General features: G+C 44.0%; 1 protein-coding gene across 2 annotated transcripts; it reads right to left on the bottom strand.

Moving 5' to 3' along the window:
* Positions 1-48931: 48931 nt before the first annotated feature.
* On the bottom strand, positions 48932-287314 carry CDK15 (cyclin dependent kinase 15). 2 transcript variants are annotated; one of them, XM_073646449.1, is made up of 15 exons: positions 287133-287314; positions 275631-275662; positions 218343-218492; positions 214513-214610; positions 208251-208330; positions 204663-204757; positions 200353-200415; positions 198084-198207; positions 194627-194747; positions 185212-185305; positions 173288-173351; positions 128808-128856; positions 99302-99441; positions 53916-54036; positions 48933-49652 (listed from the first exon to the last, which is right to left on the bottom strand). In XM_073646449.1, exons 1-14 carry the CDS (start codon positions 287257-287259, stop codon positions 53927-53929), a joined length of 1347 nt encoding a protein of 448 aa, XP_073502550.1. In that variant the 5' UTR covers positions 287260-287314; the 3' UTR covers positions 48933-49652; positions 53916-53926. The 2 variants fall into 2 exon arrangements, with proteins under 2 accessions (XP_073502551.1, XP_073502550.1); XM_073646450.1 differs by lacking the exons at positions 275631-275662; positions 287133-287314 and adding an exon at positions 233129-233303 and having other exon boundaries at positions 48932-49652.
* Positions 287315-288358: the final 1044 nt, after the last annotated feature.

The raw sequence follows: 288358 nt of genomic DNA, 5'->3' as shown, positions 1-288358 counted from the left end.
CCCCCTTTACTCGCCCGAAGTCTAACGGGTGTTTACTAAACACTCTCTCGTACTCTTGAACCACCCGATAGACTCCCTGTTTCTGGTGTGAGGGAGTGGAGTCAGTACCCAAATGTAGTTGCTGACACCAGTCCTCCATTTGTTGCTTAGAGCCGTTACCTTCCTCTGGTTGAGATGGAGGCAAGGGTTCCACGGCCTGTACAGAATTCTGGTTTATGGTGAACAATTTGGCTAGCGTGGCATACCGGGGCAGGTGTACTTCTCTCTCCCCGATATTTATGATGCGAACGGGCACCCTCCCATGGCGTACATCGACCACCCCCCATGCTGTCAAAATAGTGGGCCTACTGTCTGAGTAGACTGGTTCCACCATTGCCTGGTAATCTCTACCTCTCAGACCAATAGCTGCCCGGCACCAAATCATCATTTCACTTTTCGGGGGCATGGCAATAGGGAAAGGGTCACACATTCTCACGCTACCAATCTCACCACCGGAGAGTTCCACCTGTTGCCGTCGCATCAGTGCCCGGATCTCTTTTTGGAGCACTCGCTGCTGGCCGGAACTGGCGTTCTTGGCAACCTGCTGTAAAATGAGAATCACCTTTGCAAGACAATTTTCAATCACATTAGTTCCTAGAGTTATCTTTGGGTGACTCTCGCGCTTGTCAATGTCCACAATGATCAGTCCCTGTGCTGCCAGTTCGACTTTACCGATTTTAATGGTCATCTCTTTAAATCCGATCTGTGGCACGGGCTGACCATTGCTGGCGATGATACTCAAGTCATCGTCAGGGTAGCGGGTTATATCCGAGTCATTCCAGTACTGCTTGAAGAGCACGTACGGGATGGTAGTGACCTGTGACCCGGTGTCCAGTAGGGCACTCATAGGAATGCCATCCAGTACCACAGGCAAGACTGGACGTCCTCCCACATATTTATCACGCCAGTTCGATGGGCCTGGTGATCTTATTCCTAGGGGTTGGCCCTCTACCCCAGGTTGTGCCAGTTTAAAGGACAGTACCTTGCCATATGTCCGGGTTGATTGCAGCGGCGGCAGATGGGTTGTCCGTCCTCGTTGTATCGGTCGCTGGGTTTTCCTCTGGCCGGTGGGGTCCTCCTTGGTCGGCGCCACGGGATGTCCTCCGGTCCGGATGCCAGCTGGATCTTCCCTGGAGTAGAAACCTGTAAAGACTGCACAGTTCGGGTTAGCGCAGCAACGCTTTTAGTTAGCTCTTGGACCTGATGGTGCAGGTCTGTAGCCGGGTCATTGTTTAAAGCCTGCGCATCAGCTCCCACAGGCCCTGCCGACAAGGGCGCCGTCTCCTGGTGGTAAGTGGTAGTAGGGCGTCTGTGGGTCACAGCGCCACCTGGTGCCGGTTCTCGGAGCACCCGGATGGCTCTGTCCTTGAACTGTGCAAAGTCCAGATGAGGGTCCTGTAAGGCCATTGCCCGCAACTGGGTTCGGTGGGCATTGCAATGTAGACCCTCTATAAATTGTTCAGTCAACAGCTTGTCTTCGTTTCCCACGCCGTCAGGGTCGGCCTGCTTAATGGCTCTCAGGGCCTCTTGTAGGTTTAGTGCATAGTCCCTTATATTCTCATGTGCTCGCTGCTTGCACCCGTAGAATCTAAGCTTGATCTCGGCTGAGGTACGGGTATCAAAGGTGTCCTTCAGCCGGGCTAGTATCTCTGCGACAGTCCTCCTCCTCCCGAGTGGCCAGGACTTTACCTCCCTTTGGGCTGCCCCTTTTAATTGAGCCACCAGGATGCTCACTTTTTGCTCCTCTGTGAGGGGGTACACCTGGAAGAGGCTATCCAGCCTTTCTCTGAAGTCATTTAGGGTATGTGACTCCCCTGAGTACTGGGGTAGCCAGGCTGCCCCCGGGATATAGGGCATAGTGAAAGGCATGACCGCAGCAGCGGTGGCGCTGGCGGTGGCTGTGGCAGTGAAGCTCTCCTCTGTATCTGACATCCTCCTCCCCCCTAGTGGACCGTGGCCTACCTTGCGATGATCCTCTTCTGTAGGCCGCGGCTCCGCAGTGGATCGTCAGGGTTGAGGACCTTCCGTCGCGCTCCTGTGACGTCGGCGTCTGCTGGGCTCCTTCCAGGACCTTACGCAACGTCCGGACGTGAGGCGGAGCTTCAGTTCTCGCGCGCTTTCGGAGTCCACGCCCCTCTTCTTCCCGCGCGGCGTCCTCAAGATGGCGTCCAATGGCGGGAAAACTCCACGGATGGCGGGAAGAAGGCAGAAGATGGCGTCGGATGGCGGGAAAACTCCACGGATGGCGGGAAGAAGGCAGAAGATGGCGTCGGATGGCAGGAATCCTCACCACAGGTAAGTTTAACAGTCTCTTTTTTTTTTTTTTTTTTTTTTTTTTTCAGGCACGCAGTACCCGGTGGTTGCAGGCACGGGATCCTGCCGACTACGCCAAAGTTGACGCGCCCCCTGGGCCTCTGTTGTGCAGCGTTGCGCATGCGGGGAATACCCGGAGCCGGATCTGATAGGGGTAGTAGTCCTCGTGGCGACGATCCGGTCCGTGCCCAGGGTGTCAAACCAAGTGGCAGAATTTAGTAGAAGATGTTATAGTGTTCGACTATGCCACCCGTTGAATGCGGTTATGAAGCCGCCGCTGCAGGGCAGACCGCTGAGGCCGGTGGTACGGTTGTGCAGCGTGGATGGTATAACCCCCAACGGGAGGGGTATGGCCTCAAGGCAGTGGACGTGGATGATGGGGATAGCAGAATTGCACGCAGGCACTAGGAACCACTCAGAGACGGTGCGGTGTAGTTCAGGGTCTTTACTGGTGGCAAAGGTAGACCCTCCCGGGAGTACTGGCTAGCGATCGGGGCCTGGTCAGTCTGTGAGCAGATAGGATCTCCCCCGGCCAGGTGGAGTTGTAGGCCTCCCCGACTTATTGTACTCTCCCTGGCTACCTTGCTAGAAGCGGGTAAAAGTAGCCCACGTCCCTGAGTGTACCGTGTGGTGCTCACCCGTATGGCCGGTGACTCGGGGCCTTCTGGTAGCCTCCGCTCCACAACGGCGGTGCTGGTCCCTTGCGTGTGACCGTGCCTTCGGGTTTCTTGGCCAGAGGACCTGAAATCCCCTGCCGGTCGGTTTCTGCTGCTGGGTATGGATCAGTCCCCACTGCCTCGGACTCCGTGTCCGGTGAGATCTCTTCAGTCAGGACGAGCTCTACAGCTTCCAGTCTCTGACCCCTTTTATCACTGCTCCCACAGAGCTCCTGATCTTGCTCTCCCTGTATCTGCTCCACTCCAGACCAGACTGTGTCTCTGTCTGGGACTCCTCTTCTTCTCCTCTAACCCCGCCTCAGCCCCAGTTTATATAGGGGAAGTTCTTCCCCTCCCAGGACTGGGCAGGAAGTGTTGCATGCTTAGTGTTCCTGACCAGGAGACCTCCCACCTGCTCTCAGACGTAATATTGCTATTACTGTGGTAACCAGACCCCTGGGGTGCCACATATATACATAGCAATGCTACAAAACATGAGCAACAAAATAAAACTGGTCCAACTGTGACCCGTACCAACAGTTCACAGATACCAATGGCAGAGGGGTGACATTTTCAAGCCTCTAACAGTATGATCAGAAGATAAAATTTTATTGTCCATGCTATTTTTGTTTCACGCATGGCAAAAAAACGAACAGATCGCCACATGATGATGTCATAACTTTAATATATAATCCAAGCTGACTGAGATAAGTAATGTTTGTAGAATCGGTTAATGGCCATAGGGCAGCTATTCCTTACTCTAAATCACCATAAAACAACACCATTTACAATTCGAAAAATATATTTCCAATTCATCAGTAAGAATTAAAAAATATTCACATCACTTTATATGAAAAGACATGAAAGAAATCCAAGTGCAACAAAACCGTTAATAATCTTAAAAAGCCCCTACCTGTCCAATAATATTCAGGGCTGGAGAAAGAGAGTTCACATAAATTAGGCCTCATCAGCATAAATAGTCTGAAGAAGAGATTTATGGTGAGATAAGAAACAAAAATAAGACAATCCTTTCAGTAAAATAAAGGTCTCAAGCAAGTCACCTATATCTTGGATTTTGCAGTAACACAAATTCACTGTTTTAATGGCCACATGAAGAAAGCAACCATGAGAGAAACCTCCCTGTGTACCATTTCATTGGAAGAGAAACACTTCATGTAGATAAGTAGCCATCCGGAGAACAGAAAACAACAGTTCTTCTTTGTCTGTTATAATAGTTTAGTTTGTGTCTAGTATTGTAATTATAAGCTTCATTCAGCTTTATCTCCAACCTTAAAGAGTAACTGTCGTTTTAATTTTTATTTAATAAACCAATAGTACACATGAGAATAAGAAACTTTGTAATATATCTTATCAGACAAATCTGCTTTATTCTCTGTCAAAATTGATCGTTATCAAAATTCTTAATTCTGAGCTAAAATCTGTATTCAGTGAAGACAGACTTTCCCTTACTGAGAGAGGAGATGGCTGTTGCCATGGATACACTTCTATGTAGAAGAGAGGAGCTAGAGGCAGAGCTCCTCTCTTCCCCTCCTCCGCCTATCTAGATAGAATCTCCTCAGTAGCCGCTGCCCTCTCCTATCTCAGTAATGGTCATTTACCTACTATTCACAGTCGCCGGAGCAAGATTTGAGGAATATGGACTTTATCTGACCTGTGTGACAACATTTTGGGTAATAAATTGTTGAACAAGGGACAGTCTATTGTCTTTATTTCTGTCTTTTTATATCTTTCAGGTATCCTTTTCTGGACTACTTCTGATTTATTGGACTACTTTGTACTTGCATGGGATTTTTAATTTTTTTTAATAAATTGGTGAATCAGGGAAAGTGTGGGGGAGTCTTAATTCAAATAAAGTTTTTTTTCTGTGTGCATATTTTTATTTTTTATTACTGGGTTAGTAATGGGGGTGTCTGATAGACACCTCTCCATTACTAACCCCAGAGGTTGATGGCAGCTTTGATTTTTGACAAATCACAGCTGTCACCAAACCAACTACCATTACCCAATTGCCAGCGCACCAAGACAATCGGGAAGAGCCGGGCAAAGCGCCAAAATTGGCATATCTCATGTGATCCTATTCTGGGGTGGCTATGAGCTTGTATTTTTAGGCTGGGAAGGGCCCAATAACCAGGGAAGCTGTCTGGTTTACCTTGGCTGGTTATAAAAATTGGGGGACCCCACATTATTTTTTACATTTATTTATTTATTAACACCAGGTTAAAAACACCTGCATAAACACACGCATGTGCTTTTTTTAACTGCGGATTTAATACATCTAAAGCAAGTCTATGGGGAAATTCCGCACAGAAAACTGAGTGTTCCCGCAAGAAAAATTAACATGCTGCGACTTGGAAACCCACAGGTGAGTTTACGCAGCATGAAAAAGAAGCTCAGTGGGCATGGGATTTCTATTAATCGCATCCACTATGCTTGTACTGTATAATGCGGCATATTACCGAATGTTAGTATTACTGATCGTGGGCATGCAGGTTAAGGGGTGGAGGAGGCGGTTGTTTTCTCTTTTAATTTTACCTTATATACAAGTCATTATACAGGAAAGAATGTTTCCTAACATTTTTCCTGTAAAATTCATTTTATCTTCGGTTTTGTATGTTTTATTGTCAGTCCGTAAAAGTGGTGTAATACTCAGACAACATTGTTCCCATCAGTGATCTGGGAGTCAGAGATGCGTCCAGGCGTCTTCCACATGCTGATCCCGTTCCATTTGAGCGTTGTGTCCATCAATTTTCCTGCTCCCCAGCGCTCTGGGTAGGGTCTTCCGGAAAAATGCTTGCATTTGCCGTTGACTTCCATTATACTCGGTACTCGAGTCGAGCTTTTCCGACCTGCTCCATTTGAGTACTGAGCACTCGAGAATTTTAGTGCTCGATCATCACTAATAATAATAATAATAATCTTTTTATTTATATAGCGCCAATTTATCCACAGAGCTTTACAATTCAGACACATTATCGGAACTAGTAACAAAGAAAATGACGGCACTTCCACTACAAAAACTAGGTGTGAACAGGTGCTTACTAAGAGCAGCTACCTCCATATATAATGAACAAATAAAGTAGCACACTGTAACACTGAGTATATAGATATGAAATATGAAATATGAATAGCTTAACTGCTGTAGAAAATAGAAATAAATGAAAAAATTTTTTTGAAAAAATTTTTTTGCGCATGTAAATATGAAGTATGGAAAATGAATAGCATTACTGCTGTAAATAAATGAGAAATCTTAGCGCATAAATTGGCCAATTCATGTGTACCTGACAGCCGCGGTAAGGCGTTTCTCGATGTCAGGACCTATAATGTGAATACCTCTCTAAGAGACCTCCGTCTGCTTATGTATGGGAAAGACAGATCCTGATGCATTTAAAACCACCTGCGGCATGGGGGTGGGGGTGGAGTGCTCAGTCAACGCTAAATCTAGTAACAAAGAAAATGACGGCACTTCCACTACAAAAACTAGGTGTGAACAGGTGCTTACTAAGAGCAGCTACCTCCATATATAATGAACAAATAAAGTAGCACACTGTAACACTGAGTATATAGATATGAAATATGAAATATGAATAGCTTAACTGCTGTAGAAAATAGAAATAAATGAAAAAATTTTTTTGAAAAAATTTTTTTGCGCATGTAAATATGAAGTATGGAAAATGAATAGCATTACTGCTGTAAATAAATGAGAAATCTTAGCGCATAAATTGGCCAATTCATGTGTACCTGACAGCCGCGGTAAGGCGTTTCTCGATGTCAGGACCTATAATGTGAATACCTCTCTAAGAGACCTCCGTCTGCTTATGTATGGGAAAGACAGATCCTGATGCATTTAAAACCACCTGCGGCATGGGGGTGGGGGTGGAGTGCTCAGTCAACGCTAAATCTAGTAACAAAGAAAATGACGGCACTTCCACTACAAAAACTAGGTGTGAACAGGTGCTTACTAAGAGCAGCTACCTCCATATATAATGAACAAATAAAGTAGCACACTGTAACACTGAGTATATAGATATGAAATATGAAATATGAATAGCTTAACTGCTGTAGAAAATAGAAATAAATGAAAAAATTTTTTTGAAAAAATTTTTTTGCGCATGTAAATATGAAGTATGGAAAATGAATAGCATTACTGCTGTAAATAAATGAGAAATCTTAGCGCATAAATTGGCCAATTCATGTGTACCTGACAGCCGCGGTAAGGCGTTTCTCGATGTCAGGACCTATAATGTGAATACCTCTCTAAGAGACCTCCGTCTGCTTATGTATGGGAAAGACAGATCCTGATGCATTTAAAACCACCTGCGGCATGGGGGTGGGGGTGGAGTGCTCAGTCAACGCTAAATCTAGTAACAAAGAAAATGACGGCACTTCCACTACAAAAACTAGGTGTGAACAGGTGCTTACTAAGAGCAGCTACCTCCATATATAATGAACAAATAAAGTAGCACACTGTAACACTGAGTATATAGATATGAAATATGAAATATGAATAGCTTAACTGCTGTAGAAAATAGAAATAAATGAAAAATTTTTTTCATTTATTTCTATTTTCTACAGCAGTTAAGCTATTCATATTTCATATTTCATATCTATATACTCAGTGTGACAGTGTGCTACTTTATTTGTTCATTATATATGGAGGTTACTAGATTTAGCGTTGACTGAGCACTCCACCCCCACCCCCATGCCGCAGGTGGTTTTAAATGCATCAGGATCTGTCTTTCCCATACATAAGCAGACGGAGGTCTCTTAGAGAGGTATTCACATTATAGGTCCTGACATCGAGAAACGCCTTACCGCGGCTGTCAGGTACACATGAATTGGCCAATTTATGCGCTAAGATTTCTCATTTATTTACAGCAGTAATGCTATTCATTTTCCATACTTCATATTTACATGCGCAAAAAAATTTTTTCAAAAAAATTTTTTCATTTATTTCTATTTTCTACAGCAGTTAAGCTATTCATATTTCATATTTCATATCTATATACTCAGTGTTACAGTGTGCTACTTTATTTGTTCATTATATATGGAGGTAGCTGCTCTTAGTAAGCACCTGTTCACACCTAGTTTTTGTAGTGGAAGTGCCGTCATTTTCTTTGTTACTAGATTTAGCGTTGACTGAGCACTCCACCCCCACCCCCATGCCGCAGGTGGTTTTAAATGCATCAGGATCTGTCTTTCCCATACATAAGCAGACGGAGGTCTCTTAGAGAGGTATTCACATTATAGGTCCTGACATCGAGAAACGCCTTACCGCGGCTGTCAGGTACACATGAATTGGCCAATTTATGCGCTAAGATTTCTCATTTATTTACAGCAGTAATGCTATTCATTTTCCATACTTCATATTTACATGCGCAAAAAAATTTTTTCAAAAAAATTTTTTCATTTATTTCTATTTTCTACAGCAGTTAAGCTTTTCATATTTCATATCTATATACTCAGTGTTACAGTGTGCTACTTTATTTGTTCATTATATATGGAGGTAGCTGCTCTTAGTAAGCACCTGTTCACACCTAGTTTTTGTAGTGGAAGTGCCGTCATTTTCTTTGTTACTAGATTTAGCGTTGACTGAGCACTCCACCCCCACCCCCATGCCGCAGGTGGTTTTAAATGCATCAGGATCTGTCTTTCCCATACATAAGCAGACGGAGGTCTCTTAGAGAGGTATTCACATTATAGGTCCTGACATCGAGAAACGCCTTACCGCGGCTGTCAGGTACACATGAATTGGCCAATTTATGCGCTAAGATTTCTCATTTATTTACAGCAGTAATGCTATTCATTTTCCATACTTCATATTTACATGCGCAAAAAAATTTTTTCAAAAAAATTTTTTCATTTATTTCTATTTTCTACAGCAGTTAAGCTATTCATATTTCATATTTCATATCTATATACTCAGTGTTACAGTGTGCTACTTTATTTGTTCATTATATATGGAGGTAGCTGCTCTTAGTAAGCACCTGTTCACACCTAGTTTTTGTAGTGGAAGTGCCGTCATTTTCTTTGTTACTAGATTTAGCGTTGACTGAGCACTCCACCCCCACCCCCATGCCGCAGGTGGTTTTAAATGCATCAGGATCTGTCTTTCCCATACATAAGCAGACGGAGGTCTCTTAGAGAGGTATTCACATTATAGGTCCTGACATCGAGAAACGCCTTACCGCGGCTGTCAGGTACACATGAATTGGCCAATTTATGCGCTAAGATTTCTCATTTATTTACAGCAGTAATGCTATTCATTTTCCATACTTCATATTTACATGCGCAAAAAAATTTTTTCAAAAAAATTTTTTCATTTATTTCTATTTTCTACAGCAGTTAAGCTATTCATATTTCATATCTATATACTCAGTGTTACAGTGTGCTACTTTATTTGTTCATTATATATGGAGGTAGCTGCTCTTAGTAAGCACCTGTTCACACCTAGTTTTTGTAGTGGAAGTGCCGTCATTTTCTTTGTTACTAGATTTAGCGTTGACTGAGCACTCCACCCCCACCCCCATGCCGCAGGTGGTTTTAAATGCATCAGGATCTGTCTTTCCCATACATAAGCAGACGGAGGTCTCTTAGAGAGGTATTCACATTATAGGTCCTGACATCGAGAAACGCCTTACCGCGGCTGTCAGGTACACATGAATTGGCCAATTTATGCGCTAAGATTTCTCATTTATTTACAGCAGTAATGCTATTCATTTTCCATACTTCATATTTACATGCGCAAAAAAATTTTTTCAAAAAAATTTTTTCATTTATTTCTATTTTCTACAGCAGTTAAGCTATTCATATTTCATATTTCATATCTATATACTCAGTGTTACAGTGTGCTACTTTATTTGTTCATTATATATGGAGGTAGCTGCTCTTAGTAAGCACCTGTTCACACCTAGTTTTTGTAGTGGAAGTGCCGTCATTTTCTTTGTTACTAGATTTAGCGTTGACTGAGCACTCCACCCCCACCCCCATGCCGCAGGTGGTTTTAAATGCATCAGGATCTGTCTTTCCCATACATAAGCAGACGGAGGTCTCTTAGAGAGGTATTCACATTATAGGTCCTGACATCGAGAAACGCCTTACCGCGGCTGTCAGGTACACATGAATTGGCCAATTTATGCGCTAAGATTTCTCATTTATTTACAGCAGTAATGCTATTCATTTTCCATACTTCATATTTACATGCGCAAAAAAATTTTTTCAAAAAAATTTTTTCATTTATTTCTATTTTCTACAGCAGTTAAGCTATTCATATTTCATATTTCATATCTATATACTCAGTGTTACAGTGTGCTACTTTATTTGTACATTATCGGAACTGTCCCCATTGGGGCTCACAATCTAAATTCCCCATCAGTATGTCTTTGGAGTGTGGGAGGAAACCGGAGGAAACCCACGTAAACACAGGGAGAACATACAAAATCCTTGCTGGTGGGATTTGAACCCAGGACCCCAGCACTGCAAGGCTGCAGTGCTAACTACTGAGCTACCGTGGTGCCCAGCTGTTCAATACATGTAAAATAACATAGCGTAATCTACTTAAAAGCTACCATGGAGTATATAGAATGTGTACCACCGGCATCCCTGCACGCTTCTCCCCTCTCCTGGCAGGGAAGCCGACTCACTCACCGCCGCGGGCCCCGTCCCACACTTCCTTCTCCTCCTTCTGCTCCCTGGGGTCTGCGCACTGCTCGCAGATCCCCGGGAACTGTGCTTAGGCCGCACGCGCTCTCCCTCCTTATTAAATGGAAAGCTTGTGCCATCCTAAACTGTCCCCAGCCAATGGCTGGGAGACACTTATTATTTAAGACACCTCCCCCTGATTGGAGGTGCCTGAGCAACGTGTAAAGTCAGTTGTCTGCATTCTTGCTACTTGTCAGGTCCCCAGTACCCACCAGTCAGTTTACCTGTCCTGTACCTGTCTGCCCGTACCTGCCTTGCGTTCCTGTATTTCAGCCATGCTCTGCCTATACATCAGCCATGCCCGCCAGCACCTGCCTGCTTGTACATCAGCCATGCCCACCAGAAGCTGCCTGTCTATCAGCTGTACCTGCGTGCACCTGCCGTGCCAGTCTGTATACCAGCCATACCTGGCTGCACCTGCCGTGCCAGTCTGTATACCAGCCGTACCTGTTTACACCTGCTGTATCTCCCAGTATTCCTGTCGTGCCTGCCTGTACTTATCAAGTCTATCTAGTCTTGGCCGTTCCATCTACCTACCACTTTGGAGGTCAGCTGCTGTGCGTTCAAGGTCTGTCCTGGAGTAGCACCTGGCATCCATCTGGAGCCAAGTCTAACCCCACTATCAGGTACTCAAGCAAAAAGTCAGGTGTTCGCCTAGTCACACCCCTCCAGGCTCTCCTGGTATCACGGCACAGTGGTTTCGCCACTCCCGTTACAGAATGTCATAGCTACATGTCAGTTTTAATCAGTGAGGGTCCAAGTAATGAGACTCTTTGTCTGTGGATCAGCCAAAAGGGCATTGTGCTGATCAGGGCTTTCGCAACTGGCACCCACCTACCAGAACTTATGAAATGTTACTAAAACACGTCAGAACATTTCTGATAATGGTGGTACACTTTCCTTTTTGGATTCCGTGTTTCAGCTCAAATGGTGCCTTTGCTCCCCACCACAGCCGGCATTTGGCTGTTATGGGCGCATTTCTATGTGACACACCATCACGCTAAGGATTTAAATATGAGTCAATGGCAGCAAAGAAGCAGTGTCAATAATGTTGTTATTATGGATACATTTGGAACTTCTATGTATCCATATAGTGATGGAGAGGTGATAGGGACATGATGATCTCACGTACAGCGAGGTCATTTCTGTAGTTTTTCACTTTTCTTTCTTTTATTTTTGTAGATTGGTAACATAAATAGAACATTATATAGACATCAATACAATGTTGCACATTTTATGAAACACTGTTTAGATGTACAAGCTGCAAGCCACGTTAGCCTATATTATAAATTATATGTTGCACACGTTATCAGAAAAAGAAAACTTGTATGAAAAGTAAAATTCTAGCATTTGGAACTATACTTTATTGTCCTTGCCCAAGTTGATCCCTGGCCCCTCACTGTATTGTATTCTCAGCTTGCCTAGGAGGGTGCATTTCAAAGGTCTTATCAGAGAAGACACATTAAAAGGTGTTTATTTTCGCATATTCGCATCCAGATGGGGCACAAGTCCGTTTGAAATGCAGATCAGATTAGTTTCATTCCAACCCTCCCCCTTCTGCCATGTGGGTGGTATTAGTAAGTAAATACCATTCAAGTAGATGAATAGCTGAAGGGTTAAACTTAAATTCAACATACTGGAACTTTGTTATCTTCACACAGGGCAAATTTGTTGCAGAAATTCCAGTGACTGAAAATCAGTTCCTAAAAAACCTGATTGGGTTGTTTTTGTAGCATATGCATTGATTTTTGCAAGCCTCAATAAGATGACTATAACAGTCACAAATTTCTACAACAAAGCTGCCACATGTGAATATATCCTAAATGTACTGACAGTGAATTAAAGGATTGTTCCTCTTCTTTTATATTGATGACCTATCACAAGGATAGGTCATCAATATATCAGATCTGTGGGAGACTGACACCCGTCACTCCCACTTATTATATGTTCTCATTTGAATAGAGGCAGTACCCGGTCATGGCCATTCTCCAATTGACGGAGCTGTACTGTTCAGCTCTGCAACTGCTAACATCTGGATGTCACTGGCACCCAGAACAGCTGTAAGGTGTCAAGTGTCCGACCCCCACTGATCAATGATGACGTAGGTCATTAATATACAAGTAGTGGAGTAACCCTTTAAGTATTAACATATATGCAGAATATATATATATATTGTGACAGAGTCACTGGCATGATTTATGAGGGTAGGTATGTGTCGCACAGGTTGCTAGCCTGTGTGAACTGAAACCAATAAACTTTCTGCCAGCATGTTATATGCTGGTGGGTTAACTCACTTAAAGGGCGTGGTTTTAGGGGAATGACATTGAGATGGGAGGGTCGTCATTCCCCATACCTCCACCTCAGGGTGGAGCTGAGCAATGTTTAAATGTTCAGTCCTGTTTTTTTTTTCTGTGTTGTGTTTGGAGAGGCAAGATCTCCAGACTGGACGGCCATAGCTCAGGAGGGAGCTGAAGGCTGGACATAACCTGTGTGAGCGACCCTCACACACATATATGGACTGTGCTACAGTTTATCTTTTGTTTTGTTGTTTTGCCAAGTAAGGCTGTGTTTGTTTTGCTGGAGTGCAGAGCCTTATTCTGTTAATAAAGCCTGCAAAGAAAACCCGGGTTCCTGAGTCTACTTCCGGAAGTGGCCGAGCCAGTCATCTTACCACAATATATATCTTTCTTTTTATATATATATTATATATATATATATATATATATATATATATATATATATATATATATATATATACAGGGTGGTCCAAAAGTAGTTGGACAGAAAGTGTAATAAGGTTATGAAAGGGGAGATTTATCAAACACTAAATTGTAGCCGCCTGTCTGGATCATCCTCCAATAAACCATGAATTAGACGTGGACGATAGGCTTTCCACCCAATAGATTTCAGGATTCGCATGATAGAAGCTTGTGAAATTCCCAATTCCAAAGAGGCTCTTCTGGTGGACTTTTTTGGACTCTGAACAAATGTTTCAGCAACAAGTTGTTTATTATCTTCTGTACAGACTGTTTTGGGTTGACCAGTTTTTGGAGCATTAAGGATTGAGCCAGTGGCATTGAATTTATCACGAATGCAGTAAATGGTTTGTCTCTTTGGGGCTTGAGTACCAAATGTTTCAACCCAATTTGCTCTAACTGTTTCAGCATTTTGAGATTTCCAATACTCTGTTAAAATCCATTTTCTTTGCTCTGTATTTAAATTATTTGCCATTATGTGTTATCTGAAAAGAAAACAGATTTGGGGGAGATCTATCTGTGAAAACTAGATTTGTGAAACTGGCTCAGTTGCCCTTAGCAACCAATCAGATTCCACCTTTCATTTTCCAAAGAGTCTGTGAGGAATAAAAAGTGGAATCTGATTGGTTGCTAAGGGCAACTGAGCCAGTTTCCCTTTACACCATGCTTGATAAATCTCCCCCTTCATAACCTTATTACACTTTCTGTCCACCTACTTTTGGACCACCCTGTATATATATATATATATATATATATATATATATATATATATATATATATATATATATATATATATATATATATATATATATATATATATATATATATATATATATATATACATATACATATACATATAGATATACAGTATATAGATATATCTCATATAAAAAGTGATGGTCACATGGCAGGTTGTCAGTGAAAAATAAGTCTGTGCTGCCATGTTAACCCCAGAGCAACCACAAGTCTATTGCAATCAGTAAGAGATTAAGAGTACAGAAAAACAAAAGCAGGTTTATTTTTCAAAGATTCATTGTTGGCGGTTAAGCTTCATTTTTACTATTATTATAATTACTATTATTATTATTTTACAATTATGATTGTAACTAATCACAACAACAGATAGGGTGTTTGCTGTATATAGTATTTTATGCTGTGCACATGTAGAGAAAACATACAGAACCTGAATGTCTCAGTCGTATATTTATACTTACGTCTTTAATTCATTATCCATGTATGCTGAATTGCTACAGTTTTAAACCCCAATTTCACATCTGTAAGGCTATGTGCCCACGATGCAGAAATGCTGCATATTTTTTCCGCTTCTCCCTGGCAGGAAAAACGCATGTGGATTTTACATGCGTTTTTCCTGCCAGGTAGAAGCGTTTGTCAAGCGTCTTCACATGCATTTCCGCATGCGGGTTATCAAGCACTTTTCCAAGCGATTTTAGCATCAGTTGGAAAAGTGCTTGACAACTTGGTCACACTATATAAATCCATGCAACAAGCATGGATTTATATAGTGTGACCAAGTTAGTTAAAAAAAAAAGAATAAGAATGGTAAAAAATAAAAAATAAAGATTATACTCACCTTCCGATTTCCTCCCGGTGTTTTCTCTGCTGCGTCCAGTGTCTTGGACGGCTCGCAGTGTTGTGAAGGACCTGCGGTGACGTCATTGAGTCATGTGTCAGGTCACATGACTCAATGACATCATGGCAGGTCCTTCACAACACCGCTACCCATACAGCAGACCAGACGGAGCGGAGAAAACACCGGGAGGACATCGGAAGGTGAGTATAATCTTTATTTTTTATTTTAAATTCTTTTTTTTACAGGTACCATGGTACCCAGGTCTGGAGGAGAGTCTCTTCTTCTCCAGACCTGGGTACCATCCGCACATTGAACCATGTGATATCCGCATGTGCAAATGCAGTGATGCGGATGTCACGCGGTCCAATGCAAGTCAATGGCGGCGATTACGCTGCGTGTCCGCAACATTAATGGACATGCTGCGTATTTTTCCGCAATGATAATCCGCAGCAGAAATTTCCGCAGCATGTGCACAGCACATGCGGATTATCATTGGGGACCATGGGGCACGTATTACCAAGTGTTTTTTAAGCGTTTTCGCTGCGGAAATTCCGCGGCAAAAACGCTTGAAAAATGCATAGTGGGCACGCAGCCTAACAGGACTTCCCATCTGTCCAGTGCCGTATATAACGCTGTTGTCTACTCACAACCCCCTCCCTTAGGCACAAAGTACTACTGCTAACTAAATACCCCACAAAACTACTCTCCTACCAATGTGTAGTATTTCCTGAAAATCATCTGAACTAAAACTAGTTTATTGTTCAATATGACTTTAAGGGTTGTCCAGGACTTTAAAATCGAAGGCCTACCCTTAGGATAGGCCATCAATGTCTGATCGGTGAGGGTGCGACACCTGGCACCCCCGCTGATTAGTTGTTCCCATTGTTGGCAGCGGCCAGAAGTGCTCAGTTAAGGAACCGCACAGTATAGCTCCGTCAATGGAACAGTGGCCGTGGCTCGGTACTGCACATCCTCCTCCTATTGATTTGAATAGGGGGCGGATTTGCAGTACCTAGCCACAGCCACTAGACAGTCGACGGAGAGTACTGTGCAGGTCCGCAACTGAGCAGTTCTGGCCGGAACAGCTGATCAGCGGGGGTGCAGGTGTCGCACCATCACTGATCAGACATTGATGACCTATCCTAATGATAGATCATTAATGTTAAAGTCCTGGACAACCCCTTTAAGGATTTGTGCACAAAGTGTGGTAAAGCGACTTGCTCGACCCTCCAGAGGTAGACACAGGACACACAGTTCAGGTTAAACTTCCTGCAGGTTTATTATGCGGCATAAACTTCAGCAGTGTCCCATAAAAAATAAACAGTCCCTCTCGGGGGTTAACAGGAAAACAAAAGAGAAAGTACAACAGAGTCTATAAGCAAGCAAGGCTTGGCCTGCTCCAGGTAGCACAGCGAAGTCTTCAGCAACACCAGTCCTCCGGTGATGTATCAGCGACCCCGACCTCGTTGGACTGGGCACCACAGTCTGTTCCCACTGTCACTGTGGCCACGGGGTAGTCCTTGGCGTCCCCATGGATGCATCGAACACCCACAGTTTTGGAAGGAACCAACTGGTGGGGAAGGGTAGCTCTGATTGAGGTCACCAGACTCTCAGAGTCTAACAGTCCAAGCACCTTTACTCCAATAATGGACATGGTACACGCCTGTGGCCCCTCGCCGGGTCGACAGTCCACACTGCAGGCTGGATAAGCATAATAGGAACACCGTTTCCCAAGGCTGCAGTCCATGGGCTCAAGGGATATATGACACCTGGCGGCTACGTGTCCAGGGTTGTGACACCACCAACAGACTATATCCTTAACAGTCCTTTCGGCACCTTCAGTGGAAGTAGGATGCCCCCCAGTGGTGGCTCTAAACCCCTTCCGTGGAGAACCCGCCCCCTTTTGGATATCCCAGTACCGGGCAGTGACTATATCCGGTTTCCCAAGGGATTTCTCAACCACCTGGTACCTCTCTATCAGGCCAATGAAGTCATCTGCGTTCTGGGGATCGCTCTGGGCAACCCAAGTCTGTACCAATTTGGGAAGGGAGTGCATGAACCTATCAATCACCACCCACTCAACCATCTGGGCCGGAGTGGAGGACTCTGGCTGCAACCACTTCTGAACAAGATGCATTAGGTCAAAGATCTTCGAGCCAGGGGGTTTGTCGCCGGCATACGCCCAGTGGTGGACTCGTTAGGCTCTCACCGCCATATTCACTCCTAGGCATGCCAAGATCTCTGTCTTTAGGTTGGCATATTCCTTGGCATCCTGCAGTGCCAAGTCATAATACAGTGAGTATGGAAAGTATTTTGACCCCTTTAAATTTGTCGCCCTGAGTAACGGTTCCCCCAGGATTCCAAAGAATTCTTGTAACCTGTCTCGCCCCTATCTGAACCTAGCGGTGTGCGTATAACATTCAGCCTGAATGTTATTTTTTAGTTTTATTTTGTTCCTCGGGGGAAATGTATTTTAAAGGAATCATGTCCAGAAACCATAGACTTAGAAAAAGAAGTGTAAAAGATATTTCAAGTAGTGTTTTTGATCACCTAGTAATACATAGGGTACGGAAAGTATTCAGACCCCTTTACATTTTTCACTCTTTGCTTCATTGCAGCCATTTGGTAAATTCTAAAAAGTTTTTTTTTTTCTCAATAAAGTACACTCTGCACCCCATCTTGACTGAAAAAAAAACCCAGAAATGTAGACATTTTTGCAAATTTATTAAAAAAGAAAAACTGAAATATCACATGGTCATGGTCATAAGTATTCAGAGCCTTTGCTCAGTATTGAGTAGAATCACCCTTTTGAGCTAGTACAGCCATGAGTCTTCTTGGGAATGATGCAACAAGTTTTTCACACCTGGATTTGGGGATCGTCTGCCATCCTTCCTTGCAGATCCTCTCCAATTCCATCAGGTTGGATGTTGAACGTTGGTGGACAGCCATTTTCAGGTCTCTCCAGAGATGCTCAATTGGGTTTAGGTCCGGGCTCTGGCTGGTCAAGTCAAGAATGGTCACAGAGTTGTTCTGAAGCCACTCCTTTGTTATTTTAGCTGTGTGCTTAGGGTCATCGTCTTGTTGGAAGGTGAACCTTCGGCCAAGTCTGAGGTCCAGACTTGGACTGAGCTCCAGAACTGAGGTCCAGACTGAGGTCCAGAGCACTCTGGAAGAGGTTATCATCCAGGATATCTCTGTACTTGGCCGCATTCATGTTTCCTTCAATTGCAACCAGTCGTCCTGTTCCTGCAGCTGAAAAGCACCCCTATAGCATGATGCTGCCACCACCATGTTTCACTGTTAAGCTAATTGGGATTGTATTGGGCAGGTGATGAGCAGTGCCTGGTTTTCTCCACACATACCGCTTAGAATTATCACCTAAAAGTTCTATCTTCATCTCATCAGACCAGGGAATCTTATTTCTCAGTCTGGGAGTCCTTCTTTTGTTTTTGAGCAAACTCTATGCAGGCTTTCATATGTCTTGCACTGAGGAGAGGCTTCCGTCTGGCCACTCTGCCACAAAGGCCCGACTGGTGGAGGGCTGCAGTGATAGTTGACTTTGTGGAAATTTCTCCCATCTCCCAACTGCATCTCTGGAGCTCAGCCACAGTGATCTTGGGGTTCTTCTTTACCTCTCTCACCAAGGCTCTTCTCCCACAATTGCTCAGTTTGGCTGGATGATCAGGTCTAGAAAGACTTCTGGTGGTCCCAAACTTCTTCCATTTACGGATTATGGAGGTCACTGTGCTCTTAGGAACCTTGAGTAGTGCAGAAATTCTTTTGTAACCTTGGCCAGATCTGTGCCTTGCCACAATTCTGTCTCTGAGCTCCTTGGGCAGTTCCTTTGAGCTCATGATTCTCATTTGGTCTGGCATGCACTGTGAGCTGTGAGGTCTTACATAGACAGGTGTGTGACTTTCCAAATCAAGTCCTATCAGTTTTATTAAACACAGCTGGACTCCAATGAAGGAGTAGAACCAACTCAAGGAGGATCACAAGGAAATGGACAGCTTGCGACTTAAATATGAGTGTCTGAGCAAAGGGTCTGAATACTTATGACCAGGTGATATTTCAGTTTTTCTTTTGTAATAAATTTGCAAAAATGTCTACATTTCTGTTTTTTTTTCAGTAAAGATGGGGTACAGCGTGTACTTAAATGAGAAAAAAATGAACTTTTTAGAATTTACCAAATGACTGCAATGAAACAGAGTAAAAAATTTAAAGGGGTCTGAATACTTTCCGTACCCACTGTATGCCTTTTGGGGTTCACCCGACAAATATGGTGCCAGAACCTCTGCCCACTGTTCTGGTGGAAGTCTCTCCCGATCAGTCACCCTCTCAAAGATTGTCAGAAAGGCTTCTGCATCATCCCCAGGGGTCATCTTCTGCAATGCCCTTTTTACTGTCTTCCTGATGTGTGAGTCATCACCTAGATGTGGGGGCTGAGTGGTGGTCCTGCCACAGATCTGCTCTGACGGGAGTTGAATTTGCTGCATCAAGAGTTTATTTGTCTCCTGCTGTTGCTCTCGTTGTTGCTGTAGCTGCTCTCAGTGCTGCTGCTGCATGCTCAGCTGCATGCTCTGCTGGTTCTGCAAGTGCTGCTGGTGCATCCATTGTTGGCTCTGGACCAGGTCCTTAATGAGCTCCTCCATGCTGCTGACGCGCCCCCTGGGCCGTGTGTGGGGGAATACCCGGAGCTGGGTCTATGTATAATGCTGGGGGTTGTAGTCTCCGTGGCGGCGGCCCGGTCCCGTGGCTCAGGGTGGTCAAACCAGTGGCAGTCTATTTATGTGGTTTTTATGATTAAATGTCCGACTACGCCACCCGTGGATTGCGGTCACTGAGAACCGCTGCTGCGTGGCTGACCGCTGAGGCTGATGTGGTGTGCGCAGCAGAGGGTAGTATAACTCCCCACGGGAGGAGTATAGCCTCAGGGCAGTGTGTGTAGATGGTGGGGGTTGTGGTGCCCTGGGCGCAGCATAAATGACTCAGAGTCAGTGCAGTGCAGTTCAGGGTCTTTACTGTTAGTAATGAAGAAGGCCCTGCCGGGAGTACTGGCTAACATTAGAGGCCTGGTCAGTCTGTGAGCGAACAAGAGTCCCCCTGGCCAGGTGGAGGTATAGGCCTTCCCGTCTGACTGCACTCTTCCTGGCTATCCTGCTGTAGTCGTGTAGTAGCCCAAGTCCCTGAGTGTACCGTGTGGTGCTCACCCGTATGGCTGGTGACTTGGGGCCTTTGGTGCCTTCCGCTCCTCGATGGCGGTGCCGGTCCCTTGCGTGTGACTGAGCCTCCGGGCTTTCTATGGCCAGAGGACCTGAAATCCCCTGCCAGGTGGTTTCTGCTGCTGGATGTAGATACAGTGCCTACAAGTAGTATTCAACCCCCTGCAGATTTAGCTGGTTTGATAAGATGCAAATAAGTTAGAGCCTTCAAACTGCAAACGAGAGTAGGTTTTATGAACAGAAGCATAAATCTTACAAACCAAAAAGTTATGTTGCTCAGTTGAATTTTATTAAATTTTAAACCTAAAAGTGTGGGTCAATTATTATTCAACCCCTATGTTTAATATTTTGTGGAATAACCCTTGTTTGCAATTACAGCTAATAATCGTCTTTTATAAGACCTGATCAGGCCGGCACAGGTCTGTGGAGTTATCTTGGCCCACTCCTCCATGTAGATCTTCTCCAAGTTATCTAGGTTCTTTGGGTGTCTCATGTGGACTTTATTCTTGAGCTCCTTCCACAAGTTTTCAATTGGGTTAAGGTCAGGAGACTGACTAGGCCACTCCAACACCTTGACTTTTTCCCTCTTGAACCAGGCCTTGGTTTTCTTGGCTGTGTGCTTTGGGTCGTTGTCTTGTTGGAAGATGAAATTACGACCCATCTTAAGATCCTTGATGGAGAAGCGGAGGTTCTTGGCCAAAATCTCCAGGTAGGCCGTGCTATCCATCTTCCCATGGATGCGGACCAGATGGCCAAGCCCCTTGGCTGAGAAACAGCCCCACAGCATGATGCTGCCACCACCATGCTTGACTGTAGGGATGGTATTCTTGGGGTCGTATGCAGTGCCATCCAGTCTCCAAACGTCACGTGTGTGGTTGGCACCAAAGATCTCGATCTTGGTCTCATCAGACCATAGAACCTTGAACCAGTCTGTCTCAGAGTCCTCCAAGTGATCATGAGCAAACTGTAGACGAGCCTTGACATGACGCTTTGAAAGTAAAGGTACCTTACGGGCTCGTCTGGAACGGAGACCATTGCGGTGGAGTACGTTACTTATGGTATTGACTGAAACCAATGTCCCCACTGCCATGAGATCTTCCCGGAGCTCCTTCCTTGTTGTCCTTGGGTTAGCCTTGACTCTTCGGACAAGCCTGGCCTCGGCACGGGAGGACACTTTCAAAGGCTGTCCAGGCCGTGGAAGGCTAACAGTAGTTCCATAAGCCTTCCACTTATGGATGATGCTCCCAACAGTGGAGACAGGTAGGCCCAACTCCTTGGAAAGGGTTTTGTACCCCTTGCCAGCCTTGTGACCCTCCACGATCTTGTCTCTGATGGCCTTGGAATGCTCCTTTGTCTTTCCCATGTTGACCATGTCTGAGTGCTGAGGGTCTTAAATAGTCAGAAAAGGCTGGCAAAAGAGATCTTTAATCCACACATGTGAAGCTCATTATTCTTGGTGCCTGAACTACTTCTTAATACTTTAGGGGGACCAAACAGAATTCTTGTGGTTTGAGGGGTTGAATAATAAATGACACTCTGAATTAACTTTTAACGTTTTAAAAAAAAAAAAAAAAAAAATTTGCTGCAGTGCATTTCCCACTTCCAGGCTGATCTACAGTACAAATGTCACAATGCCAAGTTAATTCTGCATGTGTCAACCAGCTAAATCTGCAGGGGGTTGAATACTACTTGTAGGCACTGTATCCCCACAGCCTTGGACTCCGGTGTCCGGTTCTCTGCGTCTTCTGCCAGGACGAGCTCTGCTCCAGTCCCTGGTCTTCAGCTCCTGGCTCCTACAGAGCTCCTTGCTGCTGCTCTGTCCCTTCTCTGGACCTAGACTCGACTCCTAACCCCGCCCCAGATCCAGTTTATAAAGGGCAGGTTCCTCCCCTCCCTGGACTGGGGCAGGAGGTGTGGCATGCAATATTGCTCCTGACCAGGAAAACCCATGCTCGCTCTCAGACATGGTATTTCTACCACTGTGGCAGCCAGACCCCTGGGGTGCCACACTGCCGGACTTCTCTGGCTGACTGGCTGCCTTTACCCAGGACATCCACCGGTCTCTCTTGCAGGTACACGTGTTCCTGGAATCTTGCACGCACTCTCACACAAACTGTGGTAAAGCGAATTGCTCAGCCCTCCGGAGGTAGATACAGGACAAACGGATCGGGTAAAACTATTCGGCATAAACTCCAGCAGCGTCCTATAAAAATAAACAGGCCCTCTCGGGGGTTAACAGGAAAACAAAAGAGAAAGTACAACAGAGTCTATTTGCAAGCCAAGCTCGGCCTGCTCCAGGTAGCACAGAAAAGTCTTCAGCAACACCAGTCCTCCAGTATTGCTCTCTGGCATCAGCGCAACACAGTCTGGAGACTTCCTTCTCCAAGCCACACACTACACAGAGCAAACGACTGACTGAGTATTTAACCCTGATCAGCCACACCCTGAGGGGAGGTAGGGGAATGGCCTAGGTAGGGGAGATAGGGGAATTGCCATTCCCATAAAACCACACCCTTTAAGAGAGTTAACCCCCAGTATAAAACATGCTGGCAGAAATGTAGTAGGTTTCATTTCACACAGGAGAGGAACCTGAGTGACACATACCTCCCCTCGTATATCATATATTATACCAGTGACTCTGTCACAAAAGCCATAAAACCACATGATATAGAATATACGGTGCCCATATAATATCTTTTTCTGTACTTCTGTGAGCCATTGGTTTTGCACAGAAGGGCTCAGAGATTTTTTTCTCTCTTAGATTTTGCAAAATTTTGTAAATTCACAAGAATTTACAGATCATTGACATCATTGTATGTCATCAGCATCTGAACATAACAGATGAGGCCAGTTGTGGGGCAAGTCATTTTTTTGTGAACTAGGACAGAGAGTTTTTATAACTACTATGTAGATGATGACATTACAAACATCAATCATCTGATCCATAAGATGAGGGCTTTTTAACAAATTAAAGCAGATCAGTCTCCAGGTTTCATATCGGAAACTGAATATATTATTAAATAAATCTATTTGATCTGATGTAAATCCATGTCAGGAAGGCTATATACTGTTTTATGAAAAAGTAAACTCAATCTCCGCCCATTCGGCATGATTGAGAGCTCATCAGTGTTCCTCCCTGTTACTGATGAAATGCCATACTGCTCAGCACAAGTTGCAGCTGTGAGACTGGTTGGGTGTAGGTTGAATACACTAGGACTCAAGGAATTTGTCTATAATTAGCTGAACTCATAAAATGCTCAGTTTAAGGCCACGGCCCCACTATCAGTATTTGCTCAGTATTCGGTCAGTATTTTTTCTCAGGAGTGGGAGCCAAAACCAGGAACAATCAGAGAAAAGGTATAATAGAAACAAGTCACCAATTCTGCATTTATCACCCACTCCTGGTTTTGTCTCCCGCTCCTGAGAAAAAATACTGACCAAATACTGATAGTGGGGCCATGGCTCAACATTTAGATACAGACTGTAATGTTCAGACCGACCGTGAGTCTCCTGACCCAAACTCAAAGGCCTCATATATTAGAGATGATCAAATCTATTTGATGCAAATCGAATTTGTGTTGAATTTTTAGAAATTAGCTTAACCTGGTGAATTTGAAATAATTTGCAAGTCACCTAATATGGCCACCACCATTTTACACATTGCAGATGATTGCGTCAGTCAAAGAAGGATCACATGCCTGATAATGCCTTGCAGCTAGCACATCACATGTTATAGCACAGTCAATCAGGAGAGAACATAATATCATGTATAAAAGCCGAGGCAACGAATGCAACAATCAATTTGTGGTGAATCTGGATAGTGAGAAGACGCCAACTCGCATCTTAGCCATGGAGGTAGGGAAAGGAATCCAAAACACACTGAAGAAACTGTACGGATAAGTATGTAAGTAAAAGAGACTAGAGGCATATACATTTTTTCAGGGCAATTGAAGACAAATTATAAATGTCAGATGTGCCTAACAGTATCAGTTTTATATAATTATGCTTAATTATTCCTCTTGAAAGTAAAAGTAAATAATGTTTATATTAATTTTAAGCTTTACTAAGTTCATTTCTTTACCTGAAAAACACGAGGAAGCACAAAGTATAAAGACTAAGTTTCTATGAATTATACATAAAGCTGCAAATGAAAGAAAGAAGGTGAAAGAAGAATAAAATGTGTCGGCTCCGATCATCCTACTCGTGAATCCTCTCCCCAGCAGTCTAATTAAGAGTCCATCAAGACTCAGGAAGGCAGCTAGGAAGCAGATGTCTTGTTCACAGCTGATGGAAGGGACTTGTCTACAAACTTTGTGTTTTGTGTTGATACATCTGTGAATAACACTCTGATGAGAGTCATGTGTACGGAGCCTGTATGGCAGTATAGAGTACCGGTTTCATTGGGTGTTGTACATAATCCAATGGAGCATTGTAACAATTTCCTTCAGTTTCTTTTTCAACTAAAAAAAAAAATAAATGTATATGCTTCCATATGAAACACTAAGCATACAGAGGTGCAGGAAAATGATACAATGGAGGTTATATGCAAATGTAGCACCCCGAGGGCTCGGCTGCTACAGGGGTATTGCACCTCAAACCAGAGGTGTGGTATTCCACTCCCGGGTAAGGATGGAGTGTGGGACTGAGCTCAGCTAGCTGCATGCACTACACTCACCCCATTTCCGGGGGACAGAACAACGGTACTCCCACCAGATAGATGTGCAGGTACGATAGCGTCTGTCCCTGGCTGGAGTGGGGGGGGGGAGGAACATCCCAGTAGTGTAGGGGCAGATAGGGGAGGGACTCTGGGCATAGAAGTAGGAGCCCATTGGGTGCTAGTCACCTGGGCTCACACATAGAGGGAGTATATAAGGTGGGCACCATCTTAGGACAGGGAGAGTCCAGGTCTGCTCAGAGAGGAGCTCAGCCAGAGAGGGCTGACAGGGAGCTGTGGCTCCGGCTGGGCCCAGCTCCAGGGCCAGGCCTGTAGTGGAGAGGAGGAGGAAGAAAGGCCCAGAGACGCAGGACAAGAGGGAACCCTGAGATCCCACAAGTTAACGGGTGAAGGGTTGGCAGAAAAGGGTACCGGATCCCAAACTGGCAGAGGCAAGATATCCTTAACCAGGAACCGGAGGTCGTGGTCAAGCTTTGGCACGACCCTCACCAAACCCACCAGGAAGGCACACCACGAATAGGGTCAGGAAAGCCAGAGAAGGTTTTACCACCAAGAGGCCCGAGGGAGCCGGACAAAGGTGGGTCCCTGGTGGGAACGGCCAGTAGGAAGGAAGAGAGGGGAGCTCAGGACCACGCTCTGGAGCTGCCTGGGAGTTGTCCGAGTCCCACACCTGGTGGACGCAGCACGACTCGGGTGGTCACTCAAGGCCGGAGTGACCGGGGCAACACCTGTGAGTAAAAACCCTGAATCTGCATCACATGTCTCTGAACTTTCTTGCTGCACCAACGCTACCACCATCATCTACACTTGCTGCCCTGAGGCCGTACCCCTCCCGTTGGGGGTTATACCATCTACGCTGCACAACCAAATCACCGGCCTCAGCTGACTGTCCTGCAGCAGCAGCTCCATAGCTGCATTCAACGGGTGGCGTAGTTGTCCTACATCTACTGCTAATATACTGCCACTCAGCTTGACTCCCTGGGCACGGACCGGGTCACCGCCACGAGACTACTACTCCTATCAGATCCGGCTCCGGGTAAGCTCCCCAGTGCGCGCGATGCCGCGCGACGCAGCAGGCCCAGGGGCGCGTCACAACTGTAACCGTAAGGCCATGTGCCCACGTAGCATTTTTGTAGCGTTTTTACGGACGCGAAAACGCTTGTAAAACAGTCTGCCATGCAAAGCAATGTGACTATGGATGTGCTGTGCACATGATGCGCTAATTTGCGTGCCAAATTCGCATTGCGTTGCAAAACGCAGCATGACCATTTCTACCGCAATTACGCTGCAAATTCGCGGCCATTGAGGAACATTGAAACGCAGCAAACCCGCAGGTATATGTGGATTTGCTGCGTTTCAATTAAATTCAATGCAAAAAAAAAAAGAAGAAAGAGACAATGTAATATGGAAATGCACACCTATGAGTCAATAGTGTTAAATCAAACAAATCCAAAATTTATTAATGTGCACTGACACAAACATGCTAAAACCAATTAAAAACAGAAACCATACAGAAAGACCATGTCCACAAGTAATCAATAACCTGAAGGTACAGATAATGACATAGATCAATGGCTAGGTACCCCCTCCCATAAGAACATTTTACAAATAACTGCCATACATCAAATACTGCAGTTTGGTTGATCAAAATGGCAGGTATAAAGGATCATATAGGCAGAAACATGTAGGTATATAGTATAATAAAGATATAGAACTCAAAACCAGGCGTCCCTGGAGAAAATATTTAACCTCAGTATAGCACCTATATAATGGCTCATATAACACATATATAATTATACAAATCCAGTGTGCGAGCAAAGAACTTGAAATGCAGACTAGTGTAGCCACTCCAACCTGTCAAAGGCAGTGTTACTCATATAGAGTGGTGGGATAAAGAGGAATGCATGTGGATGTAGCAGGGAAAATGGGAGAGGGACCATAGGAGTAAGCAAAGCCCGCGAGTCTCGCCATCAATACGGCTTCATCAGGGCAGGTCCTGATGCTTGAGGGTCAATGTACATATATATATGTGGAGCCCCTGAGGGTTCGGTCGCCACAGAGGTATTGCATCTCATCCAGAGGTGTGGTATCTCACTCTCAGGTAAGGAAGGAGTATGGCTCAGGACCCTAACACTACAGTCATGGCCAAAAGTTTTGAGAATTACACCAAAATTATATTTTCACGTGATCTGCTGGCCTCTGGTTTTTATTAGTGTTTGTCTGATGTTTATATCACATACAGAAATATAATTTCAATCATATTATGAGTACCAATAGGTTATATTGACAGTTAGAATGAGTTAATGCAGCAAGTCAATATTTGCAGTGTTGCCCCTTCTTCTTCAAGACCTCTGTAATTCTCCCTGGCATGCTCTCAATCAACTTTTGGACCAAATCCTGACTGATAGCAGTCCATTCTTGCATAATCAATGCTTGCATTTTGCCAGAATTTGTTGGTTTTTGTTTGTCCACCCGTCTCTTGATGATTGACCACAAGTTCTCAATGGGATTAAGATCTGGGGAGTTTCCAGGCCATGGACCCAAAATCTCTATGTTTTGTTCCATGAGCCATTTAGTTATCACCTTTGCTTTATGGCAAGGTGCTCCATCATGCTGGAAAAGGCATTGTTGGGCGCCAAACTGCTCTTGGACGGTTGGGAGAAGTTGCTCTTGGAGGACATTCTGGTACCATTCTTTATTCATGGCTGTGTTTTTAGGCAAGACTGTGAGTGAGCCGATTCCCTTGGCTGAGAAGCAACCCCACACATGAATGGTTTCAGGATGCTTTACAGTTGGCATGAGACAAGACTGGTGGTAGCGCTCACCTCTTCTTCTCCGAATAAGCTGTTTTCCAGATGTCCCAAACAATCGAAAAGGGGATTCATCAGAGAAAATGACTTTGCCCCAGTCCTCAGCAGTCCACTCCTTGTACCTTTTGCAGAATATCAGTCAGTCCCTGATGTTTTTTCTGGAGAGAAGTGGCTTCTTTGCTGCCCTCCTTGAAACCAGCCCGTGCTCAAAGAGTCTCCGCCTCACAGTGCGTGCAGAAGCACTCACACCAGCCTGCTGCCATTCCTGAGCAAGCTCGGCTGTAACGGGTCCGGGAGGCGGAACCTCTGAGCTACTATACAAGGGGGCGGCCCTTGTAAGGGAGCGGGTGGCAGTCTCTGGATGAACGGACTGGGAGATACGGCAAGTGATCAGGGCAGTCTCTGGGTGAACGGACAGGGAGATACGGCAAGTGATCAGGGCAGTCTCTGGGTAAGGGGTAGGTACGACCTGTGATGGCAGAGCCTCCGGGTAGGCTAGCAGGCAGATGGTAGATGTGTGCTCCCAGGTGAGCAAGCGAGAGTCTCTGGAATAGCAGGTGGTCACGGCACGTGACGGCGGAACCTCCGGGCTGGCAGGCAGGTAGATAACGGAGAAGCGCTCCCAGGTGAGCGGGCAAGAGTCTCTGGAATAGCTGGTGGTCACCGCACGTGACAACGGGACCTCCGGGCTGGCAAGCAGGCAGGTAACGGAGATGCGCTCCCAGGTGAGCGGGCAAGAGTCTCTGAGATAGCTGGTGGTCACAGCACGTGACAACGGAGCCTCCGGGCTGGCAGGCAGGCAGGTAGCGGAGAAGCGCTCCCAGGTGAGCGGGCAAGCTGGTCCATAGACAGACTGACCGGAGTTGTAAGGCAGACCGTCGGACCTCAGGCAAGCAGGCAGGTAGCTGATGTGCGCTCCCAGGTGAGCGGACAAGTTGGTCCTTAGACAGACTGACCGGAGTTGTAAGGCAGACCGTCGGACCTCAGGCAGGCAGGCAGGTAACAAGTATTCAGGCAGGAATCAGGCAGGTAACTAGCAGGAAACTGACAGGAAACTGGCAGGTAACTGGCAGGTAACTGGCAACGGGACCTGAGGGCTGAAGCACAGGTGAGACACAGGTGCAAACAACATTGCTCGGGCACCTCCATTTTGGAGGAGGTGCCTTTTATATGATGAAGTCCTCCGGCCATTGGCCGGGGACTCTTTAGGGCGGCGCGCGCGGCCCCTTTAAGAGGAGGGGAGCGCGCGCGCGCCCTAAGCACAGGGGCCGGGAAGGAGCGCGCGCCGAGAGCAGAGCAGGAGGAGGACGCCGGGACGGAGCGCGCGCTGACAGCAGAGCGGGGAGAGGACGCCGGGCAGGAGCGCGCGCTGACAGCAGAGCGGGGAGAGGACGCCGGGCACGGAGCAGAGCGGTGAGGGGAGCAGCGTCCCTGCCTAGCAGAGGGCAGGGACGCCAGCGCTACAGTACCCCCCCCTTTAGGCCCCCCCTTTTTTAGGCCAGACAGAAATTTAGCTAGGATGAGAGGGGCATGGATGTTCTCCCGGGGCTCCCACGTTCTCTCCTCAGGACCAAACCCCCTCCAATCTACCAGAAAAAAGGTCTTTCCTTTTACCCTTTTGCTGGCAAGAATGTTCTCTACCTCAAACTTGTCCTCAGCAGAAACCAGAGCAGGAGGCGTACCTGTAGACTTAGAAAAAGAGTTAAGTACCACAGGTTTGAGGAGAGATACATGGAAGGAGTTAGGGATCCGTAAGTTGGCCGGGAGTTTCAATTTATAGGCTACCGGGTTGATCTGACCGATGACCACCAGTGGGCCGATGAACCGAGACCCTAACTTATAGGAAGGGATCTTGAGTCGGACATATTTGGACGAGAGCCAGACTTTATCCCCAGGACGGAATTGAGGAGGGTCCATCGCTAAATGCTGCCAGGGGGCAGCAGGTACTGGCAGAGGAAGAAGGCGGCCGGCCGACAGGTGTCTCGGAACTTTGTTGCGGGCGCAGGACACACAGGCAGAAACAAAGTCCATAACATCCTTGTGCAGGTTAGGCCACCAGTAGTGTCGGGTAATAAGCTGGAGGGTCTTTTTCCGACCGGCGTGGTCAGCTAGTTTAGACGAATGACCCCAGTGTAGGATTCTCTCCCGATCAGGTACCGATACGAACGTCTTACCAGGAGGGAGACAATTTAGACTCACGGGAGCCACCTGCATTACTCTGGCGGGATCGATGGGGCAGTCACATGGTCTATGAGGTGGTGATGTCTCTGCCTCCTCCTTAACAAAGACATCAGCACTAGACCAATAAGGAATCGGAAGTCCAGGTAGATTAGCTGGGATAGGAGAGGGACGGACGGAATGGACGGGAACCAGGCAGGTTTTATGACAGGCCTGTCCCCAGTGAAGGACTTCTCCGGTTTGCCAGTCAAGCACGGGTGCATGTCTCTGGAGCCAAGGCAGACCTAGCAAGAGGGCGTGAGGGAGACCAGGCAGAACGTGAAAGGAGATACTCTCTGAATGCAGCATTCCCACCTGCAGAGTAATGGATTCGGTGATGAATTGGATGGGGCGAGGTAAGAGACCCCCATCCACGGCAACAACAGACAAGGGTACAGCCAGAGGTTTGGTGGGGATGCGGAATTTCTCCACCAGGGACTGTGAAATAAGATTTCCGGCTGCTCCAGAGTCAAGTTGGGCTAGTTCGGAATAACGATTCTCCCCGCAGATGATTGAGACTGACAACAGCAGGGATGGAGAGGATTTATTTTTGTCTAGATCGACCCCTCTGAGTGAACCTAGATACAGGCGTTCTCCCGACCTCTCCGGGCAGGCACGGATCAGATGCTCCTTACTGCCACAGTAGAAGCAGCTCCCCTCGGCACGGCGGAAATCCTGACGGGATTTGACCATCTTGGTCTGGTCGACCTGCATAGGCTCAGGAGAGTGTACCTGTGGAGAAACGGAAGGAATGACGGGTTCCTGGAAAGTAGGAGCTAGACGTGGAATCCTTCTCTCACGGGTGACCTCTTTGGCACGCTCCTGGAACCGTAGGTCAATCCGGGTGGCAAGGGTTATTAGATCATCGAGAGTGGTAGGAATGTCCCGACCAGCAAGTTCATCTTTAATACGGCCGGACAGACCCTCCCAGAAGACGGATACCAGGGCTTCGTTATCCCAGGCCAGCTCCGAGGCAAGGGTACGGAACCGTATGGCATATTGGCCCACGGTGAGGCTTCCCTGACGGAGGCGAAGCAGAGAAGATGCGGATGAGGTCCTCCGTCCGGGTTCGTCGAAGGCTTTCCGGAAAGCCATGAGAAAGGCAGGCAAGTCGGACACCAGGGGATCTCCTCTCTCCCATAGAGGATTTAGCCAGGCCAGGGCCTCCCCGGTGAGATGGGACATGATAAAGGCAATTTTGGCTCGGTCGGAGTTAAACTGGTGGGATAATAGCTCAAAATGCAGGGTGCACTGATTTATGAAGCCCCGAGCCAGGACGGAGTCGCCTCCGAAGCGAGGAGGTGCAGAGAGCCGGGGTCCGGAAAAGGATACCATGGTACTGGCGGAGGTTGTTGGTGGATCAGACAGAGTGTTCAGGCGAGTATTAACATTCCGCAGGTGACCCAGGATGGTCTCCTGTTGGGACCTCTGACGGGACAGTTCAAGACAGAGGTCCGAGAGCGAGGGAGCTTGGGTGCCACCGGGTTCCATGGCCCGAGCAAACTGTAACGGGTCCGGGAGGCGGAACCTCTGAGCTACTATACAAGGGGGCGGCCCTTGTAAGGGAGCGGGTGGCAGTCTCTGGATGAACGGACTGGGAGATACGGCAAGTGATCAGGGCAGTCTCTGGGTGAACGGACAGGGAGATACGGCAAGTGATCAGGGCAGTCTCTGGGTAAGGGGTAGGTACGACCTGTGATGGCAGAGCCTCCGGGTAGGCTAGCAGGCAGATGGTAGATGTGTGCTCCCAGGTGAGCAAGCGAGAGTCTCTGGAATAGCAGGTGGTCACGGCACGTGACGGCGGAACCTCCGGGCTGGCAGGCAGGTAGATAACGGAGAAGCGCTCCCAGGTGAGCGGGCAAGAGTCTCTGGAATAGCTGGTGGTCACCGCACGTGACAACGGGACCTCCGGGCTGGCAAGCAGGCAGGTAACGGAGATGCGCTCCCAGGTGAGCGGGCAAGAGTCTCTGAGATAGCTGGTGGTCACAGCACGTGACAACGGAGCCTCCGGGCTGGCAGGCAGGCAGGTAGCGGAGAAGCGCTCCCAGGTGAGCGGGCAAGCTGGTCCATAGACAGACTGACCGGAGTTGTAAGGCAGACCGTCGGACCTCAGGCAAGCAGGCAGGTAGCTGATGTGCGCTCCCAGGTGAGCGGACAAGTTGGTCCTTAGACAGACTGACCGGAGTTGTAAGGCAGACCGTCGGACCTCAGGCAGGCAGGCAGGCAGGTAACAAGTATTCAGGCAGGAATCAGGCAGGTAACTAGCAGGAAACTGACAGGAAACTGGCAGGTAACTGGCAGGTAACTGGCAACGGGACCTGAGGGCTGAAGCACAGGTGAGACACAGGTGCAAACAACATTGCTCGGGCACCTCCATTTTGGAGGAGGTGCCTTTTATATGATGAAGTCCTCCGGCCATTGGCCGGGGACTCTTTAGGGCGGCGCGCGCGGCCCCTTTAAGAGGAGGGGAGCGCGCGCGCGCCCTAAGCACAGGGGCCGGGAAGGAGCGCGCGCCGAGAGCAGAGCAGGAGGAGGACGCCGGGACGGAGCGCGCGCTGACAGCAGAGCGGGGAGAGGACGCCGGGCAGGAGCGCGCGCTGACAGCAGAGCGGGGAGAGGACGCCGGGCACGGAGCAGAGCGGTGAGGGGAGCAGCGTCCCTGCCTAGCAGAGGGCAGGGACGCCAGCGCTACATCGGCACTGCTGGTAGTCCGATCCCGCAGCTGAAACAGTTTTAAGATACGGTCCTGGTGCTTGCTGGTCTTTCTTGGGCGCCCTGGAGCCTTTTTGACAACAATGGAAGCTCTCTCCTTGAAGTTCTTGATGATGCGATAGATTGTTGACTGAGGTGCAATCTTTGTAGCTGCGATACTCTTCCCTGTTAGGCCATTTTTGTGCAGTGCAATGATGGCTGCACGTGTTTCTTTAGAGATAACCATGGTTAACTGAAGAGAAACAATGATACCAAGAACCAGCCTCCTTTTAAAGTGTCCAGTGATGTCATTCTTACTTAATCATGACTGATTGATCGCCAGCCCTGTCCTCATCAACACCCACACCTGTGTTAATGGATCAATCACTAAAACTATGTTAGCTGCTCCTTTTAAGGCAGGACTGCAATGATGCTGAAATGTGTTTTGGGGGTTAAAGTTCATTTTCTGGGCAAATATTGACTTTGCAAGTACAGTAATTGCTGTTAAGCTGATCACTCTTTGACATTCTGGAGTATATGCAAATTGCCATTACAAAAAATGAAGCAGTAAACTTTGGAAAAATTACTATTTGTCTCATTCTCAATACTTTTGGCCATGACTGTACATCCACTACACCACATTTCCGGGGGACAGGGCGAGATTGCTCATACGGGAGAGCACAGTCGCTGATCCCTGGCTGAAGTGGGGAGGAACCACTTAGAGAGGGGGAACTAAGTAGTGGATGGGTGGAGGACGTAGATCCTGGGAGCACTGTAGTAGGAAGTATAAAAGTAAGGAACCATCTTGGTTCAGAGAGTGAAGAGAGTTCAGTCCAGTCAGTCAGACTGAGGTGCTGACAGGGGGCAGAGGCTCTGTACGAGCTCTGCTCCACAGGCAGGCCTAGTTAAGAGGCCTGAGCCTGAAAGGAGAGAAGAGAGGAAAGAGGGAGCAGGAAGGCTCCAGGACGAGGAGAGAAGGGACCCTAGGGGTACGGGCTGTGCAGCAAGCCACCCTTACGCCCGCGGCTACCGGGAGGTAGGAGGGTCAGGCAAGGAGAAGGGGAACCGGGTCCCCCAACCAGCAGAGACCACAGGGCTCAACTGGGAACCGGAGGCTGCAGCACTTCAATTACAGCAGGCCGCCCACACCAGCCACTAGGAAAGTTGCCACATAGGGTCAGGGGACGGAACATACGTTGCCCGCTAAGGCCCGAGGACACTGGACGGAGGTGCCGCTAGGTGTGAGGTACAAGGAGAGAGGCCAGAGAGGACACACAGAAGGGGGGTCCTGCTAAATGCTCCATAGCTACCTGAGAGTCGACTGAGCCCCTTACTCGGTAAACACAGGACGACGCGGGAAGTTATAAACATGCAGTAATAACTTGGAGTGAAAGAACTGTGAGTAAAGACCCTGAGACTGCATTTCAAAGGCTCCGTGTTATCATTACTGATCCCGGCACTATCACCACCATCATCCATACGCGCTGCCCTGAAGCTATACTCTACCTGTGGGGAGTTATATCACCTTGCTGCACATACCACCAGCTTCAGCGGACTGCTCCGCAGCGGCAGTTACCGATGACCGCAGTCCACAGGTGGCGTAGTCGGACATTAATATTTGTGCACATAGACTACTACCCTAGTTTGACCGCCCTGGGTCATGGACCGGGTCACCGCCACGGTGACTACAACCCCCAGCATCTACAAGGCCCGGCTCCGGGTCTCCCCACGGCCCAGGGGGCGCGTCATACACACAATGTGATTACCCGGTTCCACAATCTGGTGTGCGGGGCGCACTATCTCCGGAGCAGGAAGAGGAAGTAAGTGAAAGAACAAGTCACATAAGAGGTATCACATGACACCTACCCATAAGGCATAGCGCTGTCAGCGCCTGCACAGACCAATGGAAAAACAAGTGTGGGCAAAAACGCCCACACACAATATGGAGCGTCGGTGAACAAGGGACTAAATGCATACGTCAATGCGATCATGGATTCTCCTGCAGGATGGTAAAGGTTAAATGCAAACCAACAGATGTGAAAATATGCATAATGAGTAAAGCAGGAAAAGGAAGGGGAAGAAAGAACGATCAGAGATAACTAATATATAGCCCAACAAGATATGGGATATTTAACCCAAATAGTCATCATTGCAGATCCATATATTGAAGGGGGCGGGGGAAAGGGGAATATTGAATATGAAGAGAAAGATGTGCGCGTCCAGGTGCACATGGACGCGCACATCAGAGAATGTAATATGCAACATGCACAGCGACGTTATTATCTACATGTGCATGTTTTAATCCCTGAGGACAAAGAGCCACCAATAAAACATAATAGGACAAATATGTTTAGTAATGTGTATATATATTTATATATATATACATATATATATATATATATATATATACATACATATACAGTACAGACCAAAAGTTTGGACACATTCACACTGAAGGCATCAAAACTATGAATTAACACATGTGGAATTATATACTTAACAAAAAAGTGTGAAACAACTGAAAATATGTCTTATATTATATTCTAGGCTCTTCAAAGTAGTCACCTTTTGCTTTGATGACTGCTTTGCACACTCTTGGCATTTGTTAACTTTTGAATTCTTTTTTTTTTTACTATAGATGCTGCATTTAAAGCATCTAAATTGGTCACACATTATAAATCCATGCCGGTTGCATGGATTTATATTGTGTGACCAACTTTTCAAGCACTTTTCCAAGTGATGCTCAAAATCGCTTGGAAAAGTGCTTGAAAATACGCATGCGAAAACGCATGTAAAAACACTGAAAAAACGCTTCTCTCTGGCAGAAAAAACGCATGTAAATCTGCATGCGTTTTTTTCTGCCAGAGAGAGGCAAAAACGCTCTGCATCAAATCTGCTACGTGGGCACATAGCCTAAGGGCTCATACTCACTCTCGAGTAAAACGGACAAGTGCAATCCGATAAAACATCGGATTGCACTCGGACCAATGTTAATCAATGAGTGACATCTCATCTACAATTTTTTTCTTAGCTGAAATTGGGCTGAGAAAAAAATCGCAGCATGCTGAGATTTGCCACCTATCTCGAACGAGACTCACCAATGCAAGTCAATGGGTGCGTGAAAAAATTGCACTGCACTCGGACCATGCGAGTGCCATCCGATTTTCATGCACCCGTTTCTTTAAAAGCCGGCAATACTGCGATACCCGACAATTTAGAATAGAAAGAATAGAGCAACACACATAGAATAGATAGATAGAAAGATGTCAATCACATATATAATTAGTACAGTGACCGTGTTGGTTACTGTACTTGTCATTTATTGTTAAATTAAAGAATTTATAAAAAAAAAAATTGGTGTGGGGTCCCCCGTAATTTTATATTCTAGCGGAGGTTAAGCAGACAGCTGGGGCAGATGTTTGAAGCCTGGGAAGGGGGTAATACCCACGGATATTCCCAGGCTACTAATATCAGTCCCCAGCTGAATACTTTACTGGCTATTAAAATGGGGAACCCCAAAAAAATGGCGTGGGGTCCCACTATTTTAACAGCTAGCAAAGGCTAGAGACTGGTATTAATAGCCTAGGAAGGGGCCATGAATATTGGCCCCCTCCGAGGCTAGAAACAGGCTAGAAACAGCAGCCCTTAGCCGCCCCAGAAATGGCGCCAATTCTGGTACTTAGCCTCACTCTGTCCATTGCCCTGTGGTGATAGCAAGTGGGGTTTTTCTTTTTTAATAAATTTGTAAAAATTTCTACATTTCTGTTTTTTTTCAGTCAAGATGGGGTGCAGAGTGTACTTTAATGAAAAATAAATGAACTTTTTAGACTTTACCAAATGGCAGCAATGAAACAAAGAGTGAAAAATGTAAAGGGGTCTGAATACTTTCCATAACCACTGTATTTCTAGGTGATCAAAAACACTACTTGAAATATCTTTTACACTTCTTTTTCTAAGTCTATGGTTTCTGGACATGATTCCTTTAAAATACATTTCCCCCGAGGAACAAAATAAAACTAAAAAATAACATTCAGGCTGAATGTTACACGCACGCCGCTAGGTTCAGATAGGGGCGAGATAGGTTACAAGAATTCTTTGGAATCCTGGGGGAACCGTTACTCAGGGCGACCATAGACCATGTGCTACAGCTTCTGTCAGGCACACAGGGGTATTGACCCTCAGGCACAGACATGTAGGTTGTTTCACTTGCTGACCAGACACACTTCACAAGAGTCCTCATAAACGATAGAACAGTAGCATTTAATAAGAAGTCGCACAGCCAGTGCAAGTTAAGTCTTATGAGCAACAGGCTCCAGTGACAAACAGTACAGTTTCCTTAGCAGCACATCAGTTCACAGTCTTCCCAGTAGTACAGGACAGCACAGTCCTAATGCAAAGGCACATTAATGAATACAGCATTCTTTACAGCACAGTGAGATGGAGGAGTGGGGAGGGTTTGCTGAGGGAGATGATCTCTATGACACCATTTCTTCCAGACCTTATCTTTCTGCCTGACAATACTCTGCACTGCTAGTTCAGGAACTCTACCTGACCTGTGTTTATCTTCACTCCTGACTTGAATCCTTTTCACTTGCAGGGGCGCTTCTGTAAGATACAGAACACACACACCACCTTTCCCTTCGGCTCCAGACAGACAGTAAACAACTTCCCCACAATCCCCCTGGGGCTCTGCTAAAACCCTCCCTGTCTCCTGTGACTGTGTTAACCCCTCTAGTTGTTGGATGTTTGTGGAGCACAAAACTTCCTGTCTCCTGTGCTTGTGTTACTTCTAATAGTTGCTGAATGCTTTTAAAGCAACAGCACTACTTCTACATGTCACGCTCTGCAACAGCACTACTTCTGCATGTCACACTCTGCAACAGAACTACTTCTGCATGTCACATGAATTCACACACTGTATTTGGCAACATATTTTCCACTACGTTGATAATATATTTTATTCTACCTCAGTGTTCCCCTCCGGATCTCTGTGTGCCTCCCTCCTTCAAGGGCTAGGGGATAACTTCCCAATTGCTAAGGGTCTGACCATTGGGACCCTCCCCGATCCAGAGAACTGGGGCTCTTCAAAGTGTGAGGAGAACGGTGGCCGATCATACGCCTTATTGATGGATTAGTGTTTATGGTAGTGCTTAAGACTAGCCGAGCGCAGCACTCAGCTATATCCGGCGGTCCCATTAGGTATAAATGGAGTGGCAGTGAGTATGATTGACCACAGCTTAATTCACACGCGGAAGAGCCTTGGTTCTCAGGATCATTGGGGTCCCAGCAGTTGGACTCCCAGCAATCAGGAAGTTATACCTTATCCTAAGAATAGGCGGTAACTTTCAAATTTAAGAATACCCCTTTAAGATATAGCTTTAAATATTGCATTAGACAAATGTGAGAATTTTCAAAAATAAATATTTTTTTTAGAGAACAATCCAATGTAAATAAAAATCCCATTTCACTAAAGAGTTTTTAATGTATCAGCATTTATTTAACTATTAATGTATTTTTCTGAAGTGATACAACTCCCTAAAGGTTGAGTTCTGAAAGAAGTTCTCCCTTGTCCTCTGTTGCTGTACATCACTAATGATGCATTATGTACAGGATTGGAGGCTCTACACCCCCACTACTTTAAGCAGCTTTTCAAGAACATTGTAATACAGTGGGAAACACGTTATTTTCTTCAGGTGAGATCAAGAGGTTCCTCTGCTGCAGTCAGCGAGAAGACATTTTCCAACACACAGAGTGACTGCCTGCAACATTCTCTCATTATCCTTGGAAAATTACTAATGAGGTAGAGGAAAAGATGGTGTCTGCTGCTTCGACCACCTGCTGAGGAGGTAATGAAGCAGTGTCTTGCTATGGTGGAGCAATCACTTTTATCTCTGGGAACCCCAATCACCATTTAAAAATGACACCTGTCATGACAGAAATGTGGGGATTTTAATCTATGATTAGAGCTTATTTTTGGCTGTGTCACTTCTAATCTGCCACTTACAGCTGGTAGCAGTGTGGAGAAAAACAATCTTTTTTGTAGGGCAAGGAAGGTTTCTGACTTTTGGTTTTATAGTAAATCTATTTTGTTGCTATTTTATAAGAGTCACTAAAGCGGAGTGTTAGTTCGCAATAATACACAAGCTACCAAGAACAAGTTGATTTATTTCTTGATAATTTCTTATCTCAATGATCAGATTCCATGTTTTCACAGCATTATCTGCCAGTGAATAAATTAATGAGAAAACAAAAACAGCATGTCAAACTGCAGAAAAAAAACAATTACACAAAAGCTTCTTTCTTTTTTCTTCTTTTAGTGGATCTTTTGTTGCCCAAAAAAAAAATTACATGTAAGAATGACAGTGTTTTTTTTTAAATGACATTGTGGAATTTTTTTTTTTAAACAACTGTTTTTAGTTGCATTTCTTAGATTCCAAATCATGTGATACATAGATCATGTGATTGAAACAATCCTTCTACAATTACAATATTAAAAAAAAAAATAAGCAAAAAAATCAAAAACAACCTACACAAAACTTTTTTTATATGCAGGGACAAGAATGGAGGAGTAAGGAAACACTACAAATGTATTTAAGAAATGCCAAACCTACAGCATGCTGTGTTAGTAAAGAAATTATGCTGTCCAAAACAATAAACGCTAGTGAAGAAAAGTGACACTATTCCTGGTCATTATATTACTTGTATCCTGCTTTTTTCACCAGTTTTCCCCTTTTGAGTTTCTCTGACCTATTCTTTGGAGTCTAACTACTATGACCTCTCCCATACACAGTATAAACAGAAAATTAGGGATTTCTACTCTTCTTTCTCTGTAGCACACAGATTGAAGCAGCAGCAGCAGCATGGAGAATATCATAAAGCAGCACTGAGCAATGTGACTGTGAATCCAGCACTGAAGAGAAATAGATATGCTAGAAGTTGCAACATGATCTGTCAGTCTCACTGCCTGACCTTTGAGATTTTGCTGAGTGCTCCTCATCCCCTCTCCTTAAGGCGAATATGAGTTATAACCTAATACTTAATTCAGCTGGGAGTCCGTCTTTCTTGACGGATTTGGACAAATTTTTAGAGGAGTTATAGAATTATAGAATCATAGAATCATAGAATTATAGAATGTTAGAGTTGGAAGGGACCTCCAGGGTCATCGTGTCCAACTCCCTGCTCAATGCAGGATTCACTAAATCATCTTAGACAGATGTCTGTCCAGCCTCTGTTTGAAGACTTCCATTGAAGAAGAACTCGCCATCTCTAGTGGCAGCCTGTTCCACTGATCACCCTAACTGTCAAAAAGTTTTTTCTAATATCTAATCTGTATCTTCTCCCATTCAGTTTCATCCCATTGCTTCTCACCTTTCCATGTGCAAATGAGAATAAGGATGATCCCTCTACAGTTTGACAGCCCTTCAGATATTTGTAGACAGCTATTAAGTCTCTTCTTAGCCTTCTTTTTTGCAAGCTAAACATTCCCAGATCCTTTAACCGTTCCTCATAGGACAAAGTTTGTAGTCCACTCACCATCCTGGTAGCTCTTCTCTGAACTTGCTCCAGTTTTCTGATGTCTTTTTTAAAATGTGGTACTGGACCGTATTCCAGATGAGGCCTGACAAAGCAGGAGTAGAGGTGGATAATTACTTCACGTGATCTAGACTGTATGCTTCTCTTAATACATTCCAAAACTGTGTTTGCCTTTTTTTGCTGCTGCATCACACTGTTGACTCATGTGCAGTCTGTGATCTATTAGTACATCTAAGTCTTTTTCACAGGTGCAAAAAACAGGAGTGGGTTCTGAGTTCACAAGGGGAAGAAGTCACTCATTAATGGAGAAAGAAGCACATTTCTCTGATAAATTATATTACCAAGTTTCTTGTATACGCTAATTCTATTACTTTTTACACAATTTGTTGAAACAACAGTTACAATTTAATATTTCTTTATAGCATTGCAGCTAACATCTGGTCACAGTGTTTTTCTCTAAAAAAAGAAGCTAAATCACTACAAAAAAGGCATATATATGGCATCATAGTTTTGAATGGCGTTTTGTTGTAACCTTAGATTAATTTCAAACATAGATTCCCGTGATAGAATAATGTTCAGCTTTCTGAATACATATTAGATTCTTGACGAATGCTGTTGGAGACAAGCAACAAATAATTCACATAGGCTGTTTTTAATGCTATTTTATTGCCCAAAGCAATAAGGGTATCCATATGAAAGAAAAATATAAAGGAAAGACATCATTTTTTTTGTATCCACTTCTGTGCTTGATTAAAAAAAATGTTGCATGTATGATTCCAACTTAAAGCCGAGTTCAGACAATGTCTGGGGTCCAATTCTTGACTCCTTAGACTTTAGTTAGGCAAATGGAGTGTAAAAAATGCAACTTTGGACTCCATTTGACGTTTTTTTTCACTTTGCTGTGTGCATTTATTCAGCTTGATATAATCATATAATCAGTGTGATAAATTCACGTATAGCAGATTGATGGAGAAAGGTATGCAACTAGCTCAATTTCCAAAGGTCGTACATCAGGAAAAAGTGTTCCTAGGAATGCCAGTTCCTAATTACGGGTCTATCTATACAGGCAGGCAATCACCTTATGATCAAACAAAATGCTTGTGCGTCAGGTGAGATGTTTTTAAGCAAGCTTGAAAAATCATTGTTATCGACAGCACATCACTATGTAAACAGGAGATATGCTGCCAAATAAAATAGTTTTATTCATAGACAACAATCATTTAACAATTGTTCTATGTGCATAAAAGCAAACGGATGTAATTTCATGAAAATCCTGCTCACTTTGCATCTAATGCACTGTTGAACTGTGTGGTTTTGTGCTTTTTTTTCTGTATAGGCTTCTGAGGGAAGCCTGAAAAAAATGCATGTAAAAATAGAATGTAAAATAATGCAGTTGAGTTTTTAAATGCAGAATCAAAACTTTTCTGTACTATAAAAAACACATCAAAAACACTGCTTCAAATCGTCACCAAAAGCACTTCAAATAACAGCTGATCAGCTGGATGCCAACAATCCCCACAGATCCAATTTTGATAGCTTATCCTAAGCACTAGCCAACACATTTTGAAGGCTTCCAGATAAAAAGTGTCTCCCAGAAATCTTACAGTACACTGGGCCACACAGAAACTTCCCTGCAGTTCTGACATATACAGTCATGGCCAAAAGTTTTGAGAATGACACCAAAATGATGTTTTCACATGATCTGCTGGCCTCTGGTTTTTATTAGTGTTTGTCTGATGTTTATATCACATACAGAAATATAATTGCAATCATATTATGAGTACCAATAGGTTATATTGACAGTTAGAATGAGTTAATGCAGCAAGTCAATATTTGCAGTGTTGCCCCTTCTTCTTCAAGACCTCTGTAATTCTCCCTGGCATGCTCTCAATCAACTTTTGGACCAAATCCTGACTGATAGCAGTCCATTCTTGCATAATCAATGCTTGCATTTTGCCAGAATTTGTTGGTTTTTGTTTGTCCACCCGTCTCTTGATGATTGACCACAAGTTCTCAATGGGATTAAGATCTGGGGAGTTTCCAGGCCATGGACCCAAAATCTCTATGTTTTGTTCCATGAGCCATTTAGTTATCACCTTTGCTTTATGGCAAGGTGCTCCATCATGCTGGAAAAGGCATTGTTGGGCGCCAAACTGCTCTTGGACGGTTGGGAGAAGTTGCTCTTGGAGGACATTCTGGTACCATTCTTTATTCATGGCTGTGTTTTTAGGCAAGACTGTGAGTGAGCCGATTCCCTTGGCTGAGAAGCAACCCCACACATGAATGGTTTCAGGATGCTTTACAGTTGGCATGAGACAAGACTGGGGGTAGCGCTCACCTCTTCTTCTCCGAATAAGCTGTTTTCCAGATGTCCCAAACAATCGAAAAGGGGATTCATCAGAGAAAATGACTTTGCCCCAGTCCTCAGCAGTCCACTCCCTGTACCTTTTGCAGAATATCAGTCGGTGCCTGATGTTTTTTCTGGAGAGAAGTGGCTTCTTTGCTGCCCTCCTTGATACCAGCCCTTGCTCAAAGAGTCTCCGCCTCACAGTGCGTGCAGAAGCACTCACACCAGCCTGCTGCCATTCCTGAGCAAGCTCGGCACTGCTGGTAGTCCGATCCCGCAGCTGAAACAGTTTTAAGATACGGTCCTGGCGCTTGCTGGTCTTTCTTGGGCGCCCTGGAGCCTTTTTGACAACAATGGAAGCTCTCTCCTTGAAGCTCTTGATGATGCGATAGATTGTTGACTGAGGTGCAATCTTAGTAGCTGCGATACTCTTCCCTGTTAGGCCATTTTTGTGCAGTGCAATGATGGCTGCACGTGTTTCTTTAGAGATAACCATGGTTAACTGAAGAGAAACAATGATACCAAGAACCAGCCTCCTTTTAAAGTGTCCAGTGATGTCATTCTTACTTAATCATGACTGATTGATCGCCAGCCCTGTCCTCATCAACACACACACCTGTGTTAATGGATCAATCACTAAAACTATGTTAGCTGCTCCTTTTAAGGCAGGACTGCAATGATGTTGAAATGTGTTTTGGGGGTTAAAGTTCATTTTCTGGGCAAATATTGACTTTGCAAGTACAGTAATTGCTGTTAAGCTGATCACTCTTTGACATTCAGGAGTATATGCAAATTGCCATTACAAAAAATGAAGCAGTAAACTTTGGAAAAATTACTATTTGTCTCATTCTCAATACTTTTGGCCATGACTGTAGACAATGCTCCCCAAAAACTCCCCACAGTAAAAAATAATTTTACAGATAATACTCCCCAGCTCCAAAAGTACGCCATAGCAAATAGTACAACTTGTCCTGCCAAAGTACTGTACCTGATAGTAATTAGTGATACATTTAAATAATACAAATCTAGAAACATCTCACAAAGCAACAAGTCCATTTCCTCAGTAATGCTTCTAAAAGATATTCATATAATGACCTAATAAATACTATAGTGTTACTGAACAACACCCACCATACAAAGACCAATATACCAATAATACTACTATACATTGCAAAATAATGCCACCACACCATGACCTGAGAGTCTGAATATAACCACCATCCTGTTACTGAACAAAACCCACTGGATCAAGACCAGTCGCTTGGCACTGCAAATCTGCAATGTTTGAACTTGGCCTAAGGTAACGATGTCCCCCTTCATGCCACCACACACACACACACACAATATAAATGTCCACCTCTGTTTCTCCTATATATAATAGTAATCCTTATGACCCCCTTTATTGTCTCACGTGGTATAGTAAAACTCCCCACAATAAAGGACAGTAAAGGGATAATGAACACAGTTGTGTAACAATACAGGGATAAAGAACACAGTGTTATCACAATAATACAGTGATGTCACAGTACAGAGACAATGAACACAGTAATGTCACAGTAAATGGATAATAAACAGTGATGTCACAGAAGAGGTATAATGTACACAGTCATGTCACAGTACAGGGGTAATATACATAGTAATGTCATAGCACAGAGATAATATACATAGTGATGTCACAGTACTGGGATAATATAAACACAAGTGATGTCACATAACAGAGAAAATCAACACAATGATGTCACATGGATATAACGGTTTCTATATTATTACAGGCAGACATTTGTACATTATAATACTCACCTGCTCTGTGCTGTAAGAGAAGATCCTGTTAGTGGTTCCTGGCTCCTGCCTCCGGGGCCGCCATCAGGGCATTACTGCCCTTACTGTTGTATGGGGCCCTGTGAAGAATAAGGACCCGGTTCGGGGTCCCCTTGTTCTTGTGCTTCTGCTCACTGTGCCCCGGGATATCGTGTGCTGCCGCTGCTGTGTGCCTGCGTGCCACCTTCTCCTCTACGCAGGGAGCCTTGGAGTTGCACGGCTGTCAAAACTGAATGGCCGTGCAGCTCCAGGGGAGTCGGTCCTTCACTTCTAGGATACTGCCAGGTAAGAAGTGGAGCTCCAGTGATCGTATAAGAGATAAGTATGAAAACTTTATTTTTATAGAATTAAATGGTCTTGGGGGACAGTACATGATGAACTGGGAGTGGGGGAGAGCTAATGATGAACTGGGAGTAGGGGGGGCTAATGATGAACTTGGAGTGGGAGCTAATGATGAACTGGGAGTGGGGGAGGGGAGCTAATGATGAACTGGGAGTGGGGGTTGGGGAGAGCACACGAGAAGCTTGGAGTGGGGGTGGAGCTAATGATGAACTGGGAGTGGGGGGTGGGGAGAGCACATGATAAACTGGGAGTGGGGGTGGGTAGAGCTTATGATGAACTGGGAGTGGGGGATGGGGAGAGCACATGATGAACTGGGAGTGTGAGCTAATGATGAACTGGGAGTGGGGGAGGGGAGCTTATGATGAACTGGGGTGGAGAGAGCACATGATGAACTGGAGTGGGGGGTGGGGAGCACATGATGAATTCGAAGTGGAGGGTGGGGAGAACAAATAATGAATAGGGGATGGGAAGAGCTAATGATGAGTTGGGAGTGGGGGTAAGGAGAGCTAATGATGAATTGGGAGTGGGGGTAGGGAAAGCTAATGATGAATTGAGAGTGGGGAAAGCACATGATAAACTGGTAGTGGCGGTGGGGAGAGCTAATGATGAATTGGGAGTGGGGGTGGAAAGAGCAAATAACGAAATGGGGGTGGGGAGAGCAAATAATGAATTGAGGATGGGGGAACGCAAATAATGATGACTTGAGGGTGGGGGACAGCAAATGATGAATTGAAGGTGGGGGTGGGAAGAGCAAATGATGACTTGACGGCGTAGGGGGAGAGTAAATGATGATGAATTGAGGGTGGGGGGATAACAAATGATGATGAATTGGGGGTGGGGAGAGTAAATGATGATGAAATGAGGGTGGGAGAGAGAGGACATGACAAAATGAATTGGGGTAGAGGGGGCATGTAAATATAATGAATCGGGAGAATGGGGGCGTTGAGGATGCAGGAGTGTGACTGGTAATGAATTGGGGGAAAGAGTACAGGTTCTAATTAATTTATATATTTATTACGTGGGGAAAGTGGCTTTTTACAGTTAGTGGGGATGCAGTGGTAGATTACAATTTATATTTGGAATGGTTTTGTATAATAACTAATTATATATTAATGGTGGGTGCACGTCTGTATTCATCTGCATAGTGTAGAAGTTGGGGAATGTGCTCTAGATAACTGTCATACAAAATATTATGAACCTCTCTCTCCCTGTGAAATCTCTCTATCTTCTTCCAAGCCCTTCTTCCCCCCTCCCCTATACTATCTGTCAAAGGAGCAAGAGCTAACACTCTAACCAGCTGTTTCTATGCAAATTAGCAGTGTACAGAAGAGGCGGCAAACTCAATTCTCCAAGCTAATTACCATACAAATAGAGCTTATAGTAGCATAGAACTATGATAAATAGACATCTCAGCATATGGGCCAGAGATTAAAAGAAAGAGGAAACCGCTCATTAAACTTCAAAGGGGATCTACCACACTTCTCACAATAGCCGGGTCACTCTCATTTGCATATGTGTTTAATCTGCAGTCTCACAGGCATCGACACAAAATATGGAATATCGGAAGTTTCAGATTTCTGATAATAATGGGACACATTTTTAGCAATAGGGTCAGCTAAGGAACAATATGCATATTTTTCCGCATCTGAAAGCCCTGCCGGTGAGCTATGACGCAAAAGTACCAAAATAACGGACAGCAGCCATGTCATGTCTGGTCTCTACAGAAGGTAAATTCGCAATAAAAAATATGGTGTCACTTGTGAACTCCGGCGATCAACCAGCGAGAAGTAATCGCAGAAATTAGAGATTTTAATAAAGACAAGAAGGGTGGAGCACCTCCCCTCCAGCTAAACTGAATTGTCTCTGCGATCTGTCTAGTGAGTTTCTTCCGTTAATCCCTTTTTATTTTGTGTAACTGCATATTTTGTATTGTATTGTCCCCCTTTGTAAAAATCTTTGTATATTTTTCATAAACTCTGCCTCCCTTTTGGATTAAATATAAAATTTAATAGCTGTTTCTTCTGTTTTGCAATCGTTCCTCCCCTGAAGCCATATACGCTACCAGAAAGCAGGCATCCAATCAGGCCTGTCTTGTATTTGAATATTTAAAACTGATTGGTGGTGACAGCGAATAATCTTAATTGGGCTATCGTGAAGCTGGCAGTGATCGTACGTGGGCATATACACATATTCCATAAGTTGGAATTCGGAGGTGTGTATGCCATACGCTCACTGTTCGCTTGCCGATAGCTACGTAGTGAGTAATCAGGATCATACGTGTGCCGAATCTCTGACAAAGTGACAGCAGCGGTGGGATATTGTATGGTCCTGCCGGTGTCGTCCCTGACAATAACTGTGTGTAATTTTATGCAGAGACGAATTCTGTCTGGAAGAAGTGATGGCAGTCTGTGCTGGGTGAAGGAGAAAAGCGAAGATGAAGGATTTCAACTAGAGACATCACTGGTGAGTCAGTGTTATCTGTACACTGACACAATACACTATATACTATGTACAGAGCTCCTGTGTATAATGTCACTTGTGATCACTGTATTACCTGTAAACTGACACTATATATAGAGCTCCTGTGTATAATATCACTGATGATCCCTGTATTATCTGTACACTGACACTATATACAAAGCCCCTGTGTATGTCGTCTCTAGTGATCACTGTATTACCTGTACACTGACACTATACACTGTATACTATGTACAGAGCTCCTGTGAAAAATGGCACTTATGGTAATATTAGTATTGTGGGTTTTTTTTTTATTAATGATCAGTATTGTAGGATTTTGCCAGTATGGGGCCCTGAAATTTCTAGTGGCAGCCCTGCCTGCCTCCATGCTGCACTTCCTATGGCACCTCCTGGCTACGCTTTTTTTTAAGAAGTAAACTTTTATTAAAACAACAGACAGCATTGATATCAGAAAACTTTGTGGTCATAAGAACATTATACACCACATACATAAGAATTGTAAGCATGTACAACCATTGTCCACGTAGATACTTGAACAGTATGCCTTTTCTCCCCCCTAACTCCAAACACCCTCCTGGTGTGCCATAAATAGTGAGTTTCCTAGGCAATCAACAAGGATATAGTCATTAAAGTACTAGTAAATTAAAAATCTCATAATTCACCATTTCCTCAGACATTAATGCTGAGCATCGTCTCCAATCCCCTCATTGTTACGCAAATTTAGCTATAACATCCCTTTTGTCTATCTATATATTACAGTTGGTATCTTCTGCATACACATGCTCAGCCCTTGAGCTAGCCCCATACATGGAGACCCAATGTAAGACATACTATTACATCTAATGACGGGAAGGGGTTAAATCAGGTAGTTGTGATACATGTATTTTGAATTTTTTTTTTCATATTAGAATAGTAATAAAAAAAAGTATTCTTGCACTTGCTACTGGGACTTTTTTAGACTCATACTATTATTTCAGGAATAGATTACAGCAAGGCTCCATATTACCACTGGCAGGATTACAGTGACTGGTAATACAGCTGATAACACAGTCTCCACCCACGGTGATGTGACTGCTGACCCTGCTCTCCCTCCCCTCACAATGACCTTTGCACACGCTCATTAGACACTTCAGTACAAAAGATGTTCATTGTGGCTAACGTAAAAGTGTTATTTCCTGAAAAACAGGAAGTTAGAATCTAAAAAAGAGCCCCAGTGGCCAATGTGAAGACTGCAAGAATTCTAATTTTTATTGTTACTACAGATTGTGAAATATTGGGCACTCCTGTATTCTCTATTAGAAAGCCACTGCAGGACTCTTTTGGTGGTGGCTTAGCCACCGATAACAAACGGATCGGCAGTCTGAAATAACAGATAGTGGGAAGAAGATGTGAGGCCCACATAGACTGTCCGCTGAGCCCACCAATATATGTAAAGTCTAATAAGTATGGTGGCTTTAAATCCTACAATTTTTAAGGACCTTCCACCAAGCTTTAACTTGGTCATTGATGCCAATCTGCACCTTGACAAAACTACATAGGATCCTTGGATTAGACGATTGTTCCGCTGAGTAATAATACTCGCATATTATATATTTAGTGACTAATTGTAACTAGATGAAGGTGCTGTAGGATTCCCCAATCTATCTGTACAAGCTAGCCGCAGGTAGCTAATACCAGAATTATGCACAACAAAGAATGGTATTGTATAGAAGTTTATTTACTATGATTTCAGCAGTACGTGACTTCATATTTAAATGTACAGCAACAAGTTAATCAGCAGTACTAGATCTGTTAAAAAAGTGAACATTTCTAAGTCTCATATTCTCATTTCACTCTAATAATATCACAATCTGTTGGTAAAAGGTAGATGAAACCTTTTTCTAGAATGTTGCCAACTAAGTAATTACTGTAAATCATTGCAGGTGGCAAAATTACACCAAAATTTAGCTTTTTACGTTGCGCTCACTTTGGATGGCGTATGTTCGGCATGTGTCCAACAAATTTACCAAGTAGGGAGGCAGAAGATGGCTCAGGAGCAGATTGTATTTTCTATCTTAAGAACATTCAAAGATGCATCAAATTTTTAAGGAGGCGTGCTTGTTAATAAATTTGGTACTTATTAATCTAGCGAGGTATGAAATGTCAGTGGTAATAAATGTGGGTTATGGGGTTATTCTGAAGAAAAATGAGTACTACTGATCAACTGTCTCTATTAGACAGTCTTTGCTATTGAAAAGCAGCAAAGCTTCAGGAGAATTGATTATTCCCGCTGTGGAGAACTGGATAAAGCAGAGTATACATTTTTGTAAGGTGCATTATTCTTCCATTTTATTTCAAGATGGCTTCTCTAATAAGAAGGCAGCAGGTTGGGGAAGGTGTGCAAAGTAGGATGGAAGGCTGGTACATTCAAACAGGTGCATACAGAGCCTATGGCTGACAGTCCATCTAGATAAAAGAAGAAAGCGAGGGGTTATTTATAAGCATTTAACATGCAATATATCACACAACAATGAGGCAATGTATTCAGACATAGGGATCCCAAGCATAAACTTCCTAAAAAGCAAAACCTCTCATTACCATATTCCCTGAACAGTTTACAGTTTGACCCTGATGGGTCTCATAAGCAAGTGATCTATGGCAAATGAAAGACAAACAAAACAAAAGGCATGGCGTACTCAGTTATTGGAACAAGCCAAACTTCATCAAGTCCAACCATTTACTTCCTACTGGAATCCATTCCATGGATCATCTCCACCCCTCAAGAAAAACATGAAATAATGGAAGGATCATATGACACAGCACTTTGTAGCACGCGTCTTACTTCCCGAGTGTTCCTAAATAACCAACCAGACTTTCATACAATAGCCATTATATGTTTCCATAATAATTCTCACTTATGATGTGCACAAGTTTGCTGTATTTTGAAATGTGATTTTTTTTAATACTAAACTATATATTTTTTAAAGTGCTAAAAGTGACCACAGGTCACCAATTATTAGTCCGATCCAGCAAGGAATAGGTTTTAAGAGTTGAAAATAAATGTTCAGTTTCAATCTGTTCTTGAATTCTGGAATTGTAGCCAAATTAAACTGTTCATTCTCAGAACTAGCCATCTGTAAATTTAGTCAGGTATCTTGTAGATTGCAAGCTTGCGAGCAGGGACCTCACTCCTGATGTAACTGTTTAAACTGTCTTACCTTGTATTGAATTTATTGTCTGTACATGTCCCCGCTTAATTGTAAAGTGCTGCGGAATATGTTGGCGCTATGTAAATAAAAATTATTATTATCTACTTGTGACTCTCCTTCGACCCATCTCAAAAAGCTAAAATGAATGGAAAGTCTCTGTAAAAAGTTGTTCCTGCCTTCAAATACCCAACACAACTGTGAATTATACAGGGTAAAGGGCACTGTGTAATGCTACATATGCCATGTGGTGGCACTAACGGGAAATTGAACTCTTGCCTACAAGTCACCCCCCATAATTATAGCTTCTTATTGGGGGTCCCACAGGAACATATAATCATCTTAACATTGGGAGAACTTTCTAAAGGACAAACCTGCTGCCCATTTTGGCCTTAAAGTGATTGCCCGCCATTAAACATCAATGTTAATATATTTTTAATCTAATTTCTAAATTCAATTTTCTGCCCTCTTTAATTTCACATATTTTTTGGACATCTTTCCAAAACTACTGCATAGAGGAAGACTAGGGGCTTACTATATATTGTGTTAAAGGGATTTTGTTGTCACCAAGTTTTTTGTTATGTAATTTGAGAAAGACATGATGTAGGGGCAGGGACTCTGCACTAAGCAGCCCAGTAGGTGACAAATTACTGGAATCAGTTTTGATAAAATTACAATTTTCCCATCTGCAGTTCTCTAAATGCTGAGTTTTTTTATAACCCCGCCCATATCACTGAGTGTCAGCTTTCTGTGCACACTGTGCATAGGCAGAATGCTGCTAATCAGTGCGGGGGCGGGAATACACAGAGCAGGAGGATTACATAGCACAAGACAACTAGTCCTCCCAAGATAATCACCTGCTAATAAAACATTGATTTTATTAAAACTACAAAAAGCCTAGTAAGTGATACATTGCTGTAATCAGAGCCTGCCTAATCTACGTGGTCCATGTCTCCAGAAGCACGAGCTAGGCATAATGTACTGGGCACTACAAAGTACTGGGCACTACAATAGCAGATTTGCAATTTTCACTCAGCAACATTCACTGCTGCTTGTTTCTGGAAAACACACATGGAGTCAAAATCATCACTACATCTGTGGATAAATTCCCAGAGGGTTGTAATCTCCAAAATGGGGTGACTTGAGGGGAGATTCTGCTCTTCTCGGACTAATTGGCTCTGTATATGGAGTCCACAAACTATTCTACGATAATTTGTTCTCAATGGTCAAATAGCGCTCAATCCCTCCCGAGTCTCGGCTTGTGGCTAAGCAGTACTGTACATCCACATACAGTATGGGGTATTGCTATCTTCAGCAGAAATGGTGTGAATTTTTTTTTTGCCAGCTTTAATAATTTCCCCATGCCCAAATTTAAAATCTGGAGCTAAAACAACATTTTTGTGGTAAAAATGTAATCATTTTTCTTCACTGCCCAATGGTATAAATTCTGTGACGCGTGTGGCGTCAATATGATTACTGCACCCTTAGATTAATTCATTGAGCGCTGTAGTTTGTAAAATGGGGTCACTAGTGGGGGTGTTCTGCTGTTCTGGCACCTCTAGGGCTCTTCCAGTGGGTCATGGCACTCGCAATCCATAACAGCCAAATCTTAACTACAATATGGCGCTCTTTCCCTCCTGAACTTTCCACTGTGCCTGAAAAGTAGTTCCCGATTACATGTAGGGTATTGGCGCACTCAGGAGAAATTGCACAACAAACTGTGAGGTCCATTTTTCCTATTAGCCTTAATAAAAATTAAAAATTTGGGGCTAAAACCATATTTTAGTGGTAAAAATGTAATTTTTTTTCTTCATCGCTCAATGGTATTAAATTCTGTGAGTCACATGTGGTGTCAATATGATCACTGCACCCCTTTGAATTCAATGAGGGGTGTAGCTTGTAAAATGGGGTCACTTATGGGAGGCTATGCTGTTCTGGCACCTCCGTGCCTCTCCCAATGTGACATAGCACCCTCAAACCATTCCAGCAAAATTTGAACTCCAGGGGGTATCTGTGTACACAGGAGGAATCGCACAACATATTTTGAGGTCCATTTTCCCCTGTTACCCTTGTGAAAAGGAAAAATATGGCGCTAAAGCAACATTTTTGGGGAAAAATATATTCTTTCATTTTCACGGCTCATTTTTATAAAATCCTGTGAAGCACCTGTGGGTTCAAGATGCTCACCACACCTTCAGATAAGTTCCCTGAGGAGTGTAGTTTCCACAATTGGGCTACTTGAGGGGGTTTCCACTGTTTAGGCACATCAGGGGCTCTGCAAACACGACATGGCGTCCACTATCTATTCCAGCCAATTTTGCATTCAAAAAATTGAAGGGTGCTCCTTTCTTTCCAAGCCCTGCCACGTACCCAAACAGTAGTTTTCCACCACATATGGGGTATCGGTGTACTCAGGAGAAACTGCACAACAAATTGTATCATCCATTTTCTCCTGTTACACTTTTTAAAATGCAAAATTTTGGGCTAAATGAATATTTTGGTGAGAAAAAGTAAAATTTTCATGTTTTCCTTTCACATTGCTTTAATTCTGATGAAGCCCCCAAAGGTTTAATAAACTTCTTGAATGTGGTTTTGACCACTTTGAGAGGTCTAGTTTTTAATATGGTGTCACTTTTGGGTATTTTCTTTTACATAGGCCCCTCAAATTCACTTCAAAATGGATGAGGTCCCAACAAAAACTGGTTTTCTAAATTTTGTTGGAAAAATGAAAAATTGATGATAAAATTTTAACCCTTCTAACTTCCTAACAAAAAAAATTATGTTTCAAAAATTATACTGATGTAAAGTAGACATGTGGTAAGTGTTATTTATTATCTTTTTTGTGTTATAAATATCTAGTTTAAGGGCATAAAAATGTAAAGTTTTATAATTGCTAAATTTTCAAATTTTTGATGTTTTCATAAATAGAATCAAAAAATAAAGAACAAAATTTACCACTAACATGAAGTTCAATGTGTCATGAAAAAACAATCACAGAATCACTGGGATATGTTCAAGTGTTGCAGAGTTATTACCTCATAAAGTGACGCTGGCCAGAATTGAAAAAATTGGGGTGAAGGGGTTAATGATGATTTCTAAGTATTTCTAAGTATTGAGAGTATACAGTAAGTTGTTAGGCCTCCTCTAGTGGTGGCTGCATGCAGCCAGAAGTTTAATCATTTAACGTCATCTATTCAGGGAATTCAAATCTCTATCTTAGAGAAATTAATTTGGACTATGATTTTGGGGTACATGTGGTGTAATCTTTCAATTTGTTATTTATTGTTAATGATTTTGATCAAGTCTGCAGACATTGAGAGACTTTGGATTGTAAACCCAACTACAGAAGAGAATGATGTGATTAAACACATGTTCACCTCTATGTAACATTGTTGCATTAAAGTAATAACATGACATATGACAAATGTGTAGTATGGAGCCTCCCATGTAAGTACTATTACAAAATGTATTATATGTATGTTATAAATTACACAATTATGTGATTTGTACTGTGGAGACTTACCTCTGTAATGTTCACCACGGCTTATGATGTGCGGTTGGCTGAGAACTTTTCCGATGTGGGATAATCAGATCTCGGATTTCAGGTTTAAGACTCAGACCCGGAACAGTGAATATGGACCGCACTGAAAGTAAAACATGCAGAGTTAGTCTTCACTCAGAGTTTTTTTAGTTACATGTACAAAACTTTAATGGCAATGATTGTGTGGCCAAAAAGAACCAATAGGCGAAGTGCATGTGTCTAGCAGGAACTAACCAAATTTTCTGCACAGAGTAATTGACATGGTTCTAGACTCAACAGTAAAGGTGAATTTGTATAGATGGCCAATATTCTTTACGTTCTCTTGATTTACATCGCAATAGAATACTACCCTTCTTGACATTCACTTACTGAAATCTTGACTTTGTTCTGTAGTGCTCAATTGACATACTTTATAGCAGCCTTGAGAATGGCAGATGATGAGAACTGGCTGTTGGAGTATGTCTGACTCTTGTGTTACATGCCACATATTCAATTTCCATGACAAGCCGCCAGAGACTAAATGTTATCATCATGTACACCGCTTTCCAAATTATGTAAATTGGATTTAATTTATTTACTTATTTTACTCACTTATATAGCGCCATTAATTCCATAGCGATTTACAAACATTATCGGCACTGCCCCATCGGGCTCACAATCTAAATTCCCTATCAGTATGTCTTTGGAGTGTGGGAGGAAACCGGAGAACCTGGAGGAAACCCAAGCAAACACAGGGAGAACATACAAACTCTTTGCAGAAGTTGTCCTTGGTAGGATTTGAACCTAGGACACCAGCACTGCAAGGCTGCAGTGCTAACCACTGAGCCACCGTGCTGCCCAATTGCCTTTAAGATGTATTTTTTTGTTTTTTCAAATAAACCTATGGATGGTATTGTGTCTCAAGGCTCTTTGGATCACTGAAATCAATGTCAAACACCTGGGATAACTAGTTTGCCAGTTGAGCCCTATTAAAGGAAATCTACTTAAGAAGGACGTTCCACATTATTAAGCAGGCCACAGGTTTTAAGCAATAAGGAAAAGAAAAAGAATCTCTCTGCTCCCGAAAAGCGTCAAATAGTGCAATGCCTTGGACAAAGTAGGTAAACATTAGATATTTCACAAAAACTTAAGTGTGATCATCATAAAGTGAAAAGATTTGTGGCTGATACAGAACACAGACGTGTTTGTGCAGATAAAGGCATAATGAGGAAGCTTTCCACAAATTCATCAGCTTAAGAGAGCAGCTGATAAAATATTATTACAAAGCAGGAAAACAGGTATTTGAAACAGCTGGTGTTACTGGAGTTCGATGAGCCTCAAGGTGTAGGGTCCTCCAGAAGCTTGTAGTTGTGCATAAACCTACTATTCGTCCACCACTAAACAGTGCTCATGAACATAAATGGTTGCAGTTGGCCCTGACATACATGAAGACTAATTTTAATACAGTGCTGTTTACTGATGAGTGACATGCAATCCTGGATGGTCCAGATGGATGGAGCAGTGGATGATTGGTGGATGGCCACCATGTTCCAACAAAGCTGCAATGTCAACAAGGAGGTGGAGGAGACATGTTTTGGGCTGGAATAATGGGGAAAGATCTGGGAAGCCCCTTTATGGTCCTTGAAGTTGTGAAAATGACCTCAGCAAAGTATGTAGATTTTCTGACTGACCACTTTCTTCCATGGTACAAAAAGGATAACCATGCCATATGTAGAAAATCATGTTCATGCACGACAATGAACCATCTCATGCTGCAAAGAATACCTCTGAGTCATTGGCTGCTATGGACATAAAAGGAGAGAAACTCATGGTGTGGCCACCATCCTCCTCTGACCTCTACCCTATTGAGAAACTTTGGGGTATTCTCAAGCAAAAGATAAATGAGGGTGGGAGGCAGTTCAAATCAAAACAGCAGCTCTGGGGGTTTATTTTGTTATCCTGCAAAGAAATTCAAGCAGGAACTACCCACAAACTCACAAATTCAATGGATGCAAGAATTGTGAAGGGGATATCAAAGAAGGGGCCATATGTTAACATGTAACTTGGCTTATTAAGATGTTTTTGATTGAAAAGGCTTTTGATTTTAGTAAATGGGAATTTGGAACAATGCATTTTGAGCATTTTTAGTTTTGAAAAAAATACTGTTTTCATTGGGAGGTTTGTCCAATATAATGTGATTTATAATCAAATGGTTGATTATTTGAACATTATACTGACTCATTTGCATCAACCATTTATGAAAATCAGAGAAAAATAGCATTTGCATAATAATTAGGAACACTATGTATATAAGGAAATTAGTGCAAACAGGTCAACAACCTTTGCAATCATACATCCAGCTATGGTCAAAGTAATGGACTACTACTGTTAAAGGACATTTACACAGCAGACAATTCTTGAATGAGCAAATTCATAAGAATGTTTGTTCCTGATTATTGGCCTGTATACAGATGCTGGCAATCATCTGATCAATAAGTAAAACGCTTGTTCCTCAGGTGATTGGATTGTTTATGCCAGTATAAAGATTATCTTTATCGGTAGCACATCGCCCCATTTAAACAGGTGATGTGCTAGCGATACTATAATGCTCTATGGGGACAGAACAAACATGGATAAAACAGAATTCATCATCTTTCCACCCTCTCATTCATATCCCCCATCTGACCTATCTATCAATCTCAATGGCTGTAAACTCTCCCCAGTCCCGCAAGCTCGCTGCCTTGGGGTAACCCTGGACTCTGATCTCTCCTTCAAACCATATATCCAAGCTCTTTCCACTTCCTGCCGACACCAACGCAAAAATATCTCCCGGATCCACACATTCCTCAACCACGAATCTGCAAAAACATTAGTGCACACCCTCATCATCTCCAGCCTCGACTACTGCAACCTCCTAACCTTTGGCCTCCCTTCCAACACTCTCACACCCCTCCAATCTATCCTAAACTCTGCTGCCCGACTAATCCACCTGCCCCCCCGCTATTCCCCAGCCTCTCCCCTCTGTCAATCCCTTAACTGGCTCCCCATTGCCCAGAGACACCAGTCAAAACCCTAACCTTCATAGAAAGACTGGGCTCACCATATACTGTAGGTGCCAAGAATCCAAAAAATGTATTACATAGATCAGAAAAAGGTTCCGGCACTCAAAAAAAAATAGTCTTGAGATCCAAAGTTAATGTATGTCTTTTTTATTAATGTACATACAGCAGAGTCCAATGCAATGGAAAAATTAATGCCCAACGTTTCAACCCATACGGGTTTTCCTCAGGGGCTTCAAACGAAATAATTTAAAAAATATGTAAGGAGAACAAACAAAAAGAGGTCAATAGCCATGTACATACATCATTAAGACAACCTAAGTATATCAATAGAAAGTAGGTACAGAATGAGAGACAGCAATCATTCCCCAAACAGGGAACAATAATGTTACAATATTAGAACCACTACATCAGAAAAACTTCCAATAATTTATAAAATATAGGACAGAAGAGAAAAATCAAGTAGTAAGATATGTGATATCGATACTTGGTGAAATTAAATAACAGTCATGATGACATAATCATTATGGCAGTAGAAATATAGAAACACTGTATATACATATATAATTACCCGTATAAAAAGTGGAAAAGTGTATGGTCTGAACTTGCTGCGATAGGTAAATATGGGAAGTCCTACAATAAGAAATATAATGTTGGAAAAACAATTCCTAGAATTGATGAAAAAGACAGGATATAGAGAATTCATATGTGTACATACCAACCGATCAATGGAGTAGTCGAATGTGGCCACAACAAATACACTACGCCGGGATTTACCCTATGTAGCTAAAACAAGATCAAAGACCACTCAGTGTCCTATACCTATAATACATTAATCTACAATGTGAGGTTCACCCAAAGTTTTACCTGTTTCTAATGGGAAGCTTGAAAAACCCTAACCTTGACATTCAAAGCCATCCACAACCTGTCTCCTCCATACATCTGTGACCTAGTCTCCCGGTACATACCTGCACGCAACCTCCGATCCTCACAAGATCTCCTTCTCTACTCCCCTCTTATCTCCTCTGCCCACAGTCGCATACAAGATTTCTCCCGTGTATCTCACCTACTCTGGAACTCTCTACCCCAATATACGAGGGTCAGTCAATAAGTAATGCCTCCTACTTTTTTTCTCCTTTTAATTGGCAAGAAATTCAAATGCAATTACATAGGATGAAAACCACAACATTAACGATTAATTTGTCACTTTTCAATATAATCTCCATCCATTTCCACAGTCTTGGTCCACCGTTTAACAAGGGCATGTATTCCAGCATGGTAAAAAGCATTCTTGGGACCCACCGTGCACAAACTTTTCTGTATCCCAGTTGTCCAATCATTTTCATCACACTGCCTTTAGGCTATGTGCCCACGTAGCAGATTTGATGCAGTGCGTTTTTGCCTCTCTGGCAGAAAAAAACGCATGCAGATTTACATGCCAGAGAGAAGCGTTTTTACATGCGTTTTCGCATGCGTTTTTTCAAGCAGTTTTCCAAGCGATTTTGAGCATCACTTGGAAAAGTGCTTGACAAGTTGGTCACACTATATAAATCCATGCAACCGGCATGGATTTATATAGTGTGACCAAGTAATAGTTAAAAAAAAGAATAAGAATGGTAAAAAATAAAAAAAAAAAGATTATACTCACCTTCCGGTGTCTTCCCGGTGTCATCTCTGCTGCGTCCGGTCTCTTGCAATGCTCGCGGTGGTGTGAAGGACCTGCGGTGACGTCATTGAGTCATGTGATGGGTCACATGACTCAATGACGCCATGGCAGGTCCTTCACTACAGTGCGAGCATTGCAAGAGACCGGACGGCGTGGACAAAACACCGGGAGGGCATTGGAAGGTAAGTATAAACTTTATTTTTTATTTTAAATTCTTTTTTTTACAGATTCTATGGTACCCAGGTCTGGATGAGAGTCTCCTCTCCTCTACACCCGGGTACCATCCGCACATTAGAACGCGCCAATTACGCAAGTACAGATGCAGTCTTGTGGAATTGGCGCGTTCTAATGCAAGTCAATGGCGGCGATTACGCCGCGTGTCCGCAAAATTAATGGACATGCTGCGTATTTTTGAGCGCAGCATATGTGTCACCCCAGGCCTGGATGCCACAAACTTGTAAGGCTGTGTCTGAGAGCAGGAGGGAGGTTCTCTGCTCATGGACCATTTGCATGCCGCATCTCCTGTCCCAGGCCAGTAGGGGGAGCAGGCTGCCCCTATAAAAACTGGTACTGAGGGCAGGGTTAGAGAGACCAGGACCCACTTCTGAAGTATCCAGAAGAGTTCCCAGAAGCAGAGGGACAGGTCAGCCGCAGCTGAGGAGTCCAGGAGGCAAAGTAGGAGCAGAAAGCCAGGGACAGAGGCGACGAGAGCCAGTCCTGGTAGAGAGAAACTACATACCGGACACTGAGGTCCGAGGCTGTCAGGATTGCAAGTCCTGCAGCGGATCATCTACCTGCGAGGGATTTTAGGTCCCTTGGCCAAGAAGCCTGGAGGTTCCGCCACACAGAGGGACCGGTACAGCACGGAGAAGCTACAGGTACCTAAGGCCCGAGTCGCAAGCCATACAGGCATAGTACAAGGCAAGCTCAGGGACGTGGGCTATCATACCACTAAAGGGGGAGATAGTCAGCAAAGGCAGAGAGAGCACGGAAGGCCTACCCACTCACCCTGACCAGCGGAGCTCGCCTGAATGCCCTCAGACACCCAGGTCCATTCCTACCCTGTACTCCTGTTGGGTCTATAATAAGATCTGCAGTAAAAGACCCTGGACTGCATTATAGGACTCTGTGTGGTTACTGCTGCGCCTGCACCATCACCCCCAGCATCCCATCACACTGCCCTGAGGCTACACTCCTCCCGTGGGGAGTTGTACCATTCCCTGCTGCATCCCCAACACCAGCCTCAGCGGTCTGCCATGCAGCGGCGGTCCTCCCTGACCGCAATCCACGGGTGGCGTAGTCGGACATTACCTAAAACACATCATAGACTACCACTGGTCTGACCACCCTCAGCCACGGGACCGCAGCATAAACGCTTGAAAAACGCATCGTGGGCACACAGCCTTACTGAGGCAGATAATGCCACACAATTCATCTGCAGTCACCCGGCGGTCACCACGAATGATGTCATCGACTCGCTCAATGTTGCTTGGAGTCACTGTGGTTACTGGCCTGCCACTCCGCATTTTGTCAGCCAACGGTGATGGCCCTTCAGCTGTGTTACAGCGACGAACCCATCGTCTAACAGTACTGACATCCACTGTTGCATCACCGCACACATTTTTCAGTCTCTCATGAATTCGAATGGGCGTTTCACCTTCTGCATGCAAGAATTCAATCACAGAACGTTGTCTAATACGAACATCGATGTCAGCCATTTTGCAAACGGATACAGTCCTGCCACCTGTTAGTGCAGGAAGTTGCAATTGTTGTGGATTGGAGAAGAAGGTTTGAGGAATTGTGCCAAATTCGAATATTTAACATAACTACCTTATTTAAGGAGAAAAAAAATAGGAGGCATTACTTATTGACTGACCCTCGTATTAGACTCTCGCCTACCATGTAAACCTTCAAAAGGAACCTGAAGACCCACCTCTTCCGACAAGCGTACAACCTGCAGTAACCCTCGCTCCACCATACCGCTGCACGACCAACTCTACCCTCACCTACTGTATCCTCACCCATCCCTTGTATACTGTGAGCCCTCACGGGCAGGGACCTCGCTCCTCCTGTTCCAGTCACCCTCACGTTTTGTTCAAGATTATTGTAATTGTTCTTGTATGTATACCCCTTTTTCACATGTAAAGCGTCATGTAATAAATGGCGCTATAATAATAAATAATAATCTTTGGAAACAGGCCAGTAAATAAGCACCCATTGACTTGGATAAAGTCAGTCGATTAGCGCTCATTAATGGGCCAAGATGAGCTCGTCTCAATAGACATTTAAAGGGATTGTGTCATAACTTATTTTTTCATCTTGGTATTTGAAGCCTTAAAATGCACTTGCAAAAGGATTGTCTTAAGGTACCATCCGTCACACTTAGCGACGCTACAGCGATCCCGACAACGATATGACCTGGCAGGGATCGTTGCTCCGTCGCTATGGATACGGCGACCTGTAGCGACCTGTATAACGATGCAAGCCTATGTGTCTCAGTTCTGAGTCACCAACGAGGTCGTTGGTAAGGTGTCAAACACACCGAGGCATGCTACCCAGCGTGACCTCAACGATCAAAAAATGGTCCAGGCCATTTTGATACGACCAGCGATCTCACAGCAAGGGCTTGGTCGCTGCTACGTGTCAAACGTAGCGAGATCGCTGCTGAGGTCGCTGTTGCGTCACAAAACTTGTGACTCAGCAGCGATCTCGCTAGTGATCTCGCTTAGTGTGACGGGGGCTTTAGGATCTTTTAAACATCCAGATAAACTGCAAGTAAAGAGCAATCATTACTTGATCAATAACTTGTGAAGGTTCCCACGAATGTTCGTTTTCTTCTACTATCACATCGGTAGCTCATCCCTGGTTTACACAAATGGACGTACTGCTGACCAATGATAATTTTATGTTAGCAAATTTTTCTCATTTGTTGCTTAATGGCCTAGCAGTGATCAGCAATGACCATTCGTACAATTGTTCTTTCGTTAAATCATTGCCATATGTAAAAGGCCCTTTAAGTGAGAAAATCCTTGTAAGACTTTCCAGAGGATTAATGCTAAGCGTCCCCCTTTCTCTACCCTCACCCCATTGGGATCGCTCTTTATTTACACCTACATTTGATTACTTTTTCTTAACATTTTCTTATTTTCTACTCAGCGCCAGCTGATGGTTGCTGGGAATTCTTATATGTTTGAAGACAGATGCCTAGATGCCTCACTGCTCAGTGTACACCCACATGTTTCAGGTCCTGTATGGTAGATTCACATTTGCACACAATTTATGTGCGGAATCTGTCTACATAAAAGAGTTAGGTAACGTTGTAAATTCATTGCATTACTCTTTATAACGATCCTGAATATATCTAAATAGATGGTGCATTGGCAATTTAACATTGTAAGAGGCTAAAAGCCCCCATATACATTAAACTAATGTCCACTGATCCCGCCAATATTGATGGGTTCAGCCAACAGTCTAACGTTAAATTCACATGTCTGTGTGAGTATTAAGGCTCGTGCAAGCGACAGTAGTTTCGCTCCGAATGCGATCCGTCAAAACATCAGACCGCACTCAGATGCCATCAGAATGTGGCCTGATTTTCATGGACAGACTGAATAGAGAAGATGGAGAAACTTTGTTTTTTTTTCTTCTCCACCTTCGAGAAAATCTAATATAAAGATATTTCTTTATTTGGTGATATTAAAATTTAGCATACAGTTGGACCAAAAATTAAAAGGGCAACATCCCCAACAATTGCTAGAGTATGTATAATCATATCATATATCACACTCTGATCAGAGAGTGATTGGCATAATCGGACCCATTTTTGGATGGACAGCATACAATAATATGCACCTGCCCTTAACATCAGAAAGAAACAAACCAATTTTTTTTTCACAGGTGTTTTCCTAGTTACTTTCTTGTTCCATCAGTTTTTTACTCGTCCATTTCTCTTGTGGGCTGTCTGAACCCACTGAGTATTGGATCAGAATAGGGCATGCTCTGAGTTTCAGAGGTCTCATTCTCAGATCCGTCATTTTCACAGATGTGTATGAATGGATCTTTATGGACCACCAGAGTCCTGTCCAAGAAAAAATTGGACAGCACTCGGACATTTCACACGGATATGGGAATGCATCCTCAACAATGTATGAGTTAAAATGGATGAAATTCAGATGGATCTCTGAAGTATAATGTCTTATCTTCCTGGTTTCATCCGTGTCTCACGGATCTCCATAGACTTTAAAGACCGAGTTTGATCTGCAAAATGGATGAGAATAGGACATCCTCTTAGTCTCATCGACAGAAACGGGGACCCGTTTTTAAAACTGATGTGTGTGGCTCAATGAACCTCTATGGAGCAGTTTGCTGTCTGTGAAAAAAAATGGACAGCGCAAGGACGTGTCATGCAGATGTGTAAATGTAGCCTTGTATGTATAGGGGCTTCAGACAAATGATTTTCAGAGGAGATAAGGATTTGACATGTACAATTTCGGACTGCTGATCCTTTAGTCTTATAAGAGATAAGACACTGCCAGATAAGCCTGGCAGTGGCTCTCTCAGCAGAGTGATTGCAGCTGTGTATGGGAGAATAGGGCAAGATAGCTGCTGGCTGAATGATCAGCCAAACCCTCGTTTGGCCGTCAGCTATCTGAAGTGTATGGGGGGCTTAAGCTGTTAGTGAATCTGTTGACAAGTTATTAACGAGCAGAATTGAAAAGATAATACATTATATCAATCTATAAACCGAAAATGGTATTCATATATAACCCTTAATTATAGAAACCGCTTATGATAGTAGTTTGGTTGCCAGGGTTAATATTTCTTGATAGGACGAGATATACTTGGCAGCTAAAGTTTCCAGAAATGAAGTTTTCTGATGAGCTTTAAACTTTTTAAAGTGAAAATCAGTTCAACCCAGAAACTTGTGTACATTGAAGGCAGCTCATTAAGTAGGAGAAGATATTATAACACTGTGCAATCTGAGAATAAACTGTTCTCCCTGTCTGCCTGTCGGGGTGGTTAATCTCCCATCTCCCCATTCTGAGCAGTCACTTGCATATTTATTTATTCAGAGCACGAGGCTCCTGAGGTAATTAGACTGTCAGATTCGGAGTTAATAAGAAATTGCCGGAGAGCGAAGGCATGTTCTGTGTCTTTCACACTCTCTTCATCTTCTATTTTTTATCTTATGTGCTTAGTGGCTTTATTTCACTTGCTGTTTCTATACTGTGTATTTTTTTCTCTGTAAGCTTACCATCTTAATTAAGAGATCACTTATCCCCAAATGGTGCACTATCTGGCTGTTATCGTATCTATTCCCTGCCTTAAGAACACTGATATCTTATAAGGACTTGGAATCTTTGATAACATAGACCTTATAAGTGGCCCTTGGTCCTACTAAAGCCAATTGGGTTAGAAAATAAAAGCATCCAGATTAAGGCTATGTTCACATGCAGTGTTTTGTTGCTGCATTTTTTTTTTGCAGAAAAGAAGCTGTATTTTACAGAAGTAGCAAAATCTATGGGATTTTAGAAATCTCATGCACATTTTTTTCCTGACTGATTTTGAGCACCGCTGCATTTTTTAAATCTGCAGCATGTCAATTCTTTTTTTTACCCATCAGCTTTTTTTTTTGCACGTTTTTTTTTACCCATAGAAAGCAATGAGAGAGTGCAAAAATGTTGCAAAAAGGTTTTGCTATGTTTTTGGTGAATAAAAATAACTTTATAAAACATGTACTGTAGACAAATGACACATGTAATCAGCACCAAAAAAAATGTAGCAAAACTACACCAAAGAAAGTAGCAAAAACGCACCGTGTAAACATAGCCTAAATGAAGTTTGGTGCGGACCATCAGAAAATGTGCAGATAAAAAACAGCAGGAAAATTTTTTAGCATTTATGCTACGTGTGAACACGGCCTAAGAGTTATATTTTTATTATATTTTTATGGGTTTTAAATGTAAAAAATATATATATACAGTACAGACGAAAAGTTTGGACACACCTTCTCATTTAAAGATTTTTCTACATTTTCATGACTATGAAAATTGTACATTCACACTGAAGGCATCAAAACTATGAATTAACACATGTGGAATTATATACTTAACAAAAAAGTGTGAACCAACTGAAAATATGTCTTATATTCTAGGTTCTTCAAAGTAGCCACCTTTTGCTTTGATGACTGCTTTGTACACTCTTGGCATTCTCTTGATGAGCTTCAAGAGGTAGTCACCGGAAATGGTTTTCACTTCACAGGTGTGCCCTGTCAGGTTTAATAAGTGGGTTTTCTTGCATTATAAATGGGGTTGGGACCATCAGTTGTGTTGTGCAGAAGTCAGGTGGATACACAGCTGATAGTCCTACTGAATAGACTGTTAGAATTTGTATTATGGCAAGAAAAAAGCAGCTAAGTAAAGAAAAATGAGTGGCCATCATTACTTTAAGAAATAAAGGTCAGTCAGTGCGAAAAATTGGGAAAACTTTGAAAGTGTCCCCAAGTGCAGTTGCAAAAACCATCAAGCGCTGCAAAGAAACTGACTCACATGAGGACCGCCCCAGGAAAGGAAGGCCAAGAGTCACCTCTGCTTCTGAGGATAAGTTTATCCAAGTCACCAGCCTCAGAAATCGCAGGTTAACAGCAGCTCAGATTAGAGACCAGGTCAATGCCACACAGAGTTCTAGCAGCAGACACATCTCTACAACAACTGTTAAGAGGACACTTTGTGCAGCAGGCCTTCATGGTAAAATAGCTGCTAGGAAACCACTGCTAAGGACAAGCAACAAGCAGAAGAGACTTGTTTGGGCTAAAGAACACAAGGAATGGACATTAGACCAGTGGAAATCTGTGCTTTGGTCTGATGAGTCCAAATTTGAGATCTTCGGTTCCAACCACGGTGTCTTTGTGCGACGCAGAAAAGGTGAACGGATGGACTCTACATGCCTGATTCCCACCGTGAAGCATGGAGGAGGAGGTGTGATGGTGTGGGGGTGCTTTGCTGGTGACACTGTTGGGCATTTATTCAAAATTGAAGGCATACTGAACCAGCATGGCAACCACAGCATCTTGCAGCGGCATGCTATTCCATCCGGTTTGCGTTTAGTTGGACCATCATTTATTTTTCAACAGGACAATGACCCCAAACATACCTCCAGGCTGTGTAAGGGCTATTTGACCAAGAGGGAGAGTGATGGGGTGCTACACCAGATGACCTGGCCTCCACAGTCACCAGACCTGAACCCAATCGAGATGGTTTGGGGCGAGCTGGACCGCAGAGTGAAGGCAAAAGGGCCAACAAGTGCTAAGCATCTCTGGGAACTCCTTCAAGATTGTTGGAAGACAATTTCCGGTGACTACCTCTTGAAGCTCATCAAGAGAATGCCAAGAGTGTGCAAAGCAGTCATCAAAGCAAAAGGTGGCTACTTTGAAGAACCTAGAATATAAGACATATTTTCAGTTGTTTCACACTTTTTTATTAAGTATATAATTCCACATGTGTTAATTCATAGTTTTGATGCCTTCAGTGTGAATGTACAATTTTCATAGTCATGAAAATACAGAAAAATCTTTAAATGAGAAGGTGTGTCCAAACTTTTGGTCTGTACTGTATATCACACCTTTTTTTTTACGCCATTTACTGATCACCGTAAATAATCTGGTCACTTAATTGTACGAGTTGTTACAACTACAGCCATACCAAATATGTCTATTGTAGGGATTCACTCCCTCAGGTAGGCAATAGGTAGTGTTCACGCAGGGATTCAAAACCAAAAATAGCCGCTTCTGGGCACAAAGGTATCACAGCAAATAAACAGCTCATTTAGCAGGGCACATATGTCAGTGAGGCCTCAATCAAACAGATTACAGTCCTTTCTCCCAGAGCAAACTTCATACACAGAAGAGGCCCAATCAGTTTTGGTATTCCCTTCAGCCTGAGCTCCAACAGCTTTCCAATGGCAAACAGAAATGTTCAACTCCTGACACAGTTCACGCTTAACAGGCTGCAGCCTCCACATGGTTTTCGGCAGCTCCAACACACAGACTGCTCAGCTTTCCTAGCTGACCCATGCAGTCTCCATTAAGAGAGAGATTCTGGCATGACTCTCTCCCAGCTATCGCTCACATTTTGGCTGGTGACTCACCAGAAGCACACTCGACTCTGTTCAACATCCAGCAGACTGACACCTCTAGTGACCACAGGCCCTGTTTCTTAGTTAAACCTAGCCAGGTGCATCTAATCAAGACCTGCAGTGCTAGGGTTTAACCCAGTCCTACCTGGCTTTGCTACACTATGTATAGTGTTATTTGCTGAATTCTAAGTTTTTTTTTAAATGCAATTAAAATGTGATTATTGTAATTTTTTTTCATAATTTTTTTTATTATTAATTTTATAGGAAGTAAAAAGTCTCTGACTTTTATTTTACCCCTAGAATACAGGTGTATAAAGATGTACTGATACATTGCCTTGTAAAAGTATTCATAACCCATGAACTTTTCCACATTTTTTCAAGTTACACTCACAAACTTAAAAGTATTACATTGGGATTTTATATGTGATATACCAACACAAAGCAGTACGTATACGTGAAGTGTAAAGGAAAAATGATACATGGGTTTTTAAATACTTAAAAAAATAAATAAATCAAACAGGTAGTAGGTACAAAAAGTTATAGTAGAGAGGAAACGGTAGGGACTTTTTAATTAAGGTATATTAGAAAAGTGATTGGATTATGACGTTAAATAGACAGATGTTTAGGATTAAAGTAAATGTTAGTTTCGGACCACACCTTTAACTTTTGTTAAGTCCAAGTGGGTGTTATCAAATAGCAACTCATTCAGGGAGAAGAAATACATGCCCCCAGTGAAAAGTATTTAATAACACCTACTTGGACTTAACTAAAGTCAACTCATTAGGTGCCAAATATATTGATTGCTAATATCTCCGCTATGGATAGGCAAAATTAAAAATAAACAAAAATGTTTCATTTTGCTCTGCGGCCACTATTTCATTCTAGTTTTAAAGGTCGACAAGACATTTGACATCACTCTGTCATGCTGATTGAATTATAAAAGCAAACTTGTTGCTTTAAAACTGGGGCTGATTCTTGAAACTATTATTTTCTTCTATTAACCAAGGTTACCTCAAAGTAAACATATGTAGTCGTAATTACTTTGTATCAAAAGCTCTTTACAGGCAAGGACATTGTTTCTTGTAAGATTGCCCCAAGGGTATGTGCCCACGATGCAGAAATTTCCTGAGCGTTTTTTCCTCTTCCTGGCAGAAAAAACGCATGCGGATTTTACATGCGTTTTTTAAGCGTTTTTACATGCGTTTATGCATGCGTTTTTTCAAGCGATTTTCCAAGTGATTTTGAGCATCACTCAAATGCATTTGGAAAAGGGCTTGACAATATAAATTGGTCACACAATATAAATCCATGCAACTGGGATGGATTTATATTGTGTGACCAACTTATGAGGAGAGTTCTGCTTTCAAATGGTGCATCTTTACTTAAAAAAAATAAATTAATAAAAAAAGAATTAAAAAGTAAAAAGAAAAAAAAACACCTTATACTCACCTCTCTGGCGGCCCCGGTGGCGATCCTCTCTCCTCGGCAGCCTGCGGTGTACTGGCAGGACCTGCGGTGACGCCATTTAATCAGCTGATGGTCACGCGACCAACACCTGACCGCTGACGTCAGCGGGGGCCGCCAGAGAGGTGAGTATGAATATTTTTTTTTTATTTTTTACCTTATAATTCTTTTTTAACTTGTGGGTACGATGGTACCTGGGTCGGATGAGAGTCTCCTCTTCTCCAGACCCGGGTACCATCCGCGCATTGAACCGCATAAAATCCGCATGTATAAATCTATACATGCCGATATTATGCGGTTCAATGAAAGTCAATGGGCGCGATTTTGCCGCGAAATCGCGCCCAAATCGGATGTGCTGCAGATTTTTCTGCAATGATAGTCCACAGCGAAAATTTCCGTAGCATGTGCACAGCACATGCGGATTATCATTGGGAAACATGGCAGGCATCTTAGCAAGCGATTTTAATGCGTTTCCACGGTGGAAATGCTGCCGCGGAAATGCATTAAATCCGCATCGTGGGCACACAACCTTAAACGACCATTTATTGGATCAGGAACTTCAAAGAGCGAGTTTGGCTCAACAAGTACCAGGACTGTCTCCTAAAGAGGATTCAGCTACTGGATTGATTTAACATCAGTCCTGAGTTTACTCAGGAATGGCAGCAGGCAAATGTCAGTGCATCCACATGCAAATTGAGGCAAAGGCTTTTGGAGGCTTGCCTCGTTTCCGGATGGGCAGCAAAAAAAATACTGGTCTCCAAGAAAAACATTAAGGACAGACTGAAATTCTGCAGCAAGTACAGGGATTGGACTACAGAGATCTTGGGTATAGTAATTTTCTCTAATGAAGCCCCCTAAAAACTGTATGAGACCATCTACAAATTGTCTATAGAAGAAAAGGTAAGTGACATCATGGTTCCTGTGTCATGGCAATAGTAAAGCATCTTAAGATCATTCATGTGTGGGCTTGCTTTACAACCATGGAGGGGGCTCACTCACAATTTTGCCTAAGTACACTGCCACGAATAAAGAATGGTATCTACACATCCTCCAAGAACAACTTCTCCCAAAAATCCAGTAGCAATTTGGTGATGAACAATGCATTTTTCAGTATAATGGAGACCATGTCACAAGGCAAAAATTATAACTAAGTGTATTGGTGAGCAAAACATTGAAATGTTGGGTTTATGGCCAGAAAACTCCCCAGATCTCAATCCCATTGAGAATTTGTGGTCAATCCTCAAAAAGCAGGTGGACAAAAAAAAAACACAGAAATTGTGATAAACTTCAAGCCCTGACTAGACAAAATTGAGTGGTCATCAGTGTCAGGATTTGACCCAGAATCCAATATCTAACTGTCAGGACAAATCACAGAAGTCTGGAAAGATAAGGGTCAACACTATAAATATTGAGTCTTTGCATAAAATTGATGTATTTGTCAATAAAAGTTTAAAAACTTCTGAAATGTTTACAATTGCACTTCAATAACTATAGAAATATTTGACTAAAAGATTAAAAAACACGGAAGCAGCAAACTATGTAAAAACCAAGATTTGTTTCAGTCTCATAACTTTTCACCACAACTGTAAAGAGTTGCTACCATGCCTCATCTAAGCATCCTGTAGTCCAATGGAGCTTTCATTAAATCCCCAATTTTCTAATGATGGAATCCTCATTCTGTCCCAATCTATACAGCAAAGATGACGTAAGATACAGAAAAGAGTAAATGTCAGCCAAGTATGACTGATGTATTGGGCAATGCAAAAGCTGAAAATTTTTAACTCTTGTTATTTTAACAACAAAATAAAATTCAAATAAAAGAAACACCACAGCAAATCTGAAAAAGGTTTAAAATTGAAAGCAATGATATGACCCTTCTAATTTGGTCATTATTTGTGCATTGACTCATCAGCTCAAATCTTTAGCACTACTTTATAGTCCTGATAACATGGAAGTAGAATATTACCAGGCCCACAGCTTGCATGTTTCTCTTATGCTTATATTGGTTGCGGAGTTGGGTGGGATTAGTAGGATGGGCTTTCCTTGGTAATTCTCTTTCTCCTGTGACTTAATTTATGTTGACTTTTTGAATTTGGGATTGAGATCTAAGAGATTTAGGGCACACTACTTTACAAGAGGTGTTGCCATAATTGAGTTGATACAGGTCACATTGCATGGATACTTATAACTACAACTTGACAGTTGTGAGACAAACAAGAAACATGAGACAAGTAACAGGGACAAGTATCCAACTAACTTTTGTTTTCCAACTATAATCTACTTTACTCAGTGTTTGCTATTTAAGTTGTGTACTTTAAATGGAAAATGGATAAAATAACCTTCTAATAAGTAAAAGAACCTAAAACCAACTTTAGGTTATATTCACATCTGTTTTGGAGATTCTGTTTGGATCCTCTGTTACAGATTCCATATTTATACCGCTTTCCAAAATATATGCAAATGCTATTAGTAATTATATGATTTTCCTAAATTGTCGGAGTAAATGAGTCAGGATAATCTTGAAATCATCAACTGTTTGTGTATAAATCACATTTCATTGGACACACCTCCCAATGATAAGTGTTTTTCAAAACTAAAAAAAAAACACTTAAAATGCAGTGTTCCAAATTATTATGCACCACAGAGTTTCCAAACATTTTATAGGTTGTAAAAAACTGAAAATGGTCATTTGTTGAATTTGCAGAATTAAGAGGTCACATTTACTGAAATCAAAAGCTTTTTCAATCAAAAACATCTCAACAGGCCAAGTTATAATTTAACATAGGACCCTTTCTTTGATATCACCGTCACAATCCTTACATCCATAGAACTTGTGAGTTTTTGGATAGTTTCTGCTTGAATTTCTCTGCAGGATGTCAGACTAAACCCCCAGAGCTGCTGTTTTGATATGAACTGCCTCCCACTCTCAAAGATCTTTTACTTGAGGATACTTCAAAAGTTCTCAATAGGGTTGAGGTCAGGTGAGGATGGTGGCCACACCATGAGTTTCTCTCCTCTTTTGCCCAATGACTCAGAGGTATACTTTGCAGCATGAGATGGTGCATTGTCATGCATGAAGATGATTTTGCTATCAATGGCATGGTTCTTCTTTTTGTACCATGGGAATAAGTGGTCAGTCAAAAACTCTATATACTATGCAGAGGTTTCACACTTTCAAGGACCATAAAGGGGTTTACCAGATCTCTCCCCATGATATTGGGCCAAAATGACTCCACCACCTCCTCGCTGACGTCATAGCATTGTTAGGATTGCACTATTTGATGCTTTTCGGCAGCAGAGAGATCCCTTTTCTTTCCCATATTGCTTGAAACCCGTGGCCTGCTTAGTAATGTGGAACGTCCTTCTTAGCTAGTTTTCCTTGAATTGCGCTCATCTGGCAAACTAATTATCACAGATGTTTGAGATTAATTTCAGTGATCCAAAGAGCCCTGAAACACAATACCATCCATGGGTTTATTTGAAAAGCAAATAATTAAACCTTTATGACACTTAAATCCAATCTGCATAATAATTTGGAACAGTGTTCTAAAAAAAGTAGTCTACTGCATTGTGTTTTCTGCTGTAAGATTTGAATCCCAAAGGATGCCAATATAAGTCAATAGAATCCACTGTGCTCCGTTGGCTTGATTTTCATAGGATAGATCCAGCAATCTGTTCTTTTCCTTTGACAAATGTGACAGATGGGAACAGGATTTTTGGCCCCATTCACACACCTTTTTGTGCCATTCTTTGCATTGTAAAAACACAATGTTAGTTTTTTGGATAGCAGATTTTTTTTTTTGTGCTATCAAGGGACAAGAATCCCCAAACGGTATGGCTAATATGAGCTAGTTTTGCATATGGAGCATAGAAAGTATATATTTATCCAGTTTTAGCATGTGCAGTCAGTGGATTCCCCTGCTGGTGGTGGACTATTTTAACCTTTCTTTTTGGTCCTCTCTCCCTGGTGTACTATATTGAAAGGAATCTGTCAGCAGGGTTTTCCATGTAATCTGAAAGCAGCATAAGGCGTAGAGAGAAAGACAAAAATATATCTCATACCCTACCATCATTATATATAAATGTAAAGCAAAGTTGCATAATAAATATAGGGTACTTAGTGAACTATTTTTGATCAAAAAAAGTATACAAGCCGTCCCACCAGCGGCAAGGTGACCCTAAATTGGGACGGTACCTATACTGCCTATATTAAAAACCTTACTGTATATCAAAGTTGAAGTAATGCATATAAAAGGGTAGACAAATAGGACCGGGTCCCAACTCCAGACCACCTAGGCCCGTGGTAAGCTACATATATACTAATCAGCTCAACAAAGGGGATGCCACACCCTTAAATTGCACAGAATGCAAACAAGACAAAAAACCAAGCAATGTGAACTGAGGTCTAAGATGGTAGACATGCAAGAAATAGGAGCATGTTCACACTAGCAAAAAGAAGCAAAACCTACAAAAGACAAAAATATATCTCATACCCTACCATCATTATATATAAATGTAAAGCAAAGTTGCATAATAAATATAGGGTACTTAGTGAACTATTTTTGATCAAAAAAAGTATACAAGCCGTCCCACCAGCGGCAAGGTGACCCTAAATTGGGACGGTACCTATACTGCCTATATTAAAAACCTTACTGTATATCAAAGTTGAAGTAATGCATATAAAAGGGTAGACAAATAGGACCGGGTCCCAACTCCAGACCACCTAGGCCCGTGGTAAGCTACATATATACTAATCAGCTCAACAAAGGGGATGCCACACCCTTAAATTGCACAGAATGCAAACAAGACAAAAAACCAAGCAATGTGAACTGAGGTCTAAGATGGTAGACATGCAAGAAATAGGAGCATGTTCACACTAGCAAAAAGAAGCAAAACCTACAAAAGACAAAAATATATCTCATACCCTACCATCATTATATATAAATGTAAAGCAAAGTTGCAAAATAAATATAGGGTACTTAGTGATCTATTTTTGATCAAAAAAAGTATACAAGCCGTCCCACCAGCGGCAAGGTGACCCTAAATTGGGACGGTACCTATACTGCCTATATTAAAAACCTTACTGTATATCAAAGTTGAAGTAATGCATATAAAAGGGTATCCCCTTTTTTTGATCAAAAATAGTTCACTAAGTACCCTATATTTATTATGCAACTTTGCTTTACATTTATATATAATGATGGTAGGGTATGAGATATATTTTTGTCTTTTGTAGGTTTTGCTTCTTTTTGCTAGTGTGAACATGCTCCTATTTCTTGCATGTCTACCATCTTAGACCTCAGTTCACATTGCTTGGTTTTTTGTCTTGTTTGCATTCTGTGCAATTTAAGGGTGTGGCATCCCCTTTGTTGAGCTGATTAGTATATATGTAGCTTACCACGGGCCTAGGTGGTCTGGAGTTGGGACCCGGTCCTATTTGTCTACCCTTTTATATGCATTACTTCAACTTTGATATACAGTAAGGTTTTTAATATAGGCAGTATAGGTACCGTCCCAATTTAGGGTCACCTTGCCGCTGGTGGGACGGCTTGTATACTTTTTTTGATCAAAAATAGTTCACTAAGTACCCTATATTTATTATGCAACTTTGCTTTACATTTATATATAATGATGGTAGGGTATGAGATATATTTTTGTCTTTTGTAGGTTTTGCTTCTTTTTGCTAGTGTGAACATGCTCCTATTTCTTGCATGTCTACCATCTTAGACCTCAGTTCACATTGCTTGGTTTAAGGCGTAGAGAGATTCTGATTCCGGAATATGTCACATATTAAGCTCTGTGCTGTAATTCCGATATAATCAGTATTTTATCAGCAGAAGATTATCACTGCAGGACTGAGTCTCATGTGCAAACCAGTCTAGCTAACCTGTATAACACCATCCCCACCAATGATTGGCAGCTTGCTGACAATGCACACTGTACACCAAACTCCACCGCACCCAAAAGCAGTACAAATACTGACTGGTGATGAGCTCATGCAACCTTTATCTATCCCTCATCCCCTCAAGATGGCTGGACCATCATTGTAAATAAACCCCTGTCCTTTGTGTCACCCCACCTCATTGTAGATTGTAAGCTCTTACGAGCAGGGAAGTCATTATTTTTGCTTTAATTATTGTATTATCTTTAGCTATGTTACTTATGACTGTTGTATATGAATCTCTGAATTTTAAAGCGCTGCAGAATATGTTGGCGCTATATAAATAAAGATTATTATTATTATTATTATTACACTGGAAGCTGCCAATCAGTGCTGTGGGCAGTGCAATGCACAGCTCAGCATTCTGACCACTGCTACATCTACAGCAGAGAAAACAGGGATTCTATCAAAACTGCACCAAGCAGTCCAGTAAGTGACATATCGCTGGAATCAGGCTCTCTGTCCTTACATCATGCAGTTCTCAGATTCCATAGCAAAAACTGCTGACAAACTCCCTTTAGACAGGCAATTTCTGCAGGAATATAGCCCAAATAACATATCTTGTCCTCTAATTTCATTTTGTACACAATACAAAACTAAGGTCCTTATATAAGGAGATTCAACAGCACTACCTTATAATAAAAAAAATATAACTGGGTGCTCGCAGTTCAAAATCACTGGCCCATTGGGAATTTTAAATGCATACAAGACAGATGACCGCAGCTCTAAATAATGAAAATCCAACATATGTATTTATTAACACCACAGCATCCGCAACATTTCAAAATGTGTCTTTACTAAGCAATCATCTCTCTTGTAAAACCATTATACATTTATCTATTCTGTGATCAGAATGATTAGATACTAGAGATAAGCGGACCAATTCGTGGAGGATCGAGTTTGAGTTGAATTTCCTGAAATTCACAGTTACAGGCGAATTTGAACACTTTGAGATTTGATTCACAAAAAAAAAAAAAAAAAAACTTGCCCGACATAATTTCCCAAAATGATGATGTATTCGTGAGCGGGGTAAAGTCATTTTTTTGTGTGATCACACTGGCATCCCTTAGCTTGCTTTGCAGCTGTGACATTCAGCAGATTATCAGTCTCAGATTTTCTCTCTCATATTCTCTCTCACAAGTATTGGGATTCACGCAAATTTATTAGCAGCAAATTGAATTTTTGGGTAAAATTTGCCAAAATTGCTGAATTCAGGTCTCAAATGATCTGACCAGATCTGTTAGATAACTAGTCTACTTGATCCATAAGTGAGTATGACTGTATGCAAAGAAACATTGGGCGAGTTAGATACTTTTTGCCCCTTGTCTGACAAGGGACCTCAATGAAAAGGAATGTGGCTTAATGGAAAAGGGGAGTAAACTTAACAGACGAGGCATGTGCTAATTGGCAGCAAATTCCTGCCAAAAGGTAGGTGAACAAATTAGTTATGTAAACTTATACTACATGGTCTAAACATGAACCAAATTTACCACGTTGATCAATTTGGTGCATTTTAAGACTGTCTAGTTTAAGTTTATACATTCTAAAAATGACACACTATTGATAAATACAGGGTGGGCCATTTATATGGATACACCTAAATTAAATGGGAATGGTTGGTGATATCAACTTCCTGTTTGTGGCACATTAGTATATGGGAGGGGGGAAACTTTTCCAGATGGGTGGTAACCATGGCGGCCATTTTGAAGTTGGCCATTTTGGATCCAACTTTATTTTTTTCAATGGGAAGAGGATCATGTGACACATCAAACTTATTGAGAATTTCATAAGAAAAACAATGGTGTGCTTGGTTTTAACGTAACTTTATTCTTTCATGAGTTTTTTACAAGTTTATGACCACTTATAAAATGTGTTCAAAGTGCTGCCCATTGTGTTGGATTGTCAATGCAGCCCTCTTCTCCCACTCTTGACACACTGATAGCAACACCGCAGAAGAAATGCTAGCACAGGCTTCCAGTATCCGTTGTTTCAGATGCTGCACATCTCGTATATTCACAGCATAGACAATTGCCTTCAGATGACCCCAAAGATAAAAGTCTAAGGGGGTCAGATCGGGAGACCTTGGTGGCCATTCAACTGGCCCACGACGACCAATCCACTTTCCAGGAAACTGTTCATGTAGGAATGCTTGGACCTGACACCCATAATGTGGTGGTGCACCATCTTGTTGGAAAAACTCAGGGAACGTGCCATCTTCAGTGCATAAAGAGGGCAACACATCATCATGTAGCAATTTCAGATATCCAGTGGCATTGAGGTTTCCATTGATGAAGAATGGCCCCACTATCTTTGTACCCCATATACCACACCATACCATTAAGATACGAGATGTGCAGCATCTGAAACAACGGATAATGGAAGCCTGTGCTAGCATTTCTTCTGCGGTGTTGCTATCAGTGTGTCAAGAGTGGGAGAAGATGGTTGCATTGACAATCCAACACAATGGGCAGCACTTTGAACACATTTTATAAGTGGTCATAAACTTGTAAATAACTCATGAAAGAATAAAGTTACGTTAAAACCAAGTACGCCATTGTTTTTCTTATGACATTCTCAATAAGTTTGATGTGTCACATGACCCTCTTCCCATTGAAAAAAATAAAGTTGGATCCAAAATGGCCGACTTCAAAATGGCCACCATGGTCACCACCCATCTGGAAAAGTTTTCCCCCTCCCATATACTAATGTGCCACAAACAGGAAGCTGATATCACCAACCATTCACATTTAATGTAAGTGTATCCATATAAATGGCCCACCCTGTATGCCTCATTGTCTTTTTCTTTTGTATTTCTTATCCATAAATTCCAGGGTGCATCTCTCTTGAGCTTACTACATTAATTTGGGGCCAACTACAGAATGTATAAAAAGCTGATGACTACCAATGTTATTTGATAAATTCTTAGGCTATAGGTTGGCCTTGATGGACTTAAAGAGGTCGTTCACTACTTTTACACTGATGGCACCCAAGCCGATCTGCTGTTCCCAGTGATGGTGGCGGCCAGAACTTCTTAGTTACAGAGCTGTACAGTGCAGCTCCGTTAACTCTATAGTGGTCATGGCCAGATACTGAAGATCTACCCCCTATCCAAATCAATAGGGGGTGGAAGTGCAGTACCTGGCCGTGACCACTATTCCATCGACGGAGCTGCACTATGCGGCTCCAAAACAGAACAATTCCGGCTGCCATCGACATCGGGAACAGCTGATAGTCGGGGCCCCAGGGTGTCGCACCTCAACGGATCAGACATTGATGACCTATCCTAGGGATAGGTCATCAATGTTTAAGTAGTGGACAACCTCTTTAAGTCTATCTTCAACCTTAAAAAACTATGAAACTCTATATTAACCCTAGAACGCATGACCATAAAAATCTACACTTTCACATACCTGGGGCCTTTTAGGCCCGTGTGCAAATAATAAATAAATGACCAACTAGAAATGACAAACAACTATATACCTGAGGAATACCTGGAGTTTCAAAATTCTAACTAAAGTAATCTTGCAGAAAATAGAAAACAATTAACAGGGCGGGACTGCGAGGCCCCAGGTATGCGTTCTAGGGTTAAGAGCAATTCCATAATATTGACCTGCACAAAGTGAGGGGCTCAATGGTGCTGAACTATGATGAAAATGTAACTGGTTTTCAATGGGACCACCCAAATCAACATGCAGTACACAGTGTTACAGGCGACAGCAAGTCATCATGATCCTTAATAAGCTCTGATACCAAGGTTATCTCATCCAATATCACATTAGTATATAACCGCTATTTTATTCTTTCTGTAGTTTTTCTCCCTGGTATCTGGATATTTTGAGCACCATCTCTCCGTGCCGATCCCTTCGTCCTGTTCGCCATTTCTCTTTTACTTCCACCTCTCTCTTCATATACCTCTGTATTTATATCTATTCTGTCTCTCTCTCCCCATCTCTGTTCCTGTACGCCGTTGCAGGCACTTTCATCTTTTCCCTTGGGGACTGGATATGTCACCGCGGGATTTGCTTGTCCGCCTCTCATACAGTGGCAGAGCCCCATGGCTTTGACAAACCTCATTTAATTGGGAGGAAGCCAGGAGGGTTTGAAAGAACTCGCATGTCTACGAAACTCCTTTTATCAGGCATAATTTAAACTCTGCATGGAAAAAAAAACCTATATGTAGAAAAGAAAGTCAAACTCCCTCCTGCTGTGAAGCCCCCCTCTCCTCGCCACAGATAGGCAGGTTCATATAAGATTCTATCTTTTTATTTTTATAAAATTGTCAGTGTAGATTTACCTTCTGTGGCTGTCTGAGGACTGAAGAGGAATGCAGATATAGCTGTCCTTCACTGTCATCATTGCTTAGCTGCCTGCCTCTGTTCAATATTTACAGGAGGGAATTTTTTTTATTTCATAAGTGGGATAATATCTTGTCATTGAAAAAAAAATTAAAAGTCCTTATTTTTAGGTCCCCTAACAGCTTATAAGTACAGGATCTGAACTGTGTTCACCACTATATAATACAGATCCTTCAGTCATATACAGTCTGGAAAATGACAATGCATATATTGAACTTTAAAGCATAACCATTTTTTTCATTTACATACCGTAAATCAATAGTACACATGAAAATAAGCAACTTTGTAAAATATCTTATCAGAGAAATCTGCTTCTTTATCCTCCCGGATTGATCTTTCACTGTGAAGTCATAGGAAATATCTGTTCAGTGCAGACATATTTACCCATTACTAAGATAGGAGATGACAGGTAGTGCTTATAAGATTCTATAAAGAGGGGAGAAGGAGGAGATTGAGGAAGACACAAACATTCTGCTGCAAGTTCTCCTGAAACAACAGTTACAGTTCTCCACACAACGTTATGAGCAATAACTGTCCTCTCCTATCTCAGTAATGGGAAAATCTGTATTCACTAAGGACAGGTTTTTCCAGGGAATTGAGAATTAGTCCAGGAGGAGAAGGAAGCAGATTTCTCTAATACGATATATCACCAGGGTTCTTATTTTCACATTTCTTATTGATTAATTTAAAAAAATGTAAATGACAGTTCCTCTTTAACCCCTTCCTGACATGTGCCGTATATGTGTGGCACTGCGGGAGCTGCGTTCCCGCAAATCACTGTACATATACTTCTTCTCAATCACGCAGGCTCACGCTGAGCACCGCCTCGATCGAGTACGGGTGTCAGCTCTATATAAGAGCTGACACTCTGCAGCAACACCCACGATCGGTGCTAGCACCAATCATGGGTGTTTAACACCTCTAATGCCGCTATCAATAGTGACAGCAACATCGATGGACACTGCAGAGGGAGGCTGCTCCCTCTCTGCTCCCATTGGCACAACATGAGTGGAAAAAAAACAAAAAAGTACACATATTTGGTATCGCCGCGTCCGGAACAACTGACCTATAAAACTGTCCCACTAGTTAACCCCTTCAGTGAACACCATAAAAAAAAAAAATCGTGGCAAAAAACGATGCTTTATCATCATACCGCCAAACAAAAAGTAGAATAAAACGCGATCAAAAAGATGAATTTACGGTAAATAAAAATAGTATACCTGAAAACATCATCTTGTCCCGCAAAAAAAAGCCGCCATACAGAGGGAAAATAAAACAGTTACAGCTCTCAGAATAAAGAGATGCAAAAATAATTATTTTTTCTATACAATAGCTTTTATTGTGCAAAAGCAGCAAACATAAAAAAGATACAAATATGAGGTATCGCTGTAATCGTACTGACCCGAAAAATAAAGCTGCCTTATCAATTTTATGATACACAGAACAGCATAAAAAAAAACAACAATAATACAATAATTCCTGAATTGCTGTTTTTTGTTCATTCTGCCTCCCAAAATTCAGACTATAAAGCGATCATAAAATGTAATTTGCCTGAAAATGGTACCAATAAAAACTTCAACTCATCTCGCAAAAAACTAGTCCTCACATAACTCTCTCAGCCTAAATATGAAAAAATTATAGTTATCTAAATATGGGGATGCAAAAAATTTGTTTTTGCAATAAAAAGCGTCTTTTATTGTGTGACAGCAGCCAAACATAAAAAACCGGCACAGTTTTTGTACTTCTGCAAAGAAGGACAACAGTGAACAGAGGCCAGACGGAGTCCAGAGTAACTCTGCTGCCTCCTTACAGTGAATGGATCCCTCGGGGTTTTCATCTGAATCACGTCACTCGGAGATTTCGATGGAAACCCAATGTAAGTGCTCAGCGTAAAGCGCAGTATAAATGTGATCCAAAATGTTATCTAAAATGTTCCCAATAAAAGCTTGAACTCAATCCACAAAAAGAGCAAGTCCCCACTCAGATCTGTCATCTGTTAACGGAAATATAGGGGGCTTTCACATTACTGGTAGCACAAAGGCTCTGGGAAAGCGCTATGGCTTCTTGCTCCCCCAAAAGAAATTGAGCAAATTCTGCACTCCCAAATCCAAATGCCCCCCTCCCTTCTGAGCCCCACAGTGTGCCTAAACCACACTTAGCTTCCACATGTTTGGCATTTCTGTAGCAATGAGAGCCACCTAATTTACAGGTGCATGTCTCCAGAAGCATGATCTGGGCATAACGTACAGGTCACTACAACTTGCTGGGCACTACAACAGTAATTTGTAGTTTTCACTCAGCAACATCCACTGCTGCTTGTTTCTGGAAAAGACCCATGAAGTCAAAATTGTCACTACACCTGTAGATAATTTCCAAAATGGGGTCACTTGAGGGAGGATTCTGCTCATCTAGCACTTGGGGTTCTGTATATGGAGTCCGCGAACTATTCTAAGAAAATCTGTGCTCTAAAAGGCAAATAGTGCTCCATCCCTCCAGAGTCTCACTGTGTGGCTAAGCAGTACTGTACAGACACATATTTCTACATTCAGCAGAAATTGTGGGACAAATTAAGGTGCCATTTTACTCATTTCCCAGTGTGAAAATGTAAACTCTGGAGCTAAACAAAATTTTGGTGGTAAAATGTAATTATTTTTTCTTCAGTGCTGTAAGGCAGCGGTGTTCATACCGTGCAGTAACTGAGGTAGTGACCCAAGCAAGTCCAACATAAACAGATTTTATTCAGCAACTCACGGGTAAATAGAAAGTCCTCCGGGTTAACATAAGTCCAAAACAACGTTTGCCGTGGGCAACGGCCGCGCCGCTCAGAGCCTGACAGGTGCAGAGCCTTCCCAGGCGTGGGTTCAGCTACACACAGGCCCGCCGAGCTTTCCTGCTATGCTCCTAGCAGGTCGCAACACTGAACAACACTAATCCTTAATGCAGGGTTTTTAAAGGACCTGTGGCCAGAGCCACTGGAAAACCCGGGTTGGAGGGAGGAGGCCGCCCCACTGCCTTCCTGTAGCCTCCTCCAAGAAATGAAGGTCCTGCCAGGTTTTACTAATCTGCCCTAGCCAGATAGCCTGACCAGGTCAATGCTCACCTTCATTCCTGCATTGCAGCCGCAGGTGTGTCTGTGACTGTAATGCACTCCAATGGATTTATTAGGTCTCTGTACACATTCTGGGAATATATAACGTCCCTCGTATACGATGCCAGTCACTGCCTCACAATGCCGAATGGTATAAAACTCTGTGACACACCTGTGGTGTCAATATGATCACTGCACCCCTAGATGAATTCATTGAGAGGTATAGTTTGTAAAATGGGGTCACCTATGGGCATGGGCAGACATACCGCCAGTGCAGCTGCACCGGGGCCCAGAGGTGCAGGGGGGTCCTTGCGAGGCGGCTAGTACTGAAGGCAATCTGGCCTGCTTCTTGGAGCCCGAGGCTCCGGGGGGCCCATGGCCAGATTGCTCTCTCATGTGCGGCGGGTAGGGAGCGATCCTTGCCGCTCCACTGCAGACAGGACAAAATGGCAGTGGAGGGGAGCTGCAGGAATCCGTCCTCTGCTTCCTGCCACTCGGCGCTTTCTCCCTGACACAGGCACGCGTGGTTTGATAACATCAGCACACCGCGCGCTTGTGTCAGTGAGAAAGTTACCGGGGAAGAAGATGCTGAGGGGAAACAGGCAGAGAAGTGAGTGTGTTTTTTTTTAACCAATACTCGGGGGAGAGCAATGATGGGGGGGTGGAGGCGAGCAATGATGGGGTGGTGGAGGAGAGCAATGATGGAGGTGGTGGAGGAGAGAAATGATGAAGGTGGTGGGGGAGAGCAATGATGGGGGTGGTGAGGGACAGCAATGATGGAGGTGGTGGGGGAGAGCAATGATAGGGGTGGTGGAGGAGAGCAATGATAGGGGTGGTGTGGGAGAGCAATGATGGAGGAGGTGGGGGAGAGCAATGATGGGGTGGTGGGGGAGAGCAATGTTGGGGTGGTGGGGGAGAGCAAAGATGGGGTGGTGGAGGATAGCAATGATGGAGGTGGTGAGGAGAGCAATGATGGAGGTAGTGGAGAAGAGCAATGATGGAGGTGGTGGAGGAGAGCAATGATGGAGGTGGTGGAGAAGAGCAATGATGGAGCTGGTGGGGGAAAGCAATGATGGTGGTGGTGGGGGGAGAGCAATGATGGTGGTGGTGGGGGGATCAGCAATGATGGAGGTGGTGTGGGGGAGAGCAATGATGGGGTGGTGGGGGAGAGCAATGATGGAGGTGGTGGGGGAAAGCAAAGATGGAGTGGTGGGGGAGAAAAATGATGGGGTGGTGTGGGAGATATGTATATGTGTGTGTGGCTATATATACATCTGTAACTTTGTCGCCATAAAAGGAAGGGGGCCCATAAACATTTCTTGAACAGGGGCCCCAAGCTGTCAGTGTCTTCCCCTGCTTATGGGGGGGTCTGCTGTTCTGGCATCTCAGGGGTTCTACCAATGTGACATGGCACCCTCAAACTAGTCCAGCAAAATCTGAACTCCGATATGGCGCTTCTTCCCTTCTCAGCTTTGAACTGCCTCAACAGTAGTTTTCGACCACATATCGGGTATCAGCGTACTCAATTGCACATCAAATTTTAGGGTCCATTTTCTCCTGCTATCCTCGTGAAAATGAAAACATTTTGGGCTAAAATAACATTTTTGTGGGAATATACAGTAGAGACCAAAAGTTTGGACACACCTTCTCATTTAAAGATTTTTCTGTATTTTCATGACTATGAAAATTGTACATTCACACTGAAGGCATCAAAACTATGAATTAGCACATGTGGAATTATATACTTAACAAAAAGTGTGAAACAATTGAAAATATGTCTTATATTCTAGGTTCTTCAAAGTAGCCACCTTTTGCTTTGATGACTGCTTTGCACACTCTTGGCATTCTCTTGATGAGCGTCAAGAGGTAGTCACCGGAAATGGTCTTCCAACAATCTTGAAGGAGTTCCCAGAGATGCTTAGCACTTGTTGGCCCTTTTGCCTTCACTCTGCGGTCCAGCTCACCCCAAACCATCTCGATTGGGTTCAGGTCTGGTGACTGTGGAGGCCAGGTCATCTGGCGTAGCACCCCATCACTCTCCTTCTTGGTCAAATAGCCCTTACACAGCCTGGAGGTGTGTTTGGGGTCATTGTCCTGTTGAAAAATAAATGATGGTCCAACTAAACGCAAACCGGATGGAATAGCATGCCGCTGCAAGATGCTGTGGTAGCCATGCTGGTTCAGTATGCCTTCAATTTTGAATAAATGCCCAACAGTGTCACCAGCAAAGCACCACCACACCATCACACCTCCTCCTCCATGCCTCACGGTGGGAACCAGGCATGTAGAGTCCATCCGTTCACCTTTTCTGCGTCGCACAAAGACACGGTGGTTGGAACCAAAGATCTCAAATTTGGACTCATCAGACCAAAGCACAGATTTCCACTGGTCTAATGTCCATTCCTTGCGTTCTTTAGCCCAAACAAGTCTCTTCTGCTTGTTGCCTGTCCTTAGCAGTGGTTTCCTAGCAACTATTTTACCATGAAGGCCTGCTGCACAAAGTCTCCTCTTAAGAGTTGTTGTAGAGATGTGTATGCTGCTAGAACTCTGTGTGGCATTGACCTGGTTTCTAATCTGAGCTGCTGTTAACCTGCGATTTCTGAGGCTGGTGACTCGGATAAACTTATCCTCAGAAGCAGAGGTGACTCTTGGTCTTCCTTTCCTGGGGCGGTCCTCATGTGAGCCAGTTTCTTTGTAGGGCTTGATGGTTTTTGCAACTGCACTTGCGGACACTTTCAAAGTTTGCCCAATTTTTCGGACTGACTGACCTTCATTTCTTAAAGTAATGATGGCCACTCGTTTTTCTTTACTTAGCTGCTTTTTTCTTGCCATAATACAAATTCTAACAGTCTATTCAGTAGGACTATCAGCTGTGTATCCACCAGACTTCTGCACAACACAACTGATGGTCCCAACCCCATTTATAAGGCAAGAAATCCCACTTATTAAACCTGACAGGGCACACCTGTGAAGTGAAAACCATTTCCGGTGACTACCTCTTGAAGCTCATTAAGAGAATGCCAAGAGTGTGCAAAGCAGTCATCAAAGCAAAAGGTGGCTACTTTGAAGAACCTAGACTATAAGACATATTTTCAGTTGTTTCACACTTTTTTGTTAAGTATATAATTCCACATGGGTTAATTCATAGTTTTGATGCCTTCAGTGTGAATGTACAATTTTCAAAGTCATGAAAATACAGAAAAATCTTTAAATGAGAAGGTGTGTCCAAACTTTTGGTCTGTACTGTATATATTTTTTTCATTTTCACAGATCAACATTGTAAAATTCTGTGAAGCACCTGTGGATTCAAGGTACTCAACACAAGTTTAGATAAATTCCAAGATGGGTCTAGTTTCCAAAATGGTGTCACTTGTGGGGGGGTTTCCACTGTTTAAGCATATAAGGGACTCTCCAAACGCGACATGGCATCTATTAATGATTCCAGCAAATTTTGCATTCACCAAATTTCCGATTTTTTCACAAATAAACGCAAGTCATATGAAATTTTTTTACCACTATCATAAAGTACAATATGTCACGAAAAAACAGTCTCAGAATCAGCGGGATCCTTTGAAACATTCTAGACTTATTACCTCATAAAGTGACAGTGGTCAGAATTGAAAAAATTGGCCTGGTCAGGAAGGTGAAAACAGGCTTCAGGGTGAAGGGGGTAAATTCTGTAATATTTCATTATAAATTGAAAAAAAAATTGTAAGGCGCTGCGGAATATGTTGGCGCTATATAAATAAAAAGATTATTATTATTAGTAGTAGTAGTATCTGACTTCATGTATCATATCCACATATTAGGCAAGTGCCTAGTGCTGCAAAGTTTAGGGGCATGTCAAAGGAATTCTAAGCATTTTTTTTCCATTTTCCTTAATGTACTCTCTGTTATGACGAGGATAACCTTGGGCATTAGTCTGAAGCTGCTGTTGAAGTTACCATCCAAGTAATAAGATATGACTGGAAGATCCCATTCATGTTTCCATCTTTCACGTATGTGTTCTATTCATGTTTTTCACGGATAGAACAAGCACCCATTGTAGTCTATGGGGCTGTTCACATTTCTGGGTTTTTTGCAGATCGTGGGTCTGCAAAAAAATACAAAACAGATATGTCTGTTTTTTGATCCGAGTGACAGTTCAAACTCAGCAATGCAAGTCTATTGATCCATGAAAAACACGGACAGCACACTGATGGCATACTAGTGGCATCCTGGTAATGTCCGCTCTCCCCTAACTGTTTTCTAGGAAAGCTTAAGAAACCTCCATCACTTTTTTTTTTTCATACAAGAAAAAGTGATGAAAATCTGATTCAGTGCACTGCTGGAAATTGGTCCATATTTGTTTTTTTGTCTAAATGAGGCTTCACTGAGTCACTAAGAGTATGCAAGAAACACACAAATAAATAAAATCCAATCCATGTTGACATAGATGTATAAGGGCTTGATTTTTTGCGGGACAAGCTGTAGATTTGAATTATACCATTCATTTTGACTTTGAAGGGAACTGAAAAACAGGAAAAAAAATCCATGTGGGATGAAATGGAAAAAAATGCAATTTTGCCCTTGTTGGGTTTTCTTTGTATAGCCCTTATTGTGAGATAAAAATAACCTGGAAAAATGATTGTCAGGTCGGTCAGATTATTGCAATACCAAACTTGTATAAATTATTAAAAAATATTCAGAATTTTCTAAAAAAAATTTTTTGCTTTGTGCTACAATTTTCTGAATCTTGTAATATTTTTATTTTTCCCATTTTTCCCAAGTGAAGGCTTGCTTATTGTGCTATCAGGTAAAGTTGTTATTGTTACCAATTTGGAGTACATAAGATGTTTTGATGGATTGTTATTGCATTTTTTAAGGAGGTGAATTAACCAAAAAAACGCAATTCTGGTCTTTTTTATGTTTTTGTTTCTCAATCTCTATATAGTGTTTATTGTATGGGTTAATTAATTTTATATTTTGATAGATTGGACTTTCACAGACACAGCGATGCCAAATATGATTATTTTTACATTTATTTTTAATGAAAAAAAGGAGGGAGATTTGAATTTTTAGATATTTTCTTTAAAAACTTTATTTTTTTTACAGTAATATTTAGTCCTTAGCAATGATTTTACCACTTGTACTATACACTGCAGTACCACAGTATTAGAGTACTGTATATTGTGAAAATCTCAGTCTCCTGTGAAGCTCAGCCTGTACCTGTACCAAGAATAATTTTTTAATATCGGCCATAAAAAAGTACATATAGTGAAATGGATTAAACCTAACTCTATCGTTGTCTCTTATAAGTGTTGTGCAGTTTTTGGTCTGTTCTAGTTAAACTGACGCATTGGGGGGGGATTCAACATTGCGAACCCCGGTGGTCAAATATGTTCACTCCAGTTGTTGCAAAAAAAAATACTTTTTACAGTAAAATCTAAACTTTTCAGAATATCTACAACTGTTCAACTGTATGATTTTTCAGCATCCATAAGCATTAACAGAAAGCTATCATCAGAAAATGATGTACTGTATACATCAGGTTTTTGTGTTACATGGATTTTTAAAAAATATTTGCCAATGCTATCTTTTTTTCATATCACGCGATTTAATAAAAAAAACTAAATTAGTACCGTAATTTTCATCTTTCACACTGACCACTGGAACTTTTTAAGACTCATACCACCTGTCCTTTCAGAAAAAGTTTTCAGCATGCTCTTTATCAGCAGAGACAGGATTACAATGATTCTTAACACCTCTATACACAGCTGATAACATAGGATCCACCAATCATAATAGGCGATGTCAAACCTGACCTGGCTCCTCCTCCCTTCACAATGACCTTTACACATGCTCATTAGATGGTTCAGGGTCTGACTATTATGGCTATGTACATGTGTTGTTTCCTGAAACAGAAACTTAGAGTCTAAAAAACCTCGAGTTAGCAGTGTGAAAATTGCAAGATTTCTTTTTTTAATGCAGATTGGATAAAAAAATTGTCAAAAGTAAAAAAAAATATGTATATTTAACAGAAAAACCTGAATTAGACAAATATGACATTTTCTGATGATAGTTTCCCTAGTGTGTGACCATGAAAAAACTAATTACACATCTGTATGATGGATCCATGTGTTATCCATGTGAAATCTTTATCCATGATTAAAGAATCAAGGCATGCTCCATTAGATGCAGAGTATGGGAACACATTACAAAGCTCTGGTGGAACAATAAGGCATAATAAGCAAATAATGTCTTGTCATGAGTTTTCAAAAAAATGAAAAGTCTGATAAAAATGTAACTGGGAGAGAATCCAACATATCCATTTTCCCAGAGCATATTCAGCCATGGTTGGATACACCCTTGGCCCCGATAAGAGTCAAGTGACAATGGTGGCGGATTACTATCCCATAAACAAGCTGACATTTATACTGATGTATAGTGCATTACATAGAAAGATATTGGGCTAAATTCAAGTCTTTTAATACAAAGAAGCCAATATGTTCATTAGCATGCTGGCTGCCACAATCCTCGCCATCTGTTAGTGGTATAATATTCAGAAAATTACATATGAGAACAGGAGATGTCAGTATCAGAATGCATGTGTTAGAAAAAAAAATATTTTCTTGGATCACAATGATGAGCACTGTCTGCAGAGAATGGTTGATGAGTAGTTACAGAATTGGAGGAGACCCCTTAAGCTCTTCACCAGTTCCAGAATGTTTATTTAGGAATTAGACGCATAACTCCTCCATATGGATAAATGGAAAACTCCTTTGACCAAGGTTCCTAGTAATGAGAGAGCTGAAATCCTACACATTTATAGGAAGACATAAGTGGTAAGCTGGCCTGTTCAGGATTTAAGAGATAACCCAAATAAAGAGTAGGCATGCTAGGAATTTATAGGGCAATCCTTCAAAAGGATTATCAAGGGACCTCTGAACATGTGATTAAGTCATTGCCATGTGTGCTGTATGGCTTTTTTGTTGGTGAAAAAAAATTCCAAAATTTGTTTAACAAAAAATGTGCTTATGTCGCCATTTTCCAAGACTCATAGCATCTCCCCCTTTTTCTGGGATCTGGGGTTGTGCGATGGCTTATTTTTTGCACCTCGAGCCGACGTTTTATTGATATCATGATGTTTTGATTGCCTGTCATTGCAATGTTGCAGCGGCCGCCATAAAAACATCATTCTACCGTTTTGATTTTTTTTCTAGTCACGTTATTTACCAATCTGATTAATTTACTTTATATTTTGATAGATTGGACATTTCTGAATGCAGTGTTTTTTATTGTTTTATTTTTAATGGGGCAAAAGTAGTGATGAGCGAGCACTAAAATGCTCGGGTGCTCGAAGCTCGGGTCGAGCACATTAGAATACTCGGGTGCTCGACCCAAGCAACGAGCCCAATGTAAGTCTTTGGGAAACTCGAGCATTTTTCTAGCGGTCCCCCCTCGGCGGTCTGCAGAAGGTCAAAAATTGCCCAAATCTATGGGAACGGTGCTCAATTAAACGTCAGGCAGGCAGAATATATAGGCAGACAGGCAGGCAGGGTATATAGGAGGGTGCATGAAAAACATAGCAGGGCACTTGGAACACACTAGTGACCTCCGATTTTCATGCACCCGTCTCTTTAAAAAAGCCGGCCGGCAATTCATCAGCAGCATACACCGGTACCAGACAATTTAGAACAGAAAGAATAGAGCATCACACATAGATTAGATAGATAGAAACATGTCAGTCACATATATAATAAGTACAGTGACAGTGTTGGTTACTGTACTTGTTATTTAGTGTTAAAATAAAGGATTTATTAAAAAAAATAATAGTGTTTTTGTCTCTTTAAAAAAGCCAGCCGGCAATTCATCAGTGGCATACACCGGTACCAGACAATTTAGAATAGAAAGAATAGAGCATCACACATAGATTAGATAGATAGAAACATGTCAGTCACATATATAATAAGTACAGTGATAGTGTTGATTACTGTACTTCTCATTTAGTGTTAAAATAAATGCGCCATTTCTGGGGTGGCTGACGGCTGGTGTTTCTAGCCTTGGAGGGGGCCAATATTCATGGCACCCTTCCTGGGCTATTAATACCAGCCCCCAGCTGTCTGCCTAGCCTTTGCTAAATATTAAAATATGGGGGACCCCACGTCATTTTTTGGGGGGGTCCCCCATTTTAATAGCTGGTAAAGACTAAGTATTCAGCTGGGGGCTGATATTAGTAGCCTGGGAAGCTCCGTGGGTATTACCCCCTTCTCAGGCTTCAAACATCTGTCCCAGCCGTCTGCTTAACCTCCGCTAGAGACTAAAATTACGGGGAACCCTACGCCAATTTTTTTTTTTTATAAATCCTTTATTTTAACACTAAATGACAAGTACAGAAACCAACACTGTCACTCTACTTATTATATGTTTGACTGACATGTTTCTATCTATCTAATCTATGTGTGATGCTCTATTCTTTTTGTTCTAAATTGTCGGGTACCGATGATGAATTGCCGGCCGGCTTTTTTAAAGAGAGGGGTGCATGAAAACACTATTATTTTTTTTAAATAAATCCTTTATTTTAACACTAAATAACAAGTACAGTAACCAACACTATCACTGTACTTCTTATATATGTGACTGACATGTTTCTATCTATCTAATCTATGTGTGATGCTCTATTCTTTCTGTTGTACATTGTCGGGTACCGGTGTATGCCGCTGATGAATTGCCAGCTTTTCATGTTTCACTGTGAGCACTGTTCCCATCGATTTGGGCAATCACTGTAATGCCACATCCACAATGGCTGTGACATTACAGTGAGTGGCAGACAATCCCTGCATGATTGGTGCTCTAAATAGCGCCAAACATGCAGGACGGGGACCCGAGCTCCCGCCCGAGCATCACGCAAGTACTCGGCGAGCTCCGAGCATCTCGAGTACTGAGATGCTCGGGCGAGTCCCGAGCAGTGGCGAGCATGTTCGCTCATCACTAGGCAAAAGGAGGGAGGTGATCGGAACTTTTGGGGTCTTCTATAAAAAAAATATTTTTAAAAATTTTTTTTTTTTACTTTTTCTTGATTTCAATAGTCCCCTTAGGAGTCTTGAAGCTGTGATCATCCGATTGCCTGTGCTACACATAGCAGAGTTTCAGCACTGCTATGTGTAGCAGAAATCAAGATCTCCTATGAACACCGGCCCATACTGTGTGGAGCGATGTGGTGGACTATCATACTGTGGTGGGAACAACAATACTGCGTGGGGGGCTGTGGGGGAACCATCATACTGTGTGATGACCATAATACTGTGGGTAAACCATAATACTGTGTGGGGGCTGTGGAGACCGTTATACTTTGTGGGGGAACCATAGTACTGTGTGGGTGGTAGTGGTGAATATCAATGTGTGGGGGGACCATCATGCTGTACTGGAGTTGGGGGTGGCACCATACTGTATTGGGGCTGTAGGGGCCATCATACTATGTGGAGGGTTGTGGGGGGACCATCATACTATATGGGGGTCTGTGTAGGGCCATCATAATGTATTGCTGCTGTGTGGGAACCATGTGCAGGCTTGTTTTTCGCGGGATAAGTTGTACTTTTGAATGACACCATGGGTTTTACCATATCATGTACTGGAAAATTGGAAAAAAATTCAAAAGTGCAGTGAAATTGCAAATAAAGTGCAATTTCACTTTTTTTTTTTTTTTTACCATGTTCACTATATGCTAAAACTGACCTGCCATTATGATTATCGAGGTCACTACGAGTTCACAGATACCAAACATGTATAGGTTCTTTTTTATTTAAGTAGTGAAAAAGAAATCGAAAGTTTGCAAAAAAAAAAGTCACCATTTTCCAAGACCCGTAGAGTCTCCATTTTTTGGGATCTGGAGCTGGGTGAGGTCTTATTTCTTGCGCGCCGAGCTGTCGTTTTTATTGATATTATTTTGGGATAGATACGATCTTTTGATCGCCTGTTATTGCATTTTACTGCAATGTTGCGGCGACCAAAAAGACCTGAACGCGGCGATACCAAATATACCAAATATGTGTATATTTGATTGTTTTATTGCTTTATTTTGAATGGGGCGAAAGGGGGGTGATTTGAACTTTTATATATTTTTTTTTAAAAATATATACCGTATATATTTTAATTTACACTTGCTTCAATAGTCTCCATGGGAGACTAGAAGCCACGAACATCTGATCGCTTGTGCTACACAAAGCAGTGCTGAAGCCCTGCTGTGTGTAGAAAAAATGCTCACTTGCTATGTCATGCCAACCCATCAGCGACCCACAGTCAAGTGACATGGGCACCGATGGGCGGGATTAGTGACGCGCTTCCGACAAGCATGAGTTAAATGCCGCTGTCAGAGATTGACAGCGGCATTTAACTAGTTAACAGTCATGGGTGGATCGCGATTCCACCTGCGGCTGTTAAGGGCACATGTCAGCTGTACAGATCAGCTGTCATATTCCTAAAAACATGCGGGCTCAGTGCTGGAGCCCGCATGGAGTGCAGGGATACGACCTTGGACGTACTCATACGTTCAAGGTCGTAAAGGGGTTAAAGGAGGCACAGACAATATTTCTATAGGATGCTGTATACCTGTAAGGAGGCCCAGGGGAGCATTATTATTATGAGGATGTACAGAAGGAACATTATAACGGTGTAGGGGTACAAAGCGGGCACTGTTATTGTGTGAGGCAAAAAAGGAGGATAGTATTACTGTACAGGGCACAAAGAGGCATTATTACTGTCTAGGGCACTGGTTATAGTGCTAATGCTTTGTGTAGAGGTGGTGGAATGTGAGGAGGGTCCTGGAAAAGCAGGATGCCAAAGATGTCTATGTGTTATGTTTTTCAGGCACAAGTTATGCATTGAAGAAGAGGTCATGGAGGTCTGGGCCGAATGAAAAAGAAAAGGGAAAATGAATGACAACAATCAGCGAGAATGTCACTGGTGAGAACCTGCACAGTACACACATATATGGTCTGCAGAGCACTGGTGTAGAACAGATATTACCATTATATGGTCACTGTATGGTGGTAATACCAGTCCTAGTACAGTGGTTTTGGTTAAAGAGGTACTTCCATCTATATATTTTTTATTAAATGTGTGTATATGTGTGTGTAGTGTAGTGTGAGTGCATTAATATACTCACCTACCTCTTTCTGAGGTCCTCCGCCGTTCTGCTCCTCTTCTCAGAGTAGTCGCTGCACTTCAGATTCTCTGGATCTCTCTGTGCTCTATGCGAGAGTCGGAAGCCTCTTTTACAGAGTAAGCCTATGGGGACACGTTTTGACACTTCATATGCTTACATTGTAAAAATCATTTCTTCTGGGTCACGCAGAGCGCAGTGTGACCCGGAGAGTCTGCAGAGCATTTATATCACTGAGAAGAGGAACAGCACAGCGATGCATCCCAGAGAAGGCTGTGGTAGGTGAGTATAATACATTCACACTACACAACATCCATATATACACACATGTAATTAAAAAAATATACATGGGAGTGCTTCTTTAATACGTATGGCAGTATTATTACTACTGATGTTATTTGTCTGTTATATTGCAATATTATTATCATTAAATTTTATATAGCGGTGTTATCCCTCTCTACTCCTCTTTGGTCAGGCCTCATCTGGAATACTGTGTCCAGTTCTGGGCACCACATCTTAAAAAAGACATGAAGAAACTGGAGCAAGTTCAGAGAAAAACGACCAGAATGGTGACCGGTCTGCAAGCAATGTCCTAAGGCTATGTGCCCACGATGCAGAAATGCTGCATATTTTTTACGCTTCTCCCTGGCAGGAAAAAAGCATGCGGTTTTTACATGCGGATTTTACATGCGTTTTTCCCGCCAGGTAGAAGCCTTTGTGAAGCGTCTTCACATGCATTTCTGCCTGCGGGTTATCAAGCGCTTTTCCAAGCAATTTTAGCATCACTTGGAAAAGTGCTTGACAACTTGGTCACACTATATACTGTAAATCCATGCAACTGGCATGGATTTATAGTAGTGTAACCAAGTTAGTTAAAAAAAGAATAAAAATGGTGAAAAATAAAAAAAATAAAGTTTATACTCACCTTTCGATGTCTTCCCAGTGTTTTGTCTGCTCCGTCCAGTGTCTTGCAATGTTCGCAGTGGTGTGAAGGACCTGCGGTGATGTCATTGAGCCATGTGATGGGTCACATGACCCAGTGATGTCATGGCAGGTCCTTCACAACAACGCGAACATTGCAAGACACTGGACGGAGCAGACAAAACACCGGGAGGACATCGGAAGGTGAGTATAAACTTTATTTTTTATTTTAAATTCTTTTTTTTACAGTTTCTATGGTACCCAGGTCTGGATGAGAGTCTCCTCTCCTCCAGACCTGGGTACCTTCCGCACATTGAAACGCATATAATCCGTGAGTACAAATGTACTGACACAAATCTCAATGCAATCTCAATGCAAGTCAATGGCGGCGATTACGCCGCGCTTCCGCAAAATTAATGGACATGCTGCGGATTTTTGAGCGCAGCATAAACGCTGCGGAAAAAAACGCAGCATGGGCATTGAAAGTGCGCTTGTCATTGGGGACCATGGGGGGCGGATTACCAAGCATAACCGCTTGAAAAACGCATCGTGGGCACACAGCCTAAGAGGAACGGTCAGAGGATTTGGGAATGTTTAGCTTGCAAACGAGAAGACTGAGAAGAGACTTAATAGCTGTCTACAAATATCTCAAAGGCTGTCACACTGTAGAGGGATCAGCTTTATTTTCATCTGCACAAAGAAAGACTAGAATCAATGGGATGAAACTGAATGGGAGAAGATACAAATTAGATATTAGAAAAAACTTTTTGACAGTGAGGGTGATTAACGAGTGGAACAGGCTACCAGGAGGGGTGGTGAGTTCTCCTTTCAATGGAAGTCTTCATACAGAAGCTGGACAGACATCTGTCTGAGATGGTTTAGTGAATCCTGCATTGAGCAGGGGGTTGGACCAGATGACCCAGGAGGTCCCTTCCAACTCTAACATTCTATGAGTCTATGATTCTATTGGAAGTATAGATAGTAGTAAACCTTAATTTCCTGCAGGCAAGGTAATTTCAGTAATAGAGACCCCAATCTGGAGAAAGGGCCGTAGCCGGCATGGGCCTGTGTGCATTGAAATACCAGGGCTGAATTTTAGTCCCAGTCCGTCCCTGGCTGAGAGAATCATGTTTGTGTGCTTTATTTTGACCATTTTGGACATAAATGCTGCTAAACAGAATTTCTGTTGAATCTCCCTTTGTCAGAATTTTTATGATATTATGAATGCAGAAAAGCTGCACAAACTCTTGAATGATGAAAATTGACATATGGTTAAAATAAGTTCCGATCAGTTTTCAGTATCTCATCCCCTTCTGAATCTTACATTAAATCTACTCAATGCTAAGCGAAACTCGACATTTAAAGGGGTTGTCCACCTTTGCATACAATTTTTTTTTCTTACTTAAATGCTTGCAATTGGGGCAAAAATTATTTTTGAAATTGGGTTTCTTTAAAAATTTTGCATCATTTGCCTCCTATTATTTTAACAGATATGTTGAGGTCATGATTTTGTGCCATGCTCTATGACAGATTCTCCTCCTCTTGTTAGCGTAATTTTCATCACAGACTATGCAGATCTCCAGTACATAAAATGGCTGCTGGTGGAGGAGCAGTGACCAGACAGGTCCATCAGCCTCCTCCAATAGAAAAGCAGTTTTCTTGTGAGGTTTTCAATTGGAGGGGACTGATGGACCGGTCTTGTCACATGCTCCTTCGCAAGCAGCCATTGTATGGTTTTGGGAGCTGTGCAGTCTGCGGAAAGCTGCACCAACAAGTGTAGAAGGAGAACCTGTCATACTTCTGTTTAATAGAGAGTGCCACAAAATCATGTCCCCAACATATCTGATAACATAAAGATAATGTGGCCAACCAAGGTAGCCAGCAATAGAGAGGGTAATACAGTGGCTATAGGAGGCAAATGGTGCAAAATTTTGAATGAAATCCAATTGCAAAAATTATTTTTAGCCCCCATTGCATGCATTTAATGGGTTCTCAAATACGGACAACCCATTTAGGGTACATTTCGAAAAACCCTGACAGTCAACGTTCCTAATTATTTCTTTATTCTACTCACTTATATAGCGCCATCATACTCTGCAATGCTTTAGTGACATCATCATCACTGTCCCCATTGGGGCTCATAATGTACATTCCCTATCAGTATGTCTTTGGAGTGTGGGAGGACACCAGAGAGCCCGGAGGAAACCCACGCAAACACAGGGAGAACATACAAACTCCTTACAGATGTTGTCCTTGAATATCCACCAGTGTAAATATGACAGTGATCACCCAACGAACGAGCACAACGCTGGATCGTTGGGTGATTGGATCATGTATACCAGCATGTAATTCATTGTTATTGGGAGCACATTGTCCCCATGCTGGCTAACACTAGTATTTGTCGTCCTGTGTAACAGGCCAGTAATTGCGCATCAATCGACTGGTATCGGCTTCTCTAAATGGACCTTTAAAAGTTCTCTAGAGATATAACTAGGAGGAGGATCTGAATGGTTTCCATTAGCTACAGGTCTATAAAATGCAGCAAGGTAGATAAGAATATAAAACTCGTAGTCTCTCGGCTGCTTTACAACAGTCTGTAGTCTAGAAACTATTTGCAGATAATTATAGTTTGCTGGCAGATTCACAGGACAGCCTATGGTATATTTAGATATCTAAAGTAAATTGTATTTGAATTTTATATACCTCTACACACACAAACCACAGTTATAAACCTGGTTTAAGGAAGATATACAACAAAATCTAATAAAATCATTCTTTTATTTCACCAATTTAAGAATATAATTCATGAAAATACAATAAAAGATAAGTAAAAGCAGAAACCTAAAAACATTAAAGGAGACCCCTCCAAATCAATTCAGTCACATATAATGTTATCTCTAATTAATATACCTGCAAGAATTTTAATATGACTCCAGGCCCATATAAACTAGGACATCAGAACAAATTGCACTATTCCCACAAAAAATGCTCTTAATTAATATTGTGCACAGCATATAGAATACAAAGCCAAGTATCATAGATAAATATCAAGTACCAAAATAATTCGAGAATATATTCATATTATAAAGTGCCAAAGTAATTCAAGTAAATATAGTGTAATTGGGACCTAAGTATTAGATGCCTATAGTAGTATCCAAATTGAGCCGGCCATTATACTTACAAAGGGATTATTGATAACACTGTGTATCTGGAGGTCTCCTTAGAAGAACCTGCCCCGACGACGCCGTTTCGCTAATGTGCTTCTTCAATACACAGTGTATAATAATAATAATAATAATAGTTTATTTTTATAGCGCCAACATATTCCGCAGCACTTTACAATTTTAAGGGGGACATATACAGACAATACAGAATAAGCATATCACATATCGAAAGGAGTGAGGGCCCTGCTCGTGAGCTTACAGTCTATGAGGAAGTGGGGGAGACACAAAAGGTAAAAAGTACATATATTGTATAATGCAGCCTTGATATACTGAATAGGATAAATAATAATACATGGACTGGTCCCCAGCCAGTATGTGTACAGTCCTGACAGAGGCTATTAAGTGCATGGTTGGTTTGAACCCGAAGTTGAAGAAGATTTTAATATGGGGGAAAGCTGGGATGGACAGAGTGTGTTTAGGTGATACGCCAGTCTAAAGAAATGTGTTTTTAGGGTTCGCTTGAAACTGTGGGTATTGGGAATTAATCGAACTGTCCTGGGTAGTGCATTCCAGAGAATTGGCACAGCACGCGAGAAATCTTGGAGACGGGAGTGGGAAGTTCGGATTATGGAGGATTTTAGTTTCAAGTCATTTGCAGAACGGAGGGCACGTGTAGGGTGGTAGACTGAGACAAGGGAGGAGATGTAGGGGGGTATGGCGGAGGAATATTTATTGACCTTTTCTGATATAAACAAATTTTATATACCTGTAGACTAACTACATTACCTTTGCAGGACAAGCCCATGATTGGAAACTAGACAATACATCAAGGATTGTATTTATAGAAAGTCTGTAACACACCTCTATTATCAGCACCGCTCTGTCTATAAGCAGTAACAGACAGCAGTCATCAGACACAGGTTGTTTTATAACAGTTTGTATCTACTGCTTTATTGTCAGAATACAGACTAATGTAGAAAGGAAACAGGACGGCATTAGGAAAGATAAATGCTTTGCTATCCACTCCTGGGTTTAGCTCTGAAAACTGGATGAAAGAGTTTATCAAAAATTGCATGTGTGACTCCAGCCTTATACGGTTCTTAAGTAATTCACTTACTAGTATCTGATATATAATATATAATTTTGCATACGCATTTTGAATCCAGATTTTCCCCATATATAGCTCTGGCAAAAATTAAGAGACCACTGAACAGTTTTCTATTGGAAAGCATGGAAAGACTGGTGGAAAGCATGGGAAGACGCATGAAAGCTGGGATTAAAAATCATGGTTATTCCACCAAATATTGATTTGTGAACTGTTCCTGAGTTAAAACATGAGTAATCTGAGGTCTGAAAGCTCTTGTTTCTTTTTTAGTATTTTGACGCTTTATCATTTGCTGCAAATAAATACAACATTTTTAGCTTTGAATTTCAGATACATGTTGTCAGTAGTTTATAGACTAAACAACAATGTACATTTTACTCAAAAATATACCTATAAAGAGAAGAATCCGAGAAAATGAAAATTTTGCAGTGGTCTCTTAATTTTTGCCAGAGCTGTATAGAACGCCCAAAAGAACACACCCATTACATCAATAAATAGTCACAAAAGCTCAGATTCATCAAAACTTTTACAAAAAAGCTTTGAAAAGTTGCAAAATGTTTGCGCAATGCGAGGTTTCAATAATAAGTTGCAACTTTTGGCATTTTCACACCATTTTTTCCCAGCTCCGACAAACTGGGCGGAGCTGGGGGAGGGATGGGGATGGGATAGGGCATAGCGACCCCTGCTTGTTAAATTCATGACAAGTAGTGGCATTCCATATTCCACCAATCTTAATCCAGTCACTAACTGGAGTAAGATTTGTGGTAAGGTGCACGCCACTTTGCATCTCATCTGATTTATTAAATGGGTTGTCCAAGCTTAAACTACAAGTCTGCTGTCAATCTATGTGACTGCAGACTTGTGAATCCTCACATTGCAAGCACTGTGCGTTGTGAGGGTTTTCGAGTGCTAGGAGCGGCAGTCATGTGACCACAAGTATGAAATATGCATAATTTGGCCACAATGCGACTAGACTGTTTCCGGCCTCACTCAATACACTTGCATTGGGCGAGGCTGTGCCCATCTAGTGCGAATGTGGCCAGAGTATGCATACTTGCGGTCACATGAATGCCGCTCAAGACGCTGGCACCGGAGAATCCTCACAGCACGCAGATGGATCCACAAGTCTGCAGTCACATACAGTGACGCATAGAGTGACTGCATACTTGATTCTTGAACCCGGACAACCTCTTTAAGAGGCAAGTACCTCTTATTGAATCAGACGCCTCACTCTTCACCCCGCCACATCACCAATACTACCGTGAAAAATTACATTGTTAATGAATCGTGGGCCTAAGAGTACAGATTAGACATTTGATTATAACATAAAATAATCACATGGATGTGTCCTACCGTCAGATAGTTGGTAAAGTTGACAAGGCAATGTGCTGAAGAATTTATGAAGAAGGGCATCGTCAGCAGAAATCCTTTCCCGAGGACAACCTTTCAGCATCTTACATGCAAGATCTTCTGCCCCCATGGTCCTACTCAATCTGCAAAACAAAACGAGATTGGTCCTTTCATACTTTACATGCTGGTCAGCAATAATACACAAATAAGACTACTAACATAATGTCAAATATTATACACCATACATTGTATTTTATAGGATTTAGTATTGTGCATTATAGAATGTTAATGTGTGAAATAAAATATTATTCTGTGTCATAAACGCTAATGTGCACAAATTGATATCCAAAAGAAACAAGTCTTAAATGTCATTTATAGTAATCATATTAGAAAGATATATGTTTATGATCAAACTAATGGTCTACAATGGGTTCTTTGTACAATATTCATAAAATAAAGGAAACTGAAGGACACAAGATACCATTTTATGGCCATTTTATGAGAGAACATACCGTTCTGGGTCTTAGCATTTTTTTTAAGACACCAGATGACTATAGGGTATATCAAGAGCCAGATTTCAGTCACGGCTGGACCTGCAGGCTATTGCAGGAGGCTGATGCTATCTAGGGAAGGATTGAATTGAGGAGTACAGATTACTTTATGGGATTAGGAGGAGACAACAATAGTTATTTTCACTTGGTCAACAACACGGAAACAATAGGACAGGGTGGAATACAGAATACCTAGTGTACTATAGTAATTTCTAGCAAAGATCAGATGTCTCAGAGGTTGTGCAGCCGAGACGCACAGCAGCTGGGTATTAGTTTCATGTGAACAAATCCATTTAATAGATAAAATATAAAACAACAAGGGTTTCTGACCGCTAAAACCGAGAAGAAATGACGTTTTGTTTGCTGTAAAACACAATAGATTCCATTTATCATCAGCTGTCGGAGTAATGTAGAGCAGCTTCATCTGGCTGCGGCACGCTCCTAGCTTTGGGACACAGAATTTCAAATCACTAAACAATGTTGTTAGATAAACTCAGACCTAAGCTTATCAAGTTACTGAGGTATCCTGGGTATGTGCAACTAAGTAATTGAAAGAATCCATTCAGCGTGACTTGAAAACAATGTCTAAGGAGCTCTGCGGGCTTATCTTATTAGTGTGTAACAAATGAGACAATGCCAACGTCCTAATAAATACTGCTCAAGTGGGAATTATCACCCGAATGCAAATGTTTATTTAGAAGTGTATAACACTTCAATATTCTATGTATTATAGGGCTGATGGACGACACAATCCTATATTTTATAAAAATAGATAACACTTAAATTAATCTCGTCTAGTGTTAAATAACCCAAACACATCTCATACGGTTTCAATTTACAACTTATTTTTTAAGGGTGGTTTTCGGGACTAATGGATCAAATGTCACACTATACTAAGACACATTAGATAATTGTTGGCCATACAATGCTTCCGCCATCTTAGTTGACACTCCCATTCACACGATCCCTGCGGCCAGTCGGTGGTGGCTACACTTTCCTCTCCTACAGATGTAATTGACATCCAAAAGAAGGATCTCTTGGTTTGTCTGAAGGAGAGGAGAGTGAAGCCACCACTGATTGGCCGCAGGGATCGCGGACCCCAGAAAACAAGTGCTGGTACCACTGGAACAACGCCGACACCAGAGGGGAGTATAAGTGTTATTATTTTACTTGGGGGAAACATAGGGATTCAGAAGGGGTTGTCAGAGTAGTGGACAACCCTTTTAAGACCCCTTTAGATGGGCCGATAATCGGAAACAAGCATTCCTTGAATCGTTCATTCCCAGTTATCGGCAGGCAATCACCCGACAAAAGAGCTCATTGTTCATTGGGTGCAATTATTTTTAAGAAGGCTTCAAAATCTGCATTCTCAGCAGCACATCGTCCTGTGTAAGTATGATATTCTATGCACACAGGACCATCATATTAATGGTAATTCTCTGCCTCTATTCAGGCCAGTAAATGACCACTGATTTGCTACATGCAAGCCAATCGGCAGTCATTTAAGGGCTGATTTATACACGCTACCAATGTGTCACGAGTGTGTCAGAAGTTACAGACAATTGCCCTGCAGTTGGTTGCAGGAGATCTCTCTGGCATTACAGACATCTTCTTAGAGGCTGTCTCTAGGACCCAGCGGCTACCTCCCTCTGGCTAATTAACTCCCTGACCTGAGTGTATAAATACCTGCTGTGTTTCCGGCAACATTCATCATTCCTTGTGAAGGCTTTAGCAAGAGCAGTATTTCTACCTCTCTGGAGCTTGAGGTCGTGAGTGCATTTGTCTGAAGTCATCTAAAGCTAAGTAATTTCCCCCTGTTTGTCCTTCCTTGTTGTTTATAGTGTTTAGTGGAGATCGACTAGTGCTCATCTCCTCCCTTCCCTAGCCTGAGCGAAACGCCAGGGAAAGACAGGGCGAGGTACGCGTGCGGCGATTGGTGAAGAGCCAATATAGGGATGATAGTGGAGACAGGGTGACGCTAGATCAACCTAGGAGGTCTCCACTTCCCCCTTTCCCTAGAGTCTGGGCTCCCTTTCCTCTTCCCTTTGTGTTGCACTTAGTCTTTCCCACACCTTGCGTGACACAATGGCTATTAAACGACTTCAAGCCAATCATCAGTCATTTACTGGTCTGTGTAGACAGGCCAATTGCACTTCTGTGCGCACAGAACAATCGTTAATACAATTGTTCTGTGTGCATAGAACATTATGTAATCACCAGCGCAACACGTGTTCACACAGGAAGATGAATGAATTTTAAACAAGCATAAAAATCATGACACAAGACAAACAATCGTTTTGCTTTTTCGATTGGTGATTGCTGACCTGTTTAGAAGAGCCAATAATTGGGAAAGAGTGATTATTGGACAATCAAAATAAGCCTTAACAGCTAAAGTAGCTGTGCCCTTAGTTTAAACTTTTGTATGTTATACTGAAGAAGGAGTGATGCTTTGCTTTCAATCTGTGAAGTACATTTTATGTCAGTCTGCTGGTGTGAAACAGACTTGTTTGTAATTTTTCTTTGTAATTTTTTGAAAAGTCATACCTAGAAAATATGGCTAAAGGCTGACATTGTCCATACAAAGGGTTAATTATTTTTGACAGAAAAAACGTAATAAATAGCTCGCTTACAATATTTGCATTTATTTCCACCATAAATGCACCAACAATCCAGAGGAAAACATGATGCATATGGGCTAAAAGGGCACTTTAATAAATAGTGTCAGTGTAGTCAATTAAACGGGCACAAATTTCACCGGAAAAGTGTCAAGTTCACAAAGTTGTTTCAGGTTTGGTTATACACTTATGTAAAACTTGTGACACTTGTGTGGCACCCCAGGGGTCCGGTTGCCACAGTGGCATTGCCTCCCTCACAAGGGGTGGTGCCATGCCTGAAAGCAAGGAGGGGTCCCCTAATCGGGTATACTAGCATACAACACATTCCTGGCTCCAGACCAGAAAGGGGAGCTCCTCCCCTTAGCAACTGGAATCTGGAGGCGGGGTTAGTAAGAGTTAGTTGAGAGGAGTTGAATACAGGACAGCGAAGAGGAAGGACCTCGGGAGTGGAGCTGTAAGCCAGCTCACCCCAGAGGAGAGAAGTGCAGAAGAACCGGACACCGGACTCCGAGGTTGTGGGGCACTGAAGGCCCAGCAGCAGAAACCGGAGGGCAGGAGACTGCAGGTCTCTTGGCCCCATCAGACTCCCAGCGACACAGCAGCACCATAGGGCCAAGCACCGTCACGTGGGAGCGACAGATAAGGAAGGCCCGAGCTGCCTGCCATACGGGTGAGGAACAGACGTTTTACTCAGGGACGAGGGCCACCGCACAGCTACAAGCAGCAGGGCCAAAAGAGATTAGCGCAGAGGGAAGGCCTACAACTTCACCTGGCGAGGTGGATCCCCAACTTGCTCCCAGGCCGCCTGCACCTCTACTACCAGCAAGTACCCGTGCCCTGGTCTGCTTAACAAACGCAAGTAAAGATGAGAGGAAACCGCCATTAAGTTGTGGACTGGTCATTATCTGCACCATCACCTGCACTACACTGCACCAACAACATCTACCCTATAGAATCACTACATCCTGCCCTGGGGCTAAGCTCTGCATGTGGAGAGCTGAACCAACTCTGCTGCATCACCACCAGCCCCAGAGGATCTGCACCGCAGAGGTGGCTCCATATAGCCGCATACCACAGGTGCTGTCACGAACAATATACAGGGTGGTCCAAAAGTAGGTGGACAGATAGTGTAATAAGGTTATGAAGGGGGAGATTTATCAAACATGGTGTAAAGTGAAATTGGCTCAGTTGCCCTTAACAACCAATCAGATTCCACTTTTCATTCCTCACAGACTCTTTGGAAAATGAAAGGTGGAATCTGATTGGTTGCTATGGGCAACTGAGCCAGTTTCACAGATCTAGTTTTCACAGATACATCTCCCCCAAATCTGTTTTCTTTTCCGATAATTCAGATAACACATAATGGCAAATAATTTAAATACAGATCAAAGAAAATGGATTTTAACAGAGTATTGGAAATCTCAAAATGCTGAAACCGTTAGATCAAATTGGGTTGAAACATTGGGTACCCAAGCCCCAAAGAGACAAACCATTTACCGCATCCGTGACAAATTCAATGCCACTGGCTCAATCCTTAATGCTCCAAAAACTGGTCAACCCAAAACAGTCTGTACAGAAGATAATAAACAACTTGTTGCTGAAACATTTGTTCAGAGTCCAAAAAAGTCCACCAGAAGAGCCTCTTTGGAATTGGGAATTTCACGAGCTTCTATCATGCGAATCCTGAAATCTACTGGGTGGAAAGCTTATCGTCCATGTCTAATTCATGGTTTATTGGAGGATGATCCAGACAGGCGGCTGCAATTTAGTGAGATTATGCTTAACGAAATTGAAGAAAATCCAGTAATTTTAGATAACATTATGTGGAGTGATGAAGCTTCTTTCAAATTATACGGCCATATTAACAGACATAATTGTATTTACTGGTATAATGACAACATGCATTTAACATTAGAGAAACAACTAAATGAGCCTGGTGTCAATGTTTGGGATGGTAATTCAAGTTTTGGTGTTTTAGGACCAATATTTTTTGATGGAACAGTCACAGGAGATAAGTATCTCGAAATTCTAATGAATCAAGTTGTTCCCCAGTTACAGCAACAGCCTAATTCAAATTACCTTTATTTCCAACAAGATGGGACCCCTCCACATTATTCAAGAGTAGTTCGAGAGTATCTTGATAAAACATTCCTTAATAAATGGATTGGCCGAAGAGGCCCACTTGATTGGCCGGCACGTTCACCAGACTTGACCCCAATGGATTTTTTCTTTTGGGGAGTACTCAAGGACAAAGTTTATAATCGAAAATCAAAAAGTGTCAGTGATTTGAAAAATTACATAAGAGATGCATTTCAAGAAATTAATACCCAAAGAGACTTGTGCAAAAAAGTTTGTCGAAGCGTAAGAGGCGACTTCAAAGCTGTGCAAATTGTAATGGAAAACAGTTTGAGCACCTGCGTTGATAAAATTTAAGGGCTTTTGTATTATTGTTCAGAATAAAATTTAATTGTCAATGCTATGCTTGTGATAGTATATAATATATATAATTTTATATATAAATCAAAATAAATGTTATTTTCTGACCACCTACTTTTGGACCACCCTATATATATAAAAACTTTATTCTCCTTTTACTAATCCCCTTTTTATTGACCGCCCTGGGTCATGGACCGGGTCACCACCACTGCGACACCCCCAGCACCCACCGGCCCAGCTACCGAGTACCCCACGGTCCAGGGGGCACGTCACTTGCTTGCGTACGTATGGGATGACCTGGTTTCGGCCATTGAGTATCTCCCAAAATGTTTCGGTGAGTTTTTGACGCTGCAGAATTTCCTCACCATTTCTGCACCTATTATTTAAATTAGGTTATTGTGTTTTTTCATTGTATTTTTGTGTACAGTTTTTAACATACATTTTTGACGCTGCGTTTTTTTGTCTCTTGTTGGTGTGTCACGCTTTCATTAAAGCTGCTTTGTATTTGATACTTCCTTGTATTTGTCTTTGACAAAACTTTATTGATACACAGTTATGGGCAGATTACATGCGTTTTTTTATGTTTCCACTACAAAAACACACTAAAAACGCAGGTTTTACCTGCGATTTTCTACTTCTAATGGAAGTCTGTGGGGAAAATCCGCACAGAAAACTCAGTGTAGCCGCAAGAGAAAGTGACATGTTGTGGATTTGAAACACGCACCGCAGATCATATTACACAGCATAAAAAAAAAAGCACAATGGGCTCGAGATTTCTATAAATCCCATCCACTTTGCTGGAACTGTAAGATGTTGCGTTTTTGATGCACCAAAAGTACGCAGCGTCAAAAATGCACCAAGAGCCCATTGTGGGAACATAGCCTCAAAAAAACTGCAAGGTGCAAACGCTTCCTTATTGCTATTAAATGAATGCTATTCTTAGAAAAAGAAGAAGTGGAATCTTTCTGGAAGTAGACGCTTATAAGATAATAGCGGTATGAGCCAGTGGCACACTAGTGTGTGGTGTTTGCTCACTTTTCTAAACCTTGTCTTGGATTTGCGAAACATATGAGGCAATTTAAATAATTAAAACTTGATGCAGACCCATTTAACACCCAGCTTGGCTTCATTCAAAAACTACAAAGACTCAAATATTTTTGCACGCTCCTTCATTTCCTGTTTTTTTTAAGCTTTTTGGGATTTGTGCTGCCTTTAAACTTGATCTTTTAAATATTTTTTTTTTTTCGCATCACAGCACCTGATAAGAATATAAATCCCTAGAAAAGCCAAGATTTTCCTTTGAAGTCCTGGTCTTTAAAATGGCTTGGCCGCTGGAAACCCCTGAGGGCGTGTGTTTTTCTTCTTTTCCTTTCAGCCTTTTCCCTTGAATGGCTGAAGGGCTGGATCATTTTATGGAGGGCTGAAAATTGTCTGCAAAAGAGCGGGGTGACAACTACACTGAAAACAGGGGTCATGGCACCAATTGTGTCTTGGGCTCCTGTCCTTCACTTCAAATACAATGCTGGTATTATTGGCAAAAACAATTGCAGTGAAGAGGAGAAATTAGTACTCCTCTTCTGGGCAGGCTGATTTCAAAACCCTTTCTAAAATGTGATAGCTGCAGATGTTACTTCCCCTCCATTGAACATTTTCATTGTTATTGCTCTGAATTTATATTAACTTTGATAAAATGCCATAATCTGTTCTCGAGGCAGTAAAGAAACACTTCACCGTTGGTTGCAAAGGAATGGGTTAATTGTCTGTAGAGCTGGAGCAGCAATGTAAATGTTCTAGAAAGTTACCAAATTCTGGTAACATACAGAACATATACAAATATTACCGATATATATTCAGTAGTTACAACAAAGCATAAAGCAAAACATTGAATCAAGAGTATCGATATTTGCATGTCTCGAAGTAAAGTGAAAATGTACCAGACAACAGAACTGGTTTTAACTCATTTTAGGGCCCATTCACATGCTAAGAAAAATGGACAATTGATCATCAGTATGTTCATTTTCATCTATTTTTGGACTGTGTGTCCATTATTACCATCGTTGTGGCACATGTATAAAAAATAAAAATTGAGGATTACAAGCTTTTAACACTTTACACAATGAAAAACAAACAGCATTTGAAAGCCACAAGGATGGCATGTGTGTGCACTTAATGGGAATCTACCAGCTTATTTTTGTATGTAATCTGAGATTAGCATGATGTACGGGCAGAAAGCTTGATTCCAACGATGTGTCACTTACTGGGCTGCTTTTTGCAGTTTTGATAAAATCACTGTTTTTTCTGCTGCAGATCTAGCAGTGCTCAAATGCTGAGCTCTGTATAACCCCGCCCACAGCACTGATTGACAGCTGAGTAAACTGTACATTGTCAGCAAGCTGCCAATCAGTGGTATTACTGTATGTATATATAACTTTATACCATATATACAGTACAGACCAAAAGTTTGGATGCACCTTCTCATTTAAAGATTTTTCTGTATTTTCCTGACTATGAAAATTGTACATTCACATTGGAGGCATCAAAACTATGAATTAACACATGCGGAATTATATACATAACAAAAAAGTGTGAAACAACTGAAAATATGTCTTATATTCTAGGTTCTTCAAAGAAGCCACCTTTTGCTTTGATGACTGCTTTGCACACTCTTGGCTCCTCCCAGACCTGGACTAAAGCATCCGCCAACTCCTGGACAGTCTGTGGTGCAACGTGACGTTGGTAGATGAAGCGAGACATGATGTCCCAGATGGTCAGGTCTGGGGAATGGGCGGGCCAGTCCATAGCTTCAATGCCTTCATCTTGCAGGAACTGCTGACACACTCCAGCCACATGAGGTCTGACATTGTTCTGCATTTGGAGGAACCCAGGGCCAACCGCACCAGCATATGGTCTCACAAGGGGTCTGAGGATCTCCTCTCGGTACCTAATGGCAGTCAGGCTACCTCTGGCGAGCACATGGATGGCTATGCGGCCTTCCAAAGAAATGCCACCCCACACCATTACTGACCCACTGCCAAACCGGTCATGCTGAAGGATGTTGCAGGCAGAAGATCGCTCTCCACGGCGTCTCCAGACTCTGTCACGTCTGTCACATGTGCTCAGTGTGAACTTGCTTTCATCTGTGAAGAGCATAGGACGCCAGTGGCTACTTTGCCAATTCTGGTGTTCTGTGGCAAATGCCAAGCGTCTTGCACGGTGTTGGGCTGTGAGCACAACCCCCATCTGTGGACATCGGGCCCTCATACCACCCTCATGGAGTCGGTTTCTAACCGTTTGTGGAGACACATGCACATTTGTGGCCTGCTGGAGGTCATTTTGCAGGGCTCTGGCAGTGCTCCTCCTGTTCCTCCTTGCACAAAGGCTTAGGTAGCGGTCCTGCTGCTGGGTTGTTGCCCTCCTACGGCCCCATCCACGTCTCCTGGTGTACTGGCCTATCTCCTGGCAGCGCCTCCAGCCTCTGGACACTACGCTGACAGACACAGCAAACCTTCTTGCCACAGCTCGCATTGATGTGCCATCCTGGATTAGCTGCACTACCTGAGCAACGTCTGTGGGTTGTAGAGTCCATCTCATGCTACCACGAGTGTGAAAGCACAACCAACATTCATAAGTGACCAAAACATCAGCCAGAAAGCATTGGTACTGAGATGTGGTCTGTGGTCCCCACCTGCAGAACCACTCCTTTATTGAGTGTGTCTTGATAATTGTCAATAATTTCCATCTATTGTCTATTCCATTTGGACAACAGCATGTGAAATTGATTGTCAATCATTGTTGCTTCCTAAGTGAACAGTTTGATTTCAAAGAAGTTTGATTTACTTGGAGTTATATTCTGTTGTTTAAGTGTTCCCTTTATTTTTTTGAGCAGTGTATATATTCACTAGTGGCCAAAATTGAGGCAACACCTACAGTTTTTCACCATCACCACTATTTAATGAAAGTTTTCACTGACATACTTACTTGAACACACTTCCTCTTCTGCGATATGTATTCTATGTTTGCTTATAGTGACCTGGGTGCGATTTAAGACCGATATTGTGCTAGCAGTATTAGACAGGAGTGGTCACCTAAGAAGAAAGCCAAAGCTGTTACTTTAAGAGAAGAAGGGTACAGTTACCGGGAAATTGCAGCACGAATTTGAAAAGGATCTCATTGGCCTGCGTTCTCAAAGTGTGTAAGCGGTTTCAAGAGACTGGTTCCATAAAGAATAAACCAGGTAGAGAAAGGAAGAAGGCTACAACTCCTCAGACTGAAAGAAGAATTGTTAGAATCGCCCTAAATAACAGGAAATCAACTGCTGTTGACATCAACAAGGAGCTTGTCAACACTGGAGTGACAGTGTCCGATCGGACGGTTCGATGACGATTGGTAAACATGGGGTTAAGAGCCAGAATACCAAGTAAAAAGCCATTTTTGAATGCCTCACAGCGTCAAGACACGTCTGCAGTGGGCCAAAGAACATTCTGACTGGACCATTGAACAATGGAGAAATGTTTTATGGAGAGATGAGACACGCATAACCATCTTTGGCAGCGACGGTGTCCGCTACGTTCGAGGAGACCTGGAGAGGATTGCTTGCCAGAGTGTACAGTACCCACCATGAAGCCTCCTCTGAATGTTATGGTATGGGGCTGCGTGTCCAGAGATGCAGGTGGTCGGCTGCAGGTAATTGAAGGAACAGTTAATGCTGAAAAGTACATCAAGGAAGTCCTTCAGCCTAAACTCATTCCACAACAACAAGCGGTGGACACCGCGTTGTGGAGCCTGTCAAGTCCCTCACTCTTAAGGTGGTCCGCATCGTATTGATCCCTGAGGATTTAACTATCCAAACCCTTCTATACACTGCAAACGTTAACTGATGAAGGTCACTATGACCGAAACGTTTTTTATGCTTATGGACTGCAAATAATCTATGCTTATGGACTGCAAATAAAATTTCACCGCTTTGAATATTTGAGTGCCGAGGCTTTTTCTATTTATCAGTGGGTTCGGCCCCTACTTGTGCACCGATATACAGTAGTGCAGCGATTTTTTTCATACTAAACTCATTCCTTCGGCATGTGATGTATTTGGTGAAGGGACACCGTTTATTTTTCAGCAAGATGGAGACCCATGCCATACAGCTAAAAAATGTCTCTCTTGGTTCAAGGACAAAAATGTCCAGCTATTGAATTGGCCAGGAAACAGCCCAGATCTCAATCATATTGAGAATCTCTGGGCTCGGCTCAAAAGAGAGGTGTCAAAACAGCAGGCTTCACACAAGCAGGAACTCATTGCAGCTATCATCAAATCATGGTTTCATATCATCACACCACCTTATTTACACAAACTGGTAGATAGCATGCCACGTAGATGCCAGGCAGTTATCAAGGCCAAGGGCTATCCAACTAAGTATTAACATTTTAGTGTTAGATATGAAAATAGGACAAATAAATGGCTTTTCTCCCACAGTCATCTGAGTGACAATAGTGTCCAATTTGTTGACAAATGAACAAATTTCCTGCTAGTATTGTGCTTCTATGTGAGATTTTGTTATTTCTACTTAAAAACTTTACTGTGAAATCAAAAACATTCATGAAATTTGTATTTGTATTGGCAAAATGCTAGAAATTCATACATCTTGAGGGTGTTGCCTCAATTTTGGCCACTAGTGTATATATATATACATATGTTATGAAATGTGGCTTACTCTTTAAATATGCTCAGATACTTAATACTCTGCTGGACTGAACTTCCCTGCTGATATTTTTGACAGATCTCAGTTTTAGGCCACGTCCCCACTATCAGTATTTGGTCAGTATTTTTTCTCAGGAGTGGGAGACAAAACCAGGTGAGGAACAATCAGAGAAAAGGTATAATAGAAACAAGTCACCAATTCTGCATTTATCACCCACTCCTGGTTTTGGCAGAGCAGGAGCCGAGTGTCATTAGCATATAGCATCCCATGCTCTCGCATTGAATGCCATACACTAGTGGGACCCCGGCCTTAGGCTTATTTACACGATTGTATAGTTGGTAGTGTTGAGCGAGTATGTTCTATTAACCCTTTCGCCGAGTATGCTCGGCCGAGCTCCGAGTATTTACAGCTGCTCGGTGATGTGTTTGAATCACTACCGTGTGCATGATTTGCAACTGTTTGACAGTTTTAATACATGGGAGGAATGTCTATTTCTTACACATTCCTCACATGTAATAAAGCTGTCAAACAGTTGCAAATCATGCACACGGGAGCGATTTAAACATATCACCGAGCAGCTGTAAATACTCGGAGCTCGGCCGAGCATACTCAGCTAAAGGGTTAACAGAACACACTCGCTCAACACTAATAGTTGGTCTGAGGTCTGTGCTACTGCCACAATTCCCAACCCGAGTGCAGGCTTCCTGGCCTGATTTAACAGTGTCATATATATATGCTGATGACACCCAATTATACACCTCTGCTCCGGACATCACCCCTGCATTACTACAAAAGACCAGTGATTGTCTTTCTGCTGTGTCTAACATTATGTCCTCCCTCTACCTAAAACTGAATCTGTCAAAAACTGAACTACTCGTCTTTCCTCCCTCCACTAACCTACCTGTGCCCGATATTGCCATCTCCGTTTGTGGCTCAACCATTACTCCCCAGCTACAAGCCCGCTGTCTTGGGGTCATTTTTGATTCAGATCTTTCTTTCACTCCTCACATCAAATCACTCGCTCGTTCATGTCATCTACACCTCAAAAACATCTCAAGAATCAGGACTTTTCTCACCTTTGACTCGGCAAAAACTCTTACTGTCGCTCTTATTCATTCTCGTCTTGACTATTGCAACGCTCTACTAATCGGTCTCCCTCTTACTAAACTCTCCCCTCTCCAATCCGTCCTGAACGCAGCAGCCAGGATCATATTCCTCGCCAACAGCTACTCAGATGCCTCTTCCCTGTGCCAGTCATTGCATTGGTTGCCCATCCAATATAGAGTTTGTTTTAAACTGATCACGCTTACCCACAAAGCGCTCCATGCTTCAGTACCCCCCTACATCTCCTCCCTTGTCTCGGTCTACCACCCTACACGTGCCCTCCGTTCTGCAAATGACTTGAAACTAAAATCCTCCATAATCCGAACTTCCCACTCCCGTCTCCAAGATTTCTCGCGTGCTGCGCCAATTCTCTGGAATGCACTACCCAGGACAGTTCGATTAATTCCCAATACCCACAGTTTCAAGCGAACCCTAAAAACACATTTCTTTAGACTGGCGTATCACCTAAACACACTCTGTCCATCCCAGCTTTCCCCCATATTAAAATCTTCTTCAACTTCGGGTTCAAACCAACCATGCACATAAAAGCCTCTGTCAGGACTGCACACATACTGGCTGGCGACCAGTCCATGTATTATTATTTATCCTATTCAGTATATCAAGGCTGCATTATACAATATATGTACTTTTTACCTTTTGTGTCTCCCCCACTTCCTCATAGACTGTAAGCTCGCGAGCAGGGCCCTCACTCCGTTCGATATGAGATATGCTTATTCTGTATTGTCTGTATAAGTCCCCCCTAAAATTTGTAAAGTGCTGCGGAATATGTTGGCGCTATAAAAATAAACTTATTATTATTATTATTATTATATATATATAAATACCTATAAGGGCTCATGCACACAACCATTTAAATTGGACGAGCGATATCTGTGGTTTTGACGATTAGCACTCGTCTCCATGTTATCAGGGGTGGATTAAGAGTAGCAAGGGCCCCGGGCAGTTTAGAAGGCGCCCCCCCCCCCCCACACACACACACACACACACACACACACACCTGATGTATCACATGTCACATGATCCCCTGTGATAGATCATGTGATAGTTCACGTGAAATTAATTTGCCACAATATTAATTATAATATTTTTTTTTAGGCTGTGTGCCCACTATGCGTTTAAGCAATTCGCTGCAGAAACGCTTAAAAAAACGCTTGGTAGAAGGTCCCCAATGATAATCCGCATGTGCTGCGGAAATTTCCGCTGCGGATTATCATTGCGGAAAAATCCACAGCATTACCAATTATTTTGCGGAAGCTCGGCGTTTTCGCCGCCATTGACTTGCATTGGAACGCATGTAATCCGCATCATTGCATCTGTACATGCGGATTCCATGCGTTTCAATGTGCGGATGGTACCCGGGTCTGGAGAAGAGGAGACTCTCCTCCGGACCCGGGTACCATAGAACCTGTAAGAAAAAGAATAAAATAAAAAATAAATATTATACTTACCTTCTGATGGCCCCCGGTGTCTTTATCCGATGCGTCCTGGCTTGCCGGCAGCTCACGATGGTCTGAAAAGGATCTACCGTGACGTCATTTAGTCATGTGATGGGTCACGCGACCACTGACGTCGGCAGGCCATCAGAAGGTAATTATATATTTATTTTTTATTTTTTACCATTCTTTTACGGTCACATTATATAAATCTATGCTGATTGCATGGATTTATATAGTGTGACCAAGTTGTCAAGCACTTTCCAAGTGATGCTAAAATCGCTTGGAAAATCGCTTGTCAACCCACATGCGGAATTCCAAGTAAAAAACGCTTCACTTCCGCTTGTCCCTGGCAGGAAAAACGCATGTACAATCCGCATGCGTTTTTTCTGCCAGGGAGATGCAGAAACGCTCAAAAAAAATCCGTAGCATTTCTGCATCGTGGGCACATAGCCTTACATTAATTGTATGACTCAATATTGAGCACACGTAGCCATCTATACACGGCGGGAGGCCGCACGGAGCCATCTATGCACAGTGGGAGGCCGCACGGCGCCATCAATACACAGCAGGAGGCCGCACGTAGCCATCTATACACAGCAGGAGGCCGCACGTAGCCATCTATACACAGCGGGAGGCCACACGTAGCCATCTATACACAGCAGGAGGCCGCACGTAGCCATCTATACACAGCAGGAGGCCGCACGTAGCCATCTATACACAGCAGGAGGCCGCACGTAGCCATCTATACACAGCAGGAGGACGCACGTAGCCATCTATACACAGCAGGAGGCCGTACGTAGCCATCTATACACAGCAGGAGGCCACACGTAGCCATCTATACACAGCAGGAGGCCGCACACAGCCATCTATGCACAGAAGGAGGCCGCACGTAGCCATCTATGCACAGCAGGAGTCCGCACGTAGCCATCTATACACAGCAGGAGGCTGCACGTAGCCATCTATACACAGCAGGAGGCCGCACGTAGCCATCTATACACAGCAGGAGGCCGCACACAGCCATCTATGCACAGAAGGAGGCCGCACGTAGCCATCTATGCACAGCAGGAGTCCGCACGTAGCCATCTATACACAGCAGGAGGCCGCACGTAGCCATCTATACACAGCAGGAGGCCGCACGTAGCCATCTATACACAGCAGGAGGCCGCACGTAGCCATCTATACACAGCAGGAGGCTACACGGCGCCATATATACACAGCGGGAGGCCGCACGTAGCCATCTATATACAGCAGGAGGCTGCAGGTAGCCATCTACACACAGCGGGAGGCCGCACAGCGCCATCTACACAGCAGGAGGCCACATGTAGTCATCTATACACAGAGGGACGCCGCACATAGCCATCTATACACAGCAGGAGGCCGCACGTAGCCATCTATACACAGCGGGAGGCCGCACGTAGCCATCTATACACTGCGGGAGGCCGCACCTAGCCATCTATATACAGCGAGAGGCCGTACGTAGCCATCTATACACAGCAGGAGGCCGCACGGCGCCATCTACACAGCAGGAGGCCACATGTAGCCATCTATATACAGAGGGAGGCCGCACGTAGCCATCTATACACAGCGGGAGGCCGCACGGCGCCATCTACACACAGCAGGAGGCCACACGGCGCCATCTATACACAGCAGGAGGCCGCACGGCACCATCTATACACAGCGGGAGGCCACACGGCCCCCCCAGAGACAGCGGGAGGCCGCACGCAGTCACGCACACACAAACATATACAGACATATACATACACACATTTGAAACACAAAAATACATATAAACAGACATCATACAATGATATCTGCCTGCACACACACACACACACTCACTCACTCAATCACACATACACACACTCACTCTCACACATACACACTCTCACACATAAACACTCTCTCACACACACACTCTCTCACACACACACTCTCTCACACACACACAGACTCACCATCCCCCAGCTCGGCTCCAGTCCTCCTGCTCCTCTTCGGTGCAGCACTGCAGGCCGGGCGCGCACTGCGTGACGTCACAGACAGGAGACACGGCCGCGCACAGGGCCATGTCTCCTAGCAGTGACGTGGCCGGGCCAGCACAGGGAAGTTAACAGCTGCAGTGCTGGCCCGGCCGGAGAAGAAGCAGCATCCATGCGCCGCTGCCGGGGGAGCGGTCCGGGGGCCCCCCGCCACTGTCTGCCAGTATGTGCCGCAGCGCCGCACATATAATGAGGGCAATCTGGCCATAGACACCCCGAGGCCCCAGGCGGTAGCCCAGATTGCCCTCATTATAATCCGCCTATGCATGTTATTCTATGGGGCTGTGCACATGTCCAATTGTTTTCTCAGACTGAGTGGTCTGAGGAATAAAATCTTTGAAATGTCCGATTTTGATCTGAGTGTCAGATCAAAATCGGAAATGCAACTCTAAGGATCTGTGGAAAACATCAGACTGCACTACGATGATATCCAAGTGTGGTTAAATTTTCACAGACTGAAAGAATAGAGAAGGAGGAGAAACTTTTTTTTTTTCAGTTCACTTCTGAGAAAAACAGATCCCACTCCGATCAAACTCTGATCAGAGTCTGATTAAAATAGTTGGACCGTTTTTCTCAGATAGAGAGAAAACAGTTGTGTGACTCTAGCCTAAGGCTAAATTCACACATCCGTGTGACACATCTGTGAGCTGTCAGTTTTTTTATAGACAGCACACTACCCCATAGAGTTTCACTGAGCTGTACACACATCAGTTTTAAAAACGGGTTCATGTCTTCGGTCCATGAGACTCAGAGCATGTCTTATTAACATCCATTTTGCAGAGTGGCCATTAAAGTCAATGAGGATCTGTGAGACATGGATGAAACTAGGAAGACAGACTTAGCACTCCAGAGTTACTACTTAGTTTCATCCATTTTTTAACTGATGCATTTGTTAAGAATCAATAGATAAAAAAAGATCAATCAGTCCACTTATTTCAGTGAATAAAAAAGGGATGAGAAAAAAAATAAAGCAACTAGGATAACACCTGAGAAAAAAAAATTGGTCCATATCTCTTGGTTGGTAATGCTCACACTGATGTTTGAATGTAGCCTTAGGCTTTTAGTTCAGGTCAGAAACCCCACAGTCTGGCGTAAAATAGAACGTAAAGCTATATGTTAGTGTGAATGAGGCTTTAAAAGAGGAAATAACACGTGAGCAAACACTGGCTGTTTTTATTCTATAGCATGTAAAAATGCTAATAGCTATGAATAAGGAGGTGTAATTCCTGTCAGCACATATGTGTCTTTATGTGGTATTTTATCATTCATTCATTAAATAAATTGGATAATTTTGATAGGGAAGACGGAGTGCTGATCTCTTTCGCTCTGTGTTTTTATTCTTTAAGGTTATGGGAACACTCTCACATTTTGTATGGAGCACGGTCTTGTTGAGGCACTGCATATGGGGAACTCCCTGGGTGAGGCATTATATATAGAAGAACTCTCTGGCTGGGACATGATGAATGACACCATTCTTTCACTGCTTATTCTCGCAGGGTCAGACTGGCCACATGGAAATTCTAGCAAATGTCAGATGGGCCAGTCCGGTAGTGGGCTGCATTGCCCGCAGCACTTGTAAAGTATCTGCGTCCAGATACCCTATGTAGAAGAGAGGGGGAGGAGGGAGGAGCTACAGTCAGACACAGACATTCTGCTGCAAGTTCTCTATAGAACTTTGCGAGCTCCAACAGAAATCTGGACAATCCTTTAACCACTTCGCACCAGAGCCTGTTTTTGCCTTCGTGAGAGGGGCCAATTTTTTCAATTCTGACCACTGTCACTTTATGCGGTAATACCTCTGGAACGCTTCAACGGATCCCCCTGATTCTGAGATTGTTTTTTCGTGACATATTGCACTTCATGATAGTGGTAAAATTTCTTCGATATCACTTGCGTTTATTTGTGAAAAAATTGGAAATTTGGCGAAAATTTTGAAAATTTTGCAATTTTCAAACTTTGAATTTTCATGCCCTTAAATCAGAGAGATATGTCACACAAAATAGTTAATAAATAACATTTCCCACATGTCTACTTTACATCAGCACAATTTTGGAACCAAAATTTTTTTTTGTTAGGGAGCTATAAGGGTTAAAAGTTGACCAGTGATTTCTCATTTTTCCAACAAAATTTACAAAAACATTTTTTTTAGGGACCACATCATATTTTAAGTCACTTTGAGGGGTCTTTATGACAGAAAATACCCAAAAGTGACACCATTCTAAAAACTGCACCCCTCATGGTGCTCAAAACCACATTCAAGAACTTTATTAACCCTTCAGGTGCTTCACAGGAATTTTTGGAATGTGGAAGAAAAAAATTAACATTTAACTTTTTTCACAAAAATGTTACTTTAGACCCAATTTTTTTTATTTTCACAGGGGTAACAGGAAAAAATGGACCCCAAAATTTTTTGTGCAATTTCTCTTGAGCGCGCTGATACCCCATATGTGAGGGAAAACCACTGTTTGGGCGCACTGCAGGGTTCGGAAGGGAAGGAGCGCCATTAGACTTTTTGAATGTAAAATTTGTTTGAATAATTAGCAGACGCCATGTTGCGTTTGGAGAGCTCCTGATGTGCCTAAACAGTGGAAACCCCCCACAAGTGACACCATTTTGGAAACTAGATCCCTTAGGGAACTTATCTAGATGTGTGGTGAGCACCTTGAACCCCAAGGTGCTTCACAGAAGTTTATAATATTGAGCTGTAAAAATAAAATTTTCACATTTTTCCCACAAAAACATTTTTCATCCCTTAATTTTGCATTATCATAAGGGTAATAGGATAAATTGCACCATGAAATTTGTTGTGCAATTTCTCCTGAACACGCTGATACCCCATATGTGGAGGCAAACCACTGTTTGGGCGCACGGCAGGGTTTGAAAGGGATGGAGCGCCATTTGACTTTTTGAATGTAAAATTTGTTTGAATAATTAGCAGATGCCATGTCGCATTTGGGGAGCCCCTAATGTGCCTAAACAGTGGAAACCCCCACAAGTGCCACCATTTTGGAAACTAGACCCCTTAGGGAACTTATCTAGATGTGTGGTGAGCACCTTGCACCCCCAGCTGCTTCACAGAAGTTTATAATATTGAGCCATAAAAATAAAATTTTCACATTTTTCCAACAAAAAATGTTTTTCATTCGCCAATTTTGCTTTATCATAAGGGTAACAGGATAAATTGCACCATGAAATTTGTTGTGCAATTTCTCCTGAGTACGCCGATACCCCATATGTGGGGGAAAACCACTGCTTTGGTGTACGGCAGGGTTCGGAAGAGAAAGGAGCGCTATGTTGGCTGGGATAGGCAGCAGACACCATGTCACATTTGAAGAGTCGCTGACATGCCGAAACAGCAGAAACCCCCACAAGTGACCCCATTTTGTAAACTACACCTCACAAGGAATTCATCTAGGGAAGTAGTGAGTATTTTTTAATTTTTTAATTTATACCATTGGGCAGTGAAAAAAAGCATAATTATATTTTTACCACAAAAAAATGTTTTACCCTCAGATTTTACATTTTCACACAGGGCAATGGGTAAAAATGGTGCCGAAATGTGTCACACAATTTCTTCTAAAAGTGGTAATACCCCATATGTGGCAGTATCGTACTGCTCAGCCATACGGCGAGATCTGGGGGGGATGGAGCGCTATTTGACAATTGGAGAACAAATTATTGTAGATTAGGCATTTGGATTTGGGAGCACAAAATTTTCTGAATTTCTTTTGGGGGGCAAGGGCCATTTCGCTTTTCCAGAGCCTTTCTGCTACCAGTAACTTGGAAGTCCCTTATATTTTTAACAGATGATGGACCTGAGTGGGGACTAGCTTTTTTTGAGGACTGAGTTGAAGCTTTTATTGGGAACATTTTACGTAACATTTATCCGGCGCTCTAGGCTGAGCACTTACATCGGGGTTTCCATCTAAATTTCCAAGTGATGTAATTCAGATGAAACCCCTGCGGGATCCATTCACTGTAATGAGGCAGCAGAGTTACTCTGGACTCCGTCTGGCCTCTGTTTAGCGGTGTCCTTTTTTTCTGAAGTGCACAAAACTGTGGCCAACCGCACTTTTATGCACGCCTAAAACAAATGACACCGTGGGATCACAGGCCAGATGGCGTCCACAGTGGCCTATATCTGCCTCATTACAGGGAATCTTCCATCATGGGTTCCGGCTGAATCACGTATTTCAGAGATTTACACGGAAACTCTGGTGTAAGCGCTTAGCGCAGAGCGCAGGATAAATGTGAGCAGAGCCTTACTGCGATCTTTGGAAGACATAATAAACAAATCAGTAGCAGGTGAAGAATTGGTTTTATTTATTTTTTACGCCGTTCCCCGTGCGGTATAAGTGATGAGATTACTTTATTCTTCGGGTCGGTGCGATTACAGAGATACCAGTTTTTATGATTGACAGCTGTCACACACTAAGAGACGCTTTTTTTTGCAAAATCTAGTTTTGCATCGCCATATTTTGAGAGCTATAATTTTTCCATATTTCGGCCGACAGAGTCATGTGACGGCTTGTTTTTTGCGGGACGAGTTGACATTTTTATTGGTACCATTTTTGGGTACGTGACTTTTTTTATCGCTTTCTATTCCGTTTTTTGGGAGGTAAAATTAACAAAAACCAACAATTCAGGAATTGTTTTTTGAGTTTTTTTTTTATGCCGTTCTGCGTGTGGTAAAAGTGATCAGGCAGCGTTATTCTTCGGGTCAGTACGTTTACAGCGATACTACACTTACTGTATATTTTTTTTATGTTTTGGCGCTTTTACACAATAAAACAATTTTATAGAAAAAATATTTTTTTTCCATTGCTTTATTCTGAGCGCTATAACTTTTTTATTTTTCGGCTGATGGAGCTGTATGGCAGCTTTTTTTTGGGGGAACAAGATGACGTTTTCAGCGGTACCATTTTTATTTCCATTTTGCTTTTTGATCGCATTTTTTTCCACTTTTTGTTTGGCGATATGATGAAAAAGCATATTTTTTTGCTCCGTTTTTTATTTATTTTTATTACGGTGTGCACAGAAGGAGTTAATTAGTGTGACAGTTTTATAGATCGGGTTGTTTCGGACGCGGCGATACCAAATATGTGTACTTTTTTTGGTTTTGCATAAATATACGGATTTATTGGTTTAATATTTTATTTATTTATTTTTATTTATTTTGTGATTTTTTTTTAACAGTTTAAAAACATTTTTTTTTACTTTTTTTTTACATTTTTACTTAGTCCCTGTATGGGACATTAATTTTTTTTTTTCTGATCACTGATCTCATGTAATGTAATAGACATGTATTACATTACATGAGATCTTTGCTGACTTTCACAGTCAGTGTGTCCTGCCAGGCTTCAGCTGCAGGCTGAGCCAGGCAGGACACCATATATGGCAGATCTGGAGGCGGTCATGTGACCTCCAGCTGCCATAGCAACGCCAGGTCCTGGAAGGTATAAGGGGGCCGTCGGAGAGGTAACGACCCCCTCTCCTCCTGCTGTCTTCTATATGCCGCGATCACTATAGATCGCGGCATATAGAAGACAGCAAAGGGTTAACATCACTGGGACCTGATCCAATCAGGTCCCTATGATGTTCCCTGTCAGAGCTAACGCTCTGCACCGGAATCGCAGCGCTTGCAGGACCCTGGGGGTCCTGAGCGCTGCGAGACCACCCACCGTTTTTAAACGAAGGCGCTGCACAGAGCCCAGCAAGTGCCGACGTTTATCTACAGTGGGCCGTCGCGAAGCGGTTAAGGCCACGGCCCCACTGTCAGTATTTGGTCAGTATTTTTTCTCAGCAGTGGGAGCCAAATCCAGAAGTGGGAGATAAATGCAGAATTGGTAACTTGTTTCTATTATACCTTTTCTCTGATTGTTCCTCACCTGGTTTTGTCTCCCACTCCAGAGAAAAAATACTGACTGAATACTGACCAAATACTGATAGTGGAGCCGTGGCGTACGTCAATGTATAGCCCACCATACACATTAGATGGCTGAGTTCAGCCGGCAGCAATCTCGGCCAGCTCTCCCATACACAAGCAGGTTCGACCAAATGTCTTGCAACAGCTTATCCCTGGGAGAAGAAAAGGATAGGAATAATAATCATAATCTTTTTATTTATATAGCGTCAACATATTCTGCAGCGCTTTGCAAGTCAAACAATTTACAGACATTATCATCGCTGTCCCCATTGGGGCTCACAATCTACATTCCCTATCAGTATGTCTTTGGAATGTGGGAGGAAACCGGAGAACCCGGAGGAAACCCACGTAAACACAGGGAGAACATACAAACTCCTTGCAGATGTTGTCCTTGGTGAGATTTGAACCGAGGACCCCAGCGCTGCTAACCACTGAGCCACCGTGCTAGGAAGTCCAAAATTGGGCATGCCAAATCCTCAACCCCCCTGACGATCAATTGTCTGAGGCCCCCCATACACATTAGACTGTTGGCCGAACCAGTCGTTAGTCTAATGTGATTGGGGGACTTATGCCATACACTAGGCCCAATATGGCTGTTCTTGGTGAATTATTTCTAGTTTCCGTAGTTCACAGTACAGTTAGCGCACATTACACATTTATTATACATTTATCAGCTGTAAACAAATATATAAATCACTGACTAATTGTGGAACGGTTACATTTAATAGGAGGGAATGTATTTTGCCTTGGCCATGCAGACATGGTAATGTTGTTTTCTTGCATGTCTTCTGAAGGCTTCCTCACACTAAATTGATAATGAATTCAGCAAATTCTCACACACAGCAAATGGGGAGTGATGTGAGACCTCAGTGCTGCTGCTGTTTTCTGCTCTTGTTAGACACAAGTTTCTAGTCTAGTTGCCTTTGACAGTCCCAGTTGGGGCTTCCTTTTAAGAGAGAGACCCCTCCCTTGCTGCCATCTGTTCAAGTGTTTCATGCTCAGGCTCACATATTGTAGTGTGTAGCGTGAGGGATGGGGCACATATTTTTACGGCTCGCTGGCTGAGGGAGGCCTGCAGGTGCCATCGTCTGTGTTGTGTCAGGTGATGGGGTGAGAAAGAAGCGAAGGGAGACAGGTGTGTGTATGAATGGCCGAGTATCATCTTCTTGAAAATGTGGACACAACATCACAATGGTGATTTTCAACACAGGGACTTTGTTTTAATCAATGTCTTCTACATTGTCTAACTCTTGTCGTGGAAAGATGATCCATGTGGTAAAAAATGTGTAGAACACTCACATCTGTTAGCTGAATGTTAAGTGAGACCTCCAGTCTATTCCAGTAAATCCCAGTACTGCAAAACAATGAGCCTTATTTTTTTCAAAGTGTTTTAAATGGAAGTAAAAGAAAAAAACAGTGGCGCCTATCCACATTTATCAATGTCCACATCATTTTTGGTGCATTGTACTCCAGAATGGTGTCTAATCTGCAGTGTGACATTTTTTTTACCATGTGTAGCTGACCTAGGCTGTTTGTGCCACGCACATCATTTTTTATTTCAGTTTTACAAAATGTACTTGCTGCTTGGCCACACAGTTAGGCCTCATTCAGACGTCCGGCATTGACGTACGTATTACAGGTTTTTCACAGATATAACAAATGCCCATTATAGTCTGTGTGGCTATTCACATCTTTATTTTTTAGACCAAAAGATCCACAAAAAAATCATAGAGTGATGTCTATTTTTGATCTGAGTCTGAGTAAAAAATTACAAATACAAGTCAATGGGTCTGTGAAAAATCACTAACAGCGCACATTGAGAGGAGATAAGAAGCCGGGCTGATCCTCCGCGCTGGTCCAGAGACACACAAGGATTAATGATAAACCAAAACTTTCTTTATTCCTTGGCCTACGCGTTTCGTGGCTACACTGCCACTTCCGCAGTGTAGCCACGAAACGCGTAGGCCAAGGAATAAAGAAAGTTTTGGTTTATCATTAATCCTTGTGTGTCTCTGGACCAGCGCAGAGGATCAGCCCGGCTTCTTATCTCCTCTCATTGTCTACTGATCAGCGGGGTCTCCTGCAGCGGCCATCTGACAGGTGCTTCACAGTTGGTTGTGACTCACACAACCTCAGAAGGTGAGTCAGACTGATTGTGGGACCTGGTATTTACTTTTATACGGATAAAGCCCTATGTGCGCTGTCTTTTCTATCTCTTGTAACAGCGCACATTGCCATCCGCGTGCAGTCCATGTGCTGTTAAAGGCAACCTGTCAGCAGGTTTTCCTAATATAAACTAAAAGCACCACCTTAAGGCCTCTTACACAGCAGCCCATCAAAATGAATATTAGCCACTCGCTCACCCGCAGATCAAAGAAAATCCCTTTTATAATTCTCCTGTGGAGTAGGGTAATCTCAATGGTCCAGTTGGATGAGTGTCGATGGTTTGTGCTCGGCACCGCCTCTCTCTTCGCAATAGCAGTCCTTCCTGCTTTGATGCACATGGATAATGTCGCTAACGTCATCCACCCAGCACTGCAAATCTCTAACCTGTGCAGTTGAAGCACAGACCTGTGAAAGCTGTTTGCTAGGCCCTGCTGAGGGAGCCAATGACTCGGAAGTGAAGCATGCACGTGTGCACTACAGAACTGTGCTCTGCCTCAGGAGGAAGGCCGGCCATTGCGGGGAGAGAGGAGGTACCAAGCATAGACCAGGAGTGACCATGAGAGCAGATCTCAGCGATTAGCATACTGCATGGGAGAAATATGTAAATAATTATCTTTGATCTGCAGGGTAGCAAGAGGCTTATACACATTTTGCTGGACTGCTGTGTAAGGATACATGCACACGTTCAGTATTTGGTGAATTTTTTACCTTAGTATTTGTAAGCAATAACCAGGAGTGGGTGATAAATACAGAAGTGGTGACATGTTTCTATTATACTTTTCCTCTGATTGTTCCACTCCTAGTTGTGGTTTACAAATACTGATGTAAAATACTGACCAAATACTGAACGTGTGAACGTGGCCCAAGAAGGCTCAAAGGTGGTACGTTAAGTATGTGGAAAACCTGGCGACAAGTTACCTTTAATCGCAGACATGGACTGCGAGCAGACAGCAATGTGTGATGTTAGTGACTTTTCATTGACCCATAGACCTGAATGGGTAATTTTGCTCTCAGACTCAGAACAAAAATGGACATACAAAAACAAAAGATGTCTAAATGGGGTAATACATGCATTTATAAAATGTGATCTATTAATAAGTCACAAAAATTCACAAAAGAGATAAAAAGTTGCATCTCTTCACATACACAGACCCTAGCGTAGAAAAAATTGTTCCACAGTTGTGGCCAAAAGATTTGAGTTTGAGACCGACACAAATTTTGGTTTTCATAAAGTTTGCTGCTTCAGTGTTTTTAGATCTTTTAGTCAGATATTTCTAAAAATAATGAGCATTCTTAGGGTGCATTCTTGTACTCTTTTTATTTAACGGTTGAGACTAGCCCAGAGTGGGAGGTGCTAAAGTGCAGGGACAGAGACAATTTCCTTTCAGGAAGACGGACAGGGCCTAGTTTGCAGCTAAAGCAGACCTCTGGTCTGAGTAGTCAGCAGAGCCGCATGAGTTGGGTGTCCCCAAAGTGAGTGGAGACCAAGGCAGTAGATCACGTGATCCGGAGTAGAGAGGGCGAGAGAGAAGTGACTGAAGGACAGAAGTTATTTACCAGGGACGGGTCCTGGCTGGGACAGGACGCCTAGCAGTATGACCCCAAGTTCGCAAGACAGAGAGGTTACAGGTCAGGACAGCACAGACAACGTGAGATGAAGAGTGTGCCCAGGGCGGGAGTTCCAAGGCATCAGCAAGCAGAGAAGTTTGAAGCATTTTACAAGATTTTACATTTTTACTGCCAAAATACATCAAGTTTATGCAAAGACCCAAAATTTACAATGTTGACCTTTATTTTTCAAAACTTCTACAATTCGCCCTGGTAGCTGAATTTCATTTTCTGGATCAAATCCTCACTGATGGCAATGCATTCTTAGCTTGCAGTTTATCATAATTTCTGTGTCTTGTTTGTCCACTCCACGTACTTGTTTAGGATTGACTACAGGTTCTCAATGGAGAGAACTAGGAGTTTTCTGTCCATGTACCCAAACTGCCAATGTTTTGTTCACCGAGCCACTTAGATATCACTTTTTCCTTGTTAGGCTATGTTCCCACAATGAGCTTTTGGTGAGTTTTTGACGCTGTAGAATTTCTACACCATTTCTGGACTTATTATTTAATTTAGGTTACTTGCAGTTTTTCATTTCATTTTTATGTGCGTTTTTTTAACATACAGTCGGGAAAATAAGTATTTGATACACTGCTGATTTTGCAAGTTTTCCCACTCAGAAGAATGGAGAGGTCTATAATTTTTTATCATAGGTACACTTCACCTGTGTGAGACAGAATCTTTAAAAAAAATCCAGAAAATCACATTGTATGATTTTCAAATAACTAATTTGCATTTTATTGCATGAAATAAGTATTTGTTACAATAGAAAAACAGAACTTAATATTTGGTACAGAAACCTTTGTTTGCAATTACAGAGGTCAGACGTTTCCTGTAGTTCTTGACCAAGTTTGCCACACTGCAGCAGGGATTTTGGCCCACTCCTCCATACAGATCTTCTCTAGATCTTTCAGGTTTTGGGTCTGTCGCAGGGCAACATTGAGTTTCAGCTCCCTCCAAATATTTTCTATTGGGTTCAGTACTGGAGACTGGCTAGGCCACTCCAGGATCTTGAAAAAATTCTTACGGAACCACTCCTTAGTTGCCCTGGCTGTATGTTTCGGGTCATTGTCATTCTGGAAGACCCAGCCACGGCCCATCTTCAATGCTCTTATTGAGGGAAGGAGATTGTTGGCCAAAATCTCGGGATACATTACCCCATCCATCCTCCCTTTAATACGGGGCAGTCGTCCTGTCCCCTTTGCAGAAAAGCACCCTCAAAGTATGATGTTTCCCCCACAATGCTTCACGGTGTTCTTGAGGATGTACTCATCCTTCTTCCTCCAAACATGGCGAGTGGAGTTGATACCAAAAAATTCTATTTTGGTCCTTCTCCCATACCTACTCTGGGTCATCCCAATGATCATTGGCAAACTTCAAACAGGCCTGGACATGTACTAGCATGAGCATGGGGAACTTGCGAGCCCTGCAGGATTTTAATCCATGACGGCATAGTGTGTTACTAATGGTAATGTTTGAGACTGTGGTCCCAGCTCTCTTCAGGTCATTGACCAGGTCCTCCTGTGTAGATCTGGGCTGATTCCTGACCTTTATCAGAATCATCCTTACCGCACGAGGCGAGATCTTGCATTGAGCCCCAGACCCAGGAAGATTTATAGTCATCTTGCGTTTCTTCCAATTTCTAATAATTGTGCCAACAGTTGTTGCCTTCTCACCAAGCTGTTTGCCTATTGTCCTGTAGGCCATCCCAGCCTTGTGCTGGTCTACAATTTTGTCCCTGTTGTCCTTAGACAGCTCTTTTGTGCTGGCCATGGTGGAGAGGTTGGAGTGTGATTGATTGATTGAGTGTGTGGCCAGGTGCCTTTTATACAGATAACGAGTTCAAACAGGTGCAATTAATACAGGTAATGAGTGCAGAGTAGGAGAGCTTCTTAAAGAAGAACTAACAGGTCTTTGAGAGCCAGAATTACTGCTGGTTGGTAGGTGATCAAATACTTATTTCATGCAATAAAATCCAATTTAATTTTTAAAAATCATACAATGTGATTTTCAGTTTTTTTATTTTTAGATTCTGTTTCTCACAGTTGAAGTGTATCTACGATAAAAATTACAGATCTCTCCATTCTTTGAAGGTGGGAAAACTTGCAAAATCGGCAGTGTATCAAATACTTATCTTCCCCACTATACTTAGATGCGGATTACATGGGTTTTTGATGCGTTTCCACCGCCGAAACGCTAAAATTGCATGTGCGTTTTTACCTGTGCAATTTCCGCACCTAATGCAAGTCTATGGGGAAGATCTGAATAGAAAACTCAGCGTACCCACAAGAGAAATTGGCATCGTGCGGATTTAAAACACACATCGCAGTTGAGCTTACGTTGCGTTAAAAAGAAGCACAGTGGGCATGAGATTTCTATAAATCCCATCCACTTTGCTGGAAATGTAAGACAATGCGTTTTTGGCGCAGCAAAAATACGCAGCATCAAAAATGCACTAAAAGCTCATCATGTGAATGTACCCTTAACTGGTCTCCATCATGCTGGTAAAAGCATTGTTCATCACCAAATTGCTCCTGGATCACTGGGAGAAGTTGCTTTAGGAGAATGTTTAGATACCATTCTTTATTAATAGCACTGTTCTTAGGCAAAATTGTGAGTGAGCCCACTCCAGAAACTAACTTTACAACAGTACATTGATTGGAAAGCAGAGGACTGGGGTAAAGTTATCTTCTCTGATGAAGCCCCTTTCAGACTGTTTGGGACATCTGCAAGAATGTGTCATGGGTTTACTGTGACAGAGAGGGGCCAGAAGATCACGGTGTCTGATTTCCCGTGCTCCTGCACTGATCAAAAGCACTTCACCATCATATTAAACGGTGCAGGTTTCTGGTAGCAGTGCAGGGGTTAAACTGTTCAGTTAAGAGCTTCTAGAGATTTCCAGCATTAATGGTCTCAGCTGTTCAGTGTTGGTCACTCCCCTCTGCTATATATATTTGCCTCTGGCAATCAGGGATGCCAGCGTTAGTTTAATGCTGCCTGGTTCTTGAGTTGGAGGAGTTGGTTGTTTGTAGAGGCGTTTGGAATGTTGTTCTAAAGACTGTTGCTTGGTGATTTGTCTGTGTTCATAACCTCATCTTCTCCTATTTGGTTTTCCCTTCCTATTCTTCCTGGTGTTCCACTCTGTTGTTTGTGAGTACATATTTGTATGATTGGTATTTTCATTTATCCCTGTACGTCTTCCCTTGTTAGTCTGGTTTGAGTATTCTTATACACAACAACTCCCCACTTCCCCGGGTGGGAGAGGGGACAGATAAGGGCTGACTTAGGAGCTCAGCAAGGTACGTGGCCCAGGCATCTTCACCATTAGAAGTAATCAAGGGAGCAGGGATAGCTGGGACGCCCCTAGCTTTAGGGATAGGTAAGCAGCCCCTAGCCCCGGGATATTCGACAACAGAGCTGTGACTGAATGATTGTCTGAAGAAGAAAATGTGAGCACTACTATGAGTTCTGTGCCCTGCCTACAGTAAAGCATCCTGAGAATTCATATGAAAGATTGCTGTTCATGCAAGGGAGTATACACATGATCTTCTAAGAGCAACTTCTCCCAACAATCCAGGAGCAATTTGGTGATGAACAATGTTTTTCCAGAATGATGAAGACCATGTCACAAGGCAAAACTGATGCAAGTGGTACGGTGAACAATACATTGAAATTTTGGGCTCATGGCCAGGAAACTCTCGAGATCACTCTCATTAACAACGTACGGTAAATCCTCAAAAAGCAGGTAGAATATAGGTCTAAATATATTAGAGAAGACCATTGCATAGCATTTCCTAATATATGAGCATTGTAGTTACACAGTTGCTTACTGCAAAAGTAATCCCTGCTACCTGACTTTACATATTTTATACCTTTTGTTTTTCATGCATATGGTAATTCAATACCTTGGCTTACCTTTCCCAGACACTTCCAAATGATTGCTTCCCACTTAATGTGAGCCATTCTAAAAACATATGAAAAATAGATACATGAGAATTAATTGAAGTAACACAAATAATTGAATTAGATATATAGAAACCTTTAAGAAAACCTGTCATCAGGTTTTACAACTCAAACTAATGGCATGTATATACAGGTACTTTAATGCTGAGTAAATCCTCACATTTCATGTAGAAATTCATTTTGTTTTTCTAAAAAAATCTATAGAGGAAATTGTATGCTAATGAAGTCCAAGTGCAGTGGGGTTGGACATTGCACTGACAGTTCTCCTGCCTCTCTCCCTATTCCTCCTCAGCAGCCTGACTCATGTCTCTAGGTGACTCATGTTTCAGTGACCGGCAGCTCGCGGTAGACTAAAAGGACCTGCGGTGACGTCATTTAGTCATGTGACGGGTCACTCATATGACTAAATGACGTCATGGCAGGTCCTTTTAGTCTACCGCGAGCTGCCGGCAAGCCAGGACAAGGACACCGGGGGCCATCAGGAGGTAAGTATAATATTTATTTTTTATTTTTTACCATTCTTTCGGTCACACTATATAAATCCATGCCGGTTGTGTGGATTTATATAGTGTGACCAAGTTGTCAAGCACTTTCCAAGTGATGCTAAAATCGCTGAGAAAGCGCTCGAAAACCCGCATGCGGAAACAACGCATGAGAAAAATGCTTCACATCCGCATGTCCCTGGCAGGAAAAACGCATGTACAATCCGCATGTACAATCCGCATGTACAATCCGCATGCGTTTTTTCTGCCAGGGAGATGCAGAAACGCTCAGGAAAAATCAGGAGCATTTCTGCATCATGGGCACATAGCCTAACCGTTGCTTTCATTTTTATTTCATAAATCAATGGTACACTTGAAAATAAGCAGCTGTTTAATATATTTTATCAGAGAAATCTGCTTCTTTCTCTTCCTGGACTGATTGTTTGTTCTCAAAACTCTCAATTTACAGATAAAATCTTTATTTTGTTAAAATTATTACATTACTGAGAAGCGGACAGTTGCTACAGGTAAGAGTCTATGTATCGGGAAGACAGGAAAAGGGAGGAGCTTTAGGCAGAGCTCAGTATTTGGTCAGTATTTTAACTCAGTATTTGTAAGTTTCCTCTGATTGTTCCACTCCTGGTTTTGGCTTACAAATACTGATGCAAAATACTGACCAAATACTGAACGTGTGAATGTGGCCATAAGCCGGGGTTCAAAGGAGGTTGATATTTACACTACATTCTACAATACTGTGGTATTTATTTATTTTACTCACTTATATAGCGCCATTTATTCCACAGCACTTTACAGACATTATGGGCGCTGACCCCATTGGGGCTCACAATATACCTTCCCTATCAGTATGTCTTTGAAATGTGTGGGAGGAAACCGCCGGAGTACCCGGAGGAAACCCAATTGATGGAAAAGTCAAAATGTCTTGTAATATTGTGGCACAAATCTCTGTACTTAACTGTATCTGTATCTTAAGGACACACAGTTGAAGGTTGGACATACCCCCACCTCCCAGGACAGCTCTCTAAATTTGAGCCAGTGGCTGGATCAGGGACAGTTGGGAGGTATGGCATTCATGTAATGATTGCTAGACTATGGCTGTGTGCCCATGATGCGTTTTTTAAGTGTTTCCGCAGCGGCAATAAAGCTGCAGAAACGCTTAAAAACGCTTGGTAGAAGGTCTGCCATGTTCCCCAATGATAATCCCCATGTTCTGTGCACATGCTGCGGAAATTTCCGCTGCGGATTATCATTGCGGAAAAAAATGCAGCACTACCAATTATTTTGCGGAAGCGCTGTGTTTTCGCCGCCATTGACTTGCATTGGAACGCATGTAATCCGCATCACTGGATCTGTACATGCGGAATCCATGCATTTCAATGTGCGGATGGTACCCGGGTCTGGAGAAGAGGAGACTCTCCTCCGGACCCAGGTACCAAAGTACCTGTAAAAAAAGAATAAAATGAATATTATATTTACCTTCTGATGGCCCCCGGTGTCTCGGTCTTCGCTTGCCGGCAGATCGCGGTGGACTGAAGGACCTACGCTGATGTCATTTAGTCATGTGACGGGTCACGCGACAGCTGACGTCGGCAGGTCCTTCAGTGTACTATGAGCTGCCAGCAAGCCAGGACGGATGGAATAAAGACTGCGGGGGCCATCAGAAGGTAAGTATAGATTTATTTTTTTTTTTTTATCTTTCTTTCAGTCACACTATATAAATCTATGAATTTATATAGTGTGACCAAGTTTTCAAGCACTTTCCAAGTGATGCTAAAATCGGTTAGAAAGTGCTTGACAACCCGCATGCAGAAATGCATGTGAAGAACGCTTCACATCCGCTTGTCCCTGGCAGGAAAAACGCTTGTACAATCTGCATGCGTTTTTTCTGCCAGAGAGATGCAGAAACGCTCAGGAAAAAATCCAGAGCATTTCTGCATCGTGGGCACATAGCCTATCACTATATAGGGAGCACAAGCTCACACAGTTTTGGACAGCTTAGAGGATACTGACTTATAATGTGGAATACTGCGTTTACCACTGCATAGGGACAAATTTGCATTCACTATGGGGAAACTTTCCGGCTGGCACTGTTTTGGGGTATTGTAGCTTGCACTGGTATGGAAGTGTGGCACCCTGCTGTTCACAGGTACCACAGGACCCAGGGTGCATGGACGGACTTCTCCACAAGAGGCCCTCATTACATACAAACACCGCCACCCTTCCACCTCATACCACCAGAGGGAGCCCGTTAGGGATATATATATGGAGGGTGGAGCCAGGAAGTTCAGTCAGTCAGACAGAGTCAGAGAGTCTGAGAGCGTGTTGACGCTAAGAGCAGCGAAGACGCAGCACGTCTGCTGCTGAGTTCTGAGGGCCCCGAGTGTGGCCGACGGCAAAGAGGAGAGAGGAGTTGAAGGGGCAGAGGAGCATCCTAGGCTCACCCCGAAGATACAAACCGGACACCGGGTCCGCGCCTACAGGGTCCTTTATACCCAGTAGGGACCACCGGCATTCCAGGAGGACTACAAGTCCCTGTCAGACCTGAAGCTAGACCCATTACAGGACCAGGAACCACGAAGGCCCCGGCGACCAGGGATAGTGGTTGCCAGCAGAAGGTCCCACTACCAAGCGACAGGTGAAGGAACAGCACAACACATACGCTAGGCCCAGTTGCAGGCTGGCCAGGAGCATACAGAGAGGCAGACAGGGACCAGGAGGCCTTATACCCGCTCACTGGGGAGAAGTCCTGAAGTACACCCTCCTACTGAGTACCCTGGACCGTACCTGACATCCGCACCAGTAAAGGTATTGAAGCGAATCCCCTGTCTCTGTCAGTTACTCCTGCTGCGCCATCCTGCCTGCACTACAAGCCCCAACATCACCACCCACCATCAAAATCCACACTGCCCCGGGGGCCTGCTCCGCCTGTGGGGAGCAGAAACATCCCAGCTGCCATCACATCACCCCCCGGAGGTCTGCAGCAGCGCTGGTAATCCTTACCAGGTACCACAGGTGGCGTCACAAACTATTTACTTTATTTTTATTTCTATCCAAGTTCCAATCCCCTTTTTCAAGAGTGACCCCAGGGTACGGGCCCGGGAGCCGACCACCGCGACATCCCCAAACCAGGCAAAGGCCCGGGTACCGAGTCGTCCCCGTCCCCTGGGCACGTCATACTCTTCCTGGCATCACGAACAGGATTGCGTGCCGTTGCCACCGGGTACTGTGCGCCTTAAAGAACTGTGTTGCATACCGTGGTGAAGTTTTCCCGCCAATTGCCGCTGTTTCCCGCCATTGTCCGCCATTTTCGAAGAGGGGCGTAACCGCAGGAATCAGAGAGGCGTGACTGCTGGAAGCGCACAAAGCTCAAGCCCCGCCTCGCGCTCTGACGCAGCACCAGGAAGCGTGAGGTCCTGGAAGGAGACCGTCGTCTGCGGAGCTGCGGCCTACCCGATTAACGAAACAGGAGGTAGGCTACGGTTCACTAGGGGGGCATAACCATGGCCGACGACCAGCAAGACACCGGAGCACCAGATAACGCTCTCGATGCACAACTTGCGCCTGGCGCTGCACAGGCCGTAGTGGCCGCCCCACCAGCAGGGGTCGTGACTCTGTTGATACCCATGGCCCTGCCGTATATTCCTGAAGCAAAATGGCTTCCCCAGTATGATGGCAAACCAGACACCCTGTCTGGATTCAAAAGGAAGATATGCGGTGTACTGGATATGTACTCAATGACTGGTAAACAGAGAGCCGCTGTTGTGCTGGGACAATTGACTGGTGCCGCCGAGTAGGAAGTTGAAACCTGGCCAGCCGCAGACCAGGAATCAGTATCTATTATCTTTAAGAGACTGCAAACTGTCTTTGAAAACCGCACTGAGACAGATCTCCGGATGAGGTTCTACCACTGTACCCAGAAACCTGAGGATAGTATCCGGGACTATGCCTGGCGCTTACAGGAAGCCTTGCGGGCCCTGAAACAGGTTAGTCCAGCCAGCATACAAGAAGAAAATAAAATGCTGACAGAACAATTCATCCGGGGGTTGAGGTCCCAGGAGGAGAGCAGAACCGTACGGTGGTGGGCCTTAGATCATCCAAATGCCACCTTTGACACCCTGAAGGACATGGCTATTAAGGGCCTTCAGCCCCTGGAAACATCAGGGACTGCTATCCAGCGTTACCAGGGTGGGGCCACCCCAGTGCCCGCAGCACCCACTGCTCCTTCATTAACGGCTGAAACAAAGATGCAAACAGTGCCCCCTAGCGAGCTGGACAGCCTGCGCTCTGAAGTGCGTCAGCTGAGTAAAACCCTGGCCACTGTCCTGAGCACACTGCAGCTACAGGCGGAGCCCGAGCCGGAAGGAAGGATCGTACTCACCGACAGTCCTGAGGATGTCCCCTGGATGAGGAGAAGAAGGAGGACGACACCACCCCGTAGGAGGACAAAGGCACCCCGTGGGAGGACCAACGACCAACGTCGCCCTCCAGGAGACTTCATCTGCTACCGCTGCCACAAGGCAGGCCACACCACGCAGAAATGTCCTTTAAACGGGCAAACCCTGGGGCCAAGGGCCGACACCCAGGAGTAAATCAACCAGGCCCATCAAGCTGGTACTACCGGTTCGTAGGAGGAAGGCCTTTCCTGTCCATCGTGCTGGAAAGCATAGCAACACCTGCGTTACTGGACACCGGCTCACAGGTAACCATCATACCTGATGTCCTCTACAAAAGGTACTGGTCCATAGATGAACTCCACCCGCCAGCCACGAACCTCTCTGTGTATGCCTCTAACGGCCTTCCTCTTAACCTAGTAGGGGTTAAGGATGTGACAGTGAAGGTGGGGAGAGTGGAACTTAAGGACCAAGGACTAATTGTCATAGAATCTAACCCTGGTGATACAGACTTGTATATGATACTTGGTACAAATATTGTTGATAACTGTTTGGGAGAAGTGTTGTTTTTGCTCCAACAGATTGCTGACACTGCCAAACCAGGGCAGAGGAAGGTGCTCCAGAGAGAGATTCGAGCCCTCCTGTACCAGCAACAGGTAAAGCTAACAGGTGGCGAGATTGGTAATGTACGGGTGACAGACCCGATACCCATTGTGATTTCCCCAATGAGTGAGATGCTGATTTGGTGTAGGGCAGCAATAGGTCTAAAGGGACAGAACTACCAGCCGGTAGTGGAGCCCATTAGCTCAGAGCACAGACCTACACTCCTAACTGCTAGAGGGGTAGTTGACATATGCAATGGGAGGGTGCCCGTACGACTCCTAAATTGTGGGGAGGAGGAAGTCAAATTGCCAAGGTATGCCACTGTTGCTAGATTGTACACTGTGAATGATGATGCCATACACACAGTGGAATCCTTGACCCCACCTGATACAGTGGAGGACAACGACTCCGAAGCTCAGCTGGAGGATTGGTGTCAACAGCTCCATGTTGGGACTGACGCCACTCCTGTCCATCAGAAACACGGTGTTTACAGAGTGGTTCAGGAATATGAACAAGTGTTTAGTAAACACCCACTTGACTTTGGAAGGGTTAAAGGGGTACAACACCACATACCCACCGGTAACCATCCACCCATTAAGGAGCGTTACCGACCCATACCACCAGCACATTACCAGAAAGCCAAGGAAATGTTGCGTGACATGAAAAAGGCAGGGGTAGTAAGGGATAGCTGTAGCCCTTGGGCAGCTCCCCTGGTCCCGGTCAGGAAAAAGGACGGTAGCATGAGGATGTGTGTAGATTATAGACAGATTAATCGCATAACACATAAAGATGCATACCCTTTGCCCCGTATAGAGGAATCCCTGGCTGCACTAAAATCTGCCAATTACTTCTCTACACTGGATCTCACTAGCGGGTACTGGCAAGTCTCTGTTGCTGAGGAAGACCGTGAGAAGATGGCCTTCACCACCCCGATGGGACTGTGCGAGTTCAACAGTATGCCGTTTGGACTCTGCAATGCACCCGGAACATTCCAGAGGCTGATGGAGTATTGGTTGGGACATCGGAACTTCGAGACAGTGCTGCTGTACCAGAATGACGTTATCGTGTACTCGAGGACGTATGAGGACCATCTAAAGCACCTGGCGGAGGTATTTGAAGCATTGTCCCGGTATGGAATGAAACTAAAGCCTTATAAATGCCACTTGCTCAAGCAGAAGGTTCAGTACCTGGGGCACGTAGTCAGCTTGGAGGGAGTAGCACCAGACCCGGAGAAGGTCACTGCCATCCAGAAGTGGCCTCAACCGAGAAGCATCAAAGAAGTACGGCAATTCCTGGAACTGGTCGGGTACTACAGGAGGTTCATAAAGGACTATACCAAAAAGGTAGCACCCCTACAAGACCTCCTGGTAGGACAGTCCAAAAAAGGAAAAAGTCCCCCATTCCAGTGAGGCAAAGAACAGGCTGAATCCTTTGCGGTAATGAAGGAAATCCTGACTGGTGAAGAAATCCTGGCTTACCCTGACTACAGCCAGCCTTTCCTGCTGTACACCGACGCCAGCAACGAGGGACTGGGAGCTGTGTTGTCCCAGAAGCAAAATGGAAGAGAGAAGGTAATTGCGTATGCCAGCAGGAAGCTATGCCTTACCGAGAGGAACCCGGAGAACTACAGTTCCTTCAAGCTGGAGTTCCTGGCCTTAGTCTGGGCTATCACTGAAAGGTTCAAGCATTATCTAGCCTCAACGAAATTCACAGCCTTTACTGACAACAATCCCTTGACACACCTGGAGGCAGCCAGGTTGGGAGCCATGGAACAGCGTTGGGTGGCCAGACTGTCAAATTATCAGTTCACCATCAAGTACCGGGCAGGTCACAAGAACACCAATGCTGATACCCTGTCAAGGATGCCTCACCAGTCAGACACCGAGGATGAAGTGGATGATTTAGAGGAAGTTGAATTACCTGCTTTCCACCGAAGCGGAGTGGTTCATGAGCAACACGTCACCAGAAGACGTCAGGGAAGGGCGCTGAATCCTCTGCCCCACCACAGTTGGAAGGAGACCCAGGACAGTGACCCGGTTGTAAGCCTTATCAAAAGACTGATCACCCAGGAAGGTTCTCACCTGGAGAAGGATGCTCCTCCACCACCCAAGCAACTGTGGAATGAAAGAAGCCGGCTGTTCATATACAGAGAGAAGCTGTGCAGAAGATATGTCAACCCCAAAACCCATGAATTGGTGTGGCAGATTGTTGTACACAGGACGGATATCCAGATGGTGTTGGAAGCCTACCACGATCAAGCAGGTCACTTTGGCTGGAAGAAGCTGGAAACCCTGCTGAAAGACCGGTTCTACTGGGTTGGAATGCGGAGCTCCATAGAGAGGTGGTGCAGGAATTGTGGGCCCTGTAGCCTCAGAAGAAAAGACTACGGCAGCCAGAAAGCACCCTTGCAGTCCATCAAGACAACCCAGCCCCTGGAGATCATCGCTCTGGATCACGTCAAGCTGTCACCCAGCAAGTCAGGCTATTCCTATGCACTGACCATGGTGGATCATTATTCCCGGTTCCTGGTGGTAGCCCCTGTCAAGGATCTGACAGCAGAGACTGCAGCAAGAACGTTCCAAGCATACTTCTGCAGGCCCCATGGATACCCGGACAAAGTGCTCACGGATCAAGGCCCTGCCTTTGAAGCCGAGCAGTTTAAAGAATTCTGCCACCTGTACGGGTGCAAAAAGATCCGGACTACGCCGTACCACCCTCAGACCAATGGTTTGTGTGAGAAAATGAACAACATCGTCATAGACCTACTGAAAACCTTACCCTTGGAAGAAAGAAATCAGTGGACAGACAAACTACCTGACCTGGTAGATCTGTACAATCACATACCTGTGAGTTCTACAAATTGTACCCCATCGTACCTCATGAGAGCAAGACCTGGGAAATTTCCCATGGACCTGGAACTCGGAGTGGTAGAACCGGAAGCAGATATGTCCACTGAAGACTGGGATACAAATCGGCAAGAGCAGTACAGGAGAGTACAGGCCTGTGTCGAAGACAGTCTGAACAAAGTAAGGGAAAGACAGGAAGAACAGTACAATAAACATGCACCCGCAGAACCCTTGGCACCTGGAGAGATAGTACTAAAGCGGAAGAGAAGAAGTCACAAGGTCGATGACCAGTGGGAAAGAGGGCCCTACAAAGTACTGAACAAATTTGACAACAGTAAAACCTGCCTGATTAGCAAAGATGGAGGTAAAACAACTGCCACAGTCTCAAGAGACCATCTGAAAGTGTGCCCAGGTCTACTGAAGATAACGGAAGAAGAAATACCTCCTATAGCACCGGAAGAACCCAAGGAAGACGTGCTTCACACAATTCTAGGAGATTTCGCTGCAGACTGGCCTGAACTTGATGGAGCAGTGATTATACCCGTAATACACTTCTATCAGCCACAAGAAGAACCTGTGAGCGCTCTGGAAGAACTTGCTCAAGAACAGGAAGAATCCCCAGTAAGAGGAGGATCACCCGTTGAAATAGAGCCTGAAGGCCCAGTGGACAGTGTACTTGCCAGTCCCATAGACAGATTAAGGCAGTTTTATAATCTACCAGCACGTACACCTGCTAGATTAACAGAAAGTGCACGCACAGACACTAGTGACACCCCAGTGCTACGAAGGTCCACACGCAGCACACAAGGACAAATCCCTGCCCGGTTTAGGGAATAAGCATGAAGTGCCTAAATTGCAAATAGTTACCCAGTTGGGTATTGCCTATTATTTATTGTATAAACTGAAATAATATGTGTTCATTTAGCTACCCGTCAGGGTACAGAGACTTGTAGGCTGAGGACTGTGAGCAGCCAAAAACTGTCCTTGTATATAGTTTGCACTTATCAAAGTGCCCCTTGGTTGACCACAGAACAAAAACCCGTTTGGGGTGGCCAAAGACGTGGTCCAGCACCTGGATCACCTATGCCCTGTAGCCACGCCCAGGGCCTACGTTGAGGATTTTCAGGCGGGTCCCTCATGTTACTCATTTTTGCACTTCCATCGGTGAAATGGACACCGGGTTACGGGACTTACTGTAACTTTGTTATTATTATAATTGTTGTTATTGTTGTAACCTGTTTTGCAAAATGCTTCAGTCCAGGAGTACTGAATTGTACTAGGGGGGAATGTGGCACCCTGCTGTTCACAGGTACCACAGGACCCAGGGTGCATGGACGGACTTCTACACAAGAGGCCCTCATTACATACAAACACCTCCACCCTTCCGCCTCATACCACCAGGACAGAAGGAATAAAGACTGCGGGGGCCATCAGAAGGTAAGTATAGATTTATTTTTTACCTTTCTTTCAGTCACACTATATAAATCCATGCCAAGTTTTCAAGCACTTTCCAAGTAATGCTAAAATCGCTTAGAAAGCGCTTGACAACCCGAATGCAGAAATGCATGTGAAGAACGCTTCACATCCGCATGTCCCTGGAAGGAAAAACGCTTGTACAATCCGCATGCGTTTTTTCTGCCAGGGAGATGCAGAAATGCTCAGGAAAAAATCCAGAGCATTTCTGCATCGTGGGCACATAGCCTATCACTATATAGAGAGCACAAGCTCACACAGTTTTGGACAGCTTAGCGGATACTGACTTATAATGTGGAATACTGCGTTTACCACTGCAAAGGGACAAGTTTGCATTCACTATGGGGAAACTTTCAGGCTGGCACTGTTTTGGGGTATTGTAGCTTGCACTGGTATGGAAGTGTGGCACCCTGCTGTTCACAGGTACCACAGGACCCGGGTGCATGGACGGACTTCTCCACAAGAGGCCCTCATTACATACAACCACCTCCACCCTTCCACCTCATACCACCAGAGGGAGCCCGTTAGGGACATATATATGGAGGGTGGAGCCAGGAAGTTCAGTCAGTCAGACAGAGTCAGAGAGTCTGAGAGCGTGCTGACGCTGAGAGCAGCGAAGACGCAGCACGTCTGCTGCTGAGTTCTGAGGGCCCCGAGTGTGGCTGACGGCAAAGAGGAGAGAGGAGTTGAAGGGGCAGAGGAGCATCCTAGGCTCACCCCGAAGATACAAACCGGACACCGAGTCCGCGCCTACAGGGTCCTTTATACCCAGTAGGGACCACCGGCATTCCAGGAGGACTACAAGTCCCTGGCAGACCTGAAGCTAGACCAATTATAGGACCAGGAACCACGAAGGCCCCGGCGACCAGGGATAGTGGTTGCCAGCAGAAGGTCCCACTACCAAGCGACAGGTGAAGGAACAGCACAACACATACGCTAGGCCCAGTTTCAGGCTGGCCAGGAGCATACAGAGAGGCAGACACGGACCAGGAGGCCTTATACCCGCTCACTGGGGAGAAGTCTTGAAGTGCACCCTCCTACTGAGTACCCTGGACTGTACCTGACATCCGCACCAGTAAAGGTATTGAAGAGAATCCCTATGTCTCTGTCAGTTACTCCTGCTGCGCCATCCCGCCTGCACTACAAGCCCCAACATCACCACCCACCATCAAACTCCACACTGCCCCGGGGGCCCGCTCCACCTCTGGGGAGCAGAAACATCCCAACTGCCATCCCATCACCCCCCGGAGGTCTGCAGCAGGTAACACAGGTGGCGTCACAAACTATTTACTTTATTTTTATTTCTATCCAAGTTCCAATCCCCTTTTTCAAGAGTGACCCCAGGGTACAGGCCCGGGAGCCGACCACCGCGACATCCCCAAACCAGGCAAAGGCCCGGGTACCGAGTCGTCCCCATCCCCTGGGCGCGTCAGAAGGCTATTCTATATACACTGTGTGCACATTATTAGGCAAGTGAGTATTTGACCATATCATATTTATGCAGATTTTCCAACTCCAAGCTGCATGAAAGTGAATGCTTATTGGATGAAGCAGATCAGGTGATGTGTATTTGTGTAATGAGGAAGGGAGTGACCTAAAGATATCAAGATGTGCAGAATTATTAGGCAACTTGTTTTCCTCAGGCAAAATGGGCAAAAAAAAGAGATTTAACTGACTCAAAAATCAAAAATTGTTACAAGTCTTACAGAGGGATGCAGCACTCTTGATATTGCTAAGATATTGGGGCATGATCACAGACCCATCAAACGTTTTGTTGCAAATAGTTAACAGGGTCCTAAAAATATGTGTTGAAAAAAAAAGACACACAATAACTGCCAAAGATTTGAGAAGAATCAAACGTGAAGCGATCAGGAATTATCCTCCATTGCGGTCATATTCCAGACCTGAAACCTCCCTGAAGCGCCCAGAAGTAGAAGGTGTTCAGTGCTCAGAGACATGGCTGAAACCCGACCACAACTGAACAAGACACAGAAGGTGAAATGTCAAGACTGGGCCAAGAAATATCTGAAGACAGATTTTTCAAAGGTTTTGTGGACTGATGAGTTGAGAGTGACTGTTGGAGGATCAGATGGATGGGCTCGTGGCTGGATTAGTAATGGGCACAGACATCCACTTTGAGTCAGACACCAGAAAGGTGGAGGTGGGATCACGCTATGGGCTGGCAGTATTAAAGATGAGCTAGTTGGACCTTTTCAAGTAAAAGATGGACTCAAAATCAACTCTCCACCCCACCCTCACCCTACTGCCAGTTTTTAGAAGATATTTTCTTCAAGCAGTGGTGCAGGAAAAATTCAGCATCTTTCAAGAAAACCTTGATTTTTATGCTGGACAATGCTCCATCGCAGGATCAAAGTCTCCACTGCTTGGCTGCAAGCAAAGACCTTAAAGATAAAATAATAATGACATGGCCCCTTCCTCTCCTGATCTAAACCCTATTGAGAAATTGTGGGCCCTTCTATAATGGGAGGTTTACAGTGAAGGAAAACAGTCCTCTCTGCTGCAAATTCTCAACAATTCTCTAGATTCTGTGTTACATGCAGATTTTGAGGCAGATTTGAACATCATTTAACCCAATGGCTTACAAAGGGAGAAAATCCATAACAGATTTATTTATTCACTACATGCAGACAGGGTTTTTAAGTTTTCAAAACTCAATGCAGATATACTGTACTATAAATTATGTCAGATTTTTAGGGCAGGAACCAGAGTTCTGAGTTGCATTAGTCAGTTTTGTAAAGCAATGGTACTTTTTCCAATAAATAAAGCCAGTAGAACTAATGAAGTCAATAATACACAGTTCACATTGCCATTTTTTGGCAATATTTCTGGGTTTTAATAGAAAGATCAGCACAAACTATAGAAATATATTTTACTGTCACAAAACTAAAACCTTGACAGCATTCTAACTGATTCTATTATGTATGTCAATGGGGTCCACCAGGATTCATTAGTTTTCTTCTACAAATAGATCCAGCAAAACTGTCATGGCTCTGTTATCAGCTGGATTTATCCAAGCCCCCCGTTAAGTACTTTCTATACACTATGAGTTTAAAAAAATAAATAGAATAAAATATCAAACATGTTCATGAATAAGTAAATGCCATTTTATTTTGTCTTTGCTTATACTCTACTACTTTGCATTTCACTTGAAGCTCACACTGGAGCCCTTGAATTGTTTCTGTATTCCCCCAAACTAAAATATTAATATTATTTTATATAGAACTGCAGACAAATACTGATGTGCTGTTATTTAATATTGCCATGGGGTCTGGTGGTAGATGGTATCTTTAAGGAGCAACAAGCTTGTGGGAAAAATTCCTTCTCTCTTTCTAATCTTCTGCCTCCTTGATGTTTGCAGATTGTTTTATTAACAAGTGCCGCATTCAATACAAAGTATTGCCCAAAAGTGAATTGAAGCAACTGAAAAACTATCAAAGCAGTGGAAAGCATACATAATTCATAGGGACCCTCTAATCTCTTCAGGGTAGAAAGAAATCAAAACAATTTGAATACAATGCGCTGAAAGTGACCTGATCGTTGTATGGGCTTGTGAATACTTCTATATATTCTCTCCATGAGACACATCAGAACAACTATATGATATGTAAAGAGCAGGCAGGTGGTAAAGTTTAGCATAAAGAGGTACCTTGAGAGCTTGTTCAGCTACTTCTTCCTACAGATAATACATGGGGATGCAATGTGCAAGGAAATACAAGATGAGGAAGCCTCCGAATGATTATCAGAGTTGGTGGACGGTTCTGGTCGATCTTCTGACTGATTGATCAATATTACATTGTGGGAGGCTTTAGCTGTGTTCACATCATGTTTGACCCCATATTTGAGACTCTGTAAGGGGCTTCTCTCTGAAACCCTGAAAAATAGGATTCGGATACAACCCCCAATGGAGCCCTAACAGATCCATTCAATATGAGGGCTCATTCAGACGTGAGTGATTTTTCATCAGTGTTTGTATGCCAAAACCAGGAGCGTCTCCTAAACACAGAACAGGTGTCAATCTTTCAATTATACTTTTTCTCTGTATGTTCCACTCCTGGTTTTGGCATACAAACACTGATGAAAAATCACTCACGTCAGAATTCATCCTAATGCAGTCTCTTTGTACTCTGTATAGCCTCTATCCTGGAGGTCGCCATCTTTTATATGCTGCATTCACACATCCATGTGAAATCTCCGGGTGTTGCCCAATTTTTTTTTATCGCATGACACATGGATCCTTAGAGTTTCATGGATCTATTCACACATTGGTGAAAATCATGGATCAGAGTGTGAGATCCATGAGACTAAGAGCATGTCCTATTCTGATCAGATTCTGAGGATCAGAATAGGACATAGTCAATGGGTATGTGTGCTGTCCCATAAAAATATTGTATGGCACACCAAAACTTCATCCACAAGACAGACACAAGACACAAAACCGCACTTTTGTGTTTCTCTTAAACAGACAGACGGCACACACAGTGTTTCTGTTCATATCATTATAGTGTATGGCTCCATCAGGGGTTCAGTCCTAATCTCGTCTTCCTGGACTCTAGAAGGAAGCCTCTGATGGCGCCTCGAAGGTAGGATCAAACTTAATGTGAACCCAGCGTAAGCAATATAGGAGTGATGTACTTTCAAGCTACATTTTAAATGGGAGGGAAGACAAGTCTAAGGCCACGGCCCCACTATCAGTATTTGGTCAGTATTTTTTCTCAGGAGTGGGAGCCAAAACCAGGAGTGGGTGATAAATGCAGAATTGGTGACTTGTTTCTATTATACCTTTTCTCTGATTGTTCCTCACCTGGTTTTGTCTCCCACTCCTGAGAAAAATACTGACCAAATACTGACCAAATACGGATAGTGGGGCCGTGGCCTTACTGTTGAAAAATCGCCTTAGACATATAACTTCTTAGAGCTGCAGAATATGTTAACCCAAGCTAAATTTGTTGGCACTAGGATCAATACACAGATATACAGTATTTGAGCATTTTACTGCTGCATAAGGAAAAACTTATAATTTGTAAATGGCCCAAACATATTTTATATTTCATTTTCATTGGAGAGGGAGAGTTTCTTTAAAGATATTTCTTGCTCGGCCAAGTTCAGGAGAAAACAACCGTTAATAACTTTCCCACAGATATTGTTATGGTTGTGAGAACGTTTTATATTACTGCCCTGGTATGTGTTTATTCAATTAGTTTTAATATTTGCAACTTCTTTGAAGTCTAGCAGAGGCGTAAATGTGGGGCCTACATTTTTCTTTCATATTAGTTTTCATAATTTGTCCCTTGCTCCTTTTGTGCAAGGGGCAGACAGCACAGTGGCTCAGTGGTTAGCACAGTAGTCTTGCAGGGTTGGGTTCCTGGGTGCAAATTCCACCAAGGACAACATCTGCTAGGAGTTTGTATGTCCCCCCCATGATTGTGTGGGCTTTCTCTGATTTCCTCCCACACTCCAAAGACATATTGATAGAGAATTTAGATTGTGAGTCCCAATGGGTACAGTGATGACAGCGCTGAGGAAATTAATGGTGCTACATAAGCAAGTAAAATAAATGAATAGGGCATATTGCTGATGCAATAGTCAGACTGGGGGTTGCTTGTGTCAAAAAGAGGAAGCAATCCCGACACCCCATCTCCACCTGGTCACTGCTCCTCCATCAGCAGCCGTTTTCTGGACAGGAGAGCTGTGCAGTCTGCAAGGAAGGCAGCGCTAACACCTTAAAATGTCCGCCTTTTTGACCTATTATAGTGGCATGAATCGACTATCTTGCTACAGTAAGAATGTGTGGGTATATTTTATATGCTTGGATATGTGTTTGCGTTTTTGTACACATATCTGTGCATGCATTTATGTTTATATCCACACAATGCAGGGGCATTTTATTTTTAAGACACTGCTCGATATTTATTTTTTTTACATACAGCCTGTTGTGCTTTTTTTTCTTTTTTTTTTTTTTCTTTTTTTTATGCAATGTGAACCTGACATACTCAAAATATAATCCAATCTTATTTATAGGTTTGTGGGAAAATATTAACTAAAACTTGTATTTTTTTCATTTATATCTCTGCTCTTGCTGGGATTTAACCAAGTGGGCAGTCCTAATTAATGATTGACAGCAATCACTGTATGCACATTTATATGAGGACCGCCCACTGGACTGAAATGCTCCTCCTGCTCTGTAACATCATGCTGGCAGCCTGAACTGCATTTTTAATGTGACAGGTTCCCTTAAAAAGTGACCATGAATTTAATTTAATTTCCTAAATCAATAGTACACATAGAAATAAGAAAACTTTGTAATATACATCAAAGCAAAAGGTGGCTACTTTGAAGAACCTAGAATATAAGACATATTTTCAGTTGTTTCACACTTTTTTGTTAAGTATATAATTCCACATGTGTTAATTCATAGTTTTGATGCCTTCAGTGTGAATGTACAATTTTCATAGTCATGAAAATACAGAAAAATCTTTAAATGAGAAGGTGTGTCCAAACTTTTGGTCTGTACTGTATCTTATCAGAGAAATCTGCCTGTTTCTCTACCAGGACTGATTATTCATTCTCAATGTATAGGTAAAATCTCTATTCAGTTAATACAGGTGCTCCCATCACTCAGATAGAAGATGGCAGTTGGTGCTCTTAAATGTTATGGACAGAGGAGGAGCTAGAGGCAGACACAGACATTCTGCGGCAAGTTCTCCTGAAACGTTACTTACAGTTCTCCATAGAACTTTATGAGCACCAACTGCCATCTCTTATCTCACTAATGTTACAATCTGTCTTCACTGAATACACATTTTACCTGAGAATTGAGAATTTTGAAAATGATGGCAGAGAAAGGAGATTTCTCTGATAAGATATATTGCAAAGTTTTATTATTTTCATGTGCATTATTGATTTATGAAATAAAAATTAAAACGACGGTTACTCTTTAAAGTTATTTCATGTTTAATAGGAGAAAAACACACATAGAAAGTAGCATTCTTTATTAATTTTCTGCCTTTTCAAAAAAAAACCTGAAGATCTTAAAGGAAGTATTTAGTTGTGTGTTTCTTTAAAATAAAAAAAAAAGCCCATGTTCACACCCACACACAAAACACAATTGTACTAAAACATGCGGTTTCAGTGCATTTTTTCCAGATGTGAGCTGTTTGTATCTTTACAGCTCTCAACGTCCCTATGTGAACCCAGCCTACCTCTGTCATGTACATTGTGCCAAATCTTTGCAAATCTTTTCTGCTGCATTCTTTTATGTAAGTTTTCATTTTAGTAACATAATGTCATGTAATTTGTGGAGATGTGTACTTTTAAAAAGAAAAGCAAATATTGTGTCATGCAGATGCAAATGTGTTAGTGCTGGACACCCTGTAGGACATTAAAAAGTCATTATTTTACCATAACGGAAACTCTTGACCCGATGGTGACAGCCGGAGCACATTGTGTATGAGCCCATTTAGACTGTCCTCACCCCTCTAATGTCTGCCAGAAGCTGCCAATGTGACCTAAATAAAGTACACAACCAGAGATGAGTGAATGGTTGTGGTATTTAGACTGCGGAACAGATGTGCTGTGGAATAGTTCTAGAGAGACCCCCATAAATCCCACATAGCATTTGTCTATTTATCTCCATCTCATTTTCCTTTGAAGAAACCAACATGGCAGCTAAAACCTCTCTGGTCAGCAAGATCAGACCACGGCCACATCAAAAATCCGACCAGAAAGTATCCTTGGAATTGGGCAGTCTCTAGAGTTTGAAATTGAGAAATTCATGTCCGGGTTGCCTCCTTTTTTCAGATGGTGTGAATTTAAATAAACAAAGGAGATTTTTTTTGGAGAGCGCCAGTTTATGTTCTTTTCATATATTGCAATGATCTAAGTTTACGTAATAATTCAAACCTTTGTCCATGTAAGATGTAGGCTATCAGATATAAGCCAACACATGCTTGAATGCCGAGCTTGTGCGTGCAGAATGTCGTAGAATACTGTGTTATGTTTAACCCCTTCACCGAGAAACTAAAATCCCAGGCTTCTAAGATGGCCATTGCTGTTAATGCATGTTCCACGCAATATAAACGGAGATGAGTTGGTGGCAGAGATCTCAGATGCCATGTCCTTTAGTGAAAACAATAGAACTAGAGAGAAAAAACTAACTTTTCTAACATGGACCTTGGACAAGGGTCAACCAGCCACCTAATTTACAAAAAAGATATCAGACAACTAAATGTAATGAATGGGCACCACAGCTGGTCAACGAGAAATCAATGATCTCTAGAAAGTACAGGATATGAGCTGTATCTCCCAATTTCCCCAGAACTTGACGACCCATGAATGCTCCTTGTTGTGTTCATGGTCTAGGAAACATTTCATACATTGCTGGTGTGTGCGCTCACTATAGAAACCAATGATCTCAACTTTCTTCTCAGTAATTCACACTGCAAAGACTGCAATACAAACCCACCAAGCTGCAATCACAAAGCAAGGCCCTGTTGGTATCAAGCCTCGTGTGTACGTTTGGGTGGTGAAGAGGTTAATATCCCCGATCACTCTGGAAAGGGAACAATTAGATCCCCCCTCCCACCGCACACACATCCTGCTGAATATTTTTGCAGGGTTGTTTGCTTGTCTAGTAAACTCTGACTGCAGAGGTAATCAGGGCTCTGTTTTACATTAGCCCGGCTGCCCCAGAGAGGCTCCTTGAGGATTTCATGAGGCTCTTAAGCTGCTAGAACCTGTGTTTTGTTATATATATTGAACTTTTATTGTTCTAAACGCATGAGTTTATGTGTTTTTGGGTGTACACGAACACAATACATCCGAAAAAGTAGTACTACATTACTGATTGTAGTTGAGATGCATTAGATATGCTGAGAAACATTTGTTTTGTTTAATGTACATTCAAAGTTTTCTTTAATATGGCAATGATTACCCCTTGCCTTATGTCCTGTGGAAGCTTCACACACTGAGCAGTCCAGAGCATGATGGCAGTCCTCATCACACATCATACCAAAAATATCAACTCATTGCATGCTTGACAGCTACAGTACTCATTGTGAAGTTAGACTATGTTCACACTAGCACTTGGGCCTCCATTTGTAACTGGAGTCACAACGCTCTGCCAGATGTCATATACCACAAGTGGCTGGTGGACCACATTTGCTTATAATTGGAGTTTATGTCCTGTAGTTATTTCAGATCTTTTAACAGGAAGAACGCATGGTGCTGCTTGCTGACTGATGCCTCAGGTGGCTATGTGAACAGAGCCTTATTTTACTACATCTGTATGGGTGCATTCAGAGGGGCTGATCTAGGCCTATTAACTAGCACTGATCAATTATACACAAGTTTGTCAACACTTGTTTACGAGCCAGTTTACACAGGCTAACAAATACTGATGGGAACAGAACAGAATGAGCGTTAATATGATCAATCTGTCACCGTATGTTATCGTCAGCAAGCACATTTATAAAGGGTCATGTGCCTCCAATAATGCATATTGGCAAGAACCAATCACCCAATGAACAAGCAATTTTCTCGTTCCTTGGGTGAGCCCCAGGATGTTTACACAGGCTGATAGATGGGAATAAGCATTCATGTGAACGCTAGCTAGTTCGCCCATTGTTGGCTCGTCAAAAAGCACCTTAATACTTGAACAATATCAGGACAGATGATAAGTACTACAACTCCCAGTATTTTCTGTACTGTTCAGAAATCCAAGGCCATGTAGGCAATGGAAAGGAAGCAATCAGCTGCCTCTTGTCAGTTTCAGGGGGAGCTCAGCAGCTTTTGATGATGGTAGATTAGAATTTGATTTCTTTCAATATCTTCATCATAGCATTGTGTGGTAAGGAATATTCTAGCTGCCTGTCTAAAGTATATGTTTGCTTTCATGATGTACAGTACAGACCAAAAGTTTGGACACACCTTCTCATTTAAAGATTTTTCTGTATTTTCATGACTTTGAAAATTGTACATTCACACTGAAGGCATCAAAACTATGAATTAACACATGTGGAATTATATACTTAACAAAAAAGTGTGAAACAACTGAAAATATGTCTTATATTCTAGGTTCTTCAAAGTAGACACCTTTTGCTTTGATGACTGCTTTGCACACTTTTGGCATTCTCTTGATGAGCTTCAAGAGGTAGTCACCGGAAATGGTTTTCACTTCACAGGTGTGCCCTGTCAGGTTTAATAAGTGGGATTTCTTGCCTTATAAATGGGGTTGGGACCATCAGTTGTGCTGTGCGGAAGTCAGGTGGATACACAGCTGATAGTCCTACTGAATAGACTGTTAGAATTTGTATTATGGCAAGAAAAAAGCAGCTAAGTAAAGAAAAACGAGTGGCCATCATTACTTTAAGAAATGAAGGTCAGTCAGTCTGAAAAATTGGGAAAACTTTGAAAGTGTCCCCAAGTGCAGTTGCAAAAACTACAAAGAAACTGGCTCACATGAGGACCGCCCCAGGAAAGGAAGACCAAGAGTCACCTCTGCTTCTGAGGATAAGTTTATCCGAGTCACCAGCCTCAGAAATCGCAGGTTAACAGCAGCTCAGATTAGAGACCAGGTCAATGCCACACAGAGTTCTAGCAGCAGACACATCTCTTCAACAACTGTTAAGAGGAGACTTTGTGCAGCAGGCCTTCACGGTAAAATAGCTGCTAGGAAACCACTGCTAAGGACAGGCAACAAGCAGAAGAGACTTGCTTGGGCTAAAGAACACAAGGAATGGACATTAGACCAGTGGAAATCTGTGCTTTGGTCTGATGAGTCCAAATTTGAGATCTTTGGTTCCAACCACCGTGTCTTTGTGCGACGCAGAAAAGGTGAACGGATGGACTCTACATGCCTGGTTCCCACCGTGAAGCATGGAGGAGGAGGTGTGATGGTGTGGGGGTGTTTTGTTGGTGACACTGTTGGGGATTTATTCAAAACTGAAGGCATACTGAACCAGCATGGCTACCACAGTATCTTGCAGCGGCATGCTATTCCATCCGGTTTGCGTTTAGTTGGACCATCATTTATTTTTCAACAGGACAATGACCCCAAACACACCTCCAGGCTGTGTGAGGGCTATTTGACCAAGAAGGAGAGTGATGGGTGCTACGCCAGATGACCTGGCCTCCACAGTCACCAGACTTGAACCCAATCGAGGTGGTTTGGGGTGAGCTGGACCGCAGAGTGAAGGCAAAAGGGCCAACAAGTGCTAAGCATCTCTGGGAACTCCTTCAAGATTGTTGGAAGACCATTTCCTGTGACTACCTCTTGAAGCTCATCAAGAAAATGCCAAGAGTTTGCAAAGCAGTCATCAAAGCAAAAGGTGGCTACTTTGAAGAACCTAGAATATAAGACATATTTTCGGTTGTTTCACACTTTTTTGTTAAGTATATAATTCCACATGTGTTAATTCATAGTTTTGATGCCTTCAGTGAATGTACAATTTTCAAAGTCATGAAAATACAGAAAAATCTTTAAATGAGAAGGTGTGTACAAACTTTTGGTCTGTACTGTATAATTCTTTCTTTTTCGCCCCGCTCCCAGGAAATCCATATAGTAACACAGGAGGTCCACAGGAGTAACCATACAGGTCCATAAAGTGCTAAATCTTTAGACTTTTCCTCTCTCTCTATAATCTATTTGCTTGGACAAATGATGGCATAAAACCTGCAATAAACTAAAATCAGAGCCTGGCTGTGTGATGGCAGCCAGGTATGTTTTACTCTGAAAAGTTGCGGAGTTTCAGAAAAAAAAGTTTGAAAAGCTATTCAGGGACTATAACGAAAGACCTGAATGGTCCCAGGCCGCCTACTCACTGCCCCATTTCAATTGATTTATAGATCTATCCCTATGTAAACACAAGAAATGTGTGCTCCCTTTAAAGGGTTATTCTCAAGTAATTTGCTTTTTCTATTTGCTGTCATTTTTCTGCAATGAGAGCTTTTATCTTTCTTAGTGTACAGCTGGTTTCCATGGAGCTCGGCCACTAATGCCTGCCTAGACGCTGGCTCAGTGTGGGTAGTTTTTACATTCCAAGAGAGAGGTTTTCTCTTGACATACAGGTCACTTTTCTCCAGCCCATTGATTTCTATACAGCAGTTAGCTACTCTCACTCCCTCTCAGCTCCTGACAAGCTGCTGATATAAATCTTGCAAAATCATCAGCCTTGACTTCTCTCAGAGAAGGTCTCCTAATCAGCTCTCACTGTCCAGAGCTGTGTGCTTTTTCATATGCCTTGTTGTTATCTCTATATGTAAATATAGTGATAACAGTGTAGACTTCAGAACAAACCAATGATAGCTGAATGTGCTACAGCAGAACTTGTTGTGAGCTTTATAGTTCTACTAATACTACAGCTCCGCTACTGACCAGACCAGTCACTCAAGTAGTGCCCGCCCTGCCAAAAACTAGGAAATAAGGAGTAAGAAGACTGCATTGCTTTGAGCTGATAAAGAGACAACTTGAGAATACCTCGTTAATGTTTTTGTGATTTATTTCATTAAGGCTATGCGCCCACGATGCAGAAATGCTCTGGATTTTTTCCTGAGCATTTCTGCATTTCCCTGGCAGAAAAAACACATGCGGATTGTACATGCGGATTGTACATGCGTTTTTCCTGCCAGGGACATGCGGATGTGAAGCGTTCTTCACTTGCATTTCCGCATGCGGGTTGACAAGCGCTTTCCAAGCGATTTTAGCATTACATGGAAAGTGCTTGACAACTTGGTCACACTTTATAAATCCATGCGAACGGCATGGATTTATATAGTGTGACCGTAAAAGAATGGTAAAAAAAAAAAAATCTATACTTACCTTCTGATGGCCCCCGGAGTCTTGATTTGATGCGTCTCAGCTTGCCGGCAGCTCGCGGTACACTGAAGGACCTGCCGTCACACGACTAAATGATGTCAGCGCAGGTCCTTGAGTCCACCGCAATCTGCTGGCAAGCGAAGACAAGCACACCGGGGGCCATCAGAAGGTAAGTATAATATTTATTTTTTATTTTATTCTTTTTTTTTTTACAGGTACTACGGTACCCGGGTCCGGAGGAGAGTCTCTGTCCTCCACACCCGGGTACCATCCGCACATTGAATCGCATGGATTCCACATGTACAGATGCAGTGATGCGGATTCCATGCGTTCCAATGCAAATCTATGGCAGCGAAAACGCAGCGCTTCCGCAAAATAATTGGTAGTGCTGCGTTTTTTTTTACGCAATAATAACCCGCAGCGGAAATTTCCGCAGCATGTGCACAGCACATGCGGATTATCATTGGGGAACATGGCAGACCTTCTACCATGCGTTTTTTAAGCGTTTCTGCAGCTTAATTGCCTCTGCGGAAACGCTTAAAAAAGGCATCGTGGGCACACAGCATCAATTATTTTATAAACAAATGTGAGCAATACAAGACATTTATCTCATTCATAAGAAAAGGCATAATCACTGAGTCCGGTCGTAGTCTCAGAAGCAACATCGCTCTTTTAGGTAAGCTCTATTTTACGGCAATGACAAAAACCATTAAGGTACACTTAAATCCTCATTTACCCGGTGCTGAAGATTTCTGATGATGCCACATGAATTAAATATATCTGAGCAGTTGTAATATTTTTATTGTGCAAAGACGAGAAACTGTCGGTACATTCTCAGTGGGATAAAGCAGCAGGACATGTCTCCAAGAAGATTTAATGTTATGTTAAGGGAGCAGTGTGGAGACCTTTCCTGCTGGCACAGTGCCCCAGACGTGTGTGTCATGTGCGATGACAACATGGTAAAATGATGCTGGCGTTTCACAACAGGTTCACCCCGGCAAACACATAAACCCTCATAACTAATAAAAAAAATGCTACTAAAGTAAACTAAATGCAAAAGCTACCGTCAGTTATTATATAGAGAGGAACTAGACCTGTGTTATAGCAGACAGCACGGACCTGACCAGACAAGTCGAGACATTTAAGTCACATAAATCAATCAAGTTTGTTAGGTTTTTTTACACCAAAACACATCCTTATATGATATATGATCCCCTTGGCTTCACCTTGTTTACTGATATTTGCTGTAAAAGGCTGATTCTGCCTTTACAAATCCAATCAATCCAGACACATTGATATGAGATAATATTCTTTTTTTTCCCCACATTGAATCATTAGATATGTTCTGAACCTCATAAATAAAAGCTCATGCAGAATAAAGTGCTGCCCTTACAATCATTCATATTCCAGCTCTTCTTTTTTAAGGCAGCTAAAGTGTAAAATATGTGATCAGATTAGTAACTATATGTAAACTCCACTTTTTAGATACAAACTGTACCTAAACATGCTGTAGTTTGTGCTTCCCTATATCTTCATAAGATTGTGAGCCCTCGCGGGCAGGGCAGTCTCCTCCTGTACCAGTTGCTGACTTGTATTATCGTTTAAAATTATTGTAATTGTTTTTGCTATGTATACCCCTTTCACATGTAAAGCGCCATGGAATAAATGGCGCTATAATAAATAATAGTAAATAAACTTATAGATATGTGTTTATATATTATGTATCAAAAATGAAATGTCTGTACATGCATTAGTATACACAGTATGCATAATATATATACGTATATATATATATATATATTTATTTATTTATTTTTTCTAAAAATGAGACCATGCAATGAGCGCTGCCATTCTGTCTGAAGAAAATAGATTTGTCTCCCTCTACTGGTCGGAGATAAAATAAAACAGCAAATTACAATATACCATGTAAACTACACTGCTCAAAAAAATAAAGGGAACACTGAAATAACACATCCTAGATCTGAATGAATGAAATATTCTCATTGAATACTTTGTTCTGTACAAAGTTGAATGTGCTGACAACAAAATCACACAAAAATCATCAATGGAAATCAAATTTATTAACCAATGGAGGCCTGGCTCTCCACGGTGTCTCTAGACTCTGTCATGTCTGTCACATGTGCTCAGTATGAACCTGCTTTCATCTGTGAAGAGCACAGGGCGCCAGTGGCGACTTTGCCAATCCTGGTGTTCTGTGGCAAATGCCAAGCGTCCTGCACGGTGTTGGGCTGTGAGCACAACCCCCATCTGTGGACGTCGGGCCCTCATACCACCCTCATGGAGTCGGTTTCTAACCGTTTGTGCAGACACATGCACATTTGTGGCCTGCTGGAGGTCATTTTGCAGGGCTCTGGCAGTGCTCCTCCTGTTCCTCCTTGCACAAAGGCGGAGGTAGCGGTCCTGCTGCTGGGTTGTTGTCCTTCTACGGCCCCCTCCACGTCTCCTGGTGTACTGGCCTGTCTCCTGGTAGCGCTTCCAGCCTCTGGACACTACGCTAACAGACACAGCAAACATTCTTGCCACAGCTCGCATTGATGTGCCATCCTGGATGAGCTGCACAACCTGAGCAACTTCTGTGGGTTGTAGAGTCCGTCTCATGCTACCCCAAATGTGAAAGCACAACCAACATTCAAAAGTGACCAAAAAATCAGCCAGAAAGCATTGGTACTGAGATGTGGTCTGTGGTCCTCACCTGCAGAACCACTCCTTTATTGAGTGTTTCTTGATAATTGCCAATAATTTCCATCTATTGTCTATTCCATTTGCACAACAGCATGTGAAATTGATTGTCAATTAGTGTTGCTTCCTAAGTGGACAGTTTGATTTCACAGAAGTTTGATTTACTTGGAGTTATATTCCGCTGTTTAAGTGTTCACTTTATTTTCTTGAGCAGTGTATAAATCTGAATATTTTTTTTTATGTCAAAATTATCTTGTATACCCATACCATTCAACCATCCAAGATCCAGTGGGACAGTCATGAATTTGGGGACCTGTCCTGGGAGGTCAGTGATATGTCCCAACTTTAATTGCATCTGTGTCCTTAGGTCACATATACAATTGAAAAAGAGCAAGAAACTATCAGATCCCTTCTCCACATTCCAACTTGGTAGACACTGAAAGATCTAATAGGACCTTCAAATCACATCATATTCTCAGGTCACGCGACTGTGCAGCAGAAACCAGCCCAGTCACAAGGAGCAAGAATGTGAAGGGACATAAAGGGAAGTGAGATGCTTGTGTGGGGGGCCATTCTGGGGAATTCATACTGTGTGGGGTTAACTTTTGGGAATTCATACTAAGGGAGCCATTGTTGGGAATTAATACAGTGGGGGCATCATACTGTGAAAGGGGACTGTGGGAGCATCATAATGTGGAGGACTGTGTAAGTATTAAACTGTGTGGGGGACCGGAGGCATCATACCCTGTGGGACTGTGGGGGCATTCTATTATGGGAAGGACTGGGGGCTTCATACTGTGTGTGGGACTGGGACATCAAGTGTGGGGACATCATACTCTGTGGGGGAAATGTGCAGAAACTATACTATGTAGGGGAGCATTATATTGTGTAGGGGGAATGTGCGGGAATTATACTATGTGGGAGGAGAATCATACTGTGTGGGGGAGCATTATACTGTGTGGGGGTATCATACTATGTATGGATAAGTGTATAGTGTATTGTGAAGGTATGTCACAGCTCCCAGCTTAGCCATAGAGAAAGTCATACACACTGAAGAAACTAGACAGCTACTGGGTGTGACAGCACTACAGCCAGGAAGATTAGTGCGTGAAGAACAGAGAATACTGTCATCCATGTTTCTCAGGGCAATTGGAGGCTTTGAAGGACTTTAAATTTGTGGCAACTTGATTCACAACAAGAAAAATTTCCTGGGAAAAATCAATGAATCTGGCGAATTTCAAAAGATTAGCTGATCTGAGTGAGTGAACCCTGTTTACAGCTTTTTAGCCTTACGATTGAAACGGGGTCTGTCCCACTAGAATGACTCCTGTCTATGTGCTAAACATGTAGAGCATACACGTACATATGGCATGTGATACAGTAATATGGCAGCTGTCCTGTAACATAATGTCTTGCCCTAGCCTTGCAGTTGGCTTAGGCGTTGTGTGATCAGTTCAGATCACATTGAGCTATACTTTCTCTGCTTTTAATGACTGCCATCATAAGTAACATGAGACTGACATGATAAAAATCTGTGCTGTCAGCAAAGCCATTTCTTCGTGACCTTCATATGTAATTATGTCTTGTTCCATTTAGCACCACCATAGGAAAACCAGCCTCCTCATATCCGATGGCATTAAGGTTAAAAGGTTACAAACATTTGCATCAGAATTGTGTAAAGACTGATGTATAATACTCTGCAGTTGTCACAATAACTGGATCATTAAGTCAGATCTGCATAAATTTATAGGACACGCTAATCATGAGTAGGTAGTGTATGTTATACCAAGTATTTATAAACGTAAATTATTACACAATCTACCACTACCCTATTTGTGGACATCATAAGACTCCATCGCCATAAATTAACAAACAAACCAAGAAAAAAACGAAAAAGGAGCCCAAAAAATTGCAAAAATAATGTATCAAAATTTATTATTACATAAAGAATCAGACAGATACAGAAATCAGTGCGGAAAAACTAAAGAGGCATAAAAACCCGCAACAACCCTTTCCACATGGCAAACTCCAATCCAGGACTCAAATAGGTACAGAGTTTTATAGATATTAAAGCTGTCCAAACTAATCAAATGATCATTACCATACAAAGATCATATTGTCTATCCTCTCTATAGGCTTTACAGAAGAGGTAATATATAGATGCCTCATTTCATAGTACAGCATATCTATTTGGGCTGCCCACACTGTCCTATATGCGCTGAATATAAACAGAGATGCCCCGACGCGCGTTTCGATGGTTCCCTTCGTCTCTGTTCCGCATGTGCTCTCTCCGGACGGACCTCTAAACTTCTGATGGCCCCCTAACTGTTCCTACGCTGAAATTTGATACCCCTGGTATGTATACAGTAGTGACTCCAGTAAGTCACTCACAGCTATATCCAGCATATGGTAGGGGATATTTATATTCAGCGCATATAGGACAGTGTGGGCAGCCCAAATAGATATGCTGTACTATCAAATGAGGCATCTATATATTACATCCTTCTGTAAAGCCTATAGAGAGGATAGACAATATGATCTTTGTATGGTAATGATCATTTGATTAGTTTGGACAGCTTTAATATCTATAAAACTCTGTACCTATTTGAGTCCTGGATTGGAGTTTGCCATGTGGAAAGGGTTGTTGCGGGTTTTTATGCCTCATTAGTTTTTCTGCACTGATTTCTGTATCTGTTTGATTCTTTATAATAATAAATTTTGATATAAATTGCACATGGCAGAGCGTAGTTTATATAAAACCAGACATAAAAAAACTCTGCATAACACACATACACACACTGCTATGGGTGCCCTATTTTAGTTTCCTGAAACTCTATCATTCAAAAGGCTTGTCCGGAGTGTGGGCCCACACAACTAACTGTATTGGCGTGCACAGCTCTACGGTAGAGCAGAGAGATCATGTTAAGCTTCGCGGCAGAGAAGAGAGACAATCTCCCTGCATGACTGCTCTCCATTCTGGAGACCACAGGTTGCTATAAACCTGCAGTCAACAGAATGGCACGGTGATGTACTGGCCAAATGGGACATCGCGGCTCGATGACGTCACCACGCCCGGATTTTGACGTCTAGTACGTGCGCTGGCGTGATGACATCAACGCGTTAGGTGATTATAAAGTTTTTTATTTTAATTAAAACTTGTGGTATCACTGTAGGGGCATTATAAAGTATGGGTGACCCTCATAAAGTGTGGGGGCTACTGTGGGGAGCCCTCATACAGTGTGGGGGCTCATCATACAGTGGCAGGGCTATTGTGGGGTGCCCTCAAAGTGTGGAGCATCGTAGAGTTTAGGGACTACTGTGAGGGCCATCATATGATGTGGAGACTGCTAGGGGGCTATTATACAGTGTGTGGGGGACCTCATAAAGTGTGGGGACTACTGTGGGGGCTATTATACAGTGTGGGGGCTACTGTGGGGGCCATTATACAGTGTGGGGGACATTATTCAGTGCAAGGATTACTCTGGGGTCATTATACTGTGTTTTGGGGAGCAGTGGGGATATCATACTGTGCCTAGAGCAGCTGTGGCCCCATCATACTATGTATAGGGGAGCTGTTGTCCCATCATGCTGTGTATAAGGGAGCTGTGGGCTCACCATACTGTGGACAGGAGAGCTATATGGGGCATTATACCGTATATAAGGGAGTTGTGGACCCATTATATTGTGTATAAGGGAGCTCTGGGGACAGCATACTGTGTATAGGGGAGCCTTACATGGGGGGGCTAAGTGAACATTACTAAATATTAAGTGGGCACTTAGGCAGCATTATTGTTATAGGGGCACTTAAGGCCCCGTCACACTTAGCGACGCTGCAACGATCCCGACAACGATACGACCTGTCAGGGATCGTTGCTGCGTCACTATGTGGTCGCTGGTGAGCTGTCAAACAGGCAGGCTCACCAACGATCAGGGGAGCAGCGACAGCGAGAATCTTTCCACGATGTCCTGCTCCTGGTTACCAGCCTGCTGAAGCAGGAGCAGGCTGGTAACCATGATAAACAGCGGGTTACTAGGGGCACACGCACACCTAGTAACCCGCTGTTTATCATGGTTACCACTCTGCTACGTGAGCGGGAGGTTACCGCTCACTTTAGCAGGCTCGTAACCATGATAAACAATGGGTTACTAAGTGCGCGTGCGCCCCTAGTAACCCGCTGTTTATCATGGTTACCAGCCTGATCGCTGCTCCCGCTGGTCACACACAGCGATGTGTGCTGACCAGCGGGAGGGCAACGACCAAAAAAAGGTCAAGGACATTCTGCAGCGATCAGCGACCTCACAGCAGGGGCCTGATCGCTGCAAGGTGTCACACATAGCGACATCGCTGGTGAGGTCGCTGTTGCGTCACCAAAACCGTGACTCAGCAGCGATCTCGCTAGCGATCTCGCTATGTGAGACGGGGGCTTTAGAGTATTGTGACCGTTAGACGTGCACACAGTGCATTATTACCTTCTAGGGGTCAAAATGTGGGTACTGTTTTCTAGAGCACTTGCACAGGGGATTAATATTTTTAGGCGGCAATTTTACCATTTAGAGGGCACAAAGGAGGCATTTTTCTTTGTAAAGGGCACAGTAGTGAACATTATTATGTGGGGCACTAAGAGGAGCACTGTTTTTGTGCCAAACAGCAGGTTCAGTAACAGGGACACATACGACAGCAGCAGCTCAGCATTGGGGTGACAGTGAGACATTTATGCAGGTTGGGAATAGAAGGGGACGGTGCTGGAAATGTGAAAAGTCAAACGTGTCTTTGTGGTAAACTCTGCAGGCGACTCATGGATGGAAGAGGTTATGTCCGTCTGCGCCAAATGAAAAAGACGGGAAAAGTAAACGACTCCATAAGAAAGAATGTCACCTGAAGTCACTATCTGTAACTGTACTGTAATTTCTTACATGTTCTGCAGGACTGGTATCTACCACTATATGGTCACCGTATGGAGGCAATATCAGTGTTGGTCTTTGTATATAGATTTATTTTCAGTAACAGCATGGTAATCGGCTAAGGTTCCTCTAAACCCACAATTAAGGTGTGCCACCGTATTTGTAAACAGTGCTACCTGATTAGAGGCCCACTCAGATATTTTGCCCTCCCAGACCTGAACCCCTAGCCACGTCTCTGTTTGCCGGAATATAATATTGATTATCTATTCTTCAGATAGGTGATAAATATTAGACTGGTGGGCTCTAATGCTGAACACCACCACAATAAGCTTTTATTATCTCTGCCAACAGCAAGATGAAGACACTATTAGGTTGAACTTGATGGAGCTAAGGCTTTATTCAACCTACAGTACAGACCAAAAGTTTGGACACACCTTCTCATTTAAAGATTTTTCTGTATTTTCATGACTTTGAAAATTGTACATTCACACTGAAGGCATCAAAACTATGAATTAACACATGTGGAATTATATACTTAACAAAAACATGGGAAACAACTGAAAATATGTCTTATATTCTAGGTTCTTCAAAGTAGCCACCTTTTGCTTTGATGACTGCTTTGCACACTCTTGGCATTCTCTTGGTGAGCTTCAAGAGGTAGTCACCGGAAATGGTCTTCCAACAATCTTGAAGGAGTTCCCAGAGATGCTTAGCACTTGTTGGCCCTTTTGCCTTCACTCTGCGGTCCAGCTCACCCCAAACCATCTCGATTGGGTTCGGATCTGGTGACTGTGGAGGCCAGGTCATCTGGCGTAGCACCCCGTCACTCTCCTTCTTCGTCAAATAGCCCTTACACAGCCTGGATGTGTGTTTGGGGTCATTGTCCTGTTGAAAAATAAATGATGGTCCAACTAAACGCAAACCGTATGGAATAGCATGCCGCTGCAAGATGCTGTGGCAGCCATGCTGGTTCAGTATGCCTTCAATTTTGAATAAATCCCCAACAGTGTCACCAGCAAAGCACCCCCACACCTTCACACCTCCTCCTCCATGCTTCACGGTGGGAACCAGGCATGTAGAGTCCATCCGTTCACCTTTTCTGCGTCGCACAAAGACACGATGGTTGGAACCAAAGATCTCAATTTGGACTCATCAGACCAAAGCACAGATTTCCACGGGTCTAATGTCCATTCCTTGTGTTCTTTAGCCCAAACAAGTCTCTTCTGCTTGTTGCCTGTCCTTAGCAGTGGTTTACTAGCAGCTATTTTACCATGAAGGCCTGCTGCACAAAGTCTCCTCTTAACAGTTGTTGTAGAGATGTGTCTGCTGCTAGAACTCTGTGTGGCAATCGTACCTTTGGCTCCACAAAATGCGCTCCAGAACAGCTACTCACGTGTTGTTGGAGCTCGGCAACCTCCAGAGAGAGTCCCTGCAGGCGTTGAGCCAAATCCTGAACCGACACCATGATGGAAACTGGACGTTTTTCCTTAGAGAATTTTTTTGGGCTGGACTTACTGTTATGATCTGCTACAAGCACTAAGGAAAGACAGGAGATCTGTCCCTACAATAGAACTAAGCTAGATCCCTACGATGTAACGGGGAACCTGATCCTGGGATCAGACCCGCTAAAGTCCTCAGCTAGTCTGAACGAAGACCTATAGATGTGAGGGAGGGATCCCTACAAGAACTAGGGACTGGGAGAAAGATGGACACCTCCTAGCAGAAATTGTATCAGTAAAAAGACAAACAAACAACATAGAACATAGAGGTCAAAAGACCTAGCTAAACTAACTGAGTAAGGTAACAAAGCACCAGGCTAGCTTAAGAGTAGAAATTACAATGGAGTCCAGCAAGGCCAGAAGGGCGGAGCAGGATTAAATAGGCAAAAAAGGTCATGTGACCGGCATAATAGAAAAAACCTAACAGGAGAGTTCTAACAATTGTGGTTTGTAACTGTAAACAGCACTGGTTGACCTGCTATATCATCCCATAGCCCTCATTAGAAGCTTGAGTAATAGGACCCTAAAGGTCCCCTATATGCCTTTCCTTCCTCTGACATTTTTTAGAGGAAGAGTCAGAAAGCACCTATTCACATTAGACTGTTGGATGATCCCATTGATATTGGCGGATTTGGCCAACTTTAGTCTAATGGGTATGGGGGGCTTAAGTTTGGTAAGTAGATTAATGGGTGGTGTGTCTATTACCGCCAGTCTGTAGCTGTCCTTAGAGAGAAATATACACTAACATAGTAGAAATCTATGGAGCAGAGTGAGCTCCTTATTGAAATAGGGTGACAGGTAACACTCCACTCTTATCAGATCATCTTTCTTTTAACCACTTCCCACTTCTCTAGCTTCTGACTCTTTTTATTATACAGATTTTATAGAGTCTGTTTCCCATGGTTTATAAGACAACTGGCCCAGTTTATATAGTAGGTCTTGTTGCTAAATTGCCTGTCAATGATTAAAAAATGATCAAAATGTAAACAGCCCAAGACAACAAAAGACATATTCTACTATAGAGTTGTATAGACTGAGCGATGTAATTCATACATGTCAGTGTCTACTGAGGTCGTCAGTGCAATGACAAACTCCGACATACAGGACGTCAGAATAGTTACCCGGAGATCCATTAATCTCAACATCGATCCTTCTTGCACTGTGTGTCTTTGGATAAGGGCATGTCTAGAAGATAAGGAGGACTTTACTACATCCTCTTCCCATCCAGATATAGAATTATTTCAAGGGATATGTCACAGGTAATGATGTTGGGAAGGATGTATTAACTCATACTGTAGGAAGGTTTCTGCATGATAACTGCACTCAAGTATGGAGTCTTACAGGCAAAAAGTATGCACAGAAGTTTTTTCCAGAAGGAGCGAAAAGGCAATGATCCATCCTTTAACCCCTTCACACCCCAGCCTGTTTTCACCATCCGGACCAGGCCAATTTTTTCAATTCTGACCAGTGTCACTTGAGGTCATAACTCTGGAACGCTTCAACATATCCCAGTGATTCTGAGACTGTTTTTTCGTGACATGTTGTACTTCATATTAGTGGTAAATTTACAAAAAAAAAAAAAATTTTGAAACATAAATTTGTTTCTGTTAGGAACTTAGAAGGGTTAAAAGTTTATCAGCAATTTCTCATTTTTCCAACAAAATTTACAAAACCAATTTTTTTTTTTTAGGGACCACATCCCTTTTGAAGTGACTTTGAGGGCCCTAGAAATTACCTAAAAGTGACAATTTTAAAAACTACACTCCTCGAAGTGGTCAAAACAACATTCAAGAAGTTGATTAACCATTTAGGTACTTCACCTGAATTAACCCCTTTAACACCATGGGTTTTTGCGTTTTTGTTTTTTGCTCCCCTTCTTTCCAGACCCAGAACTTTTTTAGTTTTTCGTCAATATGGCCATGTGAGGGCTTATTTTTTGCGGGACGAGTTGTACTTTTGAATGACACCATTGATTTTACCATATCATTTACTGGAAAACAGAAAACAAATTCCAAGTACGGTGAAATTGCAAAAAAAGTACAAATTCCACAATTTTTTTTGGGGGGGAGTGTTCTTTTCAACCATGTTCACTAAATGCTAAAACTGACCTGCCATTATGATTCTCCAGGTCATTACGAGTTTGTGGATACCAAACATGTATAGGTTCATTTTTATTTGCGTGTTGAAAAAAATCGCCATTTTCCGAGAACCGTAGCGTCTCCATTTTTCGTGATCTGTGGCCGGATGAGGGCTTATTTTTTGTGCGCGGAGCAGAGTTTTTATTAATACCATTTTGGGGTAAATACGATGTTTTGATCGCCCGTTATTGCATTTTATTGCAATGTTGCTAAGACCAAAAAAACGTAATTCTGGCGTTTTGATTTTTTTCTTGTTACGATATTTACCGATTGGATTATTTTTTTATATAGATAGATTGGGCGATTCTGAAAGGGGCAATACCAAATATGTGTATTTTTGATTGATTTTTAATTGTTTTATTTTGAATGGGGCGATTTGAACGTTTATATTTTTTTACTATTCACTTGCTTCAATAGTCTCCATGGGAGATGAGAAACTGCGATCTTCCGATTGCTTGTGTTATACATAGCAGGGCTTCAGCCCGGCTATGTGTAACAAAAGTGCTCATCTGCTACGAATGCCGACCGCTCAGCACAGATCAGCTGTCATGTGCCCAAAAAGTTGCAGGCTCATCACATGAGCCTGCACCAAAGAGGATGCGACCTTGGACGTACTCATACGTCCAAGGTCGTAAAAGCAATGTGGAAGGAAAAATTTTAAATGTTACTTTTTCCCACCAAAATACTGATTTAGCCCCAAATTTAGCATTTTCAAAAGGGTAACAGGAGAAAATGGACCATACAATTTATTGTGAAGTTTCTGCTGAGTACGCTAATACCCCATATGTGGTGGAAAACTACTGTTTTGGTACATGGCAGGGCTCGGAAGGGAAGGCGCAACTGTCAACTTTTGGAGCACAAAATTGGCTGGAATATAGAGCGGATGCCATGTCGCGTTTGTAGATCCCCTGATGTATCTAAACAGTGGAAATCAGGGCTGTGAAGTCGGTAAGCGAAACCTCCGACTCCACAATTTCCATGACACCGGTTCCAACTCCGACTCCGACTCCCTCACACATGGCTCATGTTTAAGTGATAAATTTACTGTAGCAGATTCATCTCAGCTAAAATCTAGACCCTTAGATCAGGAATAGGACAGACATTTATAGGACATTTCATAACTTTCCCAAATTCTTATGAAAAAATATTCCCCACAAACTGCATTGAACTACTGTACCCAATTTATTATATATTTTAGGAGTCGGAGTCGGTCCATTTTATACCGACTTAGTCTCCACCAAAATGGGCTCCGACTCCACGAATCCGATTCTGACTCCACAGCCCTGGTGGAAATCCCCCACAAGTTACCCCATTTTGGAAACTACACCCCTCAAGGAACTTATCTAGGGGTGTGGTGAGCACTTTGAACGCACAGGTGTTTCACAGAATTTTATAACGTTGAGCCGTAAATATGAAAAAATATATACACTGTTCAAAAAAATAAAGGGAACACTCAAATAACACATCCTAGATCTGAATGAATGAAATATTCTCATTGAATACTTTGTTCTGTACAAAGTTGAATGTGCTGACAACAAAATCACACAAAAATCAACAATGGAAATCAAATTTATTAACCAATGGAGGCCTGGATTTGGAGTCACCCCCAAAATTAAAGTGGAAAAACACACTACAGGCTGATCCAACTTTGATGTAATGTCCTTAAAACAAATCAAAATGAGGCTCAGTATTGTGTGTGGCCTCCACGTGCCTGTATGACCTCCCTACAATGCCTGCTCCTGAGGTTGCGGATGGTCTCCTGTGGGATCTCCTCCCAGACCTGGACTAAAGCATCCGCCAACTCCTGGACAGTCTGTGGTGCAACGTGACGTTGGTGGATGGAGCGAGACATGATGTTCCAGATGTGCTTAATCGGATTCAGGTCTGGGGAACGGGCGGGCCAGTCCATAACTTCAATGCCTTCATCTTGCAGGAACTGCTGACACACTCCAGTCACATGAGGTCTGGCATTGTCCTGCATTAGGAGGAACCCAGGGCCAACCGCACCAGCATATGGTCTCACACGAGGTATGAGGATCTCATTACGGTACCTAATGGCAGTCAGGCCACCTCTAGTGAGCACATGGAGGGCTGTGCGGCCCTCCAAAGAAATGCCACCTCACACCATTACTGACCCACTGCCAAACCGGTCATGCTGAAGGATGTTAGGAGAAACCACGATAATTGAGTAATAATGGCATAAAACAACAAAGTTTATTAGGTCAGTTAAAAAGGTATATAATAGTAATACAAAAATTGTATAATTACATATTAATATTAAGACAGTGAGTGACTATTGGATCAATGAGAGAGGAAAAGAGACTCCCATAACATCTTAAGGACCCCTAAAATATGTGTGTGCCAGGGTACAATATATCCCAATGGGATCCACAAGGGGAAGAGTCAAGGGGAGGAGCAGGGAAAGGAGAGAAGAGTAAATGAAGGTAAATCATAAAGGTAGAACTAAAGGAGAGGATCAGATCATAACCAAGAGGGCGAGATAGTATCAACCTTAAATGTAATTCCCAAATGGGAAACCATAATAATGAGTAAATCGGAGCACTCACCAAGTTGGTTGCTGACCCTCCCAAATGTATGGGGCAGAAGGAGGCAGGTAGGGGACATCCACCAGAGGCCCCTAATAAACTTTGTTGTTTTATGCCATTATTACTCAATTATCGTGGTTTCTCATTTCTCCCTGAGTAGGCAATCCTCTACTCACGGTCATGAGTGGTGAACCGGTCCTTGTTGTCACCACTGACCTGTGAGTTTTCTAATATGTTGGCCCAAGTGTTCTCTATGCTGAAGGATGTTGCAGGCAGCAGATCGCTCTCCACGGAGTCTCCAGACTGTCACGTCTGTCACATGTGCTCAGTGTGAACCTGCTTTCATCTGTGAAGAGCACATGGTGCCAGTGGCGACTTTGCCAATCCTGGTGTTCTGTGGCAAATGCCAAGCACCCTGCACGGTGTTGGGCTGTGAGCACAACACCCATCTGTGGACGTCAGGCCCTCATACCACTCTCATGGAGTCGGTTTCTAACCGTTTGTGCAGACACATGCACATTTGTGGCCTGCTGGAGATCATTTTGCAGGGCTCTGGCAGTGCTCCTCCTGTTCCTCCTTGCACAAAGGCGGAGGTAGCGGTCCTGCTGCTGGGTTGTTGCCCTCCTACGGCCCCCTCCACCTCTCCTTGTGTACTGGCCTGTCTCCTGGTAGCGCCTCCAGCCTCTGGACACTACGCTGACAGACACAGCAGACCTTCTTGCCACAGCTCGCATTGATGTGCCATCCTGGATGAGCTGCACTACCTGAGCAACTTCTGTGGGTTGTAGAGTCCGTCTCATGCTACCACGAGTGTGAAAGCAAAACCAACATTCAAAAGTGACCAAAACATCAGCCAGAAAGCATTGGTACTGAGATGTGGTCTGTGGTCCCCACCTGCAGAACCACTCCTTTATTGAGGGTGTCTGGATAATTGCCAATAATTTCCATCTATTGTCTATTCCATTTGCACAACAGCATGTAAAATTGATTGACAATCAGTGTTGCTTCCTAAGTGGACAGTTTGATTTCACAGAAGTTTGATTTACTTGGAGTTATATTCTGTTATTTAAGTGTTCACTTTATTTTTTTTGAGAAGGGTATTTTTCCAGCAAAACTGTTGCTTTAGCCCCAAATTTTACATTTTCACAAAAGGTAAAAGGAAAAAATAGACTGTACAATTTGTTGTACAATTTTTCCTGAGTACACTGATACAGCGATACCACATTTGTAATTGTTTTATGTTTTGCCGCTGTTACACAATTAAAACTAATTTATAGAGAAAATAATTGTTTAGGCAGGAAGCTGCTAACCACTGGTGGGGGCAGGGTTATACAGAGCTCATGAATAGGGAGGACTACCTGGCAGCAGGTTTTCTAGCTCTCTACTGATAATTTCCTGGTAGTATATCAGTGATTTTATCAAAATTGCAGCAAGCAGGCCAGTAAGTGACACATCGCTGGAATCAGAGTCTCTGTCTCTACATTATGAAGCTCTCACATAAGGTGGCAAAAACCTGTCGACACATTCCCTTTAATGAGCCTTGCAACCTGATAGGGATATTGGCCAAACCAGAAACCCAAGTGTAGCGAGCTTTTATGGAGAATTTCAGTACAAAGCAATAAAATGGTTGACTGAATGAGATGCCCTTGATAAAGCTCTGCAGTGTACCCCTATTCATTAAGGTTATCCATCTTTTCTTTAGAAAAAAAGAAAACTGTCTCTTTAAAGCTGGCCATACACATTAGATGGCTGTTGGCTGAACGATGCTTCGGCCAATTGTTTGGCCGATCACCATCTCCGTTGACTCTCCCATACACAGGAGCTCTCCCTCGGCCAAGCGCTCATGTTCTCTATGGGAAAGCCGCCAACTGACACGTCGGTTAGGGGCTTATATCCAGAAGAAGAATGCGATCGGCAGTCCGAAATCGGACATGTGTGAGCGACAGCTCTCCCAACCATCAGTCGGCTGTCGCCCCCATAGACAAAACAGCAGCCAAACCCATTGATATCGGTGGGTTTGTCCGACAATACTCTAGTAGGTATGGCGAGGCTTTAAGCTACTACTACATCAGGACTTTTTTGTAGAAAAAGAACTAAAATAATGAAAACTTCAACAAGAGATTTCCAAGTGATTTTTATTCTACTCTATAGAGGAAAAAAGCAGCTACTGCTTTTGAAAATTGCTTTGATGTTTCATTACTAAACTGCAGCAATTGTAAAGGCATTTTCAAGCTGCTAAATACATAGACCATAATATCATAGCAAGGAGTAGCCCTGGTGTAAGTCTTGCCAAACTTGCCAAATTACACAGGCGGCCTTTTGAATAATATGCCCACATAGGTTTCTCTACTGATTTGTACGGTCCATAGACAGAGTCAGATACAGCTCCAGCTTTTGAACAAGCATAATCCATCTTGCTGCATTATCCTAGTTTGTATTAATGTTCATATGTAAACAAAACAAAAACAGATTGAAACTAATGATTATTATTTCCAACTAATTTGTATCTGTGTTTTCTGGATGCTGAAAACATAATGTAGTGGGAACAACCACTGGAAAACAGTGAACCATTTGGAAATGTTTCTATTCCTAATGTTTTCACTATAATAATGTTATTTCTAAGCATTTAAAGGGAATCTGTCAGCAGGTTTTTGCACTGTAATCTGAAGACAGCAGGAGATAGAGGCTGAAACACAGATTTCATGGATATGTCACTTGTCAAAGTGTGTACTGTAGTTTACCAACTTTGAAGGATTTATCCCTAAGAGATTAACATTTCCGGACTAGTCCAGCAACTAAGCACCTCACTGTCTATGGACTTTGTACACTGAAAGCCTGTTGTGGGCGGGGTTAGCAGTGATGTGGGCGGGGTTAGATGTGATGTGGGCGGGGTTAGCTTTCTCAGCTCTGGTTCATTTTAAATGTAAAAGCTCTGATTGTGTCAGAACGGCTGCTATCAGTAATCTAAGTGATACATTGTTGGATTCAGCTTCTCTTTGCCTACATCAGGCTGCTCTCAGATGAGGTAGCAAAAACCTGCTAACAGATTCCCTCTAGGCCTACTTTACTGATTTAATGGTAATACCTCTGTCCAATTGCCCGTGTCTTTCTTTAATGCCAGGCTTTTTCTTCTTACTATAGAATAAATGCTGACAAAACAACTAGAATCTTTGGATGAAAAGGTTTCTGAAAGTTTGCATGTGAAATTGGCCAGTTCATATGTAATATGTAATCAGTATTTTCCAGTGTGATTTGGTTGCCAATGCCATCTGACTTGTACTGACTGGCTACATTTACTACAGTATATTGGTGAGCTTTACCTGCCTAAAGACTAATCTGGGTGCCTAACTTATTAGATCATTCGTTTTCACTGCCAGTCATAGGCGGATTATAATGAGGGCAATCCGGGTTACCGCCCGGGGCCTCGGGTCTCCAGGGGGCCTGGGGCTCCGGGGGGGCTATGGCCGGATTGCCCTCATTATAGGTGTGGCCCCGCGGCACATACCGGCAGACAGTGGCGGAGGGGGGCCCCCGGACAACTCCCCCAGCAGCGGAGCACGGCCGCTGCTTCTTCTTCGGCCGGGCCAGCACTGCAGCAGTTAACTTCCCTGTGCTGGCCCGGCCGCATCACTGCTAGGAGACACGGCCCTGTGCGCGGCCGTGCCTCCTAGCTGTGACGTCACGCAGTGCGCGCCCGGCCTGCACTGCTACTTATCACCAGAGAGGAGCAGGAGCCTGGAGGACTGGAGCTGAGCCGGGGGATGGTGAGTGTGTGTGTGTGTGAGAGAGTGTGTATGTGTGAGAGTGAGTGTGTGTGTGTGTGTATGTGTATGTATGTATGTGTGTGCAGGCAGATATCAATGTGTGATGTCTATTTATATGTATTTTTGTGTTTCAAATGTGTTTATGCGTGTATGTGTATGTCCGTATATGTTTGTGTGTGTGACTGCGTGCGGCCTTCTGCTGAGTATAGATGGCGCCGTGCGGCCTCCTGCTGTCTCTGGAGGGGGGGACGTGCGGCCTCCCGCTGTGTATAGATGGCACCGTGCGGCTCCCTGCTGTGTATAGATGGCACAGTGCGGCCTCCCGCTGTGTCTAGATGGCTCCGTGCGGGCTCCCTGCTGTGTATAGATGGCACAGTGCGGCCTCCCGCTGTGTCTAGATGGCTCCGTGCGGCCTCCCGCTGTGTCTAGATGGCTCCGTGCGGGCTCCCTGCTGTGTATAGATGGCACAGTGCGGCCTCCCGCTGTGTCTAGATGGCCCCGTGCGGCTCCCTGCTGTGCATAGATGGCACAGTACGGCCTCCCGCTGTGTCTAGATGGCTCCATGCGGCCTCCCACTGTGTCTAGATGGCTCCGTGCGGCCTCCCGCTGTGTCTAGATGGCTCCGTGCGGGCTCCCTGCTGTGTATAGATGGCACAGTGCGGCCTCCCGCTGTGTCTAGATGGCTCCGTGCGGCCTCCCGCTCTGTATAGATGGCTCCGTGCGGCCTCCCGCTCTGTATAGATGGCTCCGTGCGGCCTCCCGCTCTGTATAGATGGCTCCGTGCGGCCTCCCGCTCTGTATAGATGGCTCCGTCCGGCCTCCTGATGTGTATAGATGGCTTTGTGCGGCCTCCCGCCGTGTATAGATGGCTACGTGCGGCCTCCTGCCGTGTATAGATGGCTACATGCGGCCTCCTGCTGTGTATAGATGGCTACGTGCGGCCTCCTGCTGTGTATAGATGGCTACGTGTGGTCAATATTGAGTCATACAATTAATGTAAGGCTATGTGCCCACGATGCAGAAATGCTCCGGATTTTTTTTGAGCGTTTCTGCATCTCCCTGGCAGAAAAAACGCATGCGGATTGTACATGCGGATTGTACATGGGTTTTTCCTGCCAGGGACATGCGGATGTGAAGCGTTCTTCACATGCATTTCCGCAAGCGGGTTGACAAGCGCTTTCCAAGCGATTTTAGCATCACTTGGAAAGTGCTTGACAACTTGGTCACACTATATAAATCCATGAAACCGGCATGGATTTATATAGTGTGACCGTAAAAGAATGGTAAAAAATAAATATATACTTACCTTCTGATGGCCTGCCGACGTCAGCGGTCGCGTGACCCGTCACATGACTAAATGACGTCACGGCAGGTCCTTTTCAGACCATCGCGAGCTGCCGGCAAGCCAGGACGCATCGGATAAAGGCACCAGGGGCCATCAGAAGGTAAGTATAATATTTATTTTTTATTTTATTCTTTTTTTTACAGGTTCTATGGTACCCGGGTCCGGAGGAGAGTCTCCTCTTCTCCAAACCCGGGTACCATCCGCACATTGAAACACATGGATTCTGCATGTACAGATGCAGTGATGCGGATTCCATGCGTTCCAATGCAAGTCAATGGCGGCGAAAGCGCCACGCTTCCGCAAAATTATTGTTAGTGCTGCGGATTTTTCCGCAATGATAATCCACAGCGGAAATTTCCGCAGCATATGCACAGCACATGCGGATTATCATTGGGGAACATGGCAGACCTTCTACCAAGCGTTTTTTAAGCGATTCTGCAGCGGAATTGCCGCTGCGGAAACGCTTAAAAAACGCGTAGTGGGCACATAGCCTAAAAAAAATTATTATAATTAATATTGTGCCAAATTAATTTCACGTGAACTATCACATGATCTATCACAGGGGATCATGTGACATGTCACGTGATACATCAGGTGTGTGTGTGTGGTGGGGGGCCCTAGCTACTCTTAATCCACCCCTGCTGCCAGTATTATGTCTGTGCTCTGGGATAGGTTAAACTGCCTTGACTTGAAATTGGCCCATTTATGTTTGAGATAGGGAATTTAGATTGTGAGCCCCTTAGGCGACAGGGACTGTTGTGAGTAATCGCAATGTCTGTACAGTGCTGCAGATTATGTTGACGCTATGTAAATAACATGCCAATTATATAATTGAAATAGTCGGCTGATTCTGAATGATTATGTTGTTCCTTTGTTACTTTGCATCTAGCTGTTGATCAATCATCCAGTCGAGAGCTGACTTTCCCATACATTGGTGTGCTCGGCCAAGTGTGTATGAGAGAGCCGTTGTCAGACTCCTTTCCTAGCGGCTTATCTCCTGGAGAACAGAAGTGCTCGGAGTCTGAAATCCAACAGGTTTATTTATTTACTAGATGGTGGCCCGATTCTAACGCATCGGGTACTCTAGAATATGTATGCGGCCGACCAGGCGCGACTAATCAGATCCGGCACCAATTGGCCGGAGAGCGTGTTTAAATTTGGCGCCAAAATCGCTGATTGGTCAAGGCCGGCGGCCGCGACCAATCAGCGAATCGTGTTAGTGAGGACCGGGGAGAGGCGCTGCCTGTGCAGGTACTTCCGCTGCGAGCAGCCGGGAGATGACTGGCTAGCTCCGGTCATCTCCCGGCTGCATCGCCGCTGACCTCTGTGCGGCAGATGAGCCGCTAACGGCCGCCATCTTGTTCTGAAATCCCGCGTCACTGATTGGCCGCGGCCAGACCAATCAGCGACGCGGGATTTCCTGGACGGACAGACAGACGGGATAAGCCGATTATATAGTAGATTTTACTCACTTATATAGCGCCATTAATTACACAGCGCTTTACAGACATTATCGGCACTGTCACCATCGGGGCTCACAATCTACATTCCCTATCAGTATGTCTTTGGAGTGAAGAAGGAAACCGGAGAACCCGGAGGAAACCCACGCAAACATGGGGAGAACATACAGACTCCTTGCAGATGTTGTCCTTGGTGGGATTTGAACCCAGGACCCCAGCGCTGAAAGGCTGCAGTGCTAACCACTTAGCTACCGTGTTGCCCAGTAGTTGGATACTTTTCTCCCCTGACATCATCTGTCAGGGGAGATTCGTAAGGCCCCATACACATTAGGCTTTCCAATATCAGTGGGTTTGGACGACGATAATCTAAAGTGTACAGGGGCCTCTAGGAACTAATCCATCGTCCAGGTGTATTGGAGGAATACTAATCTTGTAAAAAGTGCAATTTCTCAGTGATCACATAAGATAAGGAAATTAAATGGAGGATGGACCTTTTTTGCACTGCCAAAGACACCAGTAATGGATTCCACAGATGGTGATGGAGAAAGCCACGAAGCGATGTGTGAAGAATTGTGGTTTGACTGTCAATGTGTTTCAAGATTATGCCAACTAAGTTGGTTTGTCCTGATGAAGAAGTCTGTGAACTTCAAAACGCATTGAAAATAAAACCCCAATTCTCCACATATCGCCTCCTAGATTCCTTCTTGACCATCTGTGGAAACCATTATTCGTGTATTTGGCAGCACAAAAAAAAGTTTATCCTCCATTTAATTTTCTTCCTAGAATACACTCTTGGATCTGCAGCAGCTGTTGTTCTAAGATTTTATGGTGTTGTGGTCCCACAGCCCTGCCAGGTGAGCACATTCCTGCACCTTCTGTTCTTCCATCACCTATTCGGGTAAGACCCTCTATTGCGCTATTGTTTTCCAGCTTTCCAATTGGCACATAAGATCATGGGCATATAAACTACCAGTAATGAGCGCCAATCAACAATATAAGAGGATGCTCAGAGCTCTTCATGGACCATTTTCTCTTAGCAATGATCAGGAAATGGGTATGATCATTCGTTCCTCCTATCATTGTCAGCTGAACATCTTTCATTACATGAGGAGATGAGCTGTCAGTCAATGATGATTTTTAAAACTGAATAGGAATATGTTAAATGGCCTAAGAGTCTATTGTCAGCCATAGGTTTCAGTTGAGATTGCATACCTGTTTTGTAGTTTGGAAGTTGAGATACTCCAGGCCACGTTTCCTCTGGAGATCAGGAAATGGGTATGATCATTCGTTCCTCCTATCATTGTCAGCTGAACATCTTTCATTACATGAGGAGATGAGCTGTCAGTCAATGATGATTTTTAAAACTGAATAGGAATATGTTAAATGGCCTAAGAGTCTATTGTCAGCCATAGGTTTCAGTTGAGATTGCATACCTGTTTTGTAGTTTGGAAGTTGAGATACTCCAGGCCACGTTTCCTCTGTTGGTGTCCCAATAACCTGCAAGAATTCATTTTGCATTACTAGCAGTTATAATATCCTCCAGTGCAGTAAAATTATGGAATTAAGCAGACCTGACAAGTGTCAGAATACCAGTCATTCAAAGGTATTGCTTCACATTTTTTTAAACATACCTGAAAATGAAGGTGAAGGAATCCTGCAAAACCTGGAAAGAGGAATTTCTCACAGTACTGGGTTCCTTCAATACATATTTTCTATAGGACAGGTGATAAATGTATAATTAGTGGGGGTTTCATCAATGGGACCACCAGATGGGGTGATCCATACCGATATATTCTGCAAACCCAAGGCCACTAATTCCATCCTAACGGCAGATTCATTTCATCTCCCTTCCACCATTCGGGGTATACCGGTTGGGCAATATTTAAGAGTCAGAAGGATCTGTTCCGCAGATGAGGCATATGAGCAACACGTTTTGGAACTTTATGTCCGGTTTAGAGAAAGGGGAAACGGACATAGACAGATCAGATGAGGATATAGACAAGCTAAGAAAGTTAGTAGGGATCAGCTACTTTATTCAACTAATATCCCTAAAGCAAAATCAAGTTCCAATCAAGTGAGGCTGATAACTCCATATACAGTTATGTCCATATATATTTGGACAGAGACAACATTTTTCTAATTTTGGTTGTAGACATTACCACAATGAATTTTAAACAAAACAATTCAGATGCAGTTGAAGTTCAGACTTTCAGCTTTCATTTGAGGGTATCCACATTAAAATTGGATGAAGGGTTTAGGAGTTTCAGCTCCTTAACATGTGCCACCCTGTTTTTAAAGGGACCAAAAGTAATTAGACAGATTAAATAATTGTAAATAAAATGTTCATTTCTAGTACTTGGTTGAAAACCCTTTGTTGGCAATGACTGCCTGAAGTCTTGAACTCATGGACATCACCAGACGCTGTGTTTTCTCCTTTTTAATGCTCTGCAAGGCCTTCACTGCGGTGGTTTTCAGTTGCTGTTTGTTTGTGGGCCTTTCTGACTGAAGTTTAATCTTTAACAAGTGAAATGCATGCTCAATTGGGGTGAGATCAGGTGACTGACTTGGCCATTCAAGAATATTCCACTTCTTTGTTTACAAAACTCCTGGGTTGCTTTGGCTTTATGTTTTGGGTCATTGTCCATCTGTAGTATGAAACGACGACCAATCAGTTTGGCTGCATTTGGCTAGATCTGAGCACACAGTATGGCTCTGAATACATCAGAATTCATTTGGCTGCTTCTGTCCTGTGTCACATCATCAATAAACACTAGTGACCCAGTGCCACTGGCAGCCATGCATGCCCTAGCCATCACACTGCCTCCGCCGTGTTTTACAGATGATGTGGTATGCTTTGGATCCTGAGCGGTACCACGCCTTCACCATACTTTTCTCTTTCCATCATTCTGGTAGAGGTTGATTTTGGTTTCATCTGTCCAAAGAGTGTTCTTCCAGAACTGTGCTGGCTTTTTTAGATGTTTTTTAGCAAAGTCCAGTCTAGCCTTTTTATTCTTGATGCTTATGAGTGGCTTGCACAGTGCAGTGAACCCTCTGTATTTACTTTCATGCAGTCTTCTCTTTATGGTAGATTTGGATATTGATACGCCTACCTCCTGGAGAGTGTTGTTCACTTGGTTGGCTGTTGTGAAGGGGTTTCTCTTCACCATGGAGATTATTCTGCGATCATCCACCACTGTTGTCTTCCGTGGGCGCCCAGGTCTTTTTGCATTGATGAGTTCACCAGTGCTTTCTTTCTTTCTCAGGATATACCAAACTGTAGATTTTGCCACTCCTAATATTGTAGCAATTTCTCGGATGGGTTTTTTCTATTTTTGCAGCTTAAGGATGGCTTGTTTCACCTGCATGGAGAGCTCCTTTGACCGCATATTTACTTCACAGCAAAACCTTCCAAATGCAAGCCCCACACCTCAAATCAACTCCAGGCCTTTTATCTGCTTAATTGAGAATGACATAATGAAGGGATTGCCCACACTTGTCCATGAAATAGCCTTTGAGTCAATTGTCCAATTACTTTTGGTCCCTTTAAAAACAGGGTGGCACATGTTAAGGAGCTGAAACTCCTAAACCCTTCATTCAATTTTAATGTGGATACCCTTAAATGAAAGCTGAAAGTCTGAACTTCAACTGCATCTGAATTGTTTTGTTTAAAATTCATTATGGTTATGTCTAGAACCAAAATTAGAAAAATGTTGTCTCTGTCCAAATATATATGGACCTAACTGTAATTGTCAGTGGAGTGATTTTTCTAAAATTATCCAGAAACATTGGTCTGTTTTACAAACGGACCCAGTATTGGGAAAGATTTTACCCGTAACACCCTGTATCACTGCAAATAGATAGAAAAATTTGAAAGATTTTTTGGTCCGTAGTGAATATCAACCTGCAAGGACAAAGCATGTCACATTTAAAGAACAAATTCAGGGCTTTTGCCCTTATGGTCAATGTAAGGCGTGCCTCAATACCGTTCGAAGTAAGGAATTTTTTAATTCAACTAAGGATTGAAAATTTATAATAAGACGGGTCCTTACTTGTTCAACAAAGGGGGTTGGTCTATGTGGCGGAATGCACATGTCACAAAATATATGTGGGCATGACCACCAGGGAGTTCAGGATTTGCGTAAGAGAACACGTGCGCGATATTGAAAAGGCCAAAAGTTCGGATGAATATGAACAAACCCTCCCCAGTCACTTCAAACGATTCCACAATGCTGATGCAACATTTTTGAGAGTGAAAGCTATAGACAAGGTATCTTTGGGAAGTAGGGGGGGGAGATTTATTTAAGACCTTATCTCGTGCTGAAAGCCAATGGATCTATCGATTGCATTCCATAGTACCCTATGGGCTTAATGAAAATTTTGGTTTTGGCTCATTTCTGTAGTTCGCTGTGTATTTTTCCTTATGCTTTTATATGTTTTTAATACCACGTTTTGTTTATTTTCATATATAGTGGGGATGTCTCATCACCCATCTTTTTGCTGTGATTGCTGCGGCCGTCTCTCGTTTGGGTATTCATCTCGTTTGAGGATCTACATGACAGGGGCTATCATGATGGAGGATCAGCATGAATGTTTTGTTGTTTTTTTGTTCCCCCCTTTTTATATACTTGAATTTAATATATTTATTTATGCTATTTATGTTGTTCATTTACTTATTATATATATGCACTGATGTTTTTGACCTATATGGTCCATTGGCACATGGCACTTTAATTATGTACCACTTATGCTAGTATATACTTGAATTTAATGTCATATTTATTTATGCTATTCATGCTGTCCATTTATTTATTATATATATGCATTGATGTTTTTGACCTATATGATCCACTGGCACTTGGCACTTTAATTATGTACTATTCATTTTCACATTATATTTATCACATAATCATCATTTATTTTTATTTTTCATTTTTTTTTTTATATTTTATGTATAATTTATGAATTTGATTATATTTATTGTGTATTTATTCTCACCTTCATTTTATGTATTTTATTCATAGATATTTACTATTTTATGCACCCCCTTGAGTATCTCACAAATTTTAATTTATTATGTTTTTTAATTCACCAATGAATTATATTTTTCCACACATTTATATATCTTAAAACACAATCTTTTTCACATACGATCCTCCAATATATCATAAAATCCTCTCAGTATACTTATTCATATATATTCACACATGGCCTATTTCAGTTAATATAAATGACCCATGTTATTGTGTCCTAAAACCGTTTTTATTTTTGCACATTTATAAATTCATACTAATTTTGCTAGTAAGGTCTGTAGTAACGTTAGAAAGGTCTGTTCGGCACTGACCTTTCCACATGTTCCCTGCAGTGTAGATGGGTGCGCGCATATACGATAGACTAACTTCCTGGTTCTTCCCGACATGGGCAATGTGACCGCTGACGTTTGTGTTGCTAGGCAACCCAGCGCTTGCGGGTCATGGACCATGAACGGAAGTCCATACTTCATAGGAAGTCGTCATCTGACTTGTGCGCCGAGTACCATCTGACTTCCGGTCGGCGGCTATTGATTGAACAGCTGCAAGTGCTGTTCCGGTGATCAGCAACCCCTATATATAGCTTACATTACACATCTAACATTGCGCTCCCTGAAGAAGGCTGACGAAACGCGAGTCGGAGAAGCGGGTCGTCCGGTTGGTTTACCTCCCTATTCCACCAGGTAAGGGACATTATGGCAAACACTGTTCATGTGACCACATGTGGGTTAAGTTCATCCTGACCTATTAATGTGAGCTATTAACACCAATCTTATTCTCAATACACATTTTTGTGCAACTTCATTATTTTTTGGTCTGTTATAGCAACTGGGTCCAATATACATATTCTAGCCCCACACTCTTGTTCCAGTGTTTTGTGATCCATTGGTATGGTACATGTGATTCATTTGCATTCTGACGATACCCACCTTTGTATATGAAGCTACTGGTGTTTTTTATCACGTTTTTTTATTGTGTCATGACTTTATTTAATAAAGGTTAAATTTTATGATCTAATATACTAATTTTCCTGCTTTTTTGGATTAACATCCTATATGAAAGTTGTCGTTATATATTTTTAAACATACCTGAAAATGAAAGTGAAGGAATCCTGCAAAACCTGAAAAGAGGAATTTCTCACTGCACTGTGTTCCTTCAATACATATTTTCCATAGGACAGGTGATAAATGTATAATTAGTGGGGGTTTCATCAATGGGACCACCATCAATCACAAGAATGGAGGACCTGTGCTCCAGTACAAATTGAGAAATAGTCCACATAAGTGATCACTGTTTCGTTCACAGTTATAGAGGCTGAAAAAAGACACAGGTCCCTCAAGTTTAACCTTTCTCCACTAGTTATACATTATCAATCATTAGCTTATTTATAACCCACAATGCATCTGGGTCTTAGAAACGCATCCAACCCTTTTTTTTAATTCTGTTAAAGTATTTGCCATTACTACCCCTTGCTGGGAGCATTCTACAGCCTGACTGCTCTAACTGTAAAGAACCCTTTCCTATTTCGCTGGCGGAATCTCCTTTCCTCCACATGTAATGAATATCCCCTGGTACTTTGTAAGGTCTTTGGTACTAATAAATCATTTGCTAATCCTTTCTATTGACCCACACATACTAATAAATTGAATAAAGACGCCAAAGAGGCAACCTCATTTATAAGCTAAGCAAATCCAAGTTTTCTAACCTCTCATTATTAGAGACCTTCCATCTTGGTTAATAAGTTAATTGGCTTCTTTGAACCAACTCTAATTTTTCAATATTCTTTTTACAATGATGAATCCAAAACTGGATCCCATATTCAAGATGTAGCCTTACAAGAAATAATACATTGGAATCACAGGATTTTCTCTCTCTTTTTATATATCCTAAAATAATATGTCTATGGAAGTATCAAATATGGAATTCCTTTAGGGGAAGAGGGAGAGAAAGTAGCTCTTTCTGAGCGTAGTATGATTAAAACTGATGTGACCATAAAAAATGAAACTTCCACCTGATTAAGTTGTGCACAATTCCATATGGGCATATGTGAGAAGCGTATCAAATGGGTGCAGACAATCGGATATGCTGCACAAATTTCCTCCAAGAAAATCTCCGGCACAGTGCAATTGAAAGTAAAAGAATCAGGCGATAAGCACGTTTCGGCTGTATCCAGCCTTCCTCAGGTGTCCGACACCTGAGGAAGACTGGATAGAACCGAAACACATTGTGATTTTATTACATTTTATTTAATGTCCATCTTTTCATTCCCAGTTTTATTTATTACAGGAATACTTATCACCTGGCTCTTTTACTCTCTTGTGTATGGAAATGGTAGAGATAAGCACACTACCACTTCCCATGGAAATGAATACAGAGGTGGTCACCCATGCGCATTACCGCTTCATTTACTTGAAGGCACAGAACCCCTGTTCTTGGGATCCCTCCAATCATACATTTATTACCTATGGATAAATGATAGATGTTGCCAATTCCAATAAATCACGGATTATTAGTCCAATCTAGTTTTATGGTGGACATCTGGATGGGAAAAATACTTTTTTACAGCACTATTGCTGATAATTTACCTATTTTGCCAAATCAGCACACATTACTAAAGTGGTTTCTCATAAAACAAACATGTAATTGCTGCACCAAAATGGAAATAATGTAGTCATCTAAAAGAAGGAAACTATCCAGAGATACTAAATAAGGTTTCTAGCCCTTGAGCCTCATGTTTTACTACTACTAGACACAAACCTGATTGGTTGACTGTCAATAAATTTAGCAGGATTCCTTTAACACTTGCAGCCCACAAGGAAATATGAAACTTAGAAAAGGAAAACATTTGACTTTTCGGTAAGGTCTGTCATCCTGGCTTGATGAACATAAATGATCCTTTTCTGAGTCCAAGAATATACACTAAGTGATCAAAGAGTACACCCTGTGATGAAGGACCTGATGCTGACTGTGTGGAAAGACCAAGGAAGGTCAAGCAGTAAATAAAACATCGAAATTGATGCTACATGAACAAACAGCAGGAACCTCTTCTTCCTCTCCACAGTTCCATGCTGCCAATCTAAAAATGTCAGAGTAGAGGACACAGGAGCATTTTAATAGGTTTTATCAAAATTTACAATGATATACATATTAGGAAAATATACTACCTTGTATCACATGTAAGTAGCAAATGAAATTAATGAAATAAATATTTTTATTTTATTTTAAATTTTAACCTATATATGAAAAAACCTAATCAAACAATAAAACTAGGGCACGACAAAGAGTAGGTAAAGTAGTCAGTTGCCTTGAGCGCCATTGAGGGGGCAGCAGTCTTATGGAACTTTAATAAAAAACTTTGTTCTGGTTTTAGTCTTTTTTTGGAGCTGTGTATTAAAGGTTATATTAACAGAATTTTGTGAAGATTGTTTTTGTAGTGTATCCTATCCAAAATCTTCCACAAATACTGCTTCAAAAACTTGTGTAAATCTCTTTCAGTTAGTTTCTAAGGGAAATCCACTTTAGAGTATGTGCACACTGCGTGTTTCAATTAATTTTTGAAGCAGAAACTCTCCAAAAGGTATGTGCACATGGAGTCTTTTTTGCTGAGTTTTCCGAGCAGACAACATTTTTTTCAGGTTGATTCAGCCCGGGGAAACAAATAAAAAAAAACTATCAAAAAGCATTCAAAAGGATGAACATATGCATTTCTGTATAAAAACGACTTGCTGTACACATTTTGAGGCTTTTTAACGCCTTTTAAATCATTTCAAGTTTCTAAAAACGTCAAGCGGCTAAAAGAAGTGTCATGTCCATTATTCTGCTGTTTTCCGCTTGGAAGACGTTCTGTACTTTACAATGCAAGTCAATGGGAAAGGTCAAAACATGCCTGGAAAACAGCCAGATGATTTTTGGAACATTTTACCATTGTTTTTGCATAGAAACCAACAGCAGTTTCTTTATTATTCAATGGGGTGAAAAAAAGACAGTAAAAAAAATACTTCACAAAAACCATAGGAAAATCCTCCAAAATAATGCAGACTGAAAAACGTTCAGGAAATGACCGAAAAGAAAGACACAAGAGATGCTTCAGGAAAAAATAATCCAGAGTTTCCTGAAGCGGCTTCTGCTTTTTAAAACTCCGTCGGTTTAACCTAAGTTTAAAAGAAGTCATGTGCACTTACCCACTGAATGGGAAACTCCAAGTTTTTAAGAGTTTTGAGATTTGGACAAAAATTTGGAGAGTTTCCGCTCAGTTTTTGCTCCAAAAACTCATAAAAAACCTCTGTGTGCACATAGCCCAATCCTCCTCAAAAACTCAAAACTCCTGAAAAACATTGAGGTTCTGCTTCGAAAACTTTTCAAAAAGACTCAATGTATACATAGCTAAGCTGTTATTATCAGGAGTTTGTTTAGCTTTTTTTTTTTTTCTTGAATAGGTTTTGAAAAATGTCTGGTGGAAAAAAGAAAGTGCATATGGGTATGTGAGCTTGAGGTTTTTCTAGGCAAAGAGCGAAGATACTTCAGGCGGTCTCTTTCCTGAAGGTTTGTCTACGTTTTTATCCACCTTTGGCATCTTTCCTCCATGCTTTCCACCGTAATGGCAAGAAGCGAAGAATGAACATTTTATTTCATTTAAGCGCTTCAAGGTTAAATGACCTAAAGTGGTTAAAAACCTAAAGTGGTGGTTTAACCTAAACTGGTTAAAAGAAGCAACAAAAGACTAAATACAGTGTATGTGCACAGCAAGTAATTTTTACATTGCTGTGCATAAGGTTCACTTTTTGCTGCACAAGGCTATGTGCATATGGAGTTTTTTAGGAGTTTTTTTTAGCAGTTTCTGGAGCAGAAACTGAATGTAAACAGTCCAAATTGTCCGGATTTGGAGAGTTTCTGCTTCAAAGACTCCTTGAAAAACTCTATGTGCACATAGCGCAAACTCTCCTCAAGGGAATGTGCATACAGCATAGTTTTCACATAGCCTTAGGGGATGTGCACAAAACCATCTTTTTCACACGGATTCAGCCTGAAGTCTGCATGAAAACGCACCAAAAAATGAACATAATGCACAGCAATGTAGATAAACAGCATTGCTGTGCACATGTTCAGCCATTTGTTACTTTTTTTAACCACTTCAGTGTTCATAAACTGTGAAGTGGTTAAAAGAAATACAATGCTCATTCTTCAGGCAGCTATGTGTGGGCTCTGCGGAGCTTTTTCGGCGGGTTCCAAGCAGAATCTGCCTGAAAAGATGTTGTGTGCATCTACCCTTGAAGAGGTTTTTAAGAGTTTTGGAAGAATTTTTTTCCTTGATGTGTTCTTTTCAGTCTTTTGATTGGATAGTGCCTAATTTGAAGAGGTTTCCTTCAGAATCATCTTCAAAGAAAAGACATGCACTTTCTTTAGAACCAGGCATTTTTTTAAAAAACTCAAGAAAAAAAATCTCCTCGTATGAATAGCAATGTGGATTTCCCATAGAAATGAAATGGAAGAGTTTTCCAAGAGATTGAGGACATTTTTCTTGGAGAGGATCCAATTGTAAAAGAAAACTCTTCAAAAAAAACTCTGTGTGAACTTAGCCTTAGAGCAATAGGAATTGGTAGTGAAAGGTGATATAGGAGATAATTACATTAATGATTGTCAATCTGGCATCGATAATGCTGAACTTCAGGGACCGAGGGTGCTGTAGATACCAAGACAGCTTACCCTGTCCCTGCTTCAAAGCTTTCCGCATGGTGAGGGTTAGAACTAGAGAAAATAGAACCTTTTATATCTAGCACTGTGAAATACACTTAAAGCAGACATAGGAAAAGGAAATAAATAGGAATACAGCTTTTAAGATTTCATTTCTATACTGAGATCTGATCACTTGATATTACTGGTCTAAAGCCTGATGGGAGTCCAAATCTCATGACAATATTTCCCCATTTGATATCAGTGAAGTATTTTCATGGAGGTTCTACTTAGACATCACCAAATATATTGATGTCATGTTTATACAAACATATCAGCAAAAATTCAAGCCAGGTATAAGTAGTAGTGATGATCGAGCGTGTTCTATTAACCCCATTGGGGGGCACGCTCGGGTGCTCGCGGAGTATTTTGGCGTGCTCGGCATTTCTTTTAATGTCGCCGCGCCTGCAAGTGTCATGGCTGTTTGACACTCACACCCAAGCGTTCTCGCCGAAGGGGTTAATAGAATACGCTCGATCATCACTAATAAGTAGGTAAAGTTATATTTGTTGACCTTAATATACATAAGCTCTACATAACACCAAAGTATTCTGAGTGGTTAGTCAGCTACTAGGAGTATATAGGAGGGATGTGCAGACCCATACCCACTACACTACCATGTGGGTCAGCATCCATTAGACTACCATGTGGATCAGCACCAATTAGACCACCATGTGGATCAGCACCCATTAGACTACCATGTGGATCAGCACCCAATAGACTACCATGTGGATCAGCACCCACTACCCTACCATGTGGGTCAGCACCCATTAGACCACCATGTGGGTCAGCACCCTTTAGACTACCATGTGGATCAGCACCCATTAGACTACCATGTGGGTCAGCACCCATTAGACTACCATGTGGGTCAGCACCCATTAGACCACCATGTGCGTCAGAACCCATTAGACTACCATGTGGGTCAGAACCCATTAGACCACCATGTGCGTCAGAACCCATTAGACTACCATGTGGATCAGCACCCAATAGACTACCATGTGGATCAGCACCCACTACCCTACCATGTGGGTCAGCACCCATTAGACCACCATGTGGGTCAGCACCCTTTAGACTACCATGTGGATCAGCACCCATTAGACTACCATGTGGGTCAGCACCCATTAGACTACCATGTGGGTCAGCACCCATTAGACTACCATGTGGGTCAGCACCCATTAGACTACCATGTGGGTCAGCACCCATTAGACCACCATGTGCGTCAGAACCCATTAGACTACCATGTGGGTCAGAACCCATAAGTAGGTAAAGTTCTATTTGTTGACCTTAATATACATAAGCTCTACATAACACCAAAGTATTCTGAGTGGTTAGTCAGCTACTAGGAGTATATAGGAGGGATGAGCAGACCCATACCCACTACACTACCATGTGGGTCAGCATCCATTAGACTACCATGTGGGTCAGCACCCATTAGACTACCATGTGGGTCAGCACCCATTAGACTACCATGTGGGTCAGCACCCATTAGACTACCATGTGGGTCAGAACCCATTAGACTACCATGTGGGTCAGAACCCATTAGACTACCATGTGGGCCAGCACCCATAAGTAGGTAAAGTTCTATTTGTTGACCTTAATATACATAAGCTCTACATAACACCAAAGTATTCTGAGTGGTTAGTCAGCTACTAGGAGTATATAGGAGGGATGAGCAGACCCATACCCACTACACTACCATGTGGGTCAGCACCCATTAGACTACCATGTGGGTCAGCACCCATTAGACTACCATGTGGGTCAGTATTCACTTCCGGAATATAATGGAAGAAAGCTATAAAATACTTTAAGTCACATGTAAAAAAAGGTTTTTAGTTTTTACAGAAAATGAAGCACACAGAGGCGTAACTATAATAGGTGCAGAGGTTTCATTAGCAACTGGAGCTTAAGGGTCCAAAAGGTCACTTTTACCCATATGAAAAGTCTATTAATATTAAAGGGTTTGTCCAGGACTATTTTTTTTTTACTATGAGCCTAAAAACGAACAGGCAGGTAGTTGCTAACAGAGGTAACTACCTGCTTGTTCTACCCGGCGCAGACTCAGAGTAGTCGCAGACTATTCCTTTCGGCGATTCAGCTGCTCCACGTCAACAGACCAGCTCTTCTTCTTCCAGGCTGCTCTGCCGAAGTCAGTGACATGAGCGGAAGCCACAGAATCACCGGCAGGAGCGGTCTGTGAGATCGGCGAAGGGCACAGCAGGCAGGTAGTGAGCAACTATCTGCCTGTGAGTTCTTAGGCCCATAGTAAAACAATTACATAGTCCTGGATAAACCCTTTAAAGACCTGCAATAGTTGGGGGTCCTGTTGGAGATTTCGCATCGGGCCTAACACGCTTCATGTTATCCCACTGGGTGCACATGCCATATTTGTAAGGTATTGTAAATGTGATACTATGACAATAATCTAACCTCTATATTAGAAGCTTGGTTACGGTTTGTGTTTATCTGGCACATTGACGGATCCTAATATCATACTTACTATTGTAAAACCTAAGAAAATAAAAAAGTCCAAAAAAGTAAAATCTTATAATAAGTAAATGTATTGTGCAGATTGTAACTATACTAAATAGTTGTCTACTTACCGACCAAATCTTTTCAAGTTGCTCAAAGGCATCTGACACACCAGAGAATGCTGGGTATCCCTGAAGCATCTCTATCAATATACAGCCGGCACCCCTGGAACGAACATAGAGGAGAGATTTTCAGCCTCTTTGATGGGTCACAGGCAGTATTTCTCTAAAGATTACAAGCCTTTTCTCATTGTTGTTTTTTTTAATTCTGTGTTGTTTTTTCTTTTTTTTTCTAAATTAATGGCATACTAATGAAGCTTAATCTGGTTTTTAAAAATAGACATGTAATTACGTAATGAAAATGCATTACCTGTACATAAGATTACCGAGAAATGGGGTCAAGTGACAAGTTATTAAAGGAGTTTTACCACAATAATAATTTGGTCTTACTTAAGTTAATGGAATGCGTCATCAGAAAACGACCTATAGTTTCAGTCAAGTTTCTGTGTTACACGTTCTTTAAAAAAATTGTATAAACATTTTTATATTTTCATATCATTACCTTTAATAAAAAATAAAATTGAGACATCTTGTAGTTTTCACACTGAAATCTAGGGCCATTTTAGATACTTCCTGTCCTTTCAGTAAGAGTTTATAGCAATTTCTTTATCATCACAGTCATGATTACAATGACAGGTAACACCACTATACACAGCTGATAACACAGGATCCACCAATCACAATAGGTGATGTCACAGCTCCCTGTGCTTCGCCTCCCTTAACAATGACATTTGCAAATGCTCATTACAAACGTCAATGCTAAAGACAGGATGAGACTTTGTTCTTTATGTACACGTGTTGTTTCCTGAAACAAAAGGAAGTTAAAGTCTAAAAATTGCCCCAGTAGCCAGTGTGAAAATTGCAAGATTTCTCATTTATATTTTTAGCAATGTTTGTGATTGTGAAAAGACATTACTAAAATTAAAAAATAAAAAATAAACACTTAACACAAAAACCTGATTTAAACATTAGGTCATTTTATGATGAAACATTCCCTTTTAAGAGTGGACTTGAAGCGAGAATAGTGTATGCCAGTAAGATATAAGCCTAATAGAGATCTCAAGTCATGGACTTATTTCATGAAGATTGACACCATTTACACAATATATTGACATGAACTCTACAGGACTGAGCGCTATACAATTTAGTTTTCATATATTAACATCAAACTCGTCAGACAAAGAGAAGAATTAAATTAAGAAGTGATAAAACCTTTTCTGTAACTGAGTGGGGCAGATTTATCAAGCAAATTGAAAAATATTTCTGGCGCACACATTGTGAGACATTTTTTTCACTGTTTTACACTCTTTCCACTTCACCCAACAAGAAGGTAGACACACCATATTGAGGCAAAACTTTTGAGCAAAAAAACAAGTCTAAATAAAGTCAACCAAGGGATGGTATAAAAATATTAGAAAAAGGAATTTCAAGATATGCCACATTTATCAGTCAGTCACTGTAATACCTTTAGAGCATCTAAACTTGTCTAAGCTACTTAAATTAGAAATAGTACATTTGCTCAGAAAAACTCTAGGAGGTAACAATTTTTGGGACTTTATTTGTAAGAGGTATCCTAAAACATAACTGAATATATGAATATTTTACCTCCCGACAATATGGCCATACATATTAGACATATATTATAAGCTCATTCCCTTTAGTCCATCTGAACAGATGTCGGCCCGATAACAGCTCGCTGATAACATTTGATGGGGGAGACTTGGGAAACCCCATACATGTTAGATACTCCGTAGGATTGCTAGAGCTTAATCTAATGTGTATAGGGGCATTAAGACCACCCTTGGTGTAACAGTTTGCAACCTTAATTATAGGATTCTGTCATCAGAGGATCTGGTGGATGCAGTACAATTATCAATAATTGAAATGACTCTTCACAATTAATGAATTCTTGTAGAACAAACGTACTCAATAAAAAGTATAGTGAGGGTTAACAGCAGAAGGTCCCCAGCACCTTTATTACTAAAATGGTCCTTTCCCTTCCACTCTGCAGCTGCTCAGTATTCTGTGCCTTCCTCCACTCCCAGGATAAAACAGTTTGTGTTATCTTTCATCCTTCTTGCACACTTTATATTTGCAGGGAGAGCAAGCGCTGGAAACCTCAGAACATCATTTAGATTCTGACTATACGTCTCGCCTTCTGTTTCATTTTGCTCTTCCCCTCTTTGTGTCTACGTATGATCTCTATGTCCTCCTGCCCTTCAGTCTGTATCTGTATTCTGGGGCAGAAACATTAAAATACATTACATTTAGAGACCTTAGACATACACTGGATGGGCCAAATTTATCACAGTGGCTCATGGTGGATGATAAATTTGGCACACCTTTAGACCCTTTTGTATAATTTTATGCTACCTCTTCGTTGGCTTACTTTACACATTGTGGATTTCTTTTATGTGGAAGAAATAATACTGCACGCTACATCTGGCATTCATATACTGTATAGGATAGGATTTGTAACTGCAGGGTTGTATCTAGAGTAATATATTAAGTTCCTACATCCATACTATTTTTTTGCTATCCTTATTCTTTTTTTAGAAAAGGCATGTCAGCTTCTTGCATCTTGTTATAGCTCCATAGTTGTGGCCAACTGCTGTGAAATGTAGCACGTCTACTTTCTATATTGAAAGAGGGTTTCATTACATGTAAGAATGAATAGTACATAACCATTACAACGGGATGTTTAGGATTTGCCCAACAGACGACAATTGCCCCCAAGGATTCATGTCACTTTTCCAAAATCCAAGAAGCACATCTTGCACAAAATGAACACATACACAAGCTCAGACTGGCCCACTGGGCAACAGGTGAATTCCTCAGTTGTGTAGGAATGCACCCCCCACATGAGCACTGCTTGGCACATGGCTTCAGAATGTCTGACTATATGGATCCTATCACTGTTTGATTACTAACAAACTCTACTATCCCTTCTTTAACCCCTTCCCGACATATGAAGTACAGTTATGTCATATGCCGGCTCCCTGACTTTGATGTGAGCCTGCATCTTTCCTGGCAGATGATGGCTGTGTTATCCAGCCATCATCTGTCTCTAACAGCCACGCGTGAAACAGAGCTCCGGCCACAACTGTTTACAGCACGCCAGCAGGGAGGCATGACATACCATGCACCCATGACTCAATAACGAGGCGCTGATAAGTTGCCATGATGGCTGGAGGTCTACTGAAGACCTCCATGCATGTCATGACGGTACTCCTGTGAAAGCCAGCCTGTAGCTGGCGTTCATAGGAGACCGTGATTTTCGCTATACACAGAGTTACTGTAGCATTGTTGTGTGTAGCACAAGAAATCGGATAATCGCAGGTTCAAGTCTCCTAAGTGGACTAACAAGTATAGTAAAAAGTAAAAAAAAAAAGTTAAAAAATATGGAAAAAAACAAAAACATAAAAAGTTCAAATCACCCACTTTTCCCCCCATTAAAAATAAATAATAATAAAAAAAAACATATTTGGTATCGCTGCGTCCGTAAAAGTTCGGTCTATTAAAATATTATATAAATTAACTCAATCAATAAAAGGCGTAATGAGAAAAAAAGAATAGAAAATGCAACAATTAGAGTTTTTCGGTAGCAGCCAACACATTGCAATAAAAGGCGATCAAGACATCCTATCTACACCAAAATTGATTCAATGAAAACATCAGCTCAGGGCGCAAAAAAACAAACCCTCACACAGCTCCATCGACCAAAAATTGAAAATGTGATGGGTCTCAGAAAAAGGCGACACAAATTTTTTTTTCTTTTCCGAATTTCCAAATTTTTGTTCACAACTTAAATAAAAACTACACGTTTTTGCACTCAGTGCAAATAAGGACATGGTCACCCTTTTCTTTGAGCGCGACATTACGTTTATATAGCTTCTGTGACGGAGTCACTAGTATGATATACGAGGGGAGGTATTTGTCACTCAGGTTGCTCTCCTGTGTGAACTGAAACCTACAAAATTTCTGCCAGCATGTTATATGCTGGGGATTAACTCTCTTAAAGGGGGAGGTTTTATGGGAACGGCAAACAGGGTGGGAGGCCATTCCCCTACCTCCCCTCAGGGTGTGGCTGAACATGGTTAAATACTCAGTCAGTAGTTTTCTCTGTGTAGTGTGTGGCCTGGAGAGGGAGGTCTCCAGGTTGTGTTGGGCTGAAGCCAGAGAGCAACACCGGAGGACTGGTGTTGCTAAAGACTTCACTGTGCTACCTGGAGCAGGCCGAGCCTTGCTTGCTAATAGATTCTGTTATACTTTCTTTTTTGTTTTCCCGTTAACCCCGAGAGGGCCTGTTTATTTTTTATGGGACACTGCTGGAGTTTATGCCGCATAATAAACCCGCAGGAAGTTTTACCTGAACAGGGTGTCCTTGGTCTGCCTCCGGAGAGCCAAGCAAGTCGCTTTATCACACTTCCCATGGCTGGGTGTTCATTAGTCGGGGCTTCGGTCCTGCTCTGCCCATATTCACATTTACATAATTTGGTAAGATTTTAATACTAGAGGTTAGGACCATCCCAAGTAGGGTCACCTTGACGTGGTAGGATGACTTACATTTTTTGATCAAAATAACTAAGTACCCTATGTAATTTTCATGCATTATTGCTATTTACTGACTTAATGCAGGGTATTTGCTCATTTTGTTTTTATTTTAGGTTTTGTTAGTTTAGTGGCCAGTGTGAACAATCGCCTACACGTTACATGCATACCAACTTAAATTCAAGTTAATTTCTTTGGGTTTTACATGTTTGGCATCTGCATAATCATACTGACTAGGAGAATCATTATGCCAGGTCAGTTTTACGGTATAATGAACATGGTAACTAAAAATAAAAAAATTATTATTAAATTGCACTTTTTTATGCAATTTCAACACTCAGAATTTTTTTTATGCTTTTCAGTGCATCACATGATAAAATAAATGGTGTCATTCAAAAGTACAACTTGTCCCGCAAAAAACAAGCCCTCATACGGCTATGTGGACAGAAAATTAAAGAAGTTATGGCTCTTGGAAGAAGGGGAGCAAAAAACAAAGATGAAAAACAGAAATTAGCCTTGGCGGGAAGGAGTTAAAGAAACACACAACCCTGAATGACATTGGATGTAATGGCCACAGCATGCTCTATATAAAGACAGCATGTAACAATAACTATGGTAACATTAAATGCTCATCAGTATGCATACAATGGGTACTCCACAAGAAATGAGGGGGCTTTGATGGTCTAGCACCACATTCACCCAAAACATCAGCTCCTCCATTCCGCACTCAGCCACACCACGCCAACTCAAGGACACCTCAGCTGAGCGTTGTCCATACAAACATCCTGATGAGACCAAAGCCCAGTAGGGACCTGCTTACATCAATTTTTCCAGACACCACGGCAAACGACAAATCTTACTTGGTCGCCCTACTAATCATATAGAACAACAAATAAACTCTATCAGCCCTGGACACTTGCTCCCCATCTGACTCATTGAGCTGTTGCCACATCTTCCATGCAGCAGAGTACTTTTCCCATCTCAATTCCTTTCTAGATTTAATGCTGCATGGAGACTACATCTCAAAGTCGACAAGGCCACTTGGTTTTCGGCCATTCCGCGACCGACGCCATCTCCCGAAACCAATCCCATTGGAATTGAGACAAAGCAATAGCCGGAGAATTCATTGCACTAGACAGGTGTGAAACGCAAACCCATACATTCAACTCCAGACATTTCAGAACTAAGTGGCGTAATGGAGTCACCACCGGTGCTGATTCTGTTATTTATACACTGCACCATGCTCAGATTGTCACAAAAGGAGTGCATTTTGCTATTCCTGAATTCTAAACCTCAGACTTATTATTGGAAATAACTCCAACAGCGCCAATTTTTTATTAACTCTGTCTCATTCTAAGCATGCAACCATTCCCTCATGCACCACCGCCCTCGAAGATAGAACCCAAAACTTAATGTACCAGCTGCTATTGCAACTAGACGCAAATCAAAATTAGACACAACCTTGTCCAACCAAGCTGACCATCCATTGTAAGATAGAAGAATTTCAGCCCAAACGGCCAAATCTAGCTTCTACAGCGAGTATGTTATATTGGCTGTTGCTTGCCAAGCCTATGAAAAAATAAACCCTACCCAAGGGTACAGTCCTACATTCAACGTTAAATTTCCCTAACAAATATTGTCAATGGAGCATGTGCAGTTTCTTAACCCGTAAAGCCACCTGAGCCGATGGCAGCCAGCATTCCATCCTAATGGAATCTATTTCAATGTCTAAAGACTTCAACACTGGTAAAAGAAAATTACCCGCTCGCTAAGTGTTTAGAGAATATATTAATTTTTTTGTTTTATAAAGTATAGAAAAAATAATATATGGTATACACAGTATTAAGTATAAAATATATAACAAAACTGTTATCAGAAGCTGATAAATGTTATGTTATACTTAAATATATTTTAAATCCAGTCCAAGTCAAATAAAAATTATAAATAGATAATGAAATCTAAAACAATATAAATTGTGGGGACCTCGTAACTAGGAATAATTTATATAATCCAGTCGGCTGAAATTGTGAACTTATTGGAATTGATGCCGAAAATTTGTGTTCTCCATAACATAGAAAGAATTACCGCAAATGTTGCTTGGTTCCTTCCATATGAGTTGTCCACAGCTTGTTAGATGAACGCTGTTAGTTTAAACGCAATATAGCATGATGGTGGCCGTAGCTCGGAACAGACTTGATAATTGTTCAGATGAAAAGCAGTCTCAGCATGCTGCCATTTGCTGGAATCACCTCTGTCTTTCAAAATGTCCATGACCGTGGTTTCTCAGCATTTAGAGAATCTGCTAATCCAGATTTTGCATGAGTGCTGCGGCATGTAGTTTTATGAGTTTTGTATAACATTAGCCAAGCCAGACGCGTTTCGGAGTTTACATACACTCCTTGTTCAATGGCATAAATATTGGACCCTCAGCTTTTTTGGATGCTAACTGAATGCCAAAACAATGAGCGATGTATTCCACAGTACAGGAGCACTGAACACATTGGCAACCCAGGAGGTCTAATGCAGAGAAAATTGTGTAAGTATTGTAGAACAAAATCCAGACCAAACTTCTCCTTCACCACTCGCTGAACAAAACAACTAAATTGCTCAGAATAGGTGTACCAAAGCTAACACCGCATTGGCTGGTGGTAGTTCACATAAAAATCACCTTTCCAATCAGAAAAAAACCCTCTTAGGATGAACTGGGACCAAATAAAATGCAGACTCAATGTCAGTTTTTGCCATCAAAGCCCATTTTCAGAACTTACACACCCACTCAATGGACTTATCACACAAAACGTAGGAAATTAAACCAACTCCACACTGATCTCAATCATTTACTGTTGAGTTCACAATATATGATACATTTTGTATAATTTATTAAGCTCCTTATTGAGGACCACCTCCAAAGGGGAAATACACGAATAAAGCCAAGAAAGCTCTGAAAAAGGACCTGTTATCCTACCAATAGCAACCTCTCAATCCAACTTGTCCCTAACAACATCCAAATGCACACGAGTCAACTGTAAATTACTCAACCACATAGCTGAACCGTAGAAAAACCAAACTTGAGACCATATTTCAGCAAAGTGGCCGCCTCCATGTCAGAATATCTACCTAGAAACAGCAGCATTCAATCAATTGTTACTGGTGTCGTCCCTTTTTGTTTCAGGCTTGCTAGGTTTTCCCATTCCTAACTTGATGTAGCTGTGAGCCCTACCGCAACCTGAGGACTCATACTTAAATTTACAAGAAAAGCTGAATTGCCACTCCCACTCATTAAACCACCACCAGCAAGTCTTGCTTCCATGTCGGGAATCCTGTTGTAGCGGTGGAACCCTCACCAGCCCCAGGAAAGGACTACGAAGTTGACGTCAGAGGTGTTATCAAACTAAAATGTTTATGGTCCCACATTCTGCCTTAGTTGAGCTCTAAGGGGTCCATGAAAGCATAATCTTCATCCAAATCCACCAAATAAACTGCCAAGGGAGCAACCACCAATGTCAACTGGAGGCACGGCCGGGCCAGACACAGACGCAGCCTCCTCCTCGGATTTTCCTTCCACGTGCCGGTAGGCTCTGACCCTAGCGCCAACAAATCCCTGACCAGCCTCACAAATTCCACTACTACTTCATCGGCTGCCCTTGCGCCACCACCATCATTGCTTACATTTGCCTTGCCATTACTTACATCTATCCCACCACCACTACCATGCGAAACATTCACCCAAAGTGCTTGTAAAAGTGCTTGTAAACCATGCGACTTACCAGACTAACTATGAGAATGCCTCGGAACAGCCATTATGTGCACTCCCTGATGTTTACAAACCAACTCCTTGCTGCCAGTAGGTATGTGGCCCTCCACCTTCTGAAATAGATTTTGGCTCTGGGATATCACCAGGAGTCCCTGGCAAAGTTCACCCATGCTTAACCTCGACCTCCTACTGCAACCATCCTGAGGTTTGTGGTCAGAGCATCTGCATGCCTACAGCCACCTTCCAGGCATTAAGGCAGCCGCAGGCTGTGGTGCATAAAAAGAGAGGAGGCAGTGACATTATCCTTCCCATTCAATGGACCAGTCTGGCGCCCCATACGCCTCCCAGAGCAGTATATTGCTGATGCAGGCTGTCGCACCGCTGCTGGCTTTGAAGGGTACCTGCTTGGGTTCCTAATCCTGTAATTGGTGCAGGAAGTCACCTCTGGACTCTTTAGAGGCCTACGCCTCCCTGATTGCTGGGTGGCTGCTGTGACCACAGCTGCCTCGTCAATTTCCCCTGATACATTCCACTGCTCAAGCTGGACCTGGAGCCGCTGCTGACCTCGCCTCTGATAAGGGCTCCATCTTCTTACACCTAACAGACGTTCTGCAGTCAACAGTCTGCAACAACAGGTGAACGCACCCTAATGATCCCTCCTTAAGTACTTAATCGCTAAAACTCACCTACCACCAATCAGGTAAGCGCACACACCCACTATAATCCTATTCTCCTCCGCCAAAATTCCTCCTCTTCAACTCCAAACCTAGCATCTCTTCCAAGTCATAGAACCTTACCCTTAACCTTGGGGCACACAGTTACTGTACACACAATGCACTATATACAGGCAAAGACAGCATAAAGTATCTTATTTATTTAACCAACTACTCATTCTATTATTTATGGCAGCATATGTTGCAATTCCATAAAAGAGCTGCAGAAATCACATACTATCCTCCATTTCTGACCAAAAATATTTGCATATAGCTGAAGAGTGAGCCTCAGAATCAATGTTACTAGCGGGCCTTTGGTACTATACTCCATCACTGCATGTACAGCATGATGGGAAAATGGCATAGAAGCCTGCCTGTCTACATACATTTAGTAATTAACAGTTCTTACCAGATGTCAAGGTCAGATGAGTAATCTGTGGCTCCTAAAAGCACATCGGGTGGACGGTACCAAAGAGTGACCACTTCTGAGGAGTAGGTTTGGCTGGGAATTGACTTTGCACGGGCAAGACCTGTTTAAACAGCATGTAAAATATGAGATTGAGATATTTAATTGCATATTAACTCTGAAAGTCTTGTGGCAGCAGCTTATCTAAAAAAAAAAAATTATTGGGCAATAAAATTGCAAATGTATGATCCTACTGTTCCCCAACAAATAATATTGGGAGGTCCCTAAAAGTGGCAGATTGTTGGTCAGGCCCACCAAAATCAGCAGGGTGACCAATTTTCATCTAATGTGTATTGGGATTGGATGCTTAAAGGGGTTCTCCAAAAAGTAATTCAAAATGGCCCCTTTAGTCAACTATTTCAGACAGCAACCTATCCTAGGTATGCATAAGGATCAGGTTGCAGCCTAAAGAAAAGTTGCTTGAGACAGATGTATCTGAGCTACTGTATAGTAGGGTAACTTCCTGACAGGTTGAGGAGAAGCATCATGAACTAGACTTACTAATCTTCTCACTCGGCCTGACAGGTTTATAATGGTACATGGACCAGCAGGAAAAAAAACACTTTGTTCTGTTAGTCTCCCTGCTCTACAGCAATCTGCACAGTACAGAGAATATCAGCAGAGCAAAGCGGCTTTTTTCTTCCTGGCCAATATCCTGTTGTAAACCTGTCAAGCTGAGTGAGGAGTTAAGTAATGCTAGTTCACCATGCTTCTCCTCAGCCTGACAGGAAGTTGCTCTACTATACAGTGATCTTCAGGCTGCAACCTGATCCTAATGCGTGCGTAGGATGGGTTGCAGTCTGAAAAAGGATTACCTTTTGGAGAACCCCTTTAAGAATGGACTAGATTGTAAAATTCAAAAATAACCAACTAGGTTACTCTTGTCATCCTCTTGTCTCAAGACTTACGTATACACACCATTTAATGATCAGTTACTAGAGTTGACGCAAATTTATGTGCATGTGGCCATCCATTGGCTACGACAGTGGTTTGTGGCAGCTTATGTAAGTAGTAGTACCGCCTCTTACTCTCTGGTGTGATGTCACATGTGCGTCATGCTAGGTCAGTATATCATAAGAAGAGACGCTGCCATCAGCAGGAAAGAGGCGGCACTACCGCTCTCATACAGTGGCCACAGACCATTGTCTTTGCCAATGTAATGGGATGTGTGAATAAATTCGGATCAACTCTAGTTACTACTCACATAACTTAATAGGACAGAATTTTAGAATGAGTAAAATGGGCAATTTGCACTACGCCATCCAGCGCACTTCACCAACTCATTAACGTGTGATTTTTAATTAAGCTATGGTGCCAGATGTGGGATTATTTAAGCTCTAAGGCTCCAGGATGTGATCCTGTCAGAGTATTGTAGGAAGTTCTTGTGAAAAAAATGTTTTCCTCCATTACTATGGTAGGATCCAATCCATTTTCACTTTAAATATATATTACATCTCCTGTACTGAGCTCAAAATACATCTGTACAATTAAAGGGAATCTGGGAGAACGATTCACCTCCTCTAAACTGTATATATGGTCATGTTGCTCTCTGAAACATAATGTCATCCATACCTTTAGTTATGCAATCTGTTGCTTGCAGATGAAAAAAAACATCACTGATTTAATTCCTATAGAAATAAAGCACAAGTACTTTCAGCATGATAGAGCACTTCCCAAGCAACTGTATAACCGCCTAGTTTTCTGCCGAGCCCCTACTGCCTCTGGTTGACTGACAGCTCAATGGCTGACTACACCTCTAGTGAGCTGTCAGTCAATCAGAGGAAGGTGAGGCTGGGAGGGAAATAGAGCCAGAGAAGCAAAGGCCTGGAAAGTGCTGTAACACTCCCAGAGCTATTAATCCTCACTTCTATATGAATTAAAACAATCCAGTCAGGAAGCATCAGATTCCATAAGTAAAAGTGTGGAGGACTATATCCACTACACGACCATATAAACAATTTAGGGGAGGTGGACCTTTCTGACAAGTTCCCATTAAAGTCATAGTTTTATACATTCACTATATAATAGTCTTTTTAGTATTTTCAAGTGACAAATCTGTCCACTGATATAATGGTAGAAGAGTTGAAATGTATTAGCGGATAACCAGGTAGATTTGCCTTTAGGAATGTAGGATAATTGGGTAATAACTCCAGAAGAAGCAGAAATTCATTGGGCAACCTGGCATAACTATAGGAGGTGCAGACCATGTAGTCGCACCCTGACTGTAAAAAACATATACAGTATTAAAGGGAATCTGTCAGTAGGATCAATCCTATTAAGCTGTCTATATGGGCATGTAGGTCACAGGAAGCTGAAGAAAATGATACCTTGATATCTGCGATCTGATGTCTTATTCCAGAGGAATCCATGTTTTTCTTTTATGTAAATGAGCTGTTCAGGACTATGGGCCAGACATAGATCTGTATGAGAATCTGCCTCCAGGAGGGAGTTACCAGTGTGAAACAAGTAACTAACACAGAACAGTAGAACTGAACTTTGTCTCCTTACATGCACATTTGCTGCAGCTCTCACAGCTCTGCTGTATTGTAACAATATTGCAACACTGACTGCCTATGAGAAGGAAGAGGAAACACTGAGAGGAACCTGCAGATGTGTCAGTTAGGCCACGGTCACATGATCAGTATTTGGTCAGTATTTGACATCAGTATTTGTAAGCCAAAACCAGGAGTGGGTGATAAATACAGGAGTGGTGACGTGTTTCTATTATACTTTTCCTCTGATTGTTCTACTCCTGAATTTGGCTTATAAATACTGAGGTGAAATACTGACCAAATATTGAACGTGTGAACGTGGCCTTATAGTCACACACAGCTCAGCAGTGAGAGCAGACAGCGGCTCCTCGTTCTTGTATAATAATCTCTGGATGCAGATTCTCATGCAGATCAGTTTTCTGCTCACAACCTGGAACAGCTCATGTATATATAAGAAAACATGGATTTCTCTGGAATAAGACATCAGATCTCAGATATCAAGGTATCATGTTATTCTGCTTCCTATAACCTGCATGTCCATATAGACGGCTAAGACAGGTGATCCTAATGACAGATTCCTTAAGGGATCTTTCCAGTTTAAGAATTGGAAATGTATTTTTCACCTTTTTCAAGTGCTACAATCCATTAATAAAATGACAGTAATGAATAGATTATCCTATAATCTGACTATTAATATTACATGTCTCCAGGACTTATGTACTAATTACTCTACTGACCAGAAACAAACGTGGGCAGATTGCGGCTTTGATATACGAATTCTGTACTATCCCCTGGTATACTACAGACTGCACATCAAAAGCATGTTCCTGAAAAAATTAGATGAGCATCCACAGCCCCTGTTGTTTCAGCTGCTGTGCACAAAATGGTCTTATCAGACCTGCACTTACCAAAGTCAGCCAGTTTGAGCTCCCCTAGGTAGCTGATGAGAAGATTCTGCGGCTTTAGGTCCCGGTGTAGGATGTGCTGATGATGGATATAGGCCAGACCTCGAAGCAATTGGAACATGAAGAGCTACATGAGGAGATAACAAGTTTCAGATCAAAAGGAGATTCTCTTCACCTCGTACAGGATGACTTTCCCTATAGTTCTGTTTAGAATCAGTATCACATACGATGGTAGTGCCGGGCTCTATTAATTTACTGTACAGATCTACTCCATGATCAGTGCAGACATTTAAATGGAATAAGGGCTAAGGTTACGGTTATGATTACCCACGTCTCCACATGCCCAGCCGGTCTGTGCCTGGTGTTGGCTATTCAGAGGCCCTAATGAACACCAGCAGGCCAATTTAGAGGCAGGGGGAATTGATATAAGAGGTTGTAGGAAAATTGGCTGAATATATTTCAATGGAGCTAATAAAACATTCTTTCATGAACTGCAAATTTTACAGTTTTACTTTTGTGAAAGCCTATTAAATACCGGAGTAATAAAAATTGACTGATGCTCCAACACTGAGTCATTCTCAATAAGAAGAGAAGAGCGAACCTATAAAAAAAACACTTTGCAAATGTTCTCCTGAACATTTGAGTTGCAGTGAATCTAATCACAAGCACTTTATTGCCCAGAAAAAATGTGTAGAAACACTCTGAGGTCAACTAGGGCTGTATCCAACCCCTTGAAGGGAACCTGTCAGTAGGATCAACCCTCCTAAGTTGTCTATATGGATATGAAGGTCATAGAAAGATGAATAAAATGGTAACTTGATATCTGCGATCTGATGTTTTATTCTACATAAATCTACATTTTTTCTTAATATGTAAATGAGCTGTTAAGATCTATGAGCCGGACATAGATCTCCCTGAGAATCTGCCTCCAGAGCTTATTTTAAATGAAAGGGGGTGTTACCAGTGTAAGACATGTAATGAGTGACAGTCTGTTCTCCTGATCTACATGTCTCACACTAGTAACTCTCACTTTCATTTACAATAATCTCTAGAGGCAGATGCTCAGGGAGATCTACGTCCAACCCATAGATCTTAACAGCTTATTAACATATTATGGAAAAAATGTGGATTACTCTGGAATAAGACATTGGATTGCAAATATCAAGATATCATTTTATTCAACTTCCTATGAACTACAGTACATAAACGGCTTAGGAGGGTTGATCCTACTTACAGATTCTTTTTAAAAGCTCTTTAACCCGTCAACAACATACGTTTTCCTCATAGGTCTATAAGGAATGTATGAAGTAGGCTCAGGAGCGGAGTCAGCTCCATACAAGGCAGATGCCGGCTGTGTTACGTAGCCAGTATCTGCCTGTAGCTGCAGCTTAACCATTTAAATCCGACTGTCAATCTCTGACAGTGGCATTTAAATGACGATCGTGGGGAACCAATGGATTACCCTGTCAGTCAGGGGTCTGCTGAAGGTCCCTGTAACTGCCATCTTGGTCCTCCTGTTAAGTTCAGATGCTCTATAGGAGAACCATGATTTCACTATATACAGCAATAATGTGGTATATAGTATAAACCAAAGAGGGATTGCAGGTCCAAGATCTTTATGGGAAATTTAAAAAAAAAAAGGTAAAAAAAATGGTTTTAAAAAAATATATAAAAAATTTAATTGCCTTGTCCATCTATTTTTTTCAAATTAAAAATAAAGAAATTTAGAAAATTTTAAAAAATAAACATATTTGGCATTGTCATACTATAAAAAGTCTGATCTATCAAAATATTCAATTATTGAAACCATATGTTAATCGCAGAAAAAAAAATTAACACACCAGAATTGCTGCATTTCATTTGCCACACTTTAAAAAAAAAAAAACATTAAAATGCGATCATAATGTCACCTATACCCCAAAATTGTGTCAATCAAAACTTTAGCACAGCACGCAGAACACAAGCTCTTACCCACGTTCGCTCTACTGGCATCATTATAGTCTATGGCCTTGTCAGAGCATATGTCCGAATCCCAGTGCTGTGTTGTTAGTGGGCCAAGCCCTTTAATGTAATTACTTATTTTTAATAAATTAATAATTCCATGAAATGCAGAGAGCGATTTCATCATTAAAGTGAAATCAGTAGATTCTAATGTGAAATATAAAGTGAAGAACATTTGCTGCACATCCTAAATTCTGTGTGTTTTTTTCCATAGAATGAGAATAGGATATACAACACATTAATGACTGTCATTTTACATTAAAGGTCTTACCCGAACATTGTAGGGCAAAAGTCCACCTGGGTGTTGTGCCATGTACTGTGCCAGGTCTGTATGCTGCATGGAAAAAGTGTGGACATCACAAGATTAAACAGGGGTGCTGAACATTCTAACATTGCCGCATTAAGGACCCCCTCCAGGATCCCCTCCCTACCTTATTAGTCTTTTACATTACACAAAACAAAAAAGTATTAATAACACAAGTGTACAATTGCTATAGTGTTTGATAAGGTTTATTGGCTTTATTTCCAAGGGCCAAGATCCCTCCCATCCATTTTGCATCATAAAAAAGTGCCATGCAGTGTGTTTGGTGCAAAAATATAGAACTTTTTACAGGAGTATTAGGAGCTCCCTTTGTAGGACCTTCTTATTATAACAGATGAATTGGTGCTTTGTGTTTGTGTACAGCTACAGAAGTAGAGCAAGTAGTTTATATGGTAAACTTTTAAGGGTATTCTCACTGGTAACTTTCTCCTGTCATGTCATTGAAGCATGTCCATGATCTGGGAGGAGATTAGTGGGTAATACCACGATTGATATTCGAGATAATGTAATGTGCAACTATGAGTACATTCCGGTGCCTACCTATGCGTGCAGTCCGGTGTCTACCTATGCGTGCAGTCCGGTGCCTACCTATGAGTGCAGTCCGGTGCCTACCTATGAGTGCAGTCCGGTGCCTACCTATGAGTGCAGTCCGGTGCCAACCTAGGCATACAGTCCGGTGCCTACCTATGAGTACAGTCCGGTGCCTACCTAGGCATACAGTCCGGTGCCTACCTAGGCGTACAGTCCGGTGCCTACCTAGGCGTACAGTCCGGTGCCTGCCTAGGAGTACAGTCCGGTGCCAGCCTAGGAGTACAGTCCGGTGCCAACCTAGGAGTACAGTCCGGTGCCAACCTATGCGTACAGTCCGGTGCCTACCTAAGAGTACAGTCCGGAGCCAACCTATGAGTGCAGTCCGGTGCCTACCTATGAGTGCAGTCCAGTGTCTTCCTATGCGTACAGTCCGGTGCCTACCTATGAGTACAGTCCGGTGCCTACCTAGGCATACAGTCCGGTGCCTACCTAGGCGTACAGTCCAGTGCCTACGTAGGCGTACCGTCCGGTGCCTGCCTAGGAGTACAGTCCGGTGCCAACCTAGGAGTACAGTCCGGTGCCAACCTATGCGTACAGTCCGGTGCCAACCTATGCGTGCAGTCCAGTGTCTTCCTATGCGTGCAGTCTGGTACCTACCTATGAGTGCAGTCCGGTGCCTACCTATGAGTGCAGTCCGGTGCCTACCTAAGAGTACAGTCCGGTGCCTACCTAAGAGTACAGTCCGGTGCCTACCCAAGAGTACAGTCCGGTGCCTACCCAAGAGTGCAGTCCGGTGCCTTCCCAAGAGTGCACTCCGGTGCCTTCCCAAGAGTGCAGTCCGGTGCCTACTAATGAGTACAGTCCGGTGCCTTCCTATGCGCACAGTCCGGTGCCTACCTAGGCGCACAGTCCGGTGCCTACCTAGGCGCACAGTCCGGTGCCTACCTAGGCGCACAGTCCGGTGCCTACCTAGGCGCACAGTCCGGTGCCTACCTAGGCGCACAGTCCGGTGCCTACCTAGGCATACTGTCCGGTGCCTATCTATGAGTGCAGTCCGGTGCCTACCTAGGCGTACAGTCCGGTGCCTACCTAGGCGCACAGTCCGGTGCCTACCTAGGCGCACAGTCCGGTGCCTACCTAGGCGCACAGTCCGGTGCCTACCTAGGCATACTGTCCGGTGCCTATCTATGAGTGCAGTCCGGTGCCTACCTAGGCGTACAGTCCGGTGCCTACCTAGGCGCACAGTCCGGTGCCTACCTAGGCGCACAGTCCGGTGCCTACCTAGGCGCACAGTCCGGTGCCTACCTAGGCGTACAGTCCGGTGCCTACCTAGGCGTACAGTCCGGTGCCTACCTAGGCGTACAGTCCGGTGCCTACCTAGGCGTACAGTCCGGTGCCTACCTAGGCGCACAGTCCGGTGCCTACCTAGGCGTACAGTCCGGTGCCTACCTAGGCGTACAGTCCGGTGCCTACCTAGGCGTACAGTCCGGTGCCTACCTAGGCGCACAGTCCGGTGCCTACCTAGGCGTACAGTCCGGTGCCTACCTAGGCGTACAGTCCGGTGCCTACCTAGGCGTACAGTCCGGTGCCTACCTAGGCGTACAGTCCGGTGCCTACCTAGGCGCACAGTCCGGTGCCTACCTAGGCGCACAGTCCGGTGCCTACCTAGGCGCACAGTCCGGTGCCTACCTAGGCGCACAGTCCGGTGCCTACCTAGGCATACTGTCCGGTGCCTATCTATGAGTGCAGTCCGGTGCCTACCTAGGCGCACAGTCCGGTGCCTACCTAGGCGCACAGTCCGGTGCCTACCTAGGCGCACAGTCCGGTGCCTACCTAGGCGCACAGTCCGGTGCCTACCTAGGCGCACAGTCCGGTGCCTACCTAGGCGCACAGTCCGGTGCCTACCTAGGCGCACAGTCCGGTGCCTACCTAGGCGTACAGTCCGGTGCCTACCTAGGCATACTGTCCGGTGCCTATCTATGAGTGCAGTCCGGTGCCTACCTATGAGTGCAGTTCAGTGTCTACCTAGGCATACAGTCCGGTGCCTACCTAGGCATACAGTCCGGTGCCAACCTAGGCATACAGTCCGGTGCCAACCTAGGCATACAGTCTGGTGCCAACCTATGAGTGCAGTCCAGTGTCTTCCTATGCGTGCAGTCTGGTGCCTACCTATGAGTACAGTCCGGTGCCAACCTATGAGTGCAGTCCGGTGCCTACCTATGAGTGCAGTCCAGTGTCTTCCTATGCATACAGTCCGGTGCCTACCTATGAGTACAGTCCGGTGCCTACCTAGGCATACAGTCCGGTGCCTACCTAGGCGTACAGTCCGTTGCCTGCCTATGAGTACAGTCCGGTGCCAACCTAGGAGTACAGTCCGGTGCCAACCTATGCGTACAGTCCGGAGCCAACCTATGAGTGCAGTCCGGTGCCTACCTATGAGTGCAGTCCAGTGTCTTCCTATGCGTACAGTCCGGTGCCTACCTATGAGTACAGTCCGGTGCCAACCTATGCGTACAGTCCAGTGCCTACCTAGGCATACAGTCCGGTGCCTACCTAGGCGTACAGTCCAGTGCCTACCTAGGCGTACCGTCCGGTGCCTGCCTATGAGTACAGTCCGGTGCCAACCTAGGAGTACAGTCCGGTGCCAACCTATGCGTACAGTCCGGTGCCTACCTAAGAGTACAGTCCGGTGCCTACCTAAGAGTACAGTCTGGAGCCAACCTATGCGTGCAGTACGGTGCCAACCTATGAGTACAGTACGGTGCCTACCTATGAGTACAGTACGGTGCCTACCTATGAGTACAGTCCGGTGCCAACCTATGCGTGCAGTCCAGTGCCAACCTATGCGTGCAGTCCAGTGCCAACCTATGTGTGCAGTCCAGTGCCAACCTATGTGTGCAGTCCGGTGCCTAGCTATGAGTGCAGTCATGTGCCAACCTATGAGTACTGTGGGAAGCCTACCTACCTATTGGAATATTTATGGTTGGCACTCTGGATAGTAAATCCTGTGCTCAATGGTAAGTAATTTATCCAGAATGAAACCACAGTATTTGTGATGTCATATCTTGAACAGAGAGAAATGACACCAAGTACTTGAAGCAACGTTTCAGTCCTCCCGGAGCTTGCACACAAGGAATAGCAATTGCTCCTCCTTTAGCTTTCTATACCTCGTGACCAAGGTCCAGGAAGACCTGTATAATTTATGTTTGTGAAAGATATCTCACATGAACTGTCTACTAATACACGTGGAAATAAAACTGTGTTTGTCTCACAAGTGGGGTGATTTAATATCAAACATACACACATGAGTACAGTCAGGAGCCTGCGGATTTGATTTTTACAGCATCTCAAATAGATATGCAATCATATATAGCTACGGGACATTTACAGTAGATTTAGTTATTACATAGCTTCTCATCAACACATTTACGTCCACTGCCCAGTAAACCCAGCATTTAGTTTGTCCGACAATCATAGACGAGTCCCCTACGGCAACTACTACAGCACTTCACACATCCAACATTCATGACCCAAATATGGCTCCACATATCTGGATGGTCCACGGGTCTCCTCACTCAAACTCAACAGCCTCATTAATGAGTTCAGGAAACCCATGGCCAGTCCAGACATTGCACCCCATACTCAGATCTGAAATGTTGGGCTCGTGAATCGAACCATAGGATGAGGATAAACAGGACAGAAACACTGGATATAAAACCTTCACTCACCACATACTCGAATACAAAAGTCAGGGTTTCCCTGGTTTGAATGATATCATGCAGAAGAACAATGTTAGCGTGTTTCAGGCCTTTCAGGAGAGATGCTGAAGAGAAACACAAATTTAAGCAGCTTATGAAAAAGTTTGTTAATATAAAATGGAAATGTTGTCCTAAAAATAACCATGTGTAAATCAAGTTTTATTTTCGGATGATTTTTCTTATCATTTTCCATATCAATATCTATATTAAAGGGGTTGTCCAGGAACAGGAATTGATGAGCTATCAATATTAGAGGTCAACCATATTAGTTTGGTGGGTGTCCGACCCCTAGCACACCCACCTATCAGCTGTTATTTCCTCCGGATGTAAACGCTTTGAACAGTGCTGCCGAGTGCAGCTGCATCCAAAGTGTGACTCGTGCAAAGAACAGTTGACAGGCGATACGGATGACATCTCCTATGGACAGCTCATCAATACCTGTGCCCAGATAACCCCCTTTAAAAATAATCCTGAAGCTTTGCAGTTTCTCATAACAGCTTAAGGGGATGTTCAGATGCTGCTTTTTTTCTGCACCAAAAACCAGAAGAGTTGTAGGAAAAATGCTGTGTACAATATGCACATTTTTGCTGGCTTTTTCAGCAATTCACTTGTGTTTTTTCCCTTCATTTAAATGGTTAAAAAATGCTGAAAGAATTGACATGTTCTAGATTTCAAAGAATGCCCAGCAGCTCAAACAGCGCAAGGGAAAGAAAACAAATGTGTGCATGACATTTTTGAAATCTCATTCACTTTGCGGGTAACGTGAAATGCAGGATTTCTGCCGAAAGGAACACCACTAAAAAAACAAAAAAAAACCAAAGGCTGCAAAAATGCAATAAGTGACCCAGGGCCGGCATCAGCACCTGGCGCAACCCGGCAGGTGCCGAGTCCCTGAGCCAGCAGGGGGCCCCACTCATGGTCGGGGACACTGGCACGCTATGGGGCCAGTGAGTCGGGGGAGCCCAGTGCCAGCACCCGCGAGTGGGCCCCACCCCCACTTTCTCAGGGCCCCGGCACTTGGAATACTTACCTCTCCCCGTTCGCCGCAGCTCCAGCTTCTTCCGCGTCTTCTGACTTGTGAAGTCTCAGGGCAGAGGGTGCGATGATGTCACTACAGCACGCCCTCTGCTATGAGTGACACAGGGCAGAGAGCGGGAAGACGGCAATGCTGAGGAGTCCGGAGCTGCACCCAGCGAGGAACGAGGAGAGGTGAGTATTTGATTTTTTTTACCTGTATGGAGCATTATATGGGGCCCATCATGTATGGAGCATTATATGGGGCCCATCATGTATGGAGCATTATATGGGACCCATCATGTATGGAGCATTATATAGGGCCCATCATGTATGGAGCATTATATGGGGCCCATCCACGTATGGAGCATTATTTGTGGCCTATTATGTATGGAGCATTATTTGGGGCCTATTATGTATGGATCATTATTTGGGGCCTATTATGTGTGGAGCATTATATGGGGCCCATTATGTATGGAGCATTATATGGGGCCCATTATGTATGGAGCATTATTAATGGGCCCATTATGTATGGAGCATTATTAATGGGCCCATTATGTCGGGAGCATTATATGGGGCCCATCATGTAGGGAGCATTATATTGGGCCCATCATGTAGGGAGAATTATATTGGGCCCATCAAGTAGGGAGAATTATATTGGACCCATCATATATGAAGCATTATATGGGCCCATCCACGTATGGAGCATTATTTGTGGTCTATTATGTATGGAGCATTATTCTGTAGGGAGCAATATATGGGGCCTCTTCTGTATGGAGCATTATATGGCGTCCATTATTCTGTATGGCGCATTATATGGGGCCCATTATTCTGTATGGAGCATTATATGGGGGCCCATTATTCTGTATGGATCATTATATGGGGCCCATTATACTGTATGGAGGACTATGTGGGGCCCATTATTCTGTATGGATCATTATATGGGGTCCATTATTCTGTATGGAGGACTATGTGGTGCCCATATTACTGTATAGAGGACTATGTGATGCCCATAATACTGTATGAGGACTATGTGGGGCCCATTATATTGTATGGAGGACTATGTGGGGCCCATAATTCTGTATGGAGGACTATGTGGTGCCCATAATTCTGTATGGAGGACTATGTGGTGCCCATAGTTCTATATGGAGGACTATGTGGGGCCCATAATTCTGTATGGAGGACTATGTGGTGCCCATAATTCTGTATGGAGGACTATGTGGGGCCCATAATTCTGTATGGAGGACTATGTGGTGCCCATAATACTGTATGAGGAATATGTGGTGCCCATAATTCTATATGGAGGACTATGTGGTGCCCAGAATTCTGTATGGAGGACTATGTGGTGCCCATAATTCTGTATGGAGGACTATGTGGTGCCCATAATACTGTATGGAGGACTATACTGTCCGGTCTGCACTGTGCGCTGCGATGATTCACCAGTTTCTGAGCTATTGTAGAATTTACAATAGATATCACTCATGTATTGTAAGAAGTAGGTGAAATCTTTGGCATTGTACTATATCTGTATTTCTTATCTGCGCGTCATGAATCGTGGTACGTGTTAAAGGGACCAACTCAGACTCTTTCGCCCGGGGCCCACGTAACCCGGAGCCGGCCCGGAAGTGACCATACCCTAAACTTCTTGTCCTGTATACATTATGTTGTAGCATGTATCAGCACCAGCAGGATTACAATGGCACGTAATCTAAGTATCCCAGGAGTCACCTTTCACAATAGGTGATGGTCATAGCATGCCCTTTTCCCCTGCACAACGACCTCTGCACAGATCACACAGCGTGCCCAGAGCATAGAGAATAAAAACAGGTCAGGAAAAAAAGACTATGGATCAGTAAGGCGATGTTCCCACGAGTTTTTGGTGAGTTTTTAACTGTATTTTCGCTGAGTAAAAAACGCAACATCTTACAGTTCCAGCAAAGTGGATGGAATTTATATAACTCTCCTGTCCACTGTGCTTTTCTTTCACTCAGTGTAAACTGACCTACGGTGCATGTTCCAAATCTGCAGAATGTCAATTTATGTTGCGTGTACACTGAGTTTTATGTGCAAAATTTCCCCATAGACTTGTGCGGAAATGCATTAAACACGCATGCAATCTGCACATGACTGGATCAATAAAGTTTTGTCAAAACCAAATACCAGGCAGTATAAAAAACAAAGCAGCTTATTTAAAACATGACACACCAACAAGAGACACAGCGTCACAAATGTGATAAAAAGACATGTAAAAAATATAGGTATAAATCCTGCCGAAAATCTGCAACATCAAAAACTCACCAAATACTCATTGTGGGAACTTAGCCTAAAAGAATACACGCTACATTCCCTTTCATACTGCACTGTATGGCTGTAATCACATAATACACTCTGCCCATGCTTTGCTTCTGTTTTTTTTCTGTTTTAGAAAATATAATTGTCATGGTGGAGAGAAGGATTCGGTTTTGTATTAGGAAGCATTATAGAAATCAGAGTCATTTGAATCGTAATGTGTAGAAAGTGCAGGTGTGAGGAATTGTGAATTACCTTCTCGGATAGCAGTAAAGGGGACGCCTTCCTCAGCTTTCATGCTGATGACTTTCAAAGCAACAAGCTGTCCATTAATCCTGGGGAAAAAAATCAGAAAGATCTGCTGTAATTGCATATAAATCGATTCCGCTAAATAAACAAGAATAATTGATTTCTATTAGTCATATAGTTACAGTACTACTTTCTGCCACCAGATGGCAGTATTGCAATGTGCTAATAACCCCCTTGCACAGCATATGGCGGTTCAGCTGCTGTGGTGCTGCAGAGCTGGGTCTGGGGAATCACAACAGCTGCAGACAGGCTCCAGGCTCCTCACCTCCATGCTGCATCATATGTAATGCTCATTAATCTAGTGTAGATGGGGAAATCCGTGTCCAGTCAATGCTATACTATCTAGAATGTTATCATTCAACAAAGCACATTAAATCTCCATGTTCTGTCAAGCACAAGTGTACGATATACGTTACAATACTGGATAAAACATATTGCACAATTTTAGATTCATCTTCAATGTTACATTTTTTTAACCTGTGGTGAAAATGAGATTCCCAGAGCCTATGCCCTACCAGATCAGGACACTATTATTATTTAAAGTTGGTATCAATGGTCGTAGTCCATTCATGTAATCCTATTGTATCCAGCTGGGGGGATTTTGCTTTCATACAGGGGAGAAGGCAGATCAAGATGTTACCTGGGTGTCATACCCAACAATAGCCGGACCACCACAGTCACAGAGATGCTTGCATGGTGGAAACTAATCAGCGGCAGACATATCATTGGTGCATGAGCCCAAGAGGTACTAAGGGGTCATTTTCCCTTTCCAAGGCAGGTAGAATTGTGTATTATGATGAGCTATTGGGCTGTAAAGGGCCCATATATTATTCTTGCACTGTGGCACTTTTCTGTTCGTGGAACCAATTTAAAGCAGGCCCGTCATCAGATTTCACATTATAAGCTGCATATATTATTAAATAGATCTATTAGACCCAATGAAGCGGGTGCACTTATACTGAAAAGCCAGAATGGCTGTATCATCCTTTGTGAAAGTTTTCCTGCCTTACATTAAAATGAGCTGCAAATGAGCATTTTAAAATCAGGTGACAATACATATTAAAAGGATTATACAGTCATTCTTAGGCCACGGCCCCACTATCAGTATTTGGTCAGTATTTGGTCAGTATTGTTTCTCAGGAGTGGGAGCCAAAACCAGGTGGGGAACAATCAGAGAAAAGGTATAATAGAAACAAGTCACCAATTCTGCATTTATCACCCACTCCTGGTTTTGACTCCCACTCCTGAGAAAAAATACTGACCGAACACTGATAGTGGGGCCGTGGCCTTACATGGATTGTGATATCTGCTGACAGATCCTCTTAAATAAAACTTCTAAGGTATGAGAAATCCAAAGAAAACAATGACGGCTCGCTCACACTTGCGAATAAATCGGACGAGTGGAATTCGATAAAAAAACGGATTGCACTCAGCCCAATGTTATTCTATAGGGCAGCTCACATCTGTGATTATTTTCTCATGCCAATTCTGCATGCGAAAATAATCGCAGCATGCTGCGGATGGCTGCGAGATTCGGATCGCACGCACCCATACAAGTCTATGGGTGCGTGTCAAACTTTGTACTGCACTCAGATGTCACTTGAGTGCAGTGCGATTTCCGCAGAAGCCAGCAATAGAGGAGATGGAGAAATTACTTTCTCCATCTCTTCCGCAGGTGTGCTGTGATTCTCTCATGTGAGAGGATCGGAGCACAGAGCACTAACACTCGGCTCACACTCGCAGCAGAGCTGGAGTGGAGGGTCATTAGCATATCACATCCCATGCTCTCGCATCGGATGCTATACACTTGTATGACTTCAGCCTTAGGTTACTATTACACAGACTTCCCGTAAGGGAAAATCTGCAGGAAAGCTGCAGATTTGCCACACATTTCATTTTGAGTGAAATCCGCAGTAAGGACCCCATAGATTATATTGGTGTGCCTGTGGACGCGTCTCTGGTACGTGTGAAATCTGTCACTGCACGTACTGGAAATACTGACCTGTGAAGAGGGCCTTAAAGCAGTACAAAAGACAAGGATATTTACCTTAGGAAGAGACAGCCAGGGACCCACCCGCTCCCGATGCATGTTTCGCAATGAATGCTTTGTCCAGGGGTTCAAAGAAGTAGCAAAAGCCCGAACATGTGCACAGTAATGTCATTTTTACATTCCTGTTCATTATGTTCTTTTTTTGCAGGCGGATTCCAGGAGGGATCCACCTGGAAAAGACTTCATGTGCACATAACCTAACTACCCTAACAATTAATTTTTATGGAAAATCCACTTTGCTGTTTGAATTCGGAGATTTGTAAGATTTTTATTTTTGTGAAGAGGTTATGGAAAAAAGAAAGTGCATGTCACTTATTTGAAGAGGATCCTGAAGGAAACCTCTCCAATCTAGACACTGTCCAGTCAAAAGGCTGCAAAGGACGCTTCAGGAAAATGTAAAAAAAAAACTCTTTAAGAACGGTACAAAACCAATTTCAGAAATGCTTCAAGAAAAGAAAATCACCCCCAAAAGGTTATGTTCACATAATGTTTTTTCAGGCAGATTTGGAGCGCTTGGAAACCTGCTTGAAAAAGCGCTAAGCGCTCAAGAGAATGAACATATTCCTGTCTACGTAAAAATGACTTGCTGTCTATTTGTTCAGTCTTTTGAGCGTCGATTCAGGTTTCCAAAGACGCTGAGAGGTTAAAAGAAGTGACCTGACCATTCTTCAGGCATCTTCCACTTTGAAGACACTCAGTACTTGCAAAACAAGCCAATAGGGAAACTTAAAAGACGTCCAGTAGACCCAAAGTGGGTTTTTTTGAGGGGGGGAGGTGTTTTGTCAGCGTTTTTATTCAAAAACTACTAGCGGTTTCTAAAATGTTGAATGCTAGTAGAAAAGATGCCTTAGAAATGCTGGACAAAACACCTGAAAACCCTGCCATCCATCAAAAATGTAATAAAGTGCTCAAGAAACTCAAAAAAAAAACTTTAAAAAAAGACACTTTAGGTTTACAAAACGCCAGAGTAAGGAGTTATTCCTGAATCATCTTCTGCTTGAATAGCCAACTTTTTGGTCACCTGGAAAAGATGCAGTGTGCACCAACCCAAAGACTCCCCCAAAAAGGAAAGTTTTATTACGTAATTTCTGCTTGAAAAATATAGTGATATCTGAACCCATCAAAAAACTCTTTGTGAACATAGCCTCTCTTTTCCTGAAGCGTTTCCGGGAGCAATTTTGAGCGCTTTGGAAGAGTTTATTTTTCCTCAAGTCTTTTTTATACCCTTTTTATTTGACAGTTCTTTGTCTAATGTCTAAGGGCTCCCTCACACCTCCGTATTTATCATCCAAGTGCGATCTGACAAAACATCGGATCGCACTCGGACAAATATTATTGTATGGTGCCACGCACATGTCCGATTTTTTTCCTCGACCAAGGCTGTCCAAGGCAAAAAAAAAATTGCAGCATATCTGGGTTTGAACCGATCAAATCATACTCGGTCATGCATGGAAATCATCAGACTGCACTAGGATGACATCTGAGTGCAGTCCGATTTCTGTGCAGTGGCACAATAGAGAAGATGGACACATTTTAAAATAAATATAAAATATTGAGCATCAGAAAACGCCAGAAGAATGGACATGTCACTTCTTTTGACCACTTGGCATTTTTATAAACCTGAAACGAGTAAGACGTTCAAAAGCCTGAACATCTGCAAAGCAAGTTGTTTTTAGAAATGCATATGTTCATTCTTTTGAACATTTTTGGAGGTGGTTTCCGCGGCGGAGTCCGCCTGAAAAAGACGACGTGTGCACATAGCTATAAACAGACAGCAAAGTGGAATTCCCTTAGAATTGAAGAAGAAGAGTTTTCCTTTTCAGCATTTTTTTCAGAAGGATTTTGGAGCATAAAAAACTCTGTGTGAACATATCTGGTGTGAATGTAGTTCATTCAATGATTGTGTAATATCCATCACCATAAGGTTTTCTATATAATAAATGGTTATATATTTTAATAAAATTACTGACAATTGTATGAACATGAACATAATGAAAATAAATATGTGGATTCAATTATTAAAAACTAAACAAAGAAAACCCCTAAAAATGAGAGCAAGGCATATCAAAATCACCAGTTCCTCCTGGTGACCTGCATTCCACATCAAAGACCCCAGGGGCTTACAGAGCAATGAGGTTAGGTACATTTATTAAATCAGTCACAGTGCGGAATCAATATCGCTAGTTCATTTACAGCCGCAGAACAGTGTTGGTATAAATAGCTAATTCATTTCCATGGCTTCAACCGTGAATAGTGCCGCCACGATTTAACACTTGCTTCATTTATCTCAATGTGCTAAAATAATGACATTATAGTGAAATCCTGCCATAAAGGTTCACGTGTTCACAGCCACATCATAAAGAAGAATTCTCTTTAGGGGACCGTCACACCATATTTTTATTCATGCATGAATTCTCTATATGGTGACTTTTCTGTGCTATAGTTCATTTCTAGGAATGTCCTTATGCCCCCTCATTAGTTGTCTTGGTTTTGTTTCTGTAAAAGAATTCACTTCAACCTGCACAGGCTTCCTGAAGAGTTTGTGCATCACACGTTCAGTATTTGGTCAGTATTTTACCTCAGTATTTGTAAGCCAAAACCAGGAGTGGGCGATAAATACAGAAGTGGTGACGTGTTTCTATTATACTTTTCTTCTGATTGTTCCTCTCCTGGTTTCAGCTTATAAAAACTGAGGTAAAATACTGACCAAATACTAATAGTGTGAACATGGCCTTTGGGTAAGTTCACACAACAGATTTCTCCACATTCGAGAAAAACAGACCGATTGGGATCAGAATTTGACTAGACTGGCATCAGTTTTTCTCAGACGTGGAGAGAAAAAAAATGTTTCTCCACCTTCTCCATTCTGTCAGTCCATGAAAATAGGACCAAATTCAGATGTCATCCAAGTTCAGTCTGATTATTTTCAAGGACCCATAGACTTGTATTGCTGAATTGACCCAACACTCGGATCAAATTCGGACATGTCTCTGTTTTTTTCCTCAGACCACTCAGTCCGAGGAAAAAGAAATCGGACATGGGCACAGCCCCATAGAATATCATAGGTGCGAATGCTATCTGTGAAAACCACGGATAGCACTAATACGAGAAAACTGGTTGTGTACACTATCGCTAAGGCCACATTCACACGTTGAGTTTTTGGTGACTTTTTTACCTCAGTATTTGTAAGCCAAAACCAGGAGTGGAACAATCAGAGGAAAAGTATAATAGAAACACGTCACCACTTCTGTATTTATCACCCACTCCTGGTTTTGGCTTACAAATACTGAGGTAAAATACTGACCAAATACTCAATGTGTGAACATGGCCTTTTGACTGGACCTTAGCAGAGTGTATCCTGACAAATACAATTATTAAGGAGAATGGTAATGTCAACTTCTTTATAGATTTGCAGTAAGGATAACAGAGGAATAGAAGTTAAGTTCAAAGTAAGGAGACTTCAGAATTCTTATTTTATGGAAAAGCTGACAGGGTTCTCTGCTCTTTTTTATCTTTAAAATCTGTCCAGCGAGGTAAAACGTAATGAAAACTCGCCATTCCTTTCCTTGCAGTTTCCGTCTCCTTGCTTACTTTTTTGGTGAGGACAGCATATAACTTCTGCAGACAATCACTGGCTTCACCACGGCGGCCAATATCTGGCTACAGTGGTCACGCATCAGTACCACCAGAACAAACAGTACAGAGCCATTTTTGAACATTAGGCAAGTATTTGGTTTTTTTTACCAAGCTGGGCCATGTTTAAGAATAAAAAAAAGGGGCGGAAAATCCTTTTAAGCCTCATCTTTCCGTATTTTTTTTTTTTTAAATCTCTTATCAATATGTTTTTATTCAAATAGTAATAGTTGGGCCCTTTAGTATGGAAAAAAGATCAGAATGATGTAACAGGTACAAGGATACTCTATTTAACTAGAACAGATATAAGTGATGTATGCTGGCTATCAGCTATGCCCCCATATAAGTTGAGAATGAAAAACTGAATGGGATCTTTAACCAACAATGCAAGGCTGTACAGCAGAGATAGCCAACCATCACTCTTCAGCTGTTGAAGAATTACAACTATCAGCATGCCTCATCAGCACAGCAATTGTTCTACAGAAATTTACATTTAAACAGTAGAATAGGGAAAGTGTCACGTACCTGCTTATTCCTTTATATACTGTTGCATAGGAACCTTCGCCGAGTTTTTCAAGATTTAAGTAGGAAGAAGCGTTACCAAATGGCAGGCCTTTCCTCTGCTGTGATGGGAGCATGAAAATAATGTAAAATGTATCATAGAGAATACAACAACATAAATATAGCAATATGTGTACACAGAGTATTCATCTAAATTTGCAGAGATGTTATGCCACTGCGCCATAAAAACAACATAAAAATTGCCAGAAGATGTGCCGCAAGAAAAAGCCTGGATTTTTTTATATATAATACACTCCTCAACATTGAAATTGCAACACCAAGAAGTAAAAGTTGTGAAATTATGGAAATCACAGGATTGATAGAAATATTAATGATATGCAAAATGATGAAAAATTGGAAACAATATTTTCAAAGCATCTCAATTGATTCAATATCAAGCATGAGCACCATGCACAGAAATCTCTGCAATTACACATCTTGGCTGCTGTCAATGAGGTAGTCTAAGGAATGTTCAAGCTAAATGCACTTGGCACACAAATTAACAAGATCCCTTTGCAATTGCCGACTAGTGATGTCATAGATGTAGTCCATTCAAGACAAGTCTGGAGATGTTGCAGAAAATGGTAGCATGCTTATGCCACGAAGGCTGCTCACAGTTGCGTGAGCAACATGGGGTCTGGCATTGTCGTGTTGTAAAACAGCTTCTGAGATACTTTAGAGAAATGGCCGTACCACTGGTTCCACGACCAAATTAATGTAATACCGAACTGTAAGTGTACTTGGAATGAAGACTAGAGATGTCCACTTACCGTACATTATGACTCTCCATGCCATAATCCTGGGGGCAGAACCGGAGTGACGTTCCTTCATGAAAGTCTCTTCATGGCTTTGCCCACATGGTTTCCAGATGGAGAATGGAGGCTGGAATGGAGCAATAGAGGCTGGAATGGAGGTCTATCCTCTTCAGCTACGAGACTCTTTTGTCTTAGAAGCAATGATGGCCAGAGGTTGGTCTGGAGACCACAAGGGCAAGATGATGAAGAAGCCTTAACATGGGAATATCATACTGACCCTACTCCCGGGATTATGTTGTGGGGTGGCTAAACCTCTCTAGTCTTCATTCCAGGTACACTAACAGCTCGGTGTTACATTTGTTGGTAAAACAAAGTGGTCAGATTGGTTACAGCGGGGGACAATTAGGACAGGTGAGTATATGGAATTTTTTTTTATTCTTATTTTTACAGGTGGACACTGCGGGGGCAGACTACTACTCTCATCATGGTCCCCTGCTGGTGCTGATCGCAGTGCCAGCAGGGAACAATGATGAGGGCAGAGTTCAGCACTCGGCGCTTGGGAACAGCGCTAACTGTACACTGATTCCCAGGCGCCGGTACGTGTGCTCCTGATGCGGCAGCCTGCGACACACGTGTGCCACACAAGTACACACGGACACAGATATCTCCGGTACTGGTTTTTCCGGTACTGGAAATATCCGGACGTCTGAAAGAGCCCTTAGTGTGTAAGTGTGGGGATTTCTGGTACTCATACTCAATACTAAATAAAATTGAGATCTTTTGAAACATTTATTTCCATTTTTTCACCATTTACTTATCAGTAACATGTCTATCCATCCAAGGATTTCCATAACCCCACGACTTTTCCTCCTTGGTATTGCAATTTCAATGTTGAAAGGTGTATATTTATATATTCATACTGTATATAGCAGAGTGTATGCTGAGTTTCAGTAATGGTCTCTCCACGCAGGGTCCTGAGATTTTACCCATACAATACTTGTCACAAGGGTTATCAAGTTCTCTGTTTTATATTGCGAACATTTTGAAGGGATTTTCTAAGACTGGTGTCTCATACATCAGTCTAAGACTAAGTTCAAATGAGCAAATGAAACATCGTCCGTTTTACAGCCAAAAAGAAACAGCTCATCATAATGGTTCTGAACATTTTTTTCATTCATGGTCCATGTGTCATCCAATATGGCATGTTTTTTTATATCTTCAAGTTACATACTGTAGGTTGAAAAAAGACCTAGCTCCGTCAAGTTCAACCTTTCTCCACCAATTATACATTTTGTCACTAAATTATCTATAATAAGTAACCCACAATGTTATGTGTACTGAGAAAATCATCCAGCCCTTTTTTAAATGCTATTATAGTGTCTGCCATTACTACCTCTTGTGGTAGAGAATTCCACAGTCTGACTGCTCTAACTGTAAAGAACCCTTTCTTATTTAGCTGCTGGAATCGCCTTTCTTCCACCCGTAAAGAAACCCCCGGAGCACTAAGCAGAGGGGTGCATGACTTTGGAAGGAGTGGGCCTTTAACTCCTGCAGCCATGTTTGTATAGCTGTGTAGACTTTAAAGGAGAGTGATTCAGCTTTAAGAGGAAGGATCAAAGTATTGTCTGTGCCTGGTGTCTTACTGTGAGGAGGGTGGGGCTTACATAGAGGAGGTAACTATCTGTCTGATCTCTCTCTTTTTTTCTCTCACCAGAAGATCTGGAGGAAACATCACCCACCCTTCCACCCTTCCACCCTGCTATAATCATGGGTCCTACAACACTTTATTTAACCACTATTTGTATAATGATGAATACTTTATTGTATTTGTTTAATTAGCCATTGTATATCTTGTACCATGTCCAATTTTATCATGGCTATTAAGAGTTATCGCTAGAATTAACCTTCTAAGCCCAAGGGAAGAGCAATCCTTCAGCCATGGTTCCCTACAGGTTTCCTCCACAGGGGATTTTTCCTCTCCTGGGTGATGTAGGATGACTCTTTGTGAGTCGGAAGCTGGTCAAGCTTAGTCCCCTTAATGTTTTTGCATATATCTACTTTTTAATTTTACCGAAGTGAAATAGGTGTTTCGTTTATTAAATAAAAAGGTCTAAAAGTGTCATATGTGACTTGGAATTTAAAACTCGTCACAGCTTTGCGGTTTAGGAGTCAGGTGGAAGTTGCAGACAAGTTAAGGTGGACTCATTTTAACTAGTAGAGGATGTAAAACCTCATGGTGGTGAACAGTCTCGGCTTTGGTGGCCAGCCTCAAGGATGTCGTAATGGTAACGTCAATCAGGGGCGGCCACGGTGCCCTGAAAGTTTACCAGCTCTGCTTGAATGGCAAGCCAGTCTGTACCGCCCCTTTATGGCTGTCTGTCCTGGTGCTGTATGTCAGACAGCTGGGGCTATCACAGTACTGGTGAATCCCAATGTACTAGCAATTCACCTGACTCCTAATGTGATTGTTTTAATTATGTGACTTAAATAAAGCTGTGCCCATTTTGACAACCAAAATAATCTGTTTTGTGTATTTATTCCAGTGTCTAAGTTTACTGTAGTTATAGTTGTTTTAAGATGGAGTGGGGGTCCATTCCATATCCAAAAGTCATGAGTGCCCCCTGGTCCTTAGTATAGTCTTTGGAAGGAATAAGTCATGTGCCAGTACTTTGTACTAACCACACATCTACTTATACATATAAATAAGCTAAACATGTCCAACCTTTACAACCCCTCATCATATGAGTGGCCTTCCATCCCTTGTAGTAATCTAGTATCTGAATTTGAGCTGACTCTAAAGTAAAATCTTATTAAAAGGCTTAATACAGTTTCCTTTATAATTGTTACTGGAAAAGTCTTGTAAAGCAGGGTAAATTCAACCCAATTTTTTTTATAGTAGGGCTGTGTCTAGTTTAAACTAAAACGACAAATATACATATTATTTTTGTGATTTAACCTATAAATAACAATAGACACAAATGTACATCACAAATAGGAACAAAAATGCTGTGATTAGATGTTATAACTAGTCACACTCACCCATTGAAACCCCTGTCCCAAGTTCTTTCCTTGTAGCGGATCACTGTTGCTTCGAGCCCTGAGTGATCGTATTCTCCGCACTTGGACTGTGTGATACCACTGGGGTGGAAGAGACCGTACGGCACATGGAACGTCACTGAAATCTGTAAGCTAAACAGAAAGTGGCATTACCTTGTACCAAAAATGGAAACAGTAAGATTAGCAAAAATAATTGTGCAAGGCCAAATATTGCTTTATGTTATAATTATTATTATCTATAGCATATTAGTACTTGTATTGTATATTATACAGTGCATGGCATGATAAATAATGGGTGGCACTGACACCCTGCAGCACTGGGGTTTTATGTTAAAAGGGTTGTCCACTACTTATTATTCCTCCCACAATGTATCCCCCCGGGGCCCAGAATTATTGGGGTCATAATAAAAAGTTGTGGCCAACTTCTTTAAGTTTCCATGATGAGCTTTTGGCGAGTATTTGACTTTACATATTCTGCTGATCAAAAAAACACAGCATCTTACAGCTCCAGCAAAGGGGAGGGATTTATATATCTTCATGCCCACTGTGCTTTTTTTTTTACTTAATGTAAGCTGACCTGCAGTGCGTGTTTCAAATTCGCAATATGTTAGTTCTCTTGCGGGTACAATGAGTTTTTTGTGCAGATTTTCCCCATATACTTGCATTAGATGCGAGAAATCCGCAGATAAAAAACGCACATGAGTTTTTAGTGTGTTTCCGTGGAAAATGCATCAAAAACAGATGTAATCCGCACATGACTTTATCAATAAAGTTTTGTCAAAGTCAAATACCAGGAAGTATCAAAAACAAAGCAGCTTTATTTAAAACATGACACACCAACAAGAGACAAAAACTGGAGCGTCAATAATGCCATAAAAACGAATGTTAAAAAAGTCACACAAAAACGTAAGTAACCTAATTTACCTAATAGATGCTGAAATCCTGCAATATCAAAAAACTCACAAAAAAAATCATCATGGGGACGTAGCCTTATGAGTTTAATCCAGGTCAGTACCAGAGCGGCATTGAGTGTTAGGGGATAACTTGCTGATCACACCCAGCAATTCCATGATTAGGGGTCTGAAACCTCAAGAACGGAGCTTTACAACCCGTCCTGAATGGAGTATAAGTGCGTATGTGTGGCCTCCGCTCCATTTTTAGTGTATGGGAGTGCTGGAAATTGCTGGGTACTGTACTCAGCAGTCCCATACACCATGAAAGGAGTCAGGGGCATAACAACCGCGGTTGCAGAGGTTGCGATCGTGGCCAGCCAGTGCAGGAGGGGGGCCCGCCGAGGCCAGTGCCAATTTCAGCTGGATGTGCGTTAAAGGATGCACATTCAAAATGCATTTGTCAGGGCTCGAACCAAGTAACTCTTTCTCCCCTTTGAACTATTCAGCTCTCTGATACCATTCAGATAGCAGTACCTGTGTTGTTCCCGATTGCCTCCACCCTGTAATTTGCTGATAGAACACCCTATTTAAAACTGGACTTGCACTTCCTTCCTTGTGAGAGTATTGAGCTTTCAGTCTGTAGTCCAGTGCTCTCACCTGCTGCTCCATACCATACTGCTGTTCCTGTACAGAAGTCTGGCTATTCATTGACCACACTATCTGCCTGTGCTGCCCCTAGTGGTTGCACTAATTAAAACTCCAATCCAGATCTGGATCATAACAGTATTGCTGCACAGAGATCCGCGGGGTCCCTGAGCTGCAATACATGCTGCAGACCTATCAGAGGCCAGCAGCTGACGTCGACAAGCAGCGCATGGCAATGATGTCATACGTTTCTCAAGCAGGCACGCTAAAATCAGCTGCCAGCCTCTGAGACTGCTACAGACAAGGACGCCATGTGGTGTGGGAGCGGGGAGAGGTGAGTAGAATTTTTTTATGCGTTAAGAGAAAAGCAACAGAATGGGGACAAACTGTATACAGTACAGACCAAAAGTTTGGACACACCTTCTCATTTAAAGATTTTTCTGTATTTTCATGACTATGAAAATCGTACATTCACACTGAAGGCATCAAAACTATGAATTAACACATGTGGAATTATATACTTAACAAAAAAGTGTGAAACAACTGAAAATATGTCTTATATTCTAGGTTCTTCAAAGTAGCCACCTTTTGCTTTGATGATTGCTTTCCACACTCTTGGCATTCTCTTGATGAGCTTCAAGAGGTAGTCACCGGAAATGGTTTTCACTTCACAGGTGTGCCCTGTCAGGTTTAATAAGTGGGATTTCTTGCCTTATAAATGGGGTTGGGACCATCAGTTGTGTTGTGCAGAAGTCTGGTGGATACACAGCTGATAATCCTACTGAATAGACTGTTAGAATTTGTATTATGGCAAGAAAAAAGCAGCTAAGTAAAAAAAAAATGAGTGGCCATCATTACTTTAAGAAATGAAGGTCAGTCAGTGCGAAAAATTGGGAAAACTTTGAAAGTGTCCCCAAGTGCAGTTGCAAAAACCATCAAGCGCTACAAAGAAACTGGCTCACATGAGGACCGCCCCAGAAAAGGAAGACCAAGAGTCACCTCTGCGTCTGAGGATAAGTTTATCCGAGTCACCAGCCACAGAAATCGCTGGTTAACAGCAGCTCAGATTAGAGACCAGGTCAGTGCCACACAGAGTTCTAGCAGGAGACACATTTCTACAACAACTGTTAAGATGAGACTTTGTGCAGCAGGCCTTCATGGTAAAATAGCTGCTAGAAAAACACTGCTAAGGACAGGCTACAAGCAGAAGAGACTTTTTTGGGCTAAAGAACACAAGGAATGGACATTAGACCAGTGGAAATCTGTGCTTTGGTCTGATGAGTCCAAATTTGAGATCTTTCGTTCCAACCACCGTGTCTTTGTGCGACCAAGAAAAGGTGAACGGATGGACTCTACATGCCTGGTTCCCACCATGAAGCATAGAGGAGGAGGTGTGATGGAGTGGGGGTGTTTTGCTGGTGACACTGTTGGGGATTTATTCAAAATTGAAGGCATACTGAACCAGCATGGCTACCACAGCATCTTGCAGCGGCATGCTATTCCATCCAATTTACGTTTAGTTGGACCATCAATTATTTTTCAACAGGACAATGACCCCAAACACACCTCCAGGCTGTGTAAGGGCTATTTGACCAAGCAGGAGAGTGATGGGGTGCTACGCCAGATGACCTGGCCTCCACAGTCACCAGACCTGAACCCAATCGAGATGGTTTGGTGTGAGCTGGACCACAGAGTGAAGGCAAAAGGGCCAACAAGTGCTAAGCATCTCTGGGAACTCCTTCAAGATTGTTGGAAGACCATTTCCGGTGACTACCTCTTGAAGCTCATCAAGAGAATGTCAAGAGTGTGCAAAGCAGTCATCAAAGCAAAAGGTGGCTACTTTGAAGAACCTAGTATATAAGACATATTTTCAGTTGTTTCACACTTTTTTGTTAAGTATATAATTCCACATGTGTTAATTCATAGTTTTGATGCCTTCAGTGTGAATGTACAATTTTCAAAGTCATGAAAATACAGAAAAATCTTTAAATGAGAAGGTGTGTCCAAACTTTTGGTCTGTACTGTATACCAGGAAGGAGCCCTGGATTGGGGCATATATGCCAGAATGGGGGTCATATATACCAGGAAGGAACCCAGGATGGAGGACATATACCAGGAAGGGGCCCAGGATGGGGGTTGTAACATACCTGGCGGCGTCCTTGCATGGTGGTCCATCTCCCACTGTGCAAGAGCGCGCACTTGAGCTCCAGTCCAGAATGTCTCTCTGGCTTCCCTCCATGCTGTCTGTTTGTGTCTGTTTCTGCTGCTTAAGGGCGGCGCCCGATCACTTCCTGCTTTTTGTACCTGCTGTGGGTCACACCCCTTGTGCGTCCTCAGCCTATTGCTGTCTGTCACCTGGTATATAGCTCAGCTGCTCCCATCTATCCCTGCCTGAGCATAGTGTTTCATTCAGTGTGTGCTTGCACTCTGAAGGTTCCAGGTCCCGTTCTTTGTCTCCTGCTTTGCGGTATCAGTTCCCGTGTCTGAACTGAGTCCTGTCTATGTCTCCTGCCTTGCGGTATCAGTTCCCGTGTCTGAACTGAGTCCTGTCTATGTCTCCTGCCTTGCGGTATCAGTTCCCGTGTCTGAACTGAGTCCTGTCTATGTCTCCTGCCTTGCGGTATCAGTTCCCGTGTCTGAACTGAGTCCTGTCTGTGTTCTCTTGTCTGCCTATCCTGGAGGCTGTATTTCCAGGCCTGTCTGAACACGCTCCTAGCCTGTTCCTCCCGCCTTCTAGGGGCCGATTACCTAGACCCGTTCCTGTATCTTGTCTGAACACGCTCCTAGCCTGTTCCTCCCGCCTTCTAGGGGCCGATTACCTAGACCTGTTCCTGTATCTTGTCTGTCCTGTCTGAACACGCTCCTTGCCTGTTTGTCCCGCCTCTCTGGGGGCCGTATTCCCAGACCCGCTCCTGTATCCCGCTGCAGTGTCGGTCTCCTCCGTACACTCAGTTCCAGTCTGAACTCTTTCCTATCCTTTACCTGTTTTGCCTCTATGTCCGTTCCCTTCCTTTTTCTGCAGAGTCTGAACTCGTACCCAACTCCTGCTTCTTGTCTCTGTACTCCCGTTTGTGAGTTTGTGGTCCACTCGCTACTTCACTGCAAGTATCCTGTGGGTATCTGGCTCTGCCTTTCTCTTCCTATCTGTTCCGTGTGAACAGAGCCCTGTCCCCCCTGCTCTGCCTTGCTTACCGCTCCGGCGGTTCTAGCCTGCTCCTACTCCTTTGTTCACCGCTCAGGCGGTTCTAGCCTGCTCTGACTCCTTTGCTCACCGCTCCGGCGGTTCTAGCCTGCTCTGACTCCTTTGCTCACCGCTCCTGCGGTTCTAGCCTGCTCTGACTCCTTTGCTCGCTGCTCCGGCAGCCTTGCTCCGCTCGGACCCTTTTGCTCGCTGCTCCGGCAGTCTCGCTCCGCTCTTATCCTTTTGCTCACTGCTCCGGCAGTCTTGCTCCACTCTTGCTCACCGCTCCAGGCGGCCTCGTCCTGCTTTACTCTTGCTCACTGCTCCGGCAGTCTCGCTCAGCTCTGACCCTTTGTTCACCGCTCCTGGCGGCCTTGTCCTGCTCTACTCTTGCTCACCGCTCCAGGCGGCCTTGTCCTGCCCTGTTCTCGCTCACCTCTCTGGGCGGCCTCACTCTGCCTGTATTGTTCCTGAGTCCCAGTGTGTACTGGGTCCTATCCCGCCTGTGTTCCTACCTGCTAGTGCCTCCCTGTCTGCACTCTAGCTGTGCTTGCCTGTACCCCCCTGCCTGCATACCCGCCTGCCTGCATACCAGTCGTGCCTGCCTATACCCACCAGTCTGTGTGCCAGCCTACCAGTCTGTTCCTGTATTCCCCTGTGTGGGTCAACAGCCGTGTCCGGGGTCTGTCCTGGAGTAGCACCTGGTCCCTCTGCTCGGTTCCTCCTTGGTGCACTGGCGTCGTATGCCGTCGTGCGACCCTGGTCGGATCGGGTGAATACCTAGTTACGCCCCTCCAGGCATTCACTCTCCGGCACGGTCCAGTGGAATCACTACAATCACACGCACACGCCGCTCAGCCCGGGCGTGTGCATTACAGCATGCTCAGGCCATGGTTCCCGTTGAGCCCCACGGCCTTCGCTCTCTGAGAAGTTTTCCAGCGAATACATGCATTAAAATAAATAAATATTTTTTTTTTTCCCTTTAGCTGAGTTCCAGGCGAATTACGCACCCGTCCAGATGGATCTATCTGCTCTCGTTCCTGCGGATCCGCTACGTTATTATGGGGATCCAAGACAAAGTCGTGCATTTGTGGAGCAATGCATGCTACACTTCAAGTTCTACCCTCTATGTTTTCCCACCGATCGGGTTAAGGTGGCATTCATTATGTCTTACCTGGCGGGTGATGCCTTGGAATGGATCAACCCCCTATATGAAACACAGGATCCGATCCTCCTGGACCTAATGGCCTTCCTGGTGGCCTTTCTAATGGTCTTCGATGATCCTAACCCGGAGGCTCCTGCTGAAGCTTCACTTCCCAATATCCCGGAGCAGCCCCAATGGGTAATGTGTGTGGGTAGCGCAATAGTCCTCCAGCCCAATGAGACTACTGCCCACCCAGAATCCTCACAGGGTGACTACGCTTTCCGGAATACTTCTCCCAACCTCAAGAGGCAGTCCAGACGTGCTAGACGTAGAGGCAAGCCGTCACGCCAGGGTCTGTCCTCCCTGAGACCTCCTGACCCCAACCTTGAAGTCCCTACTGAAGCTTCATCTCCCTGTATCCCGGAGAAGCCCCAACGGGTAATGTGCGTGGGTAGTGCTCCAGTTCTCCTGCCCGAAGAGACTTCTGCCCATCCAGACTCCACACAGGGGAACTTCCTGCACCCGGCATCAGATGCTTCACCCACTTTAACCGGTGTGCATATCCAAGGATGCTCCAAAGCTGTGGTTACCTCAGAGTCTGTGCACCTCTACTACCTGGCGGAGGACCCCCTGTTGCCTCCTGAATCCTCCGGGATACCACTCGATGACAAATGGAGAGAGACTTCTCTACACCCGGTGCTCGATACTTTGTCCGCTTCGTCCTGTGAGCCTGACAATGGGTACCCCAAAGTGGTAGTTACCCCCGAGTCTCTACACCCCTCCGACCAGGCGGAGGACCTCCAGTTGTCTCCTGAACCCTTCGGGGTGCTACCTGGTAGCGAAAGGACAGAGACTCTCCTATACTCTGTACCTGATACCTCGCTCGCTTCGTCCAGTGAGTCCAACCTAGTGTACTCCGAAGCAGAGGTTACTCCTGAGTCTCTACACCCCTCTGACCAGGCGGAGGACCTCCAGTTGTCTCCAGAACCCTTCGGGGTGCCACCTGGTGGTGAATGGACAGAGACTTTCCTATATCCTGGATCTGATACCTCGCTTGCTTCGTCCAGTGAGTCCGACCTAGTGTACTCTGAAGCAGAGGTTACCCGTGAGTCTCTACACCCCTCTGACCAGGCGGAGGACCGCCAGTTGTCTCCAGAACCCTTCGGGGTGCCACCTGGTGGTGAATGGACAGAGACTTTCCTACACTCGGTACCCGATACCTCGCCTGCTTCGTCCAGTGAGTCCGACCTAGTGTACTCTGAAGCAGATGTTTTCTCTGAGCCTCTGCACTCTTCTGACCCGGCGGAGGACCTCCAGTTGTTTCCTGAATCCTCCGGGGTACCACCAGATAACAAAGAGACAGTGACTTTTCCTCATTATGTACCTGATAACCTGTCTATTTCTTCCTGTGAGCTTGACAAGATGTACCTCGAAGCAGAGATTACCCCCAAGTCTCTGTCCCCCTCCAACCCGGTGGAGGACTTCCAGTTGTCTCCTGTACCCTCTGGGGTGCCACCTGAAAATATGTGGAAAGAGACTTCCTTGTGTGCTGTTCCTGGTACTCCACCCGTTTCGTCTGTTGCTGAGGATGGCTGGATGGGAGGTAGCATCCTAGCTACCCAGAGGAGACCAGTTTTTCCGGTGGACAGTGGAAGTGATCTCTTCGAAGTGAAGAATTGGCCCTCGAATTCCCTGCGGAAGATCCTGGCAGGCCTGAAGAAGAGGGGGCGTAAGGGGGGGGTACTGTAACATACCTGGCGGCGTCCTTGCATGGTGGTCCATCTCCCACTGTGCAAGAGCGCGCACTTGAGCTCCAGTCCAGAATGTCTCTCTGGCTTCCCTCCATGCTGTCTGTTTGTGTCTGTTTCTGCTGCTTAAGGGCGGCGCCCGATCACTTCCTGCTTTTTGTACCTGCTGTGGGTCACACCCCTTGTGCGTCCTCAGCCTATTGCTGTCTGTCACCTGGTATATAGCTCAGCTGCTCGCATCTATCCCTGCCTGAGCATAGTGTTTCATTCAGTGTGTGCTTGCACTCTGAAGGTGCCAGGTCCCGTTCTTTGTCTCCTGCTTTGCGGTATCAGTTCCCGTGTCTGAACTGAGTCCTGTCTATGTCTCCTGCCTTGCGGTATCAGTTCCCGTGTCTGAGCTGAGTCCTGTCTATGTCTCCTGCCTTGCGGTATCAGTTCCCGTGTCTGAACTGAGTCCTGTCTATGTCTCCTGCCTTGCGGTATCAGTTCCCGTGTCTGAACTGAGTCCTGTCTATGTCTCCTGCCTTGCGGTATCAGTTCCCGTGTCTGAACTGAGTCCTGTCTGTGTTCTCTTGTCTGCCTATCCTGGAGGCTGTATTTCCAGGCCTGTCTGAACACGCTCCTAGCCTGTTCCTCCCGCCTTCTAGGGGCCGATTACCTAGACCCGTTCCTGTATCTTGTCTGAACACGCTCCTAGCCTGTTCCTCCTGCCTTCTAGGGGCCGATTACCTAGACCTGTTCCTGTATCTTGTCTGTCCTGTCTGAACACGCTCCTTGCCTGTTCGTCCCGCCTCTCTGGGGGCCGTATTCCCAGACCCGCTCCTGTATCCCGCTGCAGTGTCGGTCTCCTCCGTACACTCAGTTCCAGTCTGAACTCTTTCCTATCCTTTACCTGTTTTGCCTCTATGTCCGTTCCCTTCCTTTTTCTGCAGAGTCTGAACTCGTACCTAACTCCTGCTTGTTGTCTCTGTACTCCCGTTTGTGAGTTTGTGGTCCACTCGCTACTTCACTGCAAGTATCCTGTGGGTATCTGGCTCTGCCTTTCTCTTCCTGTCTGTTCCGTGTGAACAGAGCCCTGTCCCCCCTGCTCTGCCTTGCTTACCGCTCCGGCGGTTCTAGCCTGCTCCTACTCCTTTGTTCACCGCTCCGGCGGTTCTAGCCTGCTCTGACTCCTTTGCTCACCGCTCCGGCGGTTCTAGCCTGCTCTGACTCCTTTGCTCACCGCTCCTGCGGTTCTAGCCTGCTCTGACTCCTTTGCTCGCTGCTCCGGCAGCCTTGCTCCGCTCGGACCCTTTTGCTCGCTGCTCCGGCAGTCTCGCTCCGCTCTTATCCTTTTGCTCACTGCTCCGGCAGTCTTGCTCCACTCTTGCTCACCGCTCCAGGCGGCCTCGTCCTGCTTTACTCTTGCTCACTGCTCCGGCAGTCTCGCTCAGCTCTGACCCTTTGTTCACCGCTCCTGGCGGCCTTGTCCTGCTCTACTCTTGCTCACCGCTCCAGGCGGCCTTGTCCTGCCCTGTTCTCGCTCACCTCTCTGGGCGGCCTCACTCTGCCTGTATTGTTCCTGAGTCCCAGTGTGTACTGGGTCCTATCCCGCCTGTGTTCCTACCTGCTAGTGCCTCCCTGTCTGCACTCTAGCTGTGCTTGCCTGTACCCCCCTGCCTGCATACCCGCCTGCCTGCATACCAGTCGTGCCTGCCTATACCCACCAGTCTGTGTGCCAGCCTACCAGTCTGTTCCTGTATTCCCCTGTGTGGGTCAACAGCCGTGTCCGGGGTCTGTCCTGGAGTAGCACCTGGTCCCTCTGCTCGGTTCCTCCTTGGTGCACTGGCGTCGTATGCCGTCGTGCGACCCTGGTCGGATCGGGTGAATACCTAGTTACGCCCCTCCAGGCATTCACTCTCCGGCACGGTCCAGTGGAATCACTACAATCACACGCACACGCCGCTCAGCCCGGGCGTGTGCATTACAGGGGTCATATATACCAGGAAGGGGCCCAGGATGGAGGACATATATACCACAATGAGGAACATATATTTATACCAGGAAGGGGCCTAGGATGGGGGACATATATACCAGAATGGGGGACATACAGTACAGACCAAAAGACACTGTCTCATTTAAAGATTTTTCTGTATTTTCATGACTATGAAAATTGTACATTCACACTGAAGGCATCAAAACCATGAATTAACACATGTGGAATTATATACTTAGCAAAAAAAGTGTGAAACAACTGAAAATATGTCTTATATTCTAGGTTCTTCAAAGTAGCCACCTTTTGCTTTGATGACTGCTTTGCACACTCTTGGCATTCTCTTGATGAGCTTCAAGAGGTAGTCACCGGAAATGGTTTTCACTTCACAGGTGTGCCCTGTCAGGTTTAATAAGTTGGATTTCTTGCCTTATAAATGGGGTTGGGACCATCAGTTGTGTTGTGCAGAAGTCAGGTGGATACACAGCTGATAGTCCTACTGAATAGACTGTTAGAATTTGTATTATGGCAAGAAAAAAGCAGCTAAGTAAAGAAAAACGAGTGGCCATCATTACTTTAAGAAATGAAGGTCAGTCAGTGCGAAAAATTGGGAAAACTTTGAAAGTGTCCCCAAGTGCAATTGCAAAAACCATCAAGCGCTACAAAGAAACTGGCTCACATGAGGACCACACCAGGAATGGAAGACCAAGAGTCACCTCTGCTTCTTAGGATAAGTTTATCCGAGTCACCAGCCTCAGAAATCGCAGGTTAACAGCAGCTCAGATTAGAGACCAGGTCAATGCTACACCGAGTTCTTGCAGCAGACACATCTCTACAACAACTGTTAAGAGTAGACTTTGTGCAGCAGGCCTTCATGGTAAAATAGCTGCTAGGAAACCACTGCTAAGGACAGGCAACAAGCAGAAGAGACTTGTTTGGGCTAAAGAACACAAGGAATGGACATTAGACCAGTGGATATCTGGGCTTTGGTCTTATGAGTCCAAATTTGAGATCTTTGGTTCCAACCATCGTGTCTTTGTGCGACGCAGAAAAGGTGAACGGATGGACTGGTGTGGGGGTGCTTTGCTGGTGACACTGTTGGGGATTTATTCAAAATTTAAGGCATACTGAACCAGCATGGCTACCACAGCATCTTGCAGCGGCATGCTATTCCATCCGGTTTGCGTTTAGTTGGACCATCACTTATTTTTCAACAGGACAATGACCCCAAACACACCTCCAGGCTGTGTAAGGGCTATTTGACCAAGAAGGAGAGTGATGGGGTGCTACACCAGATGACCTGGCCTCCACAGTCACCAGACCTGAACCCAATCGAGATGGTTTGGGGTGAGCTGGACCGCAGAGTGAAGGCAAAAGGTCCAACAAGTGCTAAGTATCTCTGGGAACTCCTTCAAGATTGTTGGAAGACCATTTCCGTTGACTACCTCTTGAAGCTCATCAAGAGAATGCCAAGAGTGTGCAAAGCAGTCATCAAAGCAAAAGGTGGCTACTTTGAAGAACCTAGAATATAAGACATATTTTCAGTTGTTTCACACTTTTTTGTTAAGTATGTAATTCCACATGTGTTAATTCATAGTTTTGATGCCTTCAGTGTGAATGTATAATTTTCATAGTCATGAAAATACAGAAAAATCTTTAAATGAGAAGGTGTGTCCAAACATTTGGTCTGTACTGTATATACCAGGAAGGGACCCAGGATGGGGGACATATATACCAGGAAGGAACCCAGGATGGGGGACTTATATATCAGGAAGGAACCCAGGATGGGGGACTTATATATTAGGAAGGAGCCCAGGATAGAGGACATATATACCAGGAAGGGGCCCAGGATGGGGGACATATATACCAAGATGGGGGACATATATACCAGGAAGGAACCCAGGATGGAGGACATATATACCAGGAAGGGGCCCAGGATGGGGGACATATATACCAGGATGGGGGACATATATACCAGCAAGGGACCCAGGATGGGGGACATATATACCAGAATGGGGGACATATATACCAGGAAGGAACCCAGGATGGGGAGCATATATACCAGGAAGGGGATCAGGATGGAGGACATATATTCCAGGAAGGGACCCAAGATGGGGGACAGATATACCAGGATGGGGGACATATATACCAGGAAGAAATCCAGGATGGGGTGCATATATAAATGGAAGGGGCCCAGGATGGGGGACATATATACCAGGAAGAAACCCAGGATGGGGGGCATATATACATGGAAGGGGCCCAGGATAGGGGACATTACTACATAATGGGGACAGGGTAATACATATGCCCTTATAGGATTTAGAAATGCTACAAGGGCCCATACATCGGACCAACATGCATGGGGGTGGGGGTGGGACAGGTCCAAATTTTGCACTAGGGCCCATTGGACACTAGCTACACCACTGAATGGAGCATATATTTTACGCTTGTGTGAATTTAGCAATTTGAGGATTATCAGCAATATGGGCATGCAACCTATCTGCGAACGTCTTAAATACATTTTGAATCAGTGTATATCATAGTTCCAATATGTTTTTTTACATCGATTTATGGCAAAAATGTGACGGAAATGCAATGCACATTAAATCTGTCTATAGCTCCAATTTATACTGCAAGTTAACAACCTAGGTGGCCCCTACCCTTGCCGTACCCTGCACCAAGCCCTGTACACAAGCATACTATGTCTGCAAATCCCTGACTACAGGGATCTCTCAGGCTATGTTCACACTCAGTTTTTTTGCTGATTTTTTTTCTACAGCCAAAACCTGCGCTCTTTGCAGTAAAAACGCTGCATTCAAAATGTATTTTAGGCGTTTTTACTGGGTTTTTTTTTGTAGCATTTGGGTGCGGATTACATGCCTAATTTGTCTATAGTACCTCGGCCTATCCTGTGCTAGCAAGGCCTTTATTAGGCGGCTCCACCCACAACTCTCCCCCCAAACGTTGGTTCCTATTGCTATAGCAACCATTCATGCTTTCCTCCATTGTCTGCATCTTGTTAACAACCCGGCCTGTTTACCTGTCCTGTCTGACCTCTCAGCTCCTGACCTTAGCTGCGTGTATTAAACCTGTTCTGCCTGCGCTGACCTTGGACCATCTGACCACGTTTTCATCTTTGCCCTCCTGTACCGTGTACCCGCGCCTCTGACCCCTGGGGTCAGCTACTGCAGTCTCGGGAACTATCCTGGAGTGGTACCTGGCGACGGCCTGCGGCCAAGCCTATCCTCACCATGAGAGGCTCTAGCGAAAAATAGGCATTCGCTTAGTCACGCCTCTCCAGGGTAACCCTGCCATCATGGATCCACACCCACCAGTGTTACCATATTGAAACAAGTAAAATCTTCCTTAGTTTCAATTAAAGCTACATCCACAGATTCCTAGTGCTGTCCGTTTTCTCTTGGACAGACATTGATTTGAAAAACATATCCGTGTCTCTGTTTCGAGAGTCTCAGGGTCGGTCCTATTCTCATCTGTTCTGGTCAGACTTGGCCTTAAAATCCATGTGGACCCATGTAAAACGGATGGAACATGGAAATCATCTTTAGTACTTCAGTGTTCCATCTGAGTTTTATTCTTTTTTCACTGATACATGATTTTCCTGAGCATTCCCCTTCCTCTGGAATTCACTGCATCAACATGTCTGATTGTCCTACATGATTGAAACCTTCATACACAACCTGAAAACTCATCTCTTCAGAAAAGCCTACACCCTGCAATAACCCTGCTGACAACTCACTTCCACCGGAGCCACTGCAACCCCCCTGACCTACTGCAAATCCCCCCCCCCCCCACAACCTTCCCCATTACCCTGTAGACTGCAAGCCTGTGAGGGCAGGGTCCTCTCCCCTTTTATCCAGTCTGTCACTGTTATTTGTAATTTATATATGTATTTAAATTCTCTTCACATGTACAGCACCCTGTAATCAATTGCGCTTTAAAAATAATAATTATTATTTATTTTACTCACTTATATAGTGCCATTAATTCCACAGCGCTTTGCAGACATCATCGGTACTGTCCCCATTGGGGCTCACAATCTATTATTATTAGTGATGAGCGAGTATGTTCTGTTAACCCTTTCGCCGAGTATGCTCGGGCCGAGCACCGAGTAATTAGAGCTGCTCTGTGTTATGTTTGAATCACTCCTGGGTGCATGATTTGCGACTGTTTGACAGCTTTAATACATGCGAGGAATGTTTATTTCTTACACATTCCTCACATGTAATAAAGCTGTCAAACAGTCGCAAATCATACACCCAGGAGTGATTCAAACATAACACTGAGCAGCTGTAAATACTCGGAGCTCGGCCTGAACATACTCGGCGAAAGGGTTAACAAAACATACTCGCTCATCACTAATAATTATTATTAATAATAAAAAATGTGGACACTATTTTTACTATCTAACTTAGGATACATTCAGATGTCCTCAGGCCAATCACATCCACAAATTGAGGCTGTCTGCTATTTACATGCACTGGTCTGGTTCGTAATGCGTGCTTGCATCTGGATAAGTGCAATTGGATATTTAATGCATCCAAACTATTTTGTATGCATTAAAGAAAACTATTGTCGTGTGTTTCTTTTTAAAAAAAAAGAGAGATGATTTCCTCAGTACACATAACATTGTGGGTTATAGATAATTTAGTGACAAAATGTATAATTGGTGGAGAACGGTTGAACTTGATGGAGCTAGATCTTTTATCAACTTATGTAACTATGGTTTTATTCAAGGACTGAGATCCTGATTATACAGGTAATAATACACTGCTGGTGGGAGAAAGTTGCATATTTGTATTTTAAAGCCCTACTTTAGGTGTCCAAAGACTAGTGGTGCCATCTGTACAAGCATTTGGAATTCAGTCCCTGGTTAGCCAATGGTTAAACATATGCAGTATAAATGTATTAATTACTCACTGCCTGACTACACATATAGACATGGTAGAGCTAGGTAGAAACAATCACTTGATGATGTACAGCGATAGTAAGGCTATAGCTATAATTACAATTAGCCATATTAATAAGATTAGCGGCCATTAAGATTATGAGAACACATGGCCAGTTAGGTATTACCATTACATACATTACATGTAGCACAGCTCGTGCTGGCAGAATGGGGCAATACACGATACTGTAACGGAATAAATGCAGTTATCTCACATACCTCCAAGTTAGGAGAATCCTCGTATCCAGAACAATCTTCCTGTTGATATTCAGGGACATCTCTCCCAGATCCACAGCACACAGCATTGACACACAGCACTTCACCCATTACCTCCTATGCTTCTCATACATTCATTCTGCCTTGTATTCTATCTTGCCAGTACTGTATTCACATGACTCACATGACACCCCAGCTTTCAGCAAACAGACCCATGACTCAATCTGCTTCCCACATTCTCTAGGATTCCAAAAACATACAGTTTTCTGGTTAGAATGTCACGCCAATGTATCTGCGCTACTTATAGATTGCATGTTTCTACAGATTTAATGTGTATGTGACAAATCTGAATGATGAAAGGACCAGGCTCACAATCTGTGATCTAGTTCATCCCAAAGATGTTGGATGGGATTGAGCTCAGGGCTTTGTGCGGTCAGCAAGTTCTTCCAGACTAAACTCCTCTAACCATGCCTTTATGGACCTTGATTTATGCACTGAGGTTCAGTCATAATGGATCAGAAAAGGGGTTGTCTGAGTAGTGGACAACCCCTTTAAAAATGTACCACTTGAATAATCCGTTTAATGTTTAAATCTGTTCAGGACTGTTGCCTGCACTGTACTCTTTGTAGCGGAAATGCAAGCTATTGCAATGTTGTCTTATTCAAGTGAATGAGATGCTGCTAACAAAACTATAACACAGATAACTACTAACACAACCCAATGAAAATATAGATGAGGCTGCATTTGCTTAAAGAGTACTTATCGCCAGACTGGGGCTGCCCTTTTTATTTAGTGACAAGTGTGGGCAGCCTCCGACTGATGAATTTTCAAAATAACACCTATTAACAAAAGAGGTCCTAAGTGTTCCTAGTGTCCCCCTAAAGGACCTGACATTCTATTAAAATTCATGTGCTAACTTCCGGTGTGTCCCTCCTCTCTGTGAAAGAGTGAGATCTTGTGAAATCTCGCTGTTTGCAGTAACCTATTGCGGCAACATACTTTACTAAGCTGTTACCAGATGGTAACCACGCTAATTATGTTACCTTAGTAATTAGTCTTAGCATAGTAAAGTATCCGGCACTGCTGGGTTAATGCAAAGAGTGAGATCTCCTAAGATCTTACTCTTTCATAGCGAGGAGGGCCGCGAAGGTTTGTGGGATCCCACTTTGCATTACAAGTGAAGTCACTGGTGAATTTTCTGGCTGCCCCCATACCTATAAAGCTGGCCATACACATCAGATGGCTGTCGGCCATTAGATTGGCTTCAGCCATTTGTTCTGCTGACAGCTATCCGTCTCTCCCATAATTAAATACAAATAATAATTGAAAAAGGGAGGGGAATATCAAAAAATGTGTATACAAAAACCCTTTAAAATTCAAAGATTTTTATTTAATTTATGTTAAAATGCACCCAAACACACAATCTTGTGTACCAAAAATCACCTTAAAAATAGGTTGGAGTCTCAAATGTACTCCCACTAGATATTCCAAGCCATGTATTCGTAAAGAGACATCTCTTGCTGTCTACAAAATGAATCAAGATGTAACATGTCTCTTCACCTATGAATATCTTTGTTAAATAGAATAATGATAATTCCTTATCCAAATGGACATTTCACTGAAGTAAAATGCCTGCAAATAAGGCATTTAGAGAATTCAGCCAATGAATAAAGCTGTTCTTAGATAAATATACTTGCAAAATGTTATCTTAGACAAAAAAGTATCACATATATACATGTACTGCTGGTATTACTGGCATTGAGATATTTGCAAACAATGCTATATACACATATGGTCAATATTGCCACTAAAGTCCATGAATAATATATTTGCAAGCTGATATAACTGGTAATAATCACCCAGGGCTATAGTCAATGATAATAGCCTATATACACATATGGCTGATTCTACCAATACAGATAACAAATATACAGTGGGTACAGAAAGTATTCAGACCCCTTTAAATTTTTCACTCTTTGTTTCATTGCAGCCATTTGGTAAATTCTAAAAAGTTAATTTTTTTCTCATTAATGTTCACTCTGCACCCCATCTTGACTGAAAAAAACAGAAATGTAGAATTTTTTCCAAATTTATTAAAAAAGAAAAACTGAAATATTACATGGTCAAAAGTATTCAGACCCTTTGCTCAGTATTGAGTAGAAGCACCCTTTTGAGCTAGTACAGCCATGAGTTTTCTTGGGAATGATGTAACAAGTTTTGCACACCTGGATTTGGGGATCCTCTGCCATTCTTCTTTGCAGATCCTCTCCAGTTCTGTCAGGTTGGATGGTGAACGTTGGAGGACAGCCATTTTCAGGTCTCACCAGAGATGCTCAATTGGGTTTAGATCAGGGCTCTGGCTGGGCCAGTCATGAATAGTCACAGAGTTGTTCTGAAGCCACTCCTTTGTTATTTTAGCTGTGTGCTTAGGGTTATTGTCTTGTTGGAAGGTGGATATTTGGCCAAGTCTAAGGTCCAGAGCACTCTGGAAGAGGTTTTCATCCAGAATATCTCTGTACATGGCCGCATTCATGTTTCCTTCAATTGCAACCAGTTGTCCTGTCCCTGCAACTGAAAAACACCCCCATAGCATGATGCTGCCACCACCATGTTTCACTGTTGGGATTGTATTGGGCAGGTGATGAGCAGTGCCTGGTTTTCTCCACATATACCCCTTAGAATTATCACCAAAAAGTTCTATCTTCATCTCATCAGACCAGAGAATCTTATTTCTCATAGGCTGGGAGTCCTTCACGTGTTTTTGAGCAAACTCTATGCGGGCTTTCATATGTCTTGCACTGAGGAGAGGCTTCCGTTGGGCCACTCTGCCATAAAGGCCCGACTGGTGGAGGGCTGCAGTGATAGTTGACTTTGTGGAACTTTCTCCCATCGCCCTACTGCATCTCTGGAGCTCAGCCACAGTGATCTTGGGGTTCTTCTTTACCTTTCTCACCAAGGCTCTTCCACGATTGCTCAGTTTTGCTGGACGATCAGGTCTAGGAAGACTTCTGGTGGTCCCAACTTCTTCCATTTAAGGATTATAGAGGCCACTGTGCTCTTAGGAACCTTGAGTACTGCAGAAATTCTTTTGTAACCTTGGCCAGATCTGTGCCTTGCCACAATTATGTCTCTGAGCTCCTTGGGCAGTTCCTTTGAGCTCATGATTCTCATTTGGTCTGACATGCACTGTGAGCTGTGAGGTCTTGTATAGACAGGTGTGTGCCTTTCCAAATCAAGTCCTATCAGTTTAATTAAACACAGCTGGACTCCAATGAAGGAGTAGAACCATCTCAAGGAGGATCACAAGGAAATGGACAGCATGTGACTTAAATATGAGTCATGCAATATGACTCAGAGTCCAGAGCCTCTCATCTAGCCACATCAGTTCTCATACTTTGCACTGATGAGGGCCAACAGCCCGAAACAGTCTGCAAATTGAGATTCTGATTTGGCTTTTATCCTAAGTTATATTGCACGACTCGTTAAAGGGTTGGTTGTGACTTGTAGGATTGATGCTTCCAATAGGTGGAGCTATAGAGTTCAAGTCCTCTTTTTCTCTGAGGAACACTGCACAGCAAATAAGCCTCCTTACCTTGACGTGCCAGAGCCAGTATGTCACTCTCCAGAAGGAGAAACGTTACCCCTTAGGCTATGTGCCCACGATGCAGAAATGAAGCAGAAAATTTCTGCAGCATTTCTGCATCTCCCTGGCAGAAAAAACGCATGCAGATTGTGCATGCGTTTTTCCTGCAGAATACATGCGGAATACATGCGGATTCACATGCGTACCCACATGCGTTAACACATGTGTTTCTGCATGCGGACTGACAAGCACTTTCCAAGCGATAGCATCACTTGGAAAGTGCTTGACAACTAGGTCACACTATATAAATCCATGCAAACAGCATGTATTTATATAGTGTGACCGTAAAAATAAAAAAATAAAGCTATACTTACCCCCGATCCCCCACCACGTGTGCTGTCGCGCTCGTCCTGGCTTCTTCCGGGTTGCCGGCATCTCGCGAGACAGCCTGCGGTCACATGACCACGACGTCATCTCAGGTCCTGGAAGGTAAGCGCTGCAGGGGCCGCCGGACAGGTGGATATAAACTTTATTTATTATTTTATTCTTTTTTTTACAGGTGTACCACCGGTGTACAGACCGATGGGCTAGTGGAAAGATTTAAAAAGACACTTAAATCTATGTTAAAAAAGGTGGTCTCCAAGGAAGGGAGGGATTGGGACATGTTACTGCCCTACTTAATGTTTGCCGTCCGCGAGGTACCATAGGCTTCCACAGGCTTCTCACCCTTTTAGCTATTGGATAGCAGGTATCCCAGGGGGGTTGCTGGATGTAGCCAAGGAGACGTGCGAACAGGAGCCTACTCTGCATAGGAGTGTTATCGAGCAAGTGACAAGTATGCAGGACCAGATCGCGGTAGTCATGCCTATAGTAAAAGAACATCTAATGGATGCCCAGGCAGCGCAGAGTCGCACGTATAATAAAAGAGCCACGGTTAGGTCCTTTAAAGAAGGGGACTGGGTATTAGTTTTAGTGCCCACAGCAGAGAGCAAACTCATGGCCAAGTGGCAAGGGCCATATGAAGTACAGGAAAAGGTAGGGGAAGTGAATTACAGAGAGTACCAGCCCAGAAAGAGAAAACCGGAACAACTGTATCATGTGAACCTGCTAAAAGCCTGGAAAGACCGAGAATGTTTGGTTATGGATGCGACTCCGGTCGTACCGTCAGGGAACCTTCTGTCACCTGCCAGGGACAAGGTTAAGGTAAGTGACACTCTCACGAAACAGCAGCGGCGGGAGGCTCGTTATTTGGTGCAGCAAAATACAGACATATTCTCAGAGCTGCCCGGCCGGACCTCGATGATCCAACATGACATTGTCACCGAGCCTCGGGTAAGGGTACAAATGAAACCGTATCATGTACCAGAAGCCCGGAAGCAAGCCATCGTGGTTGAAGTAAAACAAATGTTAGGAGTCATCGAGGAATCTAGCAGTGAGTGGGCTAGCCCTATTGTGCTGATTCCGAAGTCAGACAGGTCATTACGATTCTGAAGTTACTTCCGGAGATTGAATGAGGTGTCAAAGTTTGACCTTTATCCAATGCCCCGGGTAGACAAGCTGATTGAGAGACTGGGGCAGGCCCAGTACTTCACCACACTCGATCTCACCAAGGGTTACTGGCAGGTGCCACTGACAGAATCGGCAAAAGAAAAGACTGCCTTTATAATGCCAGAGGGTCTCTATCACTATGTTGTCTTGCCTTTTGGATTACATGGGGCCCCGGCCACCTTCCAGAGGTTGATGGACATAGTATTAGAGCCTCATCAGAAGTACGCGTCAGCATATTTAGATGATATCATCATCTTTAGTACCGACTGGCATACCCACCTGTCCCAGGTACAAGCGATGTTAGATTCACTCAGAGTCGCGGGGTTAACAGCGAACCCCAAAAAATGTGTGACAGCCCGGTACTTAGGGTACGTGATTGGCCACGGGGTTATCAAACCCCAAATAAACAAGATTGACACCATTCAAAACTGGCCCAAGCCTTTGAGTACAAAACAGGTGAGAGCGTTCCTCGGCATCATTGGGTACTACCAACGGTTTATACCTAATTTTGCTGGGAGATCGGCACCCCTAACTGATCTGTTAAAGGGTAAGAAGTCAGTTATGGTACCGTGGAACCCTCAAGCGGAGGAAGTGTTACAGTCCATGAAGTCGGCTTTGTGTGGACAGCCGGTCCTCAACAGCCCCAACTTCAAGAAAAACTTTGTCGTACAAACGGATGTCTCAGAGGTAGGCCTAGGAGCGGTACTGTAGCAAGAGGTGAACGGAGAGGAACATCCGGTCACCTATTTGAGCTGGAAACTTACCCCGGCAGAGAAAAATGATAGCATAGTGGAGAATTAGTGCTTGGCTATTAAGTGGGCCTTGGAGTCTCTACACTATTATTTGCTCTGGCGACAGTTCAGTTTGGTAACGGACCATTCATCCCTCGTCTGGATGAGAAATGTAAAGGAGAGGAATGCTCGGGTCACCAGATGGTTCCTGTCCCTACAAAACTTTAGTTTTTCGGTGGAACATCGGGCTGGGAAGTCGCAGGGAAATGCGGATGCCCTGTCACGGGCACCCTTTATGGTAACAAGTTTTCAACCCCTCAAGCTTGAACAGGAGGAGGGGGGGGATATGTGAGGCAGTGAGGGGAATTATATGCAAGGGACGGTATGTATCCCCCGGAATGTGCATAGAAGCATATTGAACCAGCTGGAGTGCATTGCAATGACAGACATACTGTAGCTGTGGTTGCAGTCAGGGCCGGCGTCAGCACCCGGCGCACCCGGGCAAATGCCGGGGCCCTGAGCAGGCAGAGGGGCCCACTGGCGGTCGCGCACCCCGCTGGGCTATGGGCGGAGGAGAGCGGTGCCAGCGCCCGCCCTTCTCCGCCGCTTGCTCAGGGCCCCGGCAGCCCGATACTTACCTCTCCCCGTGCCTCCGCAGATCAGCTGTCTTCCTGCTCTGCGCTCCCTGTGACGTCTCAGGTCAGAGGGCGCGGTGACGTCTTTACACCGCGCCCTCCCCTGAGCCGTCACAGGGAGCGCAGAGCAGGAAGACGCCGACAACGCTAGAGTTCGGAGCCGAGCAGCGAGCGGCGGGCAGCAGGCAGCGGGCAGCAGGTAGCAGGTGAGGAGAAGGGAGGTGAGTATTTGATTTTTTTTTTTTTTTTTAATGTATGGAGGCATGGGGCATTATAAAGAGGGGAGGGGGGGCATCCTGCATGGGGCATTATAATGAGGAGGGGTGACAGCCTGCATGGGGCATTATAAAGAGAGGGGGGGACATCCTGCATGGGGCATTATAAAGAGAGGGGGGGACATCCTGCATGGGGCATTATAAAGAGGAGGGGTGACAGCCTGCATGGGGCATTATAAGGTGGGGAACAGCCTGCATGGGGCATTATAAAGAGGGGGGGATTCCTGCTTGGGGCATTATAATGAGGAGGGGTGACAGCCTGCATGGGGCATTATAAGGTGGGGACCAGCCTGCATGGGGCATTATAAGGTGGGGAACAGCCTGCACGGGGCATTATAAAGAGAGGGGGGGCATCCTGCATGGGGCATTATAAAGAGGAGGGGTGACAGCCTGCATGGGGCATTATAAGGTGGGGAACAGCCTGCATGGGGCATTATAAAGAGGGGGGGATTCCTGCTTGGGGCATTATAATGAGGAGGGGTGACAGCCTGCATGGGGCATTATAAGGTGGGGACCAGCCTGCATGGGGCATTATAAGGTGGGGACCAGCCTGCATGGGGCATTATAAGGTGGGGAACAGCCTGCACGGGGCATTATAAAGAGAGGGGGGGACATCCTGCATGGGGCATTATAAAGAGGAGGGGTGACAGCCTGCATGGGGCAGTATAAAGAGGAGGGGTGACAGCCTGCATGGGGCATTATAAAGAGGAGGGGTGACAGCCTGCATGGGGCATTATAAAGAGGAGGGGTGACAGCCTGCATGGGGCATTATAAGGTGGGGAACAGCCTGCATGGGGCATTATAAAGAGGGGGGGATTCCTGCTTGGGGCATTATAATGAGGAGGGGTGACAGCCTGCATGGGGCATTATAAGGTGGGGACCAGCCTGCATGGGGCATTATAAGGTGGGGAACAGCCTGCATGGGGCATTATAAGGTGGGGAACAGCCTGCACGGGGCATTATAAAGAGAGGGGGGGACATCCTGCATGGGGCATTATAAAGAGGAGGGGTGACAGCCTGCATGGGGCAGTATAAAAAGGAGGGGTGACAGCCTGCATGGAGCATTATAAAGAGGAGGGGTGACAGCCTGCATGGGGCATTATAAAGAGGGGGGCAGCCTGTATGGGGCATTATGTGGGGGGTAACAGCCTGCATGGAGCATTAAAAGGGGGGGGCCTGTATGGGGCATTATGTGGGGGGGAACAGCCTGCATGGAGCATTATAAGGGGGGGGGGCAGCCTGTATGGGGCATTATGTGGGGGGTAACAGCCTGCATGGAGCATTAAAAGGGGGGGCCTGTATGGGGCATTATGTGGGGGGGAACAGCCTGCATGGAGCATTATAAGGGGGGGGCAGCCTGTATGGGGCATTATGTGGGGGGTAACAGCCTGCATGGAGCATTAAAAGGGAGGGGCCTGTATGGGGCATTATGTGGGGGGGAACAGCCTGCATGGAGCATTATAAGGGGGGGGCAGCCTGTATGGGGCATTATGTGGGGGGTAACAGCCTGCATGGAGCATTAAAAGGGAGGGGCCTGTATGGGGCATTATGTGGGGGGTAACAGCCTGCATGGAGCATTATAAGGGGGGGGACAGCCTGTATGGGGCATTATGTGGGGGGTAACAGCCTGCATGCAGCATTATATGGGGACCGGTATCCTGTATGGAGCGTTATATGGGGGCCAGTATCCTGTATGGAGCGTTATATGGGGGCCAGTATTCAGTATGGAGCCTTATATGGGGGCCAGTATTCCGTATGGAGCCTTATATGGAAGCCAGTATTCCGTATGGAGCCTTATATGGAAGCCAGTATTCCATATGGGGGCCAGTATTCCGTATGGAGCCTTATATGGGGGCCAGTATTCCGTATGGAGCCTTATATGGGGGCCAGTATTCCTTATGGAGCCTTATATGGGGGCCAGTATTCCATATGGAGCCTTATATAGGGGCCAGTATTCCATATGGGGCCTTATATGGGGGCCAGTATTCCGTATGGAGCCTTATATGGGGGCCAGTATTCCGTATGGAGCCTTATATGGGGGCCAGTATTCCGCATGGAGCCTTATATGGGTGTCAGTATTCCGCATGGAGCCTTATATGGGGATCAGTATTCCGCATGGAGCCTTATATGGGGGTCAGTATTCCGCATGGAGCCTTATATGGGGGTCAGTATTCCGCATGGAGCCTTATATGGGGGTCAGTATTCCGCATGGGGCCTTATATGGGGGCCAGTATTCCGTATGGGGTCTTATATGGGGGCCAGTATTCCGTATGGGGTCTTATATGGGGGCCAGTATTCCGTATGGGGTCTTATATGGGGGCCAGTATTCCGTATGGGGTCTTATATGGGGGCCAGTATTCCGTATGGGGCCTTATATGGGGGCCAGTATTCCGTATGGGGCCTTATATGGGGGCCAGTATTCCGTATGGGGTCTTATATGGGGGCCAGTATTCCGTATGGGGTCTTATATGGGGGCCAGTATTCCGTATGGGGCCTTATAAGGGGGCAAGTATTCCGTATGGGGCCTTATATGGGGGCAAGTATTCCGTATGGGGCCTTATATGGGGGCCAGTATTCCGTATGAAGCGTTATATGGGGGCCAGTATTCCGTATGGGCGTTATATGGGGACCAGTATTCCGTATGGAGCCTTATATGGGGGCCACTATTCTGTGTGGAGCGATTCACCGGTTTCTGAGCTATTGTGGAATTTACAATAGATATCACTCATGAAGTGATATCTTTGCATTGTACTATATATATATATTTCTCCGCCGTATCTCTGCATCATGAATCGTGGTATGTGTTAAAGGGGCCCACTGAGACTCTTTCGCCCGGGGCCCAGAAAAACCTGGAGCCGGCCCTGGTTGCAGTGCAGAATAAAAGTAAGTTTGGACTTGGTCAAGCTATTTGACCAAGGTAGATTTAGTAAAACCTAGCATGGGCTTTTATTCTTGAAGTGGTTTGGGTGTGTCAGTTTTGTGTTTGCAAACTGCAGAGCTGGAGGCTCTGCAATACTGGCCTGTGTGACAGGAACACAGAGCCCAAGAAGGCTAAACTCTGGCGCACCTCAGGGTGATATGGCGGTGTAGTCGCCCACGGCAACGTGTCTGGAAACGTACTGTACTTTGACGGCCCGGCTGCGATCCAGAGGATGCCAATCACCGTTACTTTGTGAGTTTTCTGGAGAATAAAGACATTTAATTTGAACTTTTCCTGGGTCACTGCCTCATTACCGCACAGTGTGAACACCGCCGCACAACAATATGGTGGCGAATGCGGGCAGTGTGAACAGAGGCATCCCTCGACGCCAGCTTCATGTCTGTCATTAGGCCTGCCACCCTGCAGCCCAGGTCCGCTGACTAGTGATGAGCGAGCATGCTCGCTACTGCTCGGTGCTCGCCCGAGCATCTCACTGCTCGAGATGCTCGGAGCTCGCCGAGTATTTCAGGGGTTGCTCGACGGGAGCTCGGGTCTCCTCCCTGCATGTTTGGCGCTCTTTAGAGAGCCAATGAACATGCAGGGATTGCCTGCCACTCACTGTAATGCCGTAGCCATGTTGGTTGTGGCATTACAGTGATTGGCTGGCCGCATAGCGTCATCGGATATATATCAGACCTGGCGCTGCCATGTTCATCACAGTCACTCCGGAATCAGGCAGAGTAGGGAGAGGTGCTGCTGCGTCAGGGAGAGATTTGCTTGTGTATTAGGTAGTGTAGGGAGAAAAACCGTACATTACACATATCCATCTTAACAAACAGTCCTTTTGAGGACTATCTAATCCATCTGCAGAGATATCATGCAGGCAGTGTATATAGAGAGGCAGGCAGGGTATATAGCAGACTGCAGTGCATATAGCACAAGAGGCTCCATTTCAATTCTGCCTTCTGCTGCTGTTAGATATTTCTATACAAAGGCCCAGGTCTCAAGGGCCAGGAATACTTTTCTTTGGATCTTAATCCTCATTATTTGCTTAAAAAGCAATCCAGAGAACACCGTTTTTCTGCGCCATTTGCTTGTTGGCACTGCAGAATACAGCCAGGCCCTTTCCATATTACAGCGCTAGAAATCCAGCTATTTAAAACTGTGTTTTCTCTGTCAAACGGATCACATATACGTTGTCAGAAAATACTGCCACTTCTGGCCTCCATTAAATATTTCCTTTAGTGTGTCATTGAAGCAATTCACAGAAGTTTGCTGTTCAAACTACTTACCTACAGGCCAGGTATTCAAAACTCTGTCTTCTCCGTCACACGGATCACATATACGTTGTCAGAAAATACTGCCATTTCTGGGCTCCATTAAAAATTTCCTTTAGTGTGTCAGTGAAGCAATTCACACCAGTTTGCTGTTCAAACTACTTACCTACAGGCCAGGTATTTAAAACTCTGTTTTCTCCGTCACACGGATCACATATAAGTTCGCTCCAAACTCAGTCATTTGTAGTGAGTGTGGAAGATACTGTCCTCCATTTAAAATGGGCAAGGCACGTGGCAAGGGACGGGGAACTGGACATGATGGTAATGGTGCATGCAGAGGCCGAGGACAAGGTCGTGGGCAAGCTGAAATTGTGCCACAACAAACACCCACATCTTCTTGCCTGACCTTCCTGTCCCAATTTCTAGGGGACTGCAGCACACCACTATTGAACCCAGAGCAGTGTCAAAAGGTTGTTGGTTGGATAGCGGATAATACTTCCAGTCACTTAGCCACCACCACCACCCTGTCTTCCACACGGTCAGGTCTCAGTAGCTGTGAGTCTGGACCCCATATTCCTTACCCTGATCCTCCTTCCTCCCACCATGCCGAGTGCCCAGAGACAACTGATCCCACACTTGGACACTCTGAAGAGCTGTTCACTTTTCCATTTATAGATTTGGGCCTGTCGCCTCTCACCCGGTCCACTTGAAGCGGGACAAGAGGAGATCGCGTGTAGCGATGTCCAAATATTTGAGCAGCCACGGTCACATGAAGGCGACAGTGGGAAAGTGTCACAGGAGGTGGACGATGATGAGACACAATTGCCAGAAAGTCAGGAGGAGGACCAGAGTGCAGAAGTGGAAGACGAGGTGTTGGATGATATAGTAACTGACCCAACCTGGCAGGAGGACATGCAGAGCGAGGACAGCAGCACACAGGGGGAGGGAGGCAGAGCACCCCAACAGGCAGGAAGAAGACAGGCAACCGTTCCCCGTAACACCAACATGAAGGAAGTTGCCACTACAACTGTTAGGTCTTCCCGAGTCTGGTTGTTTTTTTAAAGACTCTGCAGATAACCCCAAAAAGGCCATTCGCACCACCTGCCAGGCCAGCATCAGCAGGGGTGGCAAAACGACCCCTGACCACCACCAGCATGATCAGACACATGGCAGCAAAGCACCCGACTTTGTGGGCCGAACCCCAGGGTCCAGGAACAGTGTCTGTAGGTGGCACCATTGCTTCTTCCGCTGTTGTGCATGCAAGCCAATCCCCTGTCCATGGTGCACGCGAAGATGCCTCCTGCCCTGCACCTGTCGTTGCGCACTCTCAAGTAGCAGCATCAGGAAGCACGTCCATGTCCTTGTCCCAGCGCAGCGTTCAGTTGTCCATACCCCAGTCCTTGGAATGCAAGCGCAAATATGCAGCCAACGCCCCACAGGCCACACAACTATATACTCACATTTCACGACTGCTTGCGCTCAAAATGTTGCCTTTTAGGCTCGCGGAGACGGAAGCATTCCGCAACCTGATGGTGGCGGCCGTCCCTCGGTACTCGGTCCCCAGCCGCCACTATTTCTCCCCGTGTGCCGTCCCCGCATTACACAAGCATGTGTCCCAAAACATTAGCCGTGCCCTCAACAACGCAGCTACCGGGAAAGTCCACCTAACCACGGACACGTGGACAAGTGCTTGTGGGCAGGGATGGTACATCTCGCTGACGGCACACTGGGTTACCATAGTGGAAGCCGGGACCCAGTCGGACCGTGGGACGGAACACGTCCGCCCGACGCCAAGGATTGCGGGCCCTAGGTCAATCGGGGTTGCCCCCACGGTCTACAGCTCCGGCACCTCAGCCTCCTCCTCCTCTTCAGCCTCCATTTCCGAAATGACCACATCAGTCACAAGCTGGAAGCACTGCAGCACTGCCTCGGCCAAGCGGCAACAGGCTGTGCTGAAGCTAATATGCTTAGGTGACAAACCGCACAATGCTGAAGAGCTGTGGACAGCTCTGAAAGAGCAGGCAGATCTGTGACTCACACCGCTGAACCTACAGCCAGGCATGGTCGTGTGTGACAATGGCCGGAACCTGGTGGCGGCTCTGAGGCGAGGCGAGCTCACACACGTACCATGCCTGGCCCATGTGCTTAACCTCGTGGTTCAGCGGTTTCTCAAATCCTACCCGGAGCTGCTGGATCTGCTTGTTAAAGTACGCCGCCTGTGTGCCCATTTTAGAAAGTCAGCTACAGCTTCTGCCGCCCTTGCAATGTTTCAGCAGCGTTTGCAGTTTCCGGCTCACAGACTGGTGTGTAATGTCCCCACGCATTGGAACTCTACACTGCAGATGTTGGGAAGGATTTGTGAGCAGAAGAGGGCAGTTGTTGAGTACCAGCATCAACAAGGCCGTCGGTATTCAGTTCAGACTCCACACATAAGACCTCAGGAGTGGACATGGATGTCAGACATATGTACCATCCTCCAAAACTTTGAGGATTCCACCAAGATGGTGAGTGGCGATGACGCCATAATTAGCGTCACCATCCCACTTCTCTCTCTTCTGAAATGCTCTCTGCTCACAATCAAAGAGGATGCATTGCAGACGGAGCACGATGAGATGGAGCAAGGAACCATACAGGGTGATTACACACAGCCAAGCCTCATCTCATCCCAACGTAGATTGGGTGACAATGAGGAAGAGGAGGAGGAGGAGGAAGGACAGGAGCTAGTTTCATGCAATATAGATGGTACTACCTGCACAGCTGTCATACCGTCTGTTCAGCGTGGATGGCCAGAGGACAGAAAGGAGGAGGAGAGCATGGTCAGTCATCCTCTTGGTGAGGACACAGAAGTCTTGCCTGTTAGTAGTCTGGCACGCATGGCTGAGTTTATGTTACGCTGCCTTTCCCATGACCCTCGCGTTCTCAAAATTTTGGGTGACAGTCATTACTGGTTGGTGACACTTCTAGACCCACGCTACAAGGAGAACTTTATATCTCTTATTCCGGAGGCGGACAGGTCTACAAAAATGGGGCTGTACCAGAAGGCCCTTGTTGCGGAACTATTAAAAAAATTCCCATCTGAAAACGCTGGCGGCAGAGGGCACACTTTGTTGGACAACCAAGGAGTACAGGCGAGAGAGACACAACTCCAATCCAGCAGAGGCAGGGGAACACTGTCAAAGTTCTGGGAGAGTTTTCTCAGACCCTCCCATCGCACAGGCCCGGAGGCGCTGGGTACTGTCACAAGGAGTGCAAAGTTTTGGAAGATGCTGAGGGAGTACCTTGCCGACTGTACCAACATCCTCCGTGATTCCTCTGTGCCTTATAATTATTGGGTATCCAAGCTGGATACGTGGAATGAACTGGCTCTCTATGCCTTGGAGGTCCTGGCCTGCCCTGCCGCCAGCGTTTTATCAGAGCTGGTTTTTAGTGCCGCTGGTGGAAATATAACTGATAAGCACATAAGCCTGTCAACTGAAAATGCTGACAGGCTGACTCTTATAAAAATGAACAAGGGCTGGATTGGGCCAGACTTCTCAACACCACCAAATGACAGCAGAGTAACATAAACTCAAATCCAGTGTCTTTTCTTGGAAGGTGTATTCCCATGCACCTTTTCACACCCAGACATGGGTATATGCTTCCTGATTTTGGCTATTTGCTCTTGTCCTCCTCCATCTCCTCATCCTCCACCACCATATCACCAAGGTGACCGTGGTCCGTGATGCAACACCCACATAATTTTTTTAAAGGGTGTTTATGATGCCCGTAAAAAAAATTTTTTATACAGTATGTTCATGTATACCCCCCAGGGGTAAATGTTTGTCAGCCCATACACTTAGTGCATGGGCATTACAAGTATAGGAGGCCCGCTCCTTTCTAATGGAAACATTTTTTTATGAGGCCCTCCTCCATGTCTCTTCCAAGGGGCATTGAAGTGCCTCCAAATTTTTGGCAGCCCTTGCATTCACTGCATTGGCCAATACTATGGGAGACTCTCTCCTTTCTAATGGGAATTTGTCGTTACTGTGGCCCTGCTGTATGTGTCTTTAAATTCTTAGTGGGGCTTTTCCTAAAATTGTTCAGCCGTTGGACTCACTGCATACCCTATAACTGTATAGCAGACCCTCTCCTTTCTAATGGGAACATGTCATACTTGTTATTGTGGCCCTGCTCTGTGTGTCTTTAAATTCTTAGTGGGGTTTTTCCTAAAATTGGTCAGCCTTTGGACTCACTGCATACCCTATAACTGTATAGCAGACTCTCTCCTTTCTAATGGGAACATGTCGTACTTGTTACTGTGGCCCTGCTCTGTGTGTCTTTAAATTCTTAGTGTGGGTTTTTCCTAAAATTGGTCAGCCGTTGGACTGCCTGCATACCCTATAACTGTATAGCAGACTCTCTCCTTTCTAATGGGAATTTGTCGTTACTGTGGCCCTGCTCTATGTGTATTTAAATTCTTAGTGGGGTTTCTCCCAAATTTTGGCAGCCCTTGCAGTCACAGCATGGGCATTACCACTATAGGAGACCCGCTTATTTATAATGGGAACATTTTTTTTACTGAGACCCTCCTCTATGTCTCTTCAAAGGGGTATTGGGTTGCGTCCAAATTTTTGGCAGCCCTTGCAGTCACTGGATACGCAATAAGAGTATAGGAGACCCACTTGTTAATAATGGGAACAACAAAGCATAGCCGGCTGATGGCTCTCTAACAATAGCGAGGGCCGACTGCTGGCCTTTTAAGAATAGTAAGGGCCGTCTGATGGCCCTATAAAAATAGGCTTTATGACTTTCAGAGTCCCTCCATCATAAATAAAACAGGATGTGTCTGATGATGTGTCACACACCACATTGCCAGATAAGGTTGTAAAATGTTAACCACTTCGCGCCAGAGCCTGTTTTTGCCTTCGTGACCGGGCCAATTTTTTCAATTCTGACCACTGTCAATTTAAGAAGTAATTACTCTGGAACGCTTCAACGGATTCCCCTGATTCTGAGACTGTTTTTTTGTGACATATTGTACTTCATGACAGTGGTAAAATTTCTTCGATATCACTTGCGTTTATTTGTGAAAAAATCGGAAATTTGGCGAAAATTTTGAAAATTTTGCACTTTTCAAACTTTGAATTGTCATGCCCTTAAATCAGAGAGATATGTCACACAAAATAGTTAATAAATAACATTTCCCACATGTCTAATTTACATCAGCACAATTTTGGAACCAACATTTTTTTTTGTTAGGAAGCTATAAGGGTTAAAAGTTGACCAGCGATTTCTCACTTTTCCAACAAAATTTACAAAAACATTTTTTTAGGGACCACATCTTATTTGAAGTGACTTTGAGGGGCCTTTATGACAGAATATACCCCAAAGTGACATCATTATAAAAACTGCACCCCTCAAGGTGCTCAAAACCACATTCAGGAAGTTTATTAACCCTTCAGGTGTTTCATGGGAACTTTTGGAATGTGGAAGAAAACAATGAACATTTAACTTTTTTTCACAAAAATGTTACTTTAGACCCATTTTTTTTATTTTCACAAGGGTAACAGGAAAAAATGGAATACACAATTTGTAGTGCAATTTCTCATGAGCGCGCTGATGCCCCATATGTGAGGGAAAACCACTGTTTGGGCACAAGGGAAGGAGCACAATTAGACTTTTTGAATGTAAAATTTGTTTGAATAATTAGCAGACGCCATGTTGCGTTTCGAGAGCTCCTGATGTGCCTAAACAGTGGAAACCCCCCACAAGTGACACCATTTTGGAAACTAGACCCCTTAGGGAACTTATCTAGATGTGTGGTGAGCACCTTGAACCCCAAGGTGCTTAACAGAAGTTTATAATATTGAGCCGTAAAAATAAAATTTTCACATTTTTCCAACAAAAACGTTTTTCATCCCTTAATTTTGCATTATCATGAGGGTAATAGGATAAATTGCACCATGAAATTTGTTGTGCAATTTCTCCTGAACATGCCGATACCCCATATGTGGAGGCAAACCACTGTTTTGGGCGCACGGCAGGGTTTGGAAGGGAAGGAGCGCCATTTGACTTTTTGAATGTAAAATTTGCTTGAATAATTAGCGGACGCCATGTTGCATTTGGGGAGACCCTGATGTGCCTAAACAGTGGAAACCCCCCACAAGTGACACCATTTTGGAAACTAGACCCCTTAGGGAACTTATCTAGATGTGTGGTGAGAACCTAGCACCCCCAGGTGCTTCACAGAAGTTTATAATATTGAGACGTAAAAATAAAATTTTCACATTTTTCCCACAAAAAATGTTTTTCATTCCCTAATTTTGCATTATCATAAGGGTAACAGGAGAAATTGCACCATGAAATTTGCTGTGCAATTTCTCCTGAGTATGCTGATACCCCTTATGTGGGGGAAAACCACTGCTTTGGTGTACGGCAGGGTTCGGAAGAGAAAGGAGCGCTATGTTGGCTGGGATAGGTTGCAGACACCATGTCACATTTGAAGAGTCGCTGACATGCCGAAACAGCAGAAACCCCCACAAGTGACCCCATTTTGTAAACTACACCTCTCAAGGAATTCATCTAGGGAAGTAGTGAGTATTTTTTAATTTTTAAATTTATACCATTGGGCAGTGAAAAAAAACAATTATATTTTTACCACAAAAAAATGTTTTACCCTCAGATTTTACATTTTCACACAGGGCAATGGGTAAAATTGGTGCCGAAATGTGTCACACAATTTCTTCTAAAAGTGGCAATACCCCATATGTGACTGTATCGTACCGCTTATCCATACGGCGAGATCTGGGAGGGACGGAGCAATATTTGACAATTGGAGAACAAATTATTGTAGAATAGGCATTTGGATTTGGAAGCACAAAATTTTCTGAATTTCTTTTGTGGGGCAAGGGCCATTTTGCTTTTCCAGAGCCTTTCTGCTACTAGTAACTTGGAATATTTTTAACAGATGACGGACCTGAGTGGGGACTAGCTTTTTTTGAGGCCTGAGTTGAAGCTTTTATTGGGAATATTTTACGTAACATTTATCCGGCGCTTGAGGCTGAGCACTTACATCGGGGTTTCCATCTAAATTTCCAAGTGATGTAATTCAGATGAAACCCCTGCGGGATCCATTCACTGTAATGAGGCAGCAGAGTTACTCTGGACTCCGTCTGGCCTCTGTTTAGCGGTGTCCTTTTTTCAGAAGTGCACAAAACTGTGGCCAACCGCACTTTTATGCACGCCTAAAAAAACTGACACCATGGGAGCACAGTCCAGATGGCATCCACAGTGGCCTATATCTGCCTCATTACAGGGAATCTTCCATCATGGGTTCCGTCTGAATCACGTATTTCAGAGATTTACACGGAAACTCTGGTGTAAGTGCTCAGCGCAGAGCACAGGATAAATGTGAGCAGAGCCTTACTGCGATCTTTGGGAGACATAATAAACAAATCAGTAGCAGGTGAAGAATTGGTTTTATTTATTTTTACGCCGTTCCTCGTGCGGTATAAGTGATGAGATTACTTTATTCTTCGGGTTGGTGCGATTACAGAGATACCAGATTTATATCGGATTTTTATGACTGACAGCTGTCACACACTAAGAGACGCTTTTTTTTTGCAAAATCTAGTTTTTGCATCGCCATATTTTGAGAGCTATAATTTTTCCATATTTCGGCCGACAGAGTCATGTGACGGCTTGTTTTTTGCGGGATGAGTTGACATTTTTATTGGTACCATTTTTGGGTACGTGACATTTTTTGATCGCTTTCTATTCCGTTTTTTGGGAGGTAAAATTAACAAAAACCAACAATTCAGGAATTGTTTTTTGAGGGTTTTTTTTATGCCGTTCTGCGTGTGGTAAAAGTGATAAGGCAGCATTATTCTTCAGGTCAGTACGTTTACAGCGATACTACACTGTATATTTTTTTAACGTTTTGGCGCTTTTACACAATAAAACAATTTTATAGAAAAAATATTTTATTTGCATCGCTTTATTCTGAGAGCTATAACTTTTTATTTTTTGGCTGATGGAGCTGTATGGCAGCTTTTTTTTTGCGGAACAAGATGACGTTTTCAGCGGTACCATTTTTATTTCCATTTTGCTTTTTGATCGCATTTTTTTCCACTTTTTGTTTGGCGATATGATGAAAAAGCATAGTTTTTTGCTCCGTTTTTTATTTATTTTTCTACGGTGTGCACAGAAAGAGTTAATTAGTGTGACAGTTTTATAGATCGGGTTGTTTTGGACGCGGCGATACCAAATACGTGTACTTTTTTTGTTTTTGCATAAATATACGGATTTATTGGTTTAATATTTTATTTATTTATTTTGTGATTTTTTAACAGTTTGAGAACATTTTTTAGACTTTTTTTTTACATTTTTACTTAGTCCCTGTATGGGACATTAATTTTTATTTTTCTAATCACTGATCTCATGCAATGTAATAGACATGTATTACATTGGATGAGATCTTTGCTGACTGTTTCACAGTCAGTGTCTCCTGTTGGACTCAGCTGCAGGCTGAGCTCAGCAGGACACCATATATGGCAGATCTGGAGGCGGTCATGTGACCTCCAGCTGCCATAACAACGGAAGGTCCTGGAAGATATCATGGGGCCGTCGGAGAGGTAAGTGGAAGACCCCCTCTCCTCTCACTATCTTCTATATGCCGCGATCACTATAGATCGCGGCATATAGAAGATAGCAAAGGGTTAACATCATTGGGACCTGATCCAATCAGGTCCCGATGATGTCACCTGTCAGAGCTATTGCTCTGCACCGGAACCGCAGCACTTGCAGGACCCTGGGGGTCCTGAGCGCTGCGGGACCACCCACCATTTTTAAACGTCGCCGCTGCACAGAGCCCAGGCAGCGCCGACGTTTATGTACAGTGGGCGGTCCTGAACCGGTTAAAATGACATTTCCCGGTGAATGCATTTGTCTTAAAAAATAACGTAAAAAAACAAAACAATAGGATCTTTCTTTAGTATAAAAAACAGCATCACCAATTTAACCTCAATGTAATCACATTGTTCAGCTCCTGCACCTCCTCCCCCATCTCCGAAATGATCACATCAGTCACAAGCTGACAGCTCTGCAGCACTGCCTTAGCCAAGCGGCAACAGGCTGTGCTGAAGATAACATGCTTAATGCTTAATTGACAAACCGCCCAGCACTGCACAGTTGTTGAAAGCTGTAACACAGCAGCCTGATCTGTGGCTCTCACCACTTAACATACAGCCAGGCATGGTCGTGTGTGACAATGGGCGGAACCTGGTGATGGAGAAATGACACCCAGAGTAGATATGGTTTCCCTCTATCCCAGTCCTTTCACCGAGCTAAATACAACTCTCATCAAAAAAAGCTGTGAACTGGCTCCATACCGTCCCTGGCCACATTCACCAGTCAACGTGTTTGTGGTTAGGAAGTCCTTCCCAGTAAGTGCACTGGAGAGGGCACGGGTAATGTTGTGGGACCCGTGCTTGTGGAAGGAGGAGACAATACCGGGAAAAATAGTGGGAGTGTAGCATCGGCATCTCTGCCTCCTGCCAGGCAGAGACGCCGTCCCTCTCACCTCCCCGCGTTCTTTCCCAGGCACTGTGCTTAGGGCGTGCGCTCCCTCTCTCTTAAAGGGGCCGCGCGCGCCGTCCTAAGGAGTCCCCGGCCAATAGCCGGAGGACCTCCCATATTTAAGGCACCTCCTCCAAAATGGAGGTGCCCAAGCAAAGTTGTTGCACAGTTACTTATCTCTGCTTCAGCCCTCAGGTTCCACAGCTAGCCTGACTCCTCGTCCTGCCTGCCAGCCTTTTATCTGCCCGTTACCTACCTAGCCTGCCAGCCCGCTCACCTGGAGCGCTCATCTGTCAGCAGCCTGGCCTGTCAGCCCGCTCACCTGGGAGCACCCGCCTGTTACCTGCTGTGTCTGTCAACCTGCTCACCTGGGAGCACCCGTCCGTTACCTGCTTGCCTACCTGGAGGCTCCGCCGTCACTTGCTGTGACCACCTGCCTGGTAAACCTAGAGACTGCTACTTGCTCTGCTGTCATGTACCGTGACCACCTGTCTGCTAACCAGAGACTTCTGTCCATCCATCATACCGGTCAGTCCCAGCCATCTGACCCGTGGTAGCCACCTGCTCTCTTACAAGGTCGTCCCCAGAGTAGCACCTGGTCCCTCTGCCCGGATCCTCCCTGGTCACGGAGTTGTTAGCCGCCGTCCAACCAGGGTCGGTTCGGGTTGATACTTAGTCACGCCCCTCTGGGTCCCTCCTTGCACCACGGCACAGAGGTTCCACCACCCGGACCGTAACAGTTTGCTCGGGCCATGGAACCCGGTGGCACCCAAGCTCCCTCGCTCTCTGACCTATACCACGAAGTCTCCCGTCAGAGATCCCAACAGGAATCCATCCTGAACCACCTGCGGAATGTCAACTCCTGCCTGGACACACTGACTGCTCCACCAGGACCCGCTTCTAGTTGCACGACTCGCACCCAGGCAGCTCCGCTGCCCACCAATCCCATGGTATCCGGCCCCGGTCCCCGGCTTTCTGCACCGCCTCGTTTTGACGGAGACCCCGGCTTGGCTCGAGGTTTCATAAACCAGTGCACCCTGCACTTTGAACTCTTGGCACATCAGTTTATCTCCGATCGGGCCAAAGTGGCATTCATCATGTCCCATCTCACTGGGGAGGCACTGGCTTGGCTAAATCCCCTGTGGGGGAGAGGGGATCCCCTGGTGTCCGACCTGTCATCTTTCCTTACTGCCTTCCGGAAGGCCTTCGATGAACCGGGACGTAAGACCTCATCAGCCTCCTCTCTGCTACGTCTCCGCCAAGGGATTCTCACCGTGGGCCAATATGCCATACGGTTCCGCACCCTCGCTTCTGAGCTTGCCTGGGATAACGAGGCCCTGGTGTCCATCTTCTGGGAGGGCCTTTCCGGTTGGATTAAAGACGAGCTCGCCGGTCGGGACATTCCTACCACCCTAGATGACCTGGTGTCGCTGGCTACCCGGATTGACATCCGGTTTCAAGAGCGCACCAAGGAGACCACCCGTGAGAGAAGGTTTCCCCAACTTGCTCCTACTTTCCAGAGACTTGTCTCCTCATCTGTCACTCCTCGGGCGCACTCACCCGAGCCCATGCAGATCGACCAGACCAAGATGGTCAAATCTTGCCAAGAGTCACGCCGAGCCGAGGGGAGCTGTTTCTATTGTGGCAGTAACGAGCACCTGATCCGTTCCTGCCCAGAGAGGCCGGGAAACTCCAGTGTCTAGGACTGCTCGGAGAGGGCGCCCTAGACAGAAGTGAGCCCTCTCCATCCCTGACTTTGTCTGTCTCTATCTCCTGGGGAGAGAACCGTCATTTTGAACTCGCCCACCTGGATTCTGGAGCTGCTGGAAACCTCATTTCCCAGTCCCTGGTTGAGAAATACCGTATTCCCACCAAGTCTCTGGCTGAACCATTGTCAGTCGCCTCCGTGGATGGAAGACTCCTTCCGGTGACCATCCTGCTCGTCACGGAACCCATAACCCTGCAGGTGGGAATGCTGCACTCTGAGAAAATCTCCTTCCATGTGCTACCCGGACTCTCTCACTCCCTATTGCTAGGCCTACCTTGGCTCCAGACACATGAACCCGTGTTGAACTGGCAATCCGGTGAAGTACTCCGGTGGGGGCCGGACTGCCACAAGACCTGCCTGGTTCCGGTTCGTCCGGTCCGTCCTCCACCTACCCCAGCTAATTTACCCGGTCTTCCGGCTCCACATTGGCCCTATGCTGACGTCTTCGGTAAAAAGGAAGCAGAGACATTGTCAACTCATAGGCCATATGATTGCCCGATCGACCTGGTACCTGGCGCCACTCCACCCCGTGGCCGTATTTACCCGTTGTCTGCGGCCGAAACCCGGGCCATGTCTGAGTACATTGAAGAGAATCTGGCTAGGGGATTCATCCGGAAGTCTACCTCCCTGGCTGGAGCCAGATTCTTCTTTGTCAAAAAAAAGGATGGCTTGCTACGCCCCTGTATTGACTATAGAGGACTCAATCATATCACGGTAAAGAATAAATACCCCCTGCCCCTCATCTCCGAGTTGTTTGACTGCCTTAAAGGCGCCAGGATCTTTTCCAAGCTGGATATACGTGGAGCACATAACCTGGTTCATATCCGGCAAGGAGACGAGTGGAAGACGGCATTCAATACCCGGGACGGTCACTATGAGTACCGTGTGATGCCCTTCGGTCTCTGCAATGCTCCCGCCGTCTTCCAAGAACTGGTCAACGACATCTTCCGTGATCTTCTTTACTCCTGCATGGTGGTATACCTGGACGACATCTTGGTCTTCTCTCCGGATCTTCCCACACACCGGAGGGATGTTCGTCAGGTCCTGCTTAGGCTCAGGCAGAACCACCTTTATGCTAAATACGAGAAGTGCCTCTTCGAACAGACCTCTCTTCCATTCCTGGGCTATGTTAGCTCCCAGACAGGCTTGCGAATGGATCCCGAGAAACTCTCTGCTGTCCTAAAGTGGCCTTGTCCGGAGGGGTTGAAGGCGATTCAGCGATTCCTGGGCTTCGCCAATTATTATCGTCTCTTCATTCCACACTTCTCGTCCCGGACGGCTCCCATATCTGCGCTCACCGTAAGGGGGCAAATCCAAAGGTATGGTCGCCCGAAGCCGAGGAGGCTTCTCCTCTGCCCCAGTACTGCACCGTCCGGACTGCAATAAACAATTCTACCTGGAGGTTGATGCTTCCTCCTCCGGAGCCGGAGCGGTGCTCACCCAAAAATCTTCTTCCGGGAGAATGGTAACCTGCGGCTTCTTCTCCAAAATTTTCTCCTCATCTGAGCGCAACTACTCCATAGGAGACCGAGAATTGCTAGCCGTCAAATTGGCACTGGAGGAGTGGCGCTACCTGCTTGAGGGGGCTCTATACCCGGTGATCATCTATACGGATCACAAAAATGTGGCATATCTCCAGAATGACCAAAGACCCAATCCGCGTCAGGTCCGGTGGTCTTTGTTCTTTGCCCGCTTCGACTTCATCCTACATTTTCGCCCGGCGGACAAGAATGTCAAAGTCGATGCCTTGTCCCGATCCTTCCTGTCCTCCGATCTAGAGGAGGAGCCTGTGCACATCATTGATCCCTCCAAGGTGATGAATGTGGCCCCCTTGGATGTAACTCGTCTTCCACCCGGTAAGACGTTTGTAGCGGTGCCAGACCGTGAGAAGGTTCTTCGCTGGGGCCATTCTTCTTAACTAGCTGGCCATGCTGGCCAAAAGAAGACCTTCCAGCTCATTACCCGGCATTACTGGTGGCCTACCCTGTGTAAGGATGTGGTAGACTTCATCTCAGCCTGTTCATCTTGTGCCCGCAACAAAGTTCCCAGACATTTACCAGCCGGTCATCTCCTGCCTCTTCCCGTACCTGCTGCCCCGTGGCAACACATTGCTATGGACTTTATTACCAATCTCCCTGTTTCTGCCGGTTGTACAGTCATTTGGGTGGTCGCGGACCGCTTTTCTAAAATGGCCCACTTCATTCCTCTGCCTGGCCTCCCGTCTGCATCTGAGCTAGCTAAGGACTTCTTTCACCATATCTTTCGTCTCCATGGCCTACCCCTCCACATCGTGTCGGATCGAGGGGTTCAGTTCACCTCACGCTTTTGGAGAGCTACCTGTAAGCTGCTGGATGTCACCCTGGATTTCTCCTCCGCTTTCCACCCTCAGTCCAATGGTCAAGTAGAGCGGATCAACCAGATCCTTATCAGCTACCTCCGGCACTTTGTCAATGCCCACCATACTGATTGGGTGGACCTCCTACCATGGGCCAAATTCTCTTATAACAATCATGAGAGCGAATCCACTTCCAAGTCCCCGTTCTTTATTGTCTATGGCCAACACCCCCGGATTCCGTTTCCCGTCTCCGCTTCTGTGGACAACCCTGCTGCGGAGTCCCTGGTCAGTGATTTTTCCACTATTTGGGAGAATACTAGGTCCGCACTTCTTCAGTCTTCCGAGCGGATGAAGAGATTTGCTGACAAAAGACGTCTGGATCCACCTCAATTTCGTTCGGGAGACAAGGTTTGGCTCTCCTCCAAACATGTGCAGCTCAAAATACCCTCCTACAAGCTGGGCCCTCGGTTCATTGGTCCATTTGAGGTCCTTAAACAAATCAATCCAGTGGCCTACAAGTTGAAGCTTCCACCCACCCTACGCATTCCCAACTCCTTCCACGTATCTCTCCTCCAACCTGCTGTCTTTAACTCTTTCTCCAATAATTCAGGTACTCCTCCTGCTCCGGTTGCTGCTGAGGACGTTTTTGAGGTAGAGAATATTCTGGCCACCAAGAGGGTAAGAGGGAAAACCTTTTTTCTGGTGGATGGGAAGGGGTTTGGCCCAGAGGAGAGAACTTGGGAACCCAGGAAGAACATCCATGCCCCACTTCTCCTTGAAAAATTTCTTGCCAGCCTAAAAAAGGGGGGGCGTAAAGGGGGGGGTACTGTAGCATCGCGCGCCGGCCGCTGCAGGAAGAGGAGCGCAGGAGGATGTCGCGCGGGGAGCAGGGAGGTGAGAGGGACGGCGTCTCTGCCTGGCAGGAGGCTGAGACGCCGTCCCTCTCACCTTCCTGCTCCCCGCGCGACATCCTCCTGGGCTCCTCTTCCTGCAGCGGCCGGCGTGCGTTCTTTCCCGGGCACTGTGCTTAGGGCGCGTGCACACTCGCTCTCTCTTAAAGGGGCCACGCGCGCCGCCCTAAGGAGTCCCCGGCCAATAGCCGGAGGACCTCTCATATTTAAGGCACCTCCTCCAAAATGGAGGTGCCCGAGCAAAGTTGTTGCACAGTTACTTATCTCTGCTTCAGCCCTCAGGTACCGCTGCTAGCCTGACTCCTCGTCCTGCCTGCCAGCCTGTTATCTGCCCGTTACCTACCTAGCCTGCCAGCCCGCTCACCTGGAGCGCTCACCTGTCACCTGCCTTGTCTGACAGCCCGCTCACCTAGGAGCACCCGCCTGTTACCTGCTGTGCCCGTCAGTCCGCTCACCTGGGAGCGCTCACCTGTTACCTGCCTGTTACCTGCCTGGCCTGTCAGCCTGCTCACCTGGGAGCACCCGCCTGTTACCTGCTGTGTCCGTCAGCCCGCTCACCTGGGAGCACCCGCCTGTTACCTGCTTGCCTACCTGGAGACTCCGCCGTCACTTGCTGTGACCACCTGCCTGGTAAACCTAGAGACTACTACTTGCTCTGCTGTCACGTACCGTGACCACCTGTCTGCTAACCAGAGACTTCTGCCCGCTTGCTGTGCCCATCCGTCATACCTGTCAGTCCCAGCCATCTGACCCATGGGAGCCACCTGCTCTCTTACAAGGTCGTCCCCAGAGTAGCACCTGGTCCCTCTGCCCGGATCCTCCCTGGTCACGGAGTCGTTAGCCGCCGTCCGACCAGGGTCGGTTCGGGTTGATACTTAGTCACGCCCCTCTGGGTCCCTCCTTGCACCGCGGCACAGAGGTTCCACCACCCGGACCCGTAACAGGCAGCTGGGGACCGAGTATGGATACCCAGCCGCCGTCGGCATGAGGTTGTGAAAAGCTTCCGCCTCCACTAGCCTAAAAGGCCACATTTCAAGTGAAAGCAGCTTTAGAGGACTTCCTGGGAGAAATGACAGCTGGGTAGATATGGTTTCCCAAGTCCTTTCACCAAACTAAAGAATATGGCTGTGGTGAAATACAACTCAGCAAAAAAAGCTGTGGACTGGCTCCGTACTGTCCCTGGCCATATTCACCTGTCCACGTGTTTGTGGTTAGGCGGTCCTTCCCAGTAAGTGCACTGGGGAGGGCACGGGTAATGTTGTGGGACCCGTGCTTGTGGAAGGCGGAGACGACACCGGGAGAAACAGTGGCGGCTGGGGACCGAGTATGGACACCCGGCTGCCGCCGGCATGAGTTTATGAAATGCTTCCGCCTCCACGAGCCTAAAAGGACACATTTCTAGTGCAAGCAGCTGTCAAAAAATTGACAGTATAGTATTGCAGCCTGTGGGTGGGTGACTGGCTGCATACTTGTGCTTGCATTCCAAGGAATGGGGTAGGGACAACTGAACGCTGCACTGAGACAAGAACGTGGACGGTGATTGTTGCAAGTCTGCAACGACAGGTGCATGATGGGAGGCATCTTCGCATGCGCCAAGGATCACTTATGATGGGCACACTTTTAGGCAGTGACCTGTGAGTCAGAAATGCTTCCAGAGGTCTTCCCCATGCTGTTCCCATGTCTTTTCAGCACTGTATGCATGTGTCTGATGATGTGTCACACACCACATGGCCAGATAAGGTTGTAAAATGTTAAAATGACATTTCCCAGTGAATGCATTTGTCACGGTTGAAAGCAATGCAAAAGTGAAAAAACGCATCAAAAACGCTACGTGTGAACATAGCCCAAGGTGTGGAGGAGTATTTTTGGTTTTGGTTATTTATTTTGCCTTATATTAAGTCATTACCCTGGAAAGGATGTTCCTTAATATATTTCCCAGGAAAATCCATTTTGGTTTCGTTTTTGTATGTTTTATTGTGAGTCCGTAAAAGTGGTGTAATACTCTGACAACGTTGTTGACAGCAGTGACCTGGGAGTCTGAAATGCTTCCAGGGGTCTTCCCCATGCTGTTCCCATGTCATTTGAGCACTGTTCCCATTGATTTGGGCAATTTTTAGGCCCTCTGCAGACCGCCGGGGGGAGCCGCCTGAAAAATGCTTGAGTTTCCCATAGACTTACATTGGGCTCGTTGCTCGGGTCGAGCACCCGAATATTCCAATTTGCTTGACCCGAGCAACGAGTACCCGAGCAATTTAGTGCTCGCTCATCACTACCGCTGACAAGATGGAGGAAATCCTGAGACAGTTCGTCCTCACACAGCAACAGCAACAACAGGCGAATAACCTGTTGCTGCAGCAGATTGCGGCCCTGCATGAATAAAGACATTTGATTTGAACTTTTCCTGGGTCACTGCCTCATTACTGCACAGTGTGAACACCGCTTCACAACAATGTGTATATGCAGTGTCTGTGTATATGTGGCACCCCAGGGGTCTGGTCTCCACAGTAATAGCAATGTTATGTCTGAGAGCAGGTGGGAGGTCTCTTGGTCAGGAATCCTATGCATGCCACACCTCCTGCCCAGTCCTGGGAGGGGAAGAACTTCCCCTATATAAAGCTGGGGCTGAGGCAGGGTTAGTGAGAAGTAGAGTAGAAAAGAAGAGGAGTCCCAGACAGAGACATAGTCTGGTCTGGAGAGGAGCAGCTTAGGAAAGAAAGATCAGGAGCTCAGTGGGAGCAGTGCTAAAAGGAATCAGGGGCTGGCAGCTGAAGAGCTCGCCCTGATTGAAGAGTTACCACCGGACCCGGAGTCCGAGGCTGTGGGGATTAACCCAGACCCAGCAGCAGAAACCGCCCGGCAGGGGATTTCAGGTCCTCTGGCCAAGAAACCCGAAGGCACGGTCACACGCGTGGGACCAGCACCGCCGTCGTGGAGCGGAAGCCACTAGAAGGCCCCGAGTCACCGGCCATACGGGTGAGCACCACACGGTACACTCAGGGACGTGGGCTACCTTTACCCGCCTCTAGCAAGGAAGCCAGAAGAGTACAATTAGTTGGGGAGGCCTACAACTCCGCCTGGCCAAGGGGGATCCCATCTGCTCAAGGACTGACCAGGCCCCGACCGCTAGCCAGTACTCCGGGAGGGTCTATCTTTGTCACCAGTAAAGACCCTGAACTACACCGCATCGTCTCTGAGTGGTTCCTACTACCCCCATCATCCACGTCGGCTGCCCTGAGGCCATACCCCTCCCGTTGGGGGTTATACCATCCACGCTGCACCATCCTTCCACCGGCCTCAGCGGTCTGCCCTGCAGCGGCAGCTCCATAGCTGCATTCAACGGGTGGCGTAGTCGTCCTACATCTACTGCTAATATACCGCCACTTAGTCTGACACCCTGGGCACGGACCGGGTCACCGCCACAAGGACTACTACCCCTATCCAGATCCGGCTCCGGGTATCCCTTGAACATGGCCCAGGGGGCGCGTCAGCTTTTGGCGTAGTCGGCAGGATTTCGTGCCCGCAGCCACCGGGTACTGCGTGCCTGAAAAAAAAAGAGACTTTTAAACTTACCTGTGGCGAAGATTCCCGCCATCCGGCGCCATCTTCAGCCTTCTTCCCGCCATCGGTGAAGATTCCCGCCATCCGGCGCCATCTTCAGCCTTCTTCCCGCCATCGGTGAAGATTCCCGCCATCCGGCGCCATTTTCAGCCTTCTTCCCGCCTTCCGTGGAGTTTTCCCGCCGTTGGACGCCATCTTGAAGACGCCGCGCGGGAAGAAGAGGGGCGTGGACTCCAAAAGCGCGCGAGAACTGAAGCCCCGCCTCACGTCCAGACGTCGCGTAAGGTCCTGGAAGGAGCCCAGCAGACGTTGACATCACAGGAGCGCGACGGAAGGTCCTCAACCCTGACGATCCACTGCGGAGCCGCGGCCTACGGAAGAGGATCATCGCAAGGTAGGCCACGGTCCACTAGGGGGGAGGAAGATGTCGGATACGGAGGAGAGCTTCACTGCCTCAACCCCCGCCAGCGCCAGCGCTGCTGCAGTCATGCCTTTTACCATGCCCTATATCCCGGGAGCAGCCTGGCTACCCCAATACTCAGGGGAGTCACATACCCTGAATGACTTTAGAGAAAAGCTGGATAGCCTCTTCCAGGTGTACCCCCTCAAAGAAGAGCAAAAAGTGAGCATCCTGGTGGCCCAACTAACCGGGGCAGCCCAAAGGGAGGTAAAGTCCTGGCCACCTGGGAGGAGGACTGTCGCGGGGATACTAACCCGGCTGAGGGACACCTTTGATACCCGCACCTCAGCCGAGATTAAGCTTAAATTCTATGGGTGCAAGCAGCGAGCACATGAGAGTATAAGGGACTATGCACTAAACCTACAAGAGGCCCTGAGAGCCATTAAGCAGACCGACCCCGACAGCGTGGGAAACGAGGACAGGCTGTTGACCGAACAATTTATAGAGGGACTATATTGCAATGTCCACCGAACCCAGTTGCGGGCCATAGCCTTACAGGATCCTCATCTGGACTTTGCACAGTTCAAGGACAGAGCCATCCGGGTGCTCCGAGAACCGGCACATGGTGGCGTTGTGACCCACAGGCGCCCAGCTATCACTTACCACCAGGAGGCGGCGCCCTTGTCGGCAGGGCCTGTGGGGGCTGATGCGCAGGCTTTGAACAATGACCCGGCTCCAGACCTGCACCATCAGGTCCAAGAGCTAGCTAAAAGCGTTGCTGCGCTAACCCAAACTGTGCAGTCTTTACAGGTTTCCACTCCAGGGAAGATCCAGCTGGCATCCGGACCGGAGGACATCCCGTGGCGTCGACCAAGGAGGACCCCACCGGCCAGAGGAAGACCCAGCGACCGATACAACGAGGACGGACAACCCATCTGCCGCCGCTGCAATCAACCCGGACATATGGCAAGGTACTGTCCTTTAAACTGGCACAACCTGGGGTAGAGGGCCAACCCCCAGGAAAAAGATCACCAGGCCCATCGAACTGGCGCGACAAATATGTGGGAGGACGTCCAGTCTTGCCTGTGGTACTGGATGGCATTCCTATGAGTGCCCTACTGGACACCGGGTCACAGGTCACCACCATCCCGTACGTGCTCTTCAAGCAGTACTGGAATGACTCGGATATAACCCGCTACCCTGACGACGACTTGAGTATCATTGCCAGCAATGGTCAACCCGTGCCGCAGATCGGATTTAAAGAGATGACCATTAAAATCGGTAGAGTCGAACTGGCAGCACAGGGACTGATCATTGTGGACATTGACAAGCGCGAGAGTCACCCAAAGATAACTCTAGGAACTAATGTGATTGAAAATTGTCTTGCAGAGGTGATTTTCATTTTACAGCAGGTTGCCAAGAACGCCAGCTCCGGCCAGCAGCGAGTGCTCCAGAAAGAGATCCGGGCACTGATGCGACGGCAACAAGTGGAACTCTCCGGCGGTGAGATTGGTAGCGTAAGAATGTGTGACCCTTTCCCTATTGCCATACCCCCGAAAAGTGAAATGATGATTTGGTGCCGGGCAGCTATTGGTCTGAGAGGTAGAGATTACCAGGCCATGGTAGAGCCAGTCTACTCAGACAGTAGGCCCACCATTTTGACAGCCCGGGGGGTAGTTGATGTACGCCATGGGAGGGTACCCGTTCGCATAATAAATATTGGGAAAAGGGAAGTATACCTGCCCCGGTATGCTACGCTAGCCAAATTATATACTATCAACCAAAATTCTATACAGTCTGTGGAACCCTTGCCTCCATCTCATCCGGAGGAAGGTAACGGATCTGAGAAAATAATGGAGGATTGGTGTCAGCAACTACATTTGGGTACTGACTCCACTCCCTCCCACCAGAAACAGGGAGTCTACCAGGTGGTTCAAGAGTACGAGAGAGTGTTTAGTAAACACCCGTTAGACTTCGGGCGAGTCAAGGGGGTAGAACATCACATCCCCACGGGAGACCATCCTCCCATAAAAGAGAGATATCGACCCGTACCCCCTGCACACTACCAACACGCCAAGGGGATGCTTAGAGACATGAAGGAGGCTGGGGTAATCAGGGATAGCTGTAGCCCCTGGGCAGCTCCACTAGTCTTGGTCAAAAAGAAAGACAACACCATGAGAATGTGTGTAGATTACCGGAAAATTAACCGTATCACACACAAAGATGCGTACCCCTTACCAAGAATAGAGGAGTCTTTGGCTGCTTTAAAATCTGCTAACTTCTTCTCCACCTTGGATCTCACTAGCGGGTACTGGCAGGTTCTTGTAGCAGAGGCGGATCGGGAGAAGACCGCATTCACCACCCCGATGGGACTTAGCGAGTTTACCTGCATGCCGTTTGGACTCTGCAATGCACCAGGAACCTTCCAGCGATTGATGGAGTGCTGTCTGGGACACCGGAACTTTGAGACGGTCCTGTTATACCTGGACGATGTCATCGTCTACTCCAAGACCTACGAGGACCACCTGAAACACCTGGCAGAAGTGTTCGAAGCCCTGGCAAACTACGGCCTAAAGGTGAAACCCTCCAAGTGTCACCTCCTGAAACCAAAGGTGCAGTACCTGGGACACGTGGTGAGTGCTGACGGAGTGGCTCCCGACCCTGATAAGATCACCGCAATTAAGGAATTAAGCCCCTCCAGCGTAAAGGAAGTGAGGCAGTTCCTCGGGTTGGTAGGCTACTACCGAAGGTTCATACCCGGTTTCACCAAAAAGGCAGCTCCTATGCAGGACCTCCTGATAGGCCAGTCCAGGAAGGCCAAGAACCAGAAGCCGCCCTTCAGATGGGAGAAGCTGGAAGAAGAGTCCTTCCGCCAGCTGAAGATGGCCCTCACGGGGGATGAAATCCTGGCGTACCCTGATTATAGCCAACCCTTTATCCTCTACACCGACGCCAGTAACATCGGGCTAGGAGCCGTACTGTCCCAGATCCAGCAGGGGAAAGAACGGGTAATTGCTTACGCCAGCCGAAAACTGCGACCCACCGAAAGAAACCCTGAGAATTACAGCTCATTTAAGCTAGAGTTCCTGGCAGTGGTGTGGGCAGTCACCGAACGCTTTAAGCACTACCTCGCTTCTTCCCGGTTCACCGTGTACACGGATAACAGCAGAGATGGATGGCCCGCTTGTCCAACTATGAGTTTACAATCAAATACCGGGCAGGACGCTCCAATACCAACGCGGACGCCCTGTCCAGGATGCCAAACCTACCGGACGTAGGGGAAGATTCAGAGGGATTGGAAGAAGTTGAGCTCCCCGCGTTCCACCGTCATGGGACTATCCAGTATTCCCACCGTGTAAGAAGTAAGCAAACCGCTACGTTGAACCCCTTACCTCACTACAACTGGGTGGAGACGCAAGACAGTGACCCTGCCGTCCGTCTGGTAAAGGAGATGCTGACTCGGCCAGATGCACGCCTTGACCCAGACGCTCCGGAGGAAGCCAAGCAACTGTGGGCTGAGAAGAGTCGACTGTTCCTTTACAAGGGAAAGTTGTGCCGCAGAATGGTTAACTCCCGGACGCATGAGCTAATCTGGCAAGTAGTGGTGCCAAGAAGAGACGCAGCTATGGTGATGGAGGCATACCACGACGGAGCTGGGCATTTCGGATGGAAGAAGCTGGAGTTCCTGCTGCGCGGGCGGTTCCATTGGGTAGGCATGAGAGGAACCATCGAGAGGTGGTGCAGAGACTGTGGCCCATGCAACTTAAGAAGGAGGGACCGTGCCAGCCAGAAGACTCCCCTGCGGTCCATCATCACCAGACAGCCGTTGGAACTGGTAGCCTTGGATCATGTAAAACTGACCCCAAGCAGAAGTGGCTACGTCTACGCGTTAACCATCGTGGATCACTACTCCCGGTTCTTGGTTGTCGTCCCCGTCAAGGACTTAACGGCTCACACAGCAGCTAGAGCCTTCCAGCAGCACTTCTGCCATCCGCATGGATACCCGGAGCAGGTGCTGACGGACCAGGGGCCTGCCTTTGAAGCGGAGGTTTTCCAGGAGTTCTGCACCCTGTATGGATGCCGGAAGATAAGAACAACACCCTATCACCCGCAAACTAATGGACTTTGTGAGAAAATGAACCAGGTGGTGATAGATCTCCTGAAAACATTGCCCCTGGAGGAACGCAGTCTGTGGCCTGAGAAGCTGCCCGACCTGGTGGACCTATACAACCACATCCCTGTAGGTTCCACCAACTGTACCCCGGCTTACCTAATGAGGGCAAGACCTGGTAAGCTTCCGGTTGATCTGGAGATGGGAGTCCTGACACCCGAGGACACTTCACCAGAAGCCAACTGGGACACAGAGAGGCAGCAGCAATACCGAAAAGTACAGGAGAGCGTGGAGCGTAGTCTCTGTCAAGCTAGGGAAAGACAAGAGAAAACTTACAACCAGTATGCTCCCGCTGTTCCCCTGGTGCCCGGAGAGCAGGTCTTGAAGAGGAAAAGACGGCTCCACAAGTTGGACGACCAATGGGAGAAGGACCCGTACACCGTACTGCCCTCAAGCCACGACAACCCAAAGGTCTGTACAATCAGTAAAGACGGAGGGGAAACCACAGCCATTGTATCCCGGGATCACCTAAAGAAGTGTCCCGAACAGCTACGGAACCCTGAAGAGGAACAAGAGGACCCTCGACCCGTAGAGGAAAGGGAAGATATGGTTAGTACTGTGCTCGGAGACTTCCCTCGGTCTTGGACTCAAGTCAATGGTGCTGTTGTGGTACCCGTCCTCACGTTCCTCCAACCAGCATCCCAAGTGCCTACGGAGACACAGGTAGAACTGGAAGAACAGCCGGTCCAGGAGGCAGAAGGCCCCACACAAGCAGACCAGGAAAATCAACCCTCTGCTTGTAGTGAGCCTGCCATACCCCTAGTGAGCCAAAGAGTCCCTAGAAGGCTGCCCAGTTTACCCTTGACAGCTCCTATACCCTGTAGCTCAGGACCAATCAACCAGCCCCGTAGGTCCACTAGGGTCACTAAAGGCCAGCTGCCCATACGGTGGAGGATCTAAATGTTCAAACTATTTTATTAATGTTTACCTGTTTATTGTTGCTTGTGTATAATTATGTGTTTCTAGTTATTTATAGGAGTCTTTGGTGGATTTACCGGGAATCCTTTGTGCATATAGTTGGAGCGTAACCCAGGACGGACTGAAAGACTGTTAAGGACTCGGGGCAGGACAGACCCCTACCTGGTTACGTCTCCCTGTGTTGGTGAAATGGACACACTTGTTTTCCTCAAAAGTTACACCCGGTTGCGGACACGCCGTGACCACCTTATGTGTTGTCTCTATCAGAATGTTATTGTTTGCACCTTGTTATGTTTACAAAAGTATGTTTAGTCCCGGAGTACTAACTTTCACTAGGGGGGAATGTGGCACCCCAGGGGTCTGGTCTCCACAGTAATAGCAATGTTATGTCTGAGAGCAGGTGGGAGGTCTCTTGGTCAGGAATCCTATGCATGCCACACCTCCTGCCCAGTCCTGGGAGGGGAAGAACTTCCCCTATATAAAGCTGGGGCTGAGGCAGGGTTAGTGAGAAGTAGAGTAGAGAAGAAGAGGAGTCCCAGACAGAGACATAGTCTGGTCTGGAGAGGAGCAGCTTAGGAAAGAAAGATCAGGAGCTCAGTGGGAGCAGTGCTAAAAGGAATCAGGGGCTGGCAGCTGAAGAGCTCGCCCTGATTGAAGAGTTACCACCGGACCCGGAGTCCGAGGCTGTGGGGATTAACCCAGACCCAGCAGCAGAAACCGCCCGGCAGGGGATTTCAGGTCCTCTGGCCAAGAAACCCGAAGGCACGGTCACACGCGTGGGACCAGCACCGCCGTCGTGGAGCGGAAGCCACTAGAAGGCCCCGAGTCACCGGCCATACGGGTGAGCACCACACGGTACACTCAGGGACGTGGGCTACCTTTACCCGCCTCTAGCAAGGAAGCCAGAAGAGTACAATTAGTTGGGGAGGCCTACAACTCCGCCTGGCCAAGGGGGATCCCATCTGCTCAAGGACTGACCAGGCCCCGACCGCTAGCCAGTACTCCGGGAGGGTCTATCTTTGTCACCAGTAAAGACCCTGAACTACACCGCATCGTCTCTGAGTGGTTCCTACTACCCCCATCATCCACGTCGGCTGCCCTGAGGCCATACCCCTCCCGTTGGGGGTTATACCATCCACGCTGCACCATCCTTCCACCGGCCTCAGCGGTCTGCCCTGCAGCGGCAGCTCCATAGCTGCATTCAACGGGTGGCGTAGTCATCCTACATCTACTGCTAATATACCGCCACTTAGTCTGACACCCTGGGCACGGACCGGGTCACCGCCACAAGGACTACTACCCCTATCCAGATCCGGCTCCGGGTATCCCTTGAACATGGCCCAGGGGGCGCGTCATATATACATGTGTATGTGCAGTGTGTGTGTGTGTATACATGTGTACGTGCAGTGTACGATGTGAATATATACTTGTGTATGTGCAGTGTATGTCTGTGTCTGTATATACATGTGTACGTGCAGCGTATGTGTGTGGTGTATACATGTGTATGCATGTGTGTGTTTATACATATGTATGTGCAATGTGTGGGTATATGTAGGAGAACGGAACACAGGAGAAAAACGCTGCAATACTGTGCGGTTTCCAGGAAGGAATGAAACTCTGCAGAACTGATCCGGAAGAGAGAAGTTGCAGGGGGGACGGATTCAGTCAGTGCTCCAAATCAGGTGACGGTAGCGAAGCTAGCCCTGGAGATAAAAAGCTGGCGCGCCTTAGGGCAGGTGGTTTTAGCGCCAAGAGAAGGGACAGTGAGTGCTGCAGATCCAGCAGCCGTGATAGCTGGCCGCAGCCATGTGTACCAGTGGGACCCAGACAACAACGGTCAAACACTGAAGATCCGAACGACACCGGTCAAGGTTCCCAACCCAGACGACGATGGTCAAGCACTGAAGATCAGAGTTACGCCAGTCAAGGTCCAGATTCCACCCATCAATGGTCAAGCACCGAAGATCTGAACAGAACTGGTCAAAGTTCCCAGTCCACAATGTCAGTCAACAGTCAAGGACAGGACGGGTGTCAAAGGAGTCCCGAGGATACCCGGCCAGGGATTTGTACCTGGGCCAGCGAGCAGAGGGGACGAGTGGGACGGGTCCCGTCACTTCCGACAGCGACTTACAGTACCAGGCGCGGGCAGAGGGAGGGCTGCCAGTCAGACGGGGTCTGGCAGACGCCAGAGCGGCCCAGAAAGAATTGATAGACTTTATCAAGAAGTGAGAGCAGCGGCTCCTCACTGGTCCAGAAAGCTGCTGAGGTTCTTCGAGACTGTCCCCGCCAAGTATATTATTTAACCCTCTCCCTCCCCACTAGGATTAGGTTGGACTGTAGGCCCACGTGTTCATTCTATATCCCTTATTGTATATTAATCAATATCTCTCTGTTTATATAATTGTTTCTTTTGTCATCTGATTCTGTGAATATTGTTCCTGCATAATCTGCCTCCAATAACAATCTTTTGCTCATATTAATCTGTTAAATAAAAGTAGATTGTAGATGAATGCAGCACGTTATCAGCAAATACTGGAGGCAAATTTGCACTCATCAGCCCGGACGTTGCGCATGGGACGTACTTGGACGTTCCAACATGACAACGATCCAAAAGACAAGGCCAAGTCGACCTGTCATTACCTACAGCAGAACAAAGTGAAGGTTCTGGAGTGGCCATCTCAGTCTCCTGACCTCAATATCATTGAGCCACTCTGGGGAGATCTCAAGCGCGCAGTTCATGCTAGAAAGCCCAGGAATTTACAGGAACTGGAGGCTTTTTTGCCAAGAGAAATGGGCAGCTTTACCATCTGAGAAATTAAAGAACCTCATCCACAACTACCACAAAAGGCTTCAAGCTGTCATTGATGTTAGAGGGGGCAATATACAGTATTAAGAACTGGGGTATGTGAACTTTTGATCAGGGTCATTTGGATGTTTTTGGTTGTCATTTAAGATTTAAAAAGAGAAAACACAGTAGTTTGACAATAAATGGCTTCACCCAACCAATAACCATGAGTGGAGAAAACGTGTTTTTGTTATCATTCATATTCTCTGAAACAAGGTCAAGAAAGGAAAAATTCTGCCGGGGTATGTAAACTTTTGAGCACAACTGTATATACATGTGTATGTGGAGGTGTGTGTGATGACATGATTGTATTTGAATAAATTATGGGTTTTTTTGTTCAAGAATAAATGTGGATTGTTGTCCATGGAAAGAAGATAAGACATCCCCTGAAAATAGCCCATCTTTTGGAGCAAAAAATAATATAAGACCCTGTCTTAGTTTCGGGGAAACACAGTAATAGCCTGGCAGATGACTATGAACTGAGTTGGTCTCAAAAACTGTTTTCTCATAATAAATATTTATCACCAATCCAAAAGTAAACGTAATACATGTTTTATCACTTGTGGTCCCGCTGCTAGGATCTTGACCAATCACAGGATGGGGTCTCGTGACTCCTTTTCTTTATTACCAGTGTACTTACCAGTAATACTGCAATGAGGAGAAGGTTGATTGCATGCTAAACTCTTCACATGTCTAATCTCTTAGCCAGCAATCTAATGTGTATGGGGATCTCATAAACCCAAAATGCCTGATTTCACCATGCCCAATCCATTCATTCCAAGGAAGATAAGCCTCCACCAGAAGTTTCTGATAGTGGCATACTCCCCTTCAAACATATACAATCTCAGCCGAGCTAAGCGTGCTTGTGTATTGGGGGTGTTGACAGAGAAAGCCAACAACTATCTAATGTGCATGACCAAGATAAGATGTGGAATTGGACATTCGATCCCCTTGACTGACAGATCTCTATATCCCTATAGCTAGGCTCACATTAAGGTATGAAAAAATCATCTGAATTTCTTCCAGGGTTAAAAAGGTGATTTTCATCTCAATTGTCATCCTTATGGGATCTGTTTTGGAAACATTGGCAGTTATAAAAAAAAAATTCAAGAACAAATACTGTTTTCCAATTTTAAAGAATTGCAATGTATCTGTAAAAATAAGAAGCTAAATGGTTGATGCGTATGGGATCTGATTTTTTTGACAACCCGCAGACTGAATAGGCGACTCTTATCCATCTCACAGAAGAGACTAGTGCTGAGATTGTTTTGACATAGAGATTCAATCCATGAAAAAAATAAAAACGCACAAATAAAAAGCCCAGTTGAGTAACAAAGGTCCGAGTGCTTTTAGTTTTTTCTCGGACAGCACTCAGACTAAAAATACGGTCATGTGAACTTCATTTAAATGTGTGTACAGGCGAAGACCTGTCACTCTAGAGGAGCGGGGTGAAGTCGCCAGAGTCCTGCCCAGTAAAGGTCTTCCGAGATGCACACTCCCTGGTCAGCTTTTCAAAGTATTTTTTTCTCTGAAAGCCTCATAGAGATCTGTCAGTCAAGGGGATCGAATGTCCAATTCCACATCTTATCTGAAAAAGCCTCATTTTCAGAAAAAGACATAAATGGCTGCAATAACACAGCCGGTGTGTGATTCATTCATGCTGCCTGTGATTTGGGAAGAATGAATAAGATGACAGGTTCCTTTTAAATAAACTTGACATATTTGGTACTGTCGTATAATAATTAATTAAATTTTTAATTAAAAGTTTTGATTTGGTTTAATTAATCACAATATTTGGAAAGAAAATAACCTTGCTATAAGTCTTTTGAAACTCCATGTTAAAGCCAATAATTGCTGCCTTGCAAAGCAATTTACAGATAATAATAATAATAATTTTTATTTATATAGCACCAATGTGGCGCCCCTGAGGGTTCGGTCGCCACAGAGTTATTGCATCTCATCCAGAGATGTGGTACCTCACTCTCAGGTAAGGAAGGAGTATGGCTCAGGACCCTAACACCACCATTCACTGCACCACATTTCCGGGGGACAGGGCGAGATTGCTCCTACGGGAGAGCACAGTCCCTGATCCCTGGCTGGAGTGTGGAGGAACCACTTAGAGAGGGGGAACTATGTAGTGGATGGGTGGAGGACGTAGATCCTGGGAGCACTGGTGAAGGAGGTATAAAAACAGGGAACCATCTTAGATCAGGGGTTGGGTTGTTGAGTTCAGACAGTCAGAGGAGGAAGGTGACAGGAGCAGGGGATCTGCATGAGCTCTGCTCCAGAGGCGGGCCTAGTCAGGAGGCCTGAGCCTGAGAAGAGAGGAGAGGGAGCAGGAAGGCTCCAGGAACCGAAGGGACCCCAGGGGTACAGGCCGTGCAGCAAGCCACCCGTACGCCCGCCGCTTCCAGAAAGTAGGGGGGGTCAGGCCAGAAAAAGGGAACCGGTCCCTCAACTAGCACGGAGCCACAAGGCCCAAATAGGAAACCGGAGGCTGCAGCACTTCAAGTACCGCAGTCCACAAGTCCACACCAGTACACTAAGAAGGTAGCCGCATAGGACCCAGGGGACGGAACAGACGTTGCCCGCCAAGGCCCGAGGATACCGGATAGAAGTGTCGCTAGGTGTGAGGTGCAGGGAGCAGGCCAGAGAGAGGACACACAGAAGGGGGTCCTGTAAAATGCTCCGTAGTTACCTGAGGGTCGGCTGAACCCCTCACTGCGTGAACATAGGATGCCGTGGGCCTTGCACTGGCGCCTGTAACTGGAACTGCTATAATCGTAAGTAAAGACCCTGGGACTGCACTATCTGACTCCGTGTTATTACTGACTACCTGCACCATAACCACCATCATCTACACTCGCTGCCCTGGAGCTACACTCTTCCTGTGGGGAGTTACACTACCTTAGCTGCTATACCACTGGCTTCAGAGGACTGTTCCGCAGCGGCGGCTCCTATTGACCGCATTCCACAGGTGGCGTAGTCGGACATTAAACACCTTTACACATAGACTACCCTTGGTTTGACCGCCCTGGGCCACGGACCGGGTCGGCGCCACGGTGACTACAACCCCCAGCGTCTACAGACCCGGATCCGGGTACCCCACGGCTCAGGGGGCGCGTCACCAACATACTCCGCAGCACTTTACAATTAAGCGGGGACATGTACAGACAATAAATTCAATACAAGGTAAGACAGTTTAAACAGTTACATTAGGAGTGAGGTCCCTGCTCGCAAGCTTACGTCTACAAGATAGTCACATTAAGCAAAAGTTTCCTGCACAGAACTTGTTAGACAAACCATGGGATAAAAAATGAGAAAAGCATTTAATCACCTAGGGATCAACGAGAGCTACGGTTAAAAATCGCCTGTGTGGCTTAGACCACAAGTGATATAACATGATCTTTATGAAAACTGCTAAAAATGGTTCTGCATACAGCTATGAGTGATGTAAGAATTTAAAGTGACCATGTAGTTTTAATAACCTTTTGAAGGACGTATTTGCAGAATCTATGATACGCAACACCTCCCTAAATGTAAACCCAATGAGCATTTGACGCCGTACAATTGTATAAGTCCCTATCGCTATTGGAGTGCACCAAGGATTTTTAATTCGAGAAAAACTGTGGATTTCAGCTCACAGTCTCCCCCTGAAACTTTCCTTTGACATGTTGACTTATCAGAATATATTTAAGAGAGGTGGACTACTTTTTTAGTTCTATTACCAGAATAACAACAGTTCTTTCTTTAAGGCAGAACTCACATAAAGTGGTAGCTGCATGCCTACTGAGAAAACCACTAAATTGTGTCTGTTGGAATCAAAATTCTTTTCACATAATTAATGGAGGATCTTAAAGGTGTTGTCCGGTCTGAAGCTACAAGCCTGCAATCACTCTATATGACTGCAGATTTGTGAATCCTCATATCACGCAGTGTGCACCATGTGAGGATTCTCCGATGCCAGGAGCGGGCAGTCATGTGACCACAAGTATGAGTTATGGCTGGATCAATCTAGCGCACGCGATGTGAGGATTCACAAGTCAGCAGTCATATAGAGTGATTGCAGACTTGTAACTTAATACCGGACAATCCCTTTAAGCCCCCCATACACATTAGACTAAAGGCTCATTAAGATGTCAGTGGATTTCGATCTGATCTCAGACCACAATATACAGGTTGGTCGCGGGTCTCCCAACCTGAGTGTGACAGCGAGATAGAAATATATGAAGTTGTCACACTCGGGAGAGCCTCGGCCAGTCTTGTGCTTTAGCAGTCCATGCTCGGACAGATTGGCACGGACGTCTGAATGAGCCTTAACATTAGCTGAACCTGAACATATCAACGGATTTACGCCGTGTATGGGGGTCTCCCAACTGTTCCCCGATGATGATGCTGAAGGACAGAAGAATCTGTGTGTCCGATTATAGACTGCTGATCCTTTTTGTTCTCTAAGAGATAAGTCACTGCCAGAGGAGTCTGACAACATCTCCCAGATAGAGGACACAGGAGCATTCAGCAGAGTGATTGCTGAAATGTATCGGAAAGCCGGAGCAATAGCTGCAGCCGAACAATTGTTTGGCCAACGATTCTCTAAATTGTATGGGGGCTTTAGTCTTTTAGACAGTGGAGTGTACCAAGAGAGATAGCCCTATGTATTATAGTTACATCAACATGATGTAATAATTGATTTAATTGATTTATGCTTTACATTTTATTTTTTTGAGTCTTTTTGTATAAGTGGTAGATCTATATCAACATGCTTGGTCTAGAAAAGTCAGTAAAAGATCCAAAAAGAAAATAAGGAGATATACATAGGCTTTGCTCACACTTTTTTTTTGAGCTTCCACTATAGTTTTTTTGTCAATTGCTGTAAAACCCATAGAAAACTTAGATGACCTCCCTTATAGGGAGGATTCAACAACAGATCTTTCACAGTGCCACGACTGTTATCAATGGAAGCCATGACACCAGAAAAGACATAGCCTTATCCATTCCCAGGGGTCTATCCGAAGCTGACCAGAACGCCTGTAAATATTGATTCAGCATTGTGATTGACATGCCTTTTTCCTTACCTCTTCATATCCTGTATGTTTTTGTTTCAAACCTATAAAAAAAAATAACATTTCTGAATTAGAAAATGCTCATCGCCACATATTAAACAGGACAGTATCTATTACAATTGCCTTAATGAAACACATATCATCCAGAGAAGCTAAATGAGCGATACTTTCTGATGTGGAAGCATTTTCACAATGTACTTTACATTCCATCTTCCTTTTACATAACTATTATTATTGTGGTTGTCATGGGAATAGCACTGAGAATAGCAGAGCCCGAGGAGGAGACAGAAGGCTTATTTGTCTTGTCAGGAGTACGGCTCTTACAATAGATTTCTACTGATCCTTCAGTTCAATTTATGCAAACCATTTTATCCACAATGTGCATTAAAGCTGTAATCCCATATAATTGGCCAGAAAACAACATTTAGCAAAAAGATTAATTGCCTTGCTGGATTAGTCAAACACTACAGCAATGCTACAAACTACTTTTTGGATTGTTTTCTGTCTCTAGACAAGAACTAACATCCTTATTCCCCTTCATCTAATTTTTCTACATTTCGATTAAATATATTTTTAGTGTCATTGAGAGCAGGACCAGTCTACACTGTACATTGTCATGGGCACAGTGAGCTTGGACCTACAATCGTAGGCCGCATTCACACATCCATGTGCTCTCCCATTCTTATAATGAATAGCACACGGACCCATTGAGTTAATTGATCCATATACACATCCATTTTAAAAACTGATTTGTATGTCCAATCAATTAGCTTCATAAGTCTTATATTAATCCCTTTTGCAGACCAGACTCGGTCATCAAATTCTATGGGGATCCATTACAAACAAATGAAAAATGGAAGACATAGGGCCCAATTCATCAAGATCAGAGTCAGACGCTCCTAATTCATGAAGGGGTATCTTCATGGAGCAGGAGCGTTGGACGAGTGGTGTATGCTCGTGTCCTTTTTATCCCTGGAAAGCGTAGTCTGCTGTTAATCACAGCAACTAATGTATGTTAAGGTTGCTTTTTTTGTCCCAAAAAAAGTTAATTGCCATCTGTCTGCTTTACAGTTTCATCATCTTTATAAATAATAAACTAAGGGTAAAATAAGTATAAAATGTATTTTGTGTTGAAAAAATAGCATTGCATGAACATTGCTCTACTACTCAGCTGTGATTTGTTTATTAAATGAATAAATCAAATCCATTGAACATTGCACATGTCTAAATATCAAATCCAACTGTGTCAAACACAAAAATCCAGAGAGCAATAAGTCTTTTCAGTGCTCTTTCCCCTATTCCCCAGAACACCTGTCAGATAATGGTGTTAGTACTTTCCTGGCCGGAAAAGTGATAGAATTATAAACTAAATACCCTAAATACTGTCTGATCACAAAGCTCCCATGACATAAATGATATTTAAGCCTTTGTTTTCAATTATTTCCATCTACAGAAATGCATTTACTACCAATAAGAGAACGCAGCTTTTCAGATGGATAATCCTTTATTGGCGAGTTTTAATGTCTGTATATACAGTGGGGGAAATACGTATTTGATCCCTTGCTGTTTTTGTAAGATTGCCCACTGACAAAGACATGAACAGTCTATAATTTTAAGGGTAGGTTAATTTTAACATTGAGAGATAGAATATATATAAAAAAATCAAGAAAATTACATTGTATAAATAAGATACATTTTTTGCATTTTACAGTGAGAAATAAGTATTTGATCCCCTACAAACTATTATGAGTTCTGGCTCCTACAGACCAGTTAGACGCTCCTAATCAACTCGTTACCTGCATTAAAGACAGCTGTCTTACATAGTCACCTGTATAAATGACTCCTGTCCACAGACTCAATTAATCAGACCCTAAACTCTACAACATGGGCAAGACCCAAGAGCTTTCTAAGGATGTCAGGGTCAAGATCATAGACCTGCACAAAGCTGGAATGGCCTACAAAACCATAAGTAAGACGCTGGGTGAGAAAGAGACAACTGTTGGTGCAATAGTAAGAAACTGGAAGAAATACAAAATGACTGTCAATCGTCATCGATCTGGGGCACCATGCAAAATCTCACCTTATGGGTATCCTTGATCATGAGGAAGGTGAGCGATCAGCCTAAAACTACACGGGGGGAACTTTTTAATGATCTCAAGGCAGCTGGGACCACAGTCACCAAGAAAACCATTGGTAACACATTACGCCTTAAAGGTTTAAAATCCTGCAGTGCCCGCAAGGTCCCTCTGCTCAAGAAGGCACATATGCAGGCCCGTCTGAAGTTTGCCAATGAACATCTGGATGATTCTGTGAGTTATTGGGAGAAAGTGCTGTAGTCAGATGAGACAAAAATTGAGCTCTTTGGCATTAACTCAACTCGCCGTGTTTGGAGGAAGAAGGACGATGAGTACATCTCTTAGAACATCGTCCCAACCGTGAAGCATGGTGAGGTAAACATTATACTTTGGGGCTGCTTTTCTGAAAAGGGGACATGACGACTGCACCGTATGGAAGGAAAGATGGATGGGGTCATGTATCGCGAGATTTTGGCCAACAACCTTCTTCCCTCATTAAGAGCATTGAAGATGGGTCATGGCTGGGTCTTCCAGCAAGACAATGACCCAAAACATACAGCCACGGCAACAAAGGAGTGGCTCAAAAAGAAGCACAGTAAGGTCATGGAGTGGCCTAGCCAGTCTCCAGATCTTAATCCCATAGAAAACTTATGGAGAGAGTTGAAGCTCCGAGTTGCCAAGCGACAGCCTCAAAATATGAATGATTTAGAGATGATCTGCAAAGTGTAATGGGTCTGGGAGGTGGAACCTCAGAGCAACTATACAAAGGGGCAGTCCTTCTAAGGAAGCGGGTGGCTCCCAGGGAAGGCGGGCAGGTAGTCACGGCAAGTGACAGGGACAGTCTCTGGGTAGAAGGGCAGGAGGTCACGGCAAGTGACGGGGACAGTCTCTGGGTAGAAGGGCAGGAGGTCACGGCAAGTGATGGGGACAGTCTCTTGAGGCAGGTAGCAGGTAGGCGCTCCCAGGTGAGTGGGCAAGAGTCTCTGGACAGGCAGGTGGTCACGGCAAGTGACGGCAGAGCCTCCAGGTAGGCTAGCAGACAGAAAGCAGGTGAGCGCTCCCAGGTGAGCGGGCAAGAGTCTCTGGACAGGCAAGTGGTCATGGCAAGTGACGGCAGAGCCTCCAGGTAGGCTAGCAGACAGGTAGCAGGTGAGCCCTCCCAGGTGAGCGGGCAAGAGTCTCTGGACAGGCAAGTGGTCATGGCAAGTGACGGCAGAGCCTCCAAGTAGGCTAGCAGATAGGTAGCAGGTGGGCGCTCCCAGGTGAGCGGGCAAGAGTCTCTGGACTGGCAGGTGGTCACAGCAAGTGACGGCAGAGCCTCCAGGTAGGCTAGCAGGCAGGTAGCAGGTGAGTGCTCCCAGGTGAGCGAGTAAGAGTCTCTGGACAGGCAGGCAGGTATCAGGCAGGTATCTTGCAGGTACTTCCTGGTCCGCAGGCGGACTGATCCATAGACAGACTGGCAGGTACTGGTAGGCAGACTGTGGGACCACAGGATTGCAAGCAGGTAAGCAGATATCAGGCGGGTAACAAGCAGGAATCTGGCAGGTGACTGGCAGGTAACTGGTAACGGGACCTGAAGGCTGAAGCAGAGGTGAAAGGCTTTGCAACAACATTGCTCGGGCACCTCCATTTTGGAGGAGGTGCCTTATATATGGTGTGGTACTCCGGCCATTGGCCGGGGACTCCTTAGGACGGCGCGCGCGGCCCCTTTAAGAGAGGGGGAGCGACCGCGCGCCCTAAGCACAGAGGCCGGGAAGCAGCGCGCGCTGCCAGCAGAGAGGGAGGAAGACGCCGGGCACGGAGCGGAGAGGTGAGGGGAACGGCGTCCCTGCCTAGCAGGAGGCAGGGACGTCGACGCTACACAAAGAGGAGTGGACCAAAATTCCTCCTGACATGTGCGCAACCCTCATCATCAACTACAAAAAACGTCTGACTGCTGTTCTTGCCAACAAGGGTTTTGCCACCAAGTATTAAGTGTTGTTTGCCAGAGGGGTCAAATACTTATTTCTCACTGCAAAATGCAAAAAAAAATTATCTAATTTATACAGTGTGATTTTATTGATTTTTTGGGGGGTATTCTATCTCTCAATGTTAAAATTAACCTAGCCTTAAAATTATAGACTGTTCATGTCTTTGTCAGTGGGCAAACTTACAAAAACAGCAAAGGATCAAATAATTATTTCCCCCACTGTATGTACAGTTTTTTGTGCTACTCATCAGTTAAAAAAATCTTTAATCTAAACCGACACAAACGTTCAAAAAGAAGAACTGTGTGTGGGAAAAGATAATCTTATCTAGCCATTAGTTTTGCGACAGAATATATGTTAATATCTATTGTCGTAATGAGAAGAAGACAGGCACAAAAAAGTTGCAAATTTAGAGAATATTAAAATGGTTGAATATGCAGAGGACTTTCCAAAAGCAAAATCTACTGCATATTCCAGCACCCACATTTTGGATGACATTTTATGACATCTCATCCATACATGGCCGAGTAAACCTGCAGCGTAAATTGCAAAAACCAAAAGAAGACCCTTAAAAAAATACCTTTAATAATTTCTTTTAGAAAAAAGATACTCAATAGTACCTATGGAACAGAGTTTACACACAAAAGCAAATATATATTTTGATATACCTCAATTATCCTACAAAGGGAGGGATGTATAACCACGATCCAAAATTGCCCTAGGTCACCCTAGTAGTAGATAATAACCCACCTAAAAGCCGAGTATTTAGTACACCCTAAGGGTTCGAATGATGTCCCCACTCATCAGTGGGTATAGCTAAACTCTCCCTATATCCCCATGCACACACAAGTGAAAAATATCAAAATAGAAAAATATAAATAAATTGCAAAGCGTCAGATCAAGTAACAAGATGCCAGTCACATACAATATCAAAAATGGACTAAATGGAAAATAGCCCGTTACACATGGCAATCAACTATACAAAATAGACTTAATCAACTATCGCCCGCAAGATGCCAATCACATACAGTATCAGAAATGGACTCAATTGAAAATAGCCCGTTACACGTGGCAATCACATATACAAAAATGCACAGTGCTTTTTGAATTATGGAAGCACACATTTGCTGTGCACCTACTATTCGAACCCTTAGGGTGTACTAAATACTCGGCTTTTAGGTGGGTTATTATCTACTACTAGGGTGACCTAGGGCAATTTTGGATCGTGGTTATACATCCCTCCCTTTGTAGGATAATTGAGGTATATCAAAATATATATTTGCTTTTGTGTGTAAACTCTGTTCCATAGGTACTATTGAGTATCTTTTTTATAAAAGAAATTATTAAAGGTATTTTTTTAAGGGTCTTCTTTTGGTTTTTGTTGCTTAGTTTTGTACCCTGGTTTTCCAACTTTTGTTGGTCTTTGTTGGTTTGTTTTGCAGCGTAAATTGACCAGAGCTGCCAATTTGATATCCACAGCCTATTAATTTATGTTATGGATACCCCCCTTCGACTTCTCCCTTTATGATCCAAAGGTGTAAATGCAGTCATGCGGCTGCAGAATTTGTGCAGCGGAAACCGCAGCACTGGACCCACAGTTTAGTGCAACTATTGCCATAGCGAATTTGATGCAAAATTTCTGTAGCAGAAATTCCTCTGTGAATATGTCCAATGTTAATGTACCATTAAAAGTTATTTCCATCATATGCTGGGAGCCGCCTCTGTGTCAAGAACAGAGCTCCAGCGTGCTCAGCTGACAGATGAAAGATCCTCATTAGTGATGAGCGAGTATGTTCTGTTAACCCTTTCAGCAAGGATGCTCGGGTGCTCGCCGAGTATCTTCAGCGTGCTCGGGTGCTATGTTTTAGTCACTCCGCGCTCATGATTTGCGACTGTTTGACAGCTTTAATACATGTGAGGAAAGCATAAGAAACAGGCATTCCTCACATGTATTAAAGCTGTCAAACAGTCGCAAATCATGAGCGCAGAGTGACTCAAACATAACACCCGAGCACGCCGAAGATACTCGGAAAACACCCGAGCATGCTTGTAAATCTCGAGTAACGAACATGCAAATCACTAATCCTCATCTATCATAAGGTACATTTGTGGTATATTTTGTGAATTTGCCATAAATATAATCGATGCCAATAATCCTTAACGGATATATTCTCACATAGAATATTTCCTCTGGAAATTCTTCCACTGCAAATTTTTGTGGCGATCTGTGTTACATGTGGACTTTTTCTGCATTTTGTTGCGGATTTGCCGCAGATTTCACCTTTTGCATAAGGGCTCGCTCACACTGGCGTATGTTCTCTCATGTGAGAGAATCAGGCCGACTATGCTAATGACTCTCGGCTCAAATTCGAGTTTGATCCCAGTGTCATCTGAATGTGATTAGATTCTCTCGCATGAGAGAATCACAGCACCGGTGCAGAGAAGATGGAGAACATTATTTCTCCGTTTTCTCCATTGTCTCTGTGAGCATATATCAGACTGCACTCGGATGAAATTCAAGTGCAGTCCGATGTCTCACATACATCCATAGACATGTATGGGTGCACGTGATCCGAATATCGGAGACACTCGCAGCTTGCCGAATCAGCATGAGAAAATAACCGCACATCTGTACTGCCCCATAGTATAACATTGGGCTGAGTGCTATCTGATAACATTGGATAGTACTCGGCCGTGCTATAAGCCAGTGTGAGCGAGGCGTTAAAGTCAAATCTGCAATGAAAATCATTAGTAGAAATTCTGATTATAATCTGCATTGCAGGTTATTTTCTGCTGGGGGATTTTTTCTACAATATGTAACACGTGATTTGCTGATGTTGTACGCTGTGGATTTTCCTTCTTAAATCAGGACAGTAAATTTGCAGTACCATCAGTGTACATTCATGCAACTCTGCGGCTCAAGTGTTGTCTGTGAAAAAAAAACCTGACGGCACTTGAACAAATTTTATTCAACACAATTGTTTGGTTTTTTTCGCTTGGACTTAAAGTTCAAATGAAAAACTTCTCAGCATCTCAGCATGTACTATTCTCTTCCGTATTTTGGATGAGAATCACCTATTCAAGCTTATGGTTGCATAAAAAAAAATCGGATCCCATACGCATTAACCCTATAGCATCCGATTGTTACAGATACATTGCAATTCTTCAGCAAAGGGAACTGTATTTGGTCTTGTAAAATGTAATAACTCCTGATGTATAAAAAAAAAGGACACAATACGGATGACAATACAGATGAAAAATCATATGTTTCTGCTGTAAGAGAATTGTACTATTTTTTACATGCTTGTGTGAATTTAACCTTACAGACCTATATTCTGTACTTCAGATACAAGCTATATTGTAGCTGTATTGCTCCCACTCTTCTCACATAATACAGGGTCTGCTGTCCACTGATAGAATGAAGGTTTTTAAAATAGCACTAGGGCTGGTTTCCCACAAGTATAATATAAGCACATTTTTGTACTTGTACAGTATTACACGTGCAAATCCTAGACCAATGATCCTAACTAGTCTTGCAGCCCTGGGGTCCTGGGTTCAAAACCACAAAGGTCAACATCTGCAAGGAGTTTGTATCTTCTCCCCTTGTTTGCGTGGGTTTCCTCCAGGTTCTCTGGTTTCCTCCCACACTCCAAAGATACTGATAGGGAACGTAGATTGTGAGCCCCAATGGGGACAGCGATGATAATGAAAATAATGGCGCTATATAAGTAAAATAAATTAAATAACTATTATCATCATAGTGCATTAGACCCAAGCCTGGCTCTTGATTTGCATCCCTTGTATTAATCTAAACTACGAGTCATACTAATCCTAAACTTAATTGTTTTAGCACTAGTGTGGTCACAGGATGCATTTACAATTCCAGCATTACATTATGATGAATTTCCAGTAATAGAATTAGATTAGGAAATGGCTCCAATAATGTTTCTCACTAAATCATAATTCTTTGCTTACAAATAAAAGGCTAAATTAAGGCTTTGAAAGCTAAACTTGTTCCACAATGAGTTACATCATTTTAGGTATAAATATTTAGATATCTAGGATGAAGTCTGTTTGTCATTGAATCCCAACATGTAATATGGTGCAGTATACTAAAATTATGCTACAGTTGAAACCAGGAGTTTACATACACTATATAAAAAGACAAATCTGCATGTTTTTCTCAATATCTGGCATGAAATCAGAATATACCTTTCCTGTTTTAGGTCAATTAGGATTAACATAATTTTTAATATTTGCCAAATGCCAGAATAATGAGAGAGAGAGAATGTTTTAGGCTGTGTGCCCACGTAGCGTTTTTCAAGAGTTTATGCTGCGGAAGTTCGCATGGATTTATATAGTGTGGCCTAGTTGTCAAGCACTTTCCAAGTGATGCTATCGCCTGGAAAGCGCTTGTCAATCTGCATGCGGAAACGCATGTGAATCCGCATGTGGATCCGCATGTATTCTGCAGGAAAAACGCATGCACAATCTGCATGCGTTTTTTCTGCCAGGGAGATGCAGAAATGCTGCAGAAATTTTCTGCTTCATTTCTGCATCGTGGGCACATAGCCTTAAGGCATTTTTATTACTTACTGCAAAGTCAAAAGTTTACATACATTTCATTAGTATTTGGTACCATTGCCCTTAAACTGAATGACTTGGGTCAAACATTTGGGATATCCTTCCACAAGCTTCTCACAATAGTTGGTTGGAATTTGGGCCCATTCCTCCTGACAAAACTGATGTAACTGATCCAGGTTTGTAGGTCGGCTTGCTCACCTGCCTTTTCAGCTTTGCCCATCAATTTTCAGTAGGATTGAGATCAGGGCTTTGTAATGGCCACTCCAAAACATTGACTTTGTTTTCCTTAGGCCACTTTGTTACCATTTTGGCAGTATGCTTCGGGTCATTGTCCCTTTGGAAGACCCATTTCCGCCCAAGCTATAACTTCCTGGCTGATATATTGAGATGTTGCTTCAGTATTGCCACATAATCATCTTTTCTCATGATACCATCTATTTTGTGAAGTGCATCAGTCCCTCCTGCCGCAACACGACCCCACAACATGATACTGCCACCCCCGTGTTTCACAGCTGGGATGGTGTTCTTAGGCTTCCAAGCTTCTTCCTTTTTCCTCCAAACGTACAATTTTAGTTTCATCAGACCACAGGACATGTCTCCAAAAATGAAGGTCTTTGTTCCTGTGTGCATTTACAAGCATTAATCTGGCTTTTTTATGTTTATTTTGGAGTAATGGCTTCTTACTGTCAGAGTGGCCTTTCAGCCCATGTTGTTACAGTACTCGTTTCACTGTGACTATCGACACAATCTTACCAGCTTCAACCATCATCTTCACAAGGTCTTTTGCTTTTGCCCTTGGGTTGATATGCACATGCCGGACCAAAGCACGTTCATCTCTGGGACACAGAACCCATCTCCTTTCTGAGTGGTAAGATGGCTGGACATTCCCATCTGGTTTGTACTTGCATATAATTGTTAGTACAGATGAACGAGGCACATTCAGGTATCTTGAAATTGTACCCAAAGATGAGCCAGACTTGTGCAAGTCCACAATTCTCTTTCTGATATCTTGGCTGATTTCTTTAGACTTTCCCATGATGATATTTATTTATTTATTATTTATGCTACACAAAGAAGCAGTGTGTTTCAGGTGTGCATTAAAATACATCCACAGGTGTGTCTCTAATTAACTCAGATGTTGCCGAAAAAATCAGAAACTTCCAAACACATGACATCATCATATGGGCAGCCCAGAATTGTTTAAAGGCATAGTAATCTTAGTGCATGTAAACTTTTGACTTTGCAGTAAGTAATAAAAATGCCTTAAACATTCTCTCTCTCTCATTATTCTGGAATTTGGCAAATAGTACATTTAACTGGATTTTCTTTTTATTTAAAGGGGTTGCCTGGGACCTTAACATTGATGGCATGTCCTTAGGATTGGTCATCAATGTCTGATCGGTGGGGGTGGGACATCCAAAACTCGTACCGATCAGCTGTTCTCGGTGTCCGCGGAGGCTGGAACTGCTCAGTTACAGAATAGTGGCCGTGGCTGGGTACTGTACATCCACCCCATATTGATTTGAATGGGGCGGATGTGCAGTACCCGCAAAGACCACTACAAAGTAGACGGGACTGTACTGTGTGGCTCCACAACTGAGCAGTTCTGGCCGTCGCTGACACGGATAACAGCTAATCGGTGGGGGTGCCGGGTGTCGCACCCCCAACGATCAGACATTGATGACCTATCCTAAGGATAGGAAATCAATGTTAAAGTCCCAGACAACCCCTTTAAATTGAGTATCTCCGCCAGTTGGCGCTGCTTCACTGATTCTGAAACATTTTCTTTTTCATCAATGCCTCTCCATTCCAATGTTATGTCCCCGTAGTAATGATGTAAATTTTACCATCAACCAACTGGACGCATACCACAGAACATCTCTGTGGGCGCAGCTATGATTTGATTGGTCACCATCAGAGGAGCAAAAGCAAACGCCCACAGAGAAGTTCTGTGCTATACGTTGGTTGAAGGAAAAATTGGCACCATTACCGAGGGCCATAACTTTGGATTGGAGGGGCACAGAAAAAAAGAAAAGCTGTTCCAATATAAGTGGAGCAGCACCAGCTGGAGGAGGTTCTCAGCCTAAACTAAAAATTCCAGTGAAAGGTCCCTTTAAATCATTTATAAACCACAGCACAATATAACAGTTTGTATTCTTGGAGCAGTCGAATGGACATGCGATACAGAAACAGGTCTACACTTCACACAAGCAACGGTTGTCACATCGAGACCTACCCACTGTGTGGCCCTGATGTGAGGAGTTATTACGGATGAATACACAAGCCTGTCACCTCAAGGAACCCTGGAGACAAGAATTCAGTTTGGCAGCTTTTATCCAGCCCCTTGGGGACTTTAATTCAATTGCACAAAAGCATCACACATTTCAGTATGCCAGAGCAGGGACCCGATTACAGCATGGCTGATTTATCAAGGATCTTATAATGATGCTCACACATATATTTACAGTATCTTGTAATAATCACTAATGACCTTTAACTGAAACGCACTGGACGCTTCCGGTAAACCATGAACATATGAGTAAGATCAAGATAGCAAAGACCACAAATGTCTGCAATATCCTCACCCGATTATACTAAAGATTTACACTCCCTGTTGTTTTGCCCTTATCTGTGATCCCCGGCCTGCAACACATCTGTATGAGATGCATTAAATGGGCTTATGCAAAGTGTTAACCCTGGGAATGATGGATCCTGGTGTCTCACCCTAGCAGTAGTGCCCCGCTGCACACCTGCCTTATTCCACAAGCAGAGCATGGCTGCAGGCTACATAGAATGGAAATGGGGAAGGGTCATTGTTTTCTGCATGGAGTAAAAACCTATCGAAATCCTCTTTGTACTATGGTAAGGCTGAGGAAAGAGGCACTTACCCAGGCGACAAAAGGCCTCTGTGGCTGCTTGCCTTATGTTCTGCATGATGGACACAGAGCGAGAGAGAAGAGAGAAAACAGGGAGAGAAAGAGAGAGATCGAAAGAGAGGCAGGCTGCTGTGTTCATCACTGCGCTAGCTGTGGTATAGATAGACTGGGGAAGGATAGTGCAGTATATGGGCACGGAAGGGAGGAAAGAGAGATAAACCTTATAATGACTGCAGTGTTGGGTTATCATTTATTAATCGTCTATTTGCCTACATTTTTTACAAGCTACAGTAATAGCTATAGGACGTAAGCCGGTGTCTATGAGATGTTCCCTCACTAACTGTATTTATAAAGGGTTATTGTCCATATACTTGTACAATAGTCACGTCACTATGTATACTGAATACAGTATGATGATGTCTGAAAAAGTAAAAGGGAAGAAGAACTAACGCAGCATAACGAGTTGGCAAACTTCCTTTCTACTCTGCATAGATTAGGCCTATTAGGCACAGCTTTGGCCCCTACAATCTGAACTTAAAGGGAATCTGTCACCAGGTTTTTTCTACCTTATCTGACGGCGGCAGGAAAAGAGACCCTGATTTCAGCGATGTATCACTTCGTTTACTGGGAGCAGCAGTTGTGACTGCTTTGGATGTAGCATGTAGCAGAGCTCAGGAAGCTTCCCCCGCTCACACCACAGCATTCTGTATACACTGTATATTGACAGTGAGCTGCTTATCAGAGGAGGGGACCTGGTCGGACTGGTCAGACTTTGGGCCGAGCAGTGATAATCTCATGGAGATGAACAGGGCTGCCATCAGGGCATTGCTGCCCTTACTGTTGTATGGGGCCCAGTGAACAGCATACAGGGATCGTATAAGAGGTAAGTATGAAAACTTTATTTTTTTATAGAATTAAATGGTCTTGGGGACAGTACATGATGAACTGGGAGTGGGGGAGAGCTAATGATGAACTGGAAGTGGGGGGTAGCTAATGATGAACTGGCAGTGGGGTGTAGCTAATGATGAACTGGGAGTGGGGGGTAGCTAATGATGAACTGGGAGTGGGTGGAGCTAATGATGAACTCGGAATGGGGGGCTAATGATGAATTGGGAGTGGGGGGAACTAATGATGAACTAGGAATGGGAGCTAATAATGAACTGGGAGTGGGGGAGGGGAGCTAATGATGAACTGGGAATGGGGGGTGGGGAGAGCACATGATGAACTGGGAGTGGGGT

The sequence above is a fragment of the Phyllobates terribilis genome, unplaced genomic scaffold, assembly GCF_046119375.1.
Source record: "Phyllobates terribilis strain yellow unplaced genomic scaffold, ASM4611937v1 Scaffold_9__5_contigs__length_417890890, whole genome shotgun sequence".
NCBI classification, from domain to species: Eukaryota; Metazoa; Chordata; class Amphibia; order Anura; family Dendrobatidae; genus Phyllobates; species Phyllobates terribilis.
This window is presented reverse-complemented; position numbering and strand designations above follow the sequence as displayed.

Coding starts and splice junctions, on each gene's coding strand:
- CDK15 (XM_073646449.1), bottom strand. CDS start 287,259: ATGAACACAGCAGCCTGCCTCTCTTTCGATCTCTCTCTTTCTCTCCCT. Junction 214,611..218,342: donor TGGGACAGGGGTTTCAATGG/GTGAGTGTGACT, acceptor CTCCCATCACAG/CAGAGGAAAGGCCTGCCATT. Junction 185,306..194,626: donor TCATCTGACCTTGACATCTG/GTAAGAACTGTT, acceptor TGTTCGTTCCAG/GGGTGCCGGCTGTATATTGA.